The sequence below is a fragment of the Centropristis striata genome, chromosome 13, assembly GCF_030273125.1.
Source record: "Centropristis striata isolate RG_2023a ecotype Rhode Island chromosome 13, C.striata_1.0, whole genome shotgun sequence".
NCBI lineage: Eukaryota > Metazoa > Chordata > Actinopteri > Perciformes > Serranidae > Centropristis > Centropristis striata.
Window position 1 is genome coordinate 5,471,942 of NC_081529.1, and position 288,358 is coordinate 5,760,299.

General features: G+C 39.3%; 15 protein-coding genes across 24 annotated transcripts in view; 9 read left to right on the plus strand and 6 right to left on the minus strand.

Annotated features, from left to right (window-relative positions):
• Positions 1 to 578: 578 nt before the first annotated feature.
• On the plus strand, positions 579 to 38,532 carry LOC131983167 (trinucleotide repeat-containing gene 6A protein-like). 2 transcript variants are annotated; one of them, XM_059347817.1, is made up of 27 exons: positions 1,029 to 1,734; positions 2,283 to 2,334; positions 8,977 to 9,075; positions 15,544 to 15,855; positions 16,812 to 16,859; positions 18,368 to 20,398; positions 20,539 to 20,734; positions 20,843 to 21,306; positions 21,476 to 21,607; positions 21,714 to 21,950; positions 24,692 to 24,877; positions 25,054 to 25,214; positions 25,447 to 25,524; positions 26,201 to 26,368; positions 27,165 to 27,320; positions 27,536 to 27,655; positions 27,750 to 27,887; positions 28,060 to 28,143; positions 28,267 to 28,438; positions 28,642 to 28,788; positions 28,937 to 29,104; positions 29,191 to 29,331; positions 29,951 to 30,058; positions 30,369 to 30,599; positions 30,819 to 30,889; positions 31,481 to 31,620; positions 32,597 to 38,532. In XM_059347817.1, the coding sequence occupies exons 5-27, from the start codon at positions 16,814 to 16,816 to the stop codon at positions 32,943 to 32,945; spliced, it is 5,724 nt and encodes a 1,907-aa protein (XP_059203800.1). In that variant the 5' UTR covers positions 1,029 to 1,734; positions 2,283 to 2,334; positions 8,977 to 9,075; positions 15,544 to 15,855; positions 16,812 to 16,813; the 3' UTR covers positions 32,946 to 38,532. The 2 variants fall into 2 exon arrangements, with proteins under 2 accessions (XP_059203802.1, XP_059203800.1); XM_059347819.1 differs by lacking the exons at positions 1,029 to 1,734; positions 27,165 to 27,320 and adding an exon at positions 579 to 738.
• A 1,893-nt stretch (positions 38,533 to 40,425) lies between these two features.
• ndufab1b (NADH:ubiquinone oxidoreductase subunit AB1b) lies at positions 40,426 to 42,764 on the minus strand. The gene is made up of 5 exons (XM_059347867.1): positions 42,572 to 42,764; positions 41,232 to 41,351; positions 41,008 to 41,095; positions 40,776 to 40,891; positions 40,426 to 40,686 (listed from the first exon to the last, which is right to left on the minus strand). The coding sequence occupies exons 1-4, from the start codon at positions 42,740 to 42,742 to the stop codon at positions 40,800 to 40,802; spliced, it is 471 nt and encodes a 156-aa protein (XP_059203850.1). The 5' UTR covers positions 42,743 to 42,764; the 3' UTR covers positions 40,426 to 40,686; positions 40,776 to 40,799.
• Positions 42,765 to 43,089: 325 nt separating this feature from the next.
• Positions 43,090 to 47,317, plus strand: dctn5 (dynactin 5). Its single transcript, XM_059347865.1, has 6 exons — positions 43,090 to 43,367; positions 43,542 to 43,610; positions 44,439 to 44,557; positions 44,760 to 44,871; positions 46,755 to 46,857; positions 46,949 to 47,317. Exons 1-6 carry the CDS (start codon positions 43,320 to 43,322, stop codon positions 47,044 to 47,046), a joined length of 549 nt encoding a protein of 182 aa, XP_059203848.1. The 5' UTR covers positions 43,090 to 43,319; the 3' UTR covers positions 47,047 to 47,317.
• A 2,969-nt stretch (positions 47,318 to 50,286) lies between these two features.
• hapstr1a (HUWE1 associated protein modifying stress responses a) lies at positions 50,287 to 58,849 on the minus strand. The gene is made up of 5 exons (XM_059347859.1): positions 58,202 to 58,849; positions 57,036 to 57,116; positions 56,141 to 56,208; positions 55,795 to 56,005; positions 50,287 to 53,791 (listed from the first exon to the last, which is right to left on the minus strand). The coding sequence occupies exons 1-5, from the start codon at positions 58,395 to 58,397 to the stop codon at positions 53,475 to 53,477; spliced, it is 873 nt and encodes a 290-aa protein (XP_059203842.1). The 5' UTR covers positions 58,398 to 58,849; the 3' UTR covers positions 50,287 to 53,474.
• Positions 58,850 to 61,384: 2,535 nt separating this feature from the next.
• On the plus strand, positions 61,385 to 95,100 carry usp7 (ubiquitin specific peptidase 7 (herpes virus-associated)). Of its 4 annotated transcripts, none has more exons than XM_059347832.1 (31): positions 61,385 to 62,341; positions 66,535 to 66,639; positions 67,333 to 67,531; positions 69,521 to 69,659; positions 69,959 to 70,047; positions 70,144 to 70,252; positions 71,754 to 71,884; positions 72,937 to 72,991; positions 73,110 to 73,190; positions 73,582 to 73,672; positions 73,904 to 73,986; positions 74,964 to 75,073; positions 75,790 to 75,967; positions 77,404 to 77,548; positions 77,751 to 77,881; positions 80,779 to 80,913; positions 81,285 to 81,386; positions 82,045 to 82,150; positions 82,554 to 82,646; positions 82,757 to 82,824; positions 83,105 to 83,205; positions 84,864 to 85,017; positions 85,331 to 85,398; positions 87,703 to 87,811; positions 89,100 to 89,177; positions 89,294 to 89,394; positions 90,338 to 90,437; positions 91,492 to 91,611; positions 91,702 to 91,773; positions 92,034 to 92,124; positions 93,192 to 95,100. In XM_059347832.1, the coding sequence occupies exons 1-31, from the start codon at positions 62,245 to 62,247 to the stop codon at positions 93,296 to 93,298; spliced, it is 3,348 nt and encodes a 1,115-aa protein (XP_059203815.1). In that variant the 5' UTR covers positions 61,385 to 62,244; the 3' UTR covers positions 93,299 to 95,100. The 4 variants fall into 4 exon arrangements, with proteins under 4 accessions (XP_059203815.1, XP_059203816.1, XP_059203818.1 ...); XM_059347833.1 differs by having other exon boundaries at positions 87,709 to 87,811; XM_059347835.1 differs by lacking the exon at positions 61,385 to 62,341 and adding an exon at positions 62,891 to 63,093.
• A 2,016-nt stretch (positions 95,101 to 97,116) lies between these two features.
• LOC131983176 (pentraxin-4) lies at positions 97,117 to 187,354 on the plus strand. 3 transcript variants are annotated; one of them, XM_059347842.1, is made up of 10 exons: positions 97,117 to 97,271; positions 98,605 to 98,746; positions 173,465 to 173,539; positions 176,463 to 176,610; positions 178,791 to 178,976; positions 181,077 to 181,190; positions 181,326 to 181,492; positions 182,667 to 182,845; positions 184,117 to 185,177; positions 185,670 to 187,354. In XM_059347842.1, exons 7-10 carry the CDS (start codon positions 181,367 to 181,369, stop codon positions 186,356 to 186,358), a joined length of 2,055 nt encoding a protein of 684 aa, XP_059203825.1. In that variant the 5' UTR covers positions 97,117 to 97,271; positions 98,605 to 98,746; positions 173,465 to 173,539; positions 176,463 to 176,610; positions 178,791 to 178,976; positions 181,077 to 181,190; positions 181,326 to 181,366; the 3' UTR covers positions 186,359 to 187,354. The 3 variants fall into 3 exon arrangements, with proteins under 3 accessions (XP_059203825.1, XP_059203826.1, XP_059203827.1); XM_059347843.1 differs by having other exon boundaries at positions 98,609 to 98,746; XM_059347844.1 differs by lacking the exons at positions 97,117 to 97,271; positions 98,605 to 98,746; positions 173,465 to 173,539; positions 176,463 to 176,610; positions 178,791 to 178,976 and having other exon boundaries at positions 181,017 to 181,186.
• Positions 150,160 to 155,937, minus strand: si:ch211-157c3.4 (Lipopolysaccharide-induced tumor necrosis factor-alpha factor homolog-like). The gene is made up of 5 exons (XM_059347868.1): positions 155,885 to 155,937; positions 152,217 to 152,257; positions 152,022 to 152,105; positions 151,401 to 151,575; positions 150,160 to 150,277 (listed from the first exon to the last, which is right to left on the minus strand). Exons 2-5 carry the CDS (start codon positions 152,251 to 152,253, stop codon positions 150,160 to 150,162), a joined length of 414 nt encoding a protein of 137 aa, XP_059203851.1. The 5' UTR covers positions 152,254 to 152,257; positions 155,885 to 155,937.
• On the minus strand, positions 160,583 to 161,588 carry LOC131982802 (cell death-inducing p53-target protein 1-like). The gene is made up of 4 exons (XM_059347416.1): positions 161,552 to 161,588; positions 161,371 to 161,448; positions 161,067 to 161,259; positions 160,583 to 160,847 (listed from the first exon to the last, which is right to left on the minus strand). Exons 1-4 carry the CDS (start codon positions 161,586 to 161,588, stop codon positions 160,730 to 160,732), a joined length of 426 nt encoding a protein of 141 aa, XP_059203399.1. The 3' UTR covers positions 160,583 to 160,729.
• Positions 172,931 to 180,196, minus strand: slc2a6 (solute carrier family 2 member 6). Its single transcript, XM_059347873.1, has 8 exons — positions 180,143 to 180,196; positions 178,726 to 178,997; positions 177,222 to 177,318; positions 177,022 to 177,121; positions 176,429 to 176,622; positions 176,117 to 176,292; positions 175,728 to 176,026; positions 172,931 to 173,712 (listed from the first exon to the last, which is right to left on the minus strand). Exons 1-8 carry the CDS (start codon positions 180,191 to 180,193, stop codon positions 173,384 to 173,386), a joined length of 1,518 nt encoding a protein of 505 aa, XP_059203856.1. The 5' UTR covers positions 180,194 to 180,196; the 3' UTR covers positions 172,931 to 173,383.
• A 937-nt stretch (positions 187,355 to 188,291) lies between the features above and the next one.
• clcn7 (chloride channel 7) lies at positions 188,292 to 210,232 on the plus strand. 4 transcript variants are annotated; one of them, XM_059347838.1, is made up of 25 exons: positions 188,292 to 188,505; positions 189,651 to 189,728; positions 191,698 to 191,766; positions 192,212 to 192,277; positions 192,424 to 192,556; positions 193,480 to 193,589; positions 194,059 to 194,139; positions 194,264 to 194,326; positions 194,659 to 194,742; positions 195,080 to 195,173; positions 197,383 to 197,447; positions 198,336 to 198,452; positions 198,559 to 198,610; positions 198,733 to 198,793; positions 200,222 to 200,363; positions 202,035 to 202,128; positions 202,293 to 202,465; positions 203,875 to 203,926; positions 204,155 to 204,282; positions 205,061 to 205,146; positions 205,288 to 205,420; positions 206,515 to 206,574; positions 206,670 to 206,846; positions 207,981 to 208,061; positions 208,263 to 210,232. In XM_059347838.1, exons 1-25 carry the CDS (start codon positions 188,392 to 188,394, stop codon positions 208,347 to 208,349), a joined length of 2,400 nt encoding a protein of 799 aa, XP_059203821.1. In that variant the 5' UTR covers positions 188,292 to 188,391; the 3' UTR covers positions 208,350 to 210,232. The 4 variants fall into 4 exon arrangements, with proteins under 4 accessions (XP_059203821.1, XP_059203822.1, XP_059203823.1 ...); XM_059347839.1 differs by having other exon boundaries at positions 191,701 to 191,766; XM_059347840.1 differs by lacking the exon at positions 189,651 to 189,728.
• Positions 210,233 to 221,040: 10,808 nt separating this feature from the next.
• Positions 221,041 to 251,646, plus strand: arhgdig (Rho GDP dissociation inhibitor (GDI) gamma). Its single transcript, XM_059347863.1, has 6 exons — positions 221,041 to 221,648; positions 236,799 to 236,972; positions 238,662 to 238,745; positions 244,530 to 244,606; positions 248,542 to 248,605; positions 248,924 to 251,646. The coding sequence occupies exons 1-6, from the start codon at positions 221,576 to 221,578 to the stop codon at positions 249,121 to 249,123; spliced, it is 672 nt and encodes a 223-aa protein (XP_059203846.1). The 5' UTR covers positions 221,041 to 221,575; the 3' UTR covers positions 249,124 to 251,646.
• Positions 251,647 to 258,779: 7,133 nt separating this feature from the next.
• rpusd1 (RNA pseudouridine synthase domain containing 1) lies at positions 258,780 to 265,504 on the plus strand. The gene is made up of 6 exons (XM_059347858.1): positions 258,780 to 258,896; positions 260,407 to 260,630; positions 260,717 to 260,840; positions 261,741 to 261,843; positions 262,070 to 262,171; positions 263,870 to 265,504. Exons 2-6 carry the CDS (start codon positions 260,440 to 260,442, stop codon positions 264,277 to 264,279), a joined length of 930 nt encoding a protein of 309 aa, XP_059203841.1. The 5' UTR covers positions 258,780 to 258,896; positions 260,407 to 260,439; the 3' UTR covers positions 264,280 to 265,504.
• A 1,792-nt stretch (positions 265,505 to 267,296) lies between these two features.
• On the plus strand, positions 267,297 to 272,218 carry slc25a17 (solute carrier family 25 member 17). Its single transcript, XM_059347857.1, has 9 exons — positions 267,297 to 267,510; positions 267,934 to 267,994; positions 268,083 to 268,149; positions 268,448 to 268,599; positions 268,716 to 268,832; positions 268,984 to 269,132; positions 270,457 to 270,552; positions 270,779 to 270,864; positions 271,873 to 272,218. Exons 1-9 carry the CDS (start codon positions 267,454 to 267,456, stop codon positions 272,024 to 272,026), a joined length of 939 nt encoding a protein of 312 aa, XP_059203840.1. The 5' UTR covers positions 267,297 to 267,453; the 3' UTR covers positions 272,027 to 272,218.
• A 1,780-nt stretch (positions 272,219 to 273,998) lies between these two features.
• On the plus strand, positions 273,999 to 283,701 carry znf598 (zinc finger protein 598). The gene is made up of 12 exons (XM_059347837.1): positions 273,999 to 274,330; positions 275,812 to 275,924; positions 277,452 to 277,581; positions 278,286 to 278,497; positions 279,572 to 279,789; positions 279,910 to 280,003; positions 280,311 to 280,498; positions 280,647 to 280,725; positions 280,818 to 281,692; positions 281,849 to 282,014; positions 282,392 to 282,539; positions 282,780 to 283,701. The coding sequence occupies exons 1-12, from the start codon at positions 274,157 to 274,159 to the stop codon at positions 283,152 to 283,154; spliced, it is 2,772 nt and encodes a 923-aa protein (XP_059203820.1). The 5' UTR covers positions 273,999 to 274,156; the 3' UTR covers positions 283,155 to 283,701.
• Positions 283,702 to 286,682: 2,981 nt separating this feature from the next.
• Positions 286,683 to 288,358, minus strand: part of syngr3a (synaptogyrin 3a) — a 14,173-nt gene continuing 12,497 nt past the window's right edge. The window contains exon 4 of the mRNA XM_059347861.1: positions 286,683 to 288,358. This exon is cut by the window's right edge and continues 3,719 nt beyond it. The gene's annotated coding sequence lies outside the window, so the exon portion shown is untranslated.

Below are 288,358 nucleotides of genomic sequence, written 5' to 3' on the forward strand. Positions count from 1 at the left end.
GAACAACCTAGGCATACTTCAAGCAATAAAATATAAAAATACAATAAAATATAAAGTGTCTAAAGAAGGAGAAGAATAGAATTCTAGTGCAGAATAAATATGAATATACAGTATAAAAATGTTGGTGCTATGAAACAAATAAGGTGCAATGAACAGTGTGCATAAAAAACACATAAAGTGCATAGACAGTATGTAATGAACCAGGTTATTATTTGTTATTGTACAGTGTGATGGCATGTGGCAGGAAAGATTTTTTATATCTGTCCCTATGACATCTAAGAATAAAATAATTCTTAGTTTGGCGTAATATTTTCCATGGGTTTATTCATTTAAAGCTACTAACCAGTTTAACCTTGAATATGGTTGATATGCTTGGCTTTACCTTTGCTCTCTTCTTGGTATCATTTCTCTACCTTTGGCTGTGTTTGCTTTTCTCAGTCAGAGGAAGTGGTGAATGTGTTTCCTGCTCTGTCTCCCCCCTTCAGAAACACACACACACACACACACACACACACACACACAGTCAGAGCTGAAGTGAATGCAGAGAGAGAGAGAGAGAGAGAGAGAGGAGGGGAAAGCAGAGCTCAAGCGAAAGAAGGTTAGCCAGCAGCGAGTTAAGAAAATGGCGATCATGCAGGACGAATGCCTCCCCTCGTAGATGCTCCAAAAGCGTTGAAATTCTTTTAGCCTTACAGCCGGCTTTCCTTTCCACTCTGTTGCACTTTATACTTCAATGAGGTGAGCTTGATTTTACGATGTTTTCTTGATCAGAGGACCATTTCTTTGTGGCGGAGCTAATGTGCGCAGGGAGTCCTGCGCGAGCAGACCGGGGACTGGTGGAGATAAGTTGAGCTGTTGTTTAGTTAGCCATGACCGAGCTAAGCTAACTAGCTAGCTAGCCTCCTGTTCACGTAGCATTTGACACGGCGGCTGGGTTGCATTGCAGTTTGCAAACCTAAACAGTAAGCGCATCGACCGAAAACAGGGCAAAGTGTCGGTTTGCAGGTGTGTGTGTGTGTGTGTGTGTGTGACGTACAGACGGTTGTATTTGTTGGCAGGTTAGCGCTAACTAGTAGCATTGGTTAACCTTAGCTCGCCGGTTGTGCGTACATATCTGTCAAAAGAGACTATTATGTCTTTTGTTCGATGTTAATGTCTCTATGGCTTTTTGAAATCAGTGTACAATCATTGTGTGTGAATTTCACGTATCACTGTTCATTTTAACGTAATTGCAACCTTTAAAATAAGACCGGGTAAGTTCACTAGCCGCTTCGTAGCGTTAGCTCGTAGCTAGCATTAGCAGCCATGCTAATTTAACGACGCAGGTTGCTCGGCGGTGACTCCGGCTGGTTGTCCGGCCCTTTGGTAAATTGCAAAAGGAACATGGTTCTTAGAACATCCTTAAACATTGAACACTCGGTGGTGAAGCGCAATATTAATGTACATTTTGTAGTGAAATTGTGAAGCTGCAGAGTTGTATTTCGGTGGGAGTGTTTAACGCCCTCTATCGGCTGCAGACAGCAGCTGATTGGCTCTACTCTAGACCTCCACTCTGCCCGGTTTGCAGGACGAATTCTCCTAACTTTTTTACTCCGGACCGACGACGCTGCAGACTCTGCTTAATTGCATAATAATTTAATTACATCGGCTGTAGATGCCATGTTAAGACCATTGTTAGTCTTGGCTCCGCTGGAAAAATACCAGGCTCGAGAGAGAAGCCATGTTGGTTAAGCTGTAAGTCAGGCAACAGCTGAGATAATGGCCGATCAGGACCCGAGCTGTAACTCTGACCTACACATACTCTCACTCTGTGTCTTTATCTGTCATTCACGCACGCACCAACACGCACACACAATCTCTATTCACCTTGTGGAGCCTGAGCTTTTTGGGACTCTGATCGTGCATTGCCCTGTTATGCAGTTTAACCTGCAGTTCCACATCGACTAGTGGAATACTTTTCATACAGCAATTAGTGACGAGTCTCACTGCTTGTTAGTGTGTGCTTGTCCTTGCATAGATGTTGTGGGTGAGGTGCATGCCTTTTGACCCGTGCACCATCAATAATTAATTTTAATGGAGTCCTGTTTACCATTTCGGGTTTAGCTCTGTCTGTATAACCCTCTCACATAGCTTTAAAAGAATCATAAGGTGTTGTTGAATCACAGTAAAGCAATAAAATGGTAACACACAGGGTAGCTTTTATTTGTTAAATGAGGTTTGTTTAGCTAAATATAGTCTTTAACATTTCAAAGATTAACCTCCTTATCTCTTTTTTCCCTCAGAGATTCGGAATTGAAAGCTGTTGCCACCAAAGAAGCTGAAGCATCGTAACAGGTGAGTGTGCTACTGTAAATATGATATATTTATATCCCCTTTCTAGATATTTCTTTTTAGATGATGTCCTGTGTGTGTCTCTGTGTGGTGGGCTTCTAAAGGGGAGTGTGTGGGACGGGGGGACAGGGGATGGGCAGCTGCTGCTTATGCAAGCACATGCAGTTCCGTTTGAATTGAATTGGAGGGTCTGGGTTGGTCTAGGCCGCATTGTGCTGAGTAAGCTTTGCTGTTTTAAAATTGCTAAATGAGAAGCCAGAGTCCTGATGTTTTGTGTGTGGAGAGGTGTTTGTGCAGCGCATTGTGTCCATACAGTTGCAGGCACACAATAGAGCTGTGCACCACAACTAGTCCATCTACCCGTGGCTCCAAGAGCTGCGTTTAATCTGTTTTCTGTTTGTAGATCCTAAATCTGTTTATGAATCTTGTTAGCATACACAATTTCCTGAATTGGGTTTTGTTTGTTTTTTTGTGTTTACGAGAGAGCCAGTGCATCAACTTGCCTCCCCTCTTATCTCAAAAAGTGTTTGTTGTCAGTGTTTGAGGGTGTTGTTCAAACAAGACGCATATAGCAGGTCAGCTGACTTGGTCCAGTCTCTGTCATGTCTTCTGTAATTTACTTTTCATCGCTTGAAAATATCATTAAACAAAGGGCTTTGTAAGGTATTTTATTATGCGAGTTTGTTTTGAGTTTGTTGCTAATGCCAATTGATGATGTTTCACATTTTCCCAGCATTGAGACATATTTTCCAGCTGTGTTTATGTGGGTGTGACTGCCTCGAAGTAATGTAATAGCAAACGATATTATTTTATTTTCGATGTATACAGGGTTTGTACAAAGTCTCCAATGTTTGGAAAAATTCTATTCTGCTTGAATTTACTCCTTAAAATGCTTGATTTTAAACATAATCTGGTGTTTAGCTTCACAATCTTTTATGTAAACCAAAAATTATATAATAATCACTGTAATATTCATTGCTCACTCAATAAGCAAGCAATGAATAATCATGATCAAAACATACAGTCAACACATCAGTTAATGTGAGCAGCTGGTCATATGAAGTGACAATATATATTGAATGCTATGTGTATACATTTATTTTGTAAACTTTCGATGTGACGATTAAGGCTTTGAGAGTCTGTAAAGTTCTGGTGTAATTACCTTTTAAAGTGTTAAAAAAGTGCTTGATTTTCAAACACTTGGTTTTCATTACCCTGATGTTTAGTAACATCCGCATAAATCTCGTTGGAAACTCTGTTTTGTTCCATAAATAACACGCTGCCAACATTACAGTGTTGCTTGAGGTCATTTTTGTTTCAATTCATAGCCTTATGAAAGTGGTTTTGCTTTCATGTTTGAAGAAGTCATCCTGTCCTAAAGTTTACAAATAGAATTTGGTGGAGGTTTCTATAAAAGGCAGCCCACAGTATCATAAAGTTGATACATTTATAGCATTTGTGGCACCAGCGGGGATTACATCCTTCAGGACAAAAAAAAAAGGAAAAGAATAAGTGTTTGGCGTTTCTGCTCTGAAGCCCTTTAGTTATGCAAAAGCAAAGCTCAACTGTGAGTCACTTTCTAGACACAGACTCACCATCCAGCCCGCTCACTCACAGTTTAAGTTTATTGCTTATGAGCCTTTTGCATCGAATAAAAAAAGGTGTAATTAGTTGTGACTAGTGTTGTTTCCTTTGAATTTAGAGAATAATATGCTGTCTGGCTTCACTTTCACTTTTGCTTGCCTGGCCCAAATTACTGTTCGCCAAACATGTTTTCATTCTTGTCTAAATATATCTAAGAGTTTTCACAGCTGCTTTATGACCTGTTGAAGCAGTAGCAACGTACACTTGCATAAAGTGACTCCGTGCAGAAATGGCCATCTTGAGATAGTCTTGTTTGGAATTTAATACGGCAGTGCTATAAATTCCTAAGGTGTTGCAACATTGCTACATTGGTTGGGGATCAGGTAGTTGACCATTGCCCCCTCTGAGCAGTAAAGCCACACCTGAAAATGGTCATGAGACTGTAACAAGCAAGGAGCTGAAATGAAGCATTTGGTGCTGTTGACCTCAGCAGGTTCAGACAAGATACAGTCCACACAAAGGTAGTTTGTTAAGCAAGTTATGTTGCGATGTTGATGGGAAACCGTGTCTTTAGAGATTCAAAGCAAAGTAGTGCAGCTGATGTTTTTTTTACAAAACTTTCATCACAATTTCATTTTTATAATGGTTTAAGAATTAATCCTTTACAACAAAAGGTCCATATTATAAGCCTTAGAGTATGGCTGCACTTGTAATTTTGAATATCTAAACTGCAGGAGAAGGCAACATATATGTCAAAATAAGTATTGTGGTGCTTTTTGTTACAAAAAATCCCGCCATGACCATTTTAATACAATATTTAATGAAAATATAAATAACTTATGAATTATTACCCACAGTATTGTGAATCACATAGCAATAAGGGATGCCACCACTTAATAATTATTGCAATTCCAGTCAAAATAAAAGCTTTTAGATATATATATAAATTGTGTTTTTCAGCTACAAATATCATATTTCCTTTCTTAAGTTACCATGACTTGAAATGAACCGCTCTGATTTTGACTGCACTGTTGGAACGACAGGTTTAATGCAGCTAGGCTGGAAATGTCACATCTTGCAATGTCTTCCTCACAAAGCCTTCGCTGTTGGGCTGTTTGTGACGAGGGGGCACTCTTTGTCGCTCACTAATTGAGTGATGGTGTTCCTGAACCGAGCCTCCAGTATTCAGCCTCTGTGAGAACATGCTAATGCAAGTTGATGCAAATGACGTGGTGTTATACATGCAAATTAGCCACGCGACTACCCTCTGGCTTTTGTTCTTCGGGGACAGACGAGCTCTTGTCAGTGTTTTTGTGGATGCTCATGTCTATCAGTTTATGTTTGGTTGTTATGTCTGGGGTGTGTGAAGACGGCTGCTCCACAAGGCTACAAATGCAATCAATACTCTGTCTCCTATAAATTTGAAAGTCCTCCCTGGCTTCAGTGCATGACTCACATTGAGGAGTGAAAAGCACTCCCACAGGGTCTTAAGATGCAGTAGTCTAAAGCTTCAGATTTTTGATCTCTACCTCCTCAGAAAGCCAAATATAGTTTTTATTTTAAAAGTATTTCAGTTTTATTTGACAGCCAGCACAAAAGGGTTCACAGAAAAGGCAAGCGGGTGGCGGCAAAATCTTTGCTACATCAAGAGTAGAGTAGATGTAGCTTTAAACTTAACTGAATGCAGCAGTCACCCTAAAATTAATAAAGACGAATGGAGACGGGTTCAGTGAAATTCACTTTGTTTACCAGGACATGCAGGTGACCCAGAGTATTTAAAATGAATATCCTGTGCACCTCTTGACTTGTAACTTTTATGGCATCTATCTTTATCTATACAGTTGTATGTCACATTACTACTGACCCTTTTAAAAGTATTTTCCTCATTTTTCTTTTGTCTGCTGCTCTTTATCTCTCTCAACCCTCCCTCTGTCTCAAGATGGAAAAACAGAAAAGTACAAGCTTAATACTGGAATCAGCTGTCCAGATTGTTGTTTTATCCACTTTAGATGCTTTAACAAAGACCATATTTAGAGATAAGGTATTTTTGGAAAGCAATTCCATTTCATCAGCCTGGTGATTTGTATGCAATGGTGAAAATGGCTGCCCTTTCCATCTGGAATGTGTTGTAACATAAGGCACCATTATAAAAAAGTAGTTTTAAAGTTAACTGGTGACAAACTCATCCGTGGCTGCTCATAGTAGCTCTAGATAAATCTTGATAATAAACAGAGATGCGTATGTATTTGAAATTGTTTTATTTGTAAGAATCTGGTGACTTGTATGCTCAAGGCTATTGTACTTACCTATATTACCTCTATTGCCAGACTGCGTGCACATGCTTGCATATGTCATCATTGTTTACAAACTGTAAAAGGGTTTATTGGTTGTTTGTGGGCTTCGTAAATCTTTGTGATTTGCCTGATGTTAACGTGTAACTCCACATTGGCTAGATGGACTCATGCTTCGATGAATCCCGTCTGAAAGTCAATTCACAACTTTAATTTTGCTGCATTTCTGCACACGTTGAACTTAATAAAGATAATGTTTCTCATGAGTATCTGAGACCATGTTGGCAAAATGGGAAGTGTTTGTAGCCCGATTGGTTGCTCATTAACAAAACCCTTCCAAGCACAATAATAGAAACCACATGGTCATCACCTGCATTTACTGTCTCTCAGGTGATCTATTACAACAGACAGACTTATGATCAGGGTACAACACTGCATGTTGTCTTTTTAGTAACTAGAGTAAAAGTCAATACATTTCTGCTTTGAATTGCTAATATACATGAATAGTTATCTGTTTAAATGCAGGTCAGGTAGGGTCTTGGATTGAAATTGGTTTCCTGTATTTTTTTTAGTTTTCAGTACCACCTGTCACTAGGAAAAAAATCATAAACCATTTTGTTAAAACTATGATGTCCGCTTTTCTTTTTCTTTCCCTCCTCCTCTGTTCTGCCTGCCTTCTTCTTTATCCCTTCTTTTGCCTTTGGTGACTCGCGATGCCCCCCTTCCTTCGTCAGCTGTAGCTGTCGGGGGATGGGCAATTGTCGGTCCATTCATAAACAGATGCTGCCCATGGTGTGTATGTGTGCACTCCAGGAGGGCCCCCACCATGCTCTGCTGTTGTTGTTGAACCCAGAACCATCTGCTGAAGCACTTGATGGTTGGAGGAGGGAGAAGGAAGGGGGGGGCGGGGGAGGGAGGAGGAGTGTGGGAACAGAGGGAGGAAGGTGGGGACTGAAGGTGGCAGCAAAAAAGGATTCAACTGGGTGTACATCTACAGTTGAATTTTAATAGATTAGGCAAAGCGCTATCATTTAACACATTGGTCAGAATAGTTTAGGGAAATAGAAGCCCCTCTGTGTCAGAACTGACCATTTGTGATTTAGGAGAGTTTGATGTCTGTCAAAGATCAACACATGCCACTTACCTATTTGTTGGACTGCTGTCACAGTTTTGCAGCACATTAGGGCCCACAACTTTAATTTAAAAAATTAAATAACTCGCATACTAATAGAATTGAAACTTCCATTATATCATAAATATGTTCAAGGCCCTTTCTCTCATATGATTTCCTATGAACTCACAGTAGGCAGCTAAATGCCTGTATATTTTTTTCAACTGTTTTCTGAACTGTTTTTTCATACTGATGTTAACTGATGTTTTTTTTTTTTTTTTTTTTTTTTTTAGTATCTCAATTCATTTGTGTTGTATTAAAAGTGTTTTGATTTTTATTTATTTTTTACATTCAAAGCGTTTTCCAATAAAGCTTTATGATGGCAACAGCCTAAAGAAAATACTTAATTTAAGGATGGCATCTTTGGAGATGGACCTCCAAGTTAGCAGCTGTAGCAACTTGAATTGAGGCAGCACAAACTCGGTGGCAGCCCCGGGTTTAACCAGCAAATGAAAGTTTGCTGATCTGGCATGGAATCAGGGCAGTCCAGGATCAGTCCCCCCAGTGCTCTGTTTATCGTTGGTTAAATTTGAGTTGTTACAGTGACTCTGTCACCAGAGCTGCAGCTGCACTTCTGCCACTTTCCTCCAACTATCCTCCTGACAAAGTCTCCTAGTGGTAGGGAGTAAGGCAGGTTTCACAAAAAAGAAACAATCCTAGACAGCCACCACTGGAATTTAATTCTACAAATAATATAACACTAATATTACTGTAGCCTAATCTTTATCTGCAACTGTGCAGAAATACAGGGGTTTAAACAGAATGTTTAGACGTGGAAAAAAGAAGTTGTGCAGCATTTGAATATTGATTTAAAATAAAATGTCTGTTATGAATGAACCTTCAAACTGTTGGGAGCAGCCCTTGACAACATATGCACATTGCATTTGTAATGCAGAATCTTATATCAGCATTTTGCCTTTGACAGTAATAGTAACAACATTTCACTATTTCTATGAGCCACTGTGCAATTATCAAATAAAACTAAATTATTACACATTTGATGGTGCAGCCTGTTGGAGTTGTTTCAGCATCTCTGTATGTCTGTCTGTTTATAGCCAAGGTAAGTGCTGTGCTGTAATCCCATTATCGGATTAGACTGCAGCCTGCAGCTTTCTCCTGCAGGCTAAATGGCACACCCACCGCGACCACATCAGATAAACTTGACACTCACTGAGGGAGAAGCCACAGTCTGATTACATACTAATAGGACACTAATCAGAAGACCATGGAGCCAAAAAGAGTAATATTGTAATCGGTCAAAAGCAGTGAAAATGGTTCGTTCCAAAGCATTTAACTGCACCACTTTTTATATTTTGAGGTCAGATTATTTAATCAATAATCAAACCATTTGTCACTAGGCAATTTACACTGGTGTTATACTACTATGATTACTTTTAGTATAAGCAAGAGGTTATGAAAAAAAATCCTAGCATAACCAAAGAACAGCACCATAGATGGGGGGAAAAAAAGGAGCGCTTGAATTTGACTGGTGTATGAACCTTGTTTAAGTTATCAAAGCACAATTTTGTTGTGTCGCTTAACACAAAATGCAATATCAATTATAATGATGCTAAGGTTTTTTTCTCTTGTTGTTCACAGGGAACATACCCATAGAGGGAAGAACAGTGGATGGAAGAGAGAGAGAGACGGAGAGTGTGACGAGGACGGAGGATAAGAAGATACAAGACTGGTCAAAAGGTGAGACAAGAAAGTCATGGCCTCTGTTTTGTCGGGAGCTGTGGGGTAGTTGTGTGGTGTGAAAGTTGATAAAAGATAATGCCATTGATCAGCACTAGGTCTGACCATTTGTATTGATTTGCCATCGCAAATGTTCTCTGTGAGCATTTGAAGGCTTTGTGATTTATCGCAACTGCTGCTTCTAGGACACCAGATCCTGTTCACGTTACACAGAACTATTAATCTAGAACACCACGAAAACTGTAAAGTCCAGTTCTCATATTGTTCAGTATACCCATATTTCCCAAAAACAAATCAAATTCTGTACAGTAAGCAAAGAAGGGGTTAATATTGAATATCTACTGAATTGTGGTCTAGGTAGTAAAAATAGTTTCACAACCATCAGTGCCACAGTTTTGTGGAGAGACATGATTTTGGCAATACATAATAGAAATTGGAGCGGTATTAAACAGCAAAGCATGATTAACTCCCAAAAGACCTCAGAAAATCCACAAACTGCTTGGCTCAAGACATCAACTCCTATATTATTTTCTAGACTTTGTCCATTTCAGCTATGAAGTCTTTATGAGTTCCAAAATATTCAAATGTTTACTTTTCCAACATTTTTTCTTCCTTGCACAGTCTGGCTTCTGTCTCCGTTTGTCTGCCCCTGCAGTGCAGTGTGCTTTGCTCTTAATGACTGCACTGGTGTTCTTTGCCATGTGACGTAGTAGTGTTTTCCATTTGAATCGCCGTTACAGTTTCCATTGAGACCTGTTCGTACGAGCCTACTACAGTTACAGCTGAAACTACTGTCATGGCTAGCGTAGGCAGGAAGTCTGATAGCGTCTATCTCTGACCTTGAGTGTGTCTTTGTGTTTCAGTTGCTCTCTCTGTCTATTGCTTTTTGTTTTCATTCCTCTCCACCGTCGTCCTGCTGTGTCTATAGTCTCACCCTCCTACAGTGTTGTTAGATTTGACTGTCCCAGTACAGAGAAGTAGTTCAGAGTTTCTCTGTAGTACCAAACTGTGAACTGGCACAGACATTTATCGTTGTGGAAGCTCCTCCCCCAGATAATGGTTATACAAAAACAAGAGTGAGAGCAATCATTGTGCCTCTGAAAGACTCAGTATGTACTTAACAGCGTCTTATAGCAGGATTCTATGGGCTGATTTGCCCTCCTGTAGTCAGCAGCTCTTTTAATCCAGTAAGAACATAATATATTTCTGTTTTTCATCACACACTTTAGTAGAGCTGCACCAATTAGTGGTTTATTCCAGTAATTCCCAACCGTTCTTGAAGATGTACTCTTGAACTCTTATCAGATGAACTCAAGTACCCGTTCATCAACACTGCCATCAGGTTCCAAATGTGTGTATCATTAACTGGATTTTATTTAAAACTGTTCATAATGATTATTTCACATTTCTTATAGTATTTTGAAATATTTTAAAAGTAGTTCTAGTGCTAGTAGTCAGATGTTTAGCTATTTGAACCCTTTAGCCATTAAATGCAACTTATACCATGGTCTTGGTTAATGCTCAATTCTTATTGGCTGCATCAATTTGTTTACACACATTTTTTAAATTAGTTGAGCTTCACCACAATGTATCCATGTACCCCATGGCAACTACAGAAATTCCCCCTAGAATGCAAATATATCTGATTTGGAATAACCAAACTAACCAACTTCACTACTTCCTGGCTCTGAAATGTGAGGTTTTACAGTTAATCTTTGTCCTATATCATAGTAGACTGTGTATCGTTTATCTGAAGACATCACCTCCAGACAGGCATTTTCTACTACTGTAAGAATTGGCACAGTATAAAAAGCTTGCTCAACTACCAGAAGACTTGTCATTGCTGAACTCAAACCAGTAGGTACAAAGGAAACAACCAACACTCCCACTGACTATTTTAAACCCTGCATGTCTGGTGGCACCCACTACCATTGGCTGGGTGTGGGTGGACAGGTACCTGTGAAGTCAAACTGATGACTGAATAATGGACAAACCAGCTAATGAGTCATATGCAGCACCCGACGTTTATGCTTTTGCGAACATTGCCCTTAGTTTGAGTCTGATGTGTGTGGGGGGCCTCTCCAAACCCCTCCCAAAGGTAACGTGACGGCATTGGACCACGTGACAAGTGCGCTTATCTGCTCCTGCACACATTCACACTTTACATGCAATCTCATGTACTGCATACTGTTTTGAAAGGGAGGTAGTCATGCACAGCATGGTAACACCTGCCTTTTCTAAAGAATTCCTCCTTTTTATTTTACCGATTACAGTGAAAGCATGGAAGATGCACACCGCTGCTTTCACTCCCAGGTTTCCCCTCAGCTTAGCTGTTGATAAATAATGCTTATTTGCATATTTGAGAGTGAGACTCTGGCATGTGTTTCTTGTGCTGATGTCATCTTGCTCGGACAAGCCCAGAGGAATTGGGAGTGTTTAGGAATGATGCCATAACAACAGGGTCTTCCCTAACAAGAGCTCTTCTTCTGTTTAGTTCAGCCCAGAGAATATGTGGAGATGTTGGGCTGGACCTTTCCTTCATTTAAACTTTAGTTTAAACACAATCTATAATAACGCACTGTATATTTATAGTATACAGTGTATAGAGCACAAAGCGCTGTCAATGCAAGTCCTCCAAATTAAACATGTCTGTGAGAATGGAAACTGTTTGTGTTAGATAATCTATTCCTCTCCGACACAAGCACATTCTCAGAGGATGAGGAAACATCTTGATGTATTAGAATTATTTGCGCTATCAAGACTCAGTGTACATTTGTTTAACATTAGATGGAAGTGCTGTAAGTGCACTCATGCTTGTGCTGCACTTGAAGTGATGTGACTGTGGAAATCAATTTTATACCAGTACTAACTGTATAGCCAATCCATACCTGTGTGCTTTTTATACCTCTTATACGGCCCACTCTTTGTGCGTCCATCTCTTTTTTTCTTTTTTCTCTCAACGTTAAGGTTTGTTACTGAGGGCCGGATTTGTTTTACTGGTGTGCAAATTATGTTAAAGAATATGTTAGCTGTTTGCAACAAAGCACCATGCTTCAAATAGATTTTGCAGTTGCATAGCAACAACAGGACACGGTAAAAAGTGCATTTAGCTAGAAACAATACGTTGACAGTCACTGCATGAGTTTTTTAGATGGTCAAGTCAAACAGCTCACATCTTGTAAAATGAGTTGGTTGTCTATTTGCTAAGCATTGTCTTTTTAGTTTCTTTCAGCCCACTTGCTTTTTAGCCGTATAGAAAGTTCCCTGAGTACTATAAAATAGTGGAAATGTCCTTACAAATATACCTTTTATTTATGACAGGTTCTGTATTTTTGAGTGTGTGTTTGGTCAACAGCCTTTCATGTCTACTCAGATGTACCTTGGTTTAGATCCACCTCTGTTCTACTCCTACTCTTCAGGTTAGTTTATGTAACAGGTGAGGTAGAAAAAAAGGGCCAAAGCACTTTCTTGGTTAATTTTATTGATCTTTCTTCGCTATTGAAGGTTCCAGAGGCTTTGTCTCTTAAGTGTTTTTGCTTCTTGCCCTGTCTGCTAAACTGGAGAACACATTGTACCCGGTTCATGTGCTGCTAACTTCAGGAAGTTGACCTCTTTGCTTTTTATACATGTTAGAAGCTGCAGCTGCATTCCTCTCACATCAACCTCAGTGACAGGCTATTTTTCCTCTTTGTCCCTGCTTTTTTTTTTAACATTCCTCTTCTCAGTCTATCTTCTCTTTCCCTCCTCCTTACCTTGACATTTTTTTTTTCTATTCTGTTGTTCACATTTCTTTTTCTCTCTCCCCCTCAGCTGCACTGTCTGTGTTTGTGTCTTGTCCCTATATTCCCTCTCCTCCCCCCCTCAACACTCTCTGTCTGTAAGATGATAGCAGCAGCCGAGCTGCTGCCAACTCCAGGGCCCCTCATGAAAGCTGTTCTCAGATGGGAGCATGGGGAAAGAGGAACAAACTGTACTCTATGTACTGAACAGCGGCAAAGAACATGCTTACATTTACTGGGGTTGAGCAGTGTAAATGTTTTGACTTATGTTAAAAATGGAGTTTGTTGTAATCATGGTACATTTATGGTCCTTCTACAAAACAGGTTGCACAATGAAATAAAAGCCAAGTAGCTATCTTATAATTCTCTGTAATCCTATAATTTGAAGTACAGAGAGTTTTAAAAAAATGATGTTACAGTTAACAAAACATTTTTAATATTTGAAATAAATTAAAACAATCCCATCATTTTTTTTGTTCTCTCCTTACGTGTAAGCACACCCTAAAACCCTAAATGAAAAAGTGAAAGAACTGGATAAGATGCTGGGCATACTAAACTTTTAAAAAATGTAAATATTCTTTGCATTTATAGTAACCATTTAGATGTGTTAATAAAGACTTTGAGTTAACTTGAAAGTTAACTTAAACAATTGGTTGAATGGTTATTTTTTCAGCTATACTTTTGTTGATCAAGTGACTAATCTCTTAGGCTCTGGTAAACAATATTAATTTGTTGTTTTTATTTATGGAAAATCATTTAATTTCAGCTTAGTGCATGATCAGCATGGCATCAAGTGTTTAACATCTTTCTCCATTGTTTTGATTTGCACTGCCTTATAAGGATAGGTGGTTTTTCGCTGCGTGGCCTCTTTGAATCAGATGCTTTGGGGTTGACAGAGGTCTTTCCATGTAAGAAGGTTGAGTCAAGACCCTTGCAAGTAAACAACTCAGTTAGCTGGAATGGGCCCACCCTTTTTAGAGCAGTAACTGAAACTGAAAAGGCCAATGTGATACCTTTCTGTTCTGTTCCTTGTCATTGGGAGAATGCTGTGTCTTAACTACTTTTGGGCCACTTTCTTCAGAGAGTATTTTGTAATAATGATATCATTTTCCCGTCTGTTTTTTCCTGATTGGTTCCAGAGGGCAGCACAGCAGCTTCTGGCAGGCTTTATGTTTAGATGCTGGCAATATGCCAAGGTTTAACTAGTGAGCTGTGAGTTAACAAAGATGGAGTTTGGCCTCAGTTAAATCCGTCTGGTCAGTATGTAGTGTTTAATAGCATTGGTTGCTGGTTTGTGTGTCTGAAAGAAGCCTGTTGCCTTATATGAATTGCAGTAGTCAAATTATATTTTCTTGTTGCAATGAGATCATTCTTACAGCGATAGTCTAATAAACATGCCACTCCAAATTGAATATTGGAGGCAATAAAATCTGTCACACACGCTCCAAACTTTTAACACATGCATGCTTCATTGCATCTGCAGACTTGCTCATTGTCCACACATGGGTTTGTTTGTTCTCGTATCATATTGGCTAGTGAACAGAGTGGTTGCTATTTGAACTGGAGGTTTATAAATAGACTTGTGTACTGCTGCAGCAGGCAGCGAAAGCTAACACACTTGCTAACCTGCACTAGCAAAAGGTCAGGAGACAAGCACACGTACACCACACTTCACTTCTTGCTGTCAAATACACTGGTCCACTTTTACTGAAGGATGTGTGCATCTCCTTTGTTGATTTGTGCCTTTGTCCTCTGCCTCCATTTAATTTGTTTCCATTCTTTCTCAGTGTCTCTTGCTGTCTTTGTCCACTTTACTTCTTTTTCTTTCTCTACTGTGGGATAAGAGGTTTTCCTTGCCCTGGCGTTGCAGGGCAGTGCTGCCAGCTTTAAGCCTGTTGTATAACCCTAATCTAGTCATACCCATACACTTTTATCCCCGTGCAAGAAGAGAAGGTGTCTGAGGTGGTCTGTCTGCCTCTTACGTCTTCTTTATGCTGCTTTTCTGACTAACCTAGCTGACTCACGTAGAGATGGCAATAGTTAGTCTCCTTTAGCAGGAGAACAGGCAGCATTCCCTTGGTCAAAAATGCTCCGAATTTATTTCTATAACATCACTAACGTAATGGAAGTGGCTTCGACTTGCAACTCTGCCCTGCGCCTCCACTAAAATTTACCCTTGCATCAAAGCTTAAGGGATGCCACGTTGAAACCATAAGAACAGTGATCAGCTTAGTTTGTGTTAGGTGGGGCGGGTAGGGGTTGTTCACAATGAAGACAACATCCAGCAAACCAATAGTGTCCTTTTCTGTAATGCTAGACACAATCCTACTGCTAACCATCTTGTGGAGATTGTCACTTTGTCGCAGGGAATGAAATATAACCACTTTACTTTTGCTATAAATAAGTGCACAAGAGTAGTTCAGTTTTCAGTAGCAAGTAGAGCCTTGCAATTGTTGATCAAAAATGACTGCGTGATGGTTTGATGATGCACGATGCATATTGTCATTGTAGATTGATAATGGTATGATGCATGAGACATGGAGTGACAAATGTCTGAAATCCAAACTGTTATAATCTCTGTCAGTGTGTAACTGAATCATTTAATATGCTCATTTGAAATTGCTAATGCATACATACAATATGTTGACCTAACTGTCTCTCTTTTGTCTCTTTCTGTCTCCCTCTGCAGTGCCAGAGCATACCAAGTCAAGGCAGTCTTAAATCTAAACCACATCCCCCCTTCCCCCTCCCCACATACACACATACACACACAAACGCACACGCATACAGTCCTCAGCAATGCCAAGGGGGCCTGATCAGCCTGCTGCCCGCTCTGACAAGCCCTGCCTCTTCACCTCAGACCCTTGAGGCTGTGCCCTCTGAGCTTTGACCTTTGACCTCCCCTTTGTCGACCTGGGAACCAGAGGTCACTTGTTCTCCACTCAACCCGGGGACGCCCTCCTGCCCAGCCAGGAGCCGCAGCCACGCGCCCCACTCACAGGTAAACTATGAAAAGAAACACATTTTCATAAACAAACAGCAGTGCATTACACTCAATTAGAGCCGTCTGTATCCTTTAAACACACAAGATACAAGCCTACACAGGTGCTCTGTACGCCAATGATCACATTCTTGGATAAGCAAGAAAGCAATTGGACAGTTATATTTAAATGGCAAATGTTAAAATGTGGGTGTGTTCTTGCTCATAGCTTCTGATGAGTTTGGACTTGTACTTCTGTCCACAATAGAAACACATTTCAAATATTCCAGTTTTCAATTAGACTGCAATAAAGAGAAGTTCAGAATGTTGGCTGCTCTAAATGGCATCGTAAACATGTTTGGGCATCATTGACTTAAGAAAAACAGTTTCTAAAAGGTTCCTCCAGCTGCTTGAAATCCTTAAACAATGAAATAAATAGTGTGCTCTTTATACTATATAGATATGCATATTCCAAAGTCTTTGAAGTGCTGTTAAAGCTTAAATGCTTGAAAGGGGCTTGAATTCGACTTGTAAGAATTACAAGCTGATTTTTTTTTGTGATTTTTTTTACTGTGCAGTCATGTTATCAGAAACAATCTGAAGCAGGTTGCACTAAAATAATCCAATTGAGCATAAACACCTAATTCAAATCAGAATTATTCACACATGAAAGTTACTTGAATTCAAATAATTGATTTTTTCCCTTTATGTTTATAATATGAACAACCAGTTATGACTACTAACTTTGATCAGCAGCTAGCAGGGTCTGTCTGCTAATGCTCTTCGTCTTGCAAGCCCTTCTCACTTTGAACTCCTCTGACTTTAAAGCTCTTGTTTTCTCTTCTGTTTGCTTGATTCTCATTGAATATCCTATCTGTCCCAACTGTTTCTAACATCTCCCCACTGTGTTTGTTTTTTGGCTCTATCTCTAACTCCCTGCGAGTCTGTTTGACAGTCTTTCCTCTCTCTGTTTCCAGGCATGGCTCCCATTCGGGATTCCGTCAGCCACTCCCCTAATCAAACAGGTGACTACACATTGCCTTTTTCCTTCCCCATTCTTCTTGCGTTTCATTCTTCCTCCCAATGTCTTACTTTGCCTCTCTGCTTTGTGATCTAGGTACACCCAGTCTGATCTGACCTTGACAGATGATATATTTTATTCATAGATAGCAGAGAGATGAATGAGTGAGTGTGAAAGTGTGTGTAGAAAGGTTGCAAGAGGAGACTTGGCAAGCAGACGCGATAAGCGCCACAGAGATCTGGCAACCAGTTTATGTGAAAAAAAGGCTTTGCACATCTCTGGGTCTTTCTCTCACTTTCAACCAATTGAAACAGGAAAAGGAAAACAAATAAGCACTTGTAATTAAATGAATATGACGAATAAGAGACATTTCAAATAATATAGTATTCATGTAATAAAACGGTGTTGTTGTAGGTTAAGTGAAGTAGCTTTACTCATGGACCAAAAGGTAATTGCAAAGTTTCTATGTAATGTTTTTTCCTTCTGTTAGTGAAAGTCCATTGTTTATAATCCAGGACAAAAACAGACCTAAAGTCAGTCTTTGCTCATAGGGATGCTAAATTAGAATTTTTTTCCTGCCTGATAGCCGACCCTCGTTAACTGATCATTAACCTTGAATGTCTGACGAGCCCCCCAGCTGCAACAATGACCCAATGCAAAAACAGGTTAAATCCATCATTTACAGCCAGCTTCAGTATATACACAAAAAAGGATTTTTACAACTGTCAAAGAAAAGGATCTGTCTGTTTCGATAAAGGTAGTTTTTGGTAATGTTAGCCAACTTTGTTTAATTCAGTACCACAGAAAGTGAATGGGGGCTCCCACTGCAAGATTGCTGCAAATGGTGATAAATAAGGCGATGCACAGAGGGTTGCTGCAGCACTAAAAAAATGTAGGCACTGGCCACTGCTACTGAATGAGTGTGTGCAAAATCACATCACAAGTGTTCTCTGGAGTCTAATTTTAGGGACATGGCAGGTCTGAATGCAGATGGTTTCAGACAGTTGTAATGTATTCAGAAAAATATCAAGGCTGAAACCAAGTCTGAATCTTTTTAGCTCCCACCACCTCCACCCCCACCCCCTCTTTTCACAGACAATTGCCATCTCCCCTATGCCCTCTGTCTCTCCTCCCATGCTGATGGTCGTCCTGTGCCTCCCTGAATCCTAGTTTATAGCTTTGGCATGCTTTTGGGTCCTGCTGCGGTGACAAAATGGTGGCAGCTGTGTCCAGGCTCAGGCCTGGCACTGATCACATGCAGAACAGTTGGGCAGCTGAAGGTTGGAGGGGATAGAAAAATCTGAAAGCGACTGTGAATGAAGGGAATTGAAATCACATCTGCTGTTTTATTTAATATAGTACATTTTACTGTCTTATCATATGACAATGATGAAATGGTGCCTTTCCTAAATGCTCGAGTGAATGAATGTTTTTTTTTTTTCCCTCAAATTTGAAAATATATTTTTTAAATCTAACAGTAGCCCCTGGCATATCCACTCTTTCTCTCTCCAGGTCTGGAGCATCCTGGCTTGGACTCGCAGTATGAGCCTTCCCCCTGGTCCTCTGGCTCGCCCTGCAGCAGTGACAGCAACAGCAACTGGGGCAAAGTCCTAGTGGACGGAAGCACCGACAAACCCAACAACCCTTCTTCAACTAACTCTTCCGTCTGGCCTCCCTCCTCTTCCTCATTCTCTTGCTCCTCGTCTTCTTCCTCTTCTGGCTGCGGGTCAGGATCAGACCCTGAGTTGGCATCAGAATGCATGGACGCGGACTCTAGCTCCTCGATCGGCTCAGAGAAAAACCTCGCCGCCGTGACAACAGTGATGATGATGTCAGCAAATGCTTCTTCCTCTGTGTCTTCAACGGCTTCTTCTCCCTCCTCCTCTATGGTGACTTCTGCCATGATGGTCGGCGTTTCAGTGAATGGAGACAGCAACGGCAACAGTCGTCAGGTGATCGGTGGAGGGATGGGAACCATAAACGGTGCAAATAATGGAAATAATAACATAGCCGGGTCCTCCCACTACTCCGCGGCTGGGTCCAGCAGTATTGGCAGCAATAATATGGGTAACCACAACAGCAAGCCCGTCAATAACGGTGGTGTATGGGGCAGCAACATGATCACCACCGGCGGAAGCACCCCCTGCATCAATGGAGGGTTAAACCCAAACACTTTAAACCCAAATGCCAACCACGGTGCCTGGCCGCAGAATCCAACCCCAAGCCCAGTGTCCCAGGGCCAACGGCCTACACAGGCTCAGGGGATGAGTTCCAAACTGGGTATAGCTCCCCAACAGGGCCCCATGCTGGGCTGGGGTGGCATGGCAGCTCCAAACAGCAGTATGATGGAAGACACTGAGGTGAATAATGGTACAGCAAGCAGCAAGGTGTTAGGAAGCAGCAACAGTGGAAATGGTGGCCTACAGCCTACCAACCTTAACACTGAATCCAATGGACCAAATAACACTATTATGATGAATACTACTACTACTACTACTACTAACGCCACACTGACCTCTAGTCCACCAAACTCTACCGCCTCACCCCAGCTCAGCGGGGATTGTTCCTGGGGCTCTATTGGAGGAGGGAATGGGGGTCCGCTGGCCAATGGAAACCCCCCATCAGCCCCCCAGCACCCCCAAGGAGAGCTGGGGGCTCCTGGGGCTTTCGGTACGCCTTGGGGCGCAACTACCTATCCTGGAGACAAGGGCCCCCCAAATGCAGACACTGTGAACCCCCAAAACCCTGCCTCAATGCAGGCTGGGAACCCCCAAATCTCCTCTACTGCTGCTTACAAGAGTAATAATAACCACAATAACACTGGGGCCCCACGCTGGGACCAGGGGCCCGCCAATAACCCAAACCAGCCTCAGAGCAACTTGCCCTGGGGCATCGGCTCGAATCAGATCACAGGCTCTGCAGGCCAAACACCAGGAAATGGCAACCAAACTACGATGGGCCCTCCAGCAGGGATACCTCGCCCCTGGGGGAGCAGTGCGTCTTCTTCTTCCTCGTCCTCATCGTCCTCGTCCACATCTAACAAGATGTCAAATGGAGAATGGGGATCAACAGCTCCTGGTAACAACCATTCAGATGCTGGAAGTCATAAAGGAAGCTCTGCCAACAATGGCTGGAAGAGCCTGGAGGATGACGCCATGGGCATGGGAGGTGGAGGGGGAGGAAGTGTAAGCCATGGCTTGGGGAGTGTCACTGGAGGCTGGGGTCGCTCTGGAGGAAGTGAAGGAAGCGGAGAGAGCTCCGGAGGCCGATCCAGCTCAGACAGAGACGGCAGCCAGTCAAAAGGGGGAAACCGCAGAAAAGTCATCAATCCAGTATCAGCCACGTTTCAGACCAACGTGGACCCGAGGGTTCTATCCAACACTGGATGGGGACAGACACCCGTACGGCAGAACACCTCCTGGGATGTGAATTCTCCTGCTAACAATCGGCAGCAAGTTTCCAGAGGAGATGAAAGAAAGCATAGCAGCGTAGGCTCCGGATGGGGCACAGCAACACCGGCAGCTCCCTCCCAGACCTCCGGAGGTAGGGCATTAATCCATATGAAACTTTTGTGTGATTGTATTTTAGTGATTGTTTAGTGATGTAATTTGTTTTTTTACATCTATTTTTATTCATTACACAAAATTATGCTAAAGATTGATCTCTTTTTCACGTTCTTGCAGGTTGGGGGGGTGGGCCGGGCAGCTCAGGCCCAGGTACAGGAGGTTCTGGCTGGGGAGATCGGCCAACCTCAGGGTGGGACAGCAAAGCCCCGGCAAGTGGAGGAGGTGGGCAGAGTAGCTGGAACGATGGCTCCAACTACAAGGGGAGCAACACCAACAGTAACACTTGGAGCAATAACATTAATAAAGATGACAGGTAATTTAGATAGAAATACGGATTTTGTCAATGCAGAAATATTGTTTGCAGTAAATGTTACCTTTTTTTGTAATTTTAACTGATCACCTTCGTTTTTTTTAAATTAAGGTCCAATACATGGACTAACACACCCACACCGCAGCAGAGCTGGGGTTCCAATCGTGGAAATGGAAGTGAAGGCTGGGGTAATGGTGGAGATGGAGCTAGAACAGGGGGCAACAACCACTGGGGTGAAACCCAAAAAGCTGCCAGCTCAGTGAGCTGGGACAGCGACAGCGACCGGTCTGGCTCTGGGTGTTGGAGCGAGCCAAGCCGAACCAACACCAGCAGCAGCAACACCTGGGTAGGAAGCGGAGGATCAAATACTCCAGACCAGAGCACTCCGAACCCAGGCTCCAACTGGGGGGACTCGGTCCACAAACCTAATCCTCAGAGTAACAGCCAGGGCTGGGGTGAGCCAATGAAGAACAACCAGAACTGGGGTGAGCCAAATCCCAAGCCCTCCAATGAGTGGGGAAAAGGTCCTGAATCCAACATGTCCAGAGACAATCAAGCCACTAACAAGCCCACAGGTACATATTAGTAGTATTTATTCTACCAGAATCTCTGTTTCCCTTGTTTTTTAGCAAGGAACGTAAGGAAGACTACAGGGCACCAAATGGACAATGTATTGCAAGAAAGTTTACGTAGGAGGACATACAATTGATGACTCACTTGTGTTCATATGCATTTTTCCACCAGGCTGGCTGGGAGGCCCCATGCCCACAGTAGGTCAGAAGGAGGAAGTGGCAACTGGGTGGGAAGAGCCTTCTCCAGAGTCTGTCCGTCGAAGGATGGAGATCGATGATGGAACAGCAGCTTGGGGAGACCCTGGTAAACACTCAGCCCACGATGAATTTCTTTTGCAAAGCCTGAACAAAATCCCATGAAAGTTGCAGTTGTTTCATGGACTCAACATGTAATTGAACTTTCTTCTTAGGTAAATACAGCGGCGGCTCTGTAAACATGTGGAACAGGACTGGCCAATCAGACCAGGAGGCTGTAGGCCCATCCAGTCAGCACCAGGCCCAGCACCAGGCCCAGCACCAGGCCCAGCACCAGGCCCAGCACCAGTCTCAGCACCAGTCTCAGCACCAGTCCCAGCACCAGTCCCACCCAGCACGCAGCTCGATGCATCCTTCTCAGCCAATGGCCCAGGACAAAAGCTGTACTTCTGGTGAGTTGGAACGTAACAATAATTCACATAATTTAGGCACATACATGCCTGTATGTTTAAGACGGATTAAGACCAATTAATTCGCTGTTTACTAGGGCTGGGTGATTTTGGCTGAAATCTTCTATCCTCATATGTTATCATATATCTCAATAACGTTACACGTTGTTTACAAAACAGCGCGTTTATGGTTCACATCACAGCTAAACAGCCAACCCCACTGTTAATTACTTATTGCTAAAACTGAGAAATCTATGCTATACATTGACCAAATAAGTAATGATTAAGCTAAACTAAAAAAAAACAGTTTCGACATCCAGGCAGTCTTTCACACAACTTTTATTATGAGCACACAAATAGGCGGAATAAACAAAAACAGTTGTGCAATTGCTCAGGCACCTCTCACTGGTGCATACATATGAAAAAAAGATGATTACAATTCTAACATCGCTTAGTCACACTTGCTTCCTTTTGAAGTTTATGCCCAGATAGATGTGGCAACAAGGCTAACACGGATCTTGTCATCGTTAACATGTTTCAGTGGTTTTAAGCCTGCAGAAATACATTCATCGCTAAATTCTTGATTGACAATGTATCCATTGATTTGTAAGTTTGGCTTCCTGATTCTCAAATGCACAGTTCTGACAACAGTACTGACTTTGGGTGGATTAGCATGCAGAATAACATTTTGTTTTTTGTTTAGTTTGATATTGAGGTTTATATAAAAATGCTAGAACATGAGCCAATATCTAAAATGGTACAAGCGTGTAAGTGCAAGCCTTCTGGTGCAGTCTGTGAGCCTTGAATGGATATAAAGGTGCAAGTCCCACCCACACTCTCTTTTTGAGATAGCTGAAATAAAGTCTTAAAAGGATTTAGACAGTACAAACACACAAAAAAGTGTGGATGCACACGCATTCACAAATGTATTCAAAAGCGTACACAATTTGGACAGAATCATGGAGAGAAAACAAACACGTACAGCCATTCTTCCCCATCTCCCTACGGTGTTGTCTGTGTTGAGGGCTTTTTTGTAAAGCCGGTTGAGTCATCCCTTTGGAATGCTAAGAGCATCGATTTTTCTCTTCTCTCATTCGCCTTTTTTTCCTCCTCCCTTTCTCTCTCACCCGCCAATTCTGCTTGCTGTAGAAACACTGGCTTTTGTTGGGCTTGAGAGGAAGAAAGCGAGAGAGACTATGAGTGGTAGAGGAGGAGGTCTGGTGACTTAGTAATAGGAATGGTTCCAATGTAAGATGGGAAAACTAAAACGAGTAAGGCGGCTATTCTGTAGAAGTGGGCTGAGAAGGGGAAAAGAGGGAGGGGGGTGGTTGGGGTTATTCAGGGTAGCTGCCGAGCGAGCTAACTGGAGCAGCAAAGTGGATGGCTGGGATGGGTGGGGCAGACTAACCAGCTCCTGTAATGAGAAAATTAATCAGGTTCTAGATTTTTGATTCATTTTAGCCGATTTTGTTTTTTATTTGCGGAACACTGAAGTGTAAAAATGTAAAAATAAACGTTTTAAAATATTGGATGATTCTGTCTTAGAAATGGTGTATTTATTAGTCTTAAAACTGACAACTTGTCAGACACAAAAATTAACACATCAGCACGCATTACATTTCTTGTCCACCTTTTTATTTAGGTCAACTGATGCACCTACATAAACAGAGTAATAGATAGAGGCTAGGGTTACAGTCCGTCAGTTGGTGTTTGTTTGCATCCGTGCAGATGCACTTGCAACCCTGTTTTGTGTGTTGCAAATGTGTACATTTGCCTAATAAGATGCATGTATGTACCGATTTGTGCATATACAGCTAGCTCTGCACCTCGGTTTAGCTTTGTGTGCATGTTTCTTCATGTTGTTATGTGCAAATACTTGTGTGCGAGCATGCCCAGTCACACGAGGGACACTGGAGCCTGAGGCCACCCCATGATCTGTCCTATTTTTACAGCAAGGTATCCCTGGCATCTCACCAAACGCCTCCTGTGGAGGGTGAAAGTAGCAGGTCTGGGCTGTCAGCTGTAACGGGAGCCTTTTGAACTCATACTTGCACACGTACTTGCACACGTACTTGAACACACATAGGCTCACATTTGAAAGTGCATAGGGGCCATTCGCACGTCTGCTCACCCACAAGAGTTAAAGTAAACAACACTTGCATAAGCAAGTTGACGCGGGGTTCCCCAGGCACTTGAGCAGGGCTCTCTCCCCGAGCTCTGCTCTCTGATTGCAGCTGAGAAAAACAATGCAAACCTGCCGCATCACTGTAAATAATAAAAAATGTGGTTCGGGTCTACAGGAAGATAGTATCTACATATTTAAAATAGGGACATTGATGTCACTTTTTCCACATGATGCAGCCATCCCTCCAAACAAGCATGGCTGCTCTGTATGGGGGAGCTGTGATACAGAGTCAAAACAATCTATTTTACAAAAAAAAACATAAAATAATTAAATATATCTAAATGTGACTTCATGACACATGCAGTAACTGTAATAATATGTAGTTGGACATAGGGTTGTACTGCCATACTTAAAGTATAGATGTATAGATCTTGCCAGCAGACACCTGTAGTAAAACTACATTTTCACCAACCCACCTGTTTGTACACCCTTATACCTTGAGGGTTGTAAAAACAATGATATTCAGCCAAAATTGCAAGCATAAATATAGAAATGGTTCAAGACAACACCACATTAAGTATATCCTCATTCTAATGGGTACCTTCCTTTTTTTCTGCAGGTTGGGGTGAGACTTACTCCCAGAAGAAGGAGTCCTCATCATGGGAACCTCCCGCTCCTCCGCCTGTGTCAGTTGACAATGGGACATCCGCCTGGGGAAAGCCCATGGACACCAGCTCCAGCTGGGAGGAGCCCGGCAGAGATAACAGAGAGTCTGGGCCTGGATGGGGCAACCAACATAAGCCTGGTAAGCACACACATGAACATGAATATTCAGCAAATCAGCAGTCTGACCTTGAACTCAGACTTAAGTGCAAAGTGGCAGGAAAGAGAATTGAAATGAGCAAATAGAACCATAAACAATCACTTGTTGGTCTTCACTTTTTCTCTTGGTCCTTCCCTTTTTTTTTTTTGTAACTCCAGGTCCCAAGCCCATGGAGACATGGGGAGGTGAGGAGGCGTCCATGGGCAATAGCTGGGACCAGGAGGAGGAGGTGGAGATCGGCATGTGGAGCAACAGCCAACAGGATAACAGGTCCCACGACCAAAACACCTGGAACTACAAGCATAAAGGCTCCAACAAGGTTTGTCCACCATGGCTTTTGGGAATTTATTGATCCGTGCTCTCACCACATAACTCACATTAAAGCAAACAGTGTCTTGGGTTAAAGTTTGTAGTTATTTTCAACAGAAATATTTTTCTGAAATTATTTGTTTTTCTGCAGAAACACTTAGAAAGGCAAATGGTTGAAAATGAAACCCTGCTAATGCTCCAAGTGTCTCCAATTGATATTTTCTTTGTCTGTTGCATTTCAGATGAACAAACCAGTCAACAAACAGGATGAACCCTGGATGAAACCCTTCATCAACCAGTTTAACAGCATGAACTTCTCTGTAAGTATTATTTCTCATTGTTTTCCTCTTGCTCTTTCACTTGAGAATTCTGCATGTCTAAATAGTTGGGTGTAGCGGTGGACCAATATGGGTTTTTCAATGGCTAATGATGATATTTAATAGAAAAGTTAAATGATAATAAAATATGGGACAAAATTGTTGAACTTTTCAAGTTTACATTTATTTAACACTGTTGTCTGCACTGTCTGTTTACTTAAGCAGATCACTTTGTGCAGCACACTTAAATTAAGTAATGTAGCAACTCAATGAATCCCCACAGGTAAATAAGAACATACTTTATACAAAAAACAAAATGAATTTGTTTTAGTGCATCTAACAAGACAGCAGCATCTGCATGAGAAAGAAAAAGTACATAAATATAAAATAAAAAAACATTGTTAAGTGCAGTGGCCCTATAGTGAAATACTATAATAATAAGTGGTAAGTAATAAGTAATCTGCCTTGTGGACGACTATCATTAATCAGCCATGTAGTTCCCACCAGGAAACACCTGTCCATTTTAAAGCTGTGGTTGCATCCAATTTTTTTCATGTGCATCATCCATCTTTTTGTGACTGTTTTAAACTTTCAAAAGTATTAATCCTCCTTGTTGAAAGCGTGTAATGTTTTTGCTTTTCTGTCTTTGTAAACAAATATTTAATCTCTCCCCGTACAGAGAGACTCTCCTGACGACTCAATGAAGACAGGAGCAGGGATGGTGCAGGACAAGCGTATGGACATGGGCAGCATGGGAGACTACAATGGAGTAATGGGGAAGAACCCTGGGTCTCGACACCAGCTCCACAAGGAGTCTGCCATGGATCGCAGCCCTTACTATGACAAGGTATGCAGAAACCTCAGTTTCACTGGTATACAATGAAAAAGGACCACAGGAACAAATATTGAGCAGCAGGTGTGTTGCACCGCCACTTAATAGGTTGGTAATATACTCCCTCCGCTGTGTAAAAACGACATTGCTAGATAATTACTCTGCCATTTGGGGTGATCATGAGGTAGGTGTGGAGTGGAAGAGAGTCGTCTGGTTGGGTAGTGCTCTCTCAGCCCTGTTGCGCCCCACAGTGGTCATTCGAACACACTGCATCTGATGTGAGGACTATTGAAAGGGATGTTTCGCTTGCATCATCATTATGAATGATCAGTTAGGCGGTTTAATGTATGAGCAACAAAAGCTAATGAAATATGCACAAGTACATGGTTAATTTGTACAACAATCAGTAGTTTTGCTCGTGATTTATAATTCTGCAGTCGTGATTCATTCCCTTTGTAGTACTGTACGAAGCTGCTGTGGGTTTCTTTGGCTTTGCTTCTCTTCCTTCTTCACTTAAAGCTGCTTGTCTTTCTTTTTTTCAATCTTTCTGCCTCCCAACCTCTCATACCACCTTCCTCCCTATTGCTACCTTTTCTTATACTCTTTACTCTTTCCTGTGTTCACACACTCTTCTCCCTTTTTGCACCTCTGTCCTCACATCCCTTTGCTCTTTCTTTCTCTCTTTCTTCTCCAAAATTAACTCTCTCTCTTCTTTTCTCCTTCCCTCTGTGCACTTCTCTGGCTGCTGATGTGCTTCCTGTCCCTATGTGCTTGCCGTCCATCTGCTGCGCACCCGGCCTTGCTTCTGCAGCTGTCAGTTTCCCCCTCTGCTTACAATAACACAGCTTCTGACGAGCTGTCCTCCAATCAAAGCATGAGCTTTTCCGCTTCCAATTCTGCTCTGCCTATCCCCTGTCTCGACTCTGGGCCATCTCCTGCCCACTCTAGTCCCGGGGGCGCTCGGCAGGTGAGTGTGAAAGGAGGAAGAGGATGCTGTCTTTAGGTCTTGAGCGTCAGAAAATCATGTTATCTGGGAAAAGGTTTCCCAACAGAAATGTATTTTCCCACCTTTATCTAAAATTGAATTCATGATTGTACTTGCCAGTGAGTTAACTTGGTGGTCATTAGGAATGAGAAACATTTTTTAAGTCTGTTGTGTGTGTTTGTGTCTTCCCTGCTCAGAATGTAAACCCTATGATGGGTGGCAGCAGCGTAGCACAGGGCCGTGGCGGCCCCCAGTCCCAGGTCCCCCCCCAACCCAACCTCCGTAACCAAGTGCCTCCACCCATCCTGCCCTCTCAGGTAGAATGTGCACGTAAAATGTTGTTTTGATGTCATTCAGAGGCCACTGCACCGAAAAGCAAAATGTAGAACCAAAATCTTGTTTTGTGTTCAGGTGCCTCCATCCCTGTTGAAGTACCCTGGAGGTAACGGAGGTCTGAACCCTCTGTTTGGCCCTCAGCAGGTGGCTGTGCTCAACCAACTCTCCCAGCTCAACCAGCTGTCACAGCTCAACCAGATCAACCAGTTACAGGTAGAGTGACCGAAGCATGCACTTGAACATCTGTGTTTTATCTGCATTTCCTGTTATCACCTTTGCAGGATTGTCAGACTAGCTAACATGCCGTAACGCCATCAAACTGGAGTTATTTTAAATAAGACATCAGAAAACCGCTTTAATTGAAATTTTTCTTATCTGTCTGCAGCGTCTTCTCCTCCAGCAACAGCAGCAGCAACAGCAGAAAGCTCAGAGCCAGAGAGCCATGCCTGTGGGACGGCCCACTGAACAGGTGTGTGTGCCTAAAAGTTTAGAATTTTGCTTCTTTACAACCACAATTTAAGACTTTTTCCTTTTTTGATGGTGGTATTGCTTCATTTATTCCTTTCTCTAACCTCCTGCTTCCTGTCCTTAGACACGTCCTATTGGTTCGTCTCCAATGATGCAGCCGCCACGGCACCTGGACCCCTCCCTGTTGAAACAGCCCCCACCCCACAAACCCTACCTGGATAACTACTTGTCTCACAATACCCCTGAGATGCAGAAGGATGCTGCTGCTCTCGGATCCTTCAGCAACTTCCCTTTAAGTATGTTAGCTACTTTTCATATTCAGAGTTATTACAAATTGAATCAATATATGCCCCCATATCTTAAAGATTATACCTTAAGTTGTCCATATTTGCAAGTAAATTGTGTATATGTACATGTTTCTGTTGAATTCCTTCAAATATTTCAATTCAGGGTGACTGAATTTCTGTTGTTTTCTCTTCTGCCCTGTCCCTCCCATCAGGCTTGAACTCTAATCTGAATGTACCCCTGGACATGGGTGTTGGTGGTGGTAGTAGTGGTGGTGGAGCTGTGAGCTACAAAGAGCCGCCCCAGTCCAGACTGAAGAAACTTTGGGCTACTGACCCTCTGGAGCAGAACAGCAAACCTGGTACAGAAGAACCTGTGTTTATTATATGTTAAAAGTGCCATAATAGTTGTTTTTGCAGTGATGATCTATTTTGAGAGGTATTCATGTGCTTCTGGGCTAATGGACTGCCTCAAAGAAAGTCTTATGTTTGTGTGTTTTCGTCCCATAGGTGCTATGTCGTCTGGGCTGCGTCTGGAGGACTCTCTCTATGACTTCCTGTCTCCTGGCCCATCTCCCCTGAGTCCTCCCGGCCAATCAATGGGCTCGGTGGGCGATGGCTGGCCGCCCCGTGCCAATTCCCCCCCGCCCCATGGAAACACTGTCACCTGGCCCCCAGGTACACAAGCTTTTCACATGCACGAACGGAAAAAAACAAAATGTTTGCATTGAAAACTGCTAATCACTGCCTGTTTGTGTCTGCAGAGTTCCGGCCCGGGGAGCCTTGGAAAGGTTACCCCAACATTGACCCTGAGACTGACCCCTATGTGACCCCCGGCAGTGTCATCAACAACCTCTCCATCAACACCGTCCGCGACACAGACCACCTCAGGGACAGGAACAACGGTAGGCCAAAGTTACATTAAGTCAGAGTTCCATTTAATATATTTAACATCTCTTATCCCATATTTTATTTCTTTTTTCCTTTTTATTTGTAATGAACCGTGTTTTAAAATTTAGAAAGCATGTGCTTCATTTTAATGACAGCAGTCATCAACAGATTTTATCAGTTCTAAGCCCGATCAAAGATGGTTTCTTAAAGAAAGAGGCACCACTCTATCTTTTGGTGAAGCTTTTCAGCTTGTATTAAGGGTGCAAACCACTTTCATGTCAATTTAAAGATTTATTAGTTTGTTTTCTGATAGCATTTTGCACCTCCTATTTCATGGTTTGATGGTTGGTTTGAATATTTCACGACAGCGGACACTGACTTAGCTCTGTGCACTTCTACAGTAACATTTCTCAGTTTTTTATTTTCTTTCTTTCTGGGCCTAAAATCTCAGCTGAAATATCAGAAAGTTGATTTTTTTTGGTTACAGTTATTTCTTTTTGTTACTACAAGAATGTTGAAAGCTTCAACTGAACAGTGTCATGTTTGATGAGCAGATATGACGCTAAATTCAGACTTGATAAAACGCTATTGACCAACCTCTCACAGGCGCTCACCCTTCTTTGTGTTTCTCAGGGCCATCCTCATCACTGAACACCACGATGCCTTCTAACAGTGCCTGGTCATCCATTCGTGCCTCCAGCCACAGCGGTTCCCTCACCAGTACAGCACAAAGCACTTCAGGTATGTGTTCCTGAACTTAAAATAGAAGGGAGAACAAAGACAACAATCCTTAATCTGGAAGTAGAATCCAAATCAGGAGGTCATTTTAAGAAGTTGGAGACCTTTCCAGTTGTATACAGCTTGCATACAGCAGAGAGGTTTGTCTAGCTGATCTGAACAAAGTTTGTTTCTTCAACATTACACCATGCTCTCTCCCTTCGATTTTAATGTTTTTAGACTCTTACATTTGCTAAAAATATGAACAAGCAGCAGATGTGTGAGAATGGACAGGAGGGTGTAAAGTTTCCCTTTGCTCTCCTTCTCCTCGCAGCCAGACCCAGTGAGTCAAAGTGGTCTCCCGGCGGCGGTTCTGTGTCCAACTCCTCCCTGGCCCATGAGCTGTGGAAGGTCCCCCTGCCTCCCAAGGCCCTGTCTGTGGCCGCCCCCTCCAGACCACCACCCGGCCTCACCAGCCAGAAGCCCAGCTCTGCCTCCTCCGGCTGGGACGGCTCAGCCCTGAGGCTGGGGGGGTGGGGCTCCTCTGAGTCCAGATACACACCTGGTGAGAGCACAGGGAGACACACACATACTGAACTACCTGTAGTAATGTAGTAGTAGTAACAGTATTCTTTTGTTCTAGGTGTTTGTGTGGAGAAAGGAATGTTAATTATATTACATTATATTAATGAGCAATTATTCAGTATGAGGCAAACTGTTATTTCACCGATGTTGTATGGCTGGAGGACACCTCTAACCTGAACCCTCCCACTTGTATCGGCAGGTTCCAGTTGGGGTGACGGCAGCAGCTCAGGGAGAACCCAATGGCTTGTTCTGAAAAATCTCACACCTCAGGTACAGCATACGTTTTTGTTATGGGCAGCAGCTTTCAATATTTCAACTTTGTTTCTGAGAAATCACACTTAAGTTATTTTGTCATGGCAGATGGTTCTGAATATGACAATACCCTTGAATATCAGCCGCCCTTAGCATGAAGGAGGAGCCAATCAGAATGCCAGCAAATGTGTTGTAGTTGAGGAGGAAACATGATGCCATGTTACCTGAATTAATCCAAAACTTGAACCCAAAATGAACTGATTTTAATTTTTTTTTTTATGTACCGGTACACAGAATTGTACCTTTGAGATATTTTCTGACACGGTTCTGTTAATACATTGGCCTGATGATTCAACCACGAGAGTTTCATGATGATTAAAACCATAAAAGAACTGTTCTGTAGCATTCTGTCTGTGGGGAAAAAAAATTTTGGGATCCAGAACCAGGGCATCCGAAATAGCTCCCTGCACCACGTAACTTTATTCAAAGTTGTTTTGTCAGTTCATATTCAACAAACTCTTCCAGGACACGTTTGCTGATGATATTTGCCAACAGCTGTCCCCATTTATCCTGTCTGTGTGTGTCTGTTTTGATCTGTTTGGCTCACAGATTGACGGCTCTACCCTGAGGACCTTGTGCATGCAGCACGGCCCTCTGATCACATTCCACCTCAACCTGCCGCACGGTAACGCCGTGGTATGCTACAGCTCCAAGGATGAGGCCGCAAAGGCACAGAAGAGCCTGCACATGTAAGACACACACACACACACACTCCCATTTTCACAGGCGTCCTGCATTTGACCCAGGCTCATAATTGCACATTGACTGGCGTCTTACGTCACTTTACGAAATGGAATGAATCAGTCAGTGGCTGGAGAGATCAAGGGAAGGTCAGTTTTACAGTCAGCCTCTGTATCCTAAATGTGTGATACATTCGATGCGTTTACATGCACTTAAGTTACCTTGATACAGTTGGCTGTTACCAGGAAGTTGATCAGTCATCATAACGAGGGCGAGAGATATATTCCTCAGCTAGATTGCAAACATGAGCAAGACAACACTTTTAGAAAGGGAAAATATCAATGTGACGGCATATCGTACCCCTTTTCGACCGATGTAAACCTAATCCTAGTGTTGGTGCTGGTTTAGTTGGTTCAAATTGTGACATCAAAGCAACCAAACACGACTGGTACAATACGTTTTTGCTGCTCGTCTTAATTGCTACGTTCTTTTTTACACTAAATGTAACATGTTAATATTAGCCTTTGTTGTAAGCAAACGCTGACCCTCTAACGTTAGCCCGTTTTGAACTTTTTTTTAAAAATCATTCCATCAAAAATCTGACTGAAACCTCCTCAAAAGTAGCCTGAGTGAGTCTTAAGCTGTATTCCCTCACTGAACATTTGTGTTACTACTGCGCTAAGACATGTACACAAACTAAAACAAAAAAGTACAATCATCAAGCAGGGTCAGATCACATACACAACACTCCCAAAATAAGGTTGTGGGAGGTTAGGCGAGGCATGAAATTATTGGCAAAAATGTACTGTAACTGGTAGGGGTGTCACACATTTCAGAAAATCATTTGAAGATTTGCTTAAAGTTGAAATCAGCGAAATCAAATGCAGGATTGAGGCGTTCTCTTATTTCTTGATATGGAGTCCCACCACAGGACGTTTGGGAGCAACTCACCCACTCACTCTGTCACCTGTTGTCTCTCTGCAGGTGTGTTTTGGGGAACACTACTATTCTGGCTGAGTTTGCCAGCGAGGAGGAAATCAACCGTTTCTTTGCACAAGGGCAGTCATTGGCCACTCCCTCCTCCAGCTGGCAGACCATCGGCTCCTCTCAGAGCAGAATGGATCAGTCTCACCCCTTCCCCAGTCGCGCTCCTGAACCCAACCAATGGAACAGCAGCGATCTCCACAGCTCCTCCCTCTGGGGCGGGCCCAACTATTCCAGTAGCCTGTGGGGGAGCCCCAGTGGCACCGAGGCGGGGAGGATCAGCAGCCCTTCTCCAATCAGCTCCTTCCTCCCAGTGGATCACCTGACAGGGGGCGGGGACTCCATGTGAACCGCCTGCCAATCAAACAGGCTGAGGGAAGGGTCAGTAGAGAATTATCAATAATCAGCAGAAGAAAATGGAAAAAAAAGTAGTTATAAACGCAATGGCACTAGTCGGACTCTTTCTCACTTACAAGATATACAACAAAGCGGGGTCTCCCCTGTGGAAAACAAGTTACGTTTCTCTCTCTGCACATATGTCCACTTTGTTTTAGCCCAAAAACATATCAGTCGGAATACTTGAATCATGCAGGCCAATTCTATAATGTGAACGGATGGATATTTGCTTCCAGGTAGTGCTCTTTCAGACCGAAAAAAGCTTCAATCGAGCTCATTATTATATATATATATATTTTTTGTTTCATTCGTCATGTTTATTTGAATTCCAATTCTTTTCATTTTTAACGTTTTCTTTTTGTTTTTTTTTGCATTTGTTTGCTGACAATGTTGGAGTATGAGCTTTTTTAACTTTGCACTGAATGTGGTTTTTTCTCAGTATATATAATCTGCAATATAGAGGGAGCAGCCAGTTTTTCCAGTGTAGCTGTTTACTCATTGAGGTCCTTACCGTATGTGTGTAAGCGTGTGCACGCGCACGTATGTGTGTGGAAGTACTTGTGTGTGTATGTGTGACTGCGTGTGTGAATGAGTATGTGTGCGCTCCTCTCTGCCTTGGCACGCCTACCTTACTGCGTTGTCGTGGAGTTCAAGATCAACAGATAGTTAAAGAAGAATAAAAGCTGACTTAGGAGGATTATCTGGTGATAGTTAAAGTGACATTAAAAAGTATTGCACCAATTTTGTTTTAAAACTAAAGAACGTTGAGCTCTGCAGTGCAAAGGACTGTAGCCGCAGCTGGGACTAGCAAGCCCCGCCCACCCCAGTGTAGGGGGCGGGGCCTATCTAGCAAGCCCTCCCACTAGCCCCCTAGTGGGCAGGGGGGAAACAGCACTTTCAGAATAGGCTTTCAATGTTTTGGAGGTGCCACACTGCAACCTCTTGTTTACAAGACTTAGGAGGCGGAACGTGTGTTCATTCTTCATTTTAAAGAGAAGACGGAATAAAATAAATAAAATACTCAAAAAAAACCTTAAAAAACTATTAAAAAAAAACTTTAAAAAATGTATAAAACAAATAGAAAAACAAAAAAAAATTAAAACTCTTATTGAGGATGAAGACGATGCTTTGTAACTCTGGGAATTCGGATCAGTGTTTTTGGCCATGGCGTTGGTTATTTGAACTATTCCTCTTTGTCTGCTAAATAACCAGCAATGGTTCTCAGGAAATCAAGCCAGTTTTCCCCCCCTTGTAGGTGAATTAAAAAAAAAAACTACTACTCCTTGTAGGAAAGGAAAATCCAACTTCTAGCACTGAAAACTATGTATAGGTCTGTAAGTTTTATTTTCTCTGCCAAATAACTGCTTTAAGCTGGAGAAGCTCAACACACTGCTTTCAATATGCTGTCTTTGAGGGACAGGGGGGTCCTAATGTGGGGGGGTGGAGGACGGGCTGTAGAAATCCCAACGCTCCCTCTCTCCTCCTCTTCCTCCTCTCCTCCACTCCACTGATGTTAAAAATCAAAAGTGGGGAGTGTTTATTGTGTGAGTGTGTGACTGTCAGTGGAAAGTGTTCTGTCTTGTCAGACTTATAAACCAAGAGAAAGGCGAATCTGTATCTATGCATACTGTAGCCTCTCACAGCCTACTGAGAGGCGTTTTTTGTTTCTTTTTGTTTTTTTTCTTCCCGTGTCTCACAAAATGTTTTAAATGTTTCATTAAGTACAACAAAATGCGAATATAACTTGCTTTTTTTTTTTTTTATCGCTCTCATTGCCACAAATGGTGTTTTGAAAAAAAAAAAGGAAAGAAGAAAAACTTTAAAAATCTTTTTTTTTTTTTTTTTTTGGTTGAAGATAATATTTTAACAGTGCAAAAGTCGTCCACATTTCATTGCCTTGATCCTAATTGTGTCCGAAGATGCAACAACAAGTCAAGTGGCTTCTACCTGTTTACAAATAGAATATGATTGTATTGTTGTACTGTTTTTTTTTTTTTTCTTCCTTTGGGTGGGGGAGGGAGGGAGTGCTCATCTGAAGTTCCTGACCTGATGAATTGTGTGTGTGTTTGTGTGTGTGTGTGTGTGTGTGTGTGTGTTTGGATGGATGCTCTGTACCGGCAGATTTGAGTTCTACCGCTGGAGGAGAAGATGTGGCGTCGTGGTTGTGTGTGAGAACAGCGTGAATGTAAATCCACCAGTTGGTGTTTGTCGACAAAATACACGTGTGAATAACAGATTTACCGATCTAACAGTGATTGTTTAGTTATTATGATGCACAATTATCGGGAAAAACAAAAAGCTTCAGAGAGTGCGTGAACGAGAAGTCAGCATTAGCGAAGCCATGGACCTTAATTTCTTTTCTCCATCGTGTAATTATTCTGTGTTAAGCCTGTGTGTGAGTGTGTTTTCCCCCTCCGATATAGGTTTTTATTTCAGAAGTACTAGTTGGCTTAAGTTTTTTTTTTTTTTAGTTGTGATATTTAACAACTTCAAAGTAGTGAGACAGAACCTTGAGTATTAGCCAGACTTGACAGTGGTGTGTGCCAGTATTGAACTGCTCTCTACCAAATAATTCAATCATACAAAAAAAGATTAGTTTACTTAATTCCAGATCTCTTTGCTTAAACTATATATAAATCTATATATCTCTTATTTGTATTTGTCTCGTTTAACAAATGTTATCAAGTGGAACATCTAAACTGTGTTTGTTTTTAGTTAACTTAATTTGACAAATTGAACTGAGGAGCCTTGGATTTTGCACTTGGGTGGATTAAGAGGAAAGACCGAGCGAGCAAGAGGTGGTCAGACAGACGGCTTGGTTTGGATTTACACATCTTTCTGAGGGAGAAGGTGCGTCTGTGACAGGGTAATGTGTGTGTGTGAGTGAGTGTGTGTGTGCGTGTGTGCGCGCGCTGTGAGTAGAGAAGATGGTGCTTTGTTGGCCCCAGTGAGGGAGCGTGAGAAGGGGGAGGAAGGTCGTAGTCCTCCTCCTCTGGGTTTACCTCTCCCTAGTGTTCACTGGGCCGGCTCGGTCAGAGCGGCGACCTCGCCACGCCGCCTGAGCCGAGCCAGAATGTAGCTGAAAACGGTTTTAAAAAGTATAAACGCAACCCGGAGCCTGGATCTGCCCTCTCTGGCAGCCAGATCAGCCTCAAACACGAACCCACCGCACAGAAAAATAATCAAATACAGCAACCACTGCTCTTTGTTTATGTATTTGAATCAGTATTGGACTACTGTTCTGACCACACATTGGTGATCGTTGACTGAAACGAGGCGAGGCTTCTTGTGGGCGCGTAGCGACTCAGGCAAGGGGATGTGACTTGTGATCGGCTGGTTCTTCCTGGCTTTTCAGGGACACAGGTTTCACACTTGCCTCTTTGCTGGCTTATCCAGGATCAGCTCTCCCTCTCCGACTCCTAAGCTTAACTAACGGAGAGGAAATGCAAAACTGACAGGATGTCTGCGGCAAGCGAAATATAAAATCGTCTTTTATTCCCTTTGCGCTCTTGATGAAAATATTTTACACTTCGTTCATTCTGATTTTTGGCAACGCTTCTTTCCCGGCGCTGATCTGGGGGCAGTTTTGTCCCTCATCAGTATCCTTACCTTTACCAATTAGTGGGACATGAACTGACCCCTGATCAGCAGCTCAGGAGGCAGCTTTGCTCTGCTGTTAGAGAAGGGACAAGCAACGTCTGTAAAACGCCTCTCATGATGTTAATGTTACTGGTTCCCAGCTTGATCTCGCTCTGTTTCTGTCTCGTCCAACCTACTGTTAGTGTGTGTGTCACTGTGTGTGTGTGTGTGAGTGTGTGAGAGATGCAAAAACCCAGTCTTGTACAGAACCAGTGTGTGTATGTTCGAACACATTATCATGCCAAATTGAGGTGGGAGGGTGAGAGGGAAGGAAAGGGATTGATAATTTTCTTTTTTTGTGTTGTTTTTGGTTGTTGTGTGTGTACGTGTATTTAAAAAGCTGGACAATGTTAAATGCTTGAAGAAAAAAGTCATTTGCAAAAGGATGATGTGAGGAAAACCTTTTCAGTAAGTGAAAACCACCACGAGCAATGTACAATCCCCAGGGCTGCCAAGCAGCTTCCCGACAGGGCCAGACGAGGGGAGGAAAGAAGGAAAAAAGGAAGGAAGGAAAGGAGGGTGGGTAGGAGAGGAGGGAAGCTGGCTGGTGATACTCTACTACTTTTTTAATGTTTAAGAAAAAATAATGTGACTCTGTTTTTCTCTTGACTTAACTATCCTGTGAGCAAACGCTTATATTATATCATAACACACACCCAACGGCTCCTACTGTCGATCAAAAGCGCTAAGGCTTGTTTTTTTTGACACACAAAGAAAAAAATGTAAAAAACAGGAAAAAAAAACAAAAGAAAAAAACTGTGAGAATCTGCTGTCTTTTTTGTCATTTTACATTTAGTATGAATACACACAAACAAAACCCTGAAAAGCTTTAGTCTAACCAGCACAAAGATGTGGGTGGGGCGGGGCGGGGCGGGTGGGTTACAGTACAGAGGGGAGGGTGGGTGTCGCTCAGAGAGACTATGCAGTGGAGTGTTGAACCCAGGCTTCCATGTCCACCTTGGGTTTTTTGCTTTCTTTAAAAAAAAAAAAAAAAAAATCCCAAAAATTTTTTAAAAACCGTTGAGATGGGATTCCCAATAATATTCCTCAAACATGTTGTGCCATCGTTGAATCGTACTACTACTAATAATAATAAAAACTGAAAAAACCTTTATTACCTAGCAAACCGTCGGGCCAGTTGTAGCAGGAGAGGAGGACAGGTTTAAGATTTGCAAAAGTCCATTTCTTTATTTTCACAGCTTGTCTCCTCGATAAGCCGAGGGGAGTGAGGCCGGTGAAACTGCAAATTTTACACAACTACAATGTTTTTTATAGAGATTCTATCAATCCACAGTGTGTAGTTGGATCACCTGTAAACCTATTATGCACATTGCTTTGGGAGACTGTTGAAACTATATATAATATATATATATGAGAATATAAACGTACAGTGTCTATAATCAACGAGAGGAATGTCTTCCTCTCTTACAAACAAAACAGGAAGTACCTTTTTATTTTCAAATGTCTTCCTCGGGTCATCAAAGGATTTTATCTTAAACTTTGGGGGAAACTGCACTTTTTGAAGGACAATCTTTATTTGTATGGGTATAAAAATTGACAAAAACGAAGTCGCCTGATATTACAAGGTATAGAAAACCAACTCCAGTGTGCTCTAATAATGAATGTCTCCTCTGATGCTGTCTATTTGTTTGGTTTCATTTAATCTTTTTATTCTCCTTCCTTTGTTGCTTGGTTTGTTCTGTATTATTTTTTTCTCCTATTTTTCTGGATTTTAGTGCTCTTAAGAGAATCTGTACTAAGGTGTAGAGTAGTAAGTAGTAGGTCTTCTGTTGGCTGTACTCGTATACTGATTACTGTTTGTAACCCTCTGGCTCCTGCAGCCATCATACAAAGCTGTAAAACTTGGGTACAACCCTCAATAAAAGACTAACAATGACTCAGCGATTTCCTCCATGACTCTTTATTTACTACTAGTCTGTTTTTTGGGCCATTTTCAAGGCTTTATTTATTTGATGGTGTGAAAGGGGGAAACGGGAAGACAAGGCTCCGAGTCAGACTCTAAACCGGGCCGCCCACTTGCACGGTGAAAGCCTCTATGGTGCACACTCTAGCACAGGGGTGTCAAACTCAAATACACAATGGGCCAAAATTTAAAACTTGAATAAAATCGCGGGCCAACATTGAACAAATAAACCTTTTAATATATACCAAACATGTTTAGCTTTAACATTAAATATGGAACCAGCAACGCTTATAAACATACAATATATAACAAAGTAGTGCAGACATGCAAAATCAAATTTCAAATAAACACATCAATGTCATTAATTTATTAAATAAAAATCTGATTTAAATATCAAACCTTCTGATTTAAATATCAAAATAAAGTTTTTCAACAGGTTAATACATTTAAAAATAAAATAATAAATCTAGTATTAGCGGTACATGCGCCGTATAATACCGGCGGGTCAGCTTTTATAGTCCAATAATATAATTTGATATTGGCTCGCGGGCCAAATAAAATTATACTGCGGGCCAAATTTGGCCCGCAGGCCAGAGTTTGACACCCCTGCTCTAGCAGGTGTGCCACCGGGGTGCCCCCACTTATTTTTAGGTAAAATGGTTTGAGACAAGTCTGTTACCATATTAATCCTGTCATTTTTGGCTTTAAAAAAGTAATGCTTCTCTGCAATTTCTCTGACAGGTAACATTCAATGTTTTATGGTTTCAGTAAAAAATATATTTTAAACATTGCAAGCAAAAACTGTTTTATGCAATTCAATTTTGAGAAGAGGGGTTTGTTCATATTTCACCCATAAAAATGTAACTTTTTTGACAGTATTTTATTTATGGAGTGAAAAATTGATTGCCTGCGTAAAAACTTTAGATATGTCAACATGAAAAGTATTTTGAACTTTTGCATTATCCAAGTTATTAGATTTCTGTTCCAAAGAATATGCAAATACCAAATAAGAATTTGCATATTTCAACATGTCAATTGTACGTGTCCTGAAGTTTCAGTGATTAGTTTAAATTCACCCCTTTCATCTAGTGTCTTGCCTCAACTTACAAGAATCCTAAAGTATAATTTTTCTTTTGCAAAAAATACTCATGTTCCACTATATGGACTTTAACAAAATGTAAAGGGGCAATTTATTTGAATCAGTGGTGGAGTATACACATCTTTTAGATATAAAATCCATTGGGCTTACGTCTTTAAACTCCAATTTAGGTTAAAGTATAAGAAAAACTATACATGTCAGAAAAACTTATTGTGTATTAATTTAATCATGTGACAGTTTAAGTTTTTTTTCTGCCGCAGGCTGAAGACCTATCTCTTCCAACAATACCTCTGTTAAGTCATGGTCACCTAACATATTTAAAAAAAAAAAAAAAACCTCCTCTTATTCTTTTCTCTTTCACAAATAGCACTCCTTAGCAATGACAGTTAGCTCTTAAAGTTATGTACTTACTCGATTCCTATGGTCTATGTCTAGTACCATCAGGTTGAATGCACTTATTGTAAGTCGCTTTGGACAAAAGCGTCTGCTAAATGACATGTAAAAAAAAAAAAAAAGTAAAGTTTTTCTAGTGGTAAAGACTAGAAACAACTGCTTTAACAGTATTTCTGAACTGTGGTATTACTTTTACTTAAGTAAAATTACTCAAACTAACATGACACATTTCAGAAGGACTACTTTCTCTTTTGTGGGCTAAAAAAATACTGGACCTTCAGCTGTTTGAACTCGTATTTCATGCCTTGTTTGTCAAAACCACGATTTAACTTTTGAACTCAGCAACAGGTGTGAATGAAAACAGCAGAGACACAGAACTATACATGTGTATTTATTGATCTATTCATGAGAAATTATACATCGGAACCACTGTGGAGCTGGAAGAAAAAAAACAAAAAAACTGTGATATAACCTTTTGGTAATATTTTGTTTATCTCCGAGCTCTGAAAGAACATGTTCATTTAAATACAGTCAAACACGAGACACGGCAGCTGACGTCGACTGCCGTAACAGACAGAAGAGCTGACGGGGAGGAAGTGGGGAAATGTACTTCCTGTGGGGTCACGCTGGGGTCAACCTCTGTGGAAGAAATATACAACAGCGATGAGTGGTGACGCAACAACTGAGATGGTGAAGCAGCAGATAACAGGACTGACTGAGAGACTTGCCTCTGCAGTGAACTATTGGAGAAATTATTCATAAACGTCGTTCTTGTCTGCGATGTACTGTACGATCTCCTCAGGAGTCATCAACTTCTCTGCTTCCCCGTCTGGGATCTCAAAGCCTGCAGGACGAATGAAAAGTTGTGCTTGAAATGAGTTTAGATTAATCGGATTTATGCAATGCACAGGAATCTTTTACTGTAGAGCGTCACGGAAATCGTACTAAACCCAGACTCACCGAACTCATCCTCCATGGCCATGATGATCTCCACCTGGTCCAAACTGTCCAGACCCAGGTCTTTCATGAAGTGGGAGGATGTCTGCAGCTGTGGAGCACCGAGTGACACGAACATTAGAAATGTCATGTTGCTTCTGAACAGTAGCTGACGACAAGTCTCGTTCCAGTTTGTTTTAGCTGTCAGTGAGCAGAGTGCAGGCCTCATAGTTTCTTAGCGCTCTCACCTTCTCTGGGTTGATCTTGTCGTAGAGCTTGAGGACATACATGACCCGGTCACTGATGAATTCTAGGGTGAGGGGGGGCAAATCTCCATACTGTCGGCACGACACGCCCACTGAGGGGATCTAAGGAAGAGCAGAGGGGTGAAGGTCATGGACATCTTTCATGAGAAATTCCACTGTAAAAACAACTAGAGAGCGAATACAGAAACACTGAATTTATCAATAAGAAATGACTGATTGTGGTTATGGAAAAAAATACAGAGAATTGTATTACATTTCCTGAAAATAACAGGAAAACTAATCAAATTCAATATACACAGGAAATAATCGTCTCAAATGTCATCCAAATCACTCGTTGTGCAAAAACTTTCTGCAGTTACTCTCTACTGTTATTGTTGTGCATTGAGTATACTATGAAAAAACGATCGAATAAACGATAAAGGGATCCCTTGAGGGGAAAAAGTTGGGAACCACTGCTGTAAAGCTTCTGAACAACACTTAGTGTGTGTCTGTCTGAGGGGAGGACATGCAGCCTATAACGCTCACGGGTTTATTTTCTTGCATTACTCCCTCTATTGTTATGGCTATGTTTAATTAAATGCGCCATATGAGCCGAAATTCAAAATACCCAGCCCCTCTTCTAAGTGTATAACGCATATACTTTTAAATCACAGCAACTGAACAAGTTAAGAAGAAGAAGAAGAAGAGTACTTTATTAATCCCACAATGGGGAAATTCAACCTCTGCATTTACACACAAGTGAACACACCATGCAAGGAGCAGTGGGCAGCACATTACTGCGCCCGGGGAGCTGTGGAGGGGGGGTTAGGTGCCTTGCTCAAGGGCACTTCAGTCCTAGACCTGTCAGTACCGGGATTCGAACCAGCGACTCTCCAGTTACAAGCCCGATTCCTAACCCACGAACTGCCCATCAGCGACATCATACACAATTCTGGACACCGTGTTTATTAGGCAGCATGCCATTAAATATATACAGTGTTACAGATGGATTAGGTCACAGTTTAAACAGCTTTAAGTATCCATGTGTCTTTAGACTGCGGGTCAGACAGGGTCAACAACACAAATGTGCGTCAATGAACTCATCCACTTTGCTAACTTACTAGCTAGTTAGCTAACAAGCAAAACATGACCGTTGTGTAATCAGAAATATAAAGTTAAAATGTTTTCAATCAGGATGTGACATAAACTGATTTGCACTCATTGTAAAATAACTGTTTGCATGCCCTCCTGAGCATGCAGCGGGCTGTATGAGCCGACAGGTTTGAAAGGCGTCGGTAGGTCACAGCAGACAGAGCTAGGCCACAATGTTACCGGAGACTCACCCCGCTCTGGCCGAGCCACCGCGTCCTCCGGCTGTCTGCGGCGAAGGAGAGGAGCCGGTGGAGGCTGACCGCCGGGGCGACAGCGGCTCTGACTGTCAGGCTACCGGAGGAAAGCCTCAGCGAGGGCCGGGCGAGCGTGCGGACACACTGCTGCAGGACACGGGCCGCCATGACGGAGTTGAGAGACTAGAGGCTCCCAGCGTGCACCGCGAAGAAGAAACGGAGTCAAGCATGTCGTACGCATGCGCACAACTCAAACTCTGCATTTATTTTGCATCTTTTATTTTATTTTCGCTACCTACGGTGTTAATTATCAAACAGAGAATTAAACATGTATTACTATAAACACTGACTTTGTTTTTTTTTTTTTAAATCCAGAATTAAAAGGATAATTCAAAAGACTAGACAAATCGATGACAGAATAACATTATGCAAAGTTGTTAAATAATTATCCTGATTAATGGCCTAAAGGAGCGGGATAATGCCACAGTTCGTATACATTTATTCCTCTTATACAATGTAGGTAAAATACAACGATAACAGTGGACTGTTTCATTTATTTGGTTTCGCGAATCACATCGATGATTTGGCGCTCAACTTGTATTGTCTGAAAATCCATTCATAGTCGGCAGAAGAAGAAGACGCTGCGAGAGCTGTCAGCACAGCAGAGAGCAAAACATTATCCCTGAATTATCCCCACCGCCTTAAATATTGTATCCTATATATTATATTGTATCTATTTCCAGCCATGGAGTTGTCTGAAATACTCTACAACAAAGCAGAGTACATTGAGACGGTAAGGAGTTTGACTTGTGAGCTAGCTAGTCGCTTGCTATTTTGCTAACCGAAGCCGAGCAGGGCGTTGGGCGTTGAATGGCTGAAATCATTGTATGTGTTCAGTTTAAATAGACAATGGAGACTGAAACACACTTTAATGCAACTATTAACAGTTTCTGTCGTTGTATTTCAGGCTTCTGGCAACAAAGTGAGCAGACAGTCAGTGCTGTGCGGGAGTCAAAACATCGTACTCAATGGCAAAGTAGGAGAAATCATCATCATCATCATCATCATCATCATCATTTTGCCTTCTTTTATTGAGAGTAGTGGGCAGTGGATTTTTAGGGGGAGATAGCAAGAGTCAACAATAAATGCCACATAGAAGTGGTGTACATCATCTCAGGGTGGCGACCTGAAGATTAGTTTGAGATGCAGCACTGTGTCAAGTTATTCTGGTCATAAATATCGAATAAAATGGCTTAATTAATCAACACTTAAACCTATTAAGGGTTCAGAACATTAATGTCTGGCTTTCTGAAGTCCATCTCCTTGCTCAACTATGTCCCACAAGTTGTTATAGCAACTTGGGGCTGATGCCAATTGTTACATACATTTGAAGCTGAATTAGGCTTTCATTTTAATTTTTTGAGAGTTGATAAAATGATCAAAAACTCGAGATTATTACATCAGTACACCAAGATATTTGGAACACCATAAAAATATTCATGCCGTGATTGGGTTCAATAACTGTTGACATTTTGGAGATTTCTGTATTTTCAGCGATTGGATGATGAGCACTTCTGTTCTTCAAACTGCTAAGAAACCCCCTTATTGTCAATATACAGAGGAAAGCTATACATCTTCTGAATGCAATAGGTCTCAGTTATTATATGATACCAGTACTTTCTTTAACTTCTGTTCTCTGAAAGAAAAGAAACTATAAAATCCAAAGTTCGGCCTGTGGGTTAGTGTAAAGTCAAACTTGCCTGTCAGTGAGTTAAACAACTTTCTGTCATGCCAGATATGTTGGTGTACAGTGTACTGTGCTAGGCTGTGATATAACTTTGTGTGTATATGTTCTTTTCTCCAGACTATTGTCATGAATGACTGCATCATCAGAGGAGACCTGGCTAATGTCAGGGTGGGCAGACACTGTGTGGTGAAGAGCCGCAGCGTCATTAGACCACCTTTCAAAAAGTTCAGCAAAGGGTAAGGAATCCTTCTCTAATGGCAAATTATAGCAGACTGATCAGTCAGTCAAATTATCAGTTCATTGTTTCAGCTGGTAACACAGCAGAGTACTGTCTTTAGTCAGGAAATAACAGAATTAGAGATTTATTTTGTGTATTTAATGCCCATTTTACAAACACCTGAACTTCATCTACCATCTACCCTCCATCTCTGCACCCAGAGTGGCGTTCTTCCCACTGCACATCGGTGACCACGTCTTCATCGAGGAGGACTGTGTGGTCAACGCAGCGCAGATTGGGTCCTACGTCCACATCGGCAAGAACTGTGTCATAGTGAGTGGGATAAAAGCAAATACACATACATACACACACACACATACACACACCCCTCTTCTCATTTCTCAGTCCCAGAATCCTTCCTTTGCCTCCTTTCCTCACATCTTAGTCCCTCTTACTTCAGATGCGAGCAGAGGAAGAAAAGAAGATAGGAGTTGAGGAAACATGCACTTAACAAAATGAGAAATCTGTGTTTTCATTTTAAAGCAACGTTTATTAAAATGACATGTGGTACAAGTGTATATCTGTCAATTATCATACTTCTTTTATACGTCACATGTGCCAAAAAGACTTGTATAAAAGATGCACTTATGCATCCTCGCTCCTGGGACAAACCTCCTCTCTCTTAAGATACATTTTAGGAATTGAGGCACTTACAAGATGGCTGCCCTATTGAGAGGGACACAAACGGCAGCAATGTCTCTTCTTGCCTGTGGTGAAACGGTCACATGGTAGTCATGTTCAGATGAACTGAGGGCAGCAGCAGACTGCAGGAGGCTGCTTTGAGCATGCTCAGACCTGGAATGGAGTATGAAAAGAACACATTTAATACATTTTTCCAATTCTATTGAGGTTAAGCAGTTCTGCCACAGCAGTAGCAGATTACATTTAATTAACATTGCTTTGCAAGATTACACAATTCAAAAAGCTGAATTCTAAATGCTTATATAAAACAACAGTCTATTAACTGTATGTAATGGTATGTCCTAATTCTGGTTTCTAAAATGGGTAATTGTGAAACAATATATTGACATTTTTTCATTTTACGAGAGATGTTACCACAGTCCGAACACTCAAACCTGAAAGGTACTGGACTGATTTAATTTTGAAAAGCACTGCCTCAAACATCAAGTTGTACCTCTTTATAAAAAAACAGCACTTATCATGAGAGTGGCTTGAAAGTTTTATTACAACTGAATCATTCCCAAAGATTAAATAACGCTCAACTGATGCCATGGGTGGTCAGGAAGGATGGGCTTGTGTAAGGACCATAATAAAAATCATTTAAATAAATAAGATATTACGTCATTAAGCATTATATTCTGTTCCTTCTATGAAGGTCACTACAAAATCAAAATTCTTTAGGCGTAGTGGCACACAGCAGCTATTCATCGTCTTCACTCTGTACTGTATAAACACAGCAGGTGAACAAAATAGCTGCTTTCCTGCCAATATGGCTCTGATTTGATTTGGAGTGATTGCATGACATCAGCTACCAGTATTTGTGTGATTCTTCTCATCTTCAGGTAAATTTATTATGTTGAAAGTTTAATGAAACTTGTAGTATTTTGTACTACACATCAAACTTCAACTTCACATCCCCCAGAGAGTCTCAGCGCACAGTGATGAACAAGCCTATCTGTAATTTAACCAGATGGGAGGAATCATTGACTATGTGTGTCATCAGCATAGCAGTGATACATTTTTTTTTGTTTTTTGTTTTGTCAAACGTGACCCAAGCGTAGCAAGTAAACATAAATAAGAGTGGGCTGAGTACTGATCCCTGTGGAACACCAGATTTGACTTTGAAGCAGGGAGACAGTATTATTGTAGGCAACGTTTTCTGTTCTATTACTAATATATCTATATAACTACTGCATGTTCTGACTGTGATTGTAAGTACAGATGTGATGTGATACATATAGTCCTGATAAACCTTTTCCAAGTCGTCTAGACAGATAACAACGCTGTAACTTGGTCCCTGGTAAGCACAATACTCAGCCCAGTTGTCTTTTTTTCTTTAGTTTTTCTTTAGCTTACTGCTATATTGTTTGAAATAGACACCATCCATAAGGTAATAGACAAAATGTAGAGAACACAAAGTCAGTTCAAGCATTTGACTCAGTAGATGTTTAATGCGTTTCATGTTTTGTGTGCAGGGCCGTCGCTGTGTGCTGAAGGACTGCTGCAAGATCTTAGATAACACCGTGCTCCCTCCTGAGACCGTGGTGCCGCCTTTTACCGTCTTCTCTGGATGCCCAGGTCCGCTCAACCACAACAACACACACCTGATCCCCTCTGCTTTCTCTTTATCTTGCATGTGTTTACCTGTGCACGTCTGTGTCTCTTTCAGGTTTGTTCTCAGGAGAGCTCCCAGAATGCACGCAGGACCTGATGATAGATGTAACCAAGAGTTACTACCAGAAGTTCCTGCCGCTCAGTCAGATCTGAGTGCTGAGCCATAACCATCAGCGGGGTTCAACACTCTTTCCTGCCAGTTCCAGGTCGGGATCTCTCATCAGAAATGGACTCTGAGAGCTCACCTTCTATCCTTCACCTCCCAGAGGCCCTGAGTTTCTCTGCCCAAACACAAACATTTGGTCCTGTTAAGAACCTTTATATGATTCTAGGTTTTGAGATGAGAAAAGGACTTGGTGAATAAAATATAATACAGCTGCAAAAGGCAATTTTGAATGTTTGCAGCTCCAAATTGCAGCTAGAGTCTAGAGCACACTTATGTTTACCATCCCAGTCAGTCTGAGATGTCTTAAGGTTGCACAGATAAAGACCGTGAATTTACAGGCACTTAGTTTAAGTTTTTTTCCCCCAGATGAATGCATTGATTTTTCCAATCTATTTCCATGTAGTCTGGTACTTTCTCCTGGTCAGTGTGCTGTAGAGAAACTCAAGATCCTCTGCTTGGCTGCCGATAATCACAATCTTCACTCTCTGACAGCTGTAGGTGAAGATGAGGAGGTGGAGGAGCGATTGAAAGGATGGAGGTGAAGGGTGGAGGCGTATGAACACAGCTTATAATATACTGTATGACACTCATGGACCAAAACAATAGCAACTACAGCTGCAATTGAATTGTTTGCTGTTAATGCAAGTCCACATTTAATTTAGGAAACAGAGCAGCAACTCAAATCAGCAATTTATGAAAGGTATATTGTTGTTTTAGTCATTTTATTTCTTATGTTGAAGAACTTGTTTGCTTTCTCCTTTTACTGGCTTATGTAATTTATCATATTTCATATTGTGTTGATTTTTATTGCATTTTGTTTCAACTGATCAGCTGCAGTATTCATTTGATTATGTTCATGTGTGCAGGTCAGCCCCCTGTGTTTCGCCTTTGTCATATTCTGCATACAATTGCCATCTAAAATAGTGCAGCAATTAAATAAATACAAATGCTTGAAAGTCTGATTCATATGGACTCAGCTGTGTCTGCTCTTTAATACAAAATTCCACCACGTAACCTTCAACATTTTCCTCCAGTAACCATTTATCCTGGATTATACTGTATGCCATCGGATGTAAAGACAACTTTCCATTTGTCATTGAATTGATGTGAAGTACGCCGGGGGCCGATGTTTGTTTGGGATGTGCAGGAACTTGAGCTGATTCATATTTCTGTTGCCAGTTTCATGCTATTCCTCTGATTGTCAACTGGTGGTGGTATTGTGCAAGGATGTGCTGTGTCGCTAATTTAGCAACTTTTCAGGCAGCCAGGGAACATTTTTCACCATGCACAATGTATTAGGAAATTTGAAGCAAATTTTGAAGTGAGATTCAAACACTAAATTGCATGTATTACTCCTTTAAATTAAGTCTATTGAGTGGTGGAAGAAGTATTCAGATCCCTTACTAAAGTAAAAGTACTGATAGCACATTTTGAAACTACTCCACTAGACCAGCTAATTTCTTTTCTTTCTTTTTTGCAAAAAAATTAAACCCATTCAATTCAGAGTATAATGGTGAGGAAATCATAATAATGAAAAAAAATTTTTTAGAGTTTCCTTTGCAAGTAGCATTTAGCTTCCTCTTGAAATGTTTTTATGATATTATTTAAAGTCAAATGTGTTTTATTACTTTTAAAATAAGATGTGATAATAAACAAATCTGAATGAACAGATTTGATTCAAGTCAATTTGAGTAAAGGTGTGTAATCTCTGTCATGACGACTGAAGTTACGTAATATGACAACAGACAACCGTAAGCAAATAAACATGGATGTAAATAATGCCTTGACAATATATTTGCTTTAGAGATGTTTCATGATGAAAAGAAATGCAATCACACGTTTGTCAGACCTCAAGGATACGTGTTTGTTTGTTAAAAAAATTATGCACAAGGCAACGTCAAGTTAGTAGCTAGCACCTTTTAAAAGTTTTCCTTCTCCAAAAAAAGTTTTGTAACAAATGTAGTGAATTAATTCCCTTCCCCTTAACAATTGCAAAGTTTGATTCCTGCAATGTTACATGGTTAATTAGGCTTGTCACAACAATTACAATATCTACTCTATGTATGATATATGGACATGATCATATTGGCTAATCTCGACCTTCACATACATTTACACAGCGCTTAAACTGAATGAAAAGATTTTTTTTTTACGAATTACTGAAACATACTGTAATTTTTGGTATGTTTTCATTATTGAGGATATTTAAAAATATATTTTTCTCACATCCATGAGAATATTCAGTACTTTGAAAGGATGTGCTTGCATTATAAGCCAACTATATTAGTGGGATCAATTGGTCTTATAATTACAATATTGTTAATGCATTACTTCCTGAGACATATCCTCTGATAGAAATAGTTATTGTGACAGCCCTATTTTTTAACATCATTGTTTATTATCTAGCATTCTTCTTTTTGGCCTTTGTTAGTGTGCTGCTGTGTATTTTGTCACATTACTGCCACCTGTTGGACAACGGAACAGTGTGCATCCATTGCCTGGCTGTTTACAAACAGGCTTATTACAGGCTGACTCCTGAGTGGAAAAAGTGATTTTCTAATGCTGTCCTCTGGCACCACCTAGTGGCTTGACACAGCTCTTAGATAAATGTCATCTCTAGCTCAGTCCAGAAATGCACCACAAACTCAAAAACCACCACTCTGAAAACATATCCCAGTTCTGCTTCAGTGATAGTTCCACAATATTTAAAATACATAACTCATATTTTTTTTAGCAGTGAATGTCCCTCTAACTCCGAACAAACCAGTTTGGTCTTTCTTGCTTTTGCATCATCGCTTATGAAATATGTACATTTTCAGCCTCTAGCCCTCCCTAGACAAACAATAGAATAAATAAATAAAAAAACTGGCAAATTATTCGGTACCAGCTCGCTGCTCCTAATTTGCATGTCTCAAGTCTGTGAAATAAAACCAGACTAATCATGTCTATAGGGGGAACCTGTGGTGCAAGTTCAAAACAAAATATATTTGCAACAGTGAGGAATGAAAAAGAAAAACAAGCTACCATATTTTGCCTGAAAATGTTTGCTTAGTTGTTTATTTACAGTCAGCTGATAACTTAAGGAAATGTGACTTGCCCTACTTCTTTTCCAAAAGTTTAAGAGATGTTAAAGAAAACATGATGTAAATCCAGATTTGAAAAGCAACCCCAAAAAACCCGACAAAAAAAAACAACTTTTTTTTTTTAAAGAAACATAGTCCAACCAATTGCAACTCAATGGTTTTATTTCTTTTACAATGTGAACCACATATATCATACCAACAATTAAATGTTAAGTATATAGATTAGCCATTTATTACTTTTTAAACAAATAAGTATCAAGAAACAGCTGATAATAGTGTTGGCTCCAGAGACACGTGGCATGAGTCAGCCTTTTGAAACAATGTGGATGAAGGCCGGCGACTGGCTCAGGGGAAGAAAAGAAAAACACAAAGTGCCCCCCTCTATTATAACCAGGCTAATCAATGGGGGTTGACGCTGCAGGTTGAACAGTGGGATTAAAAAAGACGGCACAATCCTGCTCGTAGCCAACTCTTTAGTTGAGCTTTTGGAAAAAAAAATAAATAAAAACTAAAAAAAAAACTATCCTTTCATAGTGTGAATTTGAGTTTATTTTTCCTGTCAGCAGACACTTCACATCTTCCCTTTAACTGACATGTTGTCATGCAACAGAAACACTGGGAGGTTATAACTACTAATTTGTAACAACACGCGCCATTTGGTTTCAGTCAAGAATGCTACTAATGCCAATGTGGAGTGTTAGACACAAAACAGTGAGTCAAGTGCCTGGAGGAAGAAAAACAACAGAAATATTCAAAATGCATTCCTCTGATTTAATGAAGAGCGTGTGGACAGGCTGTCAGGTCCAACACCATCTGCCATGAGTACTCTGCAGGGTCACGGGCTCTAAAACTGTCTGTGAATGGGACTTTAAGGACCAACGTGCTATTCAAGAAACATGGATCCTTCCTATGTTACATTATTCACTCGACCTGTGCTCGCTGATGCTACCCAGAGCTTCCAAGAAAACACTGTTTGCATTTTAGATTTAAATTATTTGTTGACCCTCCTTCACAGTAATCAGAGGCCCTCTAAGCAAATCAAATCTCACTTTTTCAATATGTCATTTTCCTCAGTCTAATTCAGTGGTTTCACAAACTCCTAAAACATGGAAGTCTTCATTTTGACAGAAGCAACAACTCTCAGGCTGGTTCTTTTCTTTCACTGACAGGCCAGCAATCAAGTATGAATATAAAAGCCAACTAATAATGCAAAAATAAAAACAAATAAAAATGAAATCTGTGACCGAAATGTAACAGAAGTTAAAAACTGGCATGCTTTATACAACTAAAGAAAACCCCAATTTCCAGGTCATAAAGGTGAAGGGGGGTGAACAAAAAGGAGGAAAAGGAGCAGGAAACATTGACATCTCACAAGTCAGCTACAGTGGGTCTTACTGACAACATATTGGATAACTATTATGGCAGGGCATCACTGGACATATTTTAATAATTGCTTTGATAACTAGACAACTCAAGATTTTTCTAATAATTTACACTTTGTTAGCTTACTATGCTAAATGAAAGCATATTCCAACAATGGAGTTTATTGCGCCCACAAACAAGCTTCAATTCAATAATATATCATTGAGACTCTAAAAAAAAAAATCAGTAAAGTAACAGTTCATAATACTTTATCAACTGCTTAATATACCAAATTTCTGACTCATGTGAGATCAGCGTCTCCTACTCCAATCTGTTCCAGAAAAATGGAAGGCAATGTCCATTTCAAGAAGGAAACAAGCCCCGAGTTGCATCATCCTGTACCAAGTAAAATCAAACTCATCAGCGTCTCATTAATGCACACACCCCTTTTACAAAAAGCAGACGGTGTCCCAACACACAGTCCAACTCTGTAGACAAACGATCGGCTGCCTTGTGTGCACAGGTTGGCGTGCGTGGTGGGTCTGCTGAGAAACGCTACCTTTGTAAACATTTCTGTGATTTCTGCTTTCATTACAGCACCGATTATCTTCCGAAATAATTTGTCAGGCAGGGAAGGACTCGGGGGGTCTTTGAATGCACACGCAGAAACGCTCCACAACTTGATCAAATATTTTTGAACACTTGTTGGAACCAGAAGTGCGCGTGAGGGCTCCAAGTATTTACTTATTCTAAGCAGCAACTGGTAACTAATGTGAAGACTGACCGTGAGCGGTCATGTTAAGGGCTGGACGAGGCTACAACTGGGATACAATGGAAGAGCCGATTTGTTTTGCATGAGTTAGAGGTGAAAGCTAAGTGCAAAAATCCTTATTGCAACTCATCAGAATAAATCACAAGATCACATAAAACAGCAGCTGCTTTCGTAATAAGACTAGGGTAAAGGGGGAGAGGGGGCGTTTCAGTCAGCAAACAGGTTGTCTGACAAGCTGTATACACAAAGAAAAAAAAAAAACTTCCTTTCCATAATCCTCGATAACAACAAAAAAAACATGGTGGAGAAAAATTAACTTGGCTATTACTGCTGCAAACAGTGGCGACATACCTAGAATTTTAACACTGGTAGTTGAACTAAAACCGAAAAAAACGGGCTGAACAAAATCAAGCCACTGTTGAAGCGGAGCATAAAGTTACATGCCAGCGACTTAGTAGCCAGAGAAATGTAACGAGCGGCAGATGAAGCAGATGTCCTCCTACGGGGTTGATTTAGCTCCACCACTGACAGGCAACAGAGAGCTGCAATGATGAAGTAACAGAAAGAACAGCTGGGTTGTTTTGTTTGACGCAGAGGTTGAGTCTCTGACAGAGTTGGATCCAACGTTTTGGCGAGCAACTCGGTTCACTGAGTGAGACGATTTGATCATGGCCCTCACTTCCTTATTAAGGTGGTGGGTGAGGATGAGTGAGGTTAAGGGAGGGAAGGGCACAAATGTGTCAAGGATCAAGTGGCTTTTACTTGTCAAGCAGCACAGTGCATTGTTCACCCCTTTGAGAACGGTCTGCGTCCCAGAATGAGCTGCTGACTTCCTTCGTTGTCTCCTTTCCGGGGCAGCGATGCCTGAGGAGTGTGTGACGTTGTTCCGACCTCCCAGTCACACACGCGCTCAGTAAAAGTTCTGATTGCAGATCAGTGATTTGTAGTAATAGCGTTGAGAAAGGAGACAAGGAATAGAATTCATTCAACATGTGAATAGATCAAACTAAGACCTTCAATCCCTGTTTTCATTTTCAGCCCGGGTTTCTTTTGCACAGCCAGGCATTCGAATGTCCGTCTGTCCATCTGTGCATCTGTCCCACATAAGTCCATCCACCCCCTCCCCTCTCCTCTTCTCTTAGCCTTGGCTTCGAAGGCTCCCCCCACCCCCTCACACACAGGCAGGCAGCAGATCAGATCAGATCATCCTGTTGCGTTTGTGTGTAGGGGAGTCCGTGATGACATCACTACACTGGGTGGAGTTTCGTTTCCTGGTTCCTCCTCCTCCGGCGGAGGCGGAGCCTGTAGAGTCCAGATGCAGTGCCATCTCTTCTGAGATGAAAGTGTTCAGGTCGACGTCTTGGAGCCCATTACGCCTGCTGCGACACACCGGCCCCGAGCCAGAAGAACCACCTACACCAGCGCCGCCTCCGTTACTGCTGCTCCCACTCACGTGTGTGGGAGACCCTGGAGCACCGGATCGCACGCTGATACTCGCCATGGCTCCACTCAGACCTGTGGGAGGAGGAGACAGGAGAGAGTAGCAACAGATGAAGGGCATCAGTTAAAGAAATAAGACAGATAAGAAAGACACTGTGTAAAAGTCCAAGCAACATGTGTTTAAAAAAAAAAAAAAATCTGAACATTAAGTTTCGCAGCAGGTGCAATCATTTGACTTTCCAAAGAGACAAGCTACCCGTTATGTTTTTTGTTTTGTTTAAAAAAAAAAAAAAAAGGGCATCCCATCATGTCAGTGATTAACAACCAAGCAAGCACATTATTGGTGCATCAATCCAATAGTCATCATATTTGTTTGACCCCAAATGACAACTGCATGATCAAAGTTTTCTGTTGAGGCATTATCTTAAATTAGCCTACCAAAATACATTAAATCATTGTTTGGCTCCCACGCTGATACATTCAACAATTAGAGTCATGCTTGTTTTGTACCATTATTTCATTAGGATTTGGATGTTCTGTGTCTTAATGTCACATGTGGTCAGTAATGATTTATACAATAGAGAAAAAAAAAAGAAGACTCAAGTGATAACAAAACGCACGGCTAAAAAGAATGTATGTGCATCTTCCCAGAGAGGATATTTGTGAAGAAATATATTTTGCATTGGCAATGCATAGTCTGTGAAAGTTTGTAAGTATATCTCAGACCTAAATTGAACATGTAAAGGGCATCATTAAACTTTGTGTACCTACATAAGATGCTAACTTGTGATGAGGAAGGACACAGCAAGTAAACAGCTCTTTGACAGAACTGCATTTGTCAAAGTCGCTCGCTCTGGATGTTATTTCAGTGTGTGTTTCTGTCTCCATTTTGGACTTTAGGAGAACAGGAGTCAGGTTCAAACTTCCTTAGAATGACATTGTCATCTCACATACACACAGGCCATCACTTAAACTTAAGCTGTACAAACAACAAGGAAAACATTTCTGTTTGCAACAGTAGCTTTAAATTTAGAACATGGGCAACAAATCAAGAAAACATTTGTCTCCCAACAGTAAGAATTAAAATGCTGTTTAAATGGTCAAGTGCAGGACTGCATTCATAATGCAGATTTCTCATTTTTAATTCAAAAGATAAAAGCCTTACAGTGGTAATGTTATTAAAATACACAACTGGTTTTGTTCTACTCTTTTGGTAGAAATACAAAGTCCATGTGTCCTACCACAGAGTCAATGGTGCAGTCCACAGAAATGTAAAATGCAATTTTTACAAGTCAATCGAAATGATTTTGCCCGTCCCAACACACAAACACCCGTGGTGAAATGCAAAAGATATGTGTTAACTGAGAAAGGAGACACACTGAAAACTCATGACACAGAGCGAACTTGTGTTTCTGTAACCTAAACCGCTAAATGCCTAACATCATCCACTCTAACCTCAGCTACCCTTTAAAATGTGGGGACCTCCAGATAAAGTTCTGACACACCAGAAATGCCAACGTGCTGCAACTTAACCACAAACAAACATTAATGAAAAACAGTTGCATCTGCATATTAAAAAATGACAAACAATAACAAACTACTTGTCCTTTGACTTGGTCAGGTGTTTCTCTCACACACTCACACATAGGAGGGGCAAAGAAGGTGAGGCCCTCTTTCTCCATTGGCCAATACTTGCACACCCAACCCTGCACAACATGTCCTTATCTCTGAGCCACATGTGGCAGAGTGCGATGACTGAAGGACAAGCATGCTCTCTCACACAAACTTAACTTTGTATAATTCAATGCTTCAACACAATAATCTTCTGTAAATGAGCCAGATTATATATAAACAACACCAACAATTTAAAATGAATCTTATCTCATAGCCGACCGATAGCAAATAGTCAAACCTTAAACCTATTACATTTGTGGAATCTGGTGTGTGAACACAAACACAGATACCAGTGATTTACTACACAAACAATGTAAATGCCCCGAGTTGTAAATCACGTATCTGATTAGGTGTCTAGATGACAACTGGTGTGCGACTGTGAGCCAGGCTTGCATTTAACTCACCATGCAGTGCTATGGCCTCCCTGAAGGGCTGGAGGTCTGCTTCCACAGATGAGCCAGTCTCCGCTGGTGAATTAGCCCGGCTTGGGGCCAACATGGCCAGCCGGGGGTTGGCCCTGCTACTCCTGTGTGGTGGTGCTTTGCCACACAGAAAGCTTATAAGATCCTCCCTACGAATGGTTCTCCGGCGCTTTTTCACCCAGGCCAGCATGTCCTGCAATCCGAAAGAAAAGTAATCCATCCATCAGTCATAAACAATCACTAATGCATTTTTTCAACAAACACAACAGGGAGGCATAATAGCACAATTTGTCCAAATAGAGAATTGAAATTCCTAAAAAAGACCCACCTTATTACGGCGTTGATGGCCTATCTGGATGCCCCGATCAAAGCTTCTTTGATGGGCCTCCACACTCTCTGGGATGGTAAAAGACATTTCAGACACAATAAGGTCAATGGATGTATTGCTTATTTAACCTTGCTGCTAATTGATTAATTGCACTGATGTACACTGTCAAGTTTTATGTCTATTGCTGTGTTGAGTTAAGTCTAATATCTTGTGTAGTCTTGCTGTACTGGGAGATGCCAGAGACAAATTTCCACTAAGGCGGACAACAAAGTCTATCCATCTATCATTGTTGATTATTGTACATTTCAAAGTCATCTAAAAATGACCAATGACAATGTTTTGGTCCCATTTCAGAAACCTTAAGAAATATTAGTATCATGGGTTATAATATATACACACTTTTGTTCTGTATGTATTGTGGAAACATAAAAAAAACTACTACAACTACCCACTACTTGCTATTACTACTATAGCAGGTTATCCTCTGCCCAGTTTTGGGGAGGAATCTACCACATTAGGAGTCAAGTCCAGTACAATCTCATTCTTCCTACAACAAACCACCTCGCCTCACTGGTGATTTCCTGACATTGTCACAGACAAGTTTTAAAATGCATTGTTTTGTCTTTCACCTTACAGTGAGCATGACTTTCAGTGACATAGAAAAACCTACAAGCCCTCTAACAGACAAATCAATATGGAGCTGATAAGAGTGATAATGACCGGTCTGTTTACCACTTGTCGGGTGAGCCGGTCAATAAAACCATGTCTACATTTACATGTACAATGACAGCCAGCAACAGTCTATATTGATGAAAGGAAGCACCACAACAGCAGGTGTAGTAACTGGCAGATCAATAAATCATGTATGGAGAGAGAGAGAGATGTGGTTAGATACCTTTGTAGAGGTTGGTGACTGCTGTTGCAGAGTTCTGAAATGGCACCCACAATGACAGCCCCTGCTGATGGCATACTCTATCTGTGGGAGAAAAGGGGAAATATGTTTGGTATCTATACATAATGTGGCTACAATTTAAAAATAAAGCACTCTTGATTAATGTGACAACAAAAGGTCAACAAAACATCTGAAAGGCCCAGCTGCTTGGTGATTACAGGGTAAGAGTGAAGATCATTTTCATTCGCCATTTTGTCTTGCATCTACAATTGCAGGGACATGGTTTGGCATAAAAATAACTGTCAGCCAGCGCTAGATGGCCAGCTTGGCAGCAGCTTGTTTAGCAAGAAAGCACCGACACACAAACTTAACTGCCCTCTCAGCAGTAAAGTTGCAACGCCAAGTCAAACATACATGTCAAACATGGATGGCCTTAATAAGTCGAGCTCTGTCAATATGGACATAAATGTATTCTGTCTAAGAGCACCACAGGCGCAGCATATTGTAGACAAACCTATATTTCCACAGCGAACCAACACTATCCTCGCCATTTTGTGATTATAACGCTAAGCTATGCGTTGCTAAACAAACTGCTCACTCAGCAGCAAACTGGGCGTTTAATAGCAAGTGGACGTTGCTGTGCTGTTAGCTTTATATCTTTGAAGCACATTTTAACAGCTGATCGCGTCCGCTATAACAGACGGTAACACTGACAGTATACCACAGACTGTCATCTGGCAATGTCGCGTAGCTACGATTGTTGTTACCATCGCCATTTTGTAACTAGCCTGGCTAACGTTACGTTAGCTCCCCGCGGCTGTCTAACTTGGTGTCAACAAGCCATCCTATTGACGAAGGTGTTCGTGTTAACTTAAGCCACTTTAATACGGTCAGCCAAACTAGAGATGTTTTTTCCACAGTCGAACCAAGTGGACATCCCTGGATTTGAGTTCACAACTATTTTTTTGTCACCGGCTAACACCGCTAGCTAAATGTGGCATTGCAAAATCAGCTGTAAACGTTACTGAGTACTGGCTAACGAGCTAGCTAGCTAGTTAGCTTCTCCCGTTAGTCCCCGGCACCGCTGGGTGAGTAGCCGGGCTGCTACATGCTACATACTGGCAGTGTACAGCTAAACCAACAGGCTAACAGAAAGCTCCGGGTTGAACCTTTGTATAACTGTGCCACCGCAGTGGCTGAGTTCTGGAAAAGATGCCACAGTTTCTCCTGGTCGTTGTCGGCCTCCTCCTCGCTCGGCTCCCGTTGCTCCGCTTCGGCCAAACACTGCCGCTCCCATTTTGAGAACCAGTGCTCGGGTCCGTGTTCCTGTATCTCCGAGTCTCCGTCTTCCTTCTTCTCCTCCATTTAATGCACCAAAACTCGAGTAAAATGCGCCTTTAATGTGTTAAAAGATGGATATCTTGACACTGTATGAAGAATTACGTGAGTAAATTCATGAATACTGCTAGCTTTTTAATATTTCGCATTACAATATAGCGTTACTGTCTACCCGTACTGCCATCTGTGAAGATAAGCTTAGCTAACTATTTTTCCTAGTCGCCGACGTCGAGATATATACAACGCAGACTATCATGTTATGCGCTCAGTCCCGCCCATTTTACCAACTGTCAAATATGATTGGTGGCATGAACACTGCAGGGTGGGCTCGAGGGCTGTGCTCAAAACTTGATTGGTTCGCCGACACTTCCGTCATAGTATTGACACAAAAGAACCACACTGAAAATTCCCCATTACTAAAGCTTGCGAGAGAGTGCAAGTTTTGTCTTATACCGGTCTGTTTTAATAATATAATATAATATAATGTAATATAATATAATATAATATAATATAATATAATATAATATAATATAATATAATATAATATAATATGTTTTGAAATGCGCTTATAAATAACGTTTATCACTACATTACTGTGAGGTTATTTATTTATCTTTTGTATTAATTAACAACATACAGGGTAAAAAAAATATTTAAAAAAAACTTTTATATTTCGACAGCACCAAAACCAGCCTAAAACATTAATTCATTAACCGACATAAACACTTTCCATACATGACTCTCTCATAATAATTCAGCCATATTTATCTATTAAATGCTTTAATAATGAATGGTAACTCAAACAGAAAATTATTATTATTATTTTTTATTATTACAAAAAAGGAAGAAGATGGTATCGAATGCCGAGTCTTGGTGTAGTACTTTTTGTATCCACTGAATGGTGCCATTTACTCAAAATCTGAAGCCTTGTCTGCTACAGGAACCACGGTCTGATTTCAACCGGGTTTGTTTCAACACTGCAGATATGGACCCCTGAAATAATGATCACTGCCCTGGTAAAGGGATCATTTATAAATGGACGCTCATAATAGTTATAACTAAGGATATATGACTTGTTACTTGTTGGTGCCAGTAAGTAAAGCGACTGTATTGTAGGCCTGGGTTTTATTACATTCATTTGTTTGATTTTTGTTTTGTTTTTATCCTTTGATTCCACTACTATGGCTAGATTAATTTACAGTTTTGCTTGACAGATTTTATTGCATTTTTAATGTAAAGCTCTTTATGTCTGTAAGTAATTTATTTAAAATAAATATATACATTGTGCATTTCCACCAAATTAAAGTGGATCTATTTCCAATGTGATGTGTTCTTAATTAACTTATATATTCTTTACTAATATTTGCAAGTCTTTCAATGGTCATTTAAGAAAAAGGCTGAAGGATATTTTTGGTAATTAAGTTATTTGAATGTGGCTGATTCAATTTGTATATATATAGCTTTGTAAGTCCAAATATGGCATATTGTCATTACCCTATTTTAGTTAAACCTTTAGTAGGCTACAGTACAGGATTTGCAGCAAAAGAGGCCCTGCTACACACTACAGAGGCAATAGTGTTAGCAGGCCTGTGGAAACTTAAAGAGCATCATGGAATCAGGCTGCATTACATTTATATTAAATAAAATTATATACATTAGATACATGTGTAAATAATTAAGCAAGAAAATAAAAGTAAACTTAGTAAGTGCGCAGTAATGTGCTGCCCACTGCTCCTTGCATGGTGTGTTCACTTGTGTGTAAAAAAAAAAAGGATGGGTTAAATGCAGAGGTTGAATTTCCCCATTGTGGGATTAATAAAGTAATCTTCTTCTCTTCTTCTTCTTAAGTGAATCAGACATATTAAGGCTAAAAAACAAAACAAACTATAGATGGATAGATGCCACAGGGCAGTAATTGGTGCAGGTCCCCTAATGTAAAAAACAAAACAAAATTACAAGTATGCCTATTACAATGCTGTATCACAATGTAAATATAGGCTACTGCATAGTATTAAAAAAAATCCAGCATTCATGTTTTCTTAAACTCTACACTTGAAAAAAGGCCCCTGCCTCCTGCCAATTACTATTATTCAGTATAATAGGTGATATATGCTGCAGGCACTATACTGTTAGTTTCATTCATAGGACACATAATTGCTCATATTTTGCATGCAAAAATGTAATTTAATTTTACTTTGCCGGCATAGCTAGTTTTTCAACAATGTTAACTAATTATTTATATTTTTATCATTATATTTTTTAAAAACAATTTTCTGGAGAAAATGTATAACGTCTTACAAATGTCATTAATTGAGTAAAGGTGTGTACTTCTTTTATTAGGCTACATTAGTTTGTTTCCACATTCAGACAATTTGTCCCGTTCAAGTCTATGTAAATCAGTGATTGGGGCCCATTACTATCATTACTATTATTCAGTATAATAGGTGATGTATGCTGCAGGCACTATACTGTTAGTTTTATTCATAGGACACATAATTGCTCATATTTTGCATGCAAAAATGTAATTTAATTTTACTTTGCCGGCATAGCTAGTGTTTCAACAATGTTAACTAATTATTTATATTTTTATTATTATATTTTTTTAAAACAATTTTCTGGAGAAAATATATAACGTCTTACAAATGTCATTAATTGAGTAAAGGTGTGTGCTTCTTTTATTAGGCTACATTAGTTTGTTTCCACATTCAGACAATTTGTCCCGTTCAAGTCTATGTAAATCAGTGATTGGGGCCCCAGTGCATTTATAGCCATGTATTGCCATTCCTTTAATTTCCATCCATCTAATAACTATTTATTTGTAATAAAATTGTATTCCCCTTGTACCCGATACGCACGCCTCATCCATATGATTTAGCATGGATGTGAACCATTTATACAGTCTGTGATGTGAACCTGGCCGGGGATGGGCCAGTGTTTGGATCTCCATGCGGATGTGACATTTCAGAGAAGAGCGCGACCGCCATTTTGAGATTTACCTCAGACTCAACACATCACAGACCAGGGGAGGAGCGGGTTTTTGAGCCACACAGCTCAGGCTAGCGATCTATGACCGGGCACATTCCTGACAACAAGAGGTTAGCTAGAAATGCAAACAAGTGCCGCGTTTTGTCGTGTATCGTGTTAGGGCCGGTTTGGGGGAACTGGTTTATGTCGGGCCGTCTCCGCTAACTTCCAGATCAACACTAGTGTTATTCCGTGTTGGAAACTGGTTTGAATGGATAGCTTTTTCCTCCGCTCTTCCCCAGACGAGGGACAATCGGAGGAGCACACGGACTGGGGATATCGCAGACAAAGTTGTTGAATGTGTGTATAGCAAATGAACCTTTGTTTTCATTGTTGTTGTACTTATATCACCAGTCGGCTGCCTAGTGTCAGGGAGCTTACCGCTACATATAAACAGGCTATTTGTTCCTCAAGGTGCAGGTCGTGCTGTGCGTTGTCTTCTTGCCCCACATTTCCCGGGGTAAAGCCGGATTGATTTAGCTCATTTCAGCGGGCCTCCCTCCTCGGAGCCCCGGACCATCCATCCCACCCCCCACCCGCCGTCAACCAGCGACTCGCACCCACCAAAGGCGCCGAGATTGGGCGAATAGCGAGCAAATACGTCCGCGTTTCTCTACCCGCTCCCCCGCCGACCTCCCCTCCTCACTCCCCGGCGCTGACAGCGGACAAGGCCGAGGTCGCGACAGAGCAGGCCCGGCCGCCGAGGCTCGACCTGTCCACCCCACCTCCGCATCCTACCACACCTCACCAGCAGCCCAGAGCCCGGTTCCCCGCCGAGCCGACCCTGGACAAGGTCGAGGGTACCAGAGATAGCAGGGAGCTCCGGATCACAACAACAACAGCTGCCAACATGAACCACCACCATCACCACACGCAGCAGCAGCAGCAGCAGCAGCAGAAAGCCGGCGAGCAGCAGCTCAGCGAGCCAGAGGACATGGAGATGGAAGGTGAGTTATGGTCCCAGGAAGTCTGAACCCATGCTCAACAACATATTTTGTCATAAATTAACAGATGCATGAGAAATGCATGAGGTTTTATTTGTGCAAGCTGAGCTCAACTTTACAGTAAACATGAAGGCCCGAAGCTAGCGAGGATAGCCGGCTGCGTTTCTGCTGATTGTGCGTCCGTTGCAGCATACTAGTGTGGAGCTGACCTCATTTAGCGTTATAAGCGAGCGGAGCTTCAGTTTCTCTCCGTACACATGTAATATTCCTTTAACTAGATAACCCAGATGAGATGCTGTATATTAGCCACACAAATCATTCATTCGTGTCGGCGTCTGTATTTCTAATAAACTGTCCAGGTTGCTGTAACAAGTTATCAGGTGCAGTTTGCCAAATCATCGCAGGTTATAATCACACGTCCTGTAACACCAGGCCCGCTGGTTTCACCTGACGGTAACTGTTTGTAAACAGTGTGGCAGTTAGTCCCCGTTAATGAGGAACATCAGCAGGTAAATTAATCTACTTTGACTTCACAGCGGCTTTGGCTTCATTTTGACAGTTATCGGCACCTCGTCAAAGTTAGCCATCACGTTAACATAATAACCGTTAGCTTTGCTTTTCTTGCTGCTAGCATGAAGCTATAACCCGTTAATAACCGTTGGACATTAACTCTACAGCAGCCTTTGTAAAGATAGTGTGTTAGCACCGCGACTGATGGCTCTACATTAAATGCGGGCCTGTCGGTTAACTACAAGGTAAAATATGTCACTTTGGCCTCTAAAATGCAGAATCTGTACATTTGACTGGTAAATGTCTTGTAAATACTGTGAATGCGGACAGCGCCGGGTATCTGTTTTTATTGATCTGTGCTCGTTAAGCTGGTGAAACGCAATGTGAATTGCTAGCGAGACAGCTAATTTTAAGCTAGTCAATTAGCTCCAAGGCCCACTTCTTTACGTTCATTCGCTGGCTAGCATGCTAGTTAGCCGACCGGCTAACACTCAGGAGGGGGTGTGTGGCGTTCCAAAATGGTGCCTTGTATTTTGCAACGTTCAGTTCTGCTGTTGCTCGAGCGTTAGGCCTTGAATTTTCCCCACCTTATCTAGATTTTTTTCTCATTTCTCCGGTGCAGTTTTACCATACATTCAGTTTTTATTGTCTGACATTGATTCTAGCTTGTTAGCCGATACTTGTGATTCCAGCTAATGTTGGCTAATAACGGCCTGTAGATGAATATGTGGCTAGTGGTTGCTAGATAGCTAGGAAGCTAACGCTAACGCAGATGCGTCGATCGTGATTTGCTGAATTGAGCCGTATAAAACTAGTTTGATCATGTCAGGAGAGCTTATGACATTCTGGCAGAATCAATGTAAATTGCAGTTTGCGTTAGTTATTTGTTAGTTTCTATGCTGACAGTGTGTTATGTGTCAGTGCTGGCCAGTGACGGTAGTCTCCGCTGCGGTAAGCCAGGCCCACAGAGGCAGCGCGGGGATCTGCTGCTTCATTGTATGGACGACCAAACGGCGTGGAGCTCGCCATTTTTAATGATCTGTGTTTTTGTTAGTCAGCTTTGTAGTCAGGGCCACCTATGTTACCGTTTAGTAAGCGTTTTACACAAGAAACAACCAACCACCACCATTTTATAAAGTTTTTATTAATGTCAACTTTGGCCAGAGTGGAGGCTAGAGAGAGCCATCAGCATCACTGCGTCATTTGGTCCCAGTGATTTTATTATCTGTTCGCGCACATTGCTTGCTATTCACCTGCACACGACATGGAGCTTATCTTGTTGAAGTTCATAAATAAGCAAGTAGAAACAGCCCCAGGTGTCATTTACATATTTTAATCGTTCTTTTTTAACACTTACTGCCTCACTAGTAGCAGGTGCACCCATTAGACATCCTCACCCCTCAGTTGCTGGTTCACCCTTGTTGGATTCTCTCCCAGTGCACTGCAGCCTTACAAGGACAGTGAAAACAAGTTGACAAAATAATCTCCTCACTTTTTCTGACAGCTTTATAGCAACACATACTTCATTTTCTTTAGGGTGAGGCTCCCTATAGCAGTGGGATAAATCCATCATCTGCTCTGCATATCACAGTAATTTTATTTGTTTTGTCAAAGCAATCTTACTAGGGGGCCTGACGGCTGCTGCCACACAAGCTATCGAGTGTTGATGCCTGTGATGACTCTCTAATCATGTTGGCAATCTGCAGAGAAAAAATATTTCACAAACTGGCTATTTTTCATAAAACTCAATTTGTCTAGAAGGACAAGAATAACTAAGATGCTAGTAAATAACTGCTTAAAATTCAAGGCTTCACTCTGATATTATTTCTGCTCCATGAAATTATTTAGGCATGTTTCATAGCTGCATTGGTCAACATTCAGGCAGTAGAGAAACATAATTTAGTGTGGTCTAACACATCAAACAGCATTTTTCTGATACTACCAAGCAAATGTGACAGAAATAGCTGAGCTGTTATAACCTTGTTGCTGTAGGTTAAATGCACATCTGGAGTTGTTTTTTTGTTTCCCCAGAATACAGTTGTCTCAGAGGGGAAAATCTGTCTTGATGATGATGACTTTTATTTGTTGTTTTCAGTCCAGAGACTGTGGACTTTGAAAAATCTGGAAAAATTAGGATATTTTATTGACCCTTCTAACTTAAAATATAATGATGGTATGTGCTTTTTATTAACTGTTACAGTGGGAGTGCAACCATAGCTGGTATTTAGATCAATTACGGTGCTGCGACTTGGAAATATATGTATAAATAATAAATCAGATAGTTGAGATGCTTGTGATTTTCCCTTCCCAGACACCTGCTTAGTTTGAGTGACAGTACATCATCCTACATTAATCTTTTGTGGCCTTTTTGTTCACTATGAAATACTTTATTGGAAGTACATCTAGCACCAGCTTGGGTAGATTTCAGTGACTGATCCACTAGGATGTACTTCCCATATGATTTAGGATAGACTGACACAGAGGACGGGATGAGAAGTTGTCCCAGAGTTGACTGACAGACCCCATTAGCAAGGTGTAATCCACTTGAGGAAACGAGGTCAGTCTTCTCGAGGACTCGGTCAGCAACGTTACCTGGAGACGCACATACAACTGACACCATTGCGTCTGTCAGCTTGGAGGAAGACTCGGATCACAGATACACATGAAATACAGTGTAAGAGACAGACCGGCACATCAACACATTTGGCAACATATGCCCGACTGCTCATATCAGTGCTGTTGTTACTCTCTAGTCTGGCTTCTGTTGCATCATTGTCATCATCACAGGATGCAGGCAGATTTCATTCACTCCTTGAAGTCTACTCCGAGCTCTGTGTCTGTCATAGCTGTGTTTTGATAGATGAGACTGTGCATCGAGCCGTCTCATTATTCGGCTGGGATAATTGTTGTCCTCTGTGCGCGTGTGTTTTTGTTTGAGTGATGACTTGCAGTCTAATCCTGCATTGTGTCCATAATTACCCAGCCTACTGTAATGTCCCATGGTCTTTGTCACGCACACACACATTCTCTATCTGTTGCCCTCACTCTGACACACAGATTGGGAAAGAAGACTTGTCATGCTGTCTCAGCAAGGTTTTCCCACTGAAATATATGAAAGGGGAGAGGAAGAATCACTGTGTGGAGATGCAGGAGATAAAGATGAAGACAGTAGTTGTAGAACTTGCTGTTTGATGCTGTTTTATCCGCTAAATGATTAGGGTAATTAAATCTATTCTGCTCTTTTAAGGGTGCACATATATACAGAAACCCAGCAATTTAAGCTTTTTTAAGACTTTAACCCATCTCCCCTCAGTCATCTTATCGTGTAAACAACTAAAGGATTAAAAAAAAAATAGCAAAAGTATTATTATCACAATTACAAAATGTGAGTTGTACTGATCTCTACTTTCACATTTTCTAGAAACGAAATGGTCCAACAGTAGTGACAATGCAAACTATATTGGATTTTCTTGATAATGACTGGTAATCATGGATGAAATTGCATACAAATATATTATATTGATCTTGGTAGAATCTGACCCCTTGTTTTTTTTTAAACCTGCTGAGTTCATGTAGTTGGCAGAGCATTGTCTTCAACTAGCTTTCTCCATTTGAAAGAAGGTTTCTATCCTGCTATCTATGCTGAAAACATACAGTCTTATCATATGGTTTCTATCTTTGTACAGCCGGGGATACAGATGACCCTCCAAGAATCCCAGCCAACCCAGTGATCAATGGTAACGTGGCCATGGCAGATGGACACAACAACACAGAGGAGGACATGGAGGATGGTAAGGATAATGTGCACTTACACAAACAAACACATGGAACTTTTGCTTGTGTCAAAGCTTGTACTGTGCAACTAATGAATAACTAAGGATCCAGGTTTACCCCTCTTTACCCCATGCCGTTTCGAGGTGTTTTTTGTTTCCTCCAGCCACATTTTACTCACTGTGGCTTGTTTTTCCACTGCAATAAACAAGTCTTGCACCTTGATGGAAACAACATATCCATGGATTGAAGAATGAAGAACTCAAAAAAGTGTCTTTTGTGCAGCTTTACACAGTTGGAATGCCATTTATCATTTAAAAAAAAAAAAAAGTATCACACTAGTTAAATGTCTTAATGATAATTTAGTTCACAAAACCTTGAGAATGAATCTGTTTATACAATTAATTTCATTCATTTTCATTCAAGGATCATCCGAAATGTAATGATTTATGTTTATACAGTTTCCGGTGATGATGAATTGTGTAAGTTTGGCAATTTTTCAAAGAAAGCATGCCAATAAAACCTGCCAGTGGTTTATGGGATTCAAGTAGTTGGATCATCCTACAGTGTGATTGCCTGTGAATTTTTTCGTCGAACATTTGGTTGTATCCACCGATCAGTTGCATCTTGTCTGTGAAACCGAGAGCAAACGCGTTCACTCCATTCATCTAACCTGCCCTCTTTTTTTCCCGTCTCCCTCCATCTTTCCACAGACACCAGTTGGCGGTCAGAGGCGACTTTCCGCTTTGTGGTAGAACGCTTCAGCCGCCTGAGCGAGTCCGTGCTCAGCCCGTCCTGCTTTGTCCGGAACCTTCCATGGAAGATAATGGTGATGCCGCGCTTCTATCCCGACCGGCCACACCAGAAGAGCGTGGGCTTCTTCCTGCAGTGTAACGCAGAATCAGACTCCACGTAGGTGTCTGGGTGGAACGAGGGATGCGGGGGACACACAGACACACGCCTAAAACCTTTGGTCCTGGTACACATACATATACCATTAAATGAGCTGTTTCCAGTTAAAAATCCTTTTTCTAGAGGCCACCTTTCACAAAACGGGTGCTCAAATCAGTTCAGACGTATCTAATTTGTTCTGATTTATTAAAAGTATCTTTAAATTCTGACTAACCATGGGCCCACTCACCTGTTTTGCTTCTTTGTAAGAAACTTGAAGTCAAAGTTTGACAGACTACTATTAACTTAGGACATGTACTGCAAAAATATGTTTATATAATGTATAAATTGCTGCCTCCCCACATTTGCCCACTCCTGTTTTATAAACGTGAGTAACAGTTGATGTGATTCAGTTAAAAAAATATCGGCAAATTGATAGAATTAATTTTCGAGCTGCAAAGGCCTACCAGGGCCTGTTAAGCATCCTCACAACGTGAGGCTGCCACCACTGTGCTTCATGGTTGGCATTGTGTTTTTCCTTGCGTGGTGTTTGGATCGTATCAAACATAGCAGCGAGCTCAACTTTGGTCTCATCAGACCATCAAACCTTCTTCTTCCCACATGCCTTCTGGCAAACACGAACCAAGATGTAATATTAGTTTTTTTTAACAGTCTTTCTGTTTGCTGCAACTCGTGAAGCACCAGTATAACTATTATCTTCACCATGGGACCCTGGATCTTCTTCAAAATTGCCGTTAGCCTCTTGTTCTTGTAGTTTACACAGCTGACACATTCTTTTCATTTTAATTGATCTTACTCTACTCTAAGAAATATTCAGTAAAATGCAGTTGCATTTGTCCCCAATTTGGTAGATTTCAGTAATTTTTTAAAGGTTTTTTGTAGCAGTCTTTTGTCTTTGCAAAGTACTTCTGGCAAAGAAACTCAAAATTGTTGGACCTTACAGATGTCCTAGCTTGATGACACACAGATGATCTGTGTTTATAATCAGATTGCCAAAATGCTTGGCTGCACTGGGAATAATGAAGGTGTTTTAATCAATGGGGTGAATCCTTCCACATGATAAAATATTGTTTCAATTCATTGGACATCAACGTGATATTTGCTTTTTGTCACAAAGTGATTATACTTGTTTTATTACTGAGCTCTTCCTGACCGTTCATTACATTTAACTATTTGTATTTGTTTAATTAAATTACATTTCTTAAAAATAATAATATATATAAAGTGGGAATTGCCAAATAAGAGTATCTTAAAGCCGACGAGATGTACTGATACTTTCACTTTTCAATATTGGGTTGTTGATCATAGAACAGATGGATTTAAGTACTAAATCCTTGTAATTGTTATACTTACAAGAAAGTGTATGATATGTTTTTGTATTTGTATTTTTTATTTAAATAAAGCTAAAGTTGTTGCACACGCCATAAGAATTCATCTTAAGCAACACATTCATGTGCTGGAATGGAAGATCTACTCTTGCTGTAGACAGGGAAGTGCTATTATAAGAGGAAAAAAAGAGTTTGTACACTAGCTAATCTCCTAATCCGTACAGTGTTTCGCTACATTAAAGGTGCAATAAATCAAGGGCACCGTTTATTAAAATGGTCTTCTATTTGAGGAATATTATATCTTTATGGTTTAAATGTATTGCCTACTATCTGCTTTGCTGAATGTGTCCAAAATTGTCTGACTGTGAAGTTTCTAGATATGGCGTCATTAATTAGACTGCATTTAAAAGCCAGGATCAACTTTACAGTTTCCCAGGAACCTGAACTGAATCTGAACTAGACAACCTCCACTCCTAAATAACAGAATGTGTTAAACAACTAGCTTCAGATCTGTATCAAAAATCTGAACATCATGGGATGTGTATTACTACGCCAGAATTTATTTATTCAAGGAAGTACCGTTGTCTATTAAAAATGGTAAAATATCCAGCCGCACAGTGTTAAGAGATCCTTAAATGATTTCTGGGTTGTGTTGTTTCAGGTCATGGTCATGCCACGCACAGGCCATGCTAAAGATCATCAACTACAAAGACGACGAGAAGTCTTTCAGCCGCAGGATCAGTCACCTGTTCTTCCACAAAGAGAATGACTGGGGCTTCTCCAACTTCATGTCCTGGAGCGTAAGTACAGACTGACAAAGGAATTTATGGCAGATTAGTGTCAATAGCCAGAGATTTGGCTTTTTTGTCGAAGAGTAGACAGACAGGAGATAAAACCACACTATTCATTTATTTGTTTTTGTGGATAGTGAGGCAGTGCAGGTAGAGCTGCTATTTTTTTTTTTTTTTACAGCATAATGCCATTTGCTTAGTGTCTTTTTGTATTTCTTAAGCATAAGTGCAGCTACAAATGTAAGTAAATGTTTGTACTTCTGCGCATTCCTATCGATGTGAACTGTATTGTTGGTGTTGTGTTTCAGGATGTGACTGACCCAGAGAGGGGCTTCATCGATGATGACAAAGTCACATTTGAAGTCTACGTCCAGGCAGATGCCCCACACGGAGTGGCGTATGTGGCTCTTAATCATCTCTGGGTTGGCTTTTCTTGTGGATTTCTTACTGTTGTGAATTCTAACAATAACATCAACTTTGTGTCTGCCTCCAGGTGGGACTCAAAGAAACACACAGGCTATGTTGGTCTAAAGAACCAGGGAGCTACCTGCTACATGAACAGCCTGCTACAGACGCTCTTCTTCACCAACCAGCTACGACGGGTATGATTTTATCTTAGTGTGCCTCAGATGTTCTTTGTTTGAGGTGCATAGTGTATTTGACATGTTAGTTTAGTACATTGACATGTGTAAATGTGCACCAGAGAGTCTCTTTAGTGTTTAGTCGCATTTCCACCGCACAGTTCGCTCCACTCAACTCACCTTTGGCATCAGCTCCTTCTTGCTATTTAATTTTCCCTTGTGGAGAGAACGCCCTCCAACCAGTAGGTGGGGATTTTCATCCGATCGCCATAGTGATGCCACATGAAACTGCCATGACATCATCCTCAATGTGATACTAGCTGGATCCTTTTATCAGCCAGTTGTGCACTTTATCAACAAGTGTACTGGACATAGTGGGGGGCAGAGTTCTGCAGGCTACCATTTTTGGGGTTGAATTGGATTTTAAAATATCGCTGCTGCTTTTGACAGTTACTTGGCTATTTAAAATTCCCAGGCTTATGCAGGATGTCCTGTGTCGCATTAGTGCTGATTCTTTTTGCATTGTTTTAACTCCACCTTCTAGTGTTGGCTCAGCTTTCTTGGAGCCCCAACTAAAGTGTTACCAAACAAATCTAGCGACCACACAACTTGTGCTCATGGATAACCCAGAAAGTTGAGTCGGGTTGAGTAGAGCCATGCAATGCTGTACCATGCAGAGGAAAAATGCATGGGGATTTGTGTATGATTCTTTGTCCTCAAAAATAGACTTAATATTGAAATATTTACTGAAACTATCAACTTATGCGGCATATACTTCTGCTGCTGCCTTTACTATTCATATGACTATCTATTTTGTATATTAATAGTCCCCTTCAGCTTCATTGACTACATTGTCATCCACAACATTATTTTGAATATTATTTTTTTTATTATTTATATTTCGTTTGGATATAAAATTGGGCCATATTCCAATTAAAACATGGATATGCCAATTTTTTGTCAAGTTTTATCAGCATTCTTTTAACAAGCACTGTATATTCAGCAGCACATTTGTAATATACATCTTAATTGGAGTTTTTACAGCATATTGTAATTGGGGTTTCTGAGACGGATAGCGTTTCTAAAAGGGAAAATTAACTGATTATCGATATGTTAGATTATAAAATAATGTTTTGAATAATAATAGACCTTTTTTATGTGGATTGTGCACCGATTTTTTCAAACATACTCAGATGGCTTCTCTCTTAAACAAATAACATTTTTTATAAAACATTATAAAAAAATATACATTGTGCAAAACATGTAGAGCATTGTCGACTACACCATTATGTTTAGAGAAGTAGTCCTGTTCGCTGTTGCTTTTCAGTCATTTTTAGGTTACAGAGGAAAGAACATTTTATTTGACCAGTGCTCTGCTGGACAAACGACATGACGATGACACCATTTCTAAATCACCTCAAACATCCTTTTCAAGTTTCACAAAACAGTGATGATTAGTAACCTCCACCTCAGTGTTATCCATAACTAATGCTGGTGTGAATCCTCCCGACTCTCTTCCCAGGCGGTGTACATGATGCCCACAGAGGGAGATGACTCGTCCAAGAGCGTCCCCCTGGCGCTGCAGAGGGTTTTCTACGAGCTGCAACACAGCGACAAACCCGTCGGCACCAAGAAACTCACCAAGTCTTTTGGGTAGCGTACACTTTCTTTGTTGACGGCTCACCTGTCATTTGCATGAGGTGACACAGATGGAGGCTAGAATAAGAAGTAAAAGCAGTATTTAGTGTTTTTGACTAAGTGCTTGACTAGTGCTTTGACTAGGTGTGGTCAAAGGTGATACACTTTTCTCAGTTTAAATAACGTCAGAAATATCTTCGCACTACTTTGCAGGATGTTTCCAGATGTTCCATGATTTGGTTTGCTGCTTTGATGTCAGCTTCCAGATGATTTTTGACACTCTGGCCGAGTTATTTAAGGCTCTTACACACCGGGGACTTGATGAATAAACAACACCAAAAATGCTAAAAAATCTTCTGTCAATATTTTTGCATCAAAACTATTCATACCAACAACAATGCGAATTTGCGACGCGTGTAACACCTGGTGAATGAAGGGTTTGAATAGATTTGCGCAGGCAGGAGACCAACTTCTGGGATCCTATTGACCCAGAGCAGCATTTAGCAGTCACTCTGATGTAAGTTGTTATATAGCCTAAGCTACTGTAAGCTATTTCATCAAGTTTCCTTTTAGCGTAATGCTCTGAGTGAATTTGTCCTGGTATGTCTAGGACTTGTATTGGGAAAGGTAAGAATGGAACGAGTGGTGCTGCCTTTCCTTTGTTAAGGTTAAAAGGAGTAATAAAGTTTGCTATCTTGGTCCAGACTACGGAGCCTCTGTGTACAACTCATAACCCTAGGCTACACTATACTGTCAGTATGCCCTCTCTGCACAGTGTTATTGGTCGATGCCTCATTTATGCACTTATTAATCAACCTTGTTCCAAAAAATTGCATCACTTTTTCACTGGGTAATATTTTCCTTCTGAGTGAAAGTACTGCTTGATGATAAAATCAACAGTTCCAAAAAAATAAATTGAGGTGCAAATGAATCGCACAGAAAGAAACGCCCCCAGTGTGTAATGCCTCAAGACTTGTTAATAATATTTAAAGGCCACAAGTCTTTCCTGATCTGTGTGTATTGTATCTAATTGCCTTGCTTTGTTTTTTCTTTTTTCCTGTGTGTAGATGGGAAACACTAGATAGCTTCATGCAACATGATGTTCAGGAGCTGTGCAGAGTGGTGAGTTCTCTCATACTCTCTCAAAGAATCTGGGTATGTGTGTGTGTATGCAGGCTGAATAATTACTGACTTGTTCTGTCTGTGTGTGTGTGTGTGTGTGTGTGTGTGTGTGTTCCAGCTCCTGGACAATGTGGAGAACAAAATGAAAGGCACTTGTGTTGAGGGAACCATCCCTAAGCTCTTCAGAGGAAAGATGGTGGTATGTTTTTCTCTCTCTACCTTTTCTTGTCTGACTTGTCTTCGTGGTCACGGCCACAGTTTGTGTAGTTATAAATTACACATTCTCCTTTTGAGTTACATTTCAAAAAGACAAAACTTTGAATCATTTGATGCTGTTCATTTGTTGAAGTCAGAGTACACAGTAATGCCAGCGTAGCATGCTTTATGTAAATACTCTTGTAGATTTTTGTTAACACAGTAATGATGATGTGAAGTAGTCTAACTGAGCACAGGATGTAGCGTGCAATAGGGTCTGTTTAAGAATAGTAGGAGGTTAAATCAAGAAGTGACCGTCTTAGAAATAACATTTTTGACTTTTCATTTGTATCATACAATTTGAACCGTGTGTGTGTGTGTGTGTTACCCTGCAGTCATATATCCAGTGTAAGCACGTGGACTACCGGTCAGAGCGGATAGAGGACTACTATGACATCCAGCTTAGCATAAAAGGAAAGAAGAACAGTGAGTAGCAACAACAACACTACTTCATGGCTATTCTAAAAACCTAAATAATTAGTGAAATGGATTATTGTTTAAACTTTTCACCCTCACATTCTTTACTCATTAAAAAAAGATGTTGTATTTCATGCTTTGAGCGTCAGTTTTTTTTTTTTACAGTATACAAGGCCTGTTTTTTAATTTTCCAATGTGGATTTGTTCTTGGCCTCATGGATGCTCTCTGCTTATTTCCAGTCTTCGAGTCATTCAAAGATTATGTCGCAACCGAACAGTTAGATGGAGACAACAAATACGACGCAGGAGAACACGGCCTGCAGGTGAGGCTTCACACTGACTGGATCTAAATTATTTATGTGTTTTTGTTCTTTGTTATTCTAGTTCCTTATATCTATTTATGAATTTATTTTTTGCAATATCTCAATTATTCAAAGCTAAGGTAGGCAGGTTTCTGGAAAAGGCTAAAGAATATGCCATCTGATGCCGTTATATAGCAGGTCTATGAGAACTACCTGGTTTCTTAAACTTTTTGACCTGTAAAGCCCATCAACATGAACTTATATTAGCTGCAGCTGTGATTCCTTGGCTAAGGTTAGCAGAAGGCCAAACTATTTGTAGTGTAGGCAGTTATTGCCAATGCTGGAATAGCATTTATTGTAATGGTGATTATCTACCACTGAATCAGACTCTCAGTCTTGAAAGTTTGGGAAATGTTAACCTTTATATTTCATCTACACATTAATTTATGTAAACCATAACTAATTAATATTTAATATAAAATGATCTAGTCATCATATTTGTTTGTCTCTTGGCTTCTTCACTCGGGACAAGACATACATTGATTGCTGTGGATATGAAGGAATTCCCGTGACTTTATTTTTCACATTTAAAAAGGTGTTTGAAGTCTGTACACATCTGCGTTTGTAGAGCAGCCAATAGAAACAGCCTCTCTCTGACATGACCTGCGATTGGCCAAAGGCTCGTGTCACAGACTAGATTTTTGAAAGCCATAAAATAGATAAAATAATAGCAGAAGTCTAGTTTTCTCTCAGACTACTTGATTTACAGTATGCTGAAAGGTTATTAGGGCAACTCTCCCTACTCCAGTTTTAAGGTCATTTCATAAGTTATTGACAGATCTAGTTAAAAAAAAATTAAACAGGAACTTGCTGACTTTACAAGGAAAATGTAAAATTCTGGAAAATAGGTTAATTAATCCTGTAAACATTGAGGGCTTAAAAGTGAACGTCAGTGGGATGTCCTGACCAGATGCCTGATACGTTTGTTTGCATTACAGGAAGCAGAGAAGGGGGTGAAGTTCCTTACCTTCCCTCCAATCCTCCATCTGCAGCTGATGAGGTTCATGTACGACCCGCAGACCGACCAAAACATCAAGATAAATGACAGGTAGAACACCAGTAAAAAAAAGAACACACACACACACACACACACACACACACACACACACACACACACACACACACACTGTTGTGCTTCCTGTTACACAATGCGTCAGCGGCTGGTTTTTAGACGCAAGTTCAGAGATGTTCTGGTCCATATTAACATAGGCCAAAGGAGCAGTCTATTTCCAGAAACAGCACTTGAGTGTGCGCTCTCTTAATGTCATGCTCTGACCTCCTGTACTAAAACAGTGAGAAAGTGAGTCAGTGAGAGTGTTTCCTGTCGGCTGTATCGTTCTGTGTAAAGCTTTTTTCGGAGCTAATGGTGTTTTAATAATCCACCAGGATAATGTGACACTTCAGAACGCACACACATGCGCAGCCATCCAGAATAGCTAATTTTCCTCTCAAGCGTCCCAACAAGCTCTGAGTCATCTTTGTGACGCTGCCACTGGCACCTGGCCCCCTGAGGGCTTTGTTATGAATACACACACACACACACACACACACACACTTGAATCATAACCGCTTGCTTTCTTCATTGCATTAAATCTTAATATTTGACCCTTTTCTACCCATTTATCTTCATGTCTTTATTTTCTGCCTCCCCTTTTCTCCTGCCTGCCACCTCCTTTCATCTCCATCTCTCCCTCCCCGCCTCTCTCATTGGTGTCTTCCATCCTCCCATTCTCCATCTTGCCCTTCCTCATCCCACCTCTATAGGTTTGAGTTTCCGGATCAGTTACCCCTGGACGAGTTCCTCCAGAAGCCGGACTCCAAAGACCCGGCCAACTACATCCTGCATGCTGTGCTCGTGCACAGCGGAGACAACCACGGCGGTCACTATGTCGTCTATCTTAACCCAAAAGGAGACGGCAAAGTGAGTGTCAAGGAACCAATAGTAAGGACAATTTTTTTTAATACACCTTACACCAAAAAATCTGTGGGCAGGGTTGGGGTTTCTGCACTAATAACACTGCCAGTTGTTTTTTTACTGGGGATAGACTGAGCTACGAGTGCTCAACTTCTTTAATACTTTATGTATGGATTTATTATGATGACATAGTTTTTATTGGAATGTCCTAACTGGCTGGCTGTGAGTGACTCAGAGCTGCACTGCGCTAGCTGAACGTTTGTCAGATGCTTTGACAGAACCACAATGGACAAGGAACGTCTGATTTGTGTAACTGAAAAAAGGAGCAATCTATAATTTCTCATTACACTACAAGAATCTTAATAAAGTGACAGCTGGCTCGAGGGAGACTGGTTACTGACTGGTGAATTACCAATGCTAATAACAAGCTACTTTCTCTTGGTGATATTGTCTGTTATTTACAGTAATATCAAAATATAATACAATATGTACTTTCTTCTTTAAAAATGATTGGTGCATAGCTGATAGGGAAAAGGTTTGTTTACATGAAGTATGTACTTAAGGGAATAAGTGAGGACAGAAATGGTCACGTGCTACATGATGCTTCATGTACTTGGTCGTTTGCCTGCAGTTTTATGTTGAATTACAGCTAAGAACTATATTCTACCTATTTCTACCTAATGATGTCCATAGAACATTGTCATTTCTCTGCTTCCACCATTTAAACAGCTTAGCCAGAGCCAAGATAAACAATAGCAGCTGCCAGTTCTTCCATAAAACATTCGAAGGTGTGCACAGCCAGGTGAAGCATTCGCTGAGCTACCGACTGAGATTCACAGCTGACAGTTAATAGTCAGATAATCTGCCTGACAGATGGGTATCTTACCATTTCATGTCAATACCGGTGTTGAATTAGCTATAGTGGAAAACATATTGTCTGTCAGGGGAAAAACTGACGAGGCCAGCTGTTGTCTCTAAGCTTTTCAACTGAGTTCCTGTGTCTGTTTGTTTCACACAAAAAAAGTACAATTCCCAGTATGTATAACACCTACTAACACACCCACTAACCCAACCTCTGCCGCTCCCAATCACCTGCTGAGCTCCCATCTAGCTATGAGTGCAGTATACTGTTGTTTATTTCATGAGTGATAGACAGGACTAACTGGTTGAGCGCCCTTTTTAAGAAGAGGACAGTGGGGTGTTTATGAATATTCTGACATAAGATTGTTAAAGAAATGAGTGTTTTGTTTTTAAGCATTATGATTCTGCATGTAGGCATTGGGCTGATGTAAACAGTTGTCTTAAGTGCTCTCTGGTTTTCTCGTTTCTCCTTCCGTGGTTACTCTTCCCCTCCTGCCCTCACTTCCTCCCCTCTCCTCCTCATCTCCCCATTCAACCGCACCCATCCTTCTGTCACAACCCCCACCCCCCTCTTCTCCATCACCTTTTCTGTCGCTCTCCAGTGGTGTAAGTTTGATGACGACGTGGTGTCGCGGTGCACCAAGGAAGAGGCCATAGAGCACAACTATGGTGGACACGACGACGACCTGTCAGTGCGCCACTGCACCAATGCATACATGTTGGTCTACATCCGTGAGTCCAAGCTCAGTAAGTGACTCCATCTCAGTCTTCCTTTCTGGCTAAAATTAAACAAGACTGTTCCCAAAAATACACGAAAAGCTCTCCTCAACATCCTCAGCTTATCTGTCCTCTAGTACAGCACTTAATGCATATGTAGAAACATAAAATGCTACTGTAGTGCACTCTCTCTGCTTGATGATTCTCACTTGCATCTGTACTTGTACTCCAGGTGAGGTGCTCCAGCCGATGACTGACGTGGACATCCCCCAGCAGCTGGTGGAGCGTCTGCAGGAGGAGAAAAGGGTGGAGGCACAGAAGAGGAAGGAGCGCCAAGAGGCTCACCTCTACATGCAGGTCCAGGTAAGAGATCACTTTATTTCAGGCCCCGTCTACATGTATAAGGATATTTCTTTTGAAAACAGACTTTTTTTTCCCTTTGTAAAAAAATAAAGAAACTCCACTCTCTGACTCAGTAATTGGCAGAAAAGGCAACATCAAGCATTTGGAAAAGATTCTGAGCATATGTAGTGAACTTTTTTCCTTTAGTGGCATTTAAAAAATCAATAGTAAATCAAAACGGTTCATTATGTATTTACTCATTTATACATATTTAATACCTGTTTTTTTTAGTCTTTCTGATATAAGTTGCTATGGCAATACCAAAATGTGGCTCTTGTGGACAGATGACGAGGTAGATTGGATACACAGTGACCACAGTTTTGAGAAATCTGAACCAAAACTCTCTATTTTAGTGAGCTAAAACTCTATTTGCTTTTGGACAATAGGCAAGAGACGAAGGCCAAGTGCTCTTAGGTGCTTTGATGCTTTGCAGACTTTGCTGGTGAAGGCTGTTTAGTGCAAATATTAAGTGTTAAGAGTATAAATCTGCTGTTTTGGTGTTATTAGAGTTTCACAGAGGAACCTGGAAGCTTTCCTGACATTGTTGTTATAGTGCTGTGCAAGTACGTAAAGCAGTGTAGCACTATTGGTGCCAAACCAGCAGATTGGACCCTTGCAGGCTTTGGTCTTGCACACTGGGATGTGGAGGATGTGCTGCCAGATATATTATGTCTGTAAGAGTGCATAACTACTAAGAGTTAAAACTGAAAAGGTACTTGTAATGTAGTTGTGTTGCTCTATCAACATCTTTATGTAAAATCTACAGTTATTCCTCCAGTGGGTTTTTTTTAGCAGCAGTGGTTAGACTAAGCCTGCTCTGACCTTGGGTGCTGGGGTTTGCTCTGGCTAAATTCAAATTGTTACAGCTGGTAATTGAAAGTCTATGTTGAGAGCTGTCATTCACTCTCCTCTCAGCGTAGTGTCCTTGGGGCAGTGAGGCAGAGGGACTGATTCTTATCTCATTTGTCTGATGAACAGTAAATTGGTCAAATCAAGCTAATCTAACTATATTTTTATATATTTTAAAAGCTTCTGTAGCCGTCGTATTATGCGCAGTTTTCTTTGGAACTCGGCCGCCAAGACTTCCGAGTGATTGACTGAGCGATCTATATTTCATATATATTTCATATTAGCATTAAATACAATGAAGATGAAAACTGTGCAGCTTTAACTGACTTTTACCATTAATTACCTGCAAAAGTAGTTGGATATGTTTCATAGTTGGAGGGAAACTAGCATGTGTCTATTGTCAAAAAATCACCAGGAATATTATGAGTTTGCATTACCACTCCATCAATACAATTTCAGACGCATAGATGGTTCTCTGAGTGATCAACAAAATGGCCAACTACACCTTTCAGTAAAGCAGTGGACAGTTGCTTCCTCTGATTGAGAGCGACCTGTTTGCAGCAGGAAGAATGTGGGCGCTCTAGCTGAGCTGTGGCAGTCAGTCACTTTGTGGTGGTGATGTTAGAAGAGCAGCCAGTAATAATAAGGAAACGATTTGTAGAAAGACAAGAATGTCTACTGTGTTTAAAGCCTTATATTATTTTAGTATTGGGACAAAAGGCTCATTTCTCTTCCTATTGTTCCTCTCCTGAGAAAAGTAATGAAAAGACTCCTTTTCTCACATGTTTAAACTGATCTCAGTAGTGAACCTCAGGTCGAGACAAAGTACACTCTGGTAGTAGGTTTTGTGTTTGAGATTATATCACAAAGAGAAATTAATTTTGTACCCTTAGTTACTGACTGCTAACTCCTTGTTTGAAATGTATGTAAGATACATATACTCATTCTACCAAATTCTGTTCTCAAATTTGACAGTTTAATCCTTCTTAAAATAGTTATTTACTTTTATTATAAGTGTAAAAATTAAATCCATATGAACCACTCATCACATTTGCATAAATTAGATCCACAGCACAAAAAATCACTTTTGAGGTTGAGTCACCTGTCACTCTTTCCAAACAGTGGTGAAGGATGTCAGGATCAAACCTCAGTCGAGTTTCATTAACCCATTAAAGCTGGGAAAGCGGATATGTCGTTTTGTAGTATTTGTATAAGCTCTGAAAAATCTATTATTTAGTAGTAACGTTGACACTTCTGTTGAATTTCCAGAAAAACTTCAGGTTTTAGGGGGTTATTTTAAAATCACCCAGAGGTTTTACAGCCATTTTTTTACAGGCGTTTTAGGTCTCAATGGGTTAAAACAAAATTCCTACTGGTGTGTTTACTCCATGCCAAATTAATCAGACTACACAAGACCAACTTGCCCCCTAAGTTACCATATGAGCAGTTGCAGGCAAGCAATGTAGCATGTAAAAGGTATTTTTGAAACAGAGTCTACACTCGTGCTATTTTGCAACACTTCAGGCAAACTTCACAGAGACCAATGAGGGACACAGAATCTGTCAGCATGTTAGTGTGTCGTTCACTACCAACAACATTAACTTCACCTCACCTGTCTCCCTTCTGCTCTGGTCTTTGTGTACCACAATGCTGGTGTCACTTCCGTGGTCAGTGTAGCAACTTCAGTTGATTATAATGGAGATGCTCTGCTCCTGCACAGGTGTCACGTCCTGTCCATGCCTCATATTTGTACCTTCAAAGCCCCACAATCAGTGAAACACAACAGTAGAGGATAATAAAGATCTTTTGAACTTTTACAGTTGCAGAGTGAATATAGGGTAAATGCTGGGAAAACAAAACTGCAGCTACAGTGTTCTGACACTTCTTTGAAATCTGGCCAAATGTCTGCATATCATGATGCTATTGGTGCTCTATTGTCATGTCTTAAGTCTTTGTCAGATTGTACTGTCAGTCACTAAGGTCTTTTTCTTCTTGTTTTCTTGTTACAGATCGTAACGGAGGACCAGTTCTGTGGTCATCAGGGCAACGACATGTATGACGAGGAGAAGGTGAAGTACACTGTCTTCAAGGTCCTGAAGAGCTCCACGCTGCAAGAGTTTGTCCAGACCCTCTCCCAGACCATGGTGAGACAGGAAAAACAAACTAGATGTTGTGTTTAAATGTGTTCATCCCACATGCGCTCTATATCAAGGCAGAGCCCTCTAGGAGGGAAGGATTGTAGATTTTCCTCTTTGCATGTAATGTGTAAACCAGACTATCAGTCACCAGTGTATATCAAAACATGTATACACACTTAAACTAGTTCTCCCCTCAGTCAATCAACAGTTGATGTGTATACCATGGGGACTTGAGGAAAAAAAAAAGAAAGAAAGTTTGACATTTTAGTCTGAGATGGTCCAAAATGCTGCTAAATTGTTCTTATGAACTGCTTTCACACCTGTCTATCATAAGTGCATTTAAATGAAACTCACCTGTTGTTTTGCTGGTACTGCAGGGTTTCCCACAGGACCAGATGAGGCTGTGGCCCATGCAGGCCCGCAGCAATGGAACCAAGCGACCCGCCATGCTCGACTACGAGGCTGACTGCAACAAGTCGGTAAGTCTGTTTGTTGGTGTAACCTGTGTTGGTATTTTTGGAACTGATTGGACATTTTTGGGATTTTTTTCGTCTGCTGTCTGGTGATGACTTTTCTCCTGCAGTGCTTACACTGTCTCATCTGTTTTTCAACTCAAATCCAAAAGTTTTCCTTATTTGTGGTGTTTAAGACTTTATCTGCCATGCCGTAAAAAGCCCCACCCCCAAAAAAATTCTGGTAAACAAACACAACATGTGTTCCACCTGAACACCTCTAATGTGGTTTGATCTTTTATGTTGCCAGGCTTGGCTCTGCAGTACATTTTGCTAAGCTAGATGCTCGGTTAGCCTCTTCATAAACAAGCAGAAAATGATGTTAATCATGGTGTAATGAATTTTATTAATGCAATACAAGTTTGACTTAACACTGTGGCGCTGCTGATTTAGGCTCTGTTTTTAATTTACCAGAACATGTCTTAATGACATACTGGTTCAGCCTGTTTGCATAAAATCAAACTGGTTTAAGCTTATACACTGGTCAGGACCAGCAGAACCAGATACCAACCATTATACATGTTTTGTTGCATGAGCATTTGTGCACATTAGTGCGTTAGCCATTCTGTGCAAGAGTGTTATACTTTTTTTTTTTTTTTTTAATTGGTGCATGTTTGCTTTTCAGATGATAGACTTGAGCGACAACGAGAACCCCTGGACAATATTTCTGGAGACGGTGGATCCAGAGATGGCGGCCAGTGGGGCCACGTTACCCAAGTTCGACAAAGACCGTAAGTCCTGCATGTCAGCCCTCATCCAGTGTGTCTACACATTATTTTGTTAATGGTGTTTGATTAAGAGAGCTCAGTGACACTTGAGGTGCAAACAGCAGGGCGGCCTGACCTCAACATCATTGCTCTGTTTAATTTTCAAGGTTTTGTTTGACAACTGATGTTGCATTCAGTTTCTATTGGCACACTAATAATGCAACTTAAAATACTAGAAATGCTGCTTCTCAGGTTCTGATCACTGGACTTATGATTAATGTAACATAATTTAATATAATAGTTGAATTTTAGAGTAGTTTTAGCCCTGCACAGTTCTTTTTGTATTTGGTATTTAAATCTGAATATGAGTTGTGGTCATTTAAGCAATTTCTTTGATGCAATAATGTCTTTGTGTCTTCCTTTTTAGACGATGTCATGTTGTTCTTGAAGATGTATGACCCCAAAACCAGAAGCTTAAATTATTGTGGACATATCTACACACCTATATCCTGCAAAATAAGTAAGAGCCTGCAAGTCTATTTGAAGTTGTCATACTTACATGATATATAAAAATGTCTGGAACTTAAAGCTTAAATCATGTTTCTGTTTCTCTTTCCTTCTTGTAACCAGGAGACCTTCTACCAGTCATGTGTGAGAGAGCAGGGTTTCAGCAGGAAACTAGCCTTATCCTCTATGAGGTGATCTATTTATGTAGCTCTGCTCACTTGCCGACACATTCCTCTGCCTTTTTTCTCACTTGTTCTCACTCTTCAGTCGCTCCTTCACACTCGTGTGCTTCTATCTGGCACACAAGCTTTGTCTCACAAACTCTCCTGAGCACACTTTCACACTGTCACGTGAAGCATCGCTCTTTTTCCCATCACTTCTGTATTTGTGTGTTAACACTACAAGTACTCTTGTGCACCCAACCGACATTTATTTTTTACAAAATTTGTAATGATGCCTTGTGTATTACAGGAAGTAAAGCCCAATCTAACAGAGCGGATTCAGGACTATGATGTCTCTCTGGACAAGGCCCTGGATGAGCTCATGGACGGGGACATCATTGTCTTCCAGAAGTAAGACCGTTGTCTGCATCTGTGTGTGTTGTATCACTATATTTTTAATTGAACAGCTGCATGGTAGGACTGCCATGGTACTCTGTGTTTTTCGGTCTGCAGGCATTCACCCACTTCACATTTTTCTTTTTCTTTCTTTTTTTTTAACAGAAATAAAACCCATTCAGTTCATTTTTGGGTATCGGCACCCACTTTCATCAAATAAACTCTAATTTGTGTAATACAAGTATGTTATCAACATTGCACAGTGGCTGGCGTTTGTTCTGTCTTTCCCACGGCTTCATACCAAATTTGAGCTTTTCAGAAGCAGAGCTTTGGCCTGCACGATTATATTGACTTGTTGATTTCCCCCCGATAATTCTACTTCCACCTAACATAAGTAGGCTGCGTAGTAAATGGTTTCTTTATAATTTGTTGCGCTTTGCCTCCAGAAAAACACAATATCTGTAAAAGCTCAATTATGAGCAACACGGATCATAGAATTGTGACTGTTTTATGCCCCTCGTATTATCTCCCAGGTTGGGAAGTTGTTCAACTGACTGTTCATGAGCTTTAATTGGTAATGTTAAAACAACATGCACGCTACCAAGAATACATGATACATGATATTTCTCAGTCGGTAAATAATTTTTCCATTTATTCCGACAGCACATGACCAGCAACACTTGTCAACATAAATATACGATTATGAGAATACACAGGGTGTTTATTTGGAAAACTGCAACACTTGATCTGCTCTGTGCAATAAAAAATAGACTGCATATTTTTAGCTAAGCAGAGCGGCGGGCAGCTTCTTGGGCCCTTCTGGTGGAGTCATTATCATTGTCTAGAGGAGCCATGATCAGCTTCAAAAATGTCTTATTTGGCATTATTTTGGATTTAAACCCAGTCGACAATGATCTTTTCTTGTACAATGTCTGATGTTTTTGGTAACATTTGTGTTGTTGCAAGTTTAGTAACTGTTGGGGAAAATACCCTCACCTTTGCATTCCTGCTGCATGGCTAAGTGGTTTTGTAAATTATATATCAGGGCAAACATGTATAATCAAAGGTACCCTGTGGAGTTTATGACCTCTGGTAGTGCTAATTGAAGTTAGTGGAGGTTGAGCGCCAACAAATTCTAAATATTTAAATAAAGAATTGAATGTTGTATGAGGAGGGAAATAAACTCACCACCTCAGAGATACAAACAATGCTTCTGCTGAGTGAAACTCAATATAAACAGAACTGAAATTTGTTACAAGGAAATTCACCCAAACCTGAACTTGTATGATTTGATTGTGCACAGTACGCCTTGTTATATTTAGTCCTAATAAAACACCAGAGAGACAGACAGAGGACTCGTACGTTTCTGGATTCTTTGGAGTTTCTGATGAAATACAGAGAAACAACCGAGAGGTAGAAGAGGAGGGGGGGTGCTATGAGAAGAATGCGTTCATTCAGAGGAAGTTCTTGGTTAGAAATGTTGTCAGTGGGGTGATGGATCTGTTGGTTTCGATCCATCTATTGTTTCATACACTCTTCTTAAATGTTTCTCTCCCAACCTGTCTCATCTGTCTGACTCTTCCCCCCACATTGTTTTTTCTGCCTTCTCCTGTCAACACTGCACACTCTGTACCTCAATTAATCCATTTGTCTGCCTTCTTCCAATCATAAAGGGACGACCCAGAGAATGACAGCAGCGAGTTGCCTACGGCCAAGGACTATTTCCGGGACCTCTACCACCGGGTGGACGTCATTTTCTGTGACAAGACCATCCACAACGACCCCGGCTTCGTTGTCACACTCTCTAACCGCATGAACTATTTTCAGGTAAGGGCCATTCAGGCACTTTAAATGACTGTTTTGTGTATATGAAACATCAGCCACGAGTTGAGAGGTCATTTGGGGGACACTGTTACTAAACTCGGGGATCTTTTAAAAAGTTACTTTGTTTGATGCTCTGAAAGCTTAAAACCTGCCAAGTTCTGAGCTTGATGTTTTATAAATCTTATCTTGAATTGTTTTTGTTTTTTTTCCCCCCTTGTAGTCTCTCTGTTGGCATTTCAGTTAGCAGACACAGATGAAATCTGACAGGCCTGTGGTGAACCCTGTTTGAATGTTTGTGCTGTTGTTTGTTTGTCAGGTGGCCAAGACGGTAGCGCAGAGGTTGAACACAGATCCCATGCTGCTGCAGTTCTTCAAGTCACAGGGGTAGGAGGCTTGTCTCATCCACACATGCACAAACACACACGTCTGAAGCTGTGATCAGACATAACGGATATCACGACAGTGGTTATCAACACACACTTTCTTTCTTACGCTCTGTGTGCGTTCCCATTAACCCATTAATGCCTAAAGCGCCTGGAAAAAAATGCCTGAAAAACCTATGGGCGATTTTCAAATGACCCCCTAAAACCTGAAGTTTCTGAATAGATTTTTCAGCCTCTGTAGCAGATAAAAATGAAATTCAAAAAGTATTTGAGAGCTTATACCCGTGGCTTTCATACGAAGTTGAGTTTATTTGTCCAAACCTTCAATAAAGTTTTTTAAAAAATCAACAAACTCAGCAAATGTTAAATGTGACTGAATAAAAATCCTATGCATAATACTAATACATGCCCATTAGCAAGATGCAAACATGATATGACCATTGGAAGAAATAGACATGGTTCTCATTAGCCTACTGTAATAAAAAAAAATAAAAAATTATCATAATAATAATAATAAATAATAATATTACATTTTATGTATTGCACTTTTGAGGGTACTCAACGACGCATAAAGTAATATAAGTCAGAAACAGTCATGATTTCTTATATCATCATCACAATCAATTATTATTACTATTATTATTAATAATTCAGTTTTAGTTTCAGTTTCAGTCATCATCGGCGCTGTTTTGTCTAGATTGCTTCCGTCACTTACTGCTGAGCTCCTCCGCTATAGTCGTCTTCCGCCATGATTTATCAGTTCTGGAAAAGTCCAATGTTGCATTGCGACACTCCCGCATGTCTTCTGATCATGATTCTGATGCATTTCATTGGCAAAGAGACCGAAAATAGGTGGGGAAAAAAATACAAATACTACAAAACGACGTATCCGCTGTCCCGGCCTTAATGGTAGAGTGACGCAACATCGCTCCCGGCTTTAATGGTAGAAATGCGGTAATGCTTTCCCGGCGTCAATGGGTTAAAGGGGCTGTCTTTTCACTCTTCTACAACACTAAATGAGACGATTGCGTTAAAAAGTGTAACTGTTGACTTTTTGTGAAATAGATTCATGGTGTAAAAAAATATACAATATAATTTAAGGATCTGCCAGAATACATTTTCATGCTACCATTATTGTGGCAAAAATATTGTAATCAACAGCTTTATCACAATTGGGCCTGTCACGAAATAATGCTACAAACAATATTATTGTCATTTTAAGACAATTTAATGCAACTGATGTGATGATTCGCAAAAAATATGGGATATTGTCTACAATATAAATGAAAAAGAATACGATATTTGTTCATCCTTTGTGACTTTCAATTGAAAACTGCACTAGAGCAGTATATGTTGTATAACATAATAACCTTTCCAAGAGCAATTCACTTCCAACTATGTGTGTGGGTGTGTGACACACAGAGCATACGAGACAGAAGCAGCTCAACCAGAAACAACATCAGAACTTCTTAGAATAGTTTTTTTTACCGTTCATGCTGCACCCAAGTCTTATAATGGTCAGCAGCTGGTATAATGTTGGATTAATTGTTGGGGACATTCTAATGTCAATGAATATGCATGTAAACACAAAGTCTGTTATCGTAGGATATGGTCACAACCTCGATGACCTTTGCTGAGATCGATGAGTCGTTATTGTTGTTATTGTGACAGGCCGAATCACAACAATCATCAGAACTACAATGGTGCATCACTACCAGCTCCATAAACAAAAGCAGGGTGTTTGTGTTGCACCCATTCACGTTTTCTTGCATTATCTGATGCTATGTGATTGTTATTTAAGGGGGAAATCGTGAATTGAATTTTGGGCTGTGGAAGTCTTTGTCAGAGTTCATGATCTGATGCTCCTCTTTATAAGACTTTCTGCTCTTTGAAATAATTATCAAAAGTCCTGCTTGACATGTAGAAATGAATACATGGTGTACATTTCGTGATTTGTTCTCAGTCTCACAGCCTGCCATGTTTGCCTTTTTGATTTGATTACTTGCGGTTGTCAGTAGAAATGTTGCGTAACCTGTCCCCCCCCACCTTTCTTTGTTGTTTTCCTCTAACTCCTCCCACTCTGCCTCCCTCTCGTCCTCCTCGCTCCCCCTCCATTCCTTCATTCTGCCTCCGCATCTCTCAATGTTTTCATCTTCCCTTTCCTGTTCACCCACCTCTCCCTCTTTTCTCTCCTTCTCCTCTTCTCTCTCTCTTTTTCCCCCCACCCTCTGTTTCTCTTCTCCTGTCATTATTCTTTCCTTCCCCTTGGTCGTCCTCCCCCCCTGCCTGGTGGTGTGGTGGCCAGGTACAGGGACGGTCCAGGGAATCCTCTCAGACACAACTATGAGGGAACGCTGCGGGACCTGCTGCAATTCTTCAAGCCTCGGCAGCCCAAGAAACTCTACTATCAGCAGGTAGGAAAGCTTTGCCAACTCTGGGACTGCAGGGGTCTTTTGGGTTTAGTATGTTATTTGTTTTTGGAGTTTTTTGAAGTGTATTTTGTTCCAACACAGCTGATATTATGCCAAAAAGGAAGCTTTAATGTTTCAAGTAATCCCTGTTTTGGTGTCTTTTTCTTTCTTAGTTTGTTGTTTGTCGTTTTGAACTGTTTCTCGTGTTTTTCATGTTTATTTCATTCAGACCTTGTTTAAGTTCCCCTAATGTGAGAATTTGCTGCATTTTTTATCTTGCATTATAGTAAATGTAATGTATTTTGTACTGTTGGTTGGACAAAATTACATATTTAGTGGCTCTTAACTTGTGCTCCAGTATATTGTGAGGGTATTTTTCATCTTTTTCAACTGTTTTCTGATGTCTAATAAACATAAAGATTAATTGATTAATCACAAAAAATAATTTTGATAAATCAATAATGAAAATAATCTGGTTTCAGCCCTACTTTTAATCATTATTTCCTGTGCCTTTCCTCCCCTAAAATGACAAATCTTCTGTCAGAATGAGGTCTGATTGATGCAGTATCATCTTTCTAACTAATTAAAGATGCTTTTTGTTTTATTATGCCCATACAGTAAACTGTGCTTAAGATGGAGAAACTAGATTTATGTCACTGAACCAGTAGATATTCCAACAGGGAGGTGTCTTCTCCTGCCAGACCAGATGCTCATTATAAAGCAGCTTAGCGTGGTAGTATAGTGCAGTGCATCATGTTTTTGCAGCCCTGAACACCTCAACTCACAAAAACTTGAACTTAGAGCACCACATTTGTGGGGATGTTTTTATGCAAGCTGCTGCTGATCAGGGCCTTGTCCAGTGGAAAGCTGTCCGCTAAACTAGTTGCCCCTGTGTCAAAAAAAGACAAACCTGCAGTAAAGATGAGCCAAGCATTCAAAACCTTCCATCGTAATATTGTTTTCTCAATAAAACTGTCTCCCTGGCAGTTTAGAGACACTTTTTTTGTAGCTGTCCAGATAAGTAAGAAGAAAAATCCTTCTGCAAGTGGGAAACGCTATATTGTGGACACCACACATTTAATTTAGACTGGAACCTGTTGGCCCTAAAATATGAAAACACATTTGACCACAGGCAGTAGCTAGCCACCAATTAACTTCCTGAATGCAAAACACAAAACTGCTTACTAATCATTTCTCTCTGTCTGTCTCTCTGTCTGTGTCTGTGTCTCTCTCTCTCTCTCTCTCTCTCTCTCTCTCTCTCTCTCTCTCTCTCTCTCTCTTCATTCCACAGTTAAAGATGAAGATAACGGACTTCGAGAACAGGAGGAGTTTTAAATCCATATGGCTCAACAGCCAGTTCAGAGAGGAGGTAACACTTTTAACTCGCTCACATTTCTTCTGAGAAATATGTCACTCCACATAAGTCAATTGTGTTAGTATGATCACAGTGCAGACAGTAACTGTGCATGTGATTTTTATTTGCAGGAGATCACCCTCTATCCTGACAAACACGGCTGTGTGCGGGACCTTTTGGAAGAATGTAAAAAGGCAGTGGAGCTCTCTGAAAAAGGCTCGGAGAAGCTCAGGTATCATACCTGCTGTGTGTGTGTGTGTGTGTGTGTGTGTCTGTGTGTGTCTGTGTCTGCTTCCATAAATTCCACAGAAGTATTTCTGAGAAGGTTGCTACACAAACATTATCTACCAGTGGGCTCAGCTCCAATCATGACCACGGATCTCCATCAGATCACAAACTTAATTTTGGACTACTTTATTTATATTTATATTTTTATGTATGTAAATATGTTAAACGTTCAGATTTTTTTTTTACGTTATTTATCCAACTATATAGATTTTTTTTTTTTTTTAAATGTATGCATCAATTTTCTTCACCTTTTTTTCAATTGAATTATATCTAACGTTAAAGAAAATGTACTGTTAAAAAGTCCAGTTTTTAAAAGTTAAACAAATGCATGATATTCCCAATGTCAGGGAGTACTCATGTTAAATAATCGTCATCGTTGAGCAGCCCTACTTAGATGGTAGCCATTGAGTGGAGCTGTACATTTACTGTGGGGAGAAAGAAGGAAACAATGTTGCCAAAGCCATCAGCTGCTTTTAATCCAATCTTAAGACATCAAACACCGCCAAATGTTTTTTAATCTTGATGTTCAAAGTCCTTTACTAAGTGCCAGATATAGTTTAAGCTCACAGGCAGAGTGACAATTATCCCCCCAAATATAAAATTTGTTAATTTTAGTTGTTTAAGTCACTTTGGTGAGACCGGCCTTTGCTCTCAGAATTACTGAAATTTAAGGCAGCAGTAACAGCCTGCAGATTTGTTTTCATAAAAGTGTTGATTTTAACAACTGTGAGATTTTAATATCTGCTTCCAATTATTTTTGTAGACCAATTTTTATGTTATCCCGTTTAATTTGATTTTATGCTCTTTAATGCCTTTATGTTCACAATTTGTCTTTGAAAAGCTGCCATGTCATATTAATCCCTCTGTCTCTCTTTCTCCCCCTGCAGGCTGTTAGAGATAGTAAGCTATAAAATCATCGGGGTTCACCAGGAGGACGAGCTGCTAGAATGTTTATCTCCGGCTGCCAGCCGCACCTTCAGAATAGAGGTAAGTGTGTGTGTGTGTGTGAGGCGTTCCCTATGCGTCTGTTTTTAGTGTCTCTTCTCTTTTTAGTTTATTTTTAGCCGTTTTTCCAACTCCTCCACTTAACAGACCATCATCGTGACACTGTTATATTTTTTGATCCAGTCTGCTAAGTTTGTCTACACAAGCAGACACTTTGGCAGCCATCATTTGCAGGCCTTTGCTTCTTCCAAATAATCAGTTGAAGACATTTCAAACCAATATGAAGCACCAAACTCTTGTGGCTGAAAGTCAGATGTACTTGAACTACGCTAAAAACCGTAATGGCTGGTTGTACGAACCACACCCTGTGCACTTTATCACTGCAGCACGGAGAAAACTTCAAACACCGGAGGTCAACATTAACAGGATGTATTGAACTGCTCTTTGAGGTAGCAGGTTTATTTTGAAGGAACATACGCTGGTAACCTTTCACCTGACAGTACGGCTGGGGAGTAGATACCAGCTATGCTATGATTAATTGGGATGTTAATGTCAAGTAAAAAACAAGTTCACAGATATTATAATATACGCAGTGCCATTGATTCACATTGCTACCTCTCTATTCTGATTGATAGGTCAATCAGGTAGCGACTTGTCAATCACAACATAGCCACACCCTAAAGCATACCTTGCTTTATCGTCTATTTCATTCTAAATAGGACCATAGTTTACAAAATAAACATCAAGCAGTATTGAAGAAGACTTGACACTAGCGATTGAGACCTTAAACTAAAAAATATGTTTACTGAGGTAATAAATCAAGTGTAAAGTAGGGTCATTTTCCCATGAACTGATATACATCAGACTTCTTTTTTTTTAAAATCAGTGGAGTCGCCCCCTGCTGGCCATTAGGAAGAATGCAGATTTAAGGCACTTCTGCATTGGTTTTACTTTTTAGACCCGGAGGCTACGTCCACTTCTTCCATACAGTTAATGCTTTCCACACACATTTCAAAGCCAGTAACTAAGGCAGATTGCTCTAAAGTTATCGACTGACTTGACTCAGTCTGTTCTCTCTCCCTCTTCTCCTTCTCAGGAGATTCCTTTGGACCAGGTGGATTTGGACAAGGACAGTGAAATGCTCATCCCTGTTGCGCACTTCCACAAGGAAGTCTTCGGCACCTTCGGGATCCCCTTCTTGCTCAAGATCAGACAGGTGTGTGTTTGTTTGTTCACATGTGTGAAAGAGCTTCACGTCTACTTAACATTATGTCTAACTTCGCACTGTTTTTCTGATTTCCCACAGTGCGAGTCATTTCGGGAGGTGATGAGGAGGATCCAGACCATGCTGGACATTCAGGAGAAAGAATTTGAGAAGGTACAGCACCACACTCAGAGAGAATTGGCTGTATTCAGTGAAATTTAAATGTTTTCTTGTGATAATAAGACACTTTTATACATACAACATTAAACAATGTAGCAGTTCTAGTTTTAAACAAAGAAGTGTATATACAATGTTTCTGTGTCTTATCCAATGAAGAAATAGTGGCAGAAATCCCTTGAGTATTATTAGTATGCTTTGCAGGTAAACCGTGATAGACTGTCAAGTAACACATGCTTGTGTGTGTTTGTTCTCAGTTCAAGTTTGCGATTGTGATGATGGGGCGGCATCAGTACATCACTGAAGACGAATATGAGGTCAACCTGAAGGACTTTGAACCACAGCCAGGTATTTACTGCTTCTGCTGCTAACACAATCGCTGCTGGTGTTTTTGTTACTGTACTGAAGGTAGTAAGAAGTGCAACTAAGTCAAATCAAACTCCATGAGAAAAAAAAAAAACATTCAAATGCATCACAGGACAGTCCAGGGAGATCAATCATTTAAAATGGGGCCACTGCGTTGGCACAGCACATGGCTCCAGGGCAAAAGGTTTACTTTTGGCTTTCCATGAAGCAAAAATTGTGGTTAGAACCTGGTCTTATTTTTCACCACCTCAATCGAGGTTCCAATCAAGCTGAAGGTGGATATGAAACACTGCAGACCCCTGACTGCTCAGAGGAGACAGTCGGACACGTCAATAGCAAGTTTTTATAATTCACCTGCCCCAGATTTTAAGAAAAATGGCGTCTGCATTGATGCTAATGAAGGGTTATGGTGAAGATGATGTCATAGCAGTTTGATGCAGTGTCTTGGTTCCAGTCAGCTGAGAATCTTGCCTGATGGGGTACTGTTTGCTATTTTGGGTGGCAGGCTAACGTTAGTCTGCAGATTTGTTTTCATTGTACAGAAAGAAAGCTGCTTAGTACAGAGTCCAAAAGCAGACCTGATCTCGAACGCACTGCTTCTCTGACGCTCTGGTGTCGTGAGTGTCCGCTCAGGGCGGCTTTGATGTCCAGAAGTGCCAATAGCATAACATTACAAGCTTCATTTACTGACTGCCAGGTCATAGGGCCAGCAGTAGCTTAAGCTTATAGTGAATTTCCGAGCACCCTCTGTTGGATCACAAGGCAAACGATTTTTCAAACTGTCTATTACGCTTACAGACTGTACATTTTGAATTACAGTTCAAATTTTAACTATGTACAAACATGTTAAAATTTTGAATAAATGTAAAGCCTTACTATGTTGATATGAAGTGAACTGGCTCATTCTAAGCTAACATGAGTCATAATTTCAGTTTAATTTAAACATCATTTTGAACATTATATTCCATTTCCAGTAGACCCCCTTTATCCCTGCGTGAATGCTGAAATATTCTTCAGTATCATGACCTCTTTGACACATCTCCTTCCAGGTAACATGTCCCACCCGCGGCCCTGGCTAGGGTTGGATCATTTCAACAAAGCTCCAAAGAGAGGTCGCTACACCTACCTGGAGAAAGCAATCAAGATCCACAACTAAACGCAGCCCGCCCTTCCTCTTTGTCCTCCTCATCCTCCTCCTGCTCCGCCTTCCTCCCTACCTACTTTAACACACCATAACCACAGACTGTAACCAACCGTGTGTGTGTGCGTGTGTTTGTGTGTGTGTGTGAGACTGTGTGGGTGTGCGTGCGTATGTGTGTGTTCATCACTTCTAACACCCTGCCTGGACACCTCTACAGCTCTACACCGGCACTACGTCTACAGCGATTCGGATCTTGCTGCAACTGACGGATTATCCTTCAACCACAAAATAAACTGCACCAACCACCTCCTGATTGTTGATTTTGTTGTTTATTTTCTTTTTTCTTTTTTTAAAGTCGTCCCCCTCTACGTTTGAGGCTGTTCGTTTGGTTTCCTGGCTTCTCTACCTACTTTTTTCCCTGTCTGGAAGTGGGACAAATTAAATTGGATTATATATATATTTATATAAAATCTAATTTAATTTACACAGTAAATATATAGATTGACTTCTAGACTTACTTTTTGTTTCCCTTCCCAACCTCACACACCAGGTTTTTTTCCCTTCAGATTTTTGGGGGTTGTTTTTAAATAAAGAGTTGTTTGAAGAGGCGTCATGCTGCTGTGTCGAGAGTTTGATGGAAGGATGTTGGCGAGGACTAACTGGCGTTAAAAAAAAAAAAAAAAGAGGGGAGAGGACCCGTGGTCATTTTTGCAGCTTCAAACTGGCATCCATCCTGAGGCTCACTAGTTGCCCTGATGTGGTTCTTTATATATTTCTGCTCCGATCCTTTAGTGCAACAAAACAAGTATTTCCAAGTTTACACGCAATTCTTTCTCACTTAGTTTGGTTGGAGGAAAAATGAATACATTTTTTTTGTCTCTTTCTGCAGCTCTTGTATAATAAAATAAAATCCACAGCATCTGTTTAAAAATAAATGGGGAAAGAATAAGGAGGAAATTGTCTGTATTTCATCTTGCACGTTGGCACTTAATGTCAGAGGTTTCTCAGGACTGGCAAATGTACATTTTGGTTGTGGTTTTGAGTTGCTCAGTGACTTTTAAAGAACACGCACACATGCACGGACATTACCCCCTTGACATTTCTCTTCCTTTTTTTGTTTGTTTTCAGGGGGCTTTAATGTCGTTCTCAATCATTCCTCCTCTAAACGCAAACGTACACACACACACAAACACAAACACACAAGCTTATTCTCTTGATTGAAATTGTCGCCTCCAGGTGGTTGGGAGCAGTAACTGCGCTGTGCTTGCTAGGGAGCTGCAGACACTTCGAGCCCACAGGTTTGAGGAATTGTGTAGAGACAAAACCAGCATTGTATGAAACACTTTAAGCCCTATGAATTTATTTTTCTTTTGTTTCTTTTAAAGCACAGATGGAATGCTCCCCTAATAGCGCATAGCTGGCTCTGTAAAGACAACATTTAAGAATTGTATATTTAAAAATATGAACGTGTAAAATTTAAGAGAAACACGCCTTTGTTGTTGGGTACAAAAGGAGCCAGGTGTTCATATTTCTTGTGTGTAGGGTTTTCTTTTTCTTTTTTTTTTGCGTTCCTGATGTACCATTGATGATTTCTGATTTCTGTTACATTTGGATTTATTTTTTCTTTTCAATACTAACTGCATTGGTTTTGTCTTGTTAAAAAGTGCAGTACAAAGATGACCTGCAGAATCACACCTTAATTTGATCTTTTCCAGTTTAAAATCCTCAGTGTAGCAGCAGTGTACGACAACTATTCCTGTATATTGCCTTTTTGCTGGAAAATGTATGTTGAATAAAATTTTCTATAAAAACAAAAACACCACTCTGCTGCCCTCAGTGTTTGACCTGAAAACACTGTTAAAGGAATAGTCCGACATTTTGGAAAATACATTTATTTGCTGTTTTTGCTTGGAGGGTTGGATGAGAAAAGAGCATCGATCTCCTCATCTAATTTCGCTACAAAGACAACAAGCATGTTTCCTAAAATGCCAAACTATTACTCTTAAGATTTAAAGTTGCCTTCAATTTAAACCAGATAAATGCTGCATTCCAAACCGTATACTTTTTACTTTCAGTATGTACTGCATCTGCCCTTACAAAAGTACACACTGTTGTACTTGGGACATACTACTTCATAACAATGCGCCATTCAAAGATTTATTAAAATTGTTTCGGTACACAGACTATCAAGTTATTGAGTGGAAAATTTCATAAAGCTCTTACGTTATTATACTCCTTACTGCAACTGAAGAGGACAGTGTGCAGGAGTAATTGAAAATATAAGTTTTTTGAATGTGCGATAAAGTATGTGGGAGTTATTAGCCAGAACGCACTTTCCTTTATTATAGCGCCACCTAGTGGTGGAAATTCAGGATGACAATAGATTATAAAAATTTTCACCATGTGTGACTTATATTTAAAGTTTCATGAGTTTTGGGGTATGTTCAGGCAGTGAAATATGCGATCATTTGGGAATAATAATTAAAAAAAAAAAAAGAATAATCATTCGAAATACAATAGGGACCTCGCAGGTCGTTGCCTGCTCGGGCCCTAATAAGTTTGTGAATTCAAAATTCCAGGTATTAGAGCAGGAAAAGATTCCCTGGAAAACTGTCAATTGAATAGATGATTTAAATATGATTTGGTGCTTGAGAACTTAAAAGCTCCTGATTTCTGTTGAACACTAAAGCTTCTTGGATTCTGTATTTTTGGCTGAAAATGTTTAAATATAGTATAGAACATTACTGTACTGTGAAGGGACAAACATTTTGATAACTGAACAAAGCCTTTCTTGCTCATTTGAGGTAAGCTGCCTGTTGAGGTTTTTTTTCTTTTTTTTTTACTTTACAAGTTAATTAGGAACACTTGAATGCAACATTGGTTTGGGTTTCTAAATGGTTGTCTCAGATGTATCCTGTCCTTTGAAGGTTATATCCTTTGTAGGATTCAGCCCTGAATTTAGACATAGCTTAAGTGTCTGTAAATACCAAAGAGTCCTATACTTTAATTAGCCGGGCTGATTAAAAAGAAAAATCCATTATAATGTATATCGTCACCCTGTTAAAATAATCGCCTAACTCATTTTTTCAAGTTTTGCAGGAAACACAAAAAACTTCACCAAATGTGTAACATATGACATTTATTGATCATTTCACTCAAAAAGGATGTAACAAAGGGTGGCTATTGGCATAGTAATAACACTGTGTGTAAATTATGTAACTTAAGAGAAACACATGACGTAGGCAATTTTTTGAACATGCCTTTGTGACTTAAGCAATATATGGGAACACTTTATTTTGAAGGTGTCTACATAAGAGTCACACAAGCCTGTCAGAAACATGACATGACAAGTATCATGAGCATTAATGTTACTTCAAAGTTCATGTCACTCTTATGTAGACACCTTCAAAATAAAGTGTTACCATATCTTGCTTAAGTCACAAAGGCATGTTAAAAAAATTGCGTAAGTCACATTTTATGTTGACTTAGCCATAATAAATCTGCTTAAGTCACACACTTGACATAGGCCATTATCTTAAAGGGGTAAAATCACATGATCTGATCAACTGAGGATGTAGGCCGGCGTCATGAGGAGATGATTTAGGCAAAAAACAACAATTTTGACAAATAATGCCTTAGGCAATTGTTTTAATAGTGTGACGAAATATGAAACAGCCCTTCAGTGGAACAGTTTCTGTTTTAGCCAAATATAGTACATAATATACTACTAATAATACTGTTTATTAATTCACACAAAATGCTCAATATTTCAACAACTTATTATTTTGTTAAATTAAATTGTAATGAAATTGTTAAACCAAGTTGGAACAAACTGAAGATCAAAGGTTCCTATGACAACCAAGCTGCACCCACAGAACCAGTTTGAACTGGTTGCTCACAGGCATGTCTATGCCCACAACATATTTATAAATTCGATTTCTGTGGTTGTGTCTGGGGTCCCCATGGATTTATACTACATTTAAAACATGTAAGTAGTACCTTTACTGTTTTTAATCCAATTTTTAGCCAACTTGTAGAGATAGCAAGGCTCAGGTAACGTTAGCTACAGGCTAGTCAGGCATTAGCTAACACTAAAGCAGACGTGGGAAAAAACGTATATGTTGGCAGAAAAGTAATAATATCTCCATAATTTCCGCCAACAGAGAGCAAACCACTTGGTTGAGCAGTTATCGTAGTATAGATAAGGTTTAAAATGTGTGTGTATTTTAAGTTCCACTGTACAAATTCGATATAGTTTGTAAAATGTGATGCTAATCGCGAATAGCGCGTTAGCATGCTAACAACATTAGCATAAATGTGAGAAGCAGCTCTATGGCAGCAATCAATGCTACTGTGGAATGGTAGTAGGTTTGATTAACATTGTTGTTACTTTCGTTTGGTAACCTATTATGAGCCTGTGACTGAGGAGCAGTGATGAAAAGAGATCCCTTAGATAAGTAAAAGTACTAATACCACTATATATATATATATATATATATATATAGTGGTATTAGTACTTTTATTTACTTACTTTTATTTACTTTATATATATATATATATTATGGTATTGTTTGTAACGATGTGTTTATGTAAACTTTGTGTTTCTTTGTTTTTTTTGTTTTTTTGTGTTTCTTTGTTGTCTTTGTTCTTTGTGTAAACTTTGTTTACAATATTTATGTAAACATAATATATATATTATGGTATTGTTTGTAACGATGTGTTTATGTAAACTGTGTTTTGTTTAGTGAATCATTACCATTCCCAGCTGACATTGGGCGAGAGGCGGGGTACACCCTGGACAGGTCGCCAGACTATCGTAGGGCTGACACATAGAGACAGACAATCACGCTCTCATTCACTCCTAATTGTTCATGTTGTTCATGGTAATCCAAATCAATCAAAACTACTTTATTTATCTCCGAGGGGAAATTCAGTTAGTCTGGTAGAATCTCTGTTAGAATGAGACAGCCTGATGGCTGTAGAAGGGAAGCATCTTTTGTATCTCTCCGTCCTGTAACGGAGAGAAAGGGAGCCGTCCACTGCTGTTTAGGTCCATAAAGGTTTTGAGTAGCGGATGATCCGAGTATTTCACGAAGGCCTCGAACATCAAATCTTGACCTATAAAGTAACTAAAGCTGGCAGCTAAAAGTAGTGGAGTAGAAAGTACAATATTCCCATTAAACTGTAGTGAAATAGAAGTATAAAGCTGTAACAAATGGAAATACTTAAGTACACACAACTCAAAATTGTACAGTATAGTACTGGAGTAAATTTACTTAGTTACATTCCACCACTGCTGAAGAGACATTTGTTCTCGTTAGACAGAGGACCATGACCCTGTGAGGAGTAGATGTCTCCCACCTGCTGAAGCTTCTTTTGACCTGTTGCCACCAGCCAGAGTACTGTGTACAGCCTGACAGCACAGCCTTTCCCCCCGTTCCTCTTTTGGCATCTTGTGGATTTGTGAGTACAAACTAACATTGAATGTGTTTTTAATTGACATTGTTAATGGTAACTTAGAGGCTCTGCAACTACAGCTGCTTCAAACTACTATGTCTATTTCACATGTTATTTGTTAAATAGCATTAAACACAACGTACAGCTGAGACTAATGGTAATGTCAGTTGCAGTTACTTTGATACATAAACCAAAGTACTGGACGAAGTCCAACTTTGCTCTGATGATAATGATGGTAATGACTTCATAAAACTGTTAAGGGGCTGGAATTTTATTTTTTTCATGGGTCAGTGTCAGCCCTCCTGTTTATCATCAACGACAGACACACACACAGTTAGTGAGTGTCATGTAGCTGTATGTAATTTGCTTTGTTCTGACCATGCATGTATGCATTTGTCGCTGTGAAGCATCTTTTTTTTTAGTTTTCACGTAATTATTATTATTAAACCTCTAGAGTATGCTTTGCTTGTTTCCCAGAGGGTAGAGGGAGAGACGTCAGATGTGTTATTAATTTTATAGAATATCTTAAGTTCAGAAGTAAAATAAGAAATTAAGTTTGGGTCCCTCAGCAATGAAAAGTTAAATTTCCACATCTTGGTGGAAGGACTGCTTCCTTCAAGGAGAAGCTGGAGGAGTATAGGGTTATGATCTAAGATTGTAATATTTCCGATAGAGCAAGAGGTTACCAGACTCTGATTTGATTTAGGATAGAAGAAGTAATCTGTTCTTGAGCTACATTTATGGACATTTGAGTAAAAGGTAAAATCCTTCTCTCCTGAGTGTGTGGTCCTCCACACATCTAAATAACCCATCTCCTCACATAATTCCAGTACTGCCCTGGCCCTTTTAGTCAAGGGCCGCTTGTGGATGATTTATCCATGTGAGGGTCCAAGAGGCAGTTAAAGTCTCCTCCTGTTATTGCCTGTTCACATTCTACCTTGGCAAACTCTGTAACAGCCTTTGTCATTAGCTCTGTTGGTTGGTTAGGGGGATAGTACATTAGAGAGACACTCTTACCAAATAATGTACCTTTAACGATAATGTACCATCCTCCGACATCTTGAATACATTTGTCAGCCTTTAATGGTAATGATTTATGAATTAAGATACATACCCCTCGACTATTTGAGGCAAAGGATGATAGAATGTTGAGTGAGATAGGACAACAAGCTCATTCCTGCTCAAGTTAGATGTAATAACAATAACATAACATCCCATCTCTCCTAGAGAGCTAAGGAAAATATTCACATTATTAGGGCGACAGGCAAACTGTCCCGTTCACAAACTGGATGCATTTATGAAAGTTTTAGAGAGTCAATGTAGGCAGACACTTCGCCCGGAGTGTGAAATGTTTTGGTGGAGTCATTCACCTTGACTCTGAGTGAAGCTGGTGTAGCAAGCCCCGGGGATGTTCTGCAGCTCCCTTTTAAAAGCTAGCGACCTGCTTCTCTGTTTCGTCCGCAGTATTTTCCACCGCTAATATCCTCCCCTCTGCCTTGTCGAAACGGTTGCCAATCTCGTTAAGTTACTGTGATATGTTATCGTTGATACTGTGCAGCATATGGTCCAGCTTGTCATCGATCGCACTGGTGATATTTGCCGTCATTGCCTCCATGACTTTTACAATTGCTGGGTCTACTTCAGGTATATCGCTTGCGTTGTCGCCATCTTGGCAGGGTAACGACTTCTCCGCAGCAGTCTTTTTAACCTGTTTCGGAGGCATTTTTCCAGTCGAATTGCCCCAAACGTGCTCTAGAGACATTACACGGAGTCGATACTCCGTATTAACTTTGTTAGGTTGTTAGAAATAAATGATTAATATTGAAAAATGAACGTGTGCCGGAGCTCCTGCAAAACGTAGCTACTCGGCTGCTTGCATCATCGGAAGTCCCAGCATCTTTTTTTTATAATACTACCGTGACTGCTTTGCATACAAGCATTTTCTAATAAGCACTAAACACAAAGTACAGCTGAGACTGATGGTAATTTCAGTTGCAGGTATTTGTTTGCACATTTTTCATGTGAAAGTTGATGTTCAAAGTTCCTTTTTTTGAGATCATTAATGAGATTACATGATATGACTTAAAGCTCCAGGACAGCCACTACATCGATATCGAAGCAGGATGGTTTTGATAACAAAAACATCTGTTTGTTGATTTTTTTTCAAGTGTAGTCAATGCTTTATAAAAACAAACCCTCAACATAACCAACAGGTCAGGTGGTTGCTCTAACCTTTCTAGAGGAAGCAAAAAAACCTCACAGCAGGGTATTGTATATATCATTTATATAGTCTACTTTTATTAGAGAAATAATTTGATAATAGTTTATAACAGTAAATAATAAAGTTATACAGTAAACATTGACACAAATATTTACATAAGACAAATGAGCAAATATCATCATTTTTGCTCCCTTCTCTGGTTTAATGTATTGTGTTGGCCTTTTTTGAGGTGCTGTTATTTGTTCTAAAATAGAAAAACAATTCTTAGGTTGAAAATATGTAGTGCCAAAGGAAAAGGCCTGTCTGCCGGCAAGGTTAAGAGTTTAAATATTTCAAAATTAAATATACACAAAAACTTATATTAATTTTTTAGGTGGCTAAAATGTTCATTATTTACAACATTGTTTATATTCAACGTGCAGCACTCTGTTGCATTGAGGGCATGTGTGGTACGCATCCTTGCAGCTTTTCAAGAGGAGAGGAAATGGAAGAAATAAAAATTGAAATCCGCATGTGAAGAACCTGCAAGACACAAACACAGTTAGTGTCATGTAGCTGTATGTAATTTGCTTTGTTTTGACTGTTTTGCATTTTAAGTTTTGAGAATTTATTGTTGCTTCATCACATTTAATTATTTTAGGGACTGTACAAAAATTATTAGGGTGTGGAGACACCAATCTCATTTTAAACACAATGAAACTTAACAGACTGCTTTAGAAAACTTAAAAAGTGTAAAGTGTCATAACCTGATCCGGCCATGACTGCTAATGTTAACCACTGTCATATTAAACCAAAAACATCATATGTTATAGTAAAATGGTGAACATTTTACAGCACAATGAATACTTTTAATACCTTCTCGTGGTTATATTTTGCTGATAATACTTTAGTATCTGAATTTCTTCCAGTCCTGGAAAACCAGTGGAGGACTATGAAGAGGAAGACAATAACCACAGGGGTAGCAGGGTTGCTGTAGCTTAGCTGATGTTGTTCTCAGCCGTACCATCATGTCATGTTAATGTTAACGTTAGCCATCTCAGTTAAGTCGAATTAGAATCATAATATAACCTTGTTGGATCCCTCTTTCTGTCTGTCACTTTTTTGCTCAAATAAAAAATGAAATGGCTTCATTTTTAAAAGATGTCTGCATGTTTAAAGTTATCGTAAAAATTCTTTGTTTATTGTTGTCAATTGACGCTGACTGCACCATTACATTTCATTGTAGCATTGTGGGACTTGCACACAGTGATGGTAAATGTTTTTTCATGTTTACACACATCTATTTATAGCTGACCTCTGAGGTCAGCCCTACACACAGGTGTGTAAGTGACAGGTTAACTGAATGACTGAGTGAGTGAGTGAGTGTTCACACTTTGTTCGGGTGGCAGTGCTGCTCATCCACCTTCCTCTTCTGCAGCCATGTACGAGGTTTTGATCTAGTCTTGTTATGGGTGTAGAGTCCTGTGTAGTGGAGATGATCGGTTTTGTTCTATTTTTTTACTATTTTCTTTCACCTGCCTATTGGACTATAAATTGAAATAAGGTTGTAGCTAAATCTGGTACAAAGCATCTTTTCTCTTTTTGAGATTTATGCGTTTTTTTACATGGCCCACAAATAAAAAATTAAAAAACTAAAGCGAATACATACCCAAGGACTAAGAAGACGATGAACATAGTCCAGGCGAACTTCCCTGCTTTGTACGTGACATTGGTCATGACCTGCTGCTGGCAGCAGGTGCAGGTCGTCATACCAGGAGAACGTCCCAGCGTTGAATCGTTGTTATCAAGCTCTCCATCTCCAGATTGTAGACTTGGACCGGGGCCACCTCCTCCACTGGTGTACACTGATGGAGGGAGAGGGGAGGAGAGACAAGGAAAGGAGGGTTGGATAGGAAATAGAAAGAGAGGATGAGAAGGCAAGAGGGAAACAGGAAAATAATTGACTAGGCACTAGACGAAATTGAATCTAAGGTTTTTGATGTTTTTTTCGAGGAATGTAACATCAGGTGTAAGTTTACCTGGCAAGGCATTAGAGCTATTCACTGTTGGGGGGTTGTAGTAAACATGCTCATCCCCCTGACTCTCATCTGGACAAGAAGAATAGAAAGAAAAAGAGAAAACCACAGGAGGATAAACAGAAAAAGCGTTAATGAGCTTATCTGAGGATGATGATGATGATGTGTGTGAGCATGGTGTGTTTATGTTTACCTGGTGTGATGTAAATGTGGGGAGGTGGTTCTGTAAGTTCGGTTGGTTCTGTTTGTTGTGCATCTGTACTCATTATGCTGCAGGAAATAGCATAGAAAGTAAAATGTTGTTACAAATGTGATGCTGCTTTCTGCCACCTAATGGAGCCAAAGCTTGACTAAAAACATCTGTCAATGTCGGTCGTCTCCTACTGACACATTTTAAGTCCACAGTGATGGATTAGTTGTTGGCACAGCATTGCATTGAATAGATGATTGTTGTCAGTATCCCTGAGGGGAAATGGAAGGACAAGAGTCCAGTTTTTGATATCTAGCCTTTTTTTGTTGTCTCTTTCTGTTCACACTGAAAATGCCATGAAAGCTGCTAAGAGGACGCAGGGATTTATTTGGTTTATTTATATTATTTAAATGAGGATTTATTAGAAAAGTCATACCTCAACAAGTGTTGGCTGACAGTGACTGACCACTGAGCGCAACATCCTGTTTTAAAAGCCCCACCCCCCATCCACACCTACACCGTGTCATCTTTTTTTTAATATGACTATAATGTAAAACATATAAAACTGCATTACCACCTTTCGTGAAAAAATTGCAGCAGCATTATGTATCAAACAAAACAGTGAAGGGAAAACAGATTAATATAATTTCAATACTTAGTATTCATTCTGCATCCTGTCCCATGAATCCTTTTGCATGTCAAAAAGTGGACTCTGCCACAGACAGTTCGAACCACATAGTCACTATACCAGAAGCTTAGTTGTTGATAGCGATACCAGTGTAATTCCGCAATTCTGACTTGGACTTCTGATGTTTGCTTGACATACAGGTGATGCTGAATAAAGTAGAAAAAAGCAATGAAGTTTATAAAAATCATTCCGTGTTTACATTTTCTACCACCAACTTTCCAACCACTAAGAAATAATACTGTGAGTATATTTCCAGCCCTCTTCCTTCGTACACGCCCCTCTGTAAATCTTTTTAAATCATTTGTTCCACTTACATTTATACACTGTGAAAGCAAATCAGACTAAATACAAAATGTACCAAGATACTAATCCTAAGATACCAAGACCTCAAAGAACAGCTCAGAAAAATCCATGAAGTGATTTGATCAAAAAAATAATAAATAGATATTTAACATTTGGAGATTTCTGCAAGAATTACATTTTTCTGGGATTTGATGACAATTACTTTTCTTCTGGAAACCCCCTTACTATCCATATATCCAGGAAACCCTTACGTCCTATTAATGCTCTTGATCTCTAGTTCATGTGACTGTGATTATCCTAGAGGTCACAACAGGTCATTTTATTCAGTGAAGACAGGTTTAGAAATATGGTTTCATGAAAACGCTACTTTGGGGACTGGTCTCAGAGTTTCTCTTTCACTTTTCCACTGTGCTAAAAGCCATTGTTGTAGCACGACAGTAATTGTTGTCGGGGTTAGGTTAGTCAAGAAAACAGTTGTTTCCAGCAGCCTCAGAGTCCTCTTCAACAAGATTTCTACTCACTTTGAGTGAGAACAAGATCATGTTTGAAAAAGCATTGCAGAGTAGCTGCACCAGGCATTGTGCGTACAGAATACTACAGGATAATAGCAGATGTGTTGGTTTAAAAATGTAAAACAGTGTTGAAAATCAAATCACAACAGTGTTTCTATCTCCATCGAAACACAGTGTGACTCCTGAAATATGTATCTGCGACATTGCAGAAATACTTTAAAACCACAAAGGGTAAAGTGGAACAAACAATACATGACCTCAGCTCACTGCACATGCATGCTTTATCTGAAGCGTCATCATTAAGGCAGGTGTCTGGGAGTGGATTAATTGAGGCAGAATTGTCTACGACTGATAAAATAAAAAAATAGTTAATGAGCCAGTTATGAGATATAACTCCCATCTGTGTTATGCTTGTACCAAACTGAGTAAATCCCAAAGCAAGGGGATGAGTTGAAAATTACTTTTAGGAAAAACTATTTTAGGAGACTTTTAGGTGTATTTTTGTAATAGCTGGTGGTTAATCAGAAAGTCGGTCATTGGATTTGGTAGAACCTGCTCTTCTTGATGCTAAGCAGATGAAATTTTGTTTAGAAAAGTTTACACCCTAAGCCACACCCGAGTCCATGTACAACCAGAATTACAAAAAAGTAGTCCAAACTGTGTAAAATGTAAATAAAAAGGGAGAGAATCAAATTCAGAATGGTGTTCTACAAAAATAAATGTTCATCAGTTTTAACATTATATGTAATATTTTTGTACAGTTTTTAATTAAACAAATCAAATCTCAATTTAGTTAAAAAAAACCCATTTGGAAACATTATTTCGGTCAATAATTTCTCCCCTTTAATTATACTCATTGGTGTTGTATTATATATTGTTGGATACACTGATTAGTCACCTTTACAAAGAGGTATAATTTGTAAGGATCGTGCTTCTGTGGAATTAGCAGCACAGCTAAACGTGTGGGTAGAAACACAAAAAACACAAAATCTGAATCTTTACAATAAATTCCTTTTGTCTCTACATCTCATATATTAATCTCTTGACGGTCTTACCTTGGTGGAGTGTTGCAGTCAGAATGTGCAGGTGTTTGCAAACTGAAGCAGAGTCAAGATTGTAGCTGCCACTTGTGTCACCTGTACCTCCACGAGCCTTTTTAGACACGCCCACACCTCCACCCTCCATCTAAGACTTTATTTCCTGCATTCTGATCATTTTATGCTCCAATTTGTGCCTACTCTGAATCAATTTATGGTGTAAATGCTTTTTTTTATGGAAAGGAAAACACAAAATTAAGCAGCAGATGACAATTTAAAATAAACACAATATATCAATCAATCAATCAAACTTTATTTATATAGCTCTTTTCATACATATAAATGCAAATGCAAATGCTTTACAAAATATAATGGAATATAATTCAGTTTGTCCATTCTTGGCTACTGTAGAAAAATGACATTGCAAAATAGCAGACTCTGCGGAAAAAGACCCACTCCCTATATAGAAAAAATAAAAAATTGTCTTTACCTTTGGAATTCCAGTAAATCGGGTAATGGGGACAAAGTTGAGACATGAACAGCTCTTTTCTGGAAGTGATTTGCTTCACCATTACTAGACCTTTTGGTAGAGTCTGGCCCACTGCGCTAACGTCACAATTCAAGCTACTGAAAGTATTTTTACACGATTCAAAATATAAAGTTATTTTGCGTTGTGTTGTGTTGCGTTGCAAAGTGTCTGTCACCCGTCAGTCAGTCAAAACCCAGACCCCCACCTCTGCGCCCTCCTCCGAGACATGTGAACGCTGCTTGCATCATCGTAAGTCATACTAGCATTTGCTAATAAGCACCAAGCACAAAGTACAGCTGAGACTGATGGTAATGTCAGTTGCAGGTATTTGTTTGCACATTTTTCATGTGAAAGTTGATGTTCAAAGTTCCTTTTTTTGAGATCATTAATGAGATTACATGATATGACTTAAAGCTCCAGGACAGCCACTACATCGATATCGAGGCAGGATGGTTTTGATAACAAAAATATCTGTTTGTTGATTTTTTTTCAAGTGTATCAATGCTTTATAGAAACAAACCCTCAACATAACCAACATGTCAGGTGGTTGCTCTAACCTTTCTAGAGGAAGCAAAAAAACCTCACAGCAGGGTATTGTATATATCATTTATATAGTCTACTTTTATTAGAGAAATAATTTGATAATAGTTTATAACAGTAAATAATAAAGTTATACGGTACACATTGACACAAATTTACATAAGACAAATGAGCAAATCATAATTTTTGCTCTCTGATCTGGTTTAATGTATTATGTAAATGTAGTGCCAAAGGAAAAGGCCCGTTTGCCGGGAAGGTAAAGCGGTTGAAATATTTCTAAATTAAATATACAAAAAAACTTATAGTAATTTTTAGGTGGCTAAAATGTTCATTAATTACAACAGTTTTTCTTTTCAACGTGCAGCACTCTGTTGCATCGAGGGCATGTGTGGTATGCATCCTGGCAGCATTTCAAGAGGAGAGGAAATGCAATAAATACCAATGCAAATCCAAATGTGAAGCACCTGCAAGACACAAACAGTTAGTGTCATGAACAGTAGTGTTCAAAATAATTGCAGTCCAATGTGACCAACCAGATTAATCCAGGTTTTTAGTATATTTTTTATTGCTTCATGGCAAACAAGATACCATCAGAGCAGTTGATTCTCAGAAAACCAACAAGACCCAGCATTCGTGATATGCACGCTCTTAAGGCTGTGCTATTGGGCAATTAGTTGAAAGGAGTGTGTTCCAAAAAAAAAAGCAGTGTCTGCCGTTGACTTTACAAACTCAAAACTATTTTGTACAATCTTTTTTGTTTCTAGGATTTAGCAATCCTGTGAATCACTAAACTAATATTTAGTTGTATGACCACAGTTTTTTTTATAACTGCTTCACATCTGTGTGGCATGGAGTCAATCAACTTGTGGCACCTTTCAGCTGTTATTCCACTCTAAGATTCTCTAACAACATTCCACAATTCATTTACATTTCTTGGTTTTGCTTCAGAAACAGCATTTTTTATGTCACCCCACAAGTTCTCAATTGGATTAAGGTCCGGGGATTGGGCTGGCCACTCCATAACATCAATGTTGTTACTGTGGAATCAAGATTTTGCTCGTTTACTAGTGTGTTTGGGGTCATTGTCTTGTTGAAACACCCATTTCAAAGGCATGTCCTCTTCAGCATAAGGCAACATGACCTCTTCAAGTATTTTGACATATGCAAACTGATCCATGATCCCTGGTATTCAATAAATAGGCCCAACACCATAGTAGGAGAAACATGCCCATATCATGATGCTTGCACCACCATGCTTCACTGTCTTCACTGTGTACTGTGGCTTGTTTGACTTAACTCTGTTGCTGCTGTAGTGTCTTTAAGTTTTTGCATTAAATTATATTATTAAAGAAGAAGGAGGCCTTTCGATCGCTGAAGCAGTGGGAGGGGAGACCTGCTGACGTGACCTGGGGATGTCGTCAGATGGTGGAAAGAGCACTTTCTTGGTGGTTCCCATTTTTAAAAAGGGCGACCGGAGGGTATGTTCCAATTACCGTGGAATCACACTGCTCAGCCTCCCCGGGAAAGTCTACTCCAGGGTGCAAGAAAGGAGGCTCCGGCCGATTGTCCAACCTCAGATTCAGGAGGAACAATGCGGCTTTCGTCCTGGTTCGTGGAACAATGGGACCAGCTCTTTACCCTTGCGAGACTTCTGGAGGGGTCATGGGAGTTTGCTCATCCAGTCTACATGTGTTTTGTGGACTTGGAGAAAGCTTATAGCCATGTCCCTCAAGGAGTCATGTTGGGGGTACTGCGGGAATATGGGGTACCGGGCTCGTTGCTACGAGCTATCCAGTCCCTATATAACCAAAGTGAGAGCTGTGTCCGCATACTCGGCACAACGTCAAACACGTTCCCAGTGGGTGTTGGCCTCCGCCAGGGTTGTCCCTTGTCTCCGATTCTGTTTGTGGCTTTCATGGACAGGATCTCAAGGCGCAGCCGGGGGGAGGAATGGATCTGATTTGGTGGCCTTAAAATTGCATCTCTGCCTTTTGCAGATGATGTGGTTCTTTTGGCCTTATCAAGCCGGGACCTCCAGCACTCATTGAGGCGGTTTGCAGCCGAGTGCGAAGCGATAGGGATGAGAATCAGCAACTCCAAGTCTGAGGCCATGGTTCTCTGCCAGAAAACGGTGGACTGCGGTCTGGGAACACCCACAAAGCTTATTTTGCACTCTTCAGAACTCTATGGGTGACGTCACGGAGGCTAAATCCATATTTTATACAGTCTATGCTTTTGACCCAATTGTAGCGTGGGGGGTGTGGCATCAACTGAGAGGGGCGTGGCATCATGACAGCTCAACCAAAAGGCTAGAGACCTTCCCCTATCATGTTGCCTTCAGGGAATATGGGATCTAAACCGATTCAACTACACCAAAAAAAACTGCTGTCAGTGACTTACTTCTACTTGCACACCATGCACAAATAGGCTACGTTCAGACAGCAGGGCTTAATGCTCAATTCGGATTTTTTTGTGGAATCCGATTTTTTTTGCAAGGTCGTTCACATTTCCAATTAAATACGACTTGTATGTGATCTCCAGTGTGAACTTTAAACGTACCAAAAGTGTCCCGCATGCACATTGGAGGACACGACGACGTCACACGCATCGAGCGTGCTCAGTGTTTACGGAAATACGCGAGCAGTAAGCCTATGTATGATGAATGCGACCTGGCCGTTCAGACTGGGGTCGCATGTCAAAAGATCAGATATGTATCAGTTTTAGGACCACATATCCAAGTGGCCTGGATCGCATTTGAAAAAATCGGATCTGTGTCGTTTAGTCAGTCATTAAAAGATCAGATGAAGATCAGACTTCAGGCTGCAGTCTAACCGTAGCTATATTCTGCACTGCTAAAACTGTTTTAATTTCCACAAAGTCAATGAAAAGTTGTTGTTCCATCTTTACCAAAGCACAGCTTGCACGGAACGTTCAATGACAGAAACATTGTATCAAATTGTTTATTTAAATCAGATCTCAATCCCGATCTCGTATAACGAGATAAGGATAAGGATTTTTTTTATCCAGTGAATGCATTTAATTTATTACAATTTCCCAAACTTATTATTATTTAACTGCAAGTGAGCCTGCAGCACTGCTCCTGGACACCCTCATTGCCAGCAGACACTGCGCAGCAATCACAGTGCTATGTGGAAATCTGTAATTTCAGTAATCAAACTGTGGCTCTCCAAGTGCACAATCTGGCATAATTTATCACTTCTGGTCTGCAATTAGTCCTCAGTACTGTCTAAAATAGTTTTCACGTCTCACATCTCAGAAAACATTGGAGCAAAATTCAAAAAGGGCTATTTTTTGATAAACTGACCATGTATTGAAGAATATTAAAACTTAATAAGGTGACATATTAACAGCCTTGGCATTACAGTGGAAATTAAAACAGTTTTAGCTGTGCAGGATCTTGTGCATGGTGAACAAGTAGAAGTTAGTCACTGACTGCAGTTTTTCACGACCAATCATGTGGTGTAGCCGAATCGTTTTAGATCCATTCCCCGAAGAAAACGTGATAGGGGAAGGTCTCTAGCCTTTTGGTTGAGCTGTCTGTTATGATGCCACGCCCCTCTCAGTTGATGCCACGCCCCCCACACTACACTACAAACTGAATGATCTGAAACTGAATAAGATAGATCTGCAACTGATTTTTTTTTTTTAACTGTAAAAAATAAGATCTGAATCTGAAAAGACAAAACATGCAACTGAAAGAAACATATGAAAGTACAAAAAATATATATATATATTCACAATAATTACCATAGTTGATCATAATTGTATTTAAGCTGAAATAAAAATGTGAACACTCGTTTTTATTTTGAATATGTTTTTTTTATGTTACGTTATGTTTTCAAGTTCAAAACTTGTGACCCTCATCTTGCTCCATACTCCTAAGGACAGTGCTTTTACTTGAGGCATTACATTTCAAAGGTAATTATTCGGGTCCAAGTACTGAGTGCTACTTCTTCTAATAAGGTTTATTATATCATTAGGCATTAATCAAAAAAGCATACTAACTACTACTATCCACAATCATAGACACCATTTACTATTCCTATAACACACACAAAACACAAATATCACAGAGACCAAACATGGTCAGCCATATACTAGGTTTTCTTCCAGTCTTGTTATGGGTGTAGAGTCCTGTGTAGTGGAGATGATCGGTTTTGTTCTATATTTTACAATTTTCTTTCACCTGCCTATTGGACTATAAATGGAAATAAGGTTGTAGCTAAATCTGGTACAAAGCATATTTTATCGTTTTGAGATCGACATGTTTTTGTACATGGCCCATACATTTTTGTAAAAACTAAAGGGAATACATACGAGAGTATTATGACGAATATGTAGAAACTCCAGGCGAACTTCCCCATTGCGTACGTGACATTGGTCATGACCTGCTGCTGGCAGGAGGGGCAGGTCACTATGCCAGGAGAACGTCCCAGCGTTGAATCGTTGTTATCAAGCTCTCCATCTCCAGATTGTAGACTTGGACCGGGGCCACCTCCTCCGCTGGTATATACTGATGGAGGGAGAGGGGAGGAGAGAAAGGAGGGTTGGATAGGAAATAGAAAGAGAGGATGAGAAGGCAAGAGGGAAACAGTAAAGTAATTGACTAGGCACTAGAATAAATTGAATCTAAACTTTTTGATTTGCATTTCTTTTTTTAGATTATTTTTTTGGCATTTTGTTGCTTTATTGATAGTGAGAGATAGAAAGGGGGTGATAGAGGGGAAGACATGCGGCAAAGGGAGCTCAGGCCGGATTCGAACCCGGCTCCGCCGCAGCACACGGCATACATGGTTAGCGCTCTACCGGTGTGAGCCACCGGGACGCCCCATTGATTTGCATTTCTAGGAATGTAACATCAGGTGTAAGTTTACCTGGCAAGGCATTAGAGCTATTCTCCGTTGGCTGGATATAGTAAACATGGTTATACCCCTGACTCTCAGCTGGACAAGAAGAATAGAAAGAAAAGAGAAAACCACAGGAAAATAAACAGAAAAATTAGTTAATGAGCGAATCTAAAGAAGGTGATGATGTGTATGGACGATGTGTGTGAGCATGGTGTGTTTATGTTTACCTGGTGTGATGTAAATGTGGGGAGGTGGTTCTGTAAGTTCGGTTGGTTCTGTTTGTTGTGCATCTGTACTCATTATGCTGCAGGAAATAGCATAGAAAGTAAAATGTTGTTACAAATGTGATGCTGCTTTCTGCCACCTAATGGAGCCAAAGCTTGACTAAAAACATCTGTCAATGTCGGTCGTCTCCTACTGACACATTTTTAAGTCCACAGTGATGGATTAGTTGTCAGCACAGCATTGCATTGAATAGATGATTGTTGTCAGTATCCCCGAGGGGAAATGGAAGGACAGGAGTCCAGATTTTGATATCTAGCATTTTGTCTGTTCACACTCAAAATACCGTGAAGGCTGCTAAGAGGACGCTGGGATTTATTTGGTTTATTTGTGTTATTTACATGATTTATTAGAAAAGTCATACCTCAACAAGTGTTGGCTGACAGTGACTGACCACTGAGCACAACATCGTGACTTAAAAGCCCCACCCCCAATCCAAACCTACACCGTGTCATCTTTTTGTTAATATGACCATAATGTCAAACATATAAAACTGCATTACCACCTTTCATGAAAAACTGCAGGAGCATTATGTATCAAACAAAGCAATGGAGGGAAAACAGATTAATATCATTTAAATACTTTGCATTCATTCGGCATCCTGTCCCATGAGTCCTTTTGCATGTCAGAAGGCAGACTCTGCCACAGATAGTTCGAACCACATAGTCACTATACCAGAAGCTTAGTTGTTGATAGCGATACCAGTGAAATTCTGTGATTCTTGATACACAATTCAATACCAAAGTAAAAACAAAGAACAAAACAATGAATCCCATTTTATTCTTCCTGACTGCCAGAGATGGTATGGAATGACAGTAAACTCAGCCAGTATTCATATAACCTTACTTACATCATGGATCTATTTTATTAAATCATAACACATTCATGAGTTAATATTTAACTCTTGTCCTATTTCATCCTTCCTGACTGCCTTCTTCATTTTTTCTCCTTGTTTTTCACCTGGCGCAAAAATGAGACTAAGGGAAAGTACTCTTGCTCCCACTTGTTGCACAGATTTTTTTGTTAAATTTAACAATTTTTTGACCACTCCAGAATTGATAAAATCCCCATCAAAATACCACAATAAGGGCACTTTCATAACCTAAAGTTTAGTCGGTTTCAATCAAACTGTGGTGCAGTTAAATCCTTGTTACAGTTTGTGTGGTTGCTTGTGAACGACTCAACTCTACTCTGGTGTGGACCAAAAAAAACGGTCCGAGATCACTTGAGAGAGGGGTCTCTGACCGTTTCCAAACAAACCCTTGTACAGTTTGATTGCACTGTGAACGTAATCTGACCCAATAACAGGAAATGAACCAAAATGTAGTGGATTGTGGGCTACCTGCATGGGCATTCTGTGAGCTGTACACAGAGCAACATGCAACAAGACTGGGAGAGAACTGACTTGGACTTCTGCTTAAGTCCGATGTTTGCTTGACATGCAGGTGATGCTGAATAGGACTGAAAAGTCCACAAAAGCAATGAAGTTTATAAAATCATTCCACGTTTACATTTTCTATCACCAACTTTCCAACCACTAAGAAATAATACGGCGAATATATTTCTAGCACTCTTCCTGCATACATGCCCCTCTGTAAATCTTTTTTAAAATTTGTTGCACTTACATTTATACACTGTGAAAGCAAATTAGACTAAATACAAAATGTACCAAGATACCAATCCTAAGACACCAAGACCTCAAAGAACACCACAGAAAATTCCATTCAGTGAATGTTTAAAAAAGATTTTTAACATTTAGAGATTTCTGCAAGAATTACATTTTTTCTGGGATTGGGAAACCCCCTTACTGGGGATTTCCACTGGGGACGTAGCGGCCGTGTAATGGCGGCTAATGTTTTTGCTCCGTCCTCTGCCTGGCGTCAATCCCCACCAGGCACGTAACGGGCGCATAAAGGCAGTGTAGCGAGCCAGCCATATACACGCGAGATCACGAGAACATGCGATAATCCTGAATGTACAGGAGACTGCGAGATCCCGTGATAAACTGTGTGTATAAAGGAAACAACAACAACAAACAGATTACTTTGCTTCTCCAACGTGCAAGAGAATGTTTTATGTCATGAATGATTGTATGCTGTTCCACTTCAACAATCATTCTGTCGTCGTCCATGTATCTGACCCTCTGAGACCCTTTGATTGATTGACTGCTGATCTGTTGGCCAGATTATGTTTTTTCGTGTCTGGTGCAATCTGCTCTGTTGAGCTTTACGCGGTTTAGCAACAGCTCCCGTCAAAAATAAAAGTGCTACGGTTTGATCGCGCAAGGTGGGGATGGTCTCATTGATTAGAGTGGCAGAGATCAGCTCCGGTGACAGCAGCCATTGCGCGTCCGTTATGCGTCCGGTGGAAATCAGGCTTTATTGTCAATATACCCAGGAAACCCACACTTCTTTTGAATGTTCTTGGTCTGTAGTTCATGTGGCTGTGATTATCCTAGAGGTCGCAACAGGTCATTTTATTCAGTGAAGTCAAGTTTAAAAATATGGTCCCATGAAAATGCTACTTTGCGACTCCGGGGACTAACATCATCACACACATCACAAATGGGGCTCATTGAGCCCCACAGCCTTGGTTTGTGGTACTGCTGCCTCACACAAATGTATCTGAAATCTGACGAAACAAACATCTTACATCATGTTGACAGTTTTCATTTGACTGAATATATATGAAAAGTAGGGAAGTACACCACTCTGAAAAGTGAATTTAAATGTATTTTAAAAAGATGTTTCTGCACAGTTTTTGGAAAAAGTGGGGTAGCATAGCTAACCTATTGTTCATTTTGTGATAAAAGCACCACATTTGGTACACATATAACTTAATACATTTAGAAAAAGACTGGATATTGGGCCATCGCATATTTGCGTTCTGATGACCATGGCTGGCAATTTTCCAAAATGGCGGAATGCCAGGATATTATTATATCGTGAAGTTGACGTACCTGTAATACTGTGGAAAGTGAGGCTATTTTCTTTGCTAGGCAATTTGGCATGATGATTTTCAAAGCGGTCATTTGACCTCTTGACCTCTTTGACCTCATCACATCATGATGTCTGAATGAAAATGGGCTCTATGGGTTTCCACAAGTCTCCTCTTTACAGACATAAAGAGGGGCCTACTTTATGTTGATAACATGCAGGCATTGTTTTTCTCATGCATTAACATTTTCATTTTTGCACACTGTCTTTGAACATTTGTGCTTACTGGGCTTCCCTAATCTTTAAACTACATAAATTCACTGGAAAGCTGAGACCCTTGTGGTTTCAATGAGCCTACTTTAATTCATGTCGGATGATGTCAGTCTCCATAGGAGCCCATGAGAGAATTTCTTGAATCTTGACCTCACTGTATTAAATGAGCTACTGTGACCTCTAGGTTAATCACAGCATCGTGAAGGGCTTTCAGAATTATGTTTAATATATCAACAAACAAAAAAAATCATTTTGTGATGAAAGCACCACATTTGGCAGATGTGTTGATAGATACAGTTGCAAGAAAAAGTAAGTGAATCCTTTGAAATTACCTAGTTTTCTGCATTAATTTGTCATAAAATGTGATCTGATCTGCATTTAAGTCCCAAGTATAGACAAACACAACATGCTTTGCCTTATACCACACAAACAATTATATGTCATGTTTTTATAGAACACATCCATTAAACATTTATAGTGATGGTGGAAAAAGTAAGTGAACCCTCAATTTAATAACTGGTCGAACCTCCTTTGACAGCAATAACCTCAACCAATCTTCCGATAGCTGCTGATCGGACCAGCACAACGTTCAAGAGGAATTTTGGACCATTCACACAGCATCTTTATTTGATTGAGGTCTGGGCTCTGACTGGACCACTCCAAAAGGCAGATTTTTTTTTAAAGTCGAGGTAGATTTACTTTGATGTGTTGAGTCATTGTCCTGCTTCGTCAGCCAATTTCAACTGATTTTCAGCTGGCAGACAGCCACTCTGACATTTACCCGTAGGATACCTTGATAAAATTGGGAAATAATTTTCCCCTCAATGATAGCAAGTGGCAAGGGGGTTTTGGCATCTGGTAAGGATGCCTCCTGGGCGCCTCCCGTTAGAGGTTTTCCGGGCACGTCCAACTGTTAGGAGGCCCCATGGGAGACCCAGAACACGGTGGAGGGATTATATCTCTCGCCTGGCCTGGGAATGCCTCGGGGTCCCCCAGGAGAAGCTGGACGTTGTGGCTGGGGAGAGGGACGTCTGGAATGCCCTGCTTAGCCTGCTGCCCCTGCGACCCGGCCCCAGATAAGCTGAGGAAACTGGATGGAATGGATGGATGATAGCAAGTGGTCCATGGAGTGTCTGGTTGCTCTTTGGCAAACTTCAGGCATGCAGGTATGTTTTTTTGGGAATCAGCGACTTCCTGCATGGTGTCCTGCCATGGATGCCACACCGGGGTGTGGTAGACTCCTTTTTAACCCATTGAAGCCTGGAAAGCGGATACGTCGTTTTGTAGTATTTGTATAAGCTCTCAAATGCCTTTTTGAATTTCATTTCTATCTGCTACAGAGGCTGAAAAATCTATTATTTAGGAGAAAAGTCAACACTTTTTTTTCCAGAATTTTTCCAGAATTTCCAGAAAATTAGAGGCTTATTTTAAAATCGCCCAGCGATTTTTCAGGCCTCAATGGGTTAAACCATACGTAGTGCTGTGTGTTCTTCATGAACAATTCAGTCTTTTTTTTTGTGGACTGATGAAACATTTTCCCCGAAGTGTCATGGAGTGTCAGGTTGCTCTTTGGAAAACTTCAGGCATGCAGTGATGTTTCTTCCTCCGTAGTGTCCTGCCGTGGACACCACACCTGTTCAATCTTGCTTGTGTGGTATATTCATTACTAGAGATGTTAACCTGTTCCAATGATTCCTTCAAGTCTACTTGTTAGTAATTTGTCTAACTGTGGACTGGTGAATACCTAAAGTCTTTGAGGTTACTTTGTAACCCATTACAGTCTGATGCAATAAACAATTCTTGATTGCAGGTCTTCGGAGAGATCTCTTTTTTGCAAGGCATGGTTGACATGAGCAGATGCTTCTTGTGAATAGCAAACTCAAATGTTTGAGTGTTTTTTTACAGGTCAAAGTGTCTTTACACCTCATTATTAGGACTTCAAGTTTGCTGCCCCCTGACTCCAATTCGCTCTTAATGGAGTCATTAGCAAAAGGGTTCACTTACTTTTTCTACCAGCATTAAGGGTGCTTCATATATATATTCAATAAAAACATTAAATATTATAATTGTTTGCATGGTATTAGGATAAGTATGTGTTGTGTTTGTGCTGCCATGGCAACCAGGGTCTGAGTTTGTGATGGCCCAATATCCAGTTTGTTCCCAATATATTTATCAACACATCTGCCAAATTTGGTGCTTTTATAACAAAATAAACAATTGGTATGATATATTGAGCTATGCAGCCCCACTAAACCTGTTATTCTGTTCTGATGAAGACCTCTATTAAAAGCTGATTGACACGGTTTAAAGCACTTTACACCGTACAGGATACTACAGGATAATAACAGATGTGTTGATTTAAAAAAGTATAAATGTAAAACAGTGTTGAAAATCAAATCACAACAGTGTTTCTTTCTCCATCGAAACAGAGTGTGACTCCTGAAACATGTATCTGCCACATTGCAGAAATACTTTAAAACCACAAAGGGTAAAGTGAAACTAACAATACACAGGGCTTAAAGTATTCAGGCACCGTGCTGGATTTCCGGCGTGTGGCGTATGACTGCGATTCAGAATTTATTTATTTTTTAAAGTAAACATTAAAAAAAAAAAACCTGTTGATGCGGGATATTGTCAAGCCTCTCCCTCAAACCGCTACTGTCCAATCCTACTTTAGCAATCGTGTGCATAGTCACGGTTGTTGTGACCATGGATGTATTCAGAAGGTTGTGACAGACATAGCAACAGTAACCACGCAGCAGCAGCTGATGCTGCGTTACAGACAACTCGAAAAAAACGGGCTGTGAATTGTGGAAAATGAATTGAACAGCGTCAAACTCGAAAATTACATGTATATTCATCTTCTTCCAAAATAAGCATAAATTGCTGCTGCATAGGTTTTCAGCGGATAGTGACAATATGCCACACTTCGTTTTTCTCCTCTGACTTAACCTGTAGCGTGTACACTATGACCTCTCGGTTACCTCAGAGTGGTCTTGAACGCAGCATCCAAGCCGGCGTTTCTTTCACCGAAATGCGAAGATGGGGGGGAAATTTGTGAAGCCAGGGGAAGACGTCCTAAATGAAAAAGGACTTAAAATAAATGGCGTTGGGCGTGGATAGAAGAAAGGGGTGAAGACGGCAAGCCTTTTGGTAGCTGGTGCCAAAAATTAAGAGCCAGGTGCTTATTTCTGTGTGTTCTGCGCGAAGAAGCTAATATATGCAACTAGCGGCAAAATAGTTCTTCGACGTCACAAAGGTGATCCCGGCCATAGAGCTGCTGTTCGCGCTATTCAACATACAAGTCGTTGGCCGGGAGCAACCACAGCCACAGCTGACGTACCGGCGCCAATGAGAGATCGTGTTTGTGAGCTGAAAATACGTGTGTGCGCGTTCATTGCTGAACACGATTTATCATTCACAATCGCTCAACCGCTGGTAGACCTATGTAAAAAGTTAGCGGTTGATAAAACTGCTTTGACGAAACTGTCCAATCAGCATGCCAGTTATACACCCATGGCATAGCACCAGAGTTCAAGAAACGGCTATCTGATAAGCTCAGGTTTCTGTATTAAACTGTATTTGTTTATTTTCTATGTATTTCATGTTATTCAGTTCACTAGTTCTTGGAGCACTTTACAGTTTTTGTTGTTTTGAACAAAAAAAGAGGGAAATGTTGCAATTTAGAATTACAATTTAATTGTTACAATTACATGGTTGCACTGTAACTGTTTATACTGTACATATTTTATATAAAGTGTTCTTTACTGAATTAAGTGGTTGCTAATTGAATTCCTGAAGCGAGTTTCACACGGCCTCATAACATTATGACCCCCCCCCCCCCCCCCCCCCAGTGCCCGAAAAAAGTTCAGGCTCAGGATTTTTTTAAACTTTAAGCCCTGAATACATGACCTCAGCTCGGACACAACCTGCTTTATCTGAAGCTTCATCACTGAGGCAGGTGTCTGGGAGTGGATTAATGGAGGCAGAATTGGCTACAACTGATAAAATGTTAAAGACTAGTTAATGAGCCAGTTATGAGATATAACTCCCATCTGTGTTATGCTTGTATCAAACTGAAGAAATCATAAAGTAAGTGGATGAGTTGAAAATTACTTTAGGAAAAACTATTTTAGGAAACTTTTATGTGTATTTTTATAATAGCTGGTGGTTAATCAGAAAGTCGATCATTGCATTTGTTGGAACCTGCTCTTCCTGATGCTAAGCAGGATGATTGAAATTTCATTTAGAAAAGTTTACACCCTAAGCCACACCTGAGTCCATGCACAACCCAAATTCCAAAAAAGTAGTCCCAACTGTGTAAAACGTAAATAAAAAGAGAGAATCAAATTCAGAATGGTGTTCTACAAAAACAAATGTTCATCAGTTTGAACATTATATGTAATGTTTTTGTACAGTTTTAAATTAAATAAATCAAATCTCAATTTAGTTAAAAAAAACAAACATTTGGAAACATTTTTTCGGTCAATAATTTCTCCCCTTTAATTATACTCATTGGTGTTGTATTATATATTGTTGGATACACTGATTAGTCACCTTTACAAAGAGGTATAATTTGTAAGGATCGTGCTTCTGTGGAATTAGCAGCACAGCTAAACGTGTGGGTAGAAACACAAAAAACACAAAATCTGAATCTTTACAATAAATTCCTTTTGTCTCTACATCTCATATATTAATCTCTTGACGGTCTTACCTTGGTGGAGTGTTGCAGTCAGAATGTGCAGGTGTTTGCAAACTGAAGCAGAGTCAAGATTGTAGCTGCCACTTGTGTCACCTGTACCTCCACGAGCCTTTTTAGACACGCCCACACCTCCACCCTCCATCTAAGACTTTATTTCCTGCATTCTGATCATTTTATGCTCCAATTTGTGCCTACTCTGAATCAATTCATGGTGTAAATGCTTTTATTTATGGAAAGGAAAACACAAAATTAAGCAGTAGATGACAATTTAAAATAAACACAATATATCAATCAATCAATCAAACTTTATTTATATAGCTCTTTTCATACATATAAATGCAAATGCAAATGCTTTACAAAATATAATGGAATATAATTCAGTTTGTCCATTCTTGGCTACTGTAGAAAAATGACATTGCAAAATAGCAGACTCTGTGGAAAAAGACCCACTCCCTATATAGAAAAAATAAAAAATTGTCTTTACCTTTGGAATTCCAGTAAATCGGGTAATGGGGACAAAGTTGAGACATGAACAGCTCTTTTCTGGAAGTGATTTGCTTCACCATTACTAGACCTTTTGGTAGAGTCTGGCCCACTGCGCTAACGTCACAATTCAAGCTACTGAAAGTATTTTTACACGATTCAAAATATAAAGTTATTTTGCGTTGTGTTGTGTTGCGTTGCAAGGTGTCTGTCACCCGTCAGTCAGTCAAAACCCAGACCCCCACCTCTGCGCCCTCCTCCGAGACATGTGAACGCTGCTTGCATCATCGTAAGTCATACTAGCATTTGCTAATAAGCACCAAGCACAAAGTACAGCTGAGACTGATGGTAATGTCAGTTGCAGGTATTTGTTTGCACATTTTTCATGTGAAAGTTGATGTTCAAAGTTCCTTTTTTTGAGATCATTAATGAGATTACATGATATGACTTAAAGCTCCAGGACAGCCACTACATCGATATCGAGGCAGGATGGTTTTGATAACAAAAACATCTGTTTGTTGATTTTTTTTCAAGTGTAGTCAATGCTTTATAGAAACAAACCCTCAACATAACCAACATGTCAGGTGGTTGCTCTAACCTTTCTAGAGGAAGCAAAAAAACCTCACAGCAGGGTATTGTATATATCATTTATATAGTCTACTTTTATTAGAGAAATAATTTGATAATAGTTTATAACAGTAAATAATAAAGATATACGGTACACATTGAGACAAATACTTACATAAGACAAATGAGCAAATATCATCATTTTTGCTCCCTTCTCTGGTTTAATGTATTGTGTTGGCTTGTTTGAGGTGCTGTTATTTGTTCTAAAATAGAAAAAAAAATTCTTTGGTTGAAAATATGTAGTGCCAAAGGAAAAGGCCTGTCTGCCGGCAAGGTTAAGAGTTTAAATATTTCTAAATTAAATATACACAAAAACTTATCTACATTTTTTAGGTGGCTAAAATGTTCATTATTTACAACATTGTTTATATTCAACGTGCAGCACTCTGTTGCAGTAAGGGCATGTGTGGTACGCATCCTTGCAGCTTTTCAAGAGGAGAGGAAATGGAAGAAATAAACATTGAAATCCGCATGTGAAGAACCTGCAAGACACAAACACAGTTAGTGTCATGTAGCTGTATGTAATTTGCTTTGTTTTGACCGTTTTGCATTTGAAGTTTGAGAATTTATTGTTGCTTCATCACATTTAATTTTGTAGGGACTGTACAAAAATGATTGGGGTTTGGGGGAACCAATCTCATTTTAAACACACAATGAAATTTAACAGACTGCTTTAGAAAACTTAAAAAGTGTAAAGTGTCATAACCTGATCCGGCCATGACTGCTAATGTTAACCGCTGTAATATTAAACCAAAAACATCATATGTTATAGTAAAATGGTGAACATTTTACAGCACAATGAATACTTTTAATACCTTCTCGTGGTTATATTTTGCTGATAATACTTTAGTATCTGAACTTCTTCCAATCCTGGAAAACCAGTGGAGGACTATGAAGAGGAAGACAATAACCACAGGGGTAGCAGGGTTGCTGTAGCTTAGCTGATTTTGTTCTCAGCCGTACCGTCATTTCCAACTCTCATGTTTATGTTAACGTTAGCCATGTCAGTTAAGGCGAATTAGAATCATAATATAACCTTGTTGGATCCCTCTTTCTGTCTGTCACTTTTTTGCTCAAATTAAAAATGAAATGGCTCATTTTTTAAAGATGTCTGCATGTTTACAGTTATCGTAAAAAATTCTTTGTTTATTGTTGTCAATTGACACTGACTGCACCATTACATTGCATTGTAGCATTGTGGGACTTGCACACAGTGATGGTAAATGTTTTTTCATGTTTACACACATCTATTGACCTCTGAGGTCAGCCCTACACACAGGTGTGTAAGTGACAGGTTAACTGAATGACTGAGTGAGTGAGTGAGTGTTCACACTTTGTTCGGGTGGCAGTGCTGCTCATCCACCTTCCTCTTCTGCAGCCATGTACGAGGTTTTGATCTAGTCTTGTTAGGGGTGTAGAGTCCTGTGTAGTGGAGATGATCGGTTTTGTTCTATCTTTTACTATTTTCTTTCACCTGCCTATTGGACTATAAATTGAAATAAGGTTGTAGCTAAATCTGGTGCAAAACATCTTTTCTCTTTTTGAGATTTATGCGTTTTTTTACATGGCCCATGAATAAAAAATTAAAAAACTAAAGCGAATACATACCCAAGGACTAAGAAGACAATGAACATAGTCCAGGCGAACTTCCCTGCTTTGTACGTGACATTGGTCATGACCTGCTGCTGGCAGCAGGTGCAGGTCGTCATACCAGGAGAACGTCCCAGTGTTGAATCGTTGTTATCAAGCTCTCCATCTCCAGATTGTAGACTTGGACCGGGGCCACCTCCTCCGCTGGTGTACACTGATGGAGGGAGAGGGGAGGAGAGACAAGGAAAGGAGGGTTGGATAGGAAATAGAAAGAGAGGATGAGAAGGCAAGAGGGAAACAGGAAAATAATTGACTAGGCACTAGACGGAATTGAACCTAAGGTTTTTGATGTTTTTTTCGAGGAATGTAACATCAGGTGTAAGTTTACCTGGCAAGGCATTAGAGCTATTCACCGTTGGGAGGTTGTAGTAAATCTGGTTATACCCCTGACTCTCATCTGGACAAAAAGAATAGAAAGAAAAAGAGAAAACCACAGGAGGATATACGGTGAGCTAATCTAAGGATGATGATGATGTGTGTGAGCATGGTGTGTTTATGTTTACCTGGTGTGATGTAAATGTGGGGAGGTGGTTCTGTAAGTTCGGTTGGTTCTGTTTGTTGTGCATCTGTACTCATTATGCTGCAGGAAATAGCATAGAATGTCATTCAAATGTGATGCTGCTTTCTGCCACCTAATGGAGCCAAAGCTTGACTAAAAACATCTGTCAATGTCGGTCGTCTCCTACTGACACATTTTAAGTCCACAGTTATGGATTAATTTTTGGCACAGCATTGCATTGAATAGATGATTGTTGTCAGTATCCCTGAGGGGAAATGGAAGGACAGGAGTCCAGTTTTTGATATCTAGCATTTTTGTAGTTGTCTCTTTGTCTGTTCATGCTGAAAATGCCATGAAGGCTGCTTAGGGGACACAGGGATTCATTTGGTTTATTTATATTATTTAAATTAGGATTTATGAGAAAAGTCATACCTCCATCAATACCTATTGTTGGCTGACAGTGAGTGACCACTGAGTGCAACATCTTGATTTAAAAGCTCCACCCCCCATCCACACCTACACCTGGGTGCTGTTTTTCGTGGTGGCATTTATTAAGTTTATGAATGGTAAAAATTCTGATTTATTTAATGTTAATCTTGCTCTGCGAGTGCAGCTGAAGGTGCATACTCACGACAACAAATCTTTTACAAAAAGTAGAGGAGAATTCATTCAAACTAATTCAAATTTTTGAGAACGCACTTCTTTTTGTCGTCTATGTAATGCACTTATCTCTGGTGAAAGAATCAATAGGATGACGGACATATTTTTTTATATGTAATGGTGGATAAAGCCCCTGCAGTGATTTTGTGCCCATGTGATGTCATTCAGTTGAGATGACTGGATATCACCCAATCCAAACCTCAACCACTAAGTCCCTCCTGACTTTCCTATTTTACTCATACTTCATCAGTGTTAGAATTGTCGTCTTTTTGTTAATATGACCATGTTAAACTGAAATGTTTCATTCTGTGTGTAATTTATATCATATTTTATTTCCACTTTTTGAATTGAATTACTGACATAAATAAACTTTTCTATGATTTCTAATTTATTGAGATGCACCTGTATATGAGAAGTACAACACTCCAAAAAGTGAATATAAATGTATTTCAAAAACATGTTTCTGCACAGTTTCAACATTTGATGGTTGAGCCTGATTCTCAGCAGGAACCTGTTTTTCTGTTCTGAAGAAGACTTCCAGTAAAAGCTGATTGACATGGTGGAAGCACTGGTCTCAGAGTTCCTCTTTCACTCTTCCACTGTGCTAGAAGCTGCTGTTGCAGCATTACAGTAATTGTTGTCGGGGCTAGGTTAGTCAAGAAATTCATTCTATGATTGCACCTTGAGTGAGAACAAGATCATGCTTGGAAAAGCATTGCAGAGTAGCTACAGCAGGCAGTGTGCTTTCAAGATACTTTAAAAACAGATGTGTTGATTTAACAATATATAAATGTAAAACAATGTTGAAAATCCAATCACAACAGTATTTCTATCTCCATGAAACAGATTGCATGAAACAAATAGATGGACAAGAAATAGCAGAATTAAAAAAGAAGGTCCAATGTCCAACAGTTTCTATGCTGGTGTTTCTGTCATCAGAAAGGCTGATGGATGTAGCTTCTGAGTGCGACTCCTAAAAATGTATCTGCCACATTGCAGAAATACTTTAAAACTACAAAGGGTAAAGTAAAACTAACAATACATGACCTCAGCTCAGACACTGCATGCTTTATCTGAAGCTTCATCATTAAGGCAGGTGTCTGGGAGTGGATTAATGGAGGCAGAATTGGCTATGACTGATACAATTTAAAAAAATAGTTAAGGAGCCAGTTATGAGATATAACTCCCATCTGAGTTATGCTTGTACCAAACTAAAGACATCCCAAAGCAAGGGGATGGGTTGAAAATGACTTTTAGTAAAAACACTTTTAGGATCTTTAAGTGTATTTCTATAATAGCTGGGGGTTTGCCAGAAAGTCGACCATCGATGTTGTAATCGATGGAACCTGCTCTTCCTGATGCTTAGCAGGATGACTGAAATAATTCAGAAAAATTTTGGCCCGAAGCCACACCGGAGTCCATGAACAACCCCAGTTTAAAAAAAATAGTCCCAACTGTGTAAACTGTATAAAACGTAAATAAAAAGAGAGAATCAAATTCAGAATGGTGTTCTAGAAAAACAAATGTTCATCAGTTTGAACATTACATGTAATGTTTTTGTACAGTTTTAAATTAAATAAATTAAATCTCAATTAAGTGTAAATTCCTCAAAAAAAGTTTGGGTCAATTATTTCTCCCCTTTAATAATAATAATTTGTGTTGTATTATATATTGTTGGATACACCTTTACAAAGAGGTACAATTGGCAAGGATCGTACTTCTGTGGGATGAGCAGCACAGCTAAACGTGTGGGCAGAAACACAAAACCTGAATCTTTACACTATATTCCTTTTGTCTCTACATCTCATTTATAAATCTCTTGGCAGTCTTACCTTGGTGGAGTGTTGCAGTCAGAATGTGTAAGTGTTTGCAAACTGAAGCAGAGTCAAGATTGTAGCATTGACATCCACCTGTGTCACCTGTACCTCCACAAGCTTCGTTAAACACGCCCACAACTCCACCCTCCACCCAAGACTTTGGCCCCTTCTCATTTCTCTTATTTGCATCTTTGTTTCCCTCACTTGGATCGTTTCTTTGCGTCAGCTGCACATGAATAACAACCAGCATTGTGTATTTATACTGTGAACTGTGTCCTGTTTAGTTGCATGGGAATGCCTTTATATTATATATTTTTTCATTTTTATTTTTGACTGTATATAGACTATCCTGGCGAGAAATTCATTATTTAATATCCTAGAACATGATTGTGTCCCCTGGACATCTGCCAATGTTTTATTAAGTTAGATGATTAAGGAAAAAGGTAAATGATGTCACTCAGATTTATTATAAATGTAAAAATATGTCTGTGGTCTTTTTGTTGTTCAGAGTCACAATCAAACAGATTTTAACTACATGGCGGATCATATGAATAAAATATAAAACTTGTGGTTACACACTTGAGTTTAAATCTGTGATCTGTCTTCACTCCGGTTTGAAATTACAGCGATGTTGCCATGTAAAAGATCAGTCCGAACAGCTGTAGCGTCTAATCAACAACCGATGTCAAGTCCGGGGGCGGGGCCACCGCTAAAAGACTTGTGCATAGGATGCTCGCATGTATCCTCGCTCCTCCCATATGCTTCCTCTATCCTCCGAGCACAAATAAGAGTTTTGGGATGGTCGTAAAGATGGTGCACGCAAAAGAACTTCCGGTTCAAGCGAGGATAGAGGATAGAGGAGACATAAAATAAGGGACATGGGATGGACCCATAAAATAAGCAACATGAGAAAGGACCTTTATTTCCTGCATCCTCTACATTTTTATGCTCCAATGAGTGCCTAATCTGAATCCATTTATGGTGTAAATGCTTTTATTTATGGAAAGGAAAACACAAAAGTTAGGCAGCAGGTAAAAATTAATAAAATGGTATAATGGTATGATGATATAATATAATAAATATAATATAATTCAGCCCGTTCATTCTTTGCTACTGTAGAAAAATGACATTGCAACATGGCCAACTCTGTGGAAAAGGACCTATTAGACCTATAGACCCTAAAAGACTTATTTAAAAAAAAAACCCACAGTGATTCTTATTTTCATATTCATGATTATATAATAATCAATTTCTACCAATTTATCCCAAAGATTCTACACACTGCTCTTTACGTCCTGTCCTTAAGATATATTTTTTTAATTTTTCTTTACCTTTGTAATTCCAGTAAATCCAGTTTACATTACATTCCAACATTTAATTGGCAGTTTATTCATTGGCCAAAGAGGAGTTGAAGCACCCAACCCAGTGCAGCTGCGCTCGCCCTGCTGTCCTGGAGTTACTAAATGTACTTTGCCTCTTTGCCACTGGCTCCTTCTAGTCTCTTATTAATGACAAGTACACAAGTCCACAAGAGTTTTTCATATAGTCTCAAATGCTCTCAGTCAGAGTTCTCAAGTTTCCCACCAGACCAGAACAAGATGTGCACTCGAACAGATTTTCTCTATCACTGGAGTCCTGTACTCGTGTACCCTGCTGGACAGGAGGATCAAAACCATACCATTCCATCACTTTTCAACTCATATGTGACCCTGACTGTAAAACCATCATTGTTGTTGCACAGTGGCTCGTTAGCACACATGATCCAAGGAAAGCATCATTATGATGTTTCTTACAGTCTGGGAGGCATAAATTGTGATAATCCCTATAAGTGAACAGTTCATTTGTTCAATTTAAAATTAACAATCCCTTTAAACATATAGTATTTGATAAAGTTTATTTACAAGCCTTCATTTTAACAACATAATGTATGCAGAAGTTTATGAAAATTATAATTGGACAAAATTAAAACGGCTCCCAAAAAGCGCACGCGTCATGGTTAAATTAACTTGCCAGAGCTTTAAAAGTGAGCATGATATTTAAGCTCTGACAACACAATAACTTCCAGTCTGTTTGCTAATAATATAATGTTTGATTTTGGCCAATGCAGTGGCTCATCCGTAGAAATAAGTTACATGTGAACTGCAGCCTTTCAGTTTCATATAATGGTGCAACTGATAAGACAAAGGTAACAGGAAGTTATTTCTTATTTCTGAGGCTCCATTTCTGCCCTCATGTTCATCATTTACAGCATTGTTTCTTGTCAACGTGCAGCACTCTGTTGCAGCGGGGGCATGTGTGGTATGCATCCTTGAAGTTTTTCATGAAGAAAGGAATCAGGCAGCAGCACAGGACCAACCTGCAGAACACACACACACACACACACACACACACACACACACTCACACTCACACACACACACACACACACACACACACACACACACACACACAGTTAGTGTGTGAAGCCATATGCAATAATTTGCTTTGCTTTGATTTTACATTTGTCCTTTTTTCGCGACTACAGAAATGATCTGGGTGTGAAGGAGGTCAAAATCTGATTTTTTTTTTTTCATTTTAGCCAGAGATGCTGCCCCAAATGTGTTAAGACTATGCTCCCTTCAGCAAAAATATAAATTAAAAGGTTTGGTCAACCTCCCTTCTTTTGACTAATTAATTTCTAAACTGCTCTTTTTCAATTTTTTGTTTACTAGAAAATGACTATACAAATTGAATGTATTGTTATTTTATTTTTTTTCAAACATGTTTTTATTAAACCTTTTTCTTGCAAAGCAGAAGCGACAGAGAGAACAGAAAACATATCACTAATAATAGTGCACAAAATACAGACATTTAAGCCGGCATTGTAAAAGTGAAAAAAAAGAAAAAGAAAATAATAAACAAATAATATAAATAAATAAAAATAAAAATGGGGGAAATCAGGGAGACCAAAGAAGACAATATAATATATACTCAAGTTTGATAGCTTGTCACTCTGTAACTCTGCATCTTTTTCCCAGGCCAGGTCCACAAGTCCTGACCTCATCCTACGAGATGTGGTGGAACCTAGGTAGTCAAGAAATGGATCCCAGGTCCAGTAGAATACAAAGGGTTTGTCCTTCAATGCTGTAGAGAAAGCCTCAAACGGAATGATACCAGACACAGTTTGTTTCCACTGATTAAGAGTGGGGGTTTTGTCAGTGATCCATAAGGCCAAGATACATTTCCGGGCACAGTGCAGTAGAATGTGTAAAAGGTCTCTGTGGCGAAAATCAACAGGCAATTCATCCTCTAGTCCTAACAGACAAGTCTTGCACTCAGTTGTAGATGGCCCCTGAATATCAGATTCAACTGTTGAACAATTATACTCCAAAACTGTTGGATATGAGAACAGCTCCATAAACAATGAATAAATGAACATCAGAATGACATTTATTACAGAGCTCTGACAGGTTAGGATTAAATCTGTGTCTGTCTACAGGAGTGATAAAAAGCCTATACAAAATCTTGAATTGCCTCTCCCATGCAGAGTTAGACACCAGAACCCTGGAGGGCTGGCTGCACAGAGCATCCCAGTCCCCAGACTCTAATCTACCCAGATCAGATTCCCATTTGCCTTTTACTTTACCAGAATTATCTACATTAAGATTACAGAGGATTTTATACAGTTTCTTATTGAAAGATTTAAGTTGCATATTATTTACCAATAGGGATTCTATGGGAGATGTAGCAAGACCACCAGTGAAATCTTTTAAGTTACACAAAATAAAGTTACGAACTTGCAGTAATTTGATAAAATCCGTATTGGTGATCCCATATTTGCTTTTCGCTTGTTGAAATGTGAGGATTGAGCCTCCCTGAATCATGTCCCCAACAACCCTGATGCCCTTGTGCTTCCAGTCAGCACGGCCACCCCGTAATCCAGGTTGAAAGTCAGGGTTATCGTGAATAGGAGTCAACAAAGAGAAGCAATTACTGTACCCCTCCAATTTCCGGACTTTACGCCAAATGTTTAACTTATTCTTTAACAGCACATTATCTTTTACTAATGTTGTCACCCTGCCAGGAGCGATATATAATAAATTCTGTAAAGGGATTTTATCAAGAGAGCTTTTCTGTACTGAGGCAGATGGGAGTGGAGAGGCCCAGGAGTGAAAGCTTCTGGACCAGGATCTCCGGGATGATGCGATTGAAGGCTGAGCTGAAGTCCAGGAAGAGTATCCTCACATAGCTCCCCGGTTTCTCCAGGTGGCTCAGCGTGGTGTGGAGTGCTATGGTTATAGCATCCTCTGTGGATCGGTTTGCCCTGTAGGCAAACTGATGTGGGTCCAGGATGGGTGGCAGGCAGTCCCTGATGTGCTCTGAGACCAGTTGCTCAAAGCACTTCATGACTACAGGCATGAGTGCGATGGGCCTGTAGGCATTGGGGCTGTCCACGGCTGTCTTCTTTGGGATGGGGATGATGGTGGAGGTTTTGAGGCAGGGTGGGATGATGGCCTGAGACAGAGACTGGTTAAAAATCCTGGTGAGAACTCCAGCCAGTTGGTCAGCGCAAGCCCTGAGTACTTTTCCGGGTACTCCATCGGGGCCAGCCGCCTTCCTGGGGTTCACTGTCCTCAGCATAGGGATGGGTACCTTTCACATTTGAACCGATACGGTACCGATACCCGGTACCTGGGAATTTTCAGTACTTTTGCGTTTGTTTATGTGGTAATAAATGTTAATTTGTTTAATAATAAAATCTGATTTTTTCAATTCAACATATTTATTTATCAAAATATAAACTTTAAAAAATATATCAAAACAATATAAAATCCAGGATGAGCAGTGCTTTATTGTTGAGTGAACGTGCATTTTGTAACATGAAGGTTGCAGTGAAGTCAAAGAATGCAGAGGAGCGCTCTCAGGTGGCAAGTGCACGGAGGAGAAAAAAAAAAAGGTTGCAAGTGCACGTGTGATTTGTTGTGATGACGTCGTAGCTGTGGGCGGAGCACCGGTCAGACAGTATTGTGGGCATAGCATGGTTGGAATAAACAAAGTTGAGTCGGGCTGCTCTGTGCACATATCGAGGATGACGCAGGAGTCCGAGGGATTTAATTTCAGCGAGGCAGTTTGGAGTAAATTGGCAGGTAATATTCCTGAGTTGAAGAGCCGAGTATTAGCAGAGGACCAGAGATGCAGCAGCTAGCTGCTAGCTGCTAATGACTGGTCTACAGAAGAATGGAGAGAAAAAACGGAGTAAGGAAGGTTCAGTCTGGAGGCAGACGAAGGCCAAGCCCGGTAGAGACATTGGAGAGATAGCAGCTGGCGGCTAACAGGTCAAGAGCCGGGCTGTTCGTCTCTGCGCCGGGTTGGAAGACGGCAGCAGCTAGTGGCTAGTGGCCGCGGTGAGCAGACAGGACCAGACGAGGTAAATAAAGAAAGAAAAAATTGTGCGATCGTCAGCACGCTTGTTAATCAAAGACGTTAAATGAAAACAGGTTGAAATCAATGATCAGTTTAAAGGTAACGCCGTTAAGGTACCGAAACATGGTACCGTTTGATTTTACATGAATCGGTACTCGGTAGTACCGACGGAATTCGGTCGGTACCTATAAAAGTACCGAATTCGGTACCCATCCCTACCTCAGCACGCATCTCACTTCATGCTCCTGGAGCATCAGTGTGCCGGTGCTGAAGGTCTGTCTGTCTCAAATAAGTGCAGCTGCGCTCGCCCTGCTGTCCTGGAGTTACTAAATGTACTTCGCTTCTTTGCCACTGGCTCCCTCCAGTCTCTTATTGATGATGAGTACACAAGTCCATGGTACACAGGGTTGTGTATAGTCTCAAATTCTCTCAGTCAGAGTTGTGAAGTTTTCCACCAGAGCAGAACAAGATTTGCACTCCGAACAGATTTTCTCCATCACTGGATTCTCCAAACTGGAGTCCTATACTCGTGTGCATTTATTCCCCTGCTAGACAAGCAGATCAGAACTACCATTTCATCAATTTTCAACACATATGTGACCCTAACAGTACAATCATCAGGGAAGTAGTAGTTTGAATGAAAAATTAAAAATATAAATCCAGATCAAGATTATATAAAAGTTATGGTTAGTAATGTTATGATAAGTGCACACAAACAAAGGTGTGCTGGTGACCTGAACAGAAACTACATGATCAGGTGGTGCAGGTGTTGTAGAGTCTGACAGCGGCAGGGATAAAAGACCTGTGGAAGCTTTCCTTCTTACACCATGGGTGTAATAGTCTGCTGCTGAAGGAGCTACTCAGGGACCCCACAGTGTCATGTGGGGGGTGAGAGGCGTTGTCCATGATGGATGTCAGCTTCAGTAACATCCTCCACTCACCCACTTCCTCTATGGTGTCCAGGGGACAGTCCAGGACAGAGCTCGATCTCCTGACCAGTTTATTTAGTCTCTTTCTGTCCCTGTCCGTACTGCCCCCTCTCCAGCAGACCACAGCGTAGAGGATGTCTGAAGCCTCCACAGAGTCATAAAAAGTCCTGAGGAGCGCCCTGCACACTCCTAAAGACCTCAGTCTCCTCAGCAGGTGGAGGCGACTCTGGCCCTTCTTGTAGAGAGCACAGGTGTGGTCAGTCCAGTCCAGTTTATTGTTGAGGGGAACACCCAGGAATGTATAGTTCCCCACCACCTCAATGTCTAATCCCTGCATGTTCACCGGTGTGAAGTGTGATTTTTTCCACCCTTAAGTTAATGATCATCTCCCTTGTCTTGCTGGTGTTTAGCTGAAACTGATTGAGCTCACACCAGCTGACAAAGTCCCAGATGACCGTCCTGTATTCCAGTTCATTCCCCTCAGAAACATATCCAGCAATGGCTATATCGTCTGAGAATTTCTGGATGTGGCAGTGTTGGTGTGAAGTCTGACGTATAAAGGGTCAAAAGGGAGGGAGAGAGTGCTGCAGAGCACCACGTCAGACACACAGTGATGGAGCCTCACATACTGTGGTCTGTTGGTGAGATAGTCTGTAGTCCATGCAGCCAGGTGTTGGTCCACTCCCACACTTTCCATCTTCACTCTGAGCAATGATGGCTGGATAGTGTTGAAAGCACTGGAGAAGTCAAAGAACATGATCCTACCAGTGCTTCAGCTGTCCTCCAGGTGAAGCAGCGATCTGTGCAGCAGGTAGATTACTGCATCGTCCACCCCAATGCCAGGCTGGTAAGCAAACTGCAGGGGGTCCAGCTGTGTGCTCACCAGAGGTCGCAGGTGTCTCAGAATGATCCTCTCCATGGTCTTCATCAGGTGGGAGGTCAAGGCAACAGGCCTGAGGTGTTTAGGCTCCTTGGGTGCACCGACTTTGGTACCAGGACCACACAGGAGGTCTTTAGTATGTATGCTATTACCTTTTTATTCAAAGTACTGAAATTTATAATAGCAGTTATAACTAGGGCCGGGACTCGATTAAAAAAAAACAATCTAATTAATTAGAGGCTTTGTAATTAATTAATCGAAATTAATCGCATTTTAATCGCATATAAATATTTGAAGTAAATTTTTTCACATGGACTTTTAGTATACCATTGAATAATGACTGAATACATACAGCTTAAGCAACAAAAATATTGTTTATTTTTGTTCAAGTCCAACAGACCAGTAACAAAATTTCCCATCCACAGGGCCAACCAAATCGGCAGGCTTAGAATTTCGTAATTTTAGGGGCAAGGCCATTTGGCCTTCCCGTTCACATTTTTTAAGGGCACAAAGGCCGTTTGGTTAAATTACACCGGTTTTACCTTTCAGATTAATACCTTAACATTGTCATTCACCAAGAATTAATTATTTACCATTCATTATTTATTAAAACATGTGTAAAACATTTGTTTTAATTCAAAAACATTGAAAAACATATCATATTGTAAAAACATTGCATTGAGAGAGAGAGAGAGAGAGAGAGAGAGAGAGAGAAATAGGATGTGTGTGTGAGAGAGAGAGAGAATGTGAGCGATAATGTGAGTGAGAGAGAGAGACTGAAACAGTGTGCAGAAGTGAGAAGGTACAGAAAAATACTGCTAGAGAAAGACAACAGCCACCACCGTGACCTAAACACAGAAGTATCAGAGATACACTTTCTCCTGACACAGTGCAGTGCACAATATATTAAATATATTAGAAAGAACCTTTTTGGAAAATGACAAATGAACCTGTTTTGAAAAGATGGCAAAATGAATCTCTTGCCTGAGTTCATCTAAGCGTAAAGAAAGAGAAATGCCTCCTCCCTGCCATAAAAAAGGAACCTGCTGAGGCGAAATCTACATCAGCTAATTGTCGACCCCTTGTCCCTGAGGTAGGGAAGGCGTTAGCGATATCCCAACTAGCTAGCTATCGCTAGTATTCATGACGCAAAAAACGTTAACGAGTCGACTTTAAATAGGCTAATACAATGGTAATTACCTATCAATAGTACTTTCTATAAAAACGTAAATGTTAAGTCCTGTCAAATACTACCACATACTTCAGTTACAAGTTACAGCTTGTCCCACTTGCTTACCTGTGCTGCGTATCAAAACATGGCTGACTTGAATATTCAAATGAGCCATGTGTTGATGCGCATGTCTCCAAGAACGGAGAGTGGGTCGGGGTTTGACCACTAGGATGGCTGTATAATTCCGTAAGCCCTCCACGCGTCACTAGCGTTGTGTTTATACTGGAACTTTGACAGGGGCGCAAAGGCCATCTTGACCGTAAATTGAACATTTTTTCACAGGGCATCAAGGCCAAAGTGGGGGGCAACGACGTGGCCGTCGTGGCAGTCGTGAAATTCCCACCCTGCAAAGCGGTCTCATCAGCTTCTTCGTTCATGTTCACTGTGGTTTGTTGTTGTGTGAACTCATGACCGCTAGTTGGTGCTCCAGTATAATTGGTCCGCCTGAAACTCATCCAGTGAGAAACTTTCCGCGGTGCAAAAATAAGTTAATTAAAATGCGTACATTTTTTTAACACGTTAATTTTTGTGTAATTAATTAATCTCAATTAACGCGTTAAAGTCCCGGACCTAGTTATAACTAATATAATTAATTTTGTGGAACCAATAGTTACAGGTTTGATGTCTGCGACTACTGCTGCTTCTGACTCTACCATGACTATTTCACATGCCAACATTTGTTAAAAAGTTTTGAACACAAATGAAACACAAATACTAATGGTAATGTCAGCTAGTAGGTACTTTGATACATAAACCAAAGTAGTGGACAAAGTCAAACTTTGATGATGATGATGATGGTAATGGCATCCTAAAACTGTCAGTTACATATAAAGGATGAAACACACACACACACACACACACACACACACACACACACACAAGTAAGTAAGTATTTACATTTATAATACTACCATGACTACTACAATACTACTGCATGCAAACATTTGCTAATTAGCACCCAACACAAAGTATAGCTGAGACTGATGGTAATGTCAGTTGCAGGTATTTGTTTGCACATTTTTAATGTGAAAGTTGATGTTCAAAGTTCCAAGATGGCTTACTCCCAAAACTAGAAAAGTACGTACGCAAACTCACCTCCACATGTATCAAACTGCGCTTACGCCAGGTTCTGCGCACCTTTCCTTGATACATCCCAACCAGCGTGGAACTGAGCGCACATGCACGAGCCACCAGCCACGCCCCGGCTCCTCTCGAAAATGAATACGCAAATGACATGCAAATTACTATAAATCGCCGGAATGCCTGCTGATTATCGACAAAACAATGGCAAATCAACTTATTGCCACTGCACGCAAGGTGGACGTGGTGATCTCCGGGGTGGAGGCAGGAAAATGAGCTTTTTGTTGCCTCAGGTCTGGGATCAGCAACAAGGTGTCACTGTGGCTGTTAACGCAGCCGGATCAGAGACCTGCACCATGGCAGAAGGGTCCCTCAACACACGCTCCTTCTAAATGCCACCGTTATTGAATCTAGTCAGAGCCGTCAGAGCTGCCAGTGCGTAATGCATGCCATAATCATTTTTACGCATCAGTTGATAAGCCACACATAACTTGTTGTCCCGGGTTATTGATGGTGGAAAACGGCATTTTCCCTCCATTTACAGAGAGCTATAAACTATAAAAATAATGCCAGTTGTGTGTAATTAGAGTTTAGACATGAAACATGTTTTAAATAGAGCATAAAGGCCGTAGTTTCTGCCAAACAAAAGTTTGCGGTGCCGCCGCACATTCTCACGGCACCTCAAAAGGTTGCGGATCGGTCCGCACATTCTCACGGCAAGTTTACTTTTCATACATGTGGCGTGTGCGGAAAAAACAGCGTACGCAATGTTTTGTGCATACGCAGCGTTGATACATGAGGCCCCAGGACAGCCACTACATGGATATCGAGGCAGGATGGTTTTGATAACAAAAACATCTGTTTGTTGACTTTTGTCAAGTGTAGTCAATGCTTTATAGAAACAAACCCTCAACATAAACAAACAGGTCAGGCTAATCTTTCGAGAGGAGTGGAGAAAAAAAAGAAAGAAAAAAAAATCACAGCAGGGTATCGTATATATCTTTTATATAGTCCACTTTTATTAGAGAAATAATTTGATAACAGTTTATAATAGTAAAAAAGTAATACGGTACACATTAATACAAATTCTTAAATAAGACAAATGAGCAAATCATAATTTTTGCTCTCTGATCTGGTTTAATGTATTATGTAAATGTAGTGCCAAAGGAAAAGGCCTGTTTGCCAGGAAGGTAAAGCGGTTGAAATATTTCTAAATTAAATATACAAAAAAACGTATAGTAATTTTTAGGTGGCTAAAATGTTCATTAATTACAACAGTTTTTCTTTTCAACGTGCAGCACTCTGTTGCATCGAGGACATGTGTGGTATGCATCGTGGCAGCAGTTCAAGAAGAGAGGAAATGGAAGAAATAACAATGCAAATCCAAGTGTTAAGACCCTGCAAGACACAAACAGTTAGTGTCATGAACAGTAGTGTTCAAAATAATTGCAGTCCAATGTGACCAACCAGATTAATCCAGGTTTTTAGTATATTTTTAATTGCTTCATGGCAAACAAGATACCATCAGAGCAGTTGATTCTCAGAAAACCAACAAGACCCAGCATTCGTGATATGCACGCTCTTAAGGCTGTGCAATTGGGCAATTAGTTGAAAGGAGTGTGTTCCAAAAAAAAAAGCAGTGTCTGCTGTTGACTTTACAAACTCAAAACTATTTTGTACAAACTTTTTTGTTTCTAGGATTTAGCAATCCTGTGAATCACTAAACTAATATTTAGTTGTATGACCACAGTTTTTTTATAACTGCTTCACATCTGTGTGGCATGGAGTCAATCAACTTGTGGCACCTTTCAGCTGTTATTCCACTCTAAGATTCTCTAACAACATTCCACAATTCATTTACATTTCTTGGTTTTGCTTCAGAAACAGCATTTTTTATGTCACCCCACAAGTTCTCAATTGGATTAGGGGCGAAAAAAATCGGATTTGGGTCACTTCAGGCTGCAGTCTAACCGTAGCTATATTCTGCACTGCTAAAACTGTTTTAATTTCCACAAAGTCAATGAAAAGTTGTTGTTCCATCTTTACCAAAGCACAGCTTGCACGGAACGTTCAATGACAGAAACATTGTATCAAATTGTTTATTTAAATCAGATCTCAATCCCGATCTCGTATAACGAGATAAGGATAAGGATTTTTTTTATCCAGTGAATGCATTTCATTTATTACAATTTCCCAAACTTATTATTATTTAACTGCAAGTGAGCCTGCAGCACTGCTCCTGGACACCCTCATTGCCAGCAGACACTGCGCAGCATTCACAGTGCTATGTGGAAATCTGTAATTTCAGTAATCAAACTGTGGCTCTCCAAGTGCACAATCTGGCATAATTTATCACTTCTGGTCTGCAATTAGTCCTCAGTACTGTCTAAAATAGTTTTCACATCTCACATCTCAGAAAACATTGGAGAAAAATTCAAAAAGGGCTATTTTTTGATAAACTGACCATGTATTGAAGAATATCAAAACTTAATAAGGTGACATATTAACAGCCTTGGCATTACAGTGGAAATTAAAACAGTTTTAGCTGTGCAGGATCTTGTGCATGGTGAACAAGTAGAAGTTAGTCACTGACTGCAGTTTTTCACGACCAATCATGTGGTGTAGCCGAATCGTTTTAGATCCATTCCCCGAAGAAAACGTGATAGGGGAAGGTCTCTAGCCTTTTGGTTGAGCTGTCTGTTATGATGCCATGCCCCTCTCAGTTGATGCCACGCCCCCCACACTACATTTGGGTCAAAAGTCTGAAACTGAAAGATCTGAAACTGAATGAGATAGATCTGCAACTGATTTTTTTTTTAACTGTAAAAAAATAATATTTGAATCTGAAAAGATAAAACATGCAACTGAAAGAAACATATGAAGGTACAAAAAATATATATACCGTATTTTCCGGACTATAAGTCGCTCCGGAGTACAAGTCGCACCAGCCATGAAATGCATAATAAAGAAGGAAAAAACATATATAAGTCGCACTGGAGTATAAGTCGTATTTTTGGGGGAAATTTATTTGATAAAATCCAACACCAAGAACAGACATGTCATCTTGAAAGGCAATTTAAAATAAAAATAGAATAGAGGCAACAACAGGCTGAATAATTGTACGGAATGCTTACGTTACATGACACAACTGAGAACGTGCCTGGTATGTTAACATAACATATTAAGAGTTATTCAGATAACTATAGCATAAATAACATGCCAAGAAGTTTACCAAACCATCCGTGTCACTCCAAATAACGAAAATCCAATGAAATCTTCATCCTCGGTGTCACTTTTAAACAACTCCGCTAACTCCGGAGGTAGAAGATGCGGCGCTTCTTCTTCTACGTCGCTTACGTCAGACTCATCCTCATACTCGGCCTAGAGCGCCCTCTGGCGGTTTAGTGTGAAAATAACATGTGAAATGATATACCGGTAATAATGTGTTAATAATTTCACACATAAGTCGCTCCAGAGTATAAGTCGCACCCCCGGCCAAACTATGAAAAAAACTGCGACTTATAGTCCGGAAAATACGGTATATATTCAAAATAATTACCATAGTTGATCATAATTGTATTTAAGCTGAAATAAAAATGTGTACACTTGTTTTTATTTTGAATATGTTTTTTTTATGTTACGTTATGTTTTCAAGTACAAAACTTGTGACCCTCATCTTGCTCCATACTCCTAAGGACAGTGCTTTTACTTGAGGCATTACATTTCAAAGGTAATTATAAGGGTCCAAGTACTGAGTGCTACTTCTTCTAATAAGGTTTATTATATCATTAGGCATTAATCAAAAAAGCATACTAACTACTACTATCCACAATCATAGACACCATTTACTATTCCTATAACACACACAAAACACAAATATCACAGAGACCAAACATGGTCAGCCATATACTAGGTTTTCTTCCAGTCTTGTTATGGGTGTAGAGTCCTGTGTAGTGGAGATGATCGGTTTTGTTCTATATTTTACAATTTTCTTTCACCTGCCTATTGGACTATAAATGGAAATAAGGTTGTAGCTAAATCTGGTACAAAGCATATTTTATCGTTTTGGGATCGACATGTTTTTGTACACGGCCCATACATTTTTTTAAAAACTAAAGGGAATACATACGTGAGTATCATGACGAATATGTAGAAACTCAAGGCGAACTTCCCCATTGCGTACGTGACATTGGTCATGACCTGCTGCTGGCAGGAGGGGCAGGTCACTATGCCAGGAGAACGTCCCAGCGTCGAATCGTTGTTATCAAGCTCTCCATCTCCAGATTGTAGACTTGGACCGGGGCCACCTCCTCCACTGGTATATACTGATGGAGGGAGAGGGGAGGAGAGAAAGGAGGGTTGGATAGGAAATAGAAAGAGAGGATGAGAAGGCAAGAGGGAAACAGTAAAGTAATTGACTAGGCACTAGAATAAATTGAATCTAAACTTTTTGATTTGCATTTCTAGGAATGTAACATCAGGTGTAAGTTTACCTGGCAAGGCATTAGAGCTATTCTCCATTGGCTGGATGTAGTAAACATGGTTATACCCCTGACTCTCAGCTGGACAAGAAGAATAGAAAGAAAAGAGAAAACCACAGGAAAATAAACAGAAAAATTAGTTAATGAGCGAATCTAAAGAAGGTGATGATGTGTATGGATGATGTGTGTGAGCATGGTGTGTTTATGTTTACCTGGTGTGATGTAAATGTGGGGAGGTGGTTCTGTAAGTTCGGTTGGTTCTGTTTGTTGTGCATCTGTACTCATTATGCTGCAGGAAATAGCATAGAAAGTAAAATGTCGTTACAAATGTGATGCTGCTTTCTGCCACCTAATGGAGCCAAAGCTTGACTAAAAACATCTGTCAATGTCGGTCGTCTCCTACTGACACATTTTCAAGTCCAAAGTGATGGATTAGTTGTCAGCACAGCATTGCATTGAATAGATGATTGTTGTCAATATCCCCGAGGGGAAATGGAAGGACAGGAGTCCAGTTTTTGATATTTAGCATTTTTCTTTTTTGTCTCTTTGTGTGTTCACGCCGAAAATGCATAAAGGCTGCTAAGAAGACGAGGATTTATTAGAAAAGTCATACCTCAACTAGTGTTGGCTGACAGTGACTGACCACTGAGCGCAACATTGTGATTTAAAAGCTCCACCCCCCATCCACACCTACACATTGGTCATGACCTGCTGCTGGCAGGAGGTGCAGGTCGTCATACCAGGAGAATGTCCCTGCATCGAATCGTTGTTATCAAGCTCTCCATCTCCAGATTGTAGACTTGGACCGGGGCCACCTCCTCTGCTGGTGTACACTGATGGAGGGAGAGGGGAGGAGAGAAAGGAGGGTTGGATAGGAAATAGAAAGAGAGGATGAGAAGGCAAGAGGGAAACAGTAAAGTAGTTGACTACGCACTAGAATAAACTGAATTTAAGGTTTTTTGATTTGCATTTCTAGGAATGTAACATCAGGTGTAAGTTTACCTGGCAAGGCATTAGAGCTATTCACCGTTGGGGGGTTGTAGTAAACATGGTTATACCCCTGACTCTCATCTGGACAAGAAGAATAGAAAGAAAAAGATAAAACCACAGGAGGATATACGGTGACAGTGTTTCCCACAGACCAGGTAGCAATGTGTGGTGCTCCACTGACACCGGTGGGTGAATCGAGTGTCACAGTGTAGTGCAGTCGGTCATCGGGTGGATGCAGCGGGCGGTGTTCAACACTTTCTGAAGCTGCCACATGAAAAAACCTGTTTCTATTGTTCTTCAGAGTCACCTGCTGAGACACTATAAAGCTACAGCATTTCAGCTCAATCTTACTTCTTTAAAAGTAAGTTATTTAAGAGAAGACAACTAAAAACATTTTTACCAGAACCCTCCCTGGTTTCATTCCTCAAATATTAGGGCTGTAAAGTCCTAAATTCTTTAAATATATCACTTTATTATCATTTGAAACCCTTTTAGGTGAGAAAGTAGCCGTTTAGATCCCCAGTGCGTCGTTAATTTGTCTAAATACCAGCTACAATTTTGTTCGGACGAATTCGCCGCTACTCAAGCTAGCCGTCGTGAGCAACGCACTTCCGGTTACATTCACAAAAATAAAACGCCCGTTGCCCTTTATAACGTTAGAATTTGTGCTTTTACTTTGAAAACAGGAAGCGAACCTACCCTCGATGTAGCTAGCTTGAAGCAGCCGCTTTGACTGCTCTCGTCCCGTTAACGGCATTTAAGGAAACCATTCAATATGCCTTAACGTTACCAGAGAGTCTTGACAGCTCTGAGACCGGCCCGGTTCATTGTAAAACATTTATTTATTGATGTGAATGTGGTGTTTTCTTTGCGTTGGCTAACGTTACAGACGTTACAGTTTTTTTAATCCCCTAGAGAGGAAAAAAAACAGAATCATTTTGTGGCGGTCGGTCTCTATTCTGTGGCGGTGCGCCACAGAATGGTCTATGTGTGGGAAACACTGGGTGAGCTAATCTAAGGATGATGATGATGTGTGTGAGCATGGTGTGTTTATGTTTACCTGGTGTGATGTAGGGAGGTGGTTCTGTAAGTTCGGTTGGTTCTGTTTGTTGTGCATCTGTACTCATTATGCTGCAGGAAATAGCATAGAATGTCATTCAAATGTGATGCTGCTTTCTGCCACCTAATGGAGCCAAAGCTTGACTAAAAACATCTGTCAATGTCGGTCGTCTCCTACTGACACATTTTAAGTCCGCAGTTATGGATTAATTTTTGGCACAGCATTGCATTGAATAGATGATTGTTGTCAGTATCCCTGAGGGGAAATGGAAGGACAGGAGTCCAGTTTTTGATATCTAGCCTTTTTGTAGTTGTCTCTTTGTCTGTTCATGCTGAAAATGCCATGAAGGCTGCTTAGGGGACACAGGGATGTATTTGGTTTATTTATATTATTTAAATTAGGATTTATGAGAAAAGTCATACCTCCGTCAATACCTATTGTTGGCTGACAGTGAGTGACCACTGAGTGCAACATCTTGATTTAAAAGCTCCACCCCCCATCCACACCTACACCTGGGTGCTGTTTTTCGTGGTGGCATTTATTAAGTTTATGAATGGTAAAAATCCTGATTTATTTAATGTTAATCTTGCTCTGCAAGTGCAGCTGAAGGTGCATACTCACAACAACAAATCTTCTACAAAAAGTAGAGGAGAATTCATTCAAACTAATTCAAATTTTTGAGAACGCACTTCTTTTTGTCATCTATGTAATGCACTTATCTCTGGTGAAAGAATCAATAGGATGACGGACATATTTTTTTATATGTAATGGTGGATAAAGCCCCTGCAGTGATTTTGTGCCCATGTGATGTCATTCAGTTGAGATGACTGGATATCACCCAATCCAAACCTCAACCACTAAGTCCCTCCTGACTTTCCTATTTTACTCATACTTCATCAGTGTTAGAATTGTCGTCTTTTTGTTAATATGACCATGTTAAACTGAAATGTTTCATTCTGTGTGTAATTTATATCATATTTTATTTCCACTTTTTGAATTGAATTACTGACATAAATAAACTTTTCTATGATTTCTAATTTATTGAGATGCACCTGTATATGAGAAGTACAAAACTCCAAAAAGTGAATATAAATGTATTTCAAAAACATGTTTCTGCACAGTTTCAACATTTGATGGTTGAGCCTGATTCTCAGCAGGAACCTGTTTTTCTGTTCTGAAGAAGACTTCCAGTAAAAGCTGATTGACATGGTGGAAGCACTGGTCTCAGAGTTCCTCTTTCACTCTTCCACTGTGCTAGAAGCTGCTGTTGCAGCATTACAGTAATTGTTGTCGGGGCTAGGTTAGTCAAGAAATTCATTCTATGATTGCACCTTGAGTGAGAACAAGATCATGCTTGGAAAAGCATTGCAGAGTAGCTACAGCAGGCAGCGTGCTTTCAAGATACTTTAAAAACAGATGTGTTGATTTAACAATATATAAATGTAAAACAATGTTGAAAATCCAATCACAACAGTATTTCTGTCTCCATGAAACAGATTGCATGAAACAAATAGATGGACAAGAAATAGCAGAATTAAAAAAGAAGGTCCAATGTCCAACAGTTTCTATGCTGGTGTTTCTGTCATCAGAAAGGCTGATGGATGTAGCTTCTGAGTGCGACTCCTAAAAATGTATCTGCCACATTGCAGAAATACTTTAAAACTACAAAGGGTAAAGTAAAACTAACAATACATGACCTCAGCTCAGACACTGCATGCTTTATCTGAAGCTTCATCATTAAGGCAGGTGTCTGGGAGTGGATTAATGGAGGCAGAATTGGCTATGACTGATACAATTTAAAAAAATAGTTAAGGAGCCAGTTATGAGATATAACTCCCATCTGAGTTATGCTTGTACCAAACTAAAGACATCCCAAAGCAAGGGGATGGGTTGAAAATGACTTTTAGTAAAAACACTTTTAGGATCTTTAAGTGTATTTCTATAATAGCTGGGGGTTTGCCAGAAAGTCGACCATCGATGTTGTAATCGGTGGAACCTGCTCTTCCTGATGCTTAGCAGGATGACTGAAATAATTCAGAAAAATTTTGGCCCGAAGCCCATGAACAACCCCAGTTAAAAAAAAGTAGTCCCAACTGTGTAAACTGTATAAAACGTAAATAAAAAGAGAGAATCAAATTCAGAATGGTGTTCTAGAAAAACAAATGTTCATCAGTTTGAACATTACATGTAATGTTTTTGTACAGTTTTAAATTAAATAAATTAAATCTCAATTAAGTGTAAATTCCTCCAAAAAAGTTTGGGTCAATTATTTCTCCCCTTTAATAATAATAATTTGTGTTGTATTATATATTGTTGGATACACCTTTACAAAGAGGTACAATTGGCAAGGATCGTACTTCTGTTGGAGGAGCAGCACAGCTAAACGTGTGGGCAGAAACACAAAACCTGAATCTTTACACTATATTCCTTTTGTCTCTACATCTCATTTATAAATCTCTTGGCAGTCTTACCTTGGTGGAGTGTTGCAGTCAGAATGTGTAAGTGTTTGCAAACTGAAGCAGAGTCAAGATTGTAGCATTGACATCCACCTGTGTCACCTGTACCTCCACAAGCTTCGTTAAACACGCCCACAACTCCACCCTCCACCCAAGACTTTGGCCCCTTCTCATTTCTCTTATTTGCATCTTTGTTTCCCTCACTTGGATCATTTCTTTGCGTCAGCTGCATATGAATAACAACCAGCATTGTGTATTTATACTGTGAACTGTGTCCTGTTTAGGGGCATGGGAATGCCTTTATATTATATATTTTTTCATTTTTATTTTTGTCTGTATATAGACAATCCTGGCGAGAAATTCATTATTTAATATCCTAGAACATGATTGTGTCTCCTGAACATGGAACATGGGAATGGGGAGGTTTTGATTCTATTTTATTTTTTTCTGTTTGTTTCCAGAGAGGCATTTTTTCTTTAAGCCTATTGTTGAGAGGCTACAAGGCAAGTCACTGTCAAATGTTTAAACTTTTCAAATGAATTAGGTGGTGAAATTTGTCAGTTTTAATGTCAATGGTCTTAAAGGACCCGTTAAAAGGAAGAGGGTGTTAACATATTTAAAAAAGATTCAAACAGATATAGCCTTTGTCCAGGAGACTCATCTTACTGCGCAGGAATACAATAGATTAAAAAGAGGATGGATTGGCCAAGTCTTCTCTTCATCTTTCAGCTCTAAAGCCAGAGGAGTTGCTATTTTGATCAACAAAAACATTCCCATCACTGTTCAGGACACAATAAGTGACCCACTAGGCCGCTATATCTTAATAAACTGTCTAATTTACTCTGAATCGTGGACCTTACTAAATCTTTACGCCCCTAATTGTGATCACACTTCCGTTATTCAAGACATGTTTCTTAAAGTATCAGGGGGTTGTGGACATATTCTTATGGGAGGAGATTTTAATTTCTGTTTAGACCCAATTTTGGACAAATCAGCAACCTCCAACGCAAAGTCTAAGTCAGCCTCAACTACTCTATCATTTATGAAAGATTTAAATCTAACAGATGTTTGGAGGCAAATACATCCCCAAACCATAGACTATTCTTTTTATTCAAACCGTCATAATTCACATACTAGAATGATCTTTTCTTACTGTCAACACATGTGGCTTACAGAGCATTGGAGTCTGATTATTTGCCAAGGATACTTTCTGATCATTCTCCACTCACTCTGTCTATAGTAATGCCTGAGAAAATGGCCAGCATGTACAGGTGACGTTTGAATCCCACCCTCCTCAAAAAAAGTGACTTCTGTCAATTTGTCAGGGATCAAATCAAACTATACTGTGAAACAAACTGTCCTTCCTCCCCTAATAGTTTCATACTATGGGATACATTAAAAGCTTATTTAAGAGGACAAATAATCTCATATACAAAAGGACTTAAAAAATCATATGAAGCAGAAGTGGAAGAATTAGAGAAAGAAATCCTTGGGCTGGAAAAAGACTTTCAACAACATAGGGATAAGAAGATATACAGTTTATTGGTCAAAAGAAAACTCAAGTATAATACGTTATGCACTTATAGGGCTGAGAAAGATATTTTGAGAACAAAACAAAGGTACAATGAACTGGGGGAGAAGGCTCATAAAGTCCTATCCTGGCAATTAAAGAAAGAGGAAAGTTCAAAAACGATTAACCAAATTGAAGATGAACAAGGCTGTATTACACAGAACCCAAAAGAAATAAATGAAACCTTTAAAAAGTTTTATGTTCATTTATATGAGTCGGAATCACCAGAAGATCTGTCCACGATAGATACATTCTTAAATAATATTGAGTTGCCTAAACATAGTCAGGACGACCAGAGGTGATTATATTCACCATTTACCTCCAAAGAGATTGAAAACGCTCTAGCTACACTGCAATCTAATAAATCACCTGGGGAGGATGGGTTCCCCCCCGAATTTTATAAAGAGTTTAAGGATTTGCTTATACCTCTCCTTATGGATGTAATTAATCTATAATCTAAAACACAAAGCCTCCCTGATTCATTTTCAATGGCTATAATTACAGTGATCCATAAAAAAAACAAAGACCCCTTAAAATGCTCCTCTTTCAGACCAATCTCACTCTTGAATGCAGATTATAAATTGATTTCTAAAGCTATAGCAAATAGGTTGAGTAAATTCTTACCAAAATTAATAAACCGAGACCAGGTTGGCTTTACCCAGAAGAGATCCTTTGCCAATAACATGTGTAGGTTACTTAACGTTATTCATATGACAACCTCCAGTACTGAACCTAGTATAGCCGTTACCCTGGACGCAGAAAAGGCCTTTGATAGGCTTGAGTGGCCCTATCTATTCAAGGTTCTATCTAAATTTGGATTTGGCTCCTATTTTATTAATTGGGTCAGAACGCTGTATAAGAAACCACAGGCCAAAATAATTACTAATGGACAGATGTCCACTGCCTTCCCCCTCAGTAGATTGAGCAGACAAGGATGTCCCTTATCCCCTGGGCTTTTTGTTATAGCTATTGAACCTCTGGCCGAGACAATCAGACAAGATTCAGAGATAAAGGGTGTGAAAGTGGACCAGACGATACATAAAATTAATCTTATGGCAGATGATATAATTCTGTATTTAACAAAACCATCTGATTCCCTTGCTAAATTAAAAACCGTTTTGCATGCATTTGGATCTGTCTCTGGATATAAGGTCAATTATGACAAATGTGAAATTCTCACACTCTCAAATTTTGACTACACTGAAAATCAGCAAAGAGGTCCATTTAAATGGTCTCCAAGCGGGATAAGATACCTTGGAATTATGGTGGATAACAACCTTAAAAATGTGTACAAACTCAACTACTTACCACTAGTTAATCAAATAATAGAGGATTTACAGAAATTGATGAATTTACCTATCACTTTGATCGGCCGAATAAATTGCATTAAAATGAATATACTACCAAGGCTGCAGTACCTCTTTCAGTCCTTACCGATTCCAGTGCCATCCAGTTTTTTTAAAAACCTGACAATTCGACAATTAGACAATTCATATGGAATGGTAAGACTCCAAGGGTCTCAATGGAAAAACTTACATGGGACTATAAACTGGGGGGTCTTCGACTGCCTAACCTTGAAAAGCATTATTTGGCTGCCCAAATGCGACTCGTTTCTTTTTTATTTGAAAAGGAAAATGTTCCACCTTGGATCTCAATTGGAATGTATGCTCTTAAAGAAAAGTTTCCTGCAGACTTTATTTATAAATGGACACCTACAACCATCTCCAGAAGAACCGACAACCCTGTCTTGACTCATATCATCAAAACATGGCATGAGGTCCGGAAACATATTGGACTAAGAAATATATTTTCACCCAGAACACCATTGAAACCACATACCTATGTCAGTGGATAATAAGATCCTGGAAACGTGGCACCAGAAAGGGATTCATCATTTGGAGGACTGTTATAAGGATGGATACCTGATCTCTTTTGAGGACCTAAGGAGGAAATATGATCTGTCCAGCAGAAACTTCTTTTGTTATTTACAATTAAGATCATTTCTTAAATCTGTTTTGGGACCTGAAATGACTTTACCCATTCTCAGTGATCTGGAAAGACTGCTTCATGAGGGTAAAACACCTCGTTTTATTTCAAAAGTGTACTCCCTCTTAATGGTTGATGCTCCAAAACCAGGTTTACATAAATCAAGGAAGAAATGGGAGTCTGACTTGGGTGTGACAATGGGTACAGAGCTCTGGGCTGAATTGTGTCAAAAAAGTCTAACTGCCACTCTTAATTCAAGATACAGGTTGACTTATTATAACTTTCTTCATCAAACCTATCTTACGCCGCAGAAATTACATAAATATAAACCTGAGATATCCAACCTGTGTTTTAGATGTAGTATGGAGGAGGGTTCATTCCTACACTGCACTTGGTTATGCACAAAACTTAACACATTCTGGCATGACTTATCTGACATCATGACAAAACTCCTAGGACTACATATTTCCCATTAGATCCTCAAACCTGCTTATTAGGAGATACTACAAATATTGATGCACGACTAAAAAAAGCTCAAAAGAGGTTTCTCTCACTGGCCTTGTGCGTTGCCAGGAAGTGCATCGTCATCACGTGGAAATCTGATTCCCAACTTTCTATAGGAAGATGGGTTTCAGAAATGAATAGCTGTGTTCCACTTGAAAAAATTACATATACACTAAGGAATGATTATAATACTTTTACAGAGATGTGGCAGCCCTATTTAGCATCTATGGACACATTGCCAGCTTCTATGGTGGACGGGTTGTAGTTTTTGCATTCTCTTTGTTGTCAGAGCTTACTCTTGTCTTCCTTGCCTCTCGACCGTTTTTTATTTTATTTTATTATTATTATTATTTATTTTTTTTATTTTTATTTTTATTTTTTTTTATTAATTTTATATCATTAGTATTTACATTATTTAATTTTATTTATCTATTTATTTTTTCTCTCTCGCTTTTCAGTTTGTGGGTGGGTTGGGGGAGGGTTTGGAGTTGTGTGTTTGTGTTTTCATGTATATCTTGTTGAATTGAAAACTGAAAAAAAATAAAATATTCTAAAAAAAAAAAAAGTTAGATGATTAAGGAAAAAGGTAAATGATGTCACTCAGATCAAACCTACACTCAGGAATGATCAGCCTCATGTGGGACTAAATGAAAATTACAAACAATGTAAAAGTGTTTCTTGCTGACGGACAGATACATACTCTCTACTGTTGTTGTTTTTTTTACTTTAATAATATCCATAATAAATCTGAATGGAGGAAATAACCATTTCAATAAACATAAATCTTTCTTTTAATTGATTATAAATGTAAAAATATGTTTGTGGTCTTTTTGTTGTTCAGAGTCACAATAAAACAGATTTTAACTACATGGCGGATCATATAAATAAAATATAAAACTTGTGGTTACACACTTGAGTTTAAATCTGTGATCTGTCTTCACTCCGGTTTGAAATTACAGCGATGTTGCCATGTATAAGATCAGTCCGAACAGCTGTAGCGTCTAATCAGCAACCGATGTCAAGTCCGGGGGCGGGGCCACCGCTAAAAGACTTGTGCATAGGATGCTCGCATGTATCCTCGCTCCTCCCATATGCTTCCTCTATCCTCCGAGCACAAATAAGAGTTTTGGGATGGTCGTAAAGATGGTGCACGCAAAAGAACTTCCGGTTCAAGCGAGGATAGAGGATAGAGGAGACATAAAATAAGGGACATGGGATGGACCCATAAAATAAGCAACATGAGAAAGGACCTTTATTTCCTGCATCCTCTACATTTTTATGCTCCAATTGGTGCCTAATCTGAACCCATTTATGGTGTAAATGCTTTTATTTATGGAAAGGAAAACACAAAAGTTAGGCAGCTGGAGTCCTGTACTCGTGTGCATTTATTCCCCTGCTAGACAGGAGGGTCAAAACCATATCATTCCATCACTTTTCAACTCATATGTGACCCTGACTGTAAAACCATCATTGTTGTTGCACAGTGGCCCGTTAGCACACATGATCCAAGGAAAGCATCATTATGATGTTTCTTACAGTCTGGGAGGCATAAATTGTGATAATCCCTATAAATGAACAGTTCATTTGTTTGATTTAAAATTAACAATCCCTTTAAACATATAGTATTTGATAAAGTTTATTTACAAGCCTTCATTTTAACAACATAATGTATGCAGAAGTTTATGAAAATGATAATAGAGAAATTTATTTCTAACATTGGACAAAATTAAAACAGCTCCCAAAAAGTGCATGGGCTGTGGTTAATTTAACTTGCCAGAGCTTTAAAAAAAAAAAAAAAAAAAAGTGAGCATGATATTTAAGCTCTGACAACACAATAACTCCCAGTCTGTTTGCTAATAATATAATGTTTGATTTTGGCCAATGCAGTGGCTCATCCGTAGAAATAAGTTACATGTGAACTGCAGCCTTTCAGTTTCATATAATGGTGCAACTGATAAGACAAAGGTAACAGGAAGTTATTTCTTATTTCTGTGGCTCCATTCCTGCCCTCATGTTCATCATTTACAGCATTGTTTCTTGTCAACATGCAGCACTCTGTTGCAGCGGGGGCATGTGTGGTATGCATCCTTGAAGTTTTTCATGAAGAAAGGAATCAGGCAGCAGCACAGGACCAACCTGCAGAACACACACACACACACACACACACACACACAGTTAGTGTGTGAAGCCGTATGCAATAATTTGCTTTGCTTTGATTTTACATTTGTCGTTTTTTAGCGAGAAATGATCTGGGTGTGAAGGAGGTCAAAATCTGAAATTGGATTACCTTATTTGCAATCAATATTTCAAGGTGTTAATGAAATGAAAATCTTGCGTGAGATATATATTTTTTCATTTTAGCCACAGATGCTGCCCCAAATGTGTTGAGACCAGTGTTTTCACGATACTAAAATTTTCAACTCAATACCGATACTCAGGAAAATATTCGATACTCGATACCATTTTCGATACCACCAGGATAAAAACAAAGACCCCAAAATTTTACAGAAATGTTTTTATTAACAAGAAAAATGCTTTAAATATTTATATTTATAATAAAAAACAGTTGTGAAAAAAGAAACTGCAACCATGATAACATGCTTCAGATACTCGATACTTTTGAAAATGAGTATTGTATCCGGATACAACATTTTAGTATCGATACTTTTTTGAGTATCGATACTTTTGACAACCCTAGTTAAGACTATGCTCCGTTCAGCAAAAATAGAAATTAAAAGGTTTGGTCAACCTCCCTTCTTTTGACTAATTAATTTCTATACTGCTCTTTTTTTATTTTATTTTTGATAAAAAGTGTTGTTGACTAGAAAATGACTATACAAATTGAATGTATTGTTATTATTTAATATATATATTTAGAATAATGATGACAAAAATGATTTTTGCAATTGTAATATCATACAAAATAATTGCAATTAGATATTTTTTCCAAATCAGGCAGCCCGATATAAAAGCCATTTGAATTCATTTCAAAACAGGCTTGAAGCTTCAAAACCCCCAGGGTTACTGTCAGTCAGCAGTGACTTGTTCATTTTGATTCATTGATTTAAACTTTGTTTGATATTTTGTCCCATGGCAGTGCAATTTCAACTGTGGCATTAGTCTGCTGTCTGCACTGTACTGAATAGGGAGTTGAAGATCACAGAGATGTATATTGTGTACATCAGTCTGTAGGGGCCCAACGGCCTCTTAATTGGTTAATGTGGCCAAACCAACAGGATGCCCTTAAGCACACACTCACCCGCAGCAGATGAAGAGTAAGCACATCAGCCAGGCGTACGTCCCTGCTTTGTAGGTGACGTTGGTCATGACCTGCTGCTGGCAGGAAGTACAGGTGGTCATTCCGGGATCACGCCCAAGCGCCGTGTCGTAACTCACATACTTGCTTTTGCCTTCTCCAATTTCAAATCCTGAATCTGAAGGGGAGGGAAACAGACAAGTTATGAACTATGTACTGCACCAAATTATTGATTTTTTTTTTTTGTGATTCAACTTTTTTTAATTTAGTTTTCATGTAAAAACAACAACAATAGAGTAGACAGCATTGGTATTATACAGTACAATAATATGCCCCCAGATTGATCACAAGTGAATTTCCAACCAAAAAAACATTAGTAAAAAAGGAAAAGAATACAAGGAAACACAAGACCAGAGTAGAATAATATTTCAGGCACCACAGCAGCATATTTGCCTCATCACATTAAAATAGGTAAATGACCGTGACTTTTTAAAGTTCTCATTTTCATTATTTACTCTGGCTAACATGCTCATAAGGCAGTATCTCTGACATAAGGTCCAGCACACCAAATTATTGCTAAGATTTTTGATTTTCCAGGATGTGAAACACGAGGTGTTAGTTTACCTGCCGTGGCAGTAGAGCTGCTGGTTTGGGGAGGACTGAATGGGGTGTGGAGATGGTAAACCTGCATGCCATCTTGTCCCTTAACTGGACCAGAAGAAAATGAAATGGGATACAGAAACAAGAGTTAAGGAGACAAATTGATGATAATTACAATAATGGTGTGTGTGTGTGTGAGCATGGTGTGTTTTAGCTTACCTGGTGTGATGTAGGGAGGATCTTCCCCTGCACTCATTGTGCTGCAGAAAGACAGCATAAACAAACAAACAAACAAAAAAAGGTAGTTAAAAATGCTGCTCTTCTTCAGTGAAGAAACAATACACCCATCCCCTATGAAACATAACTAAAATTTATCTCAGTACTTTAACAATATTTTCCCCTTGCCTTTCCCCCTCATGAGACACGTGTGATGCTGCTTTCTGCCACCTGATGGAGCCAAAGTTTGACTAAAAACTAACATGTCAGGTATGGATGTTTCTTGTCAGTATCCCTGAGAGGAAAATGCCTGGACAAGAGTCTCTCTGGGTGAGTGACCACTGAGCGTAACATTGTGATTTAAAAGCCTCACTCCCCATCCGCACCTACACCTGGGTGCTGGATTCCGCAGTGGCATTTATTAAGATTATGAATGGCAACATTTCTGATTTATTTAATGTTAATCTTATTCTGCGAGTGCGACTGATGGTGGCTACTCACAACAACAAATATAAAGTAGAAGAGAATTAATTAAAACAAATTCAAACTTTTAAGAACATGCTTATTTTTAGTGTATGTTGTGCACTTATTTCTCATACACTCAAGAATTAATAAGATGACAGACATCCTTTTATCCGTAATGGTGACTAAAGACTTGCGGTGTTGATATCTTCGTCCATTGTGATGTTTCAATGTGGACATCGTCATATGCTGATTCGGTAGATATTGCCCAACCCAAACCTCAACCAATAAATCCCACCTGACTTATTTTTCATTTTTCTATTTGCTGATGGCTCATCATATAGAATTGTCATCTTTTTGTTAATGTGACTGTAATGTAAAATAAGACTGTATAACACTTTTCATGAGAAAACGCAGAGAATCGAACAAAACAGTGGAGGGAAAACAGATTAATACTATTTAAATATTTTATATTCATGCTGCATCCTATCCCATAAATACTTGTGCATGTCAAATGGTGGACTCACAATAAATACCATTTCATTCTTCATGACTGTCGGACATGGTGTGAAATACTTGGATGACAATAAACTCAGGCGGTCATCCAGAATTATTCATATAACCTGACTTACATCATGGATGTATTTTATTAAATCATAATACATTTTAGGTTTCTTTACATCTAGGTTTATTTATGTTATGCCTGTATAAATAAACACTTTAACATCCATTACATCCCTAACTCTCGGTTTACGGTTTCTCTCCCCTCCTTTTCTCACTCTTTTTTTCACCTGGTACTGAAATGAGACTAAGGAAAAGTGCCCTTAATACCACTTGTCGCACAGCCTTTTTCAAGAATCAAGAATTGATAAAAGTTGTCAAAAATCCCCATCAAAATACCACCTTAAGACACCAAGACCTTAAAGAACACCACAGATTTGGTACATTTGGTGATTCAACAGCGATTACTTTTGTTCTGGAAACTCCTGGTAAACCCCCTTATTGTCAATAAACCCACACATCCTCTGAATGCTCTAGGTCTCTAGTTAATGAGGCTGTGGTTATCCTACAGGTCACAACAGGTCATTTTACAGTGACCGTCAAAGGTCAAGGGGTCACTTTGGAAATGGCCCTTTCAGGTTTTTTTTTGTGACAAGGCCATTTTCACTCTGGATCGTTAATAAGCTTCCTTACCGACAATATAGCATGTCATGGTTGGTACAAATGGATTCCTTATGCAATTTAGTTTCATATGTAGCAGTTACCTGAGCCCCCAGAGCCTAATAATTACCTATAGAGACAGAAGGGCACCTTCTCCCAGATCAATAACTTAACACTGCAACACAGGCTGTTCCTGTTTGTCACAATCAAAAAGCTGCTCTGTTGTCATGTCACAAGTTTAATATAATTACCTCATACAGGAAAACATTCTGTCTGTATACGCCTGCCAGGTTTCTCTTTCACCCACTCAAAAAACACTAATTGCTCTTTCCCACCCTCACAGACACACACACACACACACACACACACACACACACACACACACACACACACACACACACACACACTCTCTCTCTCTCTCTCTCTCTCTCTAACCATAACCTGAACCTTCAAACCAAGTCTTTGGGTTTCATTCTCAAACAGGCCTTTAAAGATTTGTTGGACAGTGAGGCCCTTGTTGTTGCAGGAATGCAACCAAGCTGCATGCTTTTCTGTGTGTCATTGATGCCTCACACAAATTTACCCAATAGTTTCTATGCTGGTGCTTCTGTCATCAGAACGGCAGATGGAGGCAGCTTCATCTGCGACATTGCAGAAATTCTTTAAAACCACAAAGGGGGAAGTTAGGTGATGCTAATAAAACAATACCTGACTTTAGTTCAGACACTGTGTGCTTTCTCTAAAGCTTCATCATTGAGGCATGTGTCTGGGAGTGGATTGATGGAGGAAGACTTGGCTACAACTGATAAACTAAAAAACGAGTTAATAAACCAGTTATGAGGCATAACTCCCCTCTGTGTTATGCTTGTAACAAACAGGGGTGTGAAGTTAGACTTTTAGGTGTATTTTTTTAAATAGCTGGTCGTTTCCCAGAAAGTCGATCACGGATGTTGCGTTCAGTGGAACCTGCTCTTCCTGATGCTTAGCAGGATGACTTAGATTTCATTTAGAAAAGTTTACACCCTAAACCACACTTTAATCCGGTGTGTACGACCCCAATTCCAAAAAGTAGTCCCAATTGTTTAAGCTGTGTAATACGTAAATAGCAAGAGTGTATCAAATTGTATTGAGTGTGTATTACTACAAACACAGATTGATCATGAAATAATATGTCTTTGTACAGTTTTAAATTAAATACTTTTAATCTCAATTAAATTTGTGTTTCAAAGGATTAGCAAATGATGATGATTGCATTCTGTTTTGTTTTTTTTCGTTAGAAAATTTGGGGCTGTACTTGTGGCGTGGGTGCGGCACCCTGCATTCTTTTACCTGGTTCCTGATACTTTCTGATTAGTCACACCTGCCTTCCTTTCAGCTCATCATGCTGCCTTATATTAACTCTCATGCTTCATTATTTTATCGCCAGATCACTCAGCTACAGTGGTTCTCTCCGCTTCAAGCCACTCTTGTAAAACTAAATTTAAGAGTTAAGAAAACTAGTCTTTACATAAAATATTTAGCCGGAAAAAAATCACAGCAACCTCAGTCGCACCTGAATAACTTAATGAAAATATTAAATGTTAAACATATTGAAGCCTTGATACATGCTTCTGAAACATTTTTACTCAAGACTCTATGTACTTTTGAAAACCTCCATAAAAAAATAAAGAAACATAACAGAAACTATAACAAAATCGACCAGGAATAAACATCAAAATTAACATCAATATTGCTGCACGCTGAGCTGAAGCCTAAAAAAGTTGCTACTGTGATCAGTATCAACCATAAAATATACTTTTAGGTCACAAATGAATTAACTGTGGTCAAGTATATTATTATTCTTCAATCTCAACTTTCTAATAACTACCACTCCTTTCCTGCCTTCAATGTATTGTTGATGCCTTCCAACCTCACACCCATAAACATTAACTCCTTTTACGTCTTCAGTTTTAAATCCTGTCTTACAAACTCAAGAAACACACAATCCAAATCTTCACAATAAAATCCTTTTGTCTCTACAACTCATATTAATCTCTTGACATTCTTACCTTGGTTGAGTGTTGCAGTCAGAATGTGCAGGTGCAAACTGAAGCAGAGTCAAGACAGACTGTAACTGTGACAGCCACCTCTGTCACCTGTACCTTCCTTAGACACGCCCACAACTCCATCCTCCACCCAAGACTTTATTTCCTGCATTCTGGTCATCTTTAGGTTCCAATTTGTGCCTAATCTGAATCCATTAATGGTGCAAATGCTTCTATTTATGAAAAGGAAAACACACAATTTAGGCAGCAGATGACAATTCAAAATACAACAACACAATGGAATATAATTCAGTGAGGTACATGGGCATTCTGTCTTGTTTTTATTATTTATTCCCCAGTTGAACAACTTTTCTCATTTAATGTTATCCCTGCTGAGTCAACACACATGTTGCCATGATCCAGATCTCTGTCATATTTTTTTAGTTTTGTTTAAGAAAGTAACCTCTTTAAATGTGCTTGTCACACTTATTAATGTCATGTATTCATTCCTTCATTAATTATCCTTTACCGCTTTTCCAAACTTGGGTCATGGGGTGCTGGAGGAAATCCCAGCTGACATTGGGCGAGAGGCTATCACAGGACTGAAACATAGTTACAGGCAACCATTAATGCTCTCATTCACTGCTACGGGCAATTTAGAGTCACCAATTACACCAAAGCTGTATATCATTGGACTGTGGGAGGAAACCGGAAGACCTAGAGAGAAGCCACGCTGACGCCTGCACCCCCCTGTAGCACTTACTCATGTCAATGATACAATTATAGTTAACTCATAATCCCCTGGAATTTCATAGCTCACACATGTTCCAGAAAGGTGATGATGGTGATGTTGTTCAAACTTTCTTCATATTCAGAACAAATTTCACATACAGTGCCAAGAAAAAGTATGTGAACCCTTTGAAATGACCTAGTTTTCTGCAATAATTTGTCATAAAATCTGATCTGCATCTAAGTCTAGACACACACATTGGCCCTCATTTATCAAAGGAGCGTAGAAACGAGTGGTAGCCGGATGCCGAAACATATTGCTAGCACCACGCGTACAAGCAAACAAGGTGATGTTTTAATTAATGTTTTCTATCAAACGTTAGCAAAAACTTTATTTTGAAGCCCAAAGAAAAAGCCGAAATATATAGGGCCAACTCCCAGAATCAACGCAAAGTTAAGCTCAGTATTACTCAAATACAAACACGTTAGCATGAATATTAAGCTATTTAACCGGCCAGTTAAAAGACACATTTTTCTAGTTTTTAACTAGCTAATTTGCTATTAACGGCTACACAAATATCTTTTATAAACATTCCATTACCAAGACATGCAAACATACCTTTATCTTGGCGTTTTTTCTCCTCTTTCTTTTCTCTGCTACTGAAGGATGCAACATTGTTTTGCCTCCAACTACCTGCTCTTTGGATGAGCAGTGCGCACTGCACGGCAGGAGGCAACATTACCGCTGCTTAAAGAGAGGCAGTAAGACTCACTAGGCCTACATCAGCAGCAGCACTCTGTTGACATGGAATTGTGTTTTTCTACAATAATATATCTTTGACCATATAGATATTATCACTCATACATGAAATAAAATTAAAATAAAACATTTTTTAGAATTGCTCTTGTGGGGCCCACTAGTGGCCACGGAGCCCTAAGCAGTCGCTTAGTTCGCTTATGCCTCAGGCCGGCTCTGAAGCCTAATAATCTATATAATATCCAAATATTGTTGTTGTTATTATTATTATGGAGATATATTATTCAACTCTTTACATTTACTAAAAATGATGTCCCAGTCAGAGGAGCGTGTGGCATCGCTGATTGGAAATGTTTCTATTCTGGCAGCACCTGTGGTGAAGGAGACGCTGACGCTCCGGTGTCCGAGCCAGATAACGGTAAATAGCAGAAGACAACAACATTTAATAGCCTCAGCTAGTATTCTGTTTCAAGAATTTAATGGTTGCAGGGAGTATTTATTTTAAATTATGTTTTAATGATAAATAATATAGCCTAAACATACTTTGGTTTGTCACTATTAAAGAACTAAACACGGCAGAGTTTTATCATCTCCAGGCATCAATACTATAGTCTGATCGTACCCTCCGCAAACGTCCAAAGTGATAAATGCCGAGCTGTGCATAGAAATGATCTTACGCTCACTTTATGCTCACTTTACGCTCACTTTCTGGCGTACGCTCGTTTGATAATTAAGGGCCATTGTGCTTAACCTAATACCACGCAAACACATAATATTTCATGTCTGTATTGAACACATCCATTAAACATTCATAGTGCTGGTGGAAAAAGTAAGTGAACCCTTGGATTTAATAACTGCTTGAACCTCCTTCGAACGCTTCTGATAGCTGGTGATCAGACCTGTACAACGTTCAGGTGGAATTTTGGACCATTGTTCTTTGCAGAACTGCTTCAGCTCAGACATATTCTGTGGATGTCTGGTGTGAACGATTCTCTTGAGGTCGTTCCACAGCATCTCTATTGGACTTAGATCTGGGCTCCGACTGGGACACTCCAAAAGGCAGATTTTCCTTTTTTGAAGCCATTCTGTTGTAGTTTTATTCTGATGTTTAAGGTTATTGTCCTGCTGCATCACCTATCTTCTACTGGGCTTCACTGACATTATTCTGTAGGATACCTTGATAAATTTGAGAATTAATTTTCCCCTTGATAATGGCAAGCGGTCCAGAACCTGAGGCAGCCCCAAATTCATGATGCTGCCGACACCCTACCAAATCATTGGAATAATGTTCTCATTGGTATGCGGTGCCCTTTTTTTATGCCATTCATAGTTCCAATGAGTCCTTAATGTCTTTAGCTGTTACTGTAGGGTTCTTTTTCCCCCACTGAGCTTTCTGCGTTGTGCCTTTAGAGTCAACTTGCCTGGTACCTCGGCAGTACAGTACTAAATCGTCTCTATTTGTGGACCATTTGTCGAACTGTGGACTGGTGAATACCTGAAGTCATTGAAATGACTTTGTAACCCCTTCGGGTCTGATGCAAATCAACAATTCTTGGTCATAGGGCTTCAGAGACCTCTTTTACTGGCAAAGCATGTTTCACATCAGCAGATGCCTTCTCAAAGAGTTTGAGTGTTTTTTAAAGTAGCCCTACAGCTCCCTCAAGTCTTGTTTCATTTCTTGGACTCCATGTTTGTTAACTCCTGACTCCAATTAGCTCTTGATAAAGTCATTAGCCAAAGGGTTCACTTACTTTTTTCACCATCACTATGATTTCTAAATGGATGTGTTCAATAAAGACATGAAATATTATAATTGTCTGTTTGGGTAGATTTAGGATTAGGCTAAGCACTTGTTTGTCTGTACTCTGGACTTTTTATGACAAATGAATGCAGAAAGCTTGGTAATTTCAAAGGGTTCACATACTTCTCCTTGAGCTTCTTGACACACTTACTGATGAGCAGTTTCTGTGAGATTATAGGTTTGATCGGCAGTCAGTGGCCAACAAACTTGTTGAATGAACATTCAACATTCTCTCTTTGCTGTCCTGCAGTTACTAAATGTAGCCTACTTCAGTTCTTTCTCCATTATCTCGTTCCAGTCTCTTATTGATAATGTTTTTGACTGACCAGCGGAGGTTAGACCTACACATGGGTCTATATGTTCCTATCTAAGTGAGTGAGTGACTTTGGTTGCTTGAGCCTGCTGGTCTGCTGTGCTCTTTTATGATTGCAGTATGTGCCTGCTTCTCATGCAAGCAAGACGTGAATGGGGCATATATTTTTAGCAATCCACATGGACTACGTCTGCTATCGCATTAAGAGAAGCTTAATCTGCACGAACGGCCCATCACTTACTAGGGTGGTGGCTGGTTGATGTCTGTCAGCATCAATTCAAAGATTGGAATCCTATTTTATCTTTGAGATGTGTGAGTGACAGACTTGCGGTATATTATCATTAAGTGTAGTATTAATTGTTTTTATTACTGGAACAAAAGCATAATACCTACTAATATCCCAATTATTCACATCATAGATACTACAATTAACTATTCCTATAACACATTGCCCACAAAATCGCACTGACCAATCAGGGTTAATCATATATTAGGTTTTGACCTAGACTTGTTTGAGTACACGGCAAATAGGGTTGTTGAGAATGACAAGATGTGCACTCGGAGTCGGAACAGATTTTCCCCACCACTGGATTCCTTAAACTATGTGGAGTCCTATACTTGTGTGCATTTATTCCCCTACAAGACAGGAGGATCAGAACTACCATTCTGACAAAATTCATACAAGACCCTGACTGTAAAGTCATCACTGTCGTTGCACAGTGGCCTGTTGGCACACGCCATTCGAGGATTCCCACGGAAAGCATCTTTGTGACAGACTTTGAGGATGGGAGTTGTAATGTTTTGATGATCCCTACAAATGAACAGCTGGTTTGTTAGATTTAGAATTAACAATCCCTTGAAACATAAAGTATTTGATATATTTTATTTACAAGCCTTCATTTTAACAACATAATGTATGCAGAAGTTTATGAAAATTATAATAGAGAAAGACTTTATTTCTAGAATTAGACAAAAAATATAACGGCTCCCAAAAAGTGCATGGGCTGTGCTTAATTTAACTTGCCAGAGCTTTTAAAAAAAAAAAAAAAGTGAGCATGATATTTAAGCTCTGACAACACAATAACTCCCAGTCTGTTTGCTGATAATATAATGTTTGATTTTGCTTCGGCCAATGCAGTGGCTCATCTGTAGAAATGAGTTACATGTGAACTGCAGCCTTTCAGTTTCATATAATGGTGCAACTGATAAGACAAAGGTAACAGGATGTTATTTCTTATTTCTGTGGCTCCATTTCTGCCCTCATGTTCATCATTTACAGCATTGTTTCTTGTCAACATGCAGCACTCTGTTGCAGCGGGGGCATGTGTGGTATGCATCCTTGAAGTTTTTCATGAAGAAAGGAATCAGGCAGCAGCACAGGACCAACCTGCAGAACACACACACAAAATTACAACATCAATCTTATTTAAAGGTTTAGATTTTTAAGGATTTTATTTATGTTTGTCTATTGTTGGTTTCCAAAACTGTTGGTAAGGTTTGGGACACATTCACATTACACTAAAGAGATTAATTTAATTAAAAACACAAAATGCACCATAGAGCAATGTCCAAATCGCAGGAGCACAGACACATAACACACACTCACCCGCAGCAGATGAAGAGTAAGCACATCAGCCAGGCGTACGTCCCTGCTTTGTAGGTGACGTTGGTCATGACCTGCTGCTGGCAGGAAGTACAGGTGGTCATTCCGGGATTACGCCCCAGCGCTTTGTCGTAACTCACATACTTGCTTTTGCCATCTCCAGTTTCCGTTCCTGCACCTCCTCCACCGGTGTACACTGATGGAGGGAGATGGGAGGGAAACAAAAAAGTTAATAACTATGTACTACACCATGTACATATAAGGTTTCTGATGTGCATGTCCATAAAGTGTAACATAAGGTGTTTACCTGGTGCGGGAGTATTGCCGCTGTTTGTGTGAGGGTTGAATGGGGTGTGGAGATTGTAAACCTGCACACCACCGTCAACTGGACCAGAAGGAAGTAAAAGGAGAGACAGAAACAAGAGTTAATGAGACAAAGTGATGATGATGATGATGATGATGGTTTGTCTGAGCATGTTTAGGTTTACCTGGTGTGAGGTAGGGAGGAGCTTCACCTGAACTCATTGAGCTGCAGAAAGAGAGCATAAACATAAAAAGAAAGATTGTTAAAAAATTATGCTTTTCTTATTTGTTCCTATTTTGCTCATGTTTTTTCTTTAAATTGTATGAAAGAGGCAGCAACAACAAGACCGTGTAGGGAAAAAGATTTACACCATTGAGGTGATTTATATTCGTCCTGCACAACTTCTTTTAGATCATTTTGCATGCAGAATGGCGGACTCCGCCACTTACAGTAAAAAACCACAGCATAGAAATAAATAAATGTATTAGCTATTGCTAGGAAACTGCCAAACATAAATAGTGTTGAAAACAGTGTTTATTTAATTAAAATCACAAGGATTTTAACTTAATGTCTTATTCACAATTAAACCAAAGATTCACAAAAACGTGAACTCTTTGGTCAAAAAAATGACAAATAAAACTGGAATCGATTTAGAACATAATGTTTGTCGATAATAACACAAGCATTTCTGTCCACAAAGTCTACAGTAATTACTGTTTTTACTTTACAGCTCAGGAATTAATGTGATTAGACCAGTCCAATCTACAAACTACCAAACACGGTTACTCTTTAACTTCATAATAAGGTCACAATAGACTGTGGAAAAACTGTAAAGAGAAAGCAGTGTTTCATTATTATTATTATTATTATTATTATAACATAATTAGACTTGCTTAGAAGTTGCTGGCACTTCATTTGTTCAATTTGGAGAGAAATATTTGTTTTGATGGATTCATACAGTTATGTAGCACTGACTGTAGCACTGTGTAGGTTTGAGTTAGTGAGATATTGTGCACTATATATACTTAATTAGGTATTAACTGCTAATAAATTAACAGATCAATAACTCCATACTGTAACACTGTTTCTGTTTGTCACAAGCTGCTCTGTTGTTTTTTAGCCCCATTCATTGAAAATCAAAAGGCATGTAACCAGTTAACTATAATAAACCCTCACAGGAAAAACCTGCCTAAAAGATGCACATGACTCTTCCTCTCTACATTTCTCTCTTTTGTCTCCCCTTTCCAGTTCCATCTCTCTTTCCATATAAACAAACACAAACACACTAGCATGACTAAGCATCTATTTTCCCACACAAACACACACAGTGCATACACTTGCTTGACTATCATGTAACATCCTCTCTGTATACGCCTTACAGTTTCTCTCTAATCCCCCCCATCTACACACTCACACAGACACACACATTTCTCGGGCCATTCATTACATGCATTGAGGTGTAGCCATAGTTCATCACGAAAAGATGACAGACACATTTTGTCTCTTTCTCTCTGTGACACTCACACACACACACTCACACACACACACACACACACAGCCTGTATACACCCATATGTTGGTGCAGGAATGCGACTGAGCTGCATGCTTCTCTGTGTGTCACAGACCAAGGGTGTGTCACTGCAGACAACTGCTGTCTCGCACAAATCTACCAAAAATCTGTTGAGACAGCTCATCTGACATCACGTTGACAGGTTCATTTTAAAAGTGATGACTGAATATATACATGAAAAATAAGGAAGTAATAAAATGTGTTTGTATGTGGTTCTCAGCATTTCACAGTTCAATCGTTCCAGTCTGATTCCTGGCAGCAACCTGTCTGTCGATTCTGATGAAGGCTTCCAGTAAGTAGAGTCAGTAAGCTGACTGACATGGTAGAAGCACTGGTTTCAGACATGCGGCTGAGTTGCTCTTGACTTGTTGGCTGAGTTCCTCTGTGCTGAAAGCAGCTGGTGCAACATTAATTGGAAACTTTGGGTGTGTTCGGCACAGGTTAGTCAAGGAAAATGTTGTTTCCAGCAGTGTCAGAGACCTGTTTTTCTATGAATGGTTTACAAGTCTTCTATTACATTGAGTGAAGCTTAAAGAAGCACTGCAAAGTGGCTGCAGCAGTCATGATGTTAATTTTAAGTATGAAAGCAAAAATGTGTTGAAAGTCCAATCTCAACGGTGTTTCTGTCATATTGAAATGGACACATGAAACAAATAGATGAACAAGTAAGCGCTGAACTGAATAAGTAGGCCAAATACTCAAAAAGTTGTGATGCTGATGTTCCTGTCATCAGACAGGACAAAAGGCTGCTGATGGCAACATCTGGGTGTGGCTTCCTAGAAATGTATCGACCACATTGCAGAGATATTTCAAAACTACAAAGGTAGAAATTTAGAGGCTGTTGTTTAAACAGTTATGTCCTCTGTGAGAGAGGACAAGGTTACACAACCTCAGGTCTCATGCTTCTCTGAAGCTTCATGACAGAGGCCTGGGAGTGGTTTAATGGGTGCAACTGATCAAGAAAAACTGATCCAGTTAATGGGCCAGATGTAATTACTACTACTATTATTATTATTATTATTATTATTATTATTATTAACAAAGAATCACATTTTGAGTACCTTGACAGCTTTTTCTATGTCTGTTAGTCTGTGAACAGATTTTGTAAACGTGTCACAGCTGTGGGAACACTTTATGCCCCTAGATCGATTTGGCGTGCCAAATGGTCTTTACCTAGTGTTACCATGTTATTACTATCATCATATCCCGGAGAGCTGATGTTGAGTTCAGTGAAACTTGCTCTTCCTGATGAGAGTTAACACCCTGAGACACATCTGACTCATAGGTGTGGTTTTACTGTGGCATCTGTGCTGGTCAAACCGGCACAGGTGTGTGTGTGTGTGTTTGTGTGTGTGTGTGAGGGAGCGAGAGAGAGAGAAATGTTCAGCTGACAAAGGATGGGGTAATTTAGAATTGGAAATTACCCAGTCAATCACTTATCACTTCAGATAAAGACACGAAGTTAATCCAACACAATACATTTTGGTTATTCAGAACTCAAGACATCATCCAAATGTTCTGTCCTAAATTGATTCTCTCACTTTCAGTTTCACCCTGGTTTTGATCTGACCCCAAATCAGCCAAAAATCACAGTTCTGCCCACAATAGATGGCTGTGTATCTGGCTTACATTATTAGAAATTAAAATGAACCATTGTAACAGTTTATGGTATCTTGGTAAAACTATAAATCAGTTCTTTGCATTCTTGTGATATAAGTACTTCGTTTTTATATTTATTTCTGTATTAGCAAATAATTTTAGGTGAATGACTTGTCAAATTAAGCTAGTTTTAGATTCAGTCAGATCTCAGAGTGTATTTGTGCTAATTAAAAAAAATGGTATGTCAGTTGTTTGGAATATGGGTTATTCCACATTCGGTGACAGCATGTGGCCTCTAGGTTAAAATTAGGTTAAGCATTTCCGGTGTCTAAACCCTTCAGCAACATAATGTGACAAACATCACTGTATGTCAGAACCACTTTGAGAAAGATCCAGTCATGTGCCATTGGTTGTATGCACAGCATGAAATCTGACAGCATCAAACAATCCACAAGTATTATGGAAAACATATTTTATCCTACTGTTGTAATGCTAATGCCATTTCTCTTGAGCTGCTACTGCCAGAATCGCTGCAAAACTATTACAACTTCTCCTAGTATCACAGTTACAAGGTTGGGGGGCATCTCAAGTCTCTGTTTTTCACTTAAAGTGTTTGTGCAAATATTCCATGGCAGATCCCCTCTTTTAAAATTACACTGTTACTATCTGCAGCAGGAATGACTCAAAAGCATATATAAATGTGCCAGGAGCTTAACAGTAGTTCAATTAAAACCTAGAAATACCAGTTCACAGAAAAAAAACTGCATGTACCTTTGGCTACACCCATTGCTGTAGGTACTGCTCAAAACCTTAAATACCAAACCCACAAATAATATTAATAACAAAATAACAAAAAGAAACAAAAATGAAAGGCAAACTCTGAAAGCCTAACCCCAGCCTACCCTAACCCTAACCCTAAATAAAAACCATCAAATTCAAAATGACTTCCTGTTGAAAGATATTCCTGCCGGCTGAGCTGTCGGCTATAAAACCAGTAGAGTCTCTTATCTTGTTCCAACATCAGAAAGAAAACAGATTTAGGTAACAACAAATTCATGACGGTGATTTAATGTGAGATTTAAAAGTTTTTTTCTTCTTCTATCTCAACTTTTTATAAAATTAATTAATTAATTAAAAATCATTGTATACTGATTAACTCCTGTTTCGTCTTCAGTTTTAAATCCTGTCTTACAAACTCAAGAAACACAAATCTGTACAATCAAATCCTTATTTTCCCCATACATCCCATATTAATCTCTCCCTGTCTTACCTTGGCGGGGGGTTGTGGTCAGTATGCAGAGATGTGTGTAAGCTGCTCTCGATGTAGAGTCCAGACAGAGTGTGATATCCACCTGTCTCACCTGTACCTTAACATGCCTATCCCTGGACACGCCCACGGCCCAGCCCTCACCGACAAAGAATTTAATATGCAGCGGGGAATGAGTCATTCAGTGATTTAGGTGTAGCTTTCAAAGGCTGTACTAGTTGTCTTTTTAACATGTTCTTTGTTTCTGAGGGATTATTTTAGGGAGTGTGTGTGTGTGTGTGTGTGTGTGTGTGTGTGTGTGTGTGTGTGTCTGAATAACCAGTTTGCCCTCTGCTGCTACCTATTCCTAGAGCAGACATCTCGACCTGATACAGACTCGAGGCGATCATAGTTTTGTCTTGGAATGTGTCCAGAAAGGCCATGGACAACACTTGAGTGACAGAAGTTTACATTTGTTAATATACACTTCAATTTTGACAATTCAGTGTTTTTCTCAGCATGGAAGAGAGCAATTACACGATTGGACAAGATGTAGAATGTAGTGTTAAAAAACCCAGATTGTGAAAGCATAGAACATTATCATAGAAGTATACGAGGGTTTTTACCATACCACATTAAGATAGCAAGACCTTCAGTAACACTAACAAATCCATGCTGTCATTTTGCTGTGGGATGGGTTTTTTTTGAAGAAGTGGATTTTAAGGGATTGCATGGTGAGCAATTCTGTTCTGGAAACTGCTGAGAAAAGCCCCTTATTGTCAATGTACACAGGGATGTCATACATAGGTTTTGTAAAGTTTCATGAGGCTATGAATGACATGTCTTTTTATACAGAAATATTCAAAGACAGCTGGGATCGGCTCCAGCCCCCCACGACCTGAGTTCGGATAAGTGGTTAAGCATAATGAATGAATGTAGATACCCTACCTGTTCATGTGGAAAATTACAGTTCAAACACTCTGACTCTAACAGCTGGGTTATCTGTGCCTTTTAACATTTTTTTGTTTTTGCCTTGATGTCCAAGGCTTTAAAACTACTTTCTGTTTTTAAAAGGTATTTAAAAAAATTAAATGTAGCTTGGCCTTGGCCTTAGCACAGCCTTAGGGACCCTGACAAATTCAGGCTCTCTTACAGTCCTAAAACAACCTACGGTTCATCCATGGCTTGTTTAAAATCAATAAGCAGAACAAGACATTTTAATTTCTTTCTGTGGCAGTGAGAAACAATATTCCCCGACAGAAGTAAACATACCTACTCAGATTTTGTGATCTTCTCTGTGTTAACTAAAGTTCTGTATGCTTCCTTAATATAGCTGTATATGTTAAGATGCCATGTGTCTGCTAAACTAGAACACTGGTTAAACTACACACATTTACAATACACCTTATATTTCACAAAAATATAACCTGTTTAATATAGGAGGTATAGTTGAACATCATCTGCATAACATCAATATAACATTCATAAGGAGAGATCACTGCTATTATATATGCTATGCTATATGATACAGGCTTGATGCTAAAATGTGTCAGCAGATTTGTCAGCCCATTCATTGTAAATACATTCACCCAAAAATGTGTCAAATGTGTCAAAAAGACATATGATGATTTCTGCCAAATATACAGACATTAGCATAAGGAAAAAAACTTGATTATTTTAATGAAATTCTGAGTAAAGCAACATACAGTAGGGGTCATTAAATATGAGTGCTATTGCACATTTTTATCTTTGAGAATAAACAATTTGCCAGCACGCCATTGGATCAGGTGTGGTGACTAGGGCAAAGGTTACCAGCATTTCTTATTTCCAGCACCCAGAACAGAAACATATTCAAGAAAAACACATTGAGAATATATTTTGTCCCAAGAATCCACCTACAAAGGCTTTTAAGTTCTTACATGTTATATGATTTTGTGAGGAAGAAATTGCCAATCCTGTATTTCAGATAGCGAAGCCTGTGCTGTGTTCTCATCATGCAACTAAAGTTATCTTTTTTGTGAATGCTCTTTGAGAATGCTCATTCACTTTCTTAAAGATAATTCTTTAAGATTTAGAAGAAGAATTTTGAATATTTGAGTGTTCTCAAACTTCTCATTTAGCTCTCCGCTAAAAATTGACAAGTATATTTGTGAAAATAGCAAGCTATTCCTTAATGGCTGGCATAATGTTTCAAATGACATTTGAATCTTGCTGTTCTTTAAATGTTTGTTTAGCATGTTGCTGGAAACAAATGTTATGAAAGTAAATCTCAAACACAAAGGACGTACTGTATGTAAAAACCCGACCAATCCCTTGACATTGTTTGCCAACGGTAGACAAAAGGCTCGTAGGAGGAGATAAAAGATGCACCGTTGAAAGGTTTGGCCATAGAAAATGCTCCCAATACAAATATTAATGCTACTTTTTTTAATGTACAAACCTGCGAGAGTTTCCTTTTGTTTTGTTTACGTCATTGAATTTCAGCTGGAAAAGATTCTGGGAAGGTTTGCATTTTCTCTCTGTCAGCTGGGAGCAGGCCAGTTGAACCACATTTTTCGACTGTTGGTCACTGGATGACAGCTGCTGGGGTTTAGGGCTTTGCCTAAGCACACCTTATGTTTATGTTGAGGGAGGCTGGGCAATAATTGTAGTGAATCTATTTCCAATCTCAAGCCCATTATAAAAGGCAGACTCAACTCTACCGATGTTTTATAATTACACACTAATGAGTACACACATAAACATGAGGGTTTTTCTTTCTATTTGACTGTAATCAAGATCCAAGAGATTGGAAATACCCATTCTTAAGGAATACAAATTCCCAATTCTTTCTTCAGCCCAAAACACCTCAGTCCAAGGAGCTACAGTGTTAAAGGTGTGTGAGTGTGTCGGGTGTTGCCTCTGCTCATGATGTCAACTGGGTGAGGTGGTTCAGTCTGTGTGAGTGTTTTGATGGGCCGGATGAACAACATTCCAGAGAATAAACCAATCCCTATAGTGTATAACATTACGTAGAAAGGCTGAGGTCTCTGTGTGTGTCATGATTTTGTCTATAAACCAGAACATTTTTCACTGATTACAGGGCAGGGGCTGATCCCTTACCCTCTGAATTCTGCAACATGCTGGTGGTTTGAAATGCACGTTTTCTTATAACCGGATTGTCATTCATCAAAGTCAGGAACTGTAAAAGACGTATATTATTATCATAGAACTTTTACATTTCTGATGCTTCTGTCAGGACAAATGACCAACCTAGGCATAAAATAGTCATATTTATACAGTTAACATATTATTTTGATCACTGAAACATCAAATGAACTGCAGGCTATTTACACAGAGCTGAGAGGAGGGGACAAGAGAAGTTGTAAAACCCATTTTTTTTACAGTGGCTGACTGAAAGAAGTGTGTTTTAGCATTTTGTTTTTTTGTTTTTAGCCTTAAGCAGATATAAAAAGGTTGTACAAGGCTTTAAAGCTACTCTCTTTTTTTAAAAGGTATTTTAAAAATTAAGATGTAGCTTGAAGCACAGCCCAAGGGAGGTGATCAATTAAGTTATCAGGCTCTCTTAATAGTCTTAAAACAACCCATGGTTCATCCATGGCTTGTTTAAAATGAATAAGCAGAACAAGGTATTTTCATTTCTCCGTGCCAGTGAGAAACAATATTCCTGTATAGAAGTAAACATACCTAATTCAGATTTCGTGATCCTATAGTTTTGTATGCGTCCTTAATATAGCTGTAGATGTTAAGACGCCATGTGACTGCTGAATTATTACTGACATAGCATCAAAGATGTCTAATGCCAAGAACACTGGTAAAACTGCAGACATTTACCATACACTCTATACTGAACAAAATTATAACCTGTTTTATATAAGAGGTATACTTGAACATCAAGTATTTTATTGGTCCTAGGTTTGATGTTTTTTTTTTTATTAAAGAGGCAAAGAAAGATACAGAAATATACTTATTTCTCTTTTAATATTTACTTTTATTACTTTTATTTTTCCCTTATGCTGAGTGGGCAGTAAAGGAATTTCTTGCTCTGATACAGGCTTGTGTCAGTGGATTCCTCAGCCCATTCATTGTATATATATGTCAATTATGTCAAATAGAAATAATTTATTCTTCTGCTGATTTTTATTTCAGGCAAATTTACGGACATTAGCATAAGGAAAAAAATGTGATGATTATTTGAATAGAAAAGCTGAATAAAGCAACACTCAGTAGGAGTCATTAGTGCTAGAATTACACATTTTTATCTTTAATAACAATTTTTAAAAAACTAAAAAGTTGCTCTTATCCATCCATTCTCGTCCGCTTATCCGAAAAGTTGCTCTTATACCAACTTATTTTTATATTATAATGTAATGCATCTCTATTGATTGTGACTGTTGGCAACAGGCAGATGGTGAGGGAGGAGGGAGTGAAGGAGGGGGCCAATGATGAGGGCAAGGAAGCAAGGAGGAGGGTAAAATCAGAAATATAAAAATAGCCTGTGACTCAGCAGGTATATAAATACTGAGTGTTTAAAGCTGTGAGAGAGTGTCTGTGTTTATCCACTGATGTCTCTCGTTTATTTGTCTTACACTTTGATGTGCTGGACAACATAAAAAAATTGATTCCTGTTTTGTTAAAAGGGATACATGTGTTGTGTCATGTTAGTACAACAATGAGGTCATTATTGTTTTCAAATGTATACTTTATTTGAATCAGATAGATATTTCTAAAACCTTTTTTTAATTATATTGCTTGGATGAGGACTGTAAATACTTTTTCAAACAACTAATAATTAAGTGAGTAAGTGTTTTCACACATTCAATCTAACTACAAGAGATATTTTAGTATCACACTTTTTGTCCAGGTAAGGCTTAGACATGGTATGCAGTTTCTCAACAAACAAACAAAAAAGCAGAAATGTAATTTACTAACTATTATCTTAAACATTTTTGTAATATTTGATAGTTAGTGTGATAGAAACAACTCAACTGCACAAGCATTACTCAACACAGATGCACACAGCCTACAGGCAAATCACCAAAAAGATGCATATCTACCTTTGCAACATGTGTCTTTTAGCAGTAGGTTATATGTGTGTGTTTGACTGCAACCTTTAGGGTATAACTAAGTTATTATTCCAGGAATGTGTCTTGTCTAATGAACTGGTTAATGGTTTCCTGGCATAAAGGACGAGGTCAACAGAGCAACAAATTAGCTAGCGAAGAGAAAAATTAGTATCATGTGAAGGCAGCTTAAAGGAATAGTTCAATTTTTTCAAGTGAGGTTGTATGAGGTATTTACCCACAGTAGATGTATTACCTGCAGTAGATGATCTGTGATCCAGACAGGAAACAGACTGCAGACAGGGGTCTGTCACAAAATGTATTTTAACCACCTAAACTAAGGCCCACCCGAAAAATGTTATACCCGTTTATGTTTACGCCATATAACGATATCCCCACCAATTTTTGTTGCTATCCACAGCCGCTTAATTTGGCACTTCTTTTTCTCAATGCGTAATCATCACAGATCGGCTGTTTCCGTCCGAATCAAACAGAACCAAGTCCCACTCATGGCAGCAGTAGCTCTCTGGGTCTGTAGGCATGGCTTTACAGTTAACACAGCGGCTCCAGCAGGTAGCTTGGGCTCTTACTTGGGCTTCATCTTAGGTCTAGTTTCCACAGAATTTTATCCTCACTCAGTCTCTGTCCGCAAAAAATGTTCTTCTGTATATGCTGGTTCATAAAGATATCCTTTTGTCTCCACATTGAGCAGCATTTCACTGTCGCTGTCATAATCACTCATTCTTATTTTCTAGTCTTTGTCGTCTCTTACAAAAAGTAGTGACTGGATTCTGATCAAAACAGCTCGTCTACTGCAACGCAAAGCATATTAGTGTGCTTATGCGTAGCAAAATGGAAGTTCTACGGTTGAGAAAAAGTAGTGCCAAATGAAACAGCTGTCTATAGCAACAAAAATCGGTATATAGTATATACATAGGTGGCAGTCCCTGTCTGCAGTCTGTTTCCTGTCTGGGACGTGGGTCTGGTTTTCCAAACTGGGAACACACAGACCATCATCTACTGCAGGTAATACATCGACTGTAGGTAAGTACCTCATACAACCTCACTTCAAAAAATTAAAACAATCATGCCTGCACTAATGCTGTATTAAAGCTTTTCTTGAGCAAGGTGTGGCTAACGAGATCAAAGTCACACACACACACACACACACTGAAACCTGTGTTGTCGAAACAGATTTGCATAAGACTGAATACTTGGCACATCATTATCTCTGCATTATTAGGTCCATCCCTTCAGATCCCTCCCAGTATTATCTACTAAAAAAGGGTAGACAAAATAACAGGAACACCTGATGTATGTGTATTGCAGCCGCAGGCTTTGCAATACTATTTATGTCACTTTCTACATATCTAGTAAAATCTTCATTAATTCTTTACTATTCATCCTCCAGTAAAAATGAAAGAGAATCAGTTATTTGTTTTTGTTGTTTTAATGAGATGGCAAGGTTATGTATCAATTTATTGGATCCATTTAAAAAAAAAAAAAAAACAATTTCTACAAAACATACAATCTTAGAACAGTTTTTTTTTTTTTTACAAACAATACCATTCACAATCACACATAATTACAGTATAATACATTCTTCTGGGAATTGGTCGTACTTACTCCTTTTACAGTAACTAGTATATTGTGCACTTGTTTTGTACATGTATTATTGTTTGCAAAAGATGATTTATATGCTGTTACTATAGAGAAATGGGAGGCAGTGATGTGCATGTGTGAGTCAGACTCGAACCTAAGACACTGAGAGTGCACTGTGGCATGTGACCTGGCCTGCTCAGCGACCATATGTGCTGCCAACACCACTTCCTGTCCTTTTTTTCTGCCCAGAGAATGAATGCTGATGAACCCGTTTTTATTTCCAGACAGCTGGCAGCATACTTGTTTATATGGTAAAAAAACTGTAACAAACTTTATTTAATTTGCATATTGAACTTGTTTTATGATGATATAGAGTGCTTGGCGGCCTTATCAGTGCAGGAGTCACTACGGCTGACTCCTGTTGATGCATTATTATTATTGTATTGTTGTTGCATATTTGAAATAAATCATTCGAATAAAAAAAAAAATGTTGTAGCTTTTAAAGTCAGTTAACTGTAACATAAAAATATGATTCAATTCATACACACTTGACTTATTTTATTGATAATTACACTGTATTTCTGACCTTTCATAACTTAATAGTGAAATAAAAAATTAACCTAACCTGCAACAAAAGTAGGCCCTCCTACAGGAACACAGACTTGGTATTCATTGCTCTGAGCAATTGCATTGTTTGATTACATACACTGTTTGCATCAAATTCAGTCTGTTGTATGTATGTATGTATGTATGTATGTATGTGTGTATGTATGTGTGTATGCATGTATGCATGTATGTTTGCATGTATGTTACAACATGGACGAAAATATTGTATTGTAATCTTTGAGTCCTGTCAATCTCTATATACATTATGATGAACAGCTAATCAGACTAGGCAACATGTTTACATATATATATCATGTGACTCTTTCAGCTTCAGGTTGACTCTGCAGTAGAATGACTCCTGTTGATTGTGAATGAACGTCCTGTTCTGAAATAGTTCTCTATTTCTTCCAGTGAGCGGCCGCGAGTCTCTGGGATGCACACTGCGTTGAACAGCAGACAGAGCACGCACACCACCGTGAAACACAGGTAGGGCACATACAGGCCGTATTTGTCCACCAGGTGTGTAAAGGCATGTGTGAGCATGAAGGCCGTCAGCCAGCTGACAGCCACGCACAGACCCGAAGCCACGCCCCTGGCAACCAGCGGCAGCACCTCTGACATCAGCAACCAGGTGATTGGGCCCCATCCCATGGCGTATCCTAGGAGACAACCAACAATGTCATGACAGATCAATCAGTTCATAGATAACAAAAGTACAGAAAGTCATTGTCAGGGTATGGTTAAGGTTCTCAACCCATTATCCAGACTCGGGTCGAGGGGGTCTGGAGCCGATCCCAGCTGACATTGGGTGAGAGGCGGGGTACACCTGGACAGGTCTCCAGACTATCACAGGGCTGATATATAGAGACAGACAACTATTCACGCTCTCATTCACTCCTACGGGCAATTTAGAGTCATCAATTAAAGGAACACTCCACCGTTTTTTCATATTAAAACATGTTATTCGGGTAAGTAAGACGAGTTGATACAGACTCGGCGCAGTAATATCATCACTTCCGCTCCCTCTCACTTCCGTCAGGAGTGATGATATTACTGCGCCGAGTCGAAGTGCTCCCAAGTGCTATTCCGCCATACATTATAGTTCTCCTTTTTATCCGCTTCGAAAAGCGCCACGTTTTATTTTGTGTCGCCATACTTGGTCGTTTAACTACTCGTGTAGCTGTATTTAAATAGGGAAAACATGGAGGAGTTTGGTCGCTTCTAACTGTCCATCTGTTTGGATCCTAATGAATGAACTGGGCTAAGCTAAGTGCTAGCCAAGTAGCTCCGCGCGGCAGGGCGATTGAGTGCACACATTGAGACGCAAGAGGTCTGTATCAACTCGTCTTACTTACCCGAATAACATGTTTTAATATGAAAAACCGGTGGAGTGTTCCTTTAAACCTAAGCTGCATGTCTTTGGACTCTGGGAGGAAGCCGGAGGACCCGGAGAGAACCCACGCTGACTAGGGGAGATATAAAACTCTGCAAGCCAGATTTAAACTTGTGACCCTCTTGCTGTGAGGCGTAACTGCTGATTTTGGACGGGTAGAAGCAGTATCCTTGAATAGTAGCACCACATAAACATTCAGTTAAGTTTCAAACGATTTCCCAATTATGTAAGGCGTGACATAATTAATACCAATTAAATGAATAAGCACAAAGTTTTATATGACAAGATGGGTGTTGACATGTAATAGACAGCCGTTAATCATGCTTCAAGAACAATTGTAACTTAATGACCTGAGGGCATAACAGGTCTTAACTTGTTGGAACAACACAAAAGGTAATTTTCAGCAAACAGCACACACATCGTTAAATACATGGACGAGTTATCATATATTTGCCCAACAAATATGATGATTTTTCCTTGTCAAAGACAAAACACTATTTTTCCGACTTTTTTCTCTCATAAATCTGTGACTTTTTTCTAGCAGATTTGCTCTCTTTTTTTCTCAAAATATTACCCCCCTCCCCCGGATCCATATATATATATATATTTTTTTTTTTTTTCCATACTTAGCCCTAATACATTGTCGTAATAAATTATTTATTTATTTAGAATATTTTCACAGCTTTACCGTGTCCTCAGACAGCCCTTTACGATGGTGAACCGAAGCCACATCATTATTTTTTTATTTTACCTTGCAGAACACAACCACTTGGTCTACCACTTCCTTGATTGGCTACTTGTTGTTTTTTTGTCATTGTGTGACTTTTGTGTTTTACAGAGTTAAGACCTAACAAAACTAATAAACTTAATGGACGAGGCAGTGGTAGACCAGCAATTTGTGTTCTGCAAGGTAAATGGAGTGTGGTGGCATTTCAGAAAGCATAACCTATAATGGCTTCACCTCCCAATCATACACTGAGACTGCCTGCCTGACTGACTGTGATTTTGTTAGGTAGAGTTTTTTTGGCTAAAAATGACTTGGCTTTACTCCTGACTGCTTCTCCAAGCTGTTGGTGTGCCAACTACCATCTACTCAATGCAACGGAGTCAGTAAAGCTAAATATGCTAGTGCAAGTTATCTGAGGCTACTTATTCAGGCCTTATATCACTCAATAGTAAAAGGCAGAGGTTTGATCACATTTTCCCATTTGAGGTTGCTGCCCTTAGAGCCATGCTGTTAAAAAAAGGATGTGATTAGGTAAAGCATGGGTTTTCACTCACCAAATATAAACACCATGGTGCTAATGAGAGGAATCAGGCCCGCTGCAGTTTGGTGGCTTCCATCCATAGTGTTTTCAATGGCATTATGGGAGCTGTAGTCCAGACTCCCGGTGAGATTAGGAGGGGAGGGGCTTGGAGGGCAAGGTGTGGTGTGTGAGATCATGGTCAGAGTCAGAGCAGACAGAAACATCAGCATGCTCGACGTGTACAACAAGGCTTTGCGTCCTGCCTTGTCCATTAAACAGGCTGCCACGGCAACAGAAAAGAGGCGGACTGCACCTACAATGGCAGCATCATACCTGATCAAAGAGAAATTCGTATTTGAAGTTACAAAATAGCAGTTAATAGATTCTGAAATAATAGATAGATATACAGAATAGATGTCCGACCTGGGCTCCAGGGAGACTTTGCTTTGGGAAAAGATGGGCTCCAGGTAGACCAGGATGGGCGTGATGCCTGTCATCTGCTGCAGGAAACGCATCACCACTGAGATCATGATTGGCCGGTAGTAGATGGGTGTGGCCAGCTGCGACCATGTGACTTTTCCCTGTGTGTTGATGCTGTGCTGCATCAGGAGACATGCAGATATAACATATATGTACTGTATTTATTTAAATTGGAATAAGTTGCTTCTAGCATGTCTACCACTGAAGTCATTGTTTGACTTTGATGTTACCCCCTTAAAACCTTGTGACTCTTACCTTTATGTCATTGAGCTCGTTGTGTATGTTGCAGTGATTTCCCCTGAGCCAACGTAGGGCCTTCTCTGCCTGCTGCTCTTTGCCCAGAGCGAGGAGCCTCCTGGGAGAGCTGGGCATGAACACCAGCAGCAAAACCATCAGCACAGCTGGCACCTCCCCCGCTACAGCCAGCCACCGCCACGGTACCACCAGACCTGCACATCATATGATAAGTGATAGTAAGCGTGGTGTGAAAAGTGAGACACATGCATTGCAATCTGGTCCACTGAGGCTGCTGTCAGTTGTGCCTGCAAGACTGCCCCCTCTATGATTGTTGAACAGGCAAAACAACAAATGTTTGCTTTTGATGTTTAAGACAGCTGAACAATTTGCTATCATCATATCTCTTAGATACACCACTTAAAATACCACAACGTGACAATGTTATCTGCATCATTCCCAGCAATGCAAGGTGCACGGCCAGTGGTGTTTTTAAAAAAATGCTAAAGTTATTTGTCTCTGACTGGACCCACATTTCAGTTAAATGTCTACAAACAACGTAACTTAATTATGTAAATGAGTAAATTTTTGCAGCAGTGTTGTTAAGCTCGTACCCATGGCGTAGAGGGCCAAGGCCCCAAACACAGCAGTGATCTGAGGACAGGAGCCCAGAGCTCCTCTCACTGCTCTATGAGAGATCTCTGAGATGTAAACCTGTGACATAAGCACACAAAAGACACAACTCAGGAAAAAAATCCACAAGGACTGTCAGTTTAAACTCTGATAACAAAAAGTGGTAAATGGGACAACCTACAGGAATGGATGCTGCGGTCATCCCCCCAGCAAGGCCTGTGAGGAAACGGCCCACATAGAGCATCCACAAGTTGAAAGCACCTCCCATCAGCATGTACCTGAGACACATAAAACATTTTCAACAAACACCAAAACTCAAACATCCAAAATTCCTGTATTAAGGCACCATTACTAGAAAATATGTCTACTTTAGCAAAACAGTTTTTTGACACACTGTAAGCAGTTGTTGGAAAATGAAATATAGTTTCATAGACAAAAATGTACATTTAACTAGAGTACTCACTCACTGTCACAGGTAAAGTCCTGCATTCAAAATATTGCTTAAGCAAAAGTTAATATCAGAAAAATCAACTCCCAACAATCAAAAGTAAAAGTATTAATTATTCATTATTTAAAGTAGACACTGTCACAGTTATATTTTTTCTATATTATTCATTTGTTTTGCAGCATGATAATATTGCAGCTGGTTGGTATTTAAACAACAGTAATGGCTAATATTTTATTATGTTATGATTTATTTTGTATGCAAAATTTATAGCTGCTGCTCATTCATATCACTTGTGTTGCCTAATTAGACCTCTGTGTCAGAGTGTACAAAGTATTGCATTTGACTGACATCTCCCTCACCCTTTTGTTGTTCTGATTGTGCTGTATCTTTCTAGGTCAAAACACTCCACCCTATTATCATCTTCATTACTTCATAGAGTTTAATGTCATGTCATTTTTTTAGAATAGCTTAACCTGACAAGGCATCCAGAGCAATTTAAAACATCTGTGGAGGTGTGCAGGTGTGTCGTTACTATCAATGTCAAATGAATGTAGTGAAGTAAAAAGTGCTATACTTCTCTCTATAAATGTAATCATCATTGGGATGCCACCCTTTGGCTTGTGGACTACCATTTTTGAGCCTCGGGATTGGCATTTCCTGCGTCGCTATCTTAGGGTTTTTTGGATGGAGATCCTGAGGACACCTCCTTGTCAGTCACACAGTGTAGCCACACCTTAAAGAACACTCAGCTTTTTTTTCTATTTTACTCTAAATAGCACTAGCACTAATAGCTCTTATTGCACTATACCTTGATTGTTTGCTTTTTACTCTTCCTGTAAGTCGCTTTGGATAAAAGCGTCTGCTAAATGACTAAATGTAAATGTAAATGTCAATAAGACCATAACTATCATAATGAACTGTATTGAGGAAGGCTTAAAACTAGCAATTGAGGCTATAAACTTATTAGAAAAAGGTTTACTGTAGTAATAAATCAAGAGAGAAGTAGGTTAATTTTCTCATAGATTAATATCTAACTGGACGTCTTTTTGCGACCAGTGGAGTCGCCCCCTTCTGGCCATTAGAGAGAAAAGTTGGAAAGTTTAGAGCACTCCTGCATTAGCTTCACTTTGTACACATGGATGTTGCCGCTTGTGCACAAAGAAATAGTCAAAGTCAAAGTACTGAGTTACACTCCACCACAGTTTGATGGCTCTATGTTGTTTTGAGTGAGACCTACCCAATAGTCGACGGCACTGCTGACATCATGATGCTCAGCTTCCGTCCAACCATGTCGTTGAGCAGCATGGCCCCCAGCCCTCCGGTTGCTGCACCCAGTGTGTAGATGGAGCCGAACCAGGCAGCCTCTTCTGTACCCATCCTGAGCTCAGGGTCAGCATCCGGGCTCTTGAGTTTCGGCAGGACCGGGGACGAGTAGACCAGGGAGTAACCAAAGTTGAAGTTTCCCAGGACGGCTGCGAAGACGGCCAGGTACAGTTTGGAGTTATTGATCTGAGGTGGAAAGATTTGGAGTTAAAATCAGAGGATAAACTACATACATAGGTACCATACTATATTTTGGGGTTTGGGATCTTCGTGTGAAAAACTATTCACTTGGTGCCTGCAGATCATCATCCTAACACGATGAACTGATCACAGAATGATCTGCATGAGAACATGTGATCTCTGGGAACAGCAGTGGAAAGCTTTACAATGCATTGTCTTTATGCAGGTTAATTTACTTAACTGTTACTCCACTGAAATAATCTGTTTAGGCCACAGTTTATTTTGTATGTGCAGCATTTAAACCACACTAAACAACCTGCATTTGCCAGCAAGCCAAAATCATTTCTAAGTTCCAATTTCCAAGTAAAATCTCTTGTAAATTACTTTTGAAAGGCTTAATCAGCAATACAGTTCAGTGATAAGCAAAACAAATTAATCAGAATGTATGTGACAAATTGTCCCTATTTCCACTTTTTGCATATCTTACCATGCTCCCTTGTTTTTTTTTTGTGTAGTCAGTACTCCAAGTTTAATTTATAATCTGTGACACAATTTGCATTAGACCAAACTTCCCATGTCAAGGACCCCAATATAGCATTAGCCTCTGGCTGGGACCCCTCTGTTCTAGTTTATTTCAAATAACTTGTTCGTCATAATGGAAAAAATGAAATCTCAAACATACAGCTTCTGAATACATTATTTTTGTATTAATAATTAATATTCAGTTTTTCTTCTATTATAAACATTCTCCTTGTCATTTCTGTCTTAATATTCAACAGTAATATTAACAGCAAACATATTTTTCTATATATTCAGTGTCTTCTGTTTTTAAAGACCTATATTAAAAGACATATTTACATATATAAAAGTTTCTGCAACCCCCCTGGCACCCTCTGGGGGTCAGGACCCCCACTTTGAAAAACACTTGGCTAGACTAGACTAATCTTAGAACAAAATGAAGAATACAGACTAAAATATCACTTTGAAACTGGTCCCGGGTCAGACTTCCTCATACCAACAGACTGTAATCCCTCAGCAAGTGGTGGAAAATGCATATTTCTTGTTAATATTGCATCAACTAATTAAAAAGTAAATCTATAACCTATCATAAATATTTTAAGATCCATTGAAATGATTGAAATGTTTCAAACCCTCGATTCAGATGTTGGTCCATTGTTCAGCAGGGGAGTCTCTTCATCCATGTCTGCAGCAGAAAACTGCAGAGCGGTCTAACGACACGGATGAATCTTTATTAAAAAAATTGTACGATGAAGCTAAAAGGAATGCTGCCTTTAAAAATACTGGCAGGTCAAAACATGTCATAGTCCATCCTTCTGATACTTCTGTACAAGCTGAACTTGCGTGTGATCCAGGGTTTTCCAGGCTGACAAACTGAAACAGATAGAGGCTAACTACATGAAAAGTAGTCACAATGAAAATGAAACTGAAACTGTCTACACTGATAGCTCATAACCTAAACAAACTAAACTTTAGAATATAAACTGTGACAGAGTACTGAAACAAACTATTTGCATTGTCTTTTAAAAACCACTGTGGTCAGATTGTTGTCGGCAATAGTGGGTTTAATTTAAAGCCCAGTGTAAATTAAGCCAAAGTGTTGCAATGTTGTCATGAGCAGAAAGCAGAAGGGTGGGATGAACAGCATGATTCCTGGATTGGGCCAGTCAAAGAGGAAGCAGAAGAAGAAGAAAGTTGCGTCAGGGGGAAGAGGAAAGTACAGGCTGCTTCTCCATCAGCCCACGCATCATGAGATTTACTGCTGTTTTAGCACAACTCACACAAGTACACTAACAGACACACCTTTCTCCCACCAACAATTTTTCCAACTTGTGTTGATTGATACTGAACTATAATAATTTGTTGTACAGGAATCAAACTTTATCGATAGAAGATCCACTTAAACAAACCCGAACTGGGATGGTAGTGGAGAAAAACCAGAGCAGCATTATTCTTCACCTAAAATTAAACTGTGTGTTGTGATCGATTCTTGTGCATTTGAATAAGCCCTGGACAGTTGGTGGACAGTTTTGAGAAGTTGACTTTTCTTTGTATTCATTTGTGCAGGAGAGTGAGAGAGGGGCAGAGGAAAGCTGAGTACCTGTTAAATCCATCTGCATTTCCTCTGCGGTCCCCAATGATGTTGTGGAAATGGAAAGTTGTTCTTGTCCCAGCTTGTGGGTGTGCATTTGTGTATTGTACTCTGTGTGTGTGTGTGTGTGTGTGTCCGTGTTCATTATGTGAATACAGTGTGTATAAGACCAGCCCTTTTCAGCTATGTCTTTCTCTCTTCTATTTGTTCCTCCAAAAATCAAGACCCAGGCTCCCAGCTGCATCTATCCCAGCTCCACTGCACCATGGACAGCTTCGGGCTGGGCCACTGGCCCCTGATCCTGGTCCACATGCTTCTTCTGCAAATGCAACCCATTAAAGTGCAGGGAGTTGATCCTGTGTCCCAGAAACTGCGACGACTCAACGAACAGGTCAGTTTGAATTGTGTGTGTGTGCGCGTGCGTGCGTGCGTGCGTGCGTGAGTGCATGCGTGCGTGTGCATAAACAGTGGTCAACGTTAATTATTACAATCGGAATTTATTCAACGTTTACAGGAATGCTATGCTGTTGTTATATTGCAGCGTTTTAAAATTATGCATTATTATTAAAAGAGCAGTTGGAACAGTAGGTACTCTCTGCAACAATTTGGCTCCCTGCAGCTGCTGGGTTTACTAACTTAAATTTACTAGTTTAATAGAAGACAATAGAAGTGTAATTAAAAGTGCATTCCGCATACAGTATCTGTGGAACAATAAGTTGCCACTTTGCTGCACTTTGCTGTAAGTGTTCTCTCCATTTTAAAATCACACTAGAATTCCATTAAAACAATGGACAGCATAACAACTAGAATATTACTACAACGTATGATAAAAAATATTAATTACTTCGGAAACAGAGTTAATATTACCTCAAGGAAACCTTTTTCAGCCATCCATTTTACATTTCACATTTTTTACATACGTGATCAAAGTTTCATAAAACATTGACCTGTAAAATTGAAAATAACAAATAAAAAAATCTCATTGAGGTAGTATTTTAGCTCAAGCTAATTTATCAGCTTTCCACTGTTAGAAATTGAGTTAGTGTTTTTTTTTTTATAGCAGTAAAACAATAGCTAAATCTTAAATCATAATGGAGAAAAAAGTAACATCAGATCAGCTATCGATAATCCTGCTAGAAGCTAACAAGCCTAGCTTGAAAGACTAATGTTTGCCGTGACTTAACAGTGTTAGCAGTAACGGCCAATCTCTAGCTGGTAGCTTCTGATTCGAGAGAATTCAGGTGATTTGATGTTTTTCAACTACCTCGAAATCACATATTTAAATGTATTTTGTGATGTGTTTAACATAATGTCTGTCACAATGATGAATAATTATCCCTAAAAGGCATGAAACTGATTAAAAAAAAAAAAAAAAAAGATTTTACAACTCATACTTCAGTATTTAACCTAAAATAATTTTCCTCAACTGTTTCTGTGCACGTTTGCAGGCCGATGAAATGGTGAAAACACTAAAAGAATAAAAAGTAATCACAAAAATGCATTTTATGATTTTCCTGACCCAAACAGCTGCAGAAAGACTTCAAAACACATATTTTCTCTGTTAGTTTCAGCAGTTCCAGGCACTGACCCAGGCCCGTTTGAACATGTTGGCCCTGAACCAGAATCGAAACTCCTCAGGGGGGCTGGAGAGCCGTGTTCAGGCCCTGAGTGACCAGTGGCAGCAGATGTCACAGGACCTTCATCACCTCAAGCAGAGCACAACGCAGGAGATAGAGGGTCTCAGGTTAGAGTTCGGGTACAGATGGTAAACATTTATCTGCAGGCTGCTGTATCTTAGAAAAATCCCAAATGGTTGTCTTTCGTAAGTAAAGCATTCATGAAATGTAGAGAAAGGTTTGCATAAAAAGAGAGAAGGAAGTTTGACGTAAAGGTAAATCCAGTTTACTGTAGTCCAGCTCAAAAATGACTGGAATAAATCTTAAAGAGACCACCACAACTGAAAAAAATGTAAATGCTAATCACACAGGAGGATTTTGCCAAATAACAAATGTATCGAGTGGGTGGATTTTTCTTTTAGCATCTGTTCTTTTTGGGGGAGTGAAGAAGTAATGATTAACAGAACAGCTTTTGGACGATATCCCCGATTGGATATTTCACATTAGTTAATACATTACTACATATCTTGCATACAATCTTACAACCCAAAATAATGAAAAATAGGTGTACGACCATCATTTTTTTAAATACAACCCTTATTCCAAAAAAGTTTGGACGCTGTGTAAAACATAAATAAAGCAGAATGCATCAAATGCATCCAGTTTTAATTTAATCTACATCAAAAAAACAAAAGCAAACAATCACATTGATTTATTTCAAATGTTTGAATGTTTTTAATGTATGAAATAATATTTTTCCAGCTATGTCAACAGCCCCCCTAAAAATGTCTATTACATTTCAAACAAAGAAAAGCTTATTTTCTCCTGGTTTATTTTTGATGTGTCACAAATAAATCTCACGTCCATGCAGGGAGGAGGTCGGGGTAGATGCATGGACCTCAGTTTATGGCCAGTGTGAAACCAAAAGTCAATGTTGACTTATTTTTCCTTACGTATATAGGTTAATTTACATAATGTACTTAACTTATGTACGAAGTGTAGGATCATGGTTTATGTAACTTTTTAATTTCCCTTAATTTCCGTATAATGTTTTAACAAACCCTTTTTTTTTACACAAACTATATTTTCCGAAACCAAACCAAGTAGTTTTACTTCACAGTGTTAATCATGTTTAAAACTACAACTATTATCCGGGAGGAAATATGTTTCGCTCAAAACATTATTGATGATGCAGTTTTGTTGTATGGGAACATAATTTTAAGGGGAAGGGTTTGAAATACTGGGATATTAAACATGATTACAATTTACAAACTTCATCCACCAAGCTGGTCAAATGAGACAACATGATCAAATGTTGCAATTTGGGCCATGAATCATTTACAACAAAAATAATACAGAAATATTATTAAAAATGTTCTTGTGTTAATTATTATCCCAGAGAGTGGAGCAGGAAGCTCGAGAAGAAGAGTAAACGGATTGAGGGACGTCTGGCTTTGATGGAGAGGAACCTGAGGGAGAGCCGCCGCCACGCCCAAAAACAGACACCTGATCCGGGTCAGGATTTCTCCAACATCACCCTGGAGCTCCAGAGCCAAGATGAAAGGCTGGCTGCCCTTCAGGTCCAGCGTGACGAGCTGCTCATTGGGCTGAGAGGGTTGCAGGAATCCCTGAAAAACCAGGCAGTGCGTGTGACCCGGCTGGAGGGCCGGCTCGGTGAGGTCCTGCAGCAGAATGGAGGTGAGAAAACCAGAGGGATGTGGAGGGTGGAAGACGCCAACATCACACCTGAGGGATACTATGAACCTCGCAGGAGAAGCCAGACACATAGAAGGAGGCCTGAAAGGATTCTGGATGCCCCATCCAGGTCAGAAGGTATCAGCTATTCCCATACTGATAATCATTCACAGACCACAGCTCAGAACAGAGACCATCAACAGCCCTATCAGTACCAGGCAACACCAAACCAGCCAAAACATTCAAAGACCCAGAGGCAAAGACCTCAGCCAGAATCTCATACTCAGATACAAGAGTACCTGCCACAGCCTCACCCTTATCAACCCCAGTCACAGATCCAGGTCCGAGCCCAGATAAAGCCTTATCTGATCAAGCAGGAGCAGCTCCAGTCTCGCCAAACTGTGCCTTATCCCAACGTCCAGGACCAGCAACAATCCCAGCCTCAGTTATATCACCTGAGACACGGGCAGTTTCATAATCCCAGTCATTCCTCATGGCCCCAGCCCCTGTCTCATTCTACAATCCACCCAGAACCCACCAAAGACCCACCGAGTGGGACCAGTCTTGGGGGTCCACAGCCCCAGGCTTCAGATGACGTCTCTCAGCCCCAACCTGAGTCTTATCAGCCCGGGGTGAGTGGGTGGGATGAAGGAGTGGTGGGAGAAAGTGACACAAAGGTAAAGTCTTCTGTGATCCACAACTTCCTCCAGCTTCCTGTGAGGCACAAGATCCCAGCACAACCAGCTCCCAAAAAGGATGCAACCAGTAAGTAATAGTTAGTAATAGTTGATACCTTACAGTACTAATACCAACATCTTTTTATGGCCCGGGGTGTGTAAAAATGTATGTTGGGCATGTTTATTGGCCAGTTGCTTGCCAGTTCAAGCCAGTGACACTTCTTCCATCTATCACAGCCAAAAGTCAGTTCAGGGACGAGTCCATGTCCTGCTGTACTGTTCTGTGATTGGCTAGTAGTCGCTTCTTTGATGCATTCTTGCAATTCGATACTATTGGTGCAACGCTAACGGTGGAAATACAACTATCGGGTCCGTATTCTAATGCCATGGGACACAAAAAGATTTCCCCCCATAGACTTACATTGTGAGAGAAGTCTGTAAATGAGTGCATTTTTTTACATTTACATTTTTTTGAACGTCACAACTCCAAACTGACCCATTTTACTATCAGAATTAGATTTTGTTAGCAGCAGGGTTTTTTATTAAACTGAATATATCGTCTCTGTCCCTTTGTCTGCAGTATGTAATGTGGACTCCATGCTGTTCTTCCCTTCGGCCTCAGCTGAGAACTATGTCACATTCTTCCGGTCTCTTCCCAACCTTCCTGAACTTTCTGTGTGTCTTTGGCTCCGTGTGGACACCTCACATGTCGGCACACTGCTCTCTTATGCCACAGATGACAACGACAACCAGTTAGTTCTGTATGGACACAACTCCTCTGCCTCATCTGCATCCTTTTCTGCTTCTTCCCACCCCTCCTACGCATCCTCCTCCTCCCCATCGCTGGACTTTGTAGTTGGAGACCCTGTCTATCGCCGTCTCCCTGCATCTTCACTCCTGGACGCCCGTTGGCACCACCTCTGCGTCCTCTGGTCCTCCATCCAGGGTCGTTTCTGGCACTACAGCAACCGGCGCCTCACCTCCTCAGGCTCCAACTTCAGGAAGGGCTGGGAGATTCCTGGAGGAGGATCAGTGGTGCTGGGGCAGGAGCAGGACACTGTTGGTGGAGGGTTTGACCCTGCAGAGGGTTTTGCTGGGCAGGTGGCGGGGTTCAGGGTGTGGAGCCGGGTGCTGAGTCCCACAGAGGTGGAAGGGGTGGCAGAAGGAAGAGGTGTGCCCAGAGGGGTGGTGCTTGGCATGGAGGACATAAAGGAGGTACATGGGGAGGTGCAGCAGGTGGCATGTGAATGTTTAGAGTACTGCGTGTGATAAAGTTACAGAGGACTTTCATTCCAAAACATAATTTCTGCAGGTAATGTTAATTATGTCTTGCCTGCCTGCCTCTTAAAAGGCCAAATTAACACTCTTTTTGTTTAGATTAGATTTTTCGCATATGTGTTAGGTACACAGGCAACAGTATATCCTTACTAGACTAGTTTGGATTTTTTTGTGGGGTTGTATGAGGTAGTTGGTGTAGGACCTACAGTAATTGGCGGCCTACACGGCCCCCAGGAGTACATGCGCAGAGAGTACAGTGCTTAACTTTTGTGTTGGTACTCCTGCCTGCTTCTCCAAATTGGAGGCGTGCCCACCACCATCTTCTGTTGGTCATACACTGACTATGGATAAGTACCTCATCCAACCTTTTCTTTAAAAAGTCCAAAATGTCGCTTCAAAAGATAGATTTGTCAAAACTGGGACTGGTCAGACGAGTCAGCTATGCGATAATAACCTGAGTTTGATCCACCAGTGAATCATTAAACACTACAAGATCCTAGAATAACACAGGTGTGCTTGAAAATGTGATATTAACGTCCATTTCGCTAATGCCAAAATATTTTTTGTAGGATGGGTATTACAGTGTCTCCAATAATGGATTGGTTATTTAGAATGAAACTCTTAAAAAGGAGGATTTAATGTTTTATTCTATATTTATCACTCATCTGTCTAGTCCATTAAAAACAGTATTGGCTCATTTCTGAAAGACATTCCTTTACAGACATTCAGTTGTATAATAAAACAGCCAATAGTTATTAATATTAACTGTGACTAATTGTTTCAAACATTAAACAGGATGGAGGTTAAATTACCTGTTGTGAAAGTCTTTGAACTTTTTTATTTGATACCTGCTGTATGACTCTTAGATGATCAATAGAAACGTCAAATGCTTATTTTAGTATAATTTAGTAAAGTAATCTTGTTTTATCCTTTTTTGGTTGGATAGGTACAAAATAAAATCCAAATTGTGCATGATTTGGACTCTACAGAAGAGGATAAGGGCCAGGTAGGAGAAAGAAAATGAGAAGAGAATTTTTTTTTCCATTATGCAGTTTGAGAAAAAAAAATCAAAATGTCAAGAATAAAGTTGAAATCCAATCTCAAAAAAAAAGTTGAAAATGTTGGGAATAAAGTCAACGTTTTGAGTTCAGTAAAGTTGAAACGATATTCACAGATTTGTTGTTCCTGTGGCAATAAGTCATCAGAGGAACATTGTTTTAGAGAAACAGCGTCTATCCAAACAGTTAAATAGACTGCAAGCTACAACCTGATATTCATCAATGCCATAAAATGAGCAATAACCACAATATTTAAAGCTGCAGTGGTCCTAATTTCCCCTAACACATAAATGAGCTATTCTTGGTAGTAGGCTACTACAACTATTGTTAATCTCTAATTATGTAATTTATGTGAATTATTTAGACATATATTAAATTGTACTGAGGAAAAGCAGGTTGTAGCTTGCACTCTACTCAAAAAGTTGACTTTATTCTCGACATTTCAATTTGGGGGGTTTTCAACATTGTATTTCAACTTTAGTCTGACATTTTTTCTAGTTTACTGTATATGAAAAAAAGTAATAATTAATAAAACTTTTTTTTTCCTCCTCTCATTATTTTTTTCTCCTACCTCGCACTAATCTTCTTCCACAGGACTCCAACAAATACATAACGAGATCCTAAAAAAACAACTAAATACTGAACTTCTTGCTGTCATATTTACTTAAAACAATGTCCTGGTCGTCTTCAGGCTTTCATAAGTGGAAAAAGCCCTCAATATCATATTAAAAGATATTAAAATGAGTGTAAAGTTCGGTTTTCGCCTCCAAACGGTAAAACACAAAATCCCAGCATCCAACGCGGCTAACGGATATTTTTGGCCCTTCACGCGAGCCTTACAAAGCGTCACGAGTCACAGGAATGATCATGGGGAGCTGAGAAAGAACAACAGTAGCTAGCCAGCAACAACTGCACTTAATGAAATAAATTAGCGCCAGGCAGGGCGGCGAGCTACCGGAGGCCACCATGGCCAACATCACCAAGAAAGTGTCGTGGTCCAGCCGGGCTGACGAGTCCGGGGCTACCGGGGAGGGGACACCGCTGCTCAACGGCTCCGAGCAGCCCAGACACTCCAGACAGGTACGGCTAGCATGGTTAGCCTGACAGCTGCTCCGCTGCAGCACTGACAATATGCTGTGTCATGTTTATTAGCCACTATAAGGTTACGTTGGGTCATGTTTTTAAATGCTGCATGGGTCATGGATGCTTGTTATTCAGTTAAGTGCATTGCCGCATATACAGCGTTTATGTTGGGGTGTGTTTTCATGTGTGTTTGCAGTTGGGCATCAGATGCAACAACAAGCTTTGTTTTGGAGCGGAATGTAACTGCATGGAAGCAATTCAGTTAGTTATAATTAAATAACTTGCACCATGCACTCACTTAGTTTCTTGGGAAAATAATCAGATTACAGAGAGTTTTGAAAAGCTAGTCCTTTCACTAGCTTCTTACTTGGCATAATCAATAGTTTATTTTGGAATAGGAAAATGCAGTCTTGATGATAATCATCATTGTAAACAAACTAACCTGATTTTAGTCATAACTCTGGAAAGGATGTTGATGATAATGTAATTTATGTGTCAAGTCTAACAATTACCGAATTGGATTTAACTTAAATGTCCATTGTAATCAAATCAGGTTGCATAGAGTTGCAAATATAGCCTCATTTTCTGCATTATATGCTCTTAAAAAGTTTCATATCGGCATAAACCCGACAACATTACACTAATACAAATAAATATATATGTTTGAGATAGGCCAGTATTGGCCAATACAATCGACCAACCAATAAATAAATCATGATCTAATTGCAGGTGATCTGTTCCTGTTATAGATACTATGTCATGTACAAGGTTGTTAGACAGAGGAATACTATGTAATAATTATATTAGACAATGTCATGAGCTTGTAGACCTGCCGTCTTTAGATGAACAAAGTCGTCTGTCCACCTAATATAGAAACACACTGGAAAATCCCACTTCCTTTTTCCTCTAATACCACCAGTACTAGTCAGTTTCCTCCTGCAAGATCAGGACCAAAGGTGGAAGTAAACTTCTTTTAATAATGTAATTTAGTACATTTACATGTGGTGTTAGTTCCTTCTACTTCTTCAACCCTGTGACTCTTATCTGGATATCAACATCTGTGTGATGTTAAAACATCAAACTGTAAATTGCCTCACATAGCCATATACATATTTATTTCTGTTGCTGTCTGTGATGTCTAGCTGTCTGGAGGAGGCAATATATTTCAGATAGGCAGACTCAGCACGGTGGATTTGGAGGAGGAGATGGCGTCAGATGAGGTAAAGTCCGAGCCCGAAACGTCATCGCACTCTTTCTCTATGTGTCTGTCGCTCCTGTTGATCATTACTCCATCGAGACCGTTAGCTACATGCCTCTTAGACTGCTTAAGTATAGTTAGTTAATCAACTATAATGATAAAACCTGTTAACTATTATCAACCATTACGTCTTTAAATTACAAAAACATTATCAATCTGCATTTTAAGGGGAATGTACAGTTGACTTAATGTGATTCAGTCATGCTCAGGCTGAGATTGTGTAAACTTGCAGCCTGATTTGTGACTGAGATAAAGTTGAGTGTTCAGAGTTCGGACATTATTGTATTTAATTTAATCACAGTTACCCCTCTGCTGAATACATCTTCAGCCTAATGGGGAATGACCTGACTGCAACTGTAATAAGGACAGTTGACTCATCTAGCATGCATAAAAGCCACGTGATGGGGAAACAGTCTAAAGAAATTCCTCTGTGATGCGTCACAAATGATGAATTGACACAGACCATGTGCTTGACCCTGACTGCTCAACTATTCAGTACTTTGTCTTCTGAAACGGATTGATCCCTCACACTGGTGAGTGATGAAAAAAACAGAAAGATTAAGTCGAGAGCAAAGGACAGTTCAGCCAAAGACTTTCAAATATGTTTGAATTAGCTTAGTCGGGTTTAATGAAGTTTATTTGTACAAGTCTTGGCACAATTAAAGTAGGTTCAATAAGGCAATAAATACTCCCATAAATGTTTAAAAAAAAGTCATTTAAATTAAGTGAGAGGTACATCATGAAAGAATGAAAAGCTTAGGCCACAGTCAGTGGTGATGATGCAGTATAGGACCATATGACTGGTTTTTCTGCCACTTAGCTCAACAGGACATCACATCTTCCGTGACCGAAACCATCAGATTCAGCTCTTTTTTCACTATCTGATGCGAATGTGATGCCATGCATGCGATTTGCATGATTGTTGTAAACAAAAGTTTATTTGTTTACAGTATTTTGGTTTGTTTTTGTGTCAGTTTTCATGTTGTTGCTATATTTGCTGCTGACGGTGTTGCTGCACAGACGGACCACAGCTGTGTGACAGAGGCCCACTTCACACTGCATGTGAATGTGAAATGAAGGGCTTTTGATTTGCCCGAAGCTCGCTTGTATGCATGTCAGATTGAGCTGCAACTAACAACTGATTTGGCAGATTATTCGTTATTGATTAATCTGCTGATGGTTTTTACGATTAATCGTTGTTCTATAAAATTTCAGAAAATAATGCAAGATTTCAATCACAGTTTCTAAAAGCTCAAGGTAAATGTCTTGTTTCTTCAGTCCAAAACCCAAAGACATTCACTTTGATATCATATAAAACAAAGTAGGAAACAAAGCAAAGCGTATAAAAAAAAAAGCAGGAAATCTCTATATTTGACAGGCTGTCAAAACATTATTTTCTATTATTTCTGCATAAAAAGTACTCTAATGATTAAGTGAGAGTGACTAATTGATCAGTTGACAGATTGTTGCAGCTCTGATGTCAGAATGCACTCTTTTGCACCAGTGTTTCCTTCAACATTAAATAATCTGCATTTACACTGAAAAACATACCAAAAAACAATTCCCTCTTTCTTCACTTTAATTATATTTCAAAGAATTATCCGAAATGTTCTGCAGGAAACACTGGTGCATTTTTTTTTCTCGCAGTTGCTGCATCCACCGTCCGCCTCGTCATTAATGCTCCAGTCTACGTTAGATACAGTCTGTCAAACTCGTCCTGTCTTTTTCTTTCAAAGTGAACTTTGACATGAAAAAACGTCTTTCTCATGTTTGCTAAAATGCTTGTGAATTGCTGCTGTTGTATTCAAAATGTTTGACTCCTCTGATGTCAGTAACTTAGTTCCCAGCAACCCCTCATGTGACTCAGCAGGTCAGAGGTTACAGGTCAGTGTTGGTGTGGTGATCTCTATTTTTTCTGTGTTTTTTCCCAGCAGGACTCTCTTAGCAGGCGGCCTAAAGAGATCCCTCATAATGAAAAGCTGCTGTCACTTAAATATGAGGTAAAATCCCCAATTTGCCGAACAAAATGCTGATTATTATGTTATGTTTAAAGGTTCATGTGTATATATGTAGCCTGTGAAACGTTCCTTCTCTGGTTACGCCTTTTAGGAGTAAAAAATTGGGTATGGCTGAATACAGGAAGTGATATCAACAGTAATATGAGTCAGTCACACAGGTATAGAAAATGCATGTCAGTCCATAAAACCATAACAGCCTGTTAGGGCAATAAAGAGGGCAATAATCTTCTTAAACAGGCTGAAAACTGGCAGCAGTAGGTAAAATCTGCTTTGTATTAACATTTTTTTGTTTGTTATGAACAAGTTGACATTGATCCATGAAGTATATTTTAATCACATTTTCAGGGCCTATGTTAATCATGAAGAATAAAACCTTATTTCTATCTTTATTTTACTGATTTATTCTATTGTTTGTGTGGTGCTACAGAGTCTGGACTATGATAACATTGAGAATCAGCTGTTTCTGGAGGAAGAGAGGAGGATGAGTCACATGGTAAGTAGAGAGGAAATCACCTGATTATATAATATATTAACTCTATATTTCACTGCGTATGAATCCCTATGTTTACCTTCTTTTTATGTGCCCTCATTCTCTCATCTGTTCCCCGTTTTTTAATATCCTTTCCTCTCTCATTTTAGGGTTTCCGCTGTCTGGAGATCAGTCGCTGGGTCGTCTGTGGTCTGATCGGCTTTCTGACGGGCCTCATCGCCTGCTTCATAGACATCGCGGTGGAGGAACTGGCTGGGGTCAAATACCAAGTGGTCAAAGAGAGTATCCTGAATCAAATCAAAAGTCACCAAGACCAACTTTATTTACTTTATCGTTGGGCTTTATTGCACGATGGCAGTACAGATACACAGAGCAGTGACTTGAAGAATATATTATCTTTTTTGTATTGTATTGTGTTCCATATATATCATTATATTTAATCAGGCAGGGAATGAAGACATTTAGCAGTTATTTACCTATTGCAGGGTTTACGTGTTAACCCTCTGAACCCCAAGCAGTTTCAGAGTGTTTCTGCTCCTGTCACATTTTACTAACTGTGGCCCAGTTTTTCACCGGAGTATGGAAATCCCATACCTTTATGGACACAGCAGTGTGGACTGTGTAGTATAAGTTTGTGGAGCATAAGTCCGGACTGTTTAATACAGTTATCATGCAATAAATCATAATAATAATTCACAGTTGGCGACAGAGTCTTCTCCACTGCTGCCCCAACCCTCTGGAACGCCCTCCCTACACACATCCGCAATTCAGACTCACTCCACGCCTTTAAAAATCAACTAAAAACCCACCTTTTCAAGAAAGCTTACAAGACCTGACTCCCGCCGCCAAACCTAGACTCATAATTTCTCATCTCTGTTTTGTTATTTCTGCATTTTGTGTTTGTGTGTGTCTCAAATTTGTTATGTTTAAGCAACTTCAAGTACCTTTTTTTTTAAAGCGCTATAAAAATCAAATATATTATTATTTGAGAATTTATTTAGCAAAAGTTGGGTAGAAAAAATTATATTTGCAGGAATGGTAAGAAAATATACATACGTTAATATTATAAAGAGTGGCCTCTGGTACTATGGTGGGTGATGGTTCCAGTCATAACTGTCATTTAAACAGTGTTCAGCTACTGAAACATGCTGCCAATTTCAACCATAAAGGGACTTTGTCATTCCTTGACCCCTGACCCCTCACAGACATAGAGAAGTTTACGGAGGTCGGTGGCCTGTCGATCTCCCTCATCCTCTGGGTCGTCCTCAATGCTGCTATTACCATGTTGGGGGCCATCATAGTTGCATTTTTTGAGGTAAGACTAAAGGAAAAGTAACTTTTGGTAAGGAACTGTCATGGCTACTGGTTTGGAAACCGTCTGTATTTGAGTTGTCTTCCTCTTTTGCGTGTTTGATTCCTCGAATGTGAGAGTGGGATTTGAAGAAGTGGGTTAGTTGAATGCTGAATTACAAGCCAATTCAAACAGACATGGAAGTGAAAAAAATTGGGCTCTAGCTTGTCTGTGTGTGTGAATCCAACAGTGTGTAATACTGAAACTTTGTAAAGATGGATTTTTGATTTAGACATTTTTTTGTACCACTGCAGGTTACATAACTCACTAGGGAATTGCCGATCCTGCTTCGGATTTTGATTGTGAAAATTGCCTATTTTGATAAATTTTCAATTTTTAATCAAAACTGTGACAACTGTAGTAGGTCTCTATTTTTCAACCTCCCAGCCTTTCCTTCAATAACTCAACTGTCCTTCTCCTTGTTCTCATACAGCCCATAGCAGCAGGAAGTGGTATTCCTCAGATAAAATGTTACCTAAATGGAGTCAAGGTTCCCAGGGTGGTACGACTTAAGGTACACACACACACACACACACACACACACACATACACACACACACACACAATCAATTGATGTACCTGAACTGTTTTTGAAGGACTTTGGTTTCCTTAGCATGTTGTGCGCTTGTCCTCCACAGACACTGATGGTGAAAGTGGCCGGTGTTATCTGTTCAGTCGTTGGCGGTCTTGCTGTTGGAAAGGTAACAACATATGAATCCTCACCAATGCATATTCAAAATGCATAATTGGCCTAAAGGCTGCTGTTCTGCTGTTGATGGCCATCTAGCCTCAGCAGAGCTGGCTACACTGCAAAAACTACACATGATGGCCACTTCACTGTTTGCACTCTGCTTTAAAATGCATCTTGGGTAATTAGAGCAAAAGTACAAAGTGCTAAATACAAGTGTGACGGAACAACAAGATGCTTGTGAGCAGATCACTGAAACCAGTTGCTCTTTCAAAGTTATATGGATTGATTTAGTCTATAAAGTCCCCGTTATACTTGACCTCTTGTTTACCCACTATCCCACAGGAAGGACCCATGATTCACTCTGGTGCTGTTGTAGCTGCAGGGGTCTCGCAGGGAAGGAGCACCTCTTTAAAGAGAGACTTCAAGGTCAGTGTGTGTCCGCGTCAGTGTGAGTTTTACTCCTCTGTGTGTGTGTGTGTGTGTGTGTGTGTGTGTGTGTGTGTGTTCACGCTACAATAGAAAATATATTGTATTACAATCATATTTTCACTTTGTGATAAACTCTCCCTGGATTCCTGCTTTTCTTAAGATGTTTTGCACAATTTTGAGGATTTTATATTTCCCTAATTCTAAATATTACTTGTTTATCTGTTGCATGGTTGTACATTATTGATATGTGTAAAAATGTCAATAAGTAAGGGTGAGGGTGCATTTGTGGGTAAAATAAAGTATAACTATAATAAGTGTGTGATTGTGTTTGTAGATCTTTGAATACTTCCGGAGAGACACAGAGAAAAGGGACTTTGTGTCTGCTGGAGCTGCAGCCGGAGTTTCAGCTGCTTTCGGAGCACCAGTCGGTAAAAACACACCTGATCACCTGATCACAGTATTAACATGTGCTTTGTTGTTAATCTGCCTTAGTTGTGTGGGCAGTTTAGCTGCTATAAAGCCAACAGTCCAACCAGTATGGCTGCATGCCCAAACTACAGACAAAGAATCCTGTGAGGAAACATGTACTACTCTGAACCTGTCACATTTTACTCATGTGCCCTTATTCACTTTTGTTTTTTACTTCAATATATAATCTTGCACCTTTTCCGAAACGGCACAATCCTGACTGGAAGAACTCAAAAATGTCTTTGTGCAGTATACCACAGATATAATGCCCTGAATCATAAAAGAAAGAAAAATGCAAGATGAATTTCTTTTAATATTTATTTTACAAAAATCGGACAAATATGGAATCTATATAAAATAGGACAGTCAATCAATTAAAATATTTAATCATGATTCATCACATGATTGTCCATAGTTAACTCACATTTAATCGCAAATGAATCACCCATTTTTTATCTGTTCTAAATGTACCTTAACAGGATATTTTCCAAGCTTTTAATATGCTTATCAACATGGGAGTGGACACATATTGCAACAATGCAAATGCATGTTTATTATTAGTGCAACATTCCAAAAAAATGACAAATACTGTCCAGGATAACCTCAAAGGTACTGCATGCTCAAACAATATGCTGAAAGCATAACATGGCAAACTTGAGCCCAAATAGAAACAACAGATGAATGTAACATGACTCAGTAATACTAACACCATGTAGTGTCCAACTTAAGACCAAACATCCCGTTATAAACAGCTCAACACAAAATGATTGACCTCATCATCACAACAACAGACATGTTGTACACCAGGTACACTGGTCAGTTCAATAAGATCATTCTCTGGATCCTTCACACTTAAAGCGAATAATAATAAAGTGTAACTGTGTCTGACCTCACATGGGGATAATTAAGGCTCACAAAAACATTCTCTTCTACTAAGTGGGATCAAAACAGGGTGATACAAAGTAAAAATTAAAACAAACAATAAATAAAATGTTCAAGTACATGAGGAGTGTGATGTGAGGGGAGAGGGAGAGGAGTCTTTCTGTGTATCTGAGACTGGACGTCTCCATGGTTACTCATTTACACCGACAGTAATTACAGATATCTTCGGTTTGTTGAAGCTCAACTTGCCATTCAAAAGATGCTCTTTATTCATCTATGCTCATGGAGGTTTGTTTCTGCTGCCATCCACAATGTTACTGCTGCATCGCTGACTGATTTCCCAAACTACGGGGCGGGCCGATGGTTGAACTCACAGAATATGCGCATTAATAGAATTAATGGCATTAAAAGGAACTTTGATAGCCCTAATTTAAACGGCCCCTTTCCAAGTGTATACACATTTAACTATTTATATTTTTTACAGCCTCTCCTGTCTTTAATATCAATTAAAAATACTATTTTAGGGATAGATTTGATTATTTTTCCTGATGGAAGTGTTCATCACACATGATTCACTAAAAGATGAGTGGAAATTTGAAAATCCATCAAAATTTCTGTTTTACAATTTCTGGCTATGATAACTAGTGTAATTATGGTTACCGGTTTTCTTTCTTTCTTTTTTTGCCTTTGACACCTCCAGGCAGGTACTGGGGTACAGAGGGTTAACACAATGAATGGATCATCCATTGACACTTTCCCAGATCACATTGCTTTCATTAACTTTATTGTCAGAAATGATTGCCTTATAAAGCTTGGAAGTACTAATTAATAATTCTAGGCCCTATTATCCCTACTGGTTTTCCATCATAGTTGGACACTTTTAATGGTATGATCATGATACAGGTATAAAATTGCATTCAGCTTTAATTTGGTGAACCGTGCAGAAATACTGCCATCACCTGAATAACCAGAACTAACTTGGTGATGCCTGTTCTGATGGTGAAGCTGTACAGAAAAAGCTGCCTTGTACTGCCTAGAGATTTCTTTCCACCAGTCGTGTGAAAATGCTTCACACGCCTTGCCTCAGTCTATTATGTGTTAAAGTCATGTGAAAGGAGTGCTTGCCATTTAACTTACTTGAACCCTGTTATCAGTCAACACACCGTGTGATGGTGCCAGCCAACTTGGCAGGCAAACTCATCTTTATGTCTTAAATGGATCAAAGGGATTCTTTAGTTAAAATGCTGCCGTGCATCCTGACTTTGATTTTGTTTCTGTGGTCGACAGGCGGCGTTCTGTTCTCTCTAGAAGAGGGAGCGTCTTTCTGGAACCAGATGCTGACGTGGAGGATAGTAAGTCACATTTCCCTTCATAAACTCATTAACACTCATTTGTCAAGTTAATCAAATCAAGAGGTTTGTCACCAGAAAACAGAAGCAGGGCTTCAAATACTTTTTTCAGTGAACCTAAACAGAAAGTATATAGCCTTTTCTTTAGTTATATGCATCAATAGTTGTTATCTGCAATTTCTTTTTTTTTTACTAAATTTGATTTTTATCCTTCTTACTCAACACTAACGCCACTACTGCAGTTGGATCTGACTAAAATTACAGTCATTTACAATGGAAATACTATTGCCTACTGTTGAAAAGAGGTTTAACCGGTGTGTCCTGTGTAGTATGTATCTGTGTAGATATATTTTGATATTACAACTAGAATTATTTTCTGTAAAAGTATTACTATATATATTCAGCGAGGTGGCAAGCAAATTTGGTCTCGAGATTGCTGAGAAACCCTTATTGAACCTTTATTGCCAATATGCCTATGAAAGCCATATGTCCTCTGAATGCTCTAGGTCTGTAGTTTGAAGTTGTAAAGTTTCATGAGGCTGTGATTATCTTAGAGGTCACAACAGGTAATTTTATACAATGATGTCAAGTTTCAAACATTACTTTCACTCAGCTTTCACTGCAATAAAATGTCTACTATGGGGACTAGCATCATCACGCTTGAATATAACTGGGCTCATTGAATCAACAAGAGTGCCAGCTTTCCAGTCACACCCAGTTTATGCAATTCAAAGACTGTTTAGGGACCCAAGTATGCAGAAATATTCAAATACAATAGGCAAAAATAACACATTGGTACTACATGAAAAAAAAACCTTTGATATTAATCATACTTTTCTCTAATAGTCAGCATAAAGGTTCACCTTCTCTTTCTGTCTGCCTCCCGTGCAGTTCTTTGCCTCCATGATCTCCACCTTCACCCTGAACTTCTTCCTCAGTATCTATCACAACAAACCAGGACAACTTTCCAGCCCGGGTCTCATCAACTTTGGCCGCTTTGAGAGTGATGTGAGATACATCCGTTACACTCTGTGTATTTCTTCAGATTTGTGTTGTTTGTTAGTCAGTGTTAAAGGTGATGAATGAATGATGAACTTTTGTCATTTTATTTCAGACAACCTATAACCTCTATGAGATTCCCTTGTTCATCGCTATGGGAGCTATAGGTAAGAACTCCTATATTGTCTAGGAATATGTTTGATTCTCCATAGGGTTCACACCATATGTGATTCTATTACTGTAACAGCCTGTGTGTATGTTTCCTGTTTTTTGTCCCTCTCCTGTGCAGGTGGTCTGCTGGGGGCTCTGTTCAACGTGCTCAACTATTGGCTGACCATCTTCAGGATCCGGTAAGGTTCAGAAAGTGCAAAACATCTTGTCATAACTTAGGTAGGAACGTTACAACAAAAGGCCAGGTGACAAACAGTTCGAAGAATTGCTTTGTGTGTGCAGTGTGCCAAGAAAAACAACATGTTGGCTTTAAGGCTTTGCTGTTTCTGCTAGTCAAAGACAGGGTGGGGTGCTGGATGAGGAAGTTCTCATATGAGCGTTTGAAAAAGTTTCTCAGAATGCCAGCATCTCGTGATTAAAGTGTTTAAAATTAGGAGTTAGAACTGGTATGATCACTAAATGACTGTGTGACCTGGGAGGAGACTTCTGCTAAGATACCTTTACCTTCCTGCTTCCTTGTCTGGAACTGGATGGTGCATATTTGTTTGTTTGTCTTCACATGAGTTGGTACTTTGTGAGGTCGATGTATGCAACTATATCATAGTTACAATGTGACTGATCAGAAGAATTAAAAACTATTTGGATTTAGACAGGGGATTTTTAGGGGGAGATAGCCAGTCAAATACAGTCTTGCAAAAAAATATTAGACCATTGTTTTATCCAATTTAACCAATAATTACCAAAATCATTATCAAGAAAGCCATGGAGAGATGGCTAGATATATAATAATAATATAGTCTTATGACCTATTTTTGTTGTTATTATTTTTGTCCAAACAAATGTACAAATGTACCTAGTTGTACCAGGCATTAAAGTTAATAAGAAATTGAAGAAAACAATGGTCTTATATTTTTTTCCAGGTGTGTAGAAGCTGGGAAACTGAAGATTGTTTTAAAGGCAGCACAGCACTGTTTGTCTCAAGTTTTTGTAGTTGTTAAAATAAAATAATAATAATAATAATACAAATATTATTAAATAAAGAAAAAGATTCTGCATGTGTATAAGGGCGATTGGATGGCGAGCACTTTGGTTCTGGTAACTGCTGAGAAACGTTATTGTCAGTATACCTAGGAAGGCCACATTCTCTTCTAAAAATACTCCTCTGTCATCTGACACAATGAGTGAGTATCAGGGTAAAGTCTGTATTTGTGTCACATTTCGTAACAATAATTGCGTTCCACTTGACATTTATAGGGCAGCACCGCCTGAGGCACAAACAGCAGATTTGGCAAAGCTTTGTTTCCACTCAGCTGTTTTTATTGCACCCAGAGTTTCCTCGTCACCTGGGAAAGTCCATACTGAAGCTGACAGGACGTCACCATTCTGTATTAATTACTCTTTATTTGGGGTATTTGTTTTCCATCGTGTGTGTGTGTGTGTGTGTGTGTGTGTGTGTGTGTGTGTGTGTGTGTGTGTGTGTGTGTGTGTGTGTGTGTGTGTGTGTGTGTGTGTGTGTGTGTGTGTGTGTGTGTGTGTGTGTGTGTGTGTGTGTGTGTGTGTGTGTGTGTGTGTGTGTGTGTGTGTGCGCGTGTGTGCGTGTGCTACAGGTATGTTCATCGGCCTTGTTTACAAGTGATGGAGGCCATGTTGGTTGCTGCAGTGACTGCGACAGTGTCTTTCACCATGATCTACTTCTCCGACGACTGTCAGCCTCTGGGGCCAGATCACACTGAGGAGTACCCACTGCAGGTACACACACACACACACACACACACACACACACACACAAACCGTTCCCCAGAGGACAAACTGACATTTCCTCTAGTGTCACCATGAGGTTAACATTTGTGGTGTTGAGTGAAATTTCTCAACAACAATTGGATAGATTCCCATGAAATTTGGTATTAAGTAGCCGTGTTTCCATTAAAGCCGAATCATGCTTTGAAGCAGAATTAGGGACATTTCCATCAACTGGTTAAGGTCGAATAAACGAAGAAGATGGCAGTGTAATGTATTGCTGTAGGCTAATGCGTCAGGAGCAGCAGCAGTAGAAGAAGAAGAGATTATGTAAAAATGAAAATAGTAGAAGAAAAAGAGATTGAGCAAGATAGTAAAAATAATAAAAAGGAACCTTTAACTACACAGATGAGATAGAAGATAGGAGCAGCATATTTACATTTTTTGCACTCTGTACCACTTATAATGACATCACCAAATGTGTTTGACATACCTTCACTGATCTGAATCTGTCCTGATGCTCCACGGTTGAGCTGTTGACCTCATTCTCAGCTCAGCATGCGCCGGAGCACGTAACTTTGTCCAGAAAATATGTTGTGCGGCCAACTGTCAATCCAGAAGTCCATTTCCTCATGTAGTGAAAGACAAATTTACAAATGAAAGCGATGCAGAACAAAAAGAGGACGCTGATAGTGCACGGGCAGACGAGACAGAGCAGCACGGCACCATGGAGGCAAAGTGTGAGATCAAGAAACACGAATGCCACACTGCAAAGTTAGTTTAAATATTCAACAGCTAGGATCATCAATTTTATATTACTGTTTAAAAAATATGACATAAAACCAATATTTTTTCAATACTTTCATGATGACTTTCCAATACTGGAGAAAATCACAATTTAAAAAATTGGTTTCAGGAGACACACCTATTTTCATTATTATTTGTAATTAATAATAAAAATAGATGTGTGGACACTGGATTCACAAGACACACCTCTTGATATTGGACTTTAGTGTGCCTTTACTTAATTAATTAATTAATTAATTAATGCTTTTAATGGAAGTCATGATTTTATTTAAATAACAAGTTTTATTTAAGTAATGTAATGTGACTCAATTTATTAAGTAGTATGTATAATATGTATCACCACACAAGACACACCTCTTCATATGGGATTTAGTTTTATAAATATTTTTAGGACACAAAGTGTAATTTTAATTTTCAGTATATTAAACAAGCCTTGTTGCATATGTGTTGTCTGAATTATACAATCCTTGTTTCTCTGTTTTTATCCATGTTTTGTATTGTTATGTAAAAGAGGTAGTATGTTCACTTCTTGAATTATAACTTTTTATATTATGTCTTTTTATATTCATGCATATATGAAGATAACTAAACGTCACTAGCTTTGCTGAGAAGCTGCTCAGAATGATGCATCGACCGTTTAAAATTTGAAGTAGTCTCTCTGTAACTGAGAAAATGGCACAAGTGCCAAAAAAAATTTAATTGGTGCAGGTGAAACAGTCTTTTTAAAGTCACATGCAGCAGAGCATTTTACACATAAAAAAGGTGATTGAAGTGCTGTAGATTGCATGTAAAAGCTTCAACAAGAAGACAAGGAAACCTCTTTGTGTCTCTCTTCTTTCTCTGGCTGAGTCACTCCCATCACTTTCTGTCCCTCAGTTGTTCTGTGCAGATGGAGAGTATAACTCCATGGCAACGGCCTTCTTCAACACTCCTGAGAGAAGTGTTCGCAGTCTTTTTCACAACCAGCCAGGTAAAGCTGTTCATCACAGCAAGCTTTCTACAAATAATTATGTACAAACATGTGCACCATTTATTTATTTCTTCTGTTTATTTTAGCAGAACCATAATGTTTAAAACTGGAAACATGAAAGTTCCCACTTATCATTTTCACCTTCGTCCCTCTCTGTCTTAAAGGAAGCTACAATCCGTTAACCCTGGGTTTGTTCACCCTGACTTATTTCTTCCTGGCGTGTTGGACGTACGGCCTGGCGGTGTCGGCTGGAGTCTTCATCCCGTCTCTGCTGATCGGAGCAGCCTGGGGAAGATTATTTGGAATACTGCTGGCATCCATCACCTCCAGCAGCTCGGTTAGTGTGTGTGTGTGTGTGTGTGTGTGTGTGTGTGTGTGTGTGTGTGTGTGTGTGTGTGTGTGTGTGTGTGTGAGTGTGTGTAGCCCTTTTCATACCGCGTTTCCGCAAAAGTACAGAACCGGGATCGTTGAGATTGAAGGCGATACGTCACAGAAGCGTTAATATTGCAGCTTGAAACGGCAGTCTGAAAGGGGTTTGTGTGTGTTTGCATTGTGGGTGAGGACAGGACAACACTTTAAATTCCAAATTGAAAATGGACCAGATTATAGTTGAAGTAAGCTTAATTAAATAGCTTTCATTACCAAAAGTGGTTTCTGTCTCATGGCGTGTGTTTCTCAAACTTAATACCAAATTTCTCATAAATCTTAATGGCAGCATTTTCTTTTCAGGTTTCCTGAAGAAGAAAAAAATGTTGATAATAGTAGTTTTTCCACCTGGCCATCCCCTTACTACCTCAATGGATTTAACTCCATTTGTTCTGAAACATCAGTGACCTCTTTTATGTTGTGAATGTATTTCACTGATTGCCTTTAAATACGGATCATACCAGCGTTTCAAAGTCAGTGAGGATTTATTGATTTGATTGATATTGGTTTGACAATGTAACCAAAATCAGCTATCCCAACATAAGTACTTTAATATGTTGATGATGATATATATCACGCTATAGTAGGTTTTATAGTAATTCAGTAAATAAGTATTCTGTATGAAATAAACACAGGTAAAGTCCATGTTAGCTAAACCGTGCCTCTGTTCACTCCAGCTTGAATCCCATGTGCAAATGTCAGAACAGCGTTGTCCAAATTATATAAATATTACTGCATTGCAGTTCGGCCACTGGTTTTTAACATTGTGATAGGAACAGTATAGAAAACATTTATGTCAAATATATGTCATCAGTTATTCAATAATAAATTGTCATATCACACAGCCAAACAGGACTGAAACAAGATTAGCTTAATGACATCAGGTTCACTAAATGTATCTTTTCTAAACATTTCTACTACTTGGTTCCAATCTCACTTTGCATCCGAGTGTGAAATGTGTTGCATTTTGTCTTATTATTACCATAATCATAGTTTGGAGCAGAGTCTGAACTGGACTCTGGTCACTGTCGCAGTTGCAAAGTGTCATTCTCACATGTTTTACGCAGCTGAATGTTGTCTTTACAAAAGAAAAATTAAAAATGCATTTATTGAAGCAGGCTTACACATCAGGACCAAATATAAAAATGCCCAAAAACCTACATGATTAGTTCAGGAATGCTAAAACTGTTTTCACAATGTCTGTGTTCAAATAAAAGGGTTTCCTTATCCTTTTGTATTATGAAGTGTTTTTGTTTTGAGTTAATAATTTTTCCAGATGCTGTTTCTTCCTTTTGGACTTTGCTGTGTGTGTTTTGTTAGATCTGGGCTGATCCTGGCAAATATGCCCTGATTGGAGCTGCAGCTCAGTTAGGTGAGTGACATTAATTTTTGCCTTCTATGTTTTTTCTTTTTAGTTTCTTTCAAGTATTTAACAGGAAATGAGAACTGGACCATATTATTATGTTGAGAGCCATCAATACTCAGCAGTTGTCTTTATAGATAATCCATGTTTATACATCTCCTCTGCTATGATACAGACTGAGATAAAAGATAAAAGACACATGCTTAGTGCCCGTACTGACGCCCTTTCTCTTCCCAGGTGGCATCGTGAGGATGACTCTCAGTTTGACTGTCATCATGGTGGAGGCCACAGGGAATGTCACATACGGTTTTCCCATCATGCTCGTCCTCATGACTGCCAAGATAGTAGGAGACTATTTTGTCGAGGTGAGTGAACGTCCCACAGAACGAAGGAGCTACTTACAGCTGCAAAAAAAGTCAAATATAAATAAATAGCAGGTTTGGTGGTGGTGAAATGGCTCCCAAGAGTTCTTGGTAAACAAAAATATCATACATCTTTTCTTTGTCTTTGTGTAAAGTCAGCATTGTCATTCTATTTACAAATATAATAATGGTATCAAGCATTATAAAGAATACAATTAAAATAATTAAGAAAAAAACAAAAACAAACTTGGACACTATAATAAAACAAAACGTTATTTTATTATTAGTAGTAGAAATGTTATGATAATAATGCTTATTAGTATAGTAGTCCTGAACTGCTTGCCACCCTTATGGAACACTAAAAACAGTATACAACAAACATAAATACAGTCATGGAAAAAATATTAGACCACCCTTGTTTTCTTGAATTTCTTGTTCATTTTAATGCTAAAGGTACATTTGTTTGGACAAATAAAATGATAAGAGTTTAATTTAAGAGCTGATATCTAGCCATTTTCTATGGTTTTCTTGATTAAAAACCAATCATTATCAAGAAAACCATGGAAAATGGCTAGATATCAGCTCTTAAATTAAACTCTTATGAGCTATATTTGTTGTTATCATTATATTTAATCAATCAAAAGTACTTTTAGTTTTTCCAGGCATTAAAATGAACAAGAAATTGAAGAAAACAAAGAGTGATCTAACATTTTCCTATAGAGCACACTGTAAACATGTCGGGACACAGGCCGAGTGTGTAACCAGCCTCTTCCTGCTTCAGGGTCTGTATGATATCCACATCAAGCTGCAGAGCGTTCCCTTCCTGCACTGGGACGCTCCTGCCACCTCCCACTGGCTGACTGCCAGGTAACATCTTCTCTTGGATTCACTTGAGTCTGACTTTTGTTTGGCAATTGCATTTTCTACTCCCTCTCTGCTTTTTCTAATTACTTTTCCTGCTCTGTTTGTTTCACCACTGACCTCCCTCACTGTCTCCCCCACATGCAGAGAGGTGATGGGTTCTCCCGTCACCTGTTTGAACAGGATAGAGAAGGTGGGAACCATCGTGGACATCCTGAGCAACACGTCGACCAATCACAACGGCTTCCCAGTCGTCGTGCAGGTCACTGACAGTGACGAGGTACTGCTAATGACTTGTATTCTGTTTTTTGTTAGGGTTCGTTTTTTCGTAATAAGACAAATAACCTTGGAGAAAAAAGGATCATATTATATTATTATTTAACACCGGCTTGGATGAATCCCTTTGTATCTACCAGATGGCTTTAAGGGTAAATCCAATGTGAAAGGATCACAACAGCGTTGTCTAAATGATGTGAATATTGCTGTATTGTAGTCTGGCCACTGGATATGTATGACATTTTTAGACATTTTTTAACAATATATCATATCACCCAGCCAAACAAATACTACATACATGCATCACAATGTAATAAAATCTGACTGAAACAAGATAAACTTAATGACATCAGGTTCACTGATCATCAAGATCACTTTAACTCTGATCTTATTCTCCAGCTATGTGTGAAGTCATGTTCAGACACATCTAGTGTAAGAGCAGTGGAGTTTAACAAAAAAAATGCACAGAAAATTATGGATATCAGTGTAACATATAACAGTTTATGTAGGTTTAGTGTCTTTTGAGACAAGGTAGACAGACGGATGGATGGATGGATGGATGGATGGATAGATATAGACACACTATATGAATCCATGAGGGGACATTTTGGTGTTGCAGCAGCACAAGACACAGTAACAAACAATGGATAAACATATAAATATGATATTGAATTGATATTACATAATAAGGATAATAGAAAATCAGTTAAAATCTGCAGTATTACAAATGAATTAACTTGATTGTTCATAATAGGGAGCAGTTTTAAACCGTTCTGACAGAAAAGATGCATAAATACTGACCCCTACAGCAGCCATTTATAGATCAGAATGCAGACAAGGGACCTTGTTGGATAAAGTTGTGGCTGCCGCTGTGGCTCACTTCCTCCTCATATTTAGTCCACTGGTGAATGAAGAAGTCTAGTTCCCATTCTCTGGAGGCTGTGAGAACTAACTTGAGACATTTAATTGCATTACTTTGGGGTCAACTCGTGGCTCTTATAGACTGACATTACCGTACCAGCAAGGCGTCTTTGAGTTTCAATATGAATAGAAACTGTCTTTATTAATGACACCTTCTTTTATTCTTCTCCCATTCAGCCACCGAAGCTCTGCGGCCTCATCCTCCGCTCTCAGCTCATTGTTCTTCTCAAGCACAAGGTAGTAATCAGTGATAGGAGAAAAAAAAGGTTTATTTAAATCATCACAATAGTGTTGGAGTCGGTTAACCATTTGTTCTCGCTCCACCCTGGCAGGTGTTTGTGGAGCTGGCCCGGTCCCGGCTGACCCAGAGGAAGCTCCAGCTGAAGGACTTTAGAGACGCATATCCCCGTTTCCCCCCGATCCAGAGCATCCACGTCTCCCAGGACGAGAGGGAGTGCATGATGGACCTCACTGAGTTCATGAACGCAACGCCTTACACAGTACCACAGGTAACACACACACACACACACACACACACACACACACACATGTTACAGATTTGCTGTTCTACGCAATTTAATTTGTAAGTGTTACACACAAGGTATGCAGTCATCTTTTCCCGGTTAGGATTACTTCAGTGTTGTTTGTTCAGGAGGTTTTTACCAGGAGCAGAATTAGAGATCTCCTCCTCTCTAGAACAAACTGACCAAGTGATTAAAACGGTAAAACACTGAACAAAGCCATTTAAAGTTAAAAATCTGTGTTTCCACTATGCTGTTGTTCACATCAGTGAATTAGCTGCCACTAACATTGCTCAGCTTGTTTCTCTGATAACTCGAGATCCAGATGTCAAATGACTAAAATTCTTCATCTGGTTAAGTTTTGGTTACGTAACAAAAAACTTAAAACTGACTTAAAACTGGCCAAAAAGGCAATTATAACCACAACACTGACACATGCTCAAAGGGGATATGACAATACTGAAAGGCAATGGACACAGAACCTGATCTTAATTAAAATGACAGATTTCTCTCTGGTCTTGTGCATACTTTGGTTGTAACAATTTATTTGAGTTACTGTTGAATCAGTCTGGCCATTCTCCCCTGACCTCTGGCATCAACAAAGCATTTTGGCTCACTAGATATTTTCTCTTTTTCTGACTGTTCTCTGTAAACTCTAGAGATGGTTGTTAGATCAGCAGTTTGTGAAATACTCAGACCACGTTCAAAGTCACTTAAATCACCTTTCTTCCTCATTCTGATGCTCACTTTGAACTACAGCAGCTCGTCTTCACCAAGTCTACATGCCTAAATGCATTGAGTTGTTGCCATGTGATTGGCTGATTAGATATTTGCATTAACGAGCAGTTGAACAGGTGTACGTAATAAATTGGCCACCCGGGTGATTGGATGTACACAACTCAACAAGATATAGCTATAACATAGGTCTATTACCCAATATTTTAGTGGAATGTATTTAATACAAATTTTCTTTCACTGTTCTGTTGTTTTTCTTAATATTCTTACTGGGAATCTATAAAAGATGTCACTTTTTACTAAAACATAAATTCAATTTAGAGGTTTGTGAAAATATAGTGTGTATGAATTAATTAAACTCAAATGAGGATTGTTTTTTTTCGGCAGGAAACTTCTCTGCCTCGTGTGTTTAAGCTGTTCAGAGCGCTGGGACTCAGACACCTGGTGGTGGTGGACGATGAGAACAGGGTAAGTGTGTTTTGGGATTTCTGTGTCTATCACTGAAAGTCCCTTTTCATTTCCTTGTTTGTTTCTGGCATGTATGAATTACTTTTAGTAACATTAAAATCACTTTACATGTTGCTAAATGCCATGATGATGATGATGATGATGATGATAATAGAAGGGGATCTTTCCAATGTCACATGTTTTGTTTGTGACCCTCTGCAGGTGGTTGGACTAGTGACCAGGAAAGACTTGGCCAGATATCACCTGGGAAAACACGGACTGGAGGAGCTTCAGCTGGCCCAAACATAGTACACACACACACACACACACACACACACACACACACACACACATGCAAATCCACGAACTATGACCACCTGATGCCTCATAAGCTCTATGCAGGACACCATGAAGAGGTCTCTGTTCTTCTTTGATGCCAAAATAAAAGTCACCAAGACAACACAAGGAAACCCCATGTCAGTGCAGGGCCATTAACAAAAAGACACATTTAAATGTAAAACTGCTCTTGGTGTAAAAAAAGAAAAGAAAAAAATGCCCCCCTAATTTGCTCCATTTATTCTTCATGAAGTGATTTATTTTGAAAGGATCCTGACTTCCATCTTTGCGGTTGCTGTGTTGAAGCATCAAATAATACCATGACGCAGGGCTTTGGTAACCTTGGTGTTTTTTTCCCTTTGGTTCTGTGCAAATAATACATAATGGACAGAAGAGAAGAAAAAAAATTCCTCTTTTGAGGATTTCTCCAATGTTTATATGAACGATTTCATGTGTGGGAACAAGTCAGAATGAAATCTTAACAGTTTGATTAGCTCAATGGAAACTCTTCTCCGCACACATCACTGTCTGTTCTTAGTCTTATTCTGTCTCATCAACACCACGTAAACGGTACTCAGTGATTCATTATTAATCATTGATTAATGCCATATTCAAATAATTCAGATGGGTATTCTTTTATGTCACTCTATTGAATTAAACGAGGCATTTAAATACTGCAACAATTAGTCAACTAACTGATTATTCAATTAACAAAAGGAATTGCCAACTTAGTCATTTTCCATTGTAAATGAAGAAAATGCTCCTACTTTTCTGTTTTATTTCATATTGCAGTGAATGTCTTTGGGGTTTTTGGATTGACAAAACAAGATATTTAATTCATCACTATGGATTTTGATATACTGGGATGAACATTTTTCCACCATTTTATAAACCAAACGATTTATCGATTAATCTAGAAAATAACTGATGGATCGATGATGAAAATGATGGTTATTTGCATTTCAAGTGGTTTGCTTTGACAACCTGATTCAGAGCGAATGTTTGTGTAACTTCACTGACCATATAAGGTCATCTTAGTCAATGTCAGAAAGGCTTATTTTTCATTGTGTAGTTTTGCACTGAGCGAATGCTGTTATTTATTGTTATTGTTAAAATATTTTGAGTGTGTGGTTTGGTCGGGCAGAGTTTCACATATCCCATAATTCAACACTTTCGCTAGTGAGGAGAGGAGGCTTAATGGTCGTGTGATTATTTTGAATCTGTGTTATTACAGTTACAGATGCTTCCTTCTCTCTTTCTGTCACCTTTACTGAGCATATTTCTATATTTATACTACTGTCAGTAAACATGGACTCATACTCGGACACCAACATCATTTTTAACACCTGAAATGTTTGCACTTTGGCCTACTACTGAAAAAAAGTATTTTTGTTAAGAAATACTCACAAGTGTCCCTCATGAAGCTCAAAATGAATGTAAAGGTTGTTTAACACAAAACGTCCTGTTTAAACCAATCAGTTTACTTCACACAAAACACACATACTCTGATTTATAATTATTTAATTTTGTCAGTTTGTAAATCTAACCTTTCTAAAATCATCAGTGTTATATTTTTCATTGTGCACCTTGGTTTTACTCTTTGATTTTGTCTCCTTTGTGGTCTTTATTTTGTTGTACAGTTCTAGTTGTTTAATATGGACTATGCTCAATTTTATAACCACTGGATAAGCCTTTTGTGAATGAATAAAGTTGAAATTCTAAATATCTGTTATATGACTTGTTTGTCTGTTTTATCAGAATGCATTTAAACCCTTTGAGTGATTTTTACTCTCCACAGTGAGTTTAAAGGTATGATGTGTAACTTTTCCGTATTAAAATGTCTCAAATTGACCCGACCTTTTTCTTATTTATTCTCTCAACTAGTTTAATTGTGTACTTGCATTAGTCCAAACATCTTCAACAATTTTTAAACCAAGAAAAATCTGTGATTTTAATCAAGAGAACAGCCTGTTTCATTTCTTCTCCTGTCCTATAAATATTCTCTTTACATGTCAGTGTTATGGTTGTCGGCCAGAAGCTCTCATAATTTTACTTTTCATCCAGTTTTAAGCCACATTTTAACAATACACCTTTTACAGTAGATGTTGGTCACTTTAACCAGATGAAGGATTTTAGTCATCGGACCTCGGGATCTTAAGTTATCAGAGAAAAAAACAATAGTGACAGCAAACAACAGAGGCAGCTGTCAGACAGTTTTGGGTTAACACCAGTTTTAACCCATAAGAACCCATGGTGACACCCGTGTAACAAACACTTTAAATCTTATATAATCTCCCATATTCAGCTTTATGCTTCACATTAACTCATTAAATCCCTCAGTGACACATACTCAACACCCTGGTGAGGTGGTCATGTGACTGTGACGAGAAGTGACTTCTCCAAAATGTGGCTGTGACTGGAAACAAATGTGAAAAAGTAGCTAATTTCACAAAGCTTATTTTTATTACGAGGCTAAATTAAAACCTATTTAACAATTCTAATCCGTTAATAGAGTGTCCTGTATTGCATTTAACTTGTTCTGACCCTATTTCATGAACAAATTAAAGTCACAGTTTTGATATATGTTATGGACATGCAAACAAAAAGGCAAATGGTTATTTGTTTTTTATTTATTATCGATTTATTATTACTTTGTTACTTAAAAACAAATCTGAAAAAAAAGTATTGTTAATCAGCACTATTAATGTCACAATTTTGATAAATGTTGTGGAAATGCAAAGAAAAAGGCAAATTTGTGCTTCTGTGAGCAGAAAATGTGTCTAGTTTTTTTTTTTTTTTTAAATGTGTTCTATGTGGTCGACTTGGTCTGTGGTATAGTCCCCATGGGTTCTTATGGGTTAAAGTGAAGTGAAGAGTGTTTTAACCATTATTTTTTTCACCTGTTCCATTCATTCTGGAGAGGAGGAGGTGTCCTGTTAAAAGCTTCCTGAACGACGAACGCTGAAGGAATCTTAACCAGGAGAAGCTGAGTGCAATGACAGCAATGGGCAGTGTCTATAAACATTCCTATTTTTATCATTTACAGTGAACAAAAAAGCAGCAAAGCCTCGTTGTCACCAGACCTTTAAGTGAAAAAGTTGCCTCAGTTAGCTAAGCTTATCAGGATCAAACCTGTGACCTTTCTATTACAGAGCAGTTTCTGTGGATTAATTATATTAACCACCAACAGGTATTTCTCAGCGGACCGTGTTCTGGGAGCTGATAAGTAATGCAGCAGAGTTAATGTAATCTTACAACACTGGCAGTGCACAGGGGAAATAGTCCATCATATGTAGTATGTTCTGCTGATAATACATACTTAACTCACACACCTGGCTGGATTAGATAATGTAATTCCCTGAAGTGTTATGTTACAGTTAATCTCAATGAATCATTTCACATTCACACACACCTGCTCGTCCCTTCTGTCACTTCTCTCAGCCTCCACTAGATGTCAGAAAAAGGCCAGATAAAAGCACTAATTGGACCGACGCACAGATGCCAAGTTAGTTCAGTGTAGCTGTTCCTTGTTTAAATCTAACATGTATGAATGTTTGAATTATGGCAGCTAAGTCACTGATTGAATGTTGAACTGCAGGCACACGTAAACCTGCCAGGACAAACAGAACGCCTGCATGCATTATGTACATGTTGAATTTAATTCTCTGGATATCTCATCAGCATGAATTTGGACTATTTTATTTTTCATGAAACATCCAGTCTGGCTCTGTTCAAAGCAACAAAATCAATTGTCCAACCAGCACCTCTAAAGCTCTCTGATGCCACATTTCCACTGCATGGTTCTGGCTCATTTTATTTATTTTGTTTGTTTTTTTCACTGCGGATGATTCCCCTCCCGTAGGCGGGAGTTCAGAGCTCCACTTCGTCAGTTTTACAGTGTAGTTTTGTGGGCTGGTTAAGCTATTTTTTTTAGCTATTTGCTTTGCTGTAATTGTTAATACTTTTTTATATTTCTACTTGTTTATATTGTAAATTGTTAATACTTTATTATATTTTTGTTTATTTGCTAATACCTCTCTTATATTTCTAGTTTTCCCTGTTGTTGGACGAATAAAGGTCATCTTAATCTTTCTTTTAAATGTACTTTTTAATGGCAAGTAACATCATACACAATCTCTTACATTCATTTTCAAATGCTCTACACCAAGAGCTTAGATATGTCTAAAATTACACTTTTTAAAATGTATGACAGGAACAGTGAAAAGAAGAAAACAGAAAACGTGGGGAGCAATCACCTCGTTAATGTGTAAATATTAGAAAATGTACTTGCAGTATCAAAAGCATTTTATTATTTATTATTTTTATTTATTATTTTATTGGATCATAGTTAATGTTGGCCGGCAAATATTTAGATTTAATATTGTTTAATGTCATTTCTAAATCTGATGGTGACATTTTTTCATGTCCTTTTTTTCACTTTTGTCATAACCACATATATTTTTATTTTGAAAGTTTGGTTTGCAGAGCGTTTATCGATTTTTTTTTTCTTCTGTGGAAAAGTACACATGATTTGTAGCTGTTGTTCTTGACTCTTGTGGCAACTTACTCTTTCATCACTGATGTTCACCTCTTAGCTCAAACCTCCTGTTGCTACTGGCCTCCAGCTGTTCTTCACATTATTGTCTTAATGACTGAACCTGGAGTGGTTTCATCTGAACCTGTTGGACGGGTCAGATCAGCCTCAAACTTGTTTGCTCTTCAGTGTTCAAGCTTATAATAATATTAAGACTGTTAGTGTATGTGGCTGGGAATGTCCCAGTCTCAGCAGGATGTGATACGATGTTCTCTAAATTGTATATTTTCATGTCGTCTTGTAAAATATACCAGATAGATGCTTGACATGATGCCACCAGGGTCAGTGAGGATGGAACGGATGTTACAATTTATTCCAAAAAAGGAAAAGAAAATAAGTCATGTTGAAAGAAATACCAGAGTCAATATTTTGACTTTAATTTTAATTGGCTTACATGATATGTACATGATACAGTATGTGTGTATAAAGGGATGCTTATGTATGAATACACTCAGTGTTATTTAATGTTCAATTCTGGTTTAAAAATAGACTAAAAATAGACTTCCTGGTCACTTAAGAGGCTTACAATATTTTTTACAATATATTTGTTCATATCAGTTAAGATTTTTCCTAAATACTTGCTTTACTTGTAGCTGAGCACTGAGAACAAAAATATGTAAATACATTTTTTCAGTGCATTTTTTGCAGCAATGAAGAAAAACTGGAAGTGTGATGTGAGGACAGAGAGGGTTGGCTCTGCAGTTTAAAAGTCTTCTGTCAGTGATGACTAAGTCCAGGTCTTTGCTGTCACCAACTGCTGTGAAGAGTTTATCACCATCATCTGAAAAGGTAAAATTAATCAAATTCATTTAGATTACGTTTTTTAAAAATCAGTTGAGTATTGGCTTCATCAAAATGAGGAAATAGTTTCTTGGCAGATGTTGTCATTTCTGCACCACAACGTCTTAAAGCTGCTGTTGTTTGTTGCTGGTGTACCATCGAGAAATGTTTCTTGATTTGTGCAGCAAAAATTTGACTTCTGTATGTATTAAATGTGTATGATATTTCATGTGTATGATGTAGGACAGTAAGATTATTTGCTGCTTTTCCTCTTTCTATATCACTATAAATGGGATATATTAGCATTTGGACTGTTTAGTTAACCAAAAAAGGCCATTTGGAAGCTTCACATTGAATTGTCATTTGAAAATGACACTATGTATTTAATTGTTCATTAATCAAGCTAAATCAAGGCAGTATAAGCAGAAGGCTGGCCGCAGTTTTGCTAGATTTCACTTTCAGTCTTGTCAATTATGTTAGGGCACTAAATCCAAATATACATGACCGCTCAAAAGTTTGGAGTCACTTGAATGTCTTTTTTTTCCATGAAAACAAATTCATGAAATGAGTTACAAAATGAATCACAAATATAGTAAAGACATTGACAAGGGTAGAAATAATAACTTTAACCTGTAAAAATCTCCAACTTTACCTCTAGATACTCAACCAGTATGAGTAAGGATCATTTTATTACTTCTCAAATCAGCACAAAACAGTTGCAGCTGTGCTAACATCATGCTCAGATGTTTTAATAATCAATGTGGGTTATGTGGGTTAACACAATGTGCCGCTGGATCACATGAGTGATGGTTGCTGACAATATATAATAGATATTTCATATGAAAAAAACGCCATTTCCAGCTTGAATAGTCTTTTACCACATTAACAATGTCTAGAATGTATTAAAAGTTGTGCTTTTCTTTCAAAAATGTCTAGGTGACCCCAAACTTCTCAGCGCTACTGTGTATATATATTTATTTATTTATTTATTTATTTTGGGGGGGGGGGGACTGCGTGGTAAAGTGTAGGAATAAAGGCCAGGGTTTGGATTAAATACCTTATTTACACATGTCTGAATACTAAGGAAACAACAATGTCTTGAAAAGCTTCTTTTCATTTGACTCTTAGTTTTGGTCCCATTTAGAAGAAAATAAATGATAAAGCAGGGTATGATATGAGGCCTGGCTACGTTATGATTGACAGATTGCTAACTTGGAGGGTGCAATTAGGCAGATCCACCCCTTGCTCCTCACCGCTCCAGATATGGCCTCTTCTCATGCCAAACTCGAATGCTTCAAACAGGCAGTCCACAAACCAACGGGTGACATCACCGTGACTACATCAATTATTTATATACAGCCAATGCTCTTTATGCTGTCATAATTATTACAGCCACTAGAGGTCGGCACCTAACAACATTAACTACGTTAATATAGCAGGCCATTTAATGCCCTGATAACAGCTTTCTGGATCTAGTAGTAGGTGGAGCAGGCCCCTTCTAATGCTGATGCAAGCTAAATGCTAATGCTATGTCACGCCCATTCAATCGCGTGATAAAAAAGCTATGGTGCCACTCTGCTAGTACAAAACAATGTTTCCTTTGCATTGACAGTCATTTTTTTTTTTTTAAGATATTTTTTGGGGCATTTTGTAGCTTTATTGAGAGAGAGAGATACTGAGAGTGAAAGGGGGAGACAGAGGGGAAGACATGCGGGAAAGGGCTCCGAGCCGGATTCAAACCCGGGCCGCCCGCTTACGAGGACTGGGCCTCTGTGGTACGCGCTCTACCAGGTGTGCCACTGTGTGTGTAGTTATAGAATGTGCACAGTCTATCATGATATAGTCTGCTTTTGTGTCTCAGTTTTGCTAATACTACCCTCTGAAGCTCCTCTGCCTTTGACAAATTGAGTCAAACACGTACACATAATACTCGCTCATCACCTGTCAGAAAAAGCTTCTTACTCATTCTTTCATCCCCTGACAAACTTGATTACCACCCCTGATTACCTCCACACTTATTCAATCATTCCTTGACAAACACCTTTGTATTATTCTTTCATCGTTGCCCGGCGACTAACTTTACCACATTAAATTATTATTCATCCCCTCTGAGAATTAGCGTCTGGATTATTCAGTCATTCTCCAATCAGGCGGTTATGGTTGAATGAACTCCAAATGAGCCGCGTTATTCTTTCCACACTAAGCAGAGATAAATGCTGCCCACCCAACATGCTGTCAGGAAACCATTAGACACTTCTTATACATGCAGCCCAAGTGTATAGTTTACATACTGTGTGTGTGTGTGTGTGTGTGTGAGTGTGTGAGTGTGAGTGTGTGAGAAAGAGAGAGAGAGAAAGCAATTACTAGAGCTCATGTACCCACAGCTTAATGGAATAACTTGCCAAATCAATGCAGATTACACTTGCAAATCCATGTGATATCAGTCCCTGAATTTAATTTTAGGTGTGTTACTGTATCATAATTGTTTTTCTTCTGTCATTGGCAGCAACCATGCAACTTATCGAGATGATGGGAGACCTTTCCTTTAATATAAGTTTTTGATGTAAACACAGAGAGGCTGTTTGGTGACTTATTGGTTTTAAACTTCTTCTTTTTTTTAAACATGCTAATTAGCAAGCTTTAGAAGTGGTGGTAAGTGGATTTTGTTACATTTGGACGGAGCCAGGCTTTCCCAAAATGTCGTGCTATTGCTTTTATGTTGGCCTGCATATAGTTTAACAAGTTCTCCAACCCATCTGACAACACGACTCTCTAATACGACCCACAGATGTTTCCTAAATTAGCGCCCCTACTGGTGGCAGGAGACCAACACACCCTCATACCTAAACATAAGGGTTGCAGTTTAGAACATGTGGTTAATGTTGGGAAATGGTTGCACTTTGCTAATATTTAGGCACTAAAAGTACTTAATTAGGTTTAGTATAAGAGCGTGGTTTGAGTTTAAATAAGTACATAAATTACTCTACATTTCGTATGTAATGTAATTCAACTCAACATTGACTTTTGATTAATTTGGGAAACTCACATCCATCTTCTGGGTCAGGGGCGTGTGTTTGTTTGAAAGATTAATTTACCCCGACCTCCTCTTATTCGGACTTTGTCACTCTTTGAACCTGAATCCTTTGCTCCCATCATAATAACATAGTAAATAGTAGTTTATATGGTTTATAATAAGTTACTTCGACAAACAATGTATGGATCAAGGAAAGTCTCATTAAAAACATTGTATTTAATTAAAAAAATGTAAATAATTCTAATAAATTACTCTTTGTGGAGTGGGGCTGTGCTCGGTCTGACATCTGAACTAGCTGCTAATTTCTTTTTATGAATCATCTTTTTTGTTAATAATGAATTAGTTGAAATTAACATGTTATTTTGACAATCCTGATATATATATATTCAATTGTATTAAGTCTTTGCTTACACTGTGGTAATAAGCAGCTCTATCTTTTGCCTAAAGAGATGAGTGATGGGCTGGTTCAGCTGAGGCTGAGCTATTGACTTACATGTTATAAAGATAATACCTGAACACGGCAGGTCCTCGGCCGCTGCCTGCAGAGCATTTTATCAGCTCTGAGTAAAAAATGTGGGCATGCGTGGCTAAACCCTTGGGGACTCCTTATGCTGAGACACTCTTTATGACACCATCCTTGTTCAAGCACACATTTTATAGATGCCACTCATTCCACCAGGGACCACTGCTGCCGCTGATTTATATTTCCATAAAGCAATATGAATATAATGGGTTTATAGCGCTGCTCGCTTTAGGACAGACAGGAGAAAGACCCTCTGCTGACACTGACAGGGGTGATTGGTCGGGCAAGGCGACGATATTAAATCACCTTTTTACTGTCGTTTTAAAATGATGGATTTGTACAACGAGGCTTAAGATTTTTTTCTGGTTTGAGGGGATTTTTTTTGCCTATTATCTGTACTGATGTTTTTAGTTTTTTTCTTACCTCAATTCTGTGATTTTATTCAGAAAAGCAGATGATAAACGCTCTAAATTGTAACTGTTCACATTTTCTTGTAAAATACACCAAATAGGTTGATATGATGCCACCAGGGTCAATATTTATGGCCAAGCTATCAATATATATGATATTATGTGCCATAATCTTTTTCTTCGATCTTCATGATTTCTTTTAATTGCTGTTGTTTTCTCAAGAAACCTAAAGAGACTGTAGAACAGAATCTAAATCATTTATGTGATCAGCAGTGAACCAAAACTGATATCTATTATTCAATGAAAGACCTATATTGACCCAAATATATTGGTCTAGCTGTACAGCTCAAACCTATAAACATTCTCTCTCTGCTCACTGTTTTTTGCTGGCAAATTGAGTCTGTATGAAGCCTCTGCTGTGTCTCTCCTCTTCCTCTGTGTTTTTATCTCTGCTCGCTCTCACTTCCTCCCTCGCTAATTTTCATTTTCTTTCCTACCACACGAGCCAACATCCCCCATTTATCAAACTGGCCCATTTCACTAATGTCAGTCTGTTTCTTGAGTTTAAACATTACTGTAATGTGACAACAAATCTGGGTCAGCTTACAGTTGATATGTGGTCTGGAATTGCTCTTAAGGTCAAAACCTATCCAAGAAAAGCATTTTCAGACTGCCCATAGCTTACTATGACCAAGCTGCAACCTCTGAGGCTGAACTTTCAAAGACTGCAGTTCTTCGACTGGCCACTGGAGGCTGGCTTCAAAAGCAAGTCAATCTCTATAGACCCCTATGTTAAAATGTCCAACTTTACAGCAGAAATAAACACGTTTACAGCCTGGTACAAAAAACAGTTGCCATATATATATATATATATATATGTCTATGACTACAAGCCATATTAAGGTGACCTCTAGTGGCCCTAGTAATTATGACGAGGGAAAGTGAGGTGACACAGTATAAAGGGTGAGAAAGTCCGTGTATGGAGGAGTTTGGGTCAAACAAACACGGGAATTTCACCCAAGAGGCCACAAGTCGTTATTAAATTATTTTACGTACGTAAGTTATAGGACTGTCAATATATTAAAAGCATTTAACACTCTTATGAACATGGCAGTGGACACATATACTTTCTTTATACACATGTATGTCGATTTATTAGTGGAAGTAAATTAACAGCACAATAATTAATGGGCTACGCATGTATTCATACAACTGGAGGTCAGTTTTATTTCCCTACGCTGCTCAAAATAATGTGTTGTAACCATAGACTGTATATAAATAATGGACGTCACCCATTGGTTTGTGGACTGCCCGTTGGAAGCATCGAGTTTGGTGTTATACTCATCACCATCCTGTGTCGACATCTTGTTTTTCGGTAACAGGGAGCAGACCATATCTGGACTGTGGAGGAGGAGAGGGATCTGATCACTGACTACAGCCTCTCTACACCTCAACCTGACTGAGAGAAGCTGCTGCTAATTCATGTTAGCATTAACTGGAGCATTAACTGGGATGTTCATTTTGGCTAGCAAATAACAAAGTGTATGTTAATTACCGAAGAAAACTGAACAGCGACTCCTTGGAGTGTCTGTTAGTCCAAACAAGACATTTTGACTGAACAAAATGTTCAAATAAACATAAAGTCATTAAGTGAAAATACAGTGTGAAAGTGTCAAAGTTATGAGAGGAAACCAATAAACGTAAAAATTTACTTTATTGACACGTTGCCATGGATACGCATTGCTCTGCAATGACGGCTCACCTTGTTAGCCACCTGTCAATCAAAGGTAGCCACGCCCCAAATCATATAATTCTTTATCTTCTATTTTCTTCTAAATGGGGCCATTATTCACACTGTTAACATCATCTTGTCCTGAAGAAGAGTTTTTACTAGCAATTGGGACCATAGTGTTGTCCTAAAAAAAAAATTTCTGAGGTAATAAATCAAGTGAGAAGTTTTCTCATTTTGTATTAAAATTAATGGACCGAAATGCTTTTGCAGCTGCCGTCAGCACCCCCTGCTGGAATTTTCAGTAGAATGCAGCTTAAGACACTTCCTGGTTTGCCTCCCTGTTCAGACCCGGAGGTTGCCGTTTGTCCTTTAACTAGGAATGCACGATATTGGACATACAGTATTATTGTGCTTATCATGTTTTGCCTGTCAGCAAATGCGGGTATTAAAAACTTTTTTTTTAAAATACCGCTTAAAATGAAGGCATTTACCAAGGAAGCAGCAGCCTATTATTTTATTGGTTTATTATATCGTCAGATATCGTCATGATTCATTAAATTTAAAGCCAGTAACGGCCAATACAGATAATGTGCCGATGATATTGTGCATCCCTAGCTGTAACCATAGGGTAACTGTGATTGTTGGTTAACTTTAGTGACAAATATACTTATTTTAACCCAAGCTATGAGCTTTTCTGAAACCTAATCAAACTGTGAGCATTTCACAATATTACCCACATGTTTGAAACTGCAACTGACACCAAACGATGTCCTCACTCTGCATGTTTCTCAAATTCTGAAAGTATATTTCTGCATGTGGGTATAAAATAACGTCACGCTCAGGTTTGCCAGAGTCTGAGAGACTGAGGGAGAGAGAGAGAGAGAGAGAGAGAGAGAGAAGTTGTCTCACACAACACACTACATGACAGCTGCACAGCCTCTGAATGACAGATTAACAAGGTGTGTGTGTGAAAGGGAGCGTGTCTGATTGTCAAGAGGGAGAAACAACCCCTTTTGTATTCTACAGTACTACAGCCTAGGAAACAGAAACAACTGAAGAGGAGAGGAAAAAGAGACGGAATGATGAAGGAGAAAGAGATTGAGTGGGGGAAAAGATGAGAGTCATGATTGAAGCATACTGCTGACAGGGTGTGGTCACTAAAAGACAGAGGGAGATAAAGAAGAAGATGAAGGGGTGGGGGAAAGATAAATAGAGACACAGAGAGAGATGGCGTGACACAGTGATGAATGGGTGGAGGGAGAGAGTGGACACCACATGAGAATTTGTATAAGTGATGAAAAATGAAGAGGAAAATAAAAGCATGAAAGAGTTGAGGGGGGTGGGGGTGGGGGGTGCGTGAGAAGGAGGCGAGGGAGAGTGAATGAGGGAGGAAAAGAGAGAGAGAGGGGGGGTAAAGGATGAGCTCATTGCAGTCTCTGGGCTGATGACACGAGGAGGAGGGATGCAGGGGGGAGGAGGGGAGGAGGGGAGGGGTTCGCTGCTCGTCTGCGAATCGATAGCCAGCGTCTGAGTAACACACACACACACACACACACACACATACACACACATACACACACACACATGCTGCTGCTGCAGACAGCTCTGCCGGCTGAACCAGAGTCTGCCTGCCTCCGTCAGCTCCCAGCATCCTCGCTGCTGCATGCACAAGAAAAAACTGTTTTAGCCTTTAGATTTATTTCTTTTTTTTAGTTTTTATTAGAAGTGTAGAAAGCCGGCTGCTTCTCCCTCACCCTCCCTCCCTCCCTCCATCCTCTCTCTCTCTCGCTCTCTCTCTCGCTAACACACATCCCCATCACATCCACACCCACACCCAAGGATACCCTCCCTGCCTCTCTGCCTCCGTCTCTCTCACGCCTTCCTCTTCCCCTTCAACCCTTCCAACTACATTGTTTCTTTTAAATTTCCTCCAGGGTGGAGATGCTCATCTGACCCCCCCACCCCCACCTCACCCCACCCTTTTCTTTCCCAATCCAAGACTTTTTGTGGATGGTCTCCTCTTTAATCCGTCCCTGCTCTGCTACTTTGTTGCTACCTGTGGAGGTTTTCTGGTTTATCTTCTTCTGCCAGCCGTCGCACAGAGTGCAGCCCCGCAGAGAGGCACCATGCTGGGATTGGACGTGTGTGAGTTCGGGGGTCAGGTGCTGGAGCTGCTGTGGTTAACTATGTGCTACAGAGGTGAGGAGATGGAGGTGTGTGTGTGTGTGCGAGAGAGTGTGTGTGTGGATTAGTACAACTTCAGTGATGTAAGTTATTACACTGGGCATGAATCATAGGTTTTATAGTGTTTGCGTTAAAGTATTCATAATATAGAAATAAAATTAAAATCAGCGGCGTGTGTTTGTTTTATAGGATGTTCTTGTGTGTATGAGCTCGAATATGTGGTGTGTGTGTGCGGCATGTGTGTGTGTGTGTGTGTGTGTGTGTGTGTGAGCCATATGTCTCTATCCTGGCGGGTGTGGACATTTTTATGTCTAACATGAAGCGCTGCCAAGACAAGCCAAAGGTGGCGGATCAATAGCTATTGATCACATCCCACACTATCTCATGTGTGTGTGTGTGTGTGTGTGTGTGTGTGTGTGTGTGTGTGTGTGTTTGTTGCCGGTTTTTGTAATTATGTTTCTGCTCACATACATGCGCACATATTCGCAAAAGGGTGTGTGTTCATGAGAAATACTGGCAGAGGGAGCAGCTGTGTGTCTGCATGTATGTATGTATGTGTGTGTAAGTGTGTGTGTATGATGACACAGCGTATGCAGAAGTCAAATCATGGTGCTATTGTCTGCTGTTACATTTGCAAGGCAGCTCTCTCTCTCTCTCTCTGTGTGTGTGTGTGTGTGTGTGTGTGTGTGTGTGTGTGTTCACTACACTGCAGCAGTGCTGAGCAGTTACAGATGGTGGAACAGTCCTGGGGTTTCCCCTCACACAGGTGTGTGTATAATAGTGTGTATTTTGTGAGATAAGATAAAAAAGGCAAAGAGGAATGAAAAAAGAGAAAGTGAGTGAAGTCATTTGAAAAGAGAGACACGGAATGAGAGCGAGAGAAAACCACAGTGACAATTACGGGAGAAGAAACAGAAGAAAATAAGAGATCATCTTCAAGCGCAAGTCTCCGAAGTGGAAGTGAAATGTGATTTAAGATCTAAGGCGGCCATGAATAATCTGTTCCATTAACTCTATGAATTTCAAACAGCAATTTGAATTGATCGCTCTGCTCCAGTCTGGATCCAAGGAGTCACCGACCGTAGATCTTCATGTCTGCCGCTTTACTGTTTCAGTCTGAGCAAACATCAAAACATCCCACTTTTGATGGCGGTTCATGGTTATTTTTAGGAAATAAAAACACTGAATTTTGTAGATATTCAGGAAATTTTGTCTGTTTAAGTATATACAGGCCGCGGACACCTTGAGGGCAGGTGGAAGAACACAAACTCCCGGGCGTTGACCCAGGAGAGCGGTCCGAGTGGACACTTCTTTTTCCTAACAAGTCGTTTTGTTGCCTAACCTTAACCAAGTACTGTCACAACGTTACCAATGTGTTTAAACAGCAACTGTTATTTCTTAGAATCTGCTACGAACCACGAGACAGAAAGTTTTCATAAGAAATCTTACAAAAACATTTTCATTGCTGTTTTTGCATAATTTCTTCACCCTCAGAAACAAAAAAACCCTGCTTCAAGCAAGTACAAACAGTGAATTTCAGTGCTGTGTCTCTGCTATTTTTTTTTGTGTATATGACACATCGAATCTTGTCAGAACCACTTGGCTAAGATTGAGTTTTGAAAAATGAGGAGGAGGAGGAGATTTTGATGGGAACGTGGGAGGTGACTGAGTGGAAGATAAATGGCAAGAGTAGGGAGCAAAATGACGAAGCGGAGGAGGAGGAGGAGGAGGAGGGCGAGAAACGTCAAGGTAAAAAAGAGGTATTCGGAGAAGGTGGCAAGAAAAAGAAGAGGAGGGAAAATCAGCAATGAGGAGGGGAAGTTATAAGGAGAGGAGGAGGGAGATAATGGTTAGAGGAGGATGAAGAGGAGAGTGGGTGGAAGATGAGAAAGAGGAGAGGAGGAAGAGGGGTAAACACAAAAGGAAGGAAACAAAGGGAAATGTTGGCGGTTGAGATCGACATGTTCTGTCAGCATCTGTTACCAGGAAGGAAACTGAAGATACTGTGTGTGTGTGTGTGTGTGTGTGTGTGTGTGTGTGGTGGAGAGAGGGTGAGGCCCATGTGGCAGAATGCTCTTCATGAGCTGTCAATCAGCAAAGACCGATGCAGGCAGCAAGCGTTCAAACAAGCTAATTGAAATCCCTTTTCTCCTCCTTTTTCTGTCTCTCTATCCTCATTTTCTCTCTAATCCTGCCTTTATCTCTCTTTAGCTCTCTCCTTTTGTCTTCCCTTCTTATTCTCTTTCTCCCTTTGTCTCCTACTGTCAGATTAAATAACAAAACCTCCATACCTCCCTCTCTAATCCTCTCCTTCCTTCCTTCCCTCCTCTCCTTCCCTGCTATACACACACACTCACACATGCTGTCAGCTTGTCAGATGTGTTTAAGAAACTGTATCTGCTCCTCACACCACCCCTCCTCCTTTTTTTGGGTCCCAGCAGTGATAGATGAGGCTGTACGGGTGAGCAGACACATACGAGACCAATCAAGTCAGTCAATTAGACAACCTGCTGTCTCTGCCGGAGCAGCTGAGGACACATTACTGTGCGTGTGTGAGGGGGAGGTTGATTAAAGGGGTGATGTACATTTATTTCGCTTTCTGTCTATAGAGAGCCAGTCATGACGTCATGTCAAGGCTCGCCTCTGTTTCACAGGCTTCTGTAACTTTCTTGATTTTAGCACAGTTAAACAATGATTACTGTGTGAACACAGTGTATAATTATCAAACTTCCACAGTGTTTAGTTCTCTCTGTTCTGCTGCTATTACAGACATGTAAAACTAAATTAGCTAAACTAAGTGCCACTCCTCCACGCCCCCATGGACTTCCCTTTTTTGTCTAGCTGATTTTCTGCCGCAAAGTTGTAGCACTTATGGAAAATGTTTTTCTTTTTTCAAAGGCAGACAGAAATATGCTTGTAGATCATAAAAATCTGATCCTTATATATCCATATGACACTTGATTAAGTTTATGTTGTGTCGTCACAAATGTCGATGGGATTTTGAATGAGGATTTCTTGTTTTCTGGAGCAGAACCCTCAAGTTGCACTTTGATTTCTATAGGCGTGTACTTTTTGGAAAGTGGGAGAGTGTTTTGGCTCCACCCACTAGTTAGTTCCCCTCAGCCTCTGTTCATACAGGTACTTTTGTAGCGGCTAACCAACAGAGTTCAAATGTGACAGGAATAGTTCTGCAACACTTACGTGATATATTATTCAGCGTCAAATTTGACAACAGACCGATGCAGCAAGTCCAACACTTTTTCCTATGCCCATTGTCTTCTCTGGTTTCACTGGTTTGTTGTTCTCGACTCTCTCATCTCAGTCTGCTCTACTTATTGCTTTTAAAATGGAGCTATTATGTTGTGGTTGTGTCGAGTTCTACTGACGTCATATCCCGCCTCAACCGTATCCAATCGATGTCGACTAGTTAGTAGCGGCTCGTCGCTACCTGAGCTGCTAACCGGTGAAGTTAGATGGATCTTTGGTGGATCCTCTCTCCCAAGCCACACCCATAGCGGCCCACTAGAGGGAAAAGTACGCTAATGGAAACACGCCTTATATGACTTAACCGGCAGTAATCTGCCAGGGGTTTTGGGTTAGCCCAAAAGAAAAATAATCCGCTGCACTATGACACATTTACATGCTTAAAAATGTTTTTTAATTAAAGCTGCTTTGACCACATTTGCGTGATTGCTCTAAGCAGATAAGCAATCGCATTCACCTCCATTGTAATGCCCTTACTGCGCTCACAAGAAAAAACAGTTTTGGTCATCTGGGAGGGCAACTTGTTACGACCCATATTTATATTTGTTTATAGGCATTGACCTCTAGTGGCCATAGTAATTATAACAGGAGCAAAGGAGGACATCAGGTGACATAGTATAAAAAGTGACAAAGTCCGCATTGAGGAGGTCGGGGTTGATGTCCTGTGTTTGTTTGACCCAGGAGATCTCTGTTATTGTTTTTTGGGAAACCAAAAGTCAACATTAACCTATTTTAACCCAAACCATGATCACTATCTTCCTAAAACTAACCAAGTATTTTAAACGGTTATATATGTTGTTGTTTTTCTTTAAAAAGTTACAGTAAAGCTACTAAGACTATCTTGAACACGTAAACAGCTATTTCACATTGATTTACTGTTGGTCATTATGTCTTGCTGCTGAGTTAGTTTTTGTCATTTCTGTGTGATTAACGACATAGTAGAAAAGTGCATGGGAAATGGATTACTGCAGCATTTGGATAATTATTTTTTCTAACTGCGAAACACATATAAATCTTAGGTAAAAAAGTGGTATCATATTGCCTTCCCTACTGACAACTATAACATTACAAGCAGGGCATATTTAATGGTGAAAGCGACAGGTCTGCAGTAATACAATATGCTGGAGAAGCTGCAGTGTCATGAGACATCCTCGGCGTGTTGATATCACCAATAACAGCAACTGCTATCATTTGTTTGTCATCTCAACCTTTCATCAACAAGGAAACATGAGGGAAATGAGATTTCAACGATTTGCTGGTTAACATGATAAAGTGTTATGAGTTCCTCCGGTGTTGACGGGGCGTCTGTAGCCTGACATGGAAATCATGCAGGTGACATATTGATTCTGTTCGTGTTGTTGTGGTGGAAAAGGCCTCGCAATGACAGCGGCCTCAGAAATGGAGGCAAACCCTGCTCATGACCTGCTGTAATGCTGGTATTTTGATCATTCTTCCTTTACTGCCTTTACCTTTCGTTGTAAAAGCTGTTATTGGCTTTGCAGAGACCTGGAAGAATCCTTTTTTATCTTCCGCGATGTGCATGTTTTTTTGTGTGTGTTTCAGTGTCCCATAGGTCTCGTTATAGTATTAGAACAGAGCAGTGACAGCGGGGCTCAAAGGACTATAAAAACAGCAAATCAACGCTTAGGGCACAAATACACACACAGTGAAAAATAAGTGTTTTCCTGACACAGTGAACAGTTATCTGGGTTAAAGAAAGATGAGGCAGACAGGAAGTGATTATTAAAACAGAGGAAGGCTGTTGAGGAGGCAAAAAAGAGCAGTTTAATGTAATCTCCAAGATTTTCATTTAAATAAATGTCAAGTCATTATTGCCAAATGAGGTGTTACCCAATGCGGATTGGGCCTATGGCTTATTGATGAAAGGTGATGCGTTTGAAGTATTATGAACTGGGTATCTGAGGTGACATGCCTTGGTGGCATTCTTTGTATAAAAACAGACTTATGTGAGCCCAAACCATGATCTTTCCTAAACTTAACCAAGTTTCACAAATCTGTAAAAATTTGTCCTCCACCAAAACAAAAGAGGACAGGAGAGGAAAAGAAGTCAGGTGACGTAGTATAAAGAGTTAAACAAACCCAGGGCTTTGACCCTGGAGACCGCTGTTTGAATCCAAAACTCAACATTGAATTATTTTTACTTGCTTTTAACTTCATGCACATAAATAAGTCATATACTTGTGTAAATAACTGAAGCTATGTAACAAATGTACCTGGCCTTTCCTAAACTTAACCAAGTAGTTTTATGTCTACACCTAATCAAAGTGTGATTGTTTCACCATGTGTTTGAAACGGCAACTGTGACATGTAGGTGGATGTAGGTAGACAGGTATGAGGACAGAGCGATCTCTTGCCACCAGTAGGGGCTTGTTTATTTTTTTTGTGAACAACTTTTTTATTGCTTTTAAAGACAGAAGTACAGCAGTCCGATAAAATTAAAAGGTACATTACAATCAAATTGAAAATAATAGTAATAATAATAATAATGAAATAAATAGAAAAAAAAAAGAAAAATAGGGAAAATTTAAATTAAAAATAAAAAGGGACCAGGCGACGAACCCCCACCCCCCCAACTTGGATCTCTATAAAACTCTTACAGGACATGAGGGACCATGTTCAAGTAATGCAAGTAAAAATATTGATTACAGCAATTCCTTGATCTTATCTGCCATTGTTTGCCATGCTAGAATAGTATCAGCTCCAGCACTGTGCATTCTTGCCACTGAAAGCTCCATATTTATTATGTCAATGCATGTGTTAATCCATATCCAGCATAAAGCCAGCATCTTTTTGGCAGCAGTGATGCCCGTTAGGAGAATACGTCTTTTCCAGCATGTCAATTGTAATGAGGTGGTATCATTCAGGAGTAGCCCAATGGGAGAACATGGTACAGTGACTTCCAGTACATTAGATAAAGTAGAACAAACCTCACCCCAAAAAAGGCTTCACATCCTTGCATTCCCAGTATATATGTATATGAGCCTATAAGTCCATCTGAGCAAAGGGTGCAAATTGGAGATGACAAACGTTTCATGAGAAAGTTTCTTCTCGGAGTGAGGTAAGTCCTGTGGATATAATTGAAATGGATCTGTTGATGGTTTGGGTTTTTAGATAGGGGCTCGTTTATTGAGGAAACGCTCCTGCGGGTCGTATGAGAGGGTAGAAACAAACAACCTATGTGGTTCTAAGGGTCGTAGGACTTTTTGTCAGAACTCTAGAATGCACAAACTAAAACAGTCAACTTATCTTTAAAGGAATATTTTGCCATATTGAGAATAACTTACTTGCTGTTTGGCAGCGAATTAGATTAGAAGATCAATACTACTATATACGTCTGTTAAATATACTGTAAGGCTACAGCCAGCAGCTGGTTAGCTTAGCTTATCTTAGCATAAATACTGGAAACAAAGAAAAACAGCTCACCAGGCTCTGTCTGAAAATGACAAAATGTGCCTTGTCTATGTGAGCGTGTGTGTGTTTTTGAGGTCTCATGTGAGCAGTCTTTTTCTAATCCTTCTTCCCCTGAAGCCACCTCTCCCCTGCCAAGACAGCTTGTTGTGTTGGTTTTCACTAAACATGTTGGTTTAGCTTTAAATACCAGCAGATGAACACTGAGTCTTGTGGCTGTACATACTGGCTGTGGATCCTCTGTCTTAGTGTCAAAGCTGTAGGAAATATATTTCTTCTACAAACGCGGTTTGATTTGATTACAGGGTTTTAACTTAGCACTTAAAGTCTGAGGTGTTTTAAAACTCCGAGAAAATACAGTGTTTTTAAACAGACACAAGAAAATAAATCATTTTGCATTTACTGAAGTTAATGACAATAAATGAACCCCAGACTATTAGCTTTTGGCGCTCACACTGCGCCGAGAGACAAATCCACATAAATAATAAAAGCTTATTCACTGGCAAAGTAATAAAGTCTTTTTTAGAGGTGACAAGGGTCTTGGTCCTCTTTATACATCTCCCTTTTCACTTTCTGTTTTTGAAGAATTGAAAAAAGAGTTAATAAATTAATCAGTTCCCACCATCCATGATTTTAAGATTCCCTGTAATGACACAGAGTGCTGATTTACACTTGTAGCGCATATTTTACAGCAGACATGTGTGTAATGATGCAGAAGATGGTTTCAGAAGCTGCCGGGGTAATGAGGCAGTTTTATGGCCATCAAAGAAAATCCACCAGTTAATATCACATCACAGATGGAAGCGGAAACAGTTGGAAGAACCCAACACACACATGTAACCACATGAACAAGAACACACACACACACACACACACACACACACACACTGGTGGCTTTTTGTCAGTGTTATCTTGTTTCTAACACCAGATTTACACAATATGGTGGGTTTTATCCCTGCATTTATTTTGCTTAATTGATCTGCTTTTTCATGTTTGGGCAAAAAAAAGTTGATTTTTATTCCTTTCCTTTTGTAACTCATAGAACTGAATAAATAAGGCATTATCAAGAAAACATTTCCAAGAAGTCCTCCAACCCACAACGACATATTTCCCTTGTTCCTACCTTCTAAAGGCTCAAATATACTTGTTTTTGAACCACACGTACGCGTAGACAACCAGCTGCATCGTGAATGTTAATGTTCACATACTGGAGGATTCCTCTAGAGGGAGCACCACATAAATCAGACCGCGTAATGGCTCAAATAAAACACTGAAGTAGAGCTTCCGAATTTGCATGGTGAATGTAAGCAAACATGGTGACACTCGAGGAGGTTGATCTGATGTTAATTCTGAGATCACTGCGGTGTAAAAGGCAAAAGGTGACTGAATAAATTGCTTTGCCAGCTCAGGTGTCTGATGACTGGTGGATAAAACAAACCATTGTTTTCCCTTCATTTTCCACTGAGTATAGACGTACTGTTAGATACAACCAGGGCATGAAATTGGCACCCGCCCACACGCCAAATGCGGGTAAATTTTGTGATTGGTGGGTGAAACTGTCAATCAACCTGCCACGTTGGCGTGTAGCCGATAAGACAACACAACACTGAGCAAGTGTTGTGTGTTGTTGACCAATCAGGTAGCCTATTGTTGTTGCTAAACAAGCCCTGCCGTTTTCTTGGATTTTCAAAAAAAACAAAAAACAAAAAACGTGGCGGCATATTGCTGGCGTGAAGAGGCCGCTGGCTGTAACAGAACAAAAAGAGGATGAGGACGATTCAAAGAAAAAAAACAAAAAAAGACGTTTTAATACAAAGTGGAAAGTGGAAAGGGATGGCAAGGTTCGCGACTGGCTGGTGTACGACGTCACAACAGAGGAGATGCACTGTCGGGATTGCCGTATGTATGGCTCGGAGAAAGCTAAATCAAACCCATTTGTAATCGGGACAAAAAACTTAAAGTTAGAGGCAATAAAGACCACAAGTCCTCAAAAAGCCACTTGCACACGATCAGTTGTAAGGTGGGGAAGACGGGTCCCCCAGAGCAGACAGCTGCGGTCAAGGCACTGACGTTGATGAAAACAGCGCAGCTGGAGAGGATGAAGCTCCTGTTTAGGAACGTCCATGCCATTGGAAAGAATGCCATTGCCATTGTGACTAATGGATTGCAGATGAGTGTTCACTAAATAAATGAGACCATCATTGAGATGATTGGCTGTTTGTATTTATGTTATTTTCTATTCTAAATGCCTGCCACACCAGGTCAGATACAGTTGTAAGGCATTATCGAGGTCTAGTCATTAATGAGATTAAGTTGGTTGATAATTCAACAGCACTTTAACATGTATTCTGTACAAGTTCAAGAACCATTCTTATACATTTTCTGAGTTGTTCACCTTTATTTTAGGCACAAAAAATTTTTGGCTGGTAAAAAAACACTGTGGCAGGTGGATTTCAAAATCCACCTGCCACAGTGGCTGTTGGCCAAAAAAGTTAACTTCAGGCCCTGGATACAACCCTACACTGCTTCCAGTGGTTATATGCATATTGCATCTCATCATGTGTAGCGTTCATTTCTGAGGATGTGCATAGCCAACGCTCCACACTACCACAGGATATGAAAGGCTTATGTGATGCTTACACATCGTTAAGAACAAGTATATTTCAGCCTTAATACGATCCCACGGGATAATTTCCTAAATTAGTAGCCCGACTAGGTGCGTTTCAACTATAGTCGAATACCCAGGATGAGGCGGGTCTCCCTCGCCAAAATGCCCCTAATGTGGATGTGAACTGCTCCAGCAGCCATTTAACCGGCCATTTTTTGGCCGTGTTGAAGAGCAGAGTCATTTTTCTCTTCTGAAAAAACCCTGGTTGCTGATTGGATAGAAAGCTAAGCGGGATGTGACGTAGTACTTGACGCCACAACAACACGCGCCATTTTTAGCCGAGTGAGCGGGCGTGGCCTGAAACTTTCCCTACAGCCGCTCTTTCCCCGAATGGAAACGCACCTACTGGTAGCAGGAGATCAACACGTCCTCATACCTAAATGGTGAATGGAAAACCATAGTGAATGGTTGCAGTTTTGTTCGGTTTAAGCAACAAAACTACTCAGTTAAAAAAATCATGGGTTAAAATAGGTAGATTTGTTATGTAACTTAAGTAATTAATGCAAGCATGAGACGTAATTATGTAGATATAACTATACAGGACACAAACAGCAGCCTCCTGGGTCAAAGTCCCGTCACCTCACCTGACCTCCTTTGCTCCTCTGTCATACTTACAGCAACAAAGGACGCCACCAAAAAATAACCATACATAATAGTTGTAATCAGCTGTTTGTACAAACAACTTATGGTGTCAATTTTTGGCGGAGGAAAGTCTGCATTTTTCATAATTTGTATGTGTGTAGAAATGTATTTTTAAATGCATATGACGTCATAGTCATTAGCTGCTCCATGTACAAAAAAAAAGGAAAGAAAACTATTTCAGTTTCAGGTTTTAATATGAGGAGTCTAAATTTGCATGTTGGAAATATTTATATATTTTTTTCTGCAGTAGCATAAAAATCTGCCTTTAGATCCAACTCAAAACTAAATACCTGTTTCAAATAGGGGAGAAGGTTTTTACTACCACATACTACAGCTTTAGAATAAATCCATATCAAACCACTCTGCAGTTGTATCTCTGTGGGTCAAACCGTGCTTTTCAAAATAAATGTTAATTGATACGGTTACTGTGACAGGTCAGCAGTCTGAAGATCAAAGAGGAGCTCTCAGATGTCAGAGAGGAAACTGGTTTTAATAGCAGCTCAGAAACACGTTTTATGCTGCAGTGTGTGTACATTCGTGCACATACACGCTCTTGTGGGGGCGAGCTGCAGGGTTTGATATGTAAATACAGCAGGGTGAATCATTTATGAAGTCATGTACCATCTGACATACTATAGCGAGAAATCAGCAGAGATCTTTGTGTTAATATTTCAAACCAGCATCAAAAACTTGACTTCCTTAAAAGAACTGGATCCAACACAAATGGCACCAACAGAGATGTTAAAACTACAGTTGTCTGTGATATATGAAATATACAGATTCAAAATGTTTGGGAAATTTATGTTTTTTACCGTAACAGAAAGGGAACATGTTGGTAATTATTTTCTGACAGAGAGACTCTAAGAAGAAGCACGAAGCTAACCTGTGCCTTAATCCTGTAAATTAAGGGGAAAAACATACATTTCTTAATGTATCAACTACTAATTTAAAGGTGCAATGTGTAAGATTTGGCCAGAATTCTAATTTAAAAAATTGAATTAACATTATCAACAGAATGTAATCGGAAGTAACAGTGTTGGCATTATGTTAAGATGTCTTTATGTTGTGTTGCAGATATATCTACTGAAATTAGCATGCTAACATGCTAGCTGTCCTGTCTTGTAATACCACAGGTGCATCGAGAGGCGATAGTGAGTCACTGTAGCGTCCATCTACCTTCAGAGAGTGTGAAACTTGAAATTAGAATAAACACTTGAATTGACACTGTGCATTTAAGAGACTTTAAGAGACTGTGGACCGCTGCTGAGTCTTTCGGTGGAAAATGGATGTTTCTAGGTAAGCCAAATGAATAACACCATTATCAACACAGCCGGACCGTACTTCTGTCCGTCACAATAAAATACAGAACAGTAAAAATAAAGGTGTACTTTTAAGATCGTCGCCTGAGTGTTGGCCAGGCGTTCTTACTGCTTTATCTCATCAGATTTACTTTCGTATTGTAATTAGACATGTAAATCCATGTAAATGAATTAAATTTCACATGTAGATTGTTAAATATGTATAAATCAATTATACCTACACTGGTGGTGGTGAGCTTATTTGAAATGACCAAACACCGGAAAGTGCAGCATTGCAAATGTGTCTGATTTTTATAGTCTCTATAAATAATGAAACCCTTACACAAGGTAAAATGCTGCCCCCTATTTTTGGAGCCTGTGGCCAGAAATTACACATTTCATCTAAGTAAAAATAAATGGGGCAAAAAAATCAACACACATTGTCATTTTATTGCCACCTTTTAAGTGATGACAACATCACAACAATTTCAGATGCCAAAATCAAATGTGTCAACCCATGAAGATGATTAGCTGAAGCGCTCCATGTTAACAATTTACTGCACTGTGTTAAGGGACCCTCCTTATCATACTGCAAAAAAGCCTATTTCATAAAAACTTTGTTTAAAAAAATGCACTTGGCTAAATATTGATTTAAGAAAAACTACAGCAAGAGAGTATATCCATTAAAAAGGAAACCATCCCCTTAAATATAGATTTATAATGTGTGTGTGTGTGTGTGTGTGTGTGTGTGTGTGCAGGATGTATTAAAACTGATACACCATAGATTTCTCTTGCCGCAAGTAAAAATAAATGCTCCACTGTGTATATTCAGTCGTATAAAACAGATCCACAGCAAAGGTGATGTCACCGCAAGGGGAGTTGAAAGGGTTGCCATGGTGACGGGCAAAGGCAGTCGTGTTTGGCCCTGACTGGGTGGGGTGCTGCTACAAGCACTGTGTGTGTGTGTGTGTGTGTGTGTGTTTGTGTGTTTGTGTGTGTGTGTGTGTTTGTGTGTATGTACTTTTATTGGGTCATTATGTTGCTATTTAACACATTTGATTTCCACTGATGTTTACAAAATCTGTAACGCTGTTTGACTGTGCGTTTATATGCCATTTGGTGGTATGTTTGTGACTAAAGTGTGTGTGGGTGTGTGTGTGTGCATTTGTGTGCCATCCAATTACCTCTACACACAGCTCTGAGCTGATGTACACTGAGCCGTCTCATTATGAACAGTAAAACAGAACCAGAGGCTATTACACAAGGCTGTTACGACACAGTAAATAGACGTCCGCAGCACAGTTTGTGTCTGTGTGTCCTGTTCTCCAGGTAATTGGAGTCTAGACTATACATTGTGCATTTGCGTTGGAGACCATGTAACATTTAATAAATGATCTGTGCATGTGTGTGTGGGTTGTAAGTTGATGAGAGAAGAACATTAAATAGGTAATTTATCAGTTTATGTTAGGTTTATAACCTCCAGTATGGCTGTTGTTGTTCTTATCTCAGCCTTTTATTTAGTGATAAGATAAAACTATGTTTACACTTATTTGTATATATATATTAATTAGCCTACCTCACATTGCAATGCAAATACATTTTCTACATACCTGTATACATTCAGCATGAGGTTTCTACAGATTCTCTGGCTTCCTCCTACAGTGCAAAAACATACAGTTTAGACTTAATTGGTGACTCTAAATTGCCCATAGGTGTCAATGAGAGTGTGAATGGTTGTCTGTCTCTATCGGTTTGAGCCCTGTGATAGTCTGTCGACTTTTCCAGGGTGTACCCCGCCTCTCGCCCAATGTCAGCTGGGATCGGCTCCAGACCCGACTCCCCCCTGACCCTAATAAGGAAAAGCAGTTACGGATAATGAATGAAGGAAAACATTCAAACATGTAAATTCATGTGGTCTACGATTCTACAAAAAATACTTTTACTATACTATACTACTATATCTTTTGGGGGTTGGAGAACCAAGATGTTGAATTGAAACTTAATTTTTGGACTTTTAAAGCAGAAAGATATTTCATCTTCTTGAGAAACTTGATCAAAGGAACATCATGTCTGTTTATCGTCAAAGTATTGCTAATTTTTTGCTTGTAATGCCATTGTAAATTGTAAAGAAAATCAAATTTTAATGTGATTCTGTGCCAAAATCATCCATGTGTCGACCCATGAAGATGATTATCTATATCCCCTGCGATTAAAGTGTGTGTGTGTGTGTGTGTGTGTGTGTGTGTGTGTGTTAATTCCTGTCATTGGTGCACCTTGGTAAATCAGATCTGTGTTGTACGTTCTCTTCTGGTATAAAAATGGTTATTGTTCTGTCAACAAAAATGTTGTTTTGCCAACAAGTTTGCATCAAACTGCTGTTAGTGACTGTTAACTGTGGTTTTGTCTGTTGAAATCCTTCCAGTTAGTGAAACTATTCCAGTCTGCAAGTTTTCACTCTGTTGAGGTGCAGATGAGGTGGAGATCCTTAAATGAAATTTCAGCTTGCAGAACAGATTATCGAATGTCTGTAAAAATTCAATATTGAATCAAAATCCCTGATGAAATCAAACCCCGGATGGCTGGAGCTGGCCTACATGGAGTAATATGCATCTTATCCCCGACAGTACAGTAATCTTGCCTGTGCCGGTTGAGATTTCACTCACTGAAATATAACAGAAATATTGACTGCAGATGAGCTCTGCTGCAAATGTTATTTGCCTTTTCCTTTTTTGCATTTTCCAGGGGACTGTCAGAGAGAAGTCAGCTTTTATCTTTTTTTCCTTTTCCCCGATATTGTAACAGGTATAGACATTCACTGCCTTCTCTAAATATTCAGATGGAGAGAAAACTGTTTTAAACTAAGATGACTTCATGCAACAAGATATTTGAATTTAAATAATGCCAATCTCATACAGTAATATAGAGCATGTTTTCCATTAAATTCAAACTTTGTGAAAGTTGAAAGAAACCATCCGCTTAAATATAGATATATGAAAAAATGTGCTTTATGCTTTATGTGTGTGTGTGTGTGTGTGTGTGTGTGTAAAAACTGTTGGTTGTTGTTTAAGTTGTATGATAATTTTGGAAGATGTAGTTTGTGGTAATTCATGGTGATGTTGAGCATTGAGATGTTTCTGCTTGTTAGCCTAACCTCTCTGGAATGGTTAGCAAACATTAAAGAATAAACAGTCCAAATAGTTGTTAGCTGTTGGCTTGAAATTATTGTTTGCTTATAATAATGGATAAAAGGCTGAAACAGTTAATGCTAGCAACAACAACAAAAAAGATATAAACTGTTGAAACATTTAGCCAAACGGTTGACACAGCAAAATGTAATGCTATTAGCTGTTGAAACAGTGAGCTAAATATAGTGCTAAATTGTTAAAATAATCAAAAAAAAAAAAGTAACTGTTAAATAAGATGAATTTTTAAATGATTGAAACAGCTAACTTTAATGGATAAATGGTTGGAGTAGTAGTGGATAAACTACTGAAATAGTTGCTATTAGTAACGAATACATGCTTGAAATATTTAGCTGAAATAGATAAAGAAAGCTAAAAGTAGCCTAAAGGATCAATAGCTAAAAATGCTAGCTTAAATGCTGGATAAATAGTTGACACTTCCAGCTGCTGCTAAGTTGTAAGTATGAATGATGACTTGATATAAATTGTGTTAAAGCTACACTAGTAAATTCATATTAACACATTTGGAACATGATGGGTGGTGTCGATGATTTGGGACCTGAGTTAATCTGTAACAGAGTGCAGGGATGTGTCAGAGAGAAAAAAAAAACAGGTTGGGAACCACTAGTCAAGAAAACTAGCTGCAGTCCCTGCAACATGTCTTCTCTCTTCTTTCCTGAAGGTCTCATGGCTGACAAGAAGGATTTGTGTCTTGAGGAGGAGGAGGACGACAGAAACCTAAACTACGTTGCTCCGGTCCACAAGACTTTGGAGGAGATTCGGCAACTGGACAAAGATGACGAGAGTCTGGTCAAGTACAAGCAGACCCTGCTGGGGACAGTACCAGTGCCGGCAGGTGTGTGTGTGTGTGTGTGTGTGTGTGTGTGTGTGTTTGGTGTGGTGTGTTCATTTTTTACCTTGGGTGATAGAAGAGCTGGTGATTCACCCAAGTACCCAGTGTTACTGCAGCTTTAATAATACCATTCACTCAATATAACGACTTGGTGCATAGTTCCTCGCAGTCATCAACTTTTGATCAAACACACACACACACACACACACACACACACACACACACATACACACACACAGAGTGAAACAGACCTGCTTGCCTCAGCATCTCTAACCCAGAAGCCGGGCCATGACAGCTGATATCAGTAGAATAGCTCTGACTCCCCCACTGCTGTAACTCAACACCACCTCATCTTCATCTTAGTAACATTTAACATTACAGTGGGAAACCATGTAATGAGAGAAAGGAAAACCAGGGAGGGGAGGAGAGGATCTTAATTTCAAACAGATGCCCTATATTTTAATGTATCAATGCTGAATCCTGGAGGTCCATTACATTTGTATTACTTTATTGACTGAAATGCTTAAAGGCAGCTGCTCTTCTAGGTTTTCTAAAATGAAAATGTCCACTTAACCTTTGCAAAAAAACAGTTATGTATGTTATCACAGTAAGCTGTGAATGCTAGCACCGCTGTAGCTGTGCTAAATTTGTAAATCACTGCACAGAATATACTGCTGGGGATGCCACATCAGTCGGATCCAAAGACACACGATTAAACAAGCAAAACATAACAGAATTTACTGAATGAGTTGGGGGTAATGTTAGACTGGTCACTCCTGTGTTCTGGCAGGTAAAACTGCCATTTTTGTCAATGGGTTCTGTTGGCCGTGACAAAAGCATAGATAACGCCAGTTCACCGGAAGAAAACATAAACACTTTGACTGAAATGTGAATGTTTTCATTTTAATACATAAGGAACACTACAGCAAAGCTACAGAATGATATATGAACCTAAAAGAAATATAACGGTCCCGCCATTTAAGGACTGTGATATCTTAACAATTTCGGCAGTAGTATCATGGGCTTTTAATATTTTTTAGCTATTCTAGCAGCGTAGCTGAAGAAAAACAACTAGATCCAGCACATTACCTCCCATAAAACCACAACTTGCCCTTAACATTTATGTTTGTGTGTGAGTTAAACATACAGGTGCATCTCAATACATTAGAATATGATGCAAAAGTCCATTTACAGTAGTTCAAGTCAAATAGTCCCAACCAAGTATTGAGTGCATATAGATGGACATACTTTTAAAAGCCTACATTTACATATTAAACATACTTAAAATAAAAATATAATAATAAAAATATAATATATAAAATTGGTCTTTTGTAATATTACATTTTTTAGAGATGCTGAATTTTAGGACTTCATTAAATGTCATTAAAAGCCATAATCATTATAATTAGAAGAACATAAATAATTTAAGACATGAAATGTTTCATTCCGTGTGTAATGGATCTATATAATGTGTTTTTTCCACTTTTTGAATTGAATTACTGACATAAATAAACTTTTCTATGATGTTCTAATTTATTGAGATGCACCTGTAATGTTACACCCAGCTAGCTGTTTCCCTCTGATTCCAGTCTCTATGCTGAGCTGAGCTAAGAGTAATTTTCCAACATTTCTGACAAACAAGCGCATATTTGAATATGTTAACTTATTGTATTTCCTGTATTTCCTCACCAGACTCCAGCGTGGCTAATGTCCAGGTGACCAGACTGACCCTGCTGTGTGACGAGGCTCCTGAACCGATCACCATGGACCTGACAGGTATGCATCACTCTTCTGTCCCTTCTCCTTTATCCAGCATTACTTGTTGTAGATGCCGTACAGTGCTGCTGTACACTCGCACCCAATATGGTGTCCCTGATATGCCCTGGAGCATGGCACCTCACCTCACGTGCTGCCTTTTATGTGCAGAAAGACTGCAGTGGGTGTGTCCACGCCTGAGAACGGAGGGACAGCTGAATGTTTGCTTAGTGGGCAGTATTGACATCTTCCCCTGGGTGCAGGCGAAAGGGACATTCAGGGAAGGGGAGCGAGGTGTCTGGAAGTTCAAGTGTGTGAATGTGTGTGTGTGTGTGTGTGTGTGTCATGGTAGAAAGACGTGTCACTCTCTACAGGGGACAAAGTTGAGGAATCTGATTTTCCCTCATTTAAGGATTTCCCTGCCTTTCACATACACAATTACACCCACGTGCACATTCACACACACAAAAAGACACCATCACAGACTGCTAATAGGAAAGGTCACCTGGTTGCTAGGCGATACTGACTTTGTACTATGCAGTTCCCTCTGATTCAAACACAGAGAGCGTATCAAGCAGTCTTTGATGTGAGTGTTTCACTGTGTAATGGTAGATCTGCTGAATTGCATGAAATGGAAAGAGCATGCTGTTCCTCTGCACCAGACAGATCTAATGCTTTCAGATCTGATCTCATGATGGAGGAAGTGAAAGTCGGATGGAAAATCAATTGAGTAATCTCGGCTTGGACTTGGGCAATACACATTTTGAACAGAAAGACTGCATTACAAACTGTCGGAGTGGAGTTTAAAGGGACACTTCATGGATTAGACACATGAAATTCAGTTTAATAGTCACAGGAAGTACTAATCAGCCTGTAAAAAAAGTTGTATTAACTTATATGTGGCTCTGGAAGAGCTTTTTCACGTTTGAAAAGATAACCTTGATGATGTCATCTGCATTATCGGCTGGGGCTTAAGACTTTTTTTTCAAAGAATTTTAAGATGGGAACTATTGACATTTGGAGGCTCTTCTGTAAAGACTAGCTTGCACTGTTTTTGCAGTGATGTTTATCTGCTGCACCAGGAAAATCTGGAGTCCATTCAAGCTGAAAAAAAAAACAAACTCAAAAACCGAAACAGTCTTTCACATATTTTCACTGGAAGCCGTTCAAATGAAAATGAGGTTTAATGCAGATGAATGTATGTGTTCGTGTTGCAGAGCTAAAGAGAAGAAGAGAAATTGCAGAATGCTGCATGAGACAAAAGCATCTTTCATCATTAATCTACAGAGTAAGCAGCAGGGCATTAATCGGTCCTGCTAGTGTATCATGTTGCAGTTAGATAGCCGAGCCGGCACCAGGCTGGATGTGAAATGGACTTTCCATCGGTGGCTGAATGCATTAGAGACCTCATTATACACTATAGGCTGTTACCAATGCAGCATGGTCCCCTAAGTGATGACGAGCATTTTAATAGTCTGCATGTGTGTGTGTTTGGGTTTGCAGATACATTGCACCATGGTAGAGATGATTGCTCTGCACTTTGAAAGTGTAAATGTAGAAGAGAAAAGAGATACTCACTCTCACTGCACGCTTGACTGGTTGTCCCATCAGAGACCTTTAACTTTGGTGAGGATCTTTGGGTCCAGGTCAACTTCTCAGTTCATAAGTGTTCCCTTGTGCACTCGGAAGGTGTGAACTCTCTGATTATATCTGAAGCTCAGACAACAGCAGAACTGTGCTTTATGGCCCAGTTACAGTTTATAATAGGCCTGTAATAGAAGGGTACTTGCAGAGTGCAGACCTCCACCGAGGTTCATGAAAAATGGACCAGTCATTTTTTCTGAAATCCTGCTGACAATCTAACTAACTACCTAATTACCTACCTACCTACCTACCTACCTACCTACCTACCTACCTACCTACCTACCTAACTAACTAACTAACTAACTAACTAACTAACTAACTAACTAACTAACTAACTAACTAACTAACTAACTAACTAACTAACTAACTAACTAACCAACCAACTAACTAACTAACTAACTAAATAATAAAAAAAATAAAAAAACAGAACTGTAACATCTGTGGCAGCGGTAATAGATTATCTCTGCTGAAGCATTACCTCGTTTTTAACTTAATTACAGTTTTTAACTTAATTACAGTAAAACATTCCAGACCTCCAATCACCGATTGTGTAATTTTGTTCATACAGTAAGAATCGAACCCCTAATCTTAGCTACGGTCATGTGCCTCAGATAATTTGGTCCAAGTCATAGGCATGTCACATAAGTTTGTCTTGGGCTAGCCAAGTCTCAAGTCAAGCCAGAACATAAAACAAAAAAAATGTGATAAACATGGAAATGTAACTTTACTTTCACAATGCCAGCCTTTTATTCCATTCATTGCTATCTTTTTATCAGCACTACTATTAGACTTTGACCTTACTTTAGATTTATTCTTGCTTCAAGAAATGACAGTTTCTTTACTCGGATCAAAGGCCTGAACATTGATGCACTGAAACATGAAAAAACGTTTTTTTTTCTTCAGGATGAGGTGTCAGCACAAAAACATTTTTTAATGTGTCTCTGGGTAGATACAGCAACACGACTGCCAGAGATAAGGATTCAATGCCCAATGTGGCCACACATGCAAACACAATAAAAATAGGCACAATGATGTGACCTATTTTGGTTTAATATGTACATTAAACATCAAATAAATGTGTTTATAACACAATACACAGCCTTATTTCCCTGCTATAGGTTTTAACACAGCCTTTTATGATATATGGTGTGTCACACACTGTACTGGCCTGCTGCCCAACTGCACCACACAATGCAACATCTTTAACTTTTCAGTGCTTCAGTGCCCTAAATGTAAGCACTGGCTTTGTTAAACTTTCATGGGTTGTTTTGCTGAGCACGCATGCTGCTACACATTTACTCAGTCACACACACTCATGCCAAGCAAGCAGCCCTCTATGTCGGCCACTGATCTTTACCCCACATTTATTTTTTGCTGTGGGTCTAGTATTAGGTTGTAATATAAGTAATATGTAACTCATTTAAGGGTATTTTTTACTCTAAATGGGACCATAATTTACTAAATAAACATCATGCTGCATTGAAGAAGACCTGAAACTAGTAATTGAGACCATAAACACATTAGTAAGTGTTCACTAAGGTAATAAATGAAGTGAGATGTAGGGTTTTTTTTCTCATAGACTTCAGCACAATCAATTCTTTTTGCAGCCAGTGGAGTCGCCCCCTGATGGCCATTATTAAGAATGCAGGGTTAAGGCACTTCCACGTTGGCTTCACTTTTCAGACCTGGAGCTTGCTTATCGCCACTGATGCAGCATGCTAACATGCTAAACTAAGATGGGAAACAACCTACCTGCTAAACATTAGCATGTTAGCATGCAACAAGCAAACTTTATATTATCTATCTATGTCTATATCTATATATAGCAGACCATGTATTTTGAATTAAGATTTATTCTCAAGCAGCAGCTAAAAACAATAGTTTTTTTTCAATGTAGCAACAAAATAAATAATTCAAACATTTGGAATTTGTATAGCTTGTATTGTTAGATATTTCACAAAGTAAACTAACATAGTGTAACCCCATGTTTCAGTTCATTTATTCACTAATATTTGGGTATTTTGTGCCATCAGAAGAATATCTGCTAACTGTGAGCTTCAGCTGTGTGACCAGTGTGTGAATTTTCCTGTGAATGTGCATCCTTGCGTGAATACTTGCATGAGTACATACTGTGAGTGTGTGAATAAATGTATATGTGTGTGTGTGTGTGTGTGTGTGTGGGTGAGGAGAACAGGTAGACAGCTCTCCACACTGACCTATTTTCTCAGTCAGACGCTCCCGGGGGAGGCCAGCATCTCTCTCTTTTTCTCCGTCTCCTGAGACGCCAAGAAGGCAGAGGAGGAGACGAATCGGAGGGAGGAGAAGGGAGAGGAGAGATTTACATCCCACAGTTCATAGAGAGAGATAGACTGAATGAAATGAGACTGAGACGGAGATGGAGCGGTGAAAAATCTCTGAAATGTCAGCCACTGAGGAACAGCTTTATTACCCCAATGACATACGTGTTTGATTTTATCTAATGGGGAGTTTAAAAGGTTTCTTGCAGTGGAATAAAGCTCCCAAACCACAGGAGGACACCGAGAATCTCAATTAAACCGAGAGCATGACTCTCAACATAAGCAGAGTCGGGAGATTTTCATCACAAAGAGAAATATGTCGATTCTTTGAGGCTTTTTACTTAAAGTGCCTAAATGTGCCACATGTGCATCTATATTTAATATGTGTGACACAAATGTGAATCCAACCTCTAACCCTGTTCAGTGCACTTCTGAGGCAACTATATGCTCTGTTTATGTGTGTGTTATCTGTAGGTCACTTCCTTTATTTCCCCCTCTGTCTTCTGTCTTCTCTTCCTCAACATGCTGTCTGTTTTTATTCATCTCATTCCTCTATCTCGAGTTCATCTCCTCTCCTCTCCTCCTTCCTCTCTTTCTCTCCATCCATTAGGAGGCACTCAGGACTGATGGTTGGGTTTAAATTGGCATATAAAGTGATTAGGCAGTGGATGCATTTCTGATTGCTATGTGCTTTTACAATGGCCCAGGATGCTCCCTGAACAAAGACACTTTTTTTTTTTGCTACAAGGAAGCCATTCTGGTTTTATCCATAACTCTAAGTAACTAATAGTTATACTGGGGTATGAATGAAGGAGGCATCCCATCTGTGTGTGTGACTCGAAATGCTCCAAATCCTTTGAGCTAAGCATTTATCTTATTATACATTACTAATCTAACATGCTAGTACATGTTTCCAGCTGCTATTGTTTTTAAACTTGTCTAAGAATTACAAACAGCTTCCAGGAAAGATCGACTTTAATGCTACATTCTCTATTTTAAGTTAATCTAGTTGAAGTAACTATGCAACTTTTTATGTCTTGTTGGTGACAAAATCCCTTCTTTGTGCATGTATTTATTTTATTTTTTTATTTTGGCCATCCACATTCTTTTTTTCTTATTATATTTTCTTTTTATTAATGTATTATAATCTTTTTTTCCCACAGTTTATTGACATTTTTAGGGCATACATAGATCAGGTAAATGTAAATAGGTAAATATACTATACATGGAAAGAAAGAACATAGAGATAAAAATATTAAGTAAAATTAATTTAAAAATAAAAATAAAGACATGAAAAATAGAAAGAAAATATAACAAAAATATATTTCTATATATAAAAATATACAAAAGTAATGAAATAAAAGATAGTTAGTAAATAGCAATATGAAACATATTTAAATTAAAAGTTAATATTAATTAATTAATTAATTAATTAATTAATTAATTAATTAATTAATTAATTAATTAATTAATTAATTAATTAATTAATTAATTAGTTTAGTAAAAAATATTAAGTAAAAAATAAAGAAAAATAACATATTACCATGCAACATATATATAATACATTAAAAATAAAACGGAAGGACAAAAAAATGAATTAACCATCTATTATACATATAAATCTTCATTAAAGCTCATCATGCTAAACAAGAAGTACTAACTGATAATAAAAAAATATATATTGGTGAGTGAAGATGAGCCATTTATGCACATGTGCTTATTATGCTATAATTCTGCTTTATTAATGTGTGAACAGCAGCAGTGTGATCACACAGTGAGTCATGCTGTGATGCTGGAGCAGCTGATGTCATACGTGTCATGCTGACCATGTTGACTGATGATCTGTTGATTGTTGTTTGTGCAGGAGACCTGAGTGCTCTGAAGGAGCAGACCTTCTCCCTAAAGGAAGGAGTGACGTTCAGACTAAAGATACACTTCAAGGTAAGCTGAAGGATGCAGTCACCGAGGAATATAAAGGCTGAGAGATTCACTGTACATTACGACATGGACATGAACAAACAGCTGATGAGGTATTTACTGTAAGTGATACCAAGATAGAAAGAGGGAGAGGCCGTGCTGAATAAGCCACCATACAATCAGACCACGATATCAAACCATTATCATATTTAATGAGTCCTTTATTTTACAGTGCCAGTAAAGATTAATGCTAGAGAGGCAGCTTGTCTTTTAATGTCTGTAAGCTTGGTTCTTAACTCTGACTATTGATTATGTTTTCTAAAATTAGAGTCATTACTTCAAAATGCATGTTTTAGTATTGTTCATTCAGTTGTTTGGTCCACCACTTTGCTCCAGACTTAAATATCTCAGCAAATACTGGATGGATTGAAATGAGATATTCCTAGAGGATAAGGCTTCCTGACTTTAGTGATCCCCTGACTTTTCCTCCAGCGCCACCAGCAGGTGGACATGTTTGGGTACTAAAAGATTTGAAAAGATGGTAATTTGGGTTAAAATAAGTATGTTTTTTACGTATCATAGATTAGATACATAAGTTTGATAGACGAGATAACATTAGATTTGACTTTATTTATCCCACAGTGGGGAAATTTAGTTATGGTAAAATGGACTGCACTTATATAGCGCTTTTATCCAAAGTTAGACTACAGACTGCGCTCATTCACACATTCACACACACATTCATACTGGTGGCAGAGGCTATCCTACAACGGTGCCACCTGCCACCATTGGGAATTCATTCACACGCTGATGAACGCAGCATCTGGAGCCATTTAGGGTTCAGTATCTTGCTCAAGGATACTTCGACATGTAGCTGCCATGGTCAGGGATTTAACCTCCGACCTTACGATCAGTGGGTGACCGCTCTACCAACCGAGCCACAGCCGCCCTTGTTGTCACAGCAGCTCAAGACACAGACACATAGATATAGAAGACGGAATAAGAATGTAAAAAATAAGCCATATACATACATTATATACACATTACATTTCTACTATTTGGCATTTATGATTAATATATATTTTGTGTTTATTTGTTTTCCTGAAAGTACTTTGCCTTTTACAGATATTCCACATTGGAGTAGATATATTAAATACATACAAGACGTAAGCTAAGTACGTTACACACCTGTCTATATTGTTCTAGGTAATAATCCTGTGTTTTTTTTTGATCCATCCTTCTACCCCCAACTCCTCTCTATGCGGACTTTTTGCTCTTTATACCATGTCACATAACTTCCTCCCTTACATCAGCCCTGCACGTATGATATGATGTGTTTTGTTGTAATTTGATGATAGAGGAAATGGTAGAGAAAGTTGTCATTCAAAAGACTTTACTGTTACAGATAGAGTTAAATGTTATGGGAAGATTGCTCTGGATTCATCTCACAAGCACCAGAATGAATGAGTAGGTGCATTGTAGTTTATATAAGCAAGCTCAAGTGCTTACATGTGTCAGTTTCTCACATCAGGTTTCTCAACAAGGATGACAAGAATATGCAGACATTTAATCTTGAATCTGCTAGAATCTGCTTTCCTAACATATGCACTTTCCTAATAAGGCAATATCTATTTCTGGTTATAAACTGAGTCGAATAAGAAGAGTAAAAACTTGATAAAAAATACATCCAAACAACATGCAAAACTGAGGCAGGAAGGGTGCATGGTTCGTGATATAATAGTTTGACACACAGGATAACTGATCAAGTGTCTGTTGCCCATTGAGATTCTTTGATTTAGCGCCACTCTGTCATTAGATCAAAATGTAGTTTGTCAAATACTGTCTATGATGCATCCTTAGCTGTAATTAGTGTTCAGCGCTAATAATACAATGAAACAATGCCTAAATGACTCACCAAGTTATCAACAAGTTGTCAACTCATTGAGTTAAACTCACTTATTCTGTCATAGATAACTGCACCAAATCTCTCCCAGTTCACTTTTTATATATTGGCACTTTGTTCATCTCTGTGGTAGGAAAAAGGAGAAATCAGAGAAAGCTCTGACTCAAACTCAAAACGCCCATCATTGTCTGCAGCTTGTTTTTTCTCTCTCCTTACCAGTTTTCCATTAACGGTTACCTCTAATGCCTCTCTCCCACTCTCTCCATTAATGTCTGACTTTATTCTCTTCTTCCTCACATCCACTTGTTGTGTCTTTCTCTCACTTCATTGTCTCATCTTGTTCTTTTATCCCCTCACTTGTCAACCTCCTCACTTCCTCACACCTTCATCGTCTTCCCTCTGCTTCCCTGCTCTGTTACAAATAAACCCTTCTGTAAACACACAGCAGCTATTTCCCAAGCTGCTGCCTCATGTCCACTATAAATAAATACAGACAAGGGACGAGGAAATGTTTTTGAAAGAAAATGTAGAGGAGTTATACATGATGAGAGTGCATTCAGAGGCTAGAGGGGATGTTTATGGAACAAACATTACAAATTATTAAGTATTTCTACATTTACCCACTTTAGCCTCAGGAATAAAGAAAAATGCACCAACAAATAACAAGGACAAACCAGGATCCTCGCTCGATTCAGCGTATGAAGCTGCTTGAAAACTCTCAGAAACCAGCTGAATAGCTAATCATCTATCTTGTGGTTTGAGAGATTCAGACTGTGGGAAGTGTTTCTGTAGGGGATAGGACACTAAAACCTGGATAAATGTTGCTAAAAAAAGGAAGATTTGATCGTAAATTTGTCAAAAAGGAGAAATTGATGTATTTGACTTAAATAGAAATGTAGATATTGGGGCTAATTGCCTATATAATACATCAATTTTTGTTGAAGTTAGGAAAGAAAAAAAGAGGTCAGTGTGTGTGTATGTGTGTGTGCGTGTGTGTATGTGGGGAGACTAGAGGCAGTACTCGGGGGACTTGGACCTGAGGGGGAGGGAGATGTGCAGAGAATGACCAAAAAGCTCTGAGAGCGACTGACTCCGCTCTGATGCGAGGACACCTGCTGGACAAATGGCTTCACTGCATCCTTTAATGCAGCTTCAACCACAGCACAAAAGCTCATTAGTTTGTGTGTTTGTGTGTTTGTGTGTGCGTGTGTGTATGTGTGTGTGTGTGTGTGTGTTTGTGTGTGCCATTTGCCTGACATGTTCTTGAAAGCATGGAGATCAATATTTTGCATCAATTTTTTTTTCTTTTGTGAAAAAGGCAAGGCACAAATCATTATTATTTCATGCACTGGTCAAATGTGAGATTTTTTTGCTTTGATAATATGTCCTCTTTCAGACTAGTGGAAAGAACACTACCAAAATACATATTTAGATTTTTATTTCATTACATTTTTTTCTTTTTACCAATGTAGATTCCTACAAAAGTTAGCATTAGATACTGCCTCATTTGCATATTTGAACAGAAAATCTAAGAAAACATGTAATTCACAAAGTATATGTCTGAATGCGTCATCAACTTGCAAAGTTTCTTGGTGATATCTATTGGGGTTTTTGTTGTTGTTGTTGTTTTTTTAGCCTATACATAAAACTGATTTTTTCAGAATTCAGATATTTACGAAATTCAGATCTTCACTAATTACTCAGTACTGTTCAGCCTGAAAACAGTTGTATAGTGTCCTCTATGGCCCTGGAGGGAGCCCCTTGATGATTTTATAGTGATGTCATCAGGGCTATATTAGGAATATTTAGCAGAAAGTCTGCTATTCAAATTGAAAATAGAGGTTTGAAAGACGTGGGCATTTAGAAGGCAGGAGTGGTGTCATAAAAGAAGCTGTTCAGTGGCATTGTGGGAAATGTAGTGTCCACTGTTTTTGGAGTTATGAATAATTAAAAAGATGATGATAAATGAATTCAAGTGTCACTCAATGCTAACTCTGGGGTGGCAGTTTTGTTACGAACAGAAAAGTGGAGATTTGATGAAACTGTGTGTCTGCAGGTGAGCAGAGAAATCGTTGCTGGCTTGCGGTACCATCATGTGACCTTCAGAAAAGGAGTAAGAGGTAAATAATTCAGCCACAACATTATATAAAAATACTCTTTTTTGTGTGTTAAATCCAGTAGAGATTACTATGTAAAACTAACAACAGTTAAATAAAGGTATTATATATACATAGGTAAATAGGCAATTCTGCTGCTGGGATACATCAGAGAAATATAATATGTTATGCCCGACCGACACTGACTCAAATGACATCACTTGAAGCAGTTTATCACACTTCACACAGCTCCCTCTGGAGCCACAAGCGCCTTGATAATACAACTTTTTGTTGCATTAGTTAGCAGATTTCCCCAATTATCCATTCTGTATCTTCCTGCAGTGGACAAGGCGTCGTACATGGTGGGAAGTTACGGTCCAAAGGAAGAGGAGTATGAGTTTCTATGCCCAGTTGAGGAGGCACCCAAAGGCATGATGTCACGCGGCCACTATCAGGTCAAGTCCTGCTTCATCGACGACGATAAGATTACCTACATGGACTGGGAGTGGAACCTGGACATCAAAAAGGACTGGGATGAATAAACGGAGAGTGAGATGCTACTCTTCCCTTCTCTCGCTCCTATTCTTCACCTTCCTCTTCTCCATCCCCCTTTCACCCTCCTCCTCCGTCTCGTCCTGTGAGAGCAGGAGACAGGAGGCCCTACTTCTCCTCCTCTTCCTACTTAGTCTCCTCTTCTATCTTTTTCTTCCTTGTCTGTTTAATGCAGCTGTCCTCACAGGGACTTTTCTCTCTCTCTCTGCCTTCTGCATTTATATTCTTCTTCCAGATTCTTCTTCATCTATATCCCAATCAGCCAGAGTTGTCCACTTGACAAAGCTTTTGGGATGACAAGTCTCCCCTTGCCTTTACCTTTACATTTGGATTCTCAGTAGAAATTCTGCATTCTAACATCAGTAAAGTTTACCAACAGTAGCTAAATTGGTGTGCGGAGAGGAGCGACATGATGTAAAGATACTGTGTGATATGCAGCTCTTGGAGGCCTTAATAAAACCCTGAGGGCACAAACATGGTCCATGCAAGTACATGAACACAGATGATTCGAGCAACACAAGAATGATTTCATGCATTTGCTGAGTATGATGCCTAAAAATCCTAACGCAACACCAACACAAGGTGTTTCACAGCCAAGTGGCCATTAAAAGTCAATGTGGAAGTGCCTTAAACCTGCATTCTTGCTAATGGCCAGCAGGGGGGGACTGCACTGGTTGCAAAAAGAAGTCTGATTCAATATAAGTCTATGAGGAAATGACCCTATTTCTCACTTGACTTATTACCTCAGTAAACATATTTCCTCATGACTTTAGGGTCGCAATCGATACTCAAGTCATCTTTAATACAGCATGATGTTCATACAGAAAATGATGCTTCCATTTAGAGTAAAACAGGCGATGAAGCAGGGTATGCTTTAGGGCGGGGCTACCTCATGATTGACAAGGTAAAGTTAAAAAAATGGTTAACAGATTGGCAAAATTAAAGAAAGCAGCTAAAATTGAAAAAAGATAAAGTTGCTGCCTTCTGTTTGTGCATCATCATTTGTGTTCTCCTACTTGTGTGGATCATTTTTTTGCCCTTAGCGCCTGATTTCCGCAATTTGCATCACAATGCATCCTCCTTCTCCTTGTCATAATTCACATATGAACACACAACCATAATACACATATTTTTAGATTCAGCTTGACTTACAGGATCCAGAGGACATCATTTCGTTTGTCCATCAAAAAAGAACTCCATGAATCTTAAAAATAGTAGAAAACAACGCTCCTCATAACTACAGAACTTGCCTAAGAATTAATGTGTTTTTATGATTCCTTCTGTATAAAAGTAATCCAGTGATATTTGTCTGTACATCCATGGGTGCACTGCAAACAGGAACTGCTAATTGGTAATTCTGCATATTTTTTTACGGTGCAGATTTGCCAAAATGTACACAAATATAGGCTCAAGTTTTAGCTCAGACTATACATTATACTTCCTGTTTACACCCCCAGGACATTATGAGAACTGTAGTTCCAAAACTTAGAGCATGATTATCCCCTGAATAGAGATAAGACAAAGAATAACAATAGGAGCAACAATATCCTTTAATTTCTGTCTTGTCTATCTTTGAATATTTGAGGAAAAGAAAAAAAATGCAGTTGGAGTTTTTCTTCCTTTCCCATCTTCCTGTTTCTTTGAGTGAGTTTAAAATGTTACTGTAGGTGTCAGCTCATGGAATTTCATTTATATTCTTAACGCAGATTTTTTTATCCCATGTCATTGAGTAGTGATTGATAGGTCTGTTGACTGATTAGGGGGAGAGGTTCAACAATACTTACTTTCATATAATGATATAATCAGTGTGCTTTAAAAGCAACCGTCTCCTCAAGTCTCTGTGGAGCGTTTCAAAAGAGCCGACCCGTTAAAGACTGAAACTGAATTGTGCATATTGTAGAAAGAGATGCATGTACGTAAGTCCTTTAGGATTTGATACTATTCACTCAGTAAAAATGAACAAAAGTTTCCCTTTCTAAACCTCTCATATACCAAGGACGCAAGATGTGAATAAAATTCAACATTAATGAAACATTTAAAGATGGTCGCTGAAAGATGGAGTACTGTCTGAGAAGTATATCAAGGGATTAATTAATTCCCATAAAAAAATAAGAGATATCATTATTGTGTTAAGTCTTTGGATATGATATTGTCATTGTTGCTGAACATATTGAACATTGAAATACCATTTGAACTCGTTGTGATCTAAGACTAACTGTAAATGTTGGCTTGTTGGGTGTTGCATGGTTTAGCAAGATTCTCTCTTCCTTTTTTACGACTTTATTGTAAAGATTAATGTGATTAAAAAAGAAGATACTGACGCTAGATGTCCAGATGTCAATGCCATATACTGCAGAAACAGTATTTACAGGGATATTTTTAAAGACACAGATAGCTGGAAACGTGTGTCTGTGTCTAATGCTCCAGCCTGTAACAACCAAGTGCTGCATCCTCAATTATTGGTGTCGAATCTAGTATCCTGTATCTTTTAATAAAGGCAATTCAAACAACCAGTAGGATGTCTCTTTTAAAACATTCCACCTGCATGCACGTAAAGTAAGTCTTGCTGATTGTTAGATAACAATGCCACATATTTTTACGCCATGCGACAGCTACGTTTGTCATTCATTTTAAACATCAACAGCTGAGATTGTCATGAGGCTGTTGCAACTTTAAAACACATTTTCAGATTTTTTTTTTTTTTATCACAAATTCCTCCTGCAGGGGTGACTGCACTCTGTCATGTCATCTGATTTAGAACAGGTCAAATGACATCAGCAATCTGTGATAATCTAATCAAGGCAATATACGGAATGAAAACACATCAGTAATAATCTTATTTGACAAAAACAAACATTATTCAATAACTAGAAGCAAGAATTAGACTTCATAATATTTTCATGGATTCAGAGATTAACCCTTCTGTTTTGTTGTGCGTCAAATTGACCCATTTCGAAGTTCACTTTACAAAAAATAGTTAAAAGTATTTTTTCAGAAAAATGAAAAAATAAAACAAAATGTTAAATAAAATTTAAAAAATCACAGTCATGTAAAACTATTGTATTTTATATGTAGGTCTTTCCATTGTACATAAAAAAAAAGTTTAACATGCATTATTTTTAATGAAAAACGAGTGAATTATCCTCATTAAAACATGATCTGTGAGAGGTAAAGAACACCATTGCACTAAATTGTGATTGAAATGGTTAGTAATGGAGTTATTAATGAAATATAATAAACAATGTTTATTGGGATTTTTTAGTTTCTGGCACTTCTGGATAATTAAACATGCCCCGGGTCAACTTGACAGATGAACATTATTGCTGCTCCTGAGAAAAAAATACTTAACAGGTGGGTTAAAAAAAAGTCTTGTTGCACATATCTCTGTTATATTATTATTTATGATAATTTGGCAGCGATCCAAATTGCAGCACTTTCAGTATTACGGTGTCATGGAGTCAGGTCTCCTCAGCATTTCTGCCTTCAAGTCTCCGGTTCAGTGTCACAGCATACAGACAGCCTTAGCTTGTTCATATGATCTATTGCTATAATGATTCATTATCAGGAACCAGCTGCTGGCAAAAGCTTCATATTTATCATGCAGATAGAACTTTAGTGTCTATCAACTCATCAAAATAGTGACTTAGAGTATTTTTTTACTTTATCTGTCAAGAATGAATCACATGATCACAATCATTTCATGGAAATAGGTAAAAAATTGTTTATTCCAACTTTAAGATGCTGCAACACTTCAGACAGAGAAGGAATACAGGTAGACAGACATGTTTTTTTGAATATTAAAGCATGTTTCAGTAGAAAACCAAAGTTCAAGTATGAACTTGAAAATGAGCAGAATTTCCCCTTTGACTGAGTTAAGTGTGCATTTTTAATTTCTGTTCACTGATGATACTTAATGAAGTATATTAGCAGATTATTATTACTATGTCACATGATTTAGTTGGTCTAACATATGACCACATAAGGATATATTTATTTAGACTGTAAAAGTAATTCTTACCCACATTAATACATTAATACTGGGATTTTGTTTTTTTTTAATCTGGCAATCAAGAAATTCACAAGATGGTTTTTTGTAAATGCTTTTCTAAGTGAAGAAAAAATAACCTTGCCCTTTGAAACCAAATAAATAATAATAATATAACATTTCTCATTAGCTGAAACACTGGTGTTGGTGCTTCTGTCACCGGTTGGACTGGCACCTCTTGAAATCATTTTTAATCTCTCTCAATCTCTTGCGGCCATCAACAGCGGTTGAAACCACTGATTAAAAAAAAGATTGTTCACCTGTCAAAATATAGTCATGTTTTATCAACTATTTTTTTTTAATTTTATGACGTTTTCTAGCCCCCATAGATTTGTCCTTTGATTCCATTCTCACTTGCAGCACACAGACGGCAGATGAAACGATCACATATGAGGAGGGTTTCAATATAAAGTGCCCTCTGAATCAGTTTGTTTAATTTCTTATAAAATACTGATAACATACAGTAAATGTCTGTATTTACATTTTTTGTTACATTAAATTTGAAGTTTTTCTGTAAGCAAACAGAAAGTCGCCTTAATTTTACATTCAGCAATGTGATGTTTTTTTACATAACAACATTTTTGTATTTTTACATAAAATTCACTGTAATTTAACATTCAATTCAAGATTATCAAGCAATTGAATAACACTGTAAAAAAAATCTATAATGTCTCATTGTATTAATTTACAGATGTCAATGTGCATTTTATGGTTAATATTTACCATTTTTTACCGTAATGTAGAAAAAACAAGAAAATTGTGAAATAATACAGTAAATTGCTGGAAAATAACTTGTTTTTTTACAGATTGTCTCATATTGTCATTGGAGCAGGTTAATCCACACAATCTACCCAAGGGCAGCATCTGCTGTCACATGTCTGCCGGTCCGTTGATAAAGCTTTTTGTTTGTCACTTTTTCCATCTGTCCTACTCGTCCTCCGTGCTGTTTGTGCTCACTGCGGTGGTGGTGTTGTTGCTCCTGAGCGCCTGCTCCAGCAGCGCTCTCTGGGCGGTTGCCGGCAGGTAGAGGAAGGCGTAGATCAGCGCCAGCAGCAGCAGAGCCACCAGCAGAGGAAGGCCCCAGTCTGATGTCATTATAGGCTCTTCACAGCGAGCCTGCAGAAAAGACTTTTTCTCCATAGTGTGCAGACAGATGATTCAGTGGGAGAGAAAGATTGCAAAAAAAGTAAGAAAATGCAAGAAATATATGCGAGGGCCTGAAGAGCTTGTGCACAGTTTGTAATGTCACGCTTTCTCCTCAAAATGGGAGAAAAAACTGCATCCAGACTGCACAGACAGACACTCACACCTGTGGAGGAAACAGACCACACCAATTTGAGAAAAAACCTGAGACACAGCTGGTGTTGTAGGCACGTTTATCTGACCGGTTCCAGTCCCACACCGAGCGTTTCAACTCCTCAAAGGATCCAAAGAGCATGACGGATAACTCCAAGGTGGAGAAAGTCACCTTGGATGACATGGAGTCAGCTAAATCCAGAGAAATAAAACATCCAGGGAGGTTTTTAGTCACAGAGCCCAAAAGACAAGATGAAACGCTGAAGTTTGGCAATATTCCCAGTAAACAGTTGTGATTTTACAGTTAAAAAAGCAAAATAATATCCAGTTTAAATAATAGATCCTTGTTGTTGAAAGAGATCATGATGACTGTCAGCTAAGCCGCTCTCCTCTTTGTCTTCTCTGTTATCTGACTGAAACATTTGTGATTTCCTTTGATATTGGGTAGTGCCACGTGCATCTCTTTGTGTGTGTGTGTGTGTGTGTGTGTGTGTGTGTGTGTGTGTGTGATGCTTGCCATAGTTCATGTCCAGGTAAACACGCCAATCAAAGATGATTTGCAATGAAAAGTTACATAACAATATCCAGAAAACCCTCAATAGAGACACGACCCCACATTTGAATCCTATTCTGTTGTTTACACACACACACACACACACACACACACACACACACACACACACACACACACTGTGGGAAGCAGATTGGGTTATGAAATTCCAATTATATAATAATTCTTGATCTTCTTAACTGAAAACACATTCATACCTGGCTGTGTTAAGGGATTACTTAACGGAAGAGCCTGCCCTTTATTCAGCCAGCATGTTGGAGGCACAATATGTTCCAAACAATCAGCACTTTGGTAATAATTTGCTAGCTATGAGCTATATTAGGAGGTCATAGTGTAGCGTGATGGAATTAGCATGGAGGAATGATTAGTGTATAAAGCGCTGAAAATATGGATCCACAGCACAGATGACTATACTGGTTTGAGAAGATTGTATTGGTATTTTTATTTATTTTTTGCCTTGACTCTGGACCTTCCTGCAGATTAAACTCCCATTCTCACAACACAACTACATTCTCAGTTATGTTTTGGGGGAAAAAATCATATGGTTAATGTGTGAAACATTAACACAGTTTTTGTAGGTTTAGGCAACAAAACTAGGAGTTAAAATCGGGTTAAAATAAGTACATTAGTAAGTTACCTGTGTAACATAAATGTTATGTAAGTAATAATAAATAATAATACATAATGTGAGTAATGCAACTTTCGATAAAATAGCCCTGTGTATATTAAACATCCTAATTTATCTTATTACTTTGAAGGCAATAAAGCTGAATATGTTGGAACAAAAACTTAGAAAAGGTTAAAAAAAAAAACCTCAAACATGATAACTTTTCAGGGGGTTCACATCAGTGGTGGAAGAAGTATTCAGATCCATTACTTAAGTAAAAGTATTAATACCACACTGCAGAATTACTCCACTACAAGTTAAAGTCCTGCATTCAACTTACTGAAGTAAAAGTACAAAAGTATCAGCATCAAAATGTACTTAAAGTATCAAAAGTAAAAGTACTCTTTATACAGAATGGCCCCACTCAGATTGTTTTATATATTCTAAATATATTATTGTATTATTATTATTATTATTATTATTATTATTATTATTATTATTATTATTATGTATGTACAATGTTTTACTGTTGTCCAGGTAGGTCTCATTTTAACTACTTAATATATTTTTATGTGTCTTAGTTTATAAAATTGCATAATCATTTTAAATGGATCATGTTTTTCATGTTCTCTCGACCTGACACTAAAGCTGTCAGCTAAATGTAGTCGAGTAAAAAGTATTTGCCTCAAAACATAGTGGAGTAGAAGTTTAAAGTTACAAATCTGGAAATACTGAAGTAAAGTACAAATTCCTCAAAATTGTACTTAAGTATATTACTTGATTTAATGTACTTAGTTACACAGTAGTTAATGACAAGTCTGTGTAAAGCCACAAAGAAAAATAAGCATTCCCTTTGAAAAATGTAGTGTAACAAAAAGTATAAATAAACCTTAAAAGTAAATGATATGTGATTAATAGTTATTAATTAATCATTTCTAATAATAAAGTTGTATTTCATATCAAATCTGGTGCATAATTATCGTGCAACATATTCCACATTTATGTATTCTACAGATGGATGACAAATGAGAAGGAAAACCTGAATAAAAGCATGGAGAAACATGAACTTGAACTCAAAATTTCAAGGCAACAAACTTCGACAAAATTTTAAGTTGGACAATTAAACTAAATATTTTAAGTTTTGTTTTTGAGTTTGCTCAACTCTGAATTCAGATTTTTGAACTTATGATTTTACATTGTAATAACTTTTAATCCTTACTTTTGCTAACTTCTGCAATGTGCTGAATTGGCATGATTGTAACGCCGCTATGAAATGTCAGCTAATGTTGTGACCACAATTTTGAGTTAGCATTGATACGCTAATGGCTACTCTTGTAGCTGTAACAAGCAGTGCCGCTAGCATCAGTTGGCCGCTAGCATCAGTTAGCCGCTAGATTTCGCTAATGACAGAATTTTACCGCTTTCCCGCATTTCACAACAAAGAAATAAGAGTTATCAGAACTATTGTCCCTTGTTTTGAACCCCAACTTAAAGATATAAGTAACAACAACTCACTAACTTGTTTTTGAGCAGACAACTGGCTTCCTTTGTTGTGCTAACTTACATTATTGCCCTAAATTTCAATAATTTATATTTCCAAGTTTTACCAACTTAAATCACTGTTTTAGGCAAAAAATACAAGTTAGCTTTTTTTGCAGTGTATGAAAAAGACATGAATAAAATGTCTTTACTGTCACCAGATCTCATCCCAGTCGAATCTGAGAGACTTCGGACCAACATGTAAGACAGTACAAGGCTCCATAAATCCAAATGAGGTTACCTGGTAAACATTGTACATATAAAAGAGGAAATATCTAGGTCGAGGAATTGTGTTCAACCCTGCCACATGTAACACAACTCAAGAACTTCACCTACATTTTGGCTGAATACTCTAAATTTGGTCCATTCCCTCTGTCCCCCAGATGTCCCTCCTCCAGGGTTACTACTCCCTGATGCTCCACAAACTAGTGGGGCAGAGTTTCAACATCAAACATAAGCCTCCAGCCCGCTACACCTTCTTTAAAACACCATTCATCAACATAAGGTCTCAGCACTGCTGCACAAAATACATGAACACAACAGAAACCACAACAGCATTGTATTATCTCACATGCCACATGCTCACAGTGCTGGATGGAGCATGTCGTCATAGCTGCTGACCCCTGCCAGATAACGGGGTCGAGGTGAGGTCGAGGTGAGAGATTATGGACCTGGAGCTGTGCCTACTGACAGAGCAGACACAGATGAAACAATTGCAATAAACATAATCCTCTGTGTCGAGATGATGGACCCCTGCATTTCAGGTTCAATAGCATTGCCATAATCCATACTGTGGCCCTTAAAAATAGATTACAGATTGAAATGAAGCAATCTGCTTTATTGTATGTGATATTGAGCAGGATAAACACATTCACAGGGGCAGTCAGGGATTCTTCTTTAAAGCAATTCACCGGAAACTTAATTAAAAGTATTATTACCACACTGCAGAATTACTCCAAGTCCTGCATTGAAAACTTTCTTCAGTAAAAGTACAAAAACATCAACATCAAAATGTACTTAAAGTATCAAAAGGAAAAGTATTTGTTGTGCACAATGGGCCCACTAAGATTGTTTTATATGTTTGAAATATATATTATTTAATTATTATTTTTGATGCATTTATGTTAGCAGCATTTTACTGTTGTCCAGGTAGGGCTACTCTAACTGCTTAATATACTGTTTTGTGGTTTAATTTATAAAAATCCATAATCATTTAAAAAAATATATCATATTTTTTTTAAATGTTAAATCTCAACCTGAAAAGTAACAAATGCTGGCAGCTAAATGTACTGAAAAGTATAATATTAATAGATATATAATATATATAATATATTTTTTAAAAACCATTCCAAGAAGTACTTTACCTCTATATTTTAATTTAATTTAATTTAATATTTTCCACTCTATTTGCTTGACATTATTGTTATAATGCAGGGTCTGATGTCTCGAAAATAACTGTTTAATAATAATAGAATATATATTATACAGAATATAATTTTAGGTTGTAACACACTCCGGTACTGTAGGTGGCGGTATGCACCTTTTACGTTGGTTTGTAGTCCGCCAGTGAAACCAACGAAGAAGAAGAGGCTGCGCAGCTGTCACACCACTTGTAGTTTTGTTTACATCTATGTTTCCATATGTACTCTAACTGTGGGTTTGTATCAGAAATATGCCACACATTCGTCTTGGCTGCTTATCAGAGGTAAGTTATCAGTATTATGACGCTCACAAATGTCCAGTTATCTTATGGTGTTAGCATACAGTGACCAGCAAAACCAACTGAGCTAACATGCTAACCTGATGCTAACCAGTGCATCATGTGTGGTGTAAGTCAGTACGGGGTGTTTGTGCTAAATATGGTATAAGTCACCTATTTATTAGGGAGGAAGACTACTTCAGGGACAGGAGAGGCTACTACCAGCTACCTGCTCCTCCCTCAGGCTGACACTTGTTCATGTGATGCAGCACTGTGACTCTCACTTTAATTAATGATGCTGGTTTTCAACTTTGTTCGTCAGTATAAGTTGCTGTTCCCTGCAGTGGTGCAATGTAAATAACTACATTTACTCAAGTACTGTACTTAAATCCAATTTTAAGGTACGTGTACTTTACTTGAGCACTTGAGCATTTCCACATTTTTTTTTTGTTATTTATCCTTCCAATCCTTCCTTATCCTTCCAGAGCAGGGGCATCCCTTGCTACCTTTAAAAAACTCCTGAAGACCCAGCTCTTCAGAGAGCATCTTCTTTCCTAGCACCACATGATAATTCTACTCCTTAAAGAATTGTCACTAGCACTTATTGATGCACTAATAGCTCTTATTGCACTATACCTTGATTGTTTGTTTTTATTCTTCCTGTAAGTCGCTTTGGATAAAAGCGTCTGCTAAATGACTAAATGTAAATGTAAATGCAATCATTGAGGGCAACCCCTCATTTACAATGATGTCGAGAGTACAGAGAAAACACAAAACAGTGTATATGTACATATATCTATATCTATATATATATATATATAGATGTGTGTGTGTGTTTGTGTGTGTGTGTCTCTATAACTAAAACAATCCGAGTGGGTATATTCTGCATAACAAGTACTTTTTACTTTTTATACTTTAAGTACATTTTGAATACAGGACAGTAATTCTGCAATGTGGTATTAGTACTTTTACTGAAGTAAGAGATCTGAATACTTCCTCCACCACTGATTCGCTGTTAGTTAAGTTGTTGCCAGTGGTTTAATTTTGACCTATCAAATGTCAGATAATTGTGAGAAATGGGTGGTTTCTTTAAATGTCTTGTTTAGTCATTCCACAACCCAAAGATATTCAGTTCAACATGATATACAGAGAAAATCTGTAAATCTCCATATTTTAGAGACTGAACAGCTTTTTCTTCCATTTCTGCAGATAATGAATCAAGTAATTAAAATTGCTGCAAATACATTTTTGGTTAATTGAGTAATCAATTGGTCAACTAATCGTTGCTGCTGTTGCAGCATGTACAGGTAAAGTATCAGTAATAAACATGCAGTAATATATCAGTATGAAAGGGGACTACAGGTGCATTTTGCTGATAATACTTTAACTTGTGATGGATTATTTGTACAGTGTCGTATTTGTACTCTAAACAAAGGTGATTATTTATATTCAGTTACAATATTACAATGTTAAAATGTCATTGGGCAGAAATAATAAGACCAACTTGTCCCTGCAGGGCTGGATGAGTTGTGAGAGTTAATCGCTGCACATGATGACCACAGAGCCGGCCAGCCTGGAGAGCCTGCGTGTGCTGTACCAGAGCGATGACTACATCGTGGTGGACAAGCACTGGGACATCCGCATCGACAGCAAGATGTGGTACGAGAAACAAACTGTGCAGGCGCAACTTCGGCACCGCTTCCCTCAGCTGGCAGACCCAAGCACCTACTACGGGTTCAGGTTGGAATGTCACCAGTATGAAGTGTACATCAGGTCACAAGCTCATACAGAGTAACAGTCTCATCATGGTTCTCTGCCATCAACAGGTTCTGTCATCAGTTGGATTTCTCCACAAGCGGGGCTCTTTGTGTCGCTCTCAATAAGGCGGCTGCCGGCCGCGCTTACCGCTGCTTCAAGGACCGCACCGTCACCAAAGCCTACCTCGCCCTGGTACGGGTCACACTCTCACAGTAGTCATTACCTCATCAACCAAGTCAATGTCAATATGTAAATGAGTCGTCACCCTCTCAACAGAATCAAGTCAAGTCAAAGTTTATTTATAGAGCACATTTAAAAACAACCTCAGTTGACCAAAGTGCTGTACAGTTTATTTTACTAAATAGAATAAAATCATACACAAATAGGTACAAATAAAAACAATTACAACAATAAAATAGTAATAAAAACTCAATCCAATAACAGAGTTATTGATGGAAAAGAAAAATAAAAGGGTAAAAAAGTACCACACCCTCTCAACCCCCGGTGTGGATTCTGTTTTTGTATTTCCATGTTTTTCCTTATATTTTTCCTGTCACTGTGTGACACTGCAGAACGGATATGTTTTCTCTTTTGTGTGTGACTGAAAAGGGATGGAATAAAATGTATATATTTTGAATTAACCAAAGCATAAGTCACCAAATAACAAACAAACATAAAACCAAAATCGCACTTAAAAATCAATAAAAATTCCAACTGATGTATCAGTTATATTATATATAATAATTAAGAAAACATTGAAAAATATAAAACAAAAGGAAAAAAAGAAGTAAATAAATGAAATTGATTAGCTTGATCCTGCTTCATATGTACAAAATAATTTCATTGAAGAAATATTGCAAGCTTCAGTAAACTTTCACCTTTTCCAAATGTTTTTCTAGTATCATCATTTCCATCTGTACAATACATCCATCAAAAATATGACATTTAATAAACATCTTTTCCCTAATAATCCTATGACTAGATTATTAATATAACTGTCTTTCTTAATAACATCAACCGATATCACAGAGAAAAAAAAAGTGCTCTAAAGCTTTATTGCATTTGCATTTGTTTGTTTTTTTTGCTTTCCAGGTACGTGGCTCCGTGGAAGAAGAGACACAAACTTTGGACTTCTCCATTGGCAAGAACTCCTCAGAGGGCAAAACACACATGATGTGTGTTGAGGGAACAGAAGGTGTGTGTTTTAAGAGTTTTTTTATTTTCTGTCTGTAAAGTATTGTCCACACAGTGCACAGAAGTTAAAACATACACAGAGTTAAAATAAAAAAATAAATATTGACACACAGAGTTAAAGATGATGGGAAGTGATTGAATAAATAGTTGAATACTTGATAATGCAGCCTTGGCATGATTTAAGCATTTATTTCTTTGTTGATCTCCCTCCATATTTCTCTCGTCAGGTTGTGAGAACCCGAAGCCTTGTCAAACCGAGCTGACGGTGTTGGAGTACGGGCTGTATGATGGAGACCCCGTCACCAAGGTGCTGCTGCAGCCGCTGACTGGTAACATCACTCATCTGCTTCTTTCATACCGGGAAACTGACAAATGTCTTCTTTGCACCTTATTTTGAAACACATTTTAGATAGATAGATAGATAGATAGATAGATAGATAGAGAGATAGAGAGATAGAGAGATAGATAGATAGATAGATAGATAGAGAGATTACTTTATTCATCCCTGAAGGGAAATTTGGTTGTCACAGCAGTCCAGTATTCAAGTACAATAAAATACAATAGAATAAAATACTGAGGTAGCATAAATAAAATAAAATAAAATAAAAAATGCTGTTTACATCTCAACAGTTGTTTCTTTTTAAGTTGGAAGATGGCAAACAAAGACCAGTGACAAGTCAGAAAATGGAATGTGTTTGTATTTAATATCTATACAGTTTATTTTAATCTTGCCGGGGCATTTGATGCTTATTGGATACAGCTCTTCCAGGAAAAACAGCCTTCTCATATATTTTATGCCACACCAACCAAAATAGAAACAGATCAACACAGATGTGAAAGATGAATAGTAAATAAATAATTTATTTAGCATACTGTGGAATCTTACTTGTGTGAATGATTAATAAATGATTAATAACTAGTGTAGCATCTTTCTGCATCTTTCTCTCTTTAAGATTAGATACCAAGGTTGTCAAAAGTATTAGTAGTATTGAAACACTTTTTGAATACCACATGATTAAAACAATACGATCTCCATTAATTATAAATTTGAGAGTATTCAAAGCATCAGATCTATTTAAAAAAATGTGTTTAAGGTTTTGCTCATAATGATGTTGATGTTTCATTGCATTTATCCTTTATTTATAAAGCCACAGAGACAGTTGCACTGTGTTAAAAAATGAAACATAAGAGGAAAAAAAGAAGAAAAGAAGCACTCTAAAAGTGATCTAAACCAAGTGTAGCCCTACAAAGTAGGGAAAATGTGCCAGAATAGTAATAATCATGGTGATAACTATTAGTATTTCCACAACTATGCTTGCATGTGTTCATTGCAGGTTGTTCATTTGATTATTTTCTTATTTTTTTGAAATTGTGCATATTATTATAATTCTGTAGATACTGTTTTTTGGTAACACTTTACAATAACCATCTAAGTGATGTTTATAGATGGTTTATAAACCAATTATTAACCATTTACAAAATTCTATACATATTTAATCTTTAAATGTTTTCAAACAATTTCTTAAAGGTATATGAATCATTTTGAAATAATTTACATACTCAAAATGTTATAATGAGTGCAAAACTATTAATAAACTAATAATTATAATGTAATTGTTTGTTTATGGTAAAGTAACTATCAATTTACATTTATATACCATCTATTAAGAACATAAATTATAGTTCAACATTAATACATTTTCTATTTACCATTCTAAATGGCCTATATACGGTTTATAAATGATGATTAAACATTAATAAACTATCTGTTTACCATTTATAAATGGTCTATTTACCATCTATAAATGATGGTTATTGTAAAGTGTTACCTGTTTTTTTACTAGTATAGTATCAAGGTTTAAATTTCCAGCATTATGATAACCTTACTAGATACATACCTGGGAGAAAGAGCTGTAGAGACGGATTATTTGACCTTGAGATACTGTGTGTATTTTATGAAAATGCTCTGGCACGGCTGTGAAAAGTGTTTCTACCTACCTGGCTGCTGACCAACACTTCTCCCCCAGGCCGAACGCACCAGTTAAGGGTCCACTGCTGCGCAATAGGCCACCCCATCGTCGGGGACTTCACCTACAGCTTGGGAGCGGACGACGCCCCCTACCGCATGATGCTGCACGCCCACCTCCTCCACCTCCCCCTGGAGCCCCAGCCCCTGCTGGTCTCTGCTGCAGACCCCTTTCTCCCCGCGGTGGATGCCAAGTGGCTCCCGCAGCGCTCGTTACGGACACTGACGGACACCGTGGAGGCGCTGCTAGAGCACAGGGCGGAGGAGGACAGGAAGATTAAAGAGGAGAAGAGAGAGAGGGAGAGAAGGGAGGAGGAGAGGAGGAAAGGACGCAGGAAACAGAGGACTGAGGAGAGTGAGGAGCAGAGGACGCGATGTCAGGAGTGGCTGAGTGAATGGGCTGGAGACTGATGTGTTAGTATTTCTTTTTATTTATTTAGCTGTTTACTAATGAAGGCCATGTTGAGCATGCATGCGCCACTGACAGCCAGCGTTGCATTTAAATGGCAAACATGGAAGAGTGGGACCATAATTCCCTCACAGACCAGCTACACATGTTAGAAAAGACCTGCCAGCATGTAAACTGCTGCTGTTTTAAACGGTTCAAACAACTGCGAGTTTCCCAGTAACCAGCTTCACCAGTGACTCGCTGAGGACTAAGTGCCTTGCTCAAGTTCATGTTGTTAAGTAAGATGTTTGGTTGATGCCATAATCTTTTCTAAACATCCCGCTTAAAAGTGTAAGAATTACATTGGTGTAAGAACATGTCTGTTTTTATAAATGGTCAGATGACTTAAATGTCCAACATGTAATATTTCTGCCGCTAGGGTTCTGTCAATCAAAACAATAACAAAGGAGTAGTAAAGGCAGCTTCTCTTGGTTAGGATTCATACAGTGTTTATTTATTATTTACTGCAAGCCAAATTATACACCGATGTCTCCTGCTCTCCAAAACTGGACCAGGTGAATAAAACCGATAAAAACACTGAATGAAGAAGTTTCATTTTAAAATTCTGTGTTTTTCACACACACAGCTCAGCTCATCAGCAGTGCTGCTAACATGTGCTGAGCTTGTTTTTTCTGATAACAACCAGATAAATGATAATAACCTGATAACCAAATGTCTGAGGACAAAAAAATATACTTAAAAAGATCTGAAATGTTTAATATATATTTATATTAAGAATGTCAATTACTGACAGCTTCTGGCAGACAGCCACAGCACTGACATATGGATAAACAGGAGATGATGCCGTTGACAGGAGACCAAATGAAAAGGACCATTACCTAGATTAAAATGACAGATTTCTCAGATAATGTAAGTACACAACTCAACAAAATATATAATTTGGGTCTCATAGTTTTTAGACATTTTAATGTGGAAATGTTGCATATCATACCTTTAAGTGATGGGGGAGTTTTAGTTCACGTCCAAATGCAGGTACAGTAAGTTCATGTATGTTGTCACCATTCATATAGAATAATATAATTCTGTTTCTACGATTGTCACATACGCTGCATGGCTGTAACATACACAGAATAAAATATAGAAGCTATATATAATAGACTACTACACTGTTCTGTATGTATCTGTGCATTTTGTTGTTTAACTCTAAATAAATTATTGACAAATTCAGCCCCTCTCAGAATCCTTATTTTTCGGCCACTTGTTTTTAAAGGAGCATGGCAAGTTGACTGTGGCTCAAATATGTGTAATTAAGGATGTTTTGGTTAGATAGACCATTTGCTGGTTTTTCACGTTCCTACCTTGAGATGAACATAATGGTCGTGTTGTTGGGGTATGCAAGAAATGCTCAAAATTTATCATAATTACCTTTACATTCACACCTGAAGTCAATCCTGCAGGATCCAAAGGAAGTGTTGATTTAAGTTATACAGTCATGGAAAAAATTATTAGACCATTTTTTTCTTTGATTCTTTGATTCTTGACTTGTTCATTTTAATGCCTGGTACAATTAAAGGTACACTTGTTTGGACAAATATAATGATAACAACAAAAGTTTAAAATAGTTTATTTAATTTAAGAGCTTATATCTATCTATTTTCCATGTTTTTTCTTGATGATTACCAAAGTCATTATCAAGAAAACCATGGAAAATGGCTAGATGTTAGCTCTTAAATTAAACTCTTATGAGCTATTTTTGTTGTTATCATGATATTTGTCCAACAAATGTACCTTTAGTTGTACCAGGCATTAAAATGAACAAGAAATCGGAGGAATCAAGGATGGTCTAATATTTTTTTCCATGACTGTAGATGTCGTTGCGTCGTTGTACATGTGTAACAATACATCTAAAAGTTCAAAAAGGAAGGAATTGAAGTCATTTTAATAAAACGTCACTCTAGCGCAGGGATGGGCAACTGGAGGCCGCATACGGCCCGCACCCTCACTTGAAGTGGCCCTCAGTACAACTACATGCATTTGAGCATGAAATCTTAAAGTGCAGTGTAAAAATGCACAAAATTACTTCTTGCAATTAATGTTGGTCTGTTGTTCTTGCACTGAAAAAAAGAAAGAAATCACAGTAAGTGGTTATTTTTTTATTTGCTTCAAACCTTCTGTATTCCTATTTATACTGTTATACATGCATTTGAGCATAAAATATGTTAAGTTACTGCACTGTAAACATATTTAAAATTGCAGTTTCATCATATCTGGTTAAGTGCTCGGTCCTATATGTGGCCCTGTGGTAGTGTCCATGAAAAATTGTGGCCCCCTCCAGCATTTAAGTTGCCCATCCCTGCTCTAGGCCAGGGGTAGGCAACCTGCGGCTCCAGAGCCACATGTGGCTCCAGAGCCACATGTGGCTCTTCAGGCCATCTGCAGTGGCTCCCTGTGGCTTTGACCAAAACATTTATATGAAATAAACGGTTATTTGTTTAAACATTGGTGTAGACCCAAAGCAATTTGCATTCTTTGATTGTAAAAATGTGAGGCTTATATACGACACTGAAACACAACATTTATTTTTTTTTTACTTTTTGGTCAACTTAAATGTACATCATAGCCTATGAAAGTCTACAGCCTGGCACCTTAACCTCAAAAGTTTCCCTAAAGTTTCCTCTTAAGTTTCCCTAGCTAGGCTAGCTTTCGATTCCAAATCTCTTGAGATATTCCTTCGGTGTCAAGACTCTCATTTGCACTTTGGTTCTCACTGCTTTCTGAAAAAATCATATTGATAGTGCTCATTATGACCTATTAGTAAAGCCGGCAGGATAGTTTAGACTTAGTAGGCTATTTTATCCTCATCATAAGGCTTGAAATAAGGCTTGAGGCTCCATTCCGACATTTTTTCCCTTTTTTTCGGCCAACATTGGCTCTTTTGCCGACCCCTGCTCTAGGCTGTAGCCAGAACTCCATTACCCATAATGCCCCTGTGTTCTGTGGAAAGCGTCTGTAAGTCAGCCACAAGGAAGCAAAACAGAAACCGTCGCAGCAGCAGAGAGAGAGATAGAGGGCATAACAGCTGTCTTGTTTACAAACTGAGTTTAATGAAGTTTCCGTTGGGTTTGTTTAAGTCGAGCAAAAGGTTGTAAACAAAAATAACCATAACCTGATTCAAAATGAGTTTGGCGGTTTTCTCGTATGAGGGTTTAGTTCATGCTGTTTCAGGAGCAATGGTAAGTTAGCTTTACTTTCTCTATTAATTAATGTAGTTGGGTGCATAAAGGCAATAGATATATAGTTAGTCATACGCTTTTAATCTTCAACACAAAACTCCATTAACATTTTTAACGTATCCTGATGATTTTAGACCTGGTAGCGCATTAAACCACATTAAATAGACCAAGATTTTAAAATCTTAAGATGTTTAGACCAACCTTCTCATTCGGCAATAGCTGGTATTACATATAATCTAACAAACCAGCCGAATAGATTAGGGTTTTATAATAATTCAGAAAATATAAACGCACCATCTTAATGGGAGTTTTGTGCTATGCGTACCCAAAATTATTAGTTCTGTCATTGGAGTTTGGTGACAGAAAGCAAAAAGGCACTGTATATATCTCTTCCCTAAAAAAACTGACTGTTGCCCTTTTTAGGGAAGTGTGACTGCCATGACAGTATTCTTCCCGCTTGATACTGCCAGACTGAGGCTACAAGGTAAGAAACTGTAGTGATGCAATCGACAGTTATTATATTTTTCCAATGTAATGTCATTCAATACAAGTTGTCTCTTGTTTGTGTTCAGTGGATGAAAATAGGAGGGCAAAATCAACGCCAGCCATTCTGGCAGAAATTGTCAAAGAAGAAGGACTGTGAGTAAAAAAAACAAACAATAATAATAATAATAATAATAATATATATATATATATATATATATATATATATATATATATATATATATATACATATATACATATATTTAAAATGTTAGACCAGCATTGATTTAGTTAAGTACTTTTTTATTCTTTGTTTTAGCTTTGTCACTTCATATATGTGTAAAAAATAGATACTTACATGTGTATAGTATATGCATTGCTGGCACAGTATACATATAATCTGCTATGTCCACAACAGAATATCAGTAGATGTGTCCCTGTATTCCCTGTGCAGACTAGCTCCGTACAGAGGCTGGTTTCCGGTCATCTGCAGTCTTTGCTGCTCCAACTTTGTCTACTTCTACTGCTTCCACGGTCTCAAGACTAGTCTGCTGAAGAGCAAGCAGTCGGCACCAAGCAAAGACTTAATGATTGGCATCGCTGCAGGTAAATGGGTCATTAAATGATCATAAAAGCCTTGGACAAGAAAGTCCTTCTATTTTCAGATTGCAGTCCATTTCTGAATGACTTGTCTTGAATGTCATGTGTCTTCTTGTCTTCAGGTATTGTAAACGTACTGCTGACCACTCCTTTATGGGTGGTCAACACCAGGCTGAAGCTTCAGGGTTCCAAGTTTCGCAATGCAGACATACGGCCCACCAACTACTCTGGCATTCTGGGTAAATTGTCATTGTCTGATAACTCTTTTACTCTTAGGCAGTATTCATTCACCACATACAGGATGTGACATTTAGTGCCATACCTGGATGCTCTTAGATTAGGCCCTTTTTTTAAAAAATAATGGCTAATTTGCTCTTTTGTTTTTCGCAGATGCATTTGCGCAGATCATCCGTGATGAAGGTGTGGGAGCCCTGTGGAACGGGACCTTCCCGTCACTGCTGCTGGTGCTGAACCCCGCCATCCAGTTCATGATTTACGAAGGCCTGAAAAGGCAGCTGAAAAGAGGAGTTCCCAGGGAGGTGAGTTAGAGATTACAAACATTTGAAGTAAAGGGAAGATGAGTGATGGATTTCGAGCAGTATTTGAGGAAGTACAGACAAGCAGAGATATGAGAAAGTTGGACAATTTGAGTTGAAAATTACAATATTATATTTTTTATTATTCATCGCATCAGTTTAAAAAAATTTTTTTACATTTTTTTAGATGGTCAATAGCAGTTTTTTCGCAATTTAATTTTTTTTGGCCCATTTGAGTGCATCAGTCAGCCCAGCTGATATGGGATTTTAAACTTTCTTGCACAGACTCTTTTATATATACATGGAAATAAAAAGAGTTGACTGCTGAAATTCTATATGTGGAAAAACAACAACTTTATAATAAAAATGTACAGTTCATATAAGAGCACGTTATGAAAATTACTTGAAATTGATTTATACAATATCAACTATTTATAAAGTCCCAAAATATGTTCAAGAGTTAAAATGTTAAAAAATAAACTGAATACCCAGAATATAATATAATTTATAATATTATATTGTCATATAATAATAATACTGATAATACAGTATTATTACAGGTTAACAGATGTGCCATATGGTTGTACAAAAACGTGATTTAGATTTAAATGTATTTTATTTATTTAAAACGTCTAACAGCTAAAAATGAAAATAAAATCTAAATGATAAATAAAAACACATGCAGTTGTAATTAACCAATGGGAGAGTAAAGGAGGAAAGTTCCTTCAGGTCATCCTATCATCTGGATGAGTAGACACTCAATATGCAGTAATTCTGTTCTCATGCTTTTTGTGAGGCTTAAGCAGATAGAGACTGATGAAGCAGATACTTTGGCTGAACATGTGTGAATGCCTGATTTCACACTACATGATTTTTGACATTTTTTTTGTAGTCTGCCGGGGCAATTGTGAATAAATGTTTAAGTCGAGGATAATCTGATGCTGACGGTAAAGGATGGAAGCGTGTTACTTATTACTTATCTCCTAAATTTTCAAAAAGGGACCGAAGACCGAGCCCTTTACTGATCATCTACGCACATAATCGACACACAGAACAATACAAAAATATATATATATGTTTGCACCATCTGCTCTCACTACCGAAAAGCCCTTTCGTCCTAAAAACACTCACGTCCTAACAGGACTGAACTTAGTCTATGCCACTTATTCTTGCTTATACTTGTGTTGTTTCTTGACTTCATCTTTGCTTGTGTTGTATGATCTCTCAAATGTACATCGCTTTGGATAAAAGTGTCTGCTAAATTACATGTAGTCTGTAGATTATTCATGTGATCAGTTTGTGAGAGTTTTCTTCTGTTCTCTTCAAGCTGTCATCTGCTGAGTTCTTCATCATCGGCGCTGTTGCTAAAGCTGTTGCCACCATTGTGACATACCCACTGCAGACTATACAGTCCATTCTCAGGGTAAGTTTAAAGTGCACATTAAGTCTGCACCGCATGTAAAATGAGAGACGTGGTTGATTTTGTAAAATGTATAATTAAAACTCCCCTCACACAGTTTTTCCATTTTTCTACAAATAAATGTGAATGCCATAAGAATAATTGATAAAATGCTACAATAGAAATACAAATTCTACACATCAGAGCTTCAAGAATGCATTTTTATTTTTATTTTTTTTAATCACTACAGTTTGGTCAGTTCAACGAGTCAACAGGCGAGTCAAAGCTGCTGTCTAGTCTTAGGACTATCAAGTGTCTATTGGTCAACAGGGTGAGGTGGGTACCAACACACACAAGCACACACATAGATTCGATTTTAAGGTTTTCAAATGAGGCTGCAGTTTTACTTTTACCAGCTATTATAACTCAATTTAAGTGCCTTTACTTAGATACATAAGTGCAGGAAGCATACATTTGACTTGGAGCACTTCTAGCAGTTGAATTATGGGAAATGTGTTATATAATGTGAAAAAAACTGAAACTCTGTTCATACTGATGGTCCAAATCAGTTTAGTTAGTTAATCTGGACAAAGGAAACCATTCGCTGTTTATATTTATGGATTTCAAACTGTCAGTCATATCATTTAAAAATTATAAAAGTAACAGAATTAATTACGGTGTATATATTATTTTTGTTTTTATTTAATTTGTATATTTATAAATGATTTATTACTTATTTGATTTTTTTTACATTAATGAATGAATTAATTGAGGATTTTTTTCAGTTGAATTATATTAAATGCTTGAGAAAATCCGATATTAAAAAGACAAGTTTTTTTATTTAAAGGTTTATTTAAAATTAAATAAAAGTATGATGTTTACAAAGTGAATGAGTAATCGTATTGAATACGATGATCTCAATACTGACATAAATAATTGTGAATATGACTACGACCCAATTTCATATCAGCAAAATGAGACAAACAGTCATGTGGAAAAAGTTTTGTTCACATGACTTGCATATTGTCATGAACCAGATAACACATTTTACATGTTATCATATACTGTATGCTTATGCTGTTACCACATGAACCGCTGCAGATAACTGGACAGTAAAACTAAGAGAACTCATTTGAGAAACCGATCTGAGATGCCTGCAGTCTTTTTAACCATCTTATTTATAATTGCATCCATAATAATGCAGCTCTTTCTTTGACTTTTGTGTATGCGGAATGATATACATAATACACCCTCTGCATGAATAAATGTGAACAAGACTTCCCTTCAGATTTAATTAATAATCGATTAATATTTTTCTGTTTTGACCCTGGTTTCCTTCTACAGGAAGTATGGCATGCTGGGCCTGTTTAAAGGCCTGGAGGCCAAGCTGCTGCAGACGGTGCTGACTGCTGCCCTCATGTTCCTTCTCTATGAGAAGATTGCCAGCTGCACTTTCAGAGTCATGGGACTGAGCAGCAACCACTACAAGAAACGCTAGCTTGCTTCACAACCATGAACGTTTGATCACATTAAAGCACTGACTGACTGCAGTGATCACTGCTTACAGACCTCCTTGATGGGAGTTTCAACTTCCTGGATATCTATCACTTTCATGAAAAAGGTTAATCTTTAATGGTGACCTCATTCTACTAATAATCCAACCAATAAAGCATTGCACCATTTGCAGAAACCTCTCCCTCTTTTTGTTTTTATTATCTGGACATCATCACATGTCTAAGAAGTAATTCCCCTCTCTGCTTGGCGTAAGGTAAAAGTAACAATTGTGGTTAAAACCAGCTTTGTATGTACTAATACACACAGTCCAACCTGTTGTCAAGTTGTCAAATATATCTTGATTTAGACCAAGATTTCCAATATCTGGCAGAAAAACCTGCATTATAAACTGGGAGTTTAAAGATGAGGGCATTTAATTAGCATGGATCATCATCCTATAAAAGTTGTTATTGGGTTGAATTATGGGAATTGTAGGATCCAGCATATCTTTAGCTGTTGATCATTCATTTTAATGCCTCTGTGCAGGCTACAGCCATCATGGGAGTCACAAGACACATTTTAACCATGACACAAAGACTATGCACTAATCATGACATTACTCTATTAGGATCAAATGAAAAAGATCATCTTCACTGGGACATAATCAAACCACTTTTCTGATGATTATTTAGCGCCATAACTCAGGAACAGAATGGAGTAATTTTGATTTCAGAGGTGGGGGGGGGACACAAGTATCTTTAATAAAACTCAAACTCTTTAAGTTCACTGTGTTTTCTAGTAGTTCTTCTAGTTTTCTATTATTACTTTTAAGTTTATTGTTTATTCTTTCAACCTCAGCGTTCAGCCTCTCCTCCTCCATCTCCTCTAGCTTCCCCTCCTCTACCTCCTTCAGCCTCTCCTCCTGTATCTCCTTCTGCATCTCTACTATCCATCACCTGACAAAATAGGCTATATTGATACATGACATGAACAGTGTGACAATTTGCGGTGTAACAATCATCAATTTTGATGATACGGTTATAGAGGAAAAAACTTTTGTCACAATTATCATGAGTATGGATGTATAAAATCACATCTGTAATCTGAGCTTTTATTGTATTTTTACCTAAATCTTTCATTGTTGGTGTTTTTAAACAGTTGCTGCGTGTGTTGCTTTCAACACACATGAAAATAATGAATAAAAATAATCAAAAGTGTATCTTTTTGGCATTGAATATGAGCTTTTTAAAAAAAAATTCTATGCATTGTTGAGGTTCTACAGTACGGAAGCGTATTGCTGCCACCCTTATAAAAAAATATATCCTCCATTTATCTCGTTATAACGAGATACTATCACGTTATTTCGAGATAATGACAGTTTCTCGTTATAACGAGATAATAAAAGTTTCTCGTTATAACGAGATACTATCACGTTATTTCGAGATAATGATCGTTTCTCGTTATAACGAGATAATGAAAGTATCTCGTTATAACGAGAAACTCATTATCTCGAAATAACGTGATAGTATCTCGTTATAACGAGATAAATGGAGGATATTTTTTTATAAGGGCGGCAGCAATACGCTTCCGTACTCCAGTTATAATAATAATAATAATAATAATACATTTTGGTTGGTCCTAGTGCCTGACGTTTCTGTTTTGGACAAAAATGGCCTTTTGAAAAAGTGCAGGGGACATGTCCCCTGTATCCCCCCCAAAAAATAAGTACTTATATTGACATTTGTGCAAGTCACGTTATGGAAATCGAGAGATGTGTCATTACATAATTATTTTTCCAAGACCCTGTTGCACATGTTAATGTTTCCCAAACGTGCAGTAGCCCATATCAGCTCAGTCCATAGGCTAAAGCCGGTGGGCGCACACCACGGGACACACGTGGATCCGTCATGATCATAGTCATGTAGTGTGCGCAGATGGACAGGCGGGCGATAGGTGTAAGCAGCGCTGCACCGGAAGACAGGCGGCCCATCCTCATACTTTACAGATCGGAGGAACAACACAGTGAGGTGACGCGGCAGCAGCTCAGACTTTCATTATTACGTAAGCGCTCCAGCGGCTGTGGCTCTCCCCAATAACAAATAGTGCTAAAGTTAATTTGTGCCTTTTCACCGCCATGGCTCCAACAACCGCTAAAGACACAGAGAAGCACTGCGTCCTGTGCTGCCAAGAAGTCGAGATCTTCGCCTTGGGAAAATGCGACCACCCGGTTTGTTACCGCTGCTCCACCAAAATGAGGGTGCTGTGCGACCAGAAGTACTGCGCCGTCTGCCGGGAGGAGCTCGACAAGGTGCGCATTCCTCCGCTACTGTGCCTCGGGGATGTGGGGCTGGTGCTACGAACTAGGCCGCAGCGCTCTGGTGGCTTTATATGTAGAAATATGTATGATAACATCTTCGCTGAAGTCATAATAAATGATATACATTACTGGTGAATAAGACAGCGACCACTGGTTTCTACCAACTGTTCAGACAAACCTACTTTTTCCTCGCTGTCAGTAGCTTTAGCTAAGGCAGCCCAAGCTAGCATTAGCAAGCTAACCAATGTTGGTTAGCTAGTTAGCGCTACCTTAAGGCAGGTAAAGTTAGCTATCAAATCGACTGTGCTAGTCCAACCAGGCTGATCCATTAACTTAAAGTGACAATTAGTGTGTGATTCAGTAAACGGCCAGTATATTTAGCTAGGAGAACATGTCTGCTGTCACCTCTCAAACAAACCAACATGTCAAATGGCTCAGCGGTTAATTTAGCCGTTAATTTAGCTAAACGAAGACCAATTTCAAGGTAGTTAACGTGTCTGTCTGCAAGTCACTCTTTGTGGAAACTGTTCCCCTCTCAGGTACAGGTAGCGGGTTCTTCTCAAATCTGAAAGTGTCACACCAGTAAGGGCCTCACACCCACTCCTTCCCAAAGTGTTAACAACTTTCAAATATATATAAATTGTGAAATGTTCATTGTAAACTACATGTTATTGTTGCTGTGGTCAAAATGCTTATAACTGCTTAATTTGTTAGAGCTTTAAGTTTACAGCCTGCATTTACTGGCCTCCATAAGGTGACAGCATTCCCATGATCCCATAGGAAACATTACATAAGATACCTGTGATAGGGTGAGCAGCATTTTGATCACTCAGTTTTACCAAACCCATACTTTCTAATACTATTGTAAAAGGTGCTTTAGAACATACATTTTTTTAACTACACACTTCAGCCAATCAGGCCCAGTTCCAAAACAGAAAAACTAGTGGGAGTGCAGACATGAGACATACAGCAGCTAATGCACTATTGCCTGATACATAACACATTTCGCAATGTTCATCTACATTTACTACTATTTTACTATTACAATCACATTATACAAGTATTTCATCTGGCTTTTATACTGATATTACTTATAGCTTGCCATTGCAGCCATATTTTAGCACACATTTGAATATGCATAAGGTCTACCTGAGAAGAGCAGGTGAGTCCATATTCTAAAGACACTGGATACAGAAATAAACTTAGTTAACTAGACATCACTATCTTATGTTTGCTGGAAGTCCAAGAGCTCAGCCGTTGTTTTGTTTTTTGGTCAAAGTTAGGTTAAGATCACATTAAAACCTTAGCGTCAAATGTCTCAACTGAAGCACTGTATTTTCAAAGTACATGGATAGGTAGATTTACATGTACTAAACACTGTGCCAAAAGGCTAACAGTAATGGGCCTGCAGCCTTTGTGGGTAGCATTAAATGTTGGTGTTTCTTTCATTCTGACTGTCATGTTTTTCTCAGGTGGTGTTTGTGAAAAAACTGGAGGCCTTTTCGGCTCTGCCCTATCAGCAGTTCCCCTGTGAGAAGAAGCATGATATCTATTTCTCTGACGAGAAGATCTACGCCCAGTACAGGTACTGATCTGCTCTTTTCTCTATTATTTAGATTGTGTTATCTAAAGTTATTTTGACTCTCCTTTCTGACAGCCCTAACGACTACACCCCCAGTCAAATTCTGTTAATTTTGAGAGAATTGAAACTGAAAGTCACTGTCACTGAATAGAAACTGGCAGTGTAAAAAAACCAACAACCTCAAAAAATCTGATTTTCATTCAAAAACACATCAAATGCAAAAAATAGGAGACGTTTGTAAATACTGCGTTTCAATGTCAGACATTGTTTTGATTTTAGTTAAGGTTTTCTTTTCAATGCCAGATTTTCTTTTCAAGGACACAATCTATAGTCACTTTCCTGGCTTCATAGAAAACTACCTCTTGTCTCTCTCTCTCGTTGCTATACTGTGAAGTTGCGTTCTCACCCAGATGCACTCTCGGGTACTGGAATTTGGCAAGATTGATATGATGTTAATCTGCAGTGATTTGGTTGGTACCCAACCCTTGAATGGAGTAGCCATATATATATATATATATATATATATATATATATATCTATCTATGGGAGTAGCCTAATGAATGAGTCATGGTATGGTGGAATATGCATATAATATAACAACCAGAGGTGTGGACTCAAGTCACATGACTTGGACTCGAGTCAGACTCAAGTCACGAATTTGATGACTTTTGACTTGACAAAATATAAAGTGACTTGCAACTCAACTTGGACTAATAACTTCTGACTTGTGACTTCACTTTGATTTGAGCCTTTTGACTTGAAAGGATTTGCTACTTTCCCCAAAACCCAAAGATCAAAAAGTCTGTTACTAAGGACCGCTCTATCTCCCTTTGTGTAAATGTGTGCGTGTCTCGCTGTGTGTGTCTGACGTGTGCTGTCGGCAAAACATTCAATCAAATTCCATCAACGTTATTTTGAGTCGACTGCATCCATCCAGTCAAATTGCAGGACAACCAATGAAGAACTGTCAAAAACGGGGCAAGTTTGCAAAAATGATACCAAAGATAGTTTAATTCGGGTATAAAAACTACAAAGTGGTCAACACTATGCTCTTGTTATGTTATTTAAATATGTTTGAAGAATGTCCTTACAAAAAAAAGTTTTGATAAATAAATACAAATTTTAAAATCATACATGATCTGTGTAAATATTAGTACTCTGTTATTAAAAGGACTCGAAACTCAAACTGTAGGACTTGGGACTTGTCGGGCTTGATTTGGGACTTGACTCGGGACTTTAGGGCTGACTTGCAAAACAATGACTTGGTCCCACCTCTGATAACCACCAACAGAAATAGGGTCCTCTAGTGTTTTCTCCTTATGATAGCATAGCACCAGTGGGGCTGAAATATTCATTAACTTAATAGTTGCTTGATCACTCTGAGTCATTTTCTTGATTGTAAATGAATTGATTGCCCCAAGCAATTTATCTGTGCTACCAGGACTTTGGTTTTAATCATGACTGTAGTTTATGATTGTGTGTTTGCTCTAGCTCGACACTGATTGACTTTCTCTCTCTCTGTGTTATCAGGCATCTGCTGTTGCCAGAGTGCCTCCGCTGCTCTGAGCCGAAAGTCTTCTCAAGGTTTGAGGAGCTGGAGCAGCACATGAGGAAGCAGCACGAGCTCTTCTGCTGCAAACTCTGCACAAAGCATCTCAAGGTAAAGTGTCATAATACCAGAGAGATACATCCCTAGCACAAGCAGTCCTGATCAGATACACTGATCTGTTGTTTGTACCATCAAATATAGATTTGATTTCTGCCAACATCTCAGCACTACATATATAGCTTTGGACCACCAACAAGGTCAGGTGATGGATAATAAGAGCTTTGGCAAAAGGTCCTGAATGGGAAACCAAGAATCAAGCTTAAAGATAAATGGGGGGCAAATAACATTAATCATTTTTCTCATAATTTTGTGGAATTCTATTGCTAGTGCTATTAAAACACTAGTTTACTTTTAGCACCACCTGAGGGCACCTAAGCATTATCCTTGGCACATTGTCGATCTGGTATTGAAATAAATGTTGCTAAACTTGTTCCTGGTTGAAGGAGAAACCATAACATTGTCTTACTAAGAACAACTGACAGAGTTTGGCATCTGGTTACACCAGGAAAGGAAAAGTTATTTTCATATTGTTATTTCAGAATTAGCAGTAAATATTGATCCACGTAATTGTTCCCAGCACCACTTGTTTTGTAGCTATTTATACTTCTCTTTGCAATGTGACCTACACTGTATTTATTGATGGACAGATATATTTTTGCTCCATTAAACTACTCCGTACTCTGGAGCACTTGCTTACTTATTGGAACATTTTGACGACAAGTTAAATCTGGACTGTGATCTTTGTCTGCCTCCAGATCTTTTCCCATGAGCGTAAATGGTACAATCGTAAGGAGCTGGCACGCCACAGAGCACATGGAGACCCAGACGACACCAGTCACAGAGGACACCCGCTCTGCAAGTTCTGTGATGACCGTTACCTTGATAATGACGAGCTGCTTAAACACTTGCGCAGGGACCACTACTTCTGCCATTTCTGTGATGCAGACGGTTCCCAGGAATACTACAGGTGTGTACAGCTGTTTCACACACACAGAGACACCTGATTTGTTCATTAACCCTCTGAACCCCGAGCTCTTTCAGGGCGTTTTTTTTCCTGTCAGATTTTACTCACTGTGGCCTTGCTTTTTACGACAATAAAAAGCTTTATATATTTACACTACCACTCAAAAGTTTGGGGTCACTTAGAAATCTCCTTATTTTTTTAAGAAAAGCACAAATTTTTAACATGAAAATAATATTAAATTGTTCAGACGTACAGTCTACACTGTTAATGTGGTAAATGACTATTGTAGCTGGAAAAGACTATATATATATATATATGGAAAGCAACCATCACTCATGTGTTAAAACACCTGAGCATGATGTTAGCACAGCTGAAACTGTTTTGTGCTGATTTTAGAAGCAATAAATTGATCCTTCCTCAGGCTGGTTGAGTATCTACAGGTAAAGTTGGAGATTTGTACAGGTTAAAATTATTATTTCTACCCTTGCCAATGTCTTTACTATATTTTCGATTCATTTTGTAACTCATTCATGAATAAAACAGTTTGTTTTCATGGAAAACAACACTTTGATCACTAGTGTATATTTATATTTATATCACCTCTATGGAAACAACACAAACATGGTTAGAAGTAGGGCGAACTTAAAGATTACTTTTACTCGGTGTAACACAATGCTGTTAATCATACAAAAAAACACAAGTTGAATTTCTTTATTACCTTAAAAATATATATATTTTCCAAGTTCACAAAAATGTAATGCTGGGATAAAAATGAGGGCTCCACATGCTATACATATTGAACTGTTGACATTCTCACAACCACTTCTTTCAACTACTTTTACTCTCCTCTCTGCTCTGTGTAAACAGCCTGCAGTTCAGTCAAGGCAATCACGGCTCTCCAGGAGGAGCAGAGAACTGAATGTTGTTTTTTTACAGGTTCTCATTAGTGGAAATGGCTTATTTGTGGCTCTCTGGTTGCTAGGTTCAGAGGGTTAATCAGCCTCTGTGTGGTGGCTCTGTAGGTTAAACCATTTTTTTTTCTTTATTAAATTTGATTTGTAACCCTGATATCAACAGCGATTATCAGTACCTGAGCGAGCACTTCAGAGAGAGCCACTACCTGTGTGAAGAGGGCCGCTGTGCCACAGAACAGTTCACCCATGCATTCCGCTCGGAGATCGACTACAAGGCCCACAAGGCTGCAGAACACAGCAAGAACAGAGCAGAGGCTCGACAGAACCGCCACATCGACCTGCAGTTTAACTACGCCCCGAGACAACAGAGGAGAAATGAAGGTCAGTGCAGATGTACTGCTCTGTGTTTGAGACTGACCTCATCTTTATATTTAGAGCTTTATTGCTGACATAACTGTAGTTACAAGGCAGTAAATGTGAATAAAATGTGTGTGTCCTTAGGCCTGGTGACAGGTGACGACTATGAGGAGATGCGTCAGGGTCGTGGAGGAAGAGGACGGTCTCATGGGGGACAGAAGAGCTGGAGGTACTCCCGGTGAGTCTAAATTCGCAATGCTGCATCGATTGGATGGAAGTTCATTAGTGTGAATTACAGTAAGCATCAGACTCTCGGCTTTACATGTTTGGTAGATTCCTTTGTATCTTTGCACCAACTGAATACCAAAACTTTGCAGGACAGACAAAGATGTAGGACCTACCTTTCTGTGCAATGTCCGATAATAAGGCACTTGGTTGTGTTGAAGACAAGTCCAAACTATAAACATTTTCTAAGCTGTTGCAATCAATTTCCAAGCTGTTCTTGTGGTATGTTTTTTCTAATGCATTTCTTTTTGTGCGTGCAGAGAGGAGGAGGACAGGGAGATGGCGGCTGCTATGAGGGCATCCATGGCGAAGCGTAGACAGGAGGAGAGAGGAGCGATGCAGGAGAGGAGCGCTCCCAAACACTGCAGAGAGGAGAGGCCCGAGAGAACACAACCAGAAGAGCCCAGACACAGGACCGGACACATCAAACCAATAAGCAAACCTCCAGGTGAAAAAAAATAAATTGATTTAAAATATTAAAAAGAGTCATAATTTAGCTGTATGGGCAGATATAAATATTGCAGAAGCAGGAAAAGCAGAGAGAGATTATCAGCAGGAAAACTCACATTGTGTGGATGTATTTCTCTCTCTAACAGTAAGAACAATGAAGAGCGCTGATCCAGGGGATAGAGAAGACGACTTTCCAGCTTTAGGAGCCACAGCTGCCCCACCCATGTAACTTTTTACATGCAGTACAAACTGAAATACCCATCACACACCGTAGTGTCCTGAAATGTTCAATCCTGTTCTTGTCTGTATCCCTCCAGTGTAAAGTCAGCTCCTGCAGCAGTAACAACAACCCATGCAGCTTTGAAGGAAGACGACTTCCCCAGCCTCTCAGCTGTTGCCGTTCCATCCCCCATGACCCCGGCATACTCGGCCCAACCTAGGAAGACTTCCTCTTTCCAAGAGGAGGATTTCCCCGCGCTCGTGTCCAAAATCCGACCCCTCAAACACACAACTGGTGCCAACTCTGCTTGGTCCAACCACACCACTGCAGCTAAACCCAACTCCCACCCTCCTCCATCCTCCAGACCTTCCCCTCCTCTCTCGTCTGCGTCTTCTGGCCCTCAGCTCCTCTCCTCCTCCAACTCTTCATCTTCACGGAAGAAAAAGAAGGTAGGGGAGAATGGGAAAGCAGCATCCGCCCGCTCTCCTCCTTCTTCTGATGAAGACAACAACGGAGGATTGACACAGCAGGAGTTCCGCTCGGTGCCGACCATGTTGGATATCTCCTCTCTGCTCACTGTCAAAGGAGGCAACAGCAAACCCTCCACAGCGACCTCCAATCCTCCAAACCCGGCCCCCAACCCTGATCCCCCTACCTCTAAAGCCAGCAAGAAGAAAAAACAGAAGAGCGCTCCAGCGACGTCTGTGTCTTCGATGTCAGGGACGACACAAACTGTTCAAACTATGGCAGTAGAAACAGCGGCACAGAAGGAGAACGTCCCTGAGAAAAGTTGGAACAAACCCCCCTCCAGTGCTCCAGCAACACTGATGAGTGGATTGGCTAATGGCCACCCTGAGAAATCACCGCCTCTTAGTAAGGAGGCAGTTGCAATAACCCCTCTCCCCAAGGCAGACCCTCCTCCAGAACAGGAGGAGGACTTCCCTGCTCTCAAGACCAAGAACCCACCACCAGGTACATTACATCACTATATTCAGCTCTTGTCCTTTCTCAACTTGTATTTTTTACTTACTGTATCATACCTAATACATTACATGTTCACTTTAAGTCAGTTGTTGTGGTCCTTGTCTTGCAGTATGACTTGTAACTCACATTGTGTATATCTCTCAGGCTTTAAATCCTCCTTCCCGCTGAAGGCCTCAGCTACTGCTGCATCCTCCGCTATGCCCCCACCTCCCCCCGGCCTGGGAGTCTCAGCCACTAAACCTCCTCCAGGATTCACCGGGATTCCTCTCAACAGCAATGTGGTGGAGCCCGCTCCGTCTGCAGTCAACCCGTGAGCCAATTTCCTCTTTTAGCATTTAGTTTAGCATTTTGGCTGCTTTATCGTCTATTTTACTCTACCTGGGATCATAATACTTTAACTTGAATATCCATAGACTCATTATGATGACGTTTGCTGAGGTTACAAATTATGTGAAACAGTAGTGTCATCTTCTCATATACTTCTATACAATTGGACTGCTGTTTGCAACCCCCTGCTGGCCATCAGAGAGAATGCAGGTTTAAGGCACTGCTTAACTGGCACACTGAATCTCTGTTTTTAAAACACAACCTCCTTTTGGTTTGCTGCTGTTTGACAAACACATTTTTGATGTTGGTGCCTTTAAGGTGGGTGAATATATGATTTATTGACCTGTCATTATGTCACAGGCCCCCCAAGGTGTCGAGCAGTGGTTACCTGGTGCCAGAGGACTTCCATCAGAGAAACCTGGAGCTGATCCAGTCCATCAGAAAATACCTCCACAACGATGAGTCAAAGTTCAACCAGTTTAAAAACTACTCTGCACAGTTCAGACAGGTACTCACTCATAATGAACAAAATGATGATTCGAAAAATTAGAGCTATCTCATTGTTTTTGAAAAAAAAAATCTCATTGTATTGAATCACAGGATCTCTTTTTTTCCTCTTACTAATGGAAATGGGCTTCCATACATTGGTTATTAAGTTTATATAAGGAGCGGATAAAACACCATCAGATTTTACACCACAGATGTATGGTTGTGTTGATAGTTCTTCTGACTCTCTCATTGTTCCCAGAGTTTGATATCAGCAGTCCAGTACCACAGCAGCTGCAAGGACCTGCTCGGGGACGACTTTAACCGCATCTTCAACGAGCTGCTGGTTCTCTTGCCGGACACCGGCAAGCAGCAGGAGCTCCTGACTGCCCACGGAGACTGTAAGGCGCTGGAGAAGCAGTCAGGCACCGGAGGAGGAAAGAAAAACAAGAACAAGAAGAACGCCTGGCAGATGCCGACCACAGTGGCGAACGCAGCGGCTGATCTGGACTGCCAGGTGTGCCCCACTTGCAGACAGGTACTGGCCCCTAAAGACTTCAACTCCCACAAGACCCTGCACAGCAGGGACAGCGAGGAGTTCCCTTCCTTGCAGTCGATTAGCCGAATCATCAGCTAGCCCCACATCTTTTTTTTTTTTGTCAGCTCAGTTTGCCATTTTAGGGCAAATTTTCAGTTGCCCTGCAGCAGCCAGTGTGGAAACATCAGTCTGTTTCCCCTGTGAACACGTCCCAGTGGAGTTTGGGGCTTAACACTCGTAGAGAATTGGAATTTAAGATGGTTTATGATGTTTTTACTTTCTGAGGGGATCATATTTGTGTGGTTTGCGTGAACGGTTTCAACACACAGTGTTGCCCCTTCTCAACTCTTTTCCCACTCACATCTTTTGAGGACGTCTCCAGCTGGCACTGGCACTGGCAACGTCTAACTAGGACTGTCGACTTATTTAATGAAAGAGGAGAGACGAGCTAAGGCTTTTACTTGAATGCTTTGCTCCCCTAATACACAAAAAAAAATTGTATTGATTTACATTTTTTACCTTGCTTTGTGTTTTCACCTAAACAGAAGATGAAATGTATTTTGTTAACATCAAAGCTGATAATGTATGATTCCCCAGCGGGGCTGCTTGGTTAAATAACAATAAACACAAAATATGTTCAGTTCAACTATTTAGCACTATATTTATTTAAGTGTAGCTGTTTAATTGCTTTTAATTGTCCGTCGCCTCGTGCAGAGAAAGAATGTGTTGTTGAACGTTTGATTGTTCCCGTTGTGTGGGAGGGTGAGTGACAGGAAGTAAGCTACTTCAGGAATTAGAACAAATTTCAGTTCACAGTATTAACGTTTTTATTCTTTAATGTGTAGCATAATGCTCACCATTAGATGTGATTTGCTGGCTGATTCATGGACTGGTTATTCAGTGGTGTTGCAAAAGGGAACCTCAAATGTTTCCATAATTATGTTCAAAATGAGACACAAACCACTGTGGTTGTCAGTAGCGCTTTCTATTAAATTTCCAGGTTTTATTATGGTATAAATTGTCATTTATCATGAAGAAATCAATCAAATAGTGCTATCATAATGCTTGAGACACAAAAAGCATTGTCATTCCCCCATACTCTCCATTTGAATTCCAGCTTTGACACACTGGGCATGTTTACTGTTTGTTAGAGGGGGACTGGTTACATCCAGCACACATTCTGTTCATCTTCTCTCTCAGGACCCTTTGCCTACACCGCTGCCCACCTAGGTGTATGTCTGTCTTGTGTGTGTTTTTGTCTGAATGAGTGTGTGAGTGTGTGTCTGTGTATAAAGTTTGTCCAAACATCATACAGCAGCTCACTCTATTTTCTGTCTGGCCTCAATAAAGCTCTTTCTGTCAGCACTGTGAGTTTCTGTCTTTGCGTGTTTGGGAGAAATGTGTGGTGATAAAGTCGCATTTAAAGATGGTTTGTAAAGGGGTCACTCGTTAAATCATCATTTGTATCAAAAACTCACACAATGAATTCTTAAAGAAAAATGTTTTTTTCCTCATTCCTCCACGGGTAATGAAGAAAACAGAAAATTCTTGATATATGGAGGTAAATTGGACCCGCATAGAAGGTCTCAAGTTTGAGAAGCAAGCTATTCGTCAAGCGTTGCATGGATCGGTCATTTTGGGGTAGAATTATTGCTTTAAGCAGCCAGTAATTTCTGCCTGATGAGACGTACTTGCCACATTAAAAAAATGTGCTTCTTTATAATCACCTATATGTTATTTATTAGTCTTATGTTACCTAACATGTAAGCGGTACCCATTTTCTACATTTTCATACAATGTCTCTATACTGTACTGTTATACCTTAAATATTGCATCCTTGGCTAAATACTTGGATTATAACTCCTGCTAATGATTGCAGTGCATGCATTTTTAAAAAGAGAATCACAAGTCTAGCTGAATATTTCATATCTTTTAAAACCTACAATAACTGTTTCGGATACTTTGGGGCAGCGTAAACAAGATGAGAACACCATTATAATGTATCATCTTTACAATTGGTATGGCTTGTTCACAAATGGTGGTTTATCTTTACATCCAGTCATTATGAAGCAACAGTGTCATTAATTTTAGTCTGATTCACTGGATGTCCTCTGTTGGGATGAAGTGTGCCCTTAGCAGCATCTCTCACATGGCTCCTCTCCTTCTGCATCCTGGGCTTAGATTATTGTCATTGGCAGCCTTTCTACAGTGCTGTGGACATAGGTCTGACTGTGATACTATCATTTATTAGGAGTCGTGTTTCTGTTCACCCCTAATGAATTTAAGTTCTATATTCAGTCTGTTTTTGGTTTCCTCCAACTGTATCTGGCTCTTTAGCTGCTGTGTTTTCCAGCTAACTGCATCTGCCTGCCATTTATTTGGTGATAGTGCTGCGAGAGCTGATACTTTAGGCCTCGAACGTGCCGTAAACCTGCATTCTGTCTAATGGCCAGCAGGGGGCGACTCCACTTGTTGCAAAAAGAAGTCCGATTGTAAAAGAGGTCTGAAAAATTATCCTTCTTCTCAGTTGAAACGTTATCAAAGTAAACATTTTCCTCATGAATTTATGATCTCATTCACTAGTTTCAAGTCTTTCTTAACACAGCACGATGTTCCTTTTGTTAATTCGAGTAGAATAGTTGATATAGCACAGTATGCTTTAGGGCGTAGCTACTTTGTAATTGACAAGATGCTACATGTCTTAGAACATCAACCCTTTCACAGTGTTTTCATTCAATCCGAGTTCAGCTAAACATGTTCCGTAAAGCTGAAACTTTATAGTTACATTTAAGTTATAATTCTCTGTAGCTTGATCACTGCAAGCCACCATTTTCACATTTATACCAGTGTTGTCCAAAGTACTTTGATAAGTGTTACACATTTTGTGTTGTCTTCTAACTAGGTTTTTTTTTTTTAGGTTTTATTTATTTGCAGTTAGAATGACATAAAATGACAAAGATAACATATAATGTAAAGTGCAGGGGGAGGCAGAAAACCCAGGTGGGTTTATTTAAAGCCTCCACCTAAAAAGTCATAGTTATTAGAAAGAAATAAACTGATAATAGAAAAAACACATGTATAACATCAACAAGTTATAATGACAATAACAAAAACAAAAATGAACATGTTAAAAAAGTGTATTTTTTTGTGAATTAGAATTTTAAAACAGCAGTTAAATGAGCTTTTAGACATCTTTTGAAGCATTTTTCCAGAGATCGAGTCCTTTGCCAGATGAGAAAAGGTATTCCATAATTTGGTCCCTAAATTGAACAATAAATTGACCTCTGCATGTCAGAAATCGTGGAGGATGAAGATCTAAAGATTGACGCGTTGAATAAGAGTGAATCTGAGAATTAAATTTAAAATAAGTCTTAAAGTGCTTTGGAAAGTTTTCATGATCTGAATGTACCTTAAAAATAAAAACACATATTTGAGAAATATTGATGCCATGAACAGTAAGTATTTGGACAGAGATCTTTCCTTGTGTCGTTCTCTCAGATGTACGTCACTTTGGATAAAATCCTCTGCTTAAATGAAATTGTAACATTAGTATAAAATAGAAATTATAGCAGCTTTAACACAAATGTTCACACATTTAAGTCAGGGACAGAAACAGGCAGTCCAAAACATGTTTTCTTTTTTATTCGAGTGACGGTCAGACTGCAGTCCAGAGACATTCAGGTAATAGACAGTGACACACATCTCTGTACACAGCGTTTTTACACTGAAGAGGTCGCACACCTTCAGAACAGGAGAAACAACTCAGAAGAAACATGTTAAAGGGGTAGCACGCTACAAAATCAATGTTTACTTGTTTGTTGGTCGATGGGGGTTACATTTTTATTATCAATATTATGGGGGGAGATATTGTAACATCCATGCAATGTATTATACTGGAAACCACACAACTGATGGCACCCGCATTACTACATATCATCACCTTTTATAACCTTGGTCTAACAAAACGACAGCATGATCACATAAAACTTTGATTTTGGTGCCGACGGCCCCTTTAAGAGTGGTCAAACAAAGTATTTCCAACAAAGAGTGCATTCTAGTTAATAAATAATTCTTATATTTTTATATTTTCAGTAGTACAGGACAAACCATATCCTAGACAGCATCACACACAGGTTCCATTTAGTTCAATAACGTACTGAATTTTACAATCAACCAATACCACGGCAGTGTACATGGGCCAGAGCACAAAACATAGAGAATGCCTGTTATTATTTTTATCTACCACACTGACTGAAGAAGAGACTGAAGCACTGAGAACAATAATACAACCTGACCTGACTGTACCCAAAACTACCTAATGGTACCTCATAGTACCTAGGATAGCCCAGTCTCACCTAACAACAGTTGCTAGGTTACCAACAGCCCAGTAATATCCAAGAGTTAAAGAATGGTGGTTTTCATTTTAGCTTATTTTTTATGCTTGTAGGGTTATAATTTAAAAGGTGGTTTATTCACCTTCTGCACATAAAGAGCTGAAATGGCAACTGCTAACAATGCTAACAGTGCTAGGGGTGCTAACAGTGCCTGGCTTTGAAGCCAATTTGACATAGTAGTAGTAGCCAAACAGTAGAATTACAATTTCCAGGTCCATCATGTGATACCATTGGGCCCAGGAAGGCCTTTTCCCATAGACTAACATTGGGAAAGAGACAGCTGTAAATGGGCGGATACATATTTTGTAACGTCTATTAGAGCGCTAAACCAGAAGTAGCCAGGGGTCAGGGGTCAGTTTTAAAGGGAGGGACTCACACGGGCCCAGACCGGTAGCTCCAGTGAATCTTTACCTTGCAAGTAGCTGCTATATTAATGTTTTGATGGGCTACAACTTGAAATAACGACAGAGTATAATCCTTTTACTTGCACCCAATGGTACTAAACCACACCCCAAGCACTTTAAAAGCATTTGGAAAATCAACCCATCCGTGTTGCAGTTTGGTGCAGTTGCACCAAAATCCTAAAAGGAACTGCTATGGTGTTATCCCTTAATTTACAACCTAAAATGTTAAATTTTAAAAACTCATGCTCATATGTAACTTTTAAACTACCTTTTACCTTTTACTAAATTACCTTTTAGTGCTGGAACAAATAGAGAGTGGCTTCATTTCCACTTGCCTTAAGATTCTGCACTGTTACTTTAACCTCATTAATAATGACTGTTAGGAGTATAGATAACTCCTTATTCTTCTTCTTCTTTGGGGAAGTGTAATTGGCATACTGGAATATTGTTAGCTGACATTTTCTGTCAGTGTTGGTTGAGGCTTTACTATGTTACTCCAGTTTAA

Coding starts and splice junctions, on each gene's coding strand:
- LOC131983167 (XM_059347817.1), top strand. CDS start 16,814: ATGGCTCCCATTCGGGATTCCGTCAGCCACTCCCCTAATCAAACAG. Junction 24,878..25,053: donor GGGCAACCAACATAAGCCTG/GTAAGCACACAC, acceptor TTGTAACTCCAG/GTCCCAAGCCCATGGAGACA. Junction 31,621..32,596: donor GCACAGAAGAGCCTGCACAT/GTAAGACACACA, acceptor GTCTCTCTGCAG/GTGTGTTTTGGGGAACACTA.
- ndufab1b (XM_059347867.1), bottom strand. CDS start 42,742: ATGGCGGCCCGTGTCCTGCAGCAGTGTGTCCGCACGCTCGCCCGGCCC. Junction 41,352..42,571: donor GGTGGCTCGGCCAGAGCGGG/GTGAGTCTCCGG, acceptor GCTCTTCCTTAG/ATCCCCTCAGTGGGCGTGTC. Junction 40,892..41,007: donor GGCCATGGAGGATGAGTTCG/GTGAGTCTGGGT, acceptor TTCGTCCTGCAG/GCTTTGAGATCCCAGACGGG.
- dctn5 (XM_059347865.1), top strand. CDS start 43,320: ATGGAGTTGTCTGAAATACTCTACAACAAAGCAGAGTACATTGAGACG. Junction 43,611..44,438: donor ACATCGTACTCAATGGCAAA/GTAGGAGAAATC, acceptor TCTTTTCTCCAG/ACTATTGTCATGAATGACTG. Junction 44,872..46,754: donor TCGGCAAGAACTGTGTCATA/GTGAGTGGGATA, acceptor TTTTGTGTGCAG/GGCCGTCGCTGTGTGCTGAA.
- hapstr1a (XM_059347859.1), bottom strand. CDS start 58,397: ATGGAGGAGAAGAAGGAAGACGGAGACTCGGAGATACAGGAACACGGA. Junction 57,117..58,201: donor GGTGGCACAGTTATACAAAG/GTTCAACCCGGA, acceptor TTTCTCCCACAG/ATAGAGTATGCCATCAGCAG. Junction 56,209..57,035: donor AGTCACCAACCTCTACAAAG/GTATCTAACCAC, acceptor TTACCATCCCAG/AGAGTGTGGAGGCCCATCAA.
- usp7 (XM_059347832.1), top strand. CDS start 62,245: ATGAACCACCACCATCACCACACGCAGCAGCAGCAGCAGCAGCAGCAG. Junction 72,992..73,109: donor TTCAGGAGCTGTGCAGAGTG/GTGAGTTCTCTC, acceptor TGTGTGTTCCAG/CTCCTGGACAATGTGGAGAA. Junction 92,125..93,191: donor GGACTTTGAACCACAGCCAG/GTATTTACTGCT, acceptor ATCTCCTTCCAG/GTAACATGTCCCACCCGCGG.
- si:ch211-157c3.4 (XM_059347868.1), bottom strand. CDS start 152,253: ATGAGTGCAGGGGAAGATCCTCCCTACATCACACCAG. Junction 152,106..152,216: donor TCCTCCCTACATCACACCAG/GTAAGCTAAAAC, acceptor CTTCTGGTCCAG/TTAAGGGACAAGATGGCATG. Junction 151,576..152,021: donor CAGCTCTACTGCCACGGCAG/GTAAACTAACAC, acceptor CCTCCCCTTCAG/ATTCAGGATTTGAAATTGGA.
- LOC131982802 (XM_059347416.1), bottom strand. CDS start 161,588: ATGAGTTCAGGTGAAGCTCCTCCCTACCTCACACCAG. Junction 161,260..161,370: donor CGGCAATACTCCCGCACCAG/GTAAACACCTTA, acceptor TCCCTCCATCAG/TGTACACCGGTGGAGGAGGT. Junction 160,848..161,066: donor TTACTCTTCATCTGCTGCGG/GTGAGTGTGTGT, acceptor TGTGTTCTGCAG/GTTGGTCCTGTGCTGCTGCC.
- slc2a6 (XM_059347873.1), bottom strand. CDS start 180,193: ATGGATGAAGAGACTCCCCTGCTGAACAATGGACCAACATCTGAATCG. Junction 176,623..177,021: donor CTTGGCCCTCTACGCCATGG/GTACGAGCTTAA, acceptor TATGATGTGCAG/GTCTGGTGGTACCGTGGCGG. Junction 173,713..175,727: donor CACCATGGTGTTTATATTTG/GTGAGTGAAAAC, acceptor GTTGTCTCCTAG/GATACGCCATGGGATGGGGC.
- LOC131983176 (XM_059347844.1), top strand. CDS start 181,147: ATGATGTTGTGGAAATGGAAAGTTGTTCTTGTCCCAGCTT. Junction 181,493..182,666: donor TGCGACGACTCAACGAACAG/GTCAGTTTGAAT, acceptor TTTCTCTGTTAG/TTTCAGCAGTTCCAGGCACT. Junction 185,178..185,669: donor TCCCAAAAAGGATGCAACCA/GTAAGTAATAGT, acceptor CTTTGTCTGCAG/TATGTAATGTGGACTCCATG.
- clcn7 (XM_059347838.1), top strand. CDS start 188,392: ATGGCCAACATCACCAAGAAAGTGTCGTGGTCCAGCCGGGCTGACGAG. Junction 194,327..194,658: donor GCGGTCTTGCTGTTGGAAAG/GTAACAACATAT, acceptor ACTATCCCACAG/GAAGGACCCATGATTCACTC. Junction 202,129..202,292: donor TCTTTTTCACAACCAGCCAG/GTAAAGCTGTTC, acceptor TCTGTCTTAAAG/GAAGCTACAATCCGTTAACC.
- arhgdig (XM_059347863.1), top strand. CDS start 221,576: ATGCTGGGATTGGACGTGTGTGAGTTCGGGGGTCAGGTGCTGGAGCTG. Junction 221,649..236,798: donor GTTAACTATGTGCTACAGAG/GTGAGGAGATGG, acceptor TCTTTCCTGAAG/GTCTCATGGCTGACAAGAAG. Junction 238,746..244,529: donor GATCACCATGGACCTGACAG/GTATGCATCACT, acceptor TTGTTTGTGCAG/GAGACCTGAGTGCTCTGAAG.
- rpusd1 (XM_059347858.1), top strand. CDS start 260,440: ATGATGACCACAGAGCCGGCCAGCCTGGAGAGCCTGCGTGTGCTGTAC. Junction 260,631..260,716: donor AGCACCTACTACGGGTTCAG/GTTGGAATGTCA, acceptor TGCCATCAACAG/GTTCTGTCATCAGTTGGATT. Junction 262,172..263,869: donor GCTGCTGCAGCCGCTGACTG/GTAACATCACTC, acceptor CTTCTCCCCCAG/GCCGAACGCACCAGTTAAGG.
- slc25a17 (XM_059347857.1), top strand. CDS start 267,454: ATGAGTTTGGCGGTTTTCTCGTATGAGGGTTTAGTTCATGCTGTTTCA. Junction 267,511..267,933: donor ATGCTGTTTCAGGAGCAATG/GTAAGTTAGCTT, acceptor TGCCCTTTTTAG/GGAAGTGTGACTGCCATGAC. Junction 268,600..268,715: donor AATGATTGGCATCGCTGCAG/GTAAATGGGTCA, acceptor TCTTGTCTTCAG/GTATTGTAAACGTACTGCTG.
- znf598 (XM_059347837.1), top strand. CDS start 274,157: ATGGCTCCAACAACCGCTAAAGACACAGAGAAGCACTGCGTCCTGTGC. Junction 275,925..277,451: donor AAGATCTACGCCCAGTACAG/GTACTGATCTGC, acceptor CTGTGTTATCAG/GCATCTGCTGTTGCCAGAGT. Junction 278,498..279,571: donor GGTTCCCAGGAATACTACAG/GTGTGTACAGCT, acceptor TGATATCAACAG/CGATTATCAGTACCTGAGCG.